The 266,806-nt window shown below is 48.6% G+C and overlaps 9 protein-coding genes and 1 long non-coding RNA gene across 23 annotated transcripts; 5 read left to right on the top strand and 5 right to left on the bottom strand.

The window, feature by feature from the left end:
- Positions 1-3,701: 3,701 nt before the first annotated feature.
- Positions 3,702-30,446, bottom strand: FRRS1 (ferric chelate reductase 1). The gene is made up of 17 exons (XM_037152950.2): positions 30,371-30,446; positions 29,933-29,997; positions 28,570-28,765; positions 27,567-27,703; positions 26,417-26,511; positions 25,335-25,482; positions 22,106-22,288; positions 17,721-17,819; positions 16,333-16,480; positions 11,643-11,756; positions 10,168-10,280; positions 9,160-9,246; positions 7,102-7,199; positions 6,579-6,637; positions 5,645-5,788; positions 4,601-4,662; positions 3,702-4,519 (listed from the first exon to the last, which is right to left on the bottom strand). The coding sequence occupies exons 3-17, from the start codon at positions 28,763-28,765 to the stop codon at positions 4,427-4,429; spliced, it is 1,776 nt and encodes a 591-aa protein (XP_037008845.2). The 5' UTR covers positions 29,933-29,997; positions 30,371-30,446; the 3' UTR covers positions 3,702-4,426.
- A 9,605-nt stretch (positions 30,447-40,051) lies between these two features.
- Positions 40,052-95,066, bottom strand: LOC119054906 (uncharacterized). Its single transcript, XR_005083595.2, has 3 exons — positions 94,982-95,066; positions 94,829-94,887; positions 40,052-40,778 (listed from the first exon to the last, which is right to left on the bottom strand). It is a non-coding gene; the product is annotated as an uncharacterized LOC119054906 (long non-coding RNA).
- Positions 46,229-88,849, top strand: AGL (amylo-alpha-1, 6-glucosidase, 4-alpha-glucanotransferase). Of its 3 annotated transcripts, none has more exons than XM_053655972.1 (34): positions 46,229-46,397; positions 47,095-47,244; positions 55,475-55,685; positions 56,220-56,386; positions 59,221-59,424; positions 60,552-60,733; positions 61,141-61,252; positions 64,150-64,276; positions 64,919-65,021; positions 65,112-65,209; positions 65,825-65,964; positions 66,992-67,179; positions 68,919-69,042; positions 69,622-69,785; positions 70,423-70,524; positions 70,639-70,794; positions 70,892-71,042; positions 72,406-72,530; positions 72,621-72,733; positions 72,843-72,977; positions 73,963-74,093; positions 74,918-75,054; positions 75,308-75,441; positions 76,294-76,469; positions 78,835-78,937; positions 80,148-80,373; positions 80,504-80,615; positions 81,145-81,280; positions 82,145-82,257; positions 83,034-83,245; positions 84,214-84,311; positions 85,834-85,921; positions 86,037-86,170; positions 86,882-88,849. In XM_053655972.1, the coding sequence occupies exons 2-34, from the start codon at positions 47,163-47,165 to the stop codon at positions 86,997-86,999; spliced, it is 4,602 nt and encodes a 1,533-aa protein (XP_053511947.1). In that variant the 5' UTR covers positions 46,229-46,397; positions 47,095-47,162; the 3' UTR covers positions 87,000-88,849. The 3 variants fall into 3 exon arrangements, with proteins under 3 accessions (XP_053511947.1, XP_037008850.2, XP_053511948.1); XM_037152955.2 differs by having other exon boundaries at positions 46,229-46,530; XM_053655973.1 differs by lacking the exon at positions 46,229-46,397 and adding an exon at positions 46,754-47,013.
- Positions 95,067-95,547: 481 nt separating the features above from the next.
- Positions 95,548-116,447, top strand: SLC35A3 (solute carrier family 35 member A3). Of its 2 annotated transcripts, none has more exons than XM_037152954.2 (8): positions 95,548-95,849; positions 102,191-102,395; positions 107,374-107,528; positions 107,636-107,758; positions 108,971-109,142; positions 110,116-110,234; positions 111,705-111,838; positions 112,847-116,447. In XM_037152954.2, exons 2-8 carry the CDS (start codon positions 102,209-102,211, stop codon positions 112,935-112,937), a joined length of 981 nt encoding a protein of 326 aa, XP_037008849.1. In that variant the 5' UTR covers positions 95,548-95,849; positions 102,191-102,208; the 3' UTR covers positions 112,938-116,447. The 2 variants fall into 2 exon arrangements, with proteins under 2 accessions (XP_037008849.1, XP_037008848.1); XM_037152953.2 differs by lacking the exon at positions 95,548-95,849 and adding an exon at positions 95,991-96,189.
- A 7,234-nt stretch (positions 116,448-123,681) lies between these two features.
- MFSD14A (major facilitator superfamily domain containing 14A) lies at positions 123,682-146,483 on the top strand. 2 transcript variants are annotated; one of them, XM_037153036.2, is made up of 12 exons: positions 123,682-123,917; positions 128,252-128,347; positions 133,554-133,616; positions 136,311-136,438; positions 138,055-138,169; positions 138,522-138,740; positions 138,998-139,111; positions 139,564-139,635; positions 143,070-143,182; positions 144,119-144,216; positions 144,818-144,981; positions 145,733-146,483. In XM_037153036.2, the coding sequence occupies exons 1-12, from the start codon at positions 123,834-123,836 to the stop codon at positions 145,937-145,939; spliced, it is 1,473 nt and encodes a 490-aa protein (XP_037008931.1). In that variant the 5' UTR covers positions 123,682-123,833; the 3' UTR covers positions 145,940-146,483. The 2 variants fall into 2 exon arrangements, with proteins under 2 accessions (XP_037008931.1, XP_037008932.1); XM_037153037.2 differs by lacking the exon at positions 123,682-123,917 and adding an exon at positions 123,982-124,932.
- SASS6 (SAS-6 centriolar assembly protein) lies at positions 129,307-174,644 on the bottom strand. Of its 4 annotated transcripts, none has more exons than XM_037153035.2 (17): positions 174,316-174,644; positions 168,529-168,589; positions 166,948-167,027; positions 166,450-166,554; positions 165,401-165,572; positions 164,720-164,785; positions 163,807-163,926; positions 161,689-161,880; positions 159,033-159,227; positions 158,840-158,929; positions 158,584-158,763; positions 158,095-158,176; positions 155,450-155,586; positions 152,737-152,865; positions 150,165-150,262; positions 149,318-149,412; positions 129,307-132,505 (listed from the first exon to the last, which is right to left on the bottom strand). In XM_037153035.2, exons 1-17 carry the CDS (start codon positions 174,642-174,644, stop codon positions 132,498-132,500), a joined length of 2,139 nt encoding a protein of 712 aa, XP_037008930.2. In that variant the 3' UTR covers positions 129,307-132,497. The 4 variants fall into 4 exon arrangements, with proteins under 4 accessions (XP_037008930.2, XP_053511953.1, XP_053511952.1 ...); XM_053655977.1 differs by lacking the exon at positions 129,307-132,505 and adding an exon at positions 144,975-145,498; XM_037153034.2 differs by lacking the exon at positions 129,307-132,505 and adding an exon at positions 146,585-149,222.
- Positions 174,645-174,716: 72 nt separating this feature from the next.
- TRMT13 (tRNA methyltransferase 13 homolog) lies at positions 174,717-184,919 on the top strand. Its single transcript, XM_037153044.2, has 11 exons — positions 174,717-174,863; positions 177,020-177,066; positions 177,156-177,222; positions 178,155-178,217; positions 178,387-178,456; positions 178,612-178,718; positions 179,075-179,242; positions 180,863-180,935; positions 181,279-181,353; positions 184,000-184,429; positions 184,721-184,919. The coding sequence occupies exons 1-11, from the start codon at positions 174,717-174,719 to the stop codon at positions 184,917-184,919; spliced, it is 1,446 nt and encodes a 481-aa protein (XP_037008939.2).
- Positions 183,063-203,461, bottom strand: LRRC39 (leucine rich repeat containing 39). Of its 5 annotated transcripts, none has more exons than XM_037153038.2 (10): positions 203,206-203,461; positions 201,266-201,469; positions 198,788-198,980; positions 195,583-195,688; positions 193,682-193,838; positions 192,776-192,912; positions 189,858-190,003; positions 189,009-189,161; positions 187,664-187,806; positions 183,063-185,200 (listed from the first exon to the last, which is right to left on the bottom strand). In XM_037153038.2, exons 3-10 carry the CDS (start codon positions 198,898-198,900, stop codon positions 185,145-185,147), a joined length of 1,011 nt encoding a protein of 336 aa, XP_037008933.2. In that variant the 5' UTR covers positions 198,901-198,980; positions 201,266-201,469; positions 203,206-203,461; the 3' UTR covers positions 183,063-185,144. The 5 variants fall into 5 exon arrangements, with proteins under 5 accessions (XP_037008933.2, XP_037008936.2, XP_037008934.2 ...); XM_037153041.2 differs by lacking the exon at positions 203,206-203,461 and adding an exon at positions 203,089-203,184; XM_037153039.2 differs by lacking the exon at positions 201,266-201,469.
- Positions 203,462-207,879: 4,418 nt separating this feature from the next.
- DBT (dihydrolipoamide branched chain transacylase E2) lies at positions 207,880-228,441 on the bottom strand. Of its 2 annotated transcripts, XM_037153052.2 has the most exons (11): positions 228,372-228,441; positions 226,784-226,907; positions 223,404-223,479; positions 222,171-222,352; positions 219,695-219,816; positions 217,014-217,230; positions 216,425-216,591; positions 212,832-212,909; positions 211,459-211,650; positions 211,243-211,314; positions 207,880-209,357 (listed from the first exon to the last, which is right to left on the bottom strand). In XM_037153052.2, exons 1-11 carry the CDS (start codon positions 228,420-228,422, stop codon positions 209,190-209,192), a joined length of 1,449 nt encoding a protein of 482 aa, XP_037008947.2. In that variant the 5' UTR covers positions 228,423-228,441; the 3' UTR covers positions 207,880-209,189. The 2 variants fall into 2 exon arrangements, with proteins under 2 accessions (XP_037008947.2, XP_053512009.1); XM_053656034.1 differs by lacking the exons at positions 223,404-223,479; positions 226,784-226,907; positions 228,372-228,441 and having other exon boundaries at positions 219,695-219,838; positions 222,171-222,262.
- Positions 228,442-231,258: 2,817 nt separating this feature from the next.
- Positions 231,259-241,831, top strand: RTCA (RNA 3'-terminal phosphate cyclase). Of its 2 annotated transcripts, none has more exons than XM_037153072.2 (11): positions 231,259-231,517; positions 231,615-231,715; positions 233,276-233,419; positions 234,057-234,180; positions 235,056-235,114; positions 236,239-236,380; positions 236,645-236,772; positions 237,928-237,986; positions 238,728-238,822; positions 239,863-239,967; positions 241,461-241,831. In XM_037153072.2, the coding sequence occupies exons 1-11, from the start codon at positions 231,473-231,475 to the stop codon at positions 241,560-241,562; spliced, it is 1,104 nt and encodes a 367-aa protein (XP_037008967.2). In that variant the 5' UTR covers positions 231,259-231,472; the 3' UTR covers positions 241,563-241,831. The 2 variants fall into 2 exon arrangements, with proteins under 2 accessions (XP_037008967.2, XP_053512050.1); XM_053656075.1 differs by having other exon boundaries at positions 231,261-231,517; positions 236,648-236,772.
- Positions 241,832-266,806: the final 24,975 nt, after the last annotated feature.

The following is a 266,806-nucleotide window of genomic DNA, read 5'->3' as shown; positions in this document are numbered from 1 at the left end:
CAAAAGGTGCGGGCACTAACTAGCCTCGTATTTTGGGCCTGGATTTGGAGTATCTCGATAGCGTCCACGACTTTACTGATGAAAACTGGCCTGTGTATCCTTCTAAAGACATCACCCTTTCTTCCACTCAGATCCACGCGACCCCTGGTTCCCTGGTTGATTGTGAGCTAAGGCTGTTGGAGGGAACACTTTCCGTCCAAGGGAAGTGTAGGGCAGGACCTCCACACGGTTCCTCCTGAGTGTGGCCCACACACCAGGGCTGCCCCACCCCGGTCACTCACAGGGGGTGCCGGGCAGCTGTGTTTGAAGTGGACATTAGTTTTCTGGAGGACGGTCCATTGGACAAGGTCTTAGCCATTATGAGACTCAGGAAATTCTTATCTCAGGAGTTTTGATGACCACAGAGTTCTGTCTGGTGGGGAATCAAAACATGTGTTTAGATCCTTGCAGGAAAACACAGAATACAATACGATACAATTTCTTTCACGTGGAAGTGAGCGAACACACGAAGAAGATATACTTCTGAACACATGCTCTACAGCCTTGGAGAATTCTTTCTCCCCCAAACCGGAGGTACAGGACCGGGCACAATATAATTAAACTGATAACAAGTTTAGGGCCAGCCAACACCACACCCCACCCCTCCAGATCTTCCCACCCACATGTATAATTCAAGAGCAGTCAGGAGACCAATATTTGTTTCCTGAAGTGAACTTCACATAACAAAAAAATAACAACTTAAAGTGAGCGATTCAGTGGCGTTTCTTACGTTCACGATATTGCGCCACCACCCCCTCTGTCTCCAAAACAGTCCCATCACCCTGAAGCGCCACTGTGCGCCCATCGCGCAGGGCGTGCCTCCCGGTTCGCTCCTCCCCGCACCCCGAGCGCAGCAGCCAGCGCTCGGCTGTCTCTGTGCATTCGCTTCTTCCAACATTTCATGTCACTGGAATCACATCTGTGCCCTTGCGTGTCTAACTTCGTTCCCATGGGGTGACGTTTCCAGGGTTCGCCCACATCGCAGCCGCCCCGATGCTTCGCGCCTCGCTGCGGCCGCAGGACACGCCCCGGTACGCACGCGCCCCGCGGTCAGCTGTCCATCCCTCTGCTGACGGACTGGGGTCTGGTTCCATCACTCGGTTATCGTGAATGGTAACAGCGTTACATCAGATTTGCCTGGTGTGTTTCAGTAGTGGTCAAATAGACACCACGCAACCTTCACCGCGTTAACCACTTTTTGGGGTACAGTTCAGTGCACAAAGTACCGTCGGGGACCTGCGAGCATCGCCACCGTCCGTCCCCACCATCCGTCCCCAGAGCCGGACCCCTCGCTCCCCTGCCCCTGGGAACCCCGTGCTCCTTTCTATGCCTGTGGGCTGGACGAGTCCAGATGACCCCAATAAGTAAAACCATCCAACAGCTGCCCTTTCACATCTGGCTCTTTCACTTAACATCACATTTTCAAAGTGAACCTCAAACTTTTTTATAAAGTAGAAAATGCACGTTCTACTTGCAAAATCTGCTGAAGTTTAGCGCTCTGATCAAACAGTGACATCTCAGACCCCAGCCACACAGCACCTGGCGCTGGCTCCTGTCCCTTGGGCTGCACCGAGAGACAGGCCACACCCATGAGTGACCTGCAAACCTGCAAACCTGCAAACCTGCAGGAGGGTCAGAATCGGAAGGCAGTGTGTGGGACACAGGGCCCACCGAAGCTCCAAGGACGAGGCTCATCTTGAGCTGGGCAAGCCGGCTTTGGCCAGGAACCCCCAGGGCACTGTGGGCGGGAGACCACCAGGGACCAGGCTCAGAGACGCCCCCACCAGCAGGGTTGGGCCAGGAGACAGAGGCCGGACTCGGAGGGAACTGTGTGGGTCTGGACCAGATGTGAGTGAGGCTCAGAAGCAGCCTCTCTTTCAGTCCCATCCACAGGGGTCACCTTGACCCAGGGCCTCCACGCTTTCTTCTGCTCCACGGGGCCGGACGCATAAATAGACGCCCAGCCAAGCGCTGCACGGCCCCAAGAGGTGCCAAGGAGGCATTGGCTACGTCTGTCTTTTCCCACTGCGCCCTGGCCGGGGCAGAGTGTGCAACCAAGGGTGTCACTGAACACACGTCACGGCCAAAATCCTGACGAACACCACGAGAGCGTGAGCGTGCACGGGTCACTTCCCCAGTGACTTACATTACAAGCTACCTGTGCCGTCACGCGGTGCCACAGACCAGAAAAATAAAAATAAAAATGCCTCCACTACAAATGCCCCCCCCAGCCACAGTTTTCTAGAATTTGTTTCGTTCTTTTCCCAAAACGCACACTTTTATTTTTTAGGGGACCCGTCTCTAAGACGCACGTGATTTCAAATGCCTGATATGAAGGCATTTAATTTAACGATCACTCCTATCAAAAGAAATTTGTTTTTTTTTAAAAACTACCCAGATTGTTGATTACAAAAACAGAAAGAAAACTTGAGACAAGTGGGTAATGAGCCTTTTCAGTTTGGGGATCTCAGCCACCCACCCATAAGCAGAAGAATGTCAATTTGGTATTATTGAAAAGGTTTGGTCCATTAAGATTAAATAACAAAGATTTCTTTGGACAATTCTCTATCAATTGATGATATATCAAAATAGTGCCAACAGATGAACCAGTGAAAAGGAAAAACATAGAGTATCTCAGGCTCAGCACTGGAATCCCAGCCAGTTCGCACACTTAAACACAGACATACCCAGGCCTGTCTTCTCCTCCAAAGAGTTCTTCTTTGTCACATACAGAATATAATTTATTGAGAGAAGTATATTAGCCATTAAGCCCCTTGGCACTGAAAACTGAAGGAAAATATTTTAGCATACATTTAGCGTTCTATACTAAAAGAGGTTTTTTGTGTGGTTTGTTTTTTTTTTTTTTTGACACACATTCAGAAGTTTAGACTTGAAGTAGCCTGGAGTTAAACAAAAAGAATGTGAACATAGAAAATTCACATCTCAGCCCAAAGCTGCTTGGGAAACACCAAGATAAGGAAGAAAAACAAACTTCTGTATCATTTTACCCAGTAAAAGATATAGCATACATGGCTGAAACTATTATTTTGTTTATTTGTACCCAACAGAAATTAGGTCTTTGGGCCAACCAGAAACTATAACAAAATCAGAACACCCAAAGAAATAAAATAAAACAAAATAAAATAAAATAGGACTCCCTACACTTTTTTTAATTCTGAAAATGCCCACTTCTGCTTGTTTCCTTTGCCTAAGATAGTTGTATTCATTTGTTAGGAATGCAGAAGGATCAAATTATTGTTACAAATAATCGCCATTAGAAAACAAACAAATCAAATGAGAAAATTAACTTCAGTTTCTAACCCATAACCCCAACTCCCCCAGAAAACGTGCGTTTTGTTTGTTGGTTGGTTTCAAATGAAGAATGTGTAGGTGTATTTTCAGGAACACACTATCCCCGTGACGTCATCTGGGTACTGACAATGAACTTCAGGAAAGGGAACAAAGCAGAACTTTGGTATTATGGCTCCACCCACTGGCTAGAAGCCCTTATAGCAGGTGTAAGACCCAGCCACAAAATACATCAATTCTTGCAACAGGAAGGAATGAAACACTGATTATTCTCATTCATTAGCACATTGGGAACTTCTGGCAGAACAGAACCACCCACATCTTATCACCACAAGGAAACAGAGTGATTTGGATGTGTTCACAAGAGCAAGTTTTATTAATTTTGAAATGCAAGTCTACAATCTCCAAAGGCATCGGACCCAAATCTTGCTGTCAAAACAACGGACATGTAAAATGTCACTTCAGCGCTGCAGCAGAAGACGCACACACTTCATAACTGAGGAGATGGTAATATCCGCAAGGCATTTAAATGTTAACAAAACCCACAATGGGGTCGGCCCCATGTCCACCTTTACCAGAGAAGAGAGAAAACACAGAGCAAGGGAAGTGTCCCAAAAACTGGACTGAAAACACAGTTTCTCAAAAGTCCTGAGAAACAGACCCTTGAGATAAACTGGTAGAAAGAGCTGTTGTGTTTAAAGCCCCGCAGTACTCCCATCCCCGAAACCCATTTCCGCTCCCCTCCCCCTGGTGCCCCCCCCTCGATTGCAGGCAGGTCCTGTTTGCTTGCTTCGATGCTCACGCTCTTCAAACCTCGTCATGGAATCATCCAAGGGTCGCCTCTCCTGGACCTTCCCTTCCAGACCCAGAATGGCCAGACTGGCAACCCTGTAGAGTCTGGAGGGGCCTGCTGAGGGTCGACTTCTAGAAACCAGGCTTTGGCGGCCCACCTTGCAAGGCCTGCGCTGCTCTTCCAGGTCAGAGTTCACGAGTTCGCCCCGGGCGGTGGGCACGGCCAGAGTCCCTTCGGCTCCGTGACGGTGATTACCGGGCCGGAGGCAGCGAGGCCTGGGCTTGCTCAGAGGCGGTAGATGGCAGCTAAGAATATGAGCAGGAAAGTGACGTTCCCGCAGATGTAAACCGCTAACACCGCCTTTTTAAAAGCATGGCCCTGGAAGAAAAGTTGACATGTGACAGAAAGAAACCGCCATCCCTGAGGCTTCTGTCAATAAATAAAATAGAGGGGACTTACTTCTGCGTCAGCTATGGTAAATGGCTCGATAATCTGAATTCTGGTATCATCCAGTATTTCAACTGTCGAGGACAAAAGCGTAAGTCTGTAAGGCCAGTGAGCGCACGGGCAAACGTACCACCACAACAGTCTGACTTGCAGTTTGCTGATTCCATTCTCCCATTCAAGCTACCAAACATTGCAAATTTCTGACTAGTTCAGGCTCCCACAAATGGGGGCAAGCACTTAAAACACGCCCTCTCTCTCCAGCCAATAAGCACCGTGTCAAACTCCTCACGGACAAGTTTTAAGTACGACTCAGGGATCATCCAAAGCCCTTGTATTCCTATCAAGAACCAAAAGCAGCAGGATGAATCGGTTCCTAAAAGCCACCCAGGCTCCTAAATCCACAGCATATACACTAGACAACAGAGAGGTTTTGTTTTTAGAAAAGGCCACCTTTACTTATTACTTGGGGCAGAGGCAGGGGAGGAGGGTGGCTGAAAAGACATCTGGTTCGGGATGCAAGCGAGTTGGAAAGATCACGCATTCTCTGCTCCTTCTCCACCCCACACTGCTCCAGGCATAGCGCCCAGCCTGGGACTCGGGCCAAGCAGGCAGCTCGGGCCAAGCCAGGACGTCGGTCTGGCTCACTGATGAGCAAGCTGCACCTGATGTATTGAATACAAGGCCACCTAAGGGCCAGCACACAGGACCTGCCCCGTAGCTCTGCCCTGGGCCCACTTGGGGCATCTCTACCCTCTCCACCTCAGGGTTCTCTGTGCACCGGCTCCAGGCCAGACCAGCATGCTCAGCAAAGCACTTGTAGAGAAAGCTGCTCCCCCAAAGCCCAGAGTCGCTCCCTTATATTTTACTCATAATCTCTAATACTTTCATAAAAGAGAGGAACAGAAAATGTCCACAATTTTGACCACTGACTGAGCAATCAGTCAGAACAGAAGTGTTTAACGAGCTACCAGGGAAGAACCCTCCATGAGTAGGAAGAGACCAGTTGTGTTCCACTGGTTTGCGTGGAAGCGTCTCCGTGTCACGTGAGCAGGTTACCTTTTCGAGAGAGTTGGTAAGCGTGTATCTCCAGGATGATCTCAGCCCCAACATGCCAGGCCACGAACCCCAACATTGTATAGGTTTTCCAGGGGCCGGGGAGACTCAGCCCTGGGAGATCCATCCCCAGAAACATCGCTGCCACTGTGCGTATGAGAAATTACATGCATGTAAACATCGTCGCCACCAAGAGAGGTGACTGGGTGTCTACCTGTGTGTATTATAGCAAGGAAAACATAGTTAAAAGAGTTTACCAGATGCACTCAATTAATACTTAAGGTCAAATATTTCCTTGTTTTCCCGTCTTACTGTCAGACTGGCAAGGGTAAGATGGGAAAGGATAATTGTGCTGATTCTCCCAAAAGCAGCATCCGCACTTGGCAGGAAGTCGGCACTGGAGTCAGGGAGACGAGTGTGGCACCCACGGGGGACTTTGCCCCCTCACTGCAAAGAGCCCCCCAGTGATGGGCGTGTGGGGGGAGGTGCCAGCTCTGGCGTGTGTTGCCTAAGGCGTCAGACTACACTGGAAAGTCACCCCTGACCTGTGTGACCACCCTTCCCCGGAAGGCCCCGTCCCATGGAAAGGGCCTGGAGACAGAGGGCCAAGACGCCCCCTCAACCCAGCTCACAAGTGACCCTCAACTTGAGTTGCTTAAATATCTGGCTGCCAACACAGTTTATTCTGCTAAAGAAAAAGTCTTAAAAGCAGAGTTTTAAAGTCAATTTGAAAATGTTACACTTGAAACTGAAATAAAGACATCAACAGTTACCTCTAGAAAGGACTTTCTGGATTTCAGTGATTAAGGCTGATTTCTCCTCAACAACCAACTACTCCAGTTACTAAGGCATCTAAACATCATGTACGCCAAAGGGCACCCAGCACTGTGGGTGACCAGCAATTATATATACAAATGAGGGCCACGGGATTACTCACCTGCTATTATTCTAGCAGCTGTTCCCAGCCCCCAGTGAGTCCAGTTAAACAGGTGCCTTCTACCAAAACAAAGAAGCAGTCAGGATTCTTACAAGTGATGGAATGACAATTACTTCCCAAGAGAATAGAAAGCATGCTATTTCTCTTACTGCCTAGGAACTAACTATCTGAATACATTTTAAAGCTTTTCAAGTTGCCCTGGCTGCTGTGGCTCACTGGACTGAGCGCGGGACTGCAAACTGAAAGGTCGCTGGTTTGATGCCCAGTCAAGGCACATGCTGGGGTAGCAGGCCAGGTCCCCAGCAGGGGGCGCGTGAGAGGCAACCACACATGGATGTTTCTCTCCCTCTCTCTCTCCCTTCCCCTCTTTCTAAACATAAATAAAGAAAGCCTTAAAAAAACTTTCAGGTAAAGAGAACTTATCACTGAATTTCATAAAATGCAACATGTCTCCCGGGGAAAGGGAGGAGTCAGCAACTGGTGACCCCACGGGAAGGGCGGCTCCGCAGACGGGGGTGCCTACCTGGGGTCGTGCAGAGGGGGCCGGAAGCCTGCCAGCAGGGGCTGCAGGGCGGCCATGGTCATCACGGCGCAGCCCAGGTAGGGGTGACAACCTGCGCGCTGCACAGGGGGACATCGCGTTACGTGAATGCTCTTCAGTTAAACCCCCAAGTTGGACATAGTGCACATGTGTGTGTCCCTAACGTCGTCTTAGACTTGTGACAACGGTGACGGGGAAGACCACGACGACTGGCACCAGTCACCGAGCGTCCGCTCTGCACCAGGCACACACACCACACACAGGGCACCACACAGATCCACTCGGACGCATCCCACTCGCTGATGAATGACCCGCTTTTTTACCCACGGGGGAGCTGAGGTTCAGAGACACCAAGTGACATGCCCCAGGCCACACAGTGTGTGCACCGTGGCGGAGCCCACACACCGAATGCCGCCCCTCTCCCGGGAGGTGACAGATGACCACCAACACCACCACAGGCGCTCACCGCCCCCCTAGACTGGGGCATGCGTGCCGAGAGCAACCACCGGGGGATTGTGATGATCTGTTTACAACACCGCGCTCCTCTGAGCTCACGTCGCAAGAGCCAGAACTGAAATGTCGAATTCTGAGGGCACCAGAAGCACAGGCTCTGACCTCAGCACATCGCTCACTCTTGATAAGCTTCATCCATACATTCAGCAAATACGTACTAAGCATCTACTAAGCCCCAGAATCGGTCCCGGGGGCTTCAGCTGCACAGTGAACAAGCACAGGGCTTACATACTCGTATGGGAGGCGGACAAAGAAAAAGTATAACAAATAAACTGTAGGGCATGACACGGGAAAAATAGAGCAGGGCAGGGCGCTCTGGGAAGCCGTCTTGAGCGAAGACTCGAAGCTGCTGGGGGTGGAGGAGGGGTGACCGAGGCCGTGCCTCTCTGCAAAGACCCCAGCAGAGGCCCGCCTGGCAGGCGGCCAGCGTGGGTGAAAGGGACGATGAGTTCGGGCAGCGGGGTCGGGTTAGCGAGTCACTGGGGGCCCAGCCGTGGAGGTTGTTGGATGGACTTGACCTGTACCTTTGAATCAAACTGAGACATTAGAGAACCAGTCTGGGGCAGAGGGGTGGCATGACCTGATTTACGTTTTTTAAAAATCACTCTGCGGTCTTGGCTGCGTGGGCAACGGCTGGTGTGGAGAAACCAATGAGAAGCGCCCACTGGAACAGCCCAGGCAGTAGGGGGCGGTACTGAGGCACCCAGAGCAGTGTCGGTGATAGGCAGCAGGGGGCGGTGCTGAGGCCCACAGAGGCCCATTTACACACAGGGTTGTAAATGTAGGGCCAACGGATCCCCAGGCGGCTCTGACACCGGGCGAGGGGCGGGGTGTGCGCAGAGAGCAGAGTTCAGGACGATTCCAAGGCTGCAGCCCAAGAAGGGAGCAGTCACAGCTAACGGGAGCTGGAGGCAGGTGCGGCGGGACAGGGAGGAAAGGTCAGGAGCCCCACCCTGGACACTCTGAGCTTGAGAGCCTGGGGCAGGTTCCGGTGCCCAGGACGCGGTGGAACGTGTGAGTCTCCAGTCGGCCGTGAGGTCTAACCTGGAGACAGCCTCAGCTTCTCCCTTTGTGATGTGGAATCACGGCCGCAGCCACTGCCTTTGAGGTTTTAAATTGAACAATAACACGTCACACAGCTGGTCCCTGATGGGAACGCACCGAGGTTAGCTCGGTGGCAGTCACCCCGTTCGCTAGAGGAGATGGCCTACGGTGTCGGTGCGCCCGACACAGCAGCACAGGCGGAACTCCCTCCAGTCCGTGGGCAGAAAACTCCCCACAGCCAGGCAGGGCACACGGAACATTTGACGAAGCCTAAAAACACATTTGGTCCCTAAGCGATCGGCCCTGACCCCCTCCCTCCTCCCCTGACCCCCGCCGGCTGAAACAGTCTGCAGAGGATTCACACGGAAGGAGGACCACACACAGCAACACCCTTCCGCCCATCCCTGGAGAGTAACACAGCCTCTCTATTGACTTCTAAGTGACCTTAGGTAAAAAGCTGTACGTGGTTTAAACGGTGCTTACCCAACTCCAGCCTCCCCGGTACACAAAGGGCAGGACAAAAGCGATGCCGGTGAGGACGCAAGTGGTGAGCATGAGTGTGCGATGCACCTGCAAGAGGGAGTGGCGGGGCGAGAGGACAGTTACTTGTGTCAGAGAAGGGAGCTGGCGTTGCCGTGGGGACAAGATCGCGGGAGACTCCCTGGGGGTATGCCTCTGATTGACGTCTGACCAGTGTGGGGTCAGTTAAAAATCTGAGTCCTCCCCCACTGAACCTCAGAGACAGCCCTGAGCCCCGTCCTCAGCATTCACAAGTGTTTGCCAGGCTCCCCCGCCCCGGACACCAGGCTGGGCCTCTCCCATGCCACACACGCTTTCTTGCCTGCCAGCCCGGCGAACACTGTCCCGATAAGCAGCCATTTTTCTACAGACAGACATGCGTTCTAGCTCAGCACATCCTCACCGACTTTCCTCTGATCATCAGGTGTCTATGCTCTGTGACCCGAAAAAGGTCAGGTTTGTTTTGCTCTGTCTTAAGGGTGCTGATGGGCTCTCAGTCAGGCTGCTATTGGGAGTCAGGCCCTCATCCCAAGCAAAGGGGCAGCGTGAACAGAAGCACGTCTGGTTCCCACACCCACCCGCAGACGGGACAGACGGCCTTGACTGGTGGGTCAGGGTGGTGGGACCACAAGTGGCCGGCAGCCAGAGGACACACCCCTGTGGGGGCGTGGAGGGGGACAGAAGTCAGGACCGTTTGGGTCCTGAAGTCTACGTGACAAGGGGCACACAGGCCCCAGCACCCTCTGGTGCCCAACCCCATCCTTCTTTGAGCCGTCTCTGCTCTGAGCTCTATCCGGTGTCTTGTGTCCGTGCTCATTTGGTTAGGAAACCAAAGGGAAAAGACACGAAACTGTGAAGATTCCAAAGCTCCAACAACCGTACCGCACACACAAAAAGGGAAAGGAACGCATCTGTCTTCCCGTTGCGATGTGCATTAATACGGAAACCGCCGGAAGGCGTTCTCCTACCTACCTGAAACCAAGCTGCCTCGCCAAAGAGAGGGTGTGACAACACGGGCTTGAAGAACCGGGCGACGATCACCCCTATGCTAACGGCAGCCACCCAGGCCACTAACATCAGGGCGCCTGCAGGAAGGAAAAACCACCATGACATCCCAGAGCAACCGAGCCGCTCTGGACGACCAAGCCGGACGCGCAGAAAAGATGCACGACCCGCAAAGGACGTTCGCTCAACACAAGCAGAAGGTCAAATGCCCCGTACAGTATGGCATCGCTGTCCCCGCGGGACTGAGAACTGCTCACATGCCCACACTCCCACTGCGAGAGAGGCGCTGTCTCCAGGGGCTCTCCAGTCAGGATCCTAATTCCCCTGTACGACGGTCCGGTGACATGGTTACAATGGCCGCTGCTCCAGTTCTGTGGATGGGAAGCGAAGGCACACTGGGGCTCTGGGAGCCGCCCCAGGTCACAACCTGGGACTCTGGGACTCAGTCCCCCTGGGACTCTGGGGACCCAGCCTGGCTGGAGCAACCGTGCCCCTGCCACTATGCTGACGCAGCCTGCAGTCACCTGGGAAGCATCCTCCATCACACTCCAAAAAACAAACGCACAAACAAACAACGACAACAAAACCCAACACAAGTACCTTATCTCTGAATCCAGTTACTTAGGCACAGGAGCAAATTAACAATAATAAAGCTTAAAGTTATTTCCAAGCTTAACTAGGACAACATTCATTGGAAATCTATGAGAAGAGACGACACTGGAGAATGTAAGTGAAATATACCGAATAAGGCGCGTTCCCCCCAAACACTAATCTTTACACTAGTATAGTACACATTACATCATTCCCCTGCTTCTGAGCCCCCTCTTTTCAACAGTAGGCGGGGCTGCTTTTCAAATGGAACCAGTGTCACAGACCCAGCAGGTCAGGGTCTGTTCTCAGGCCACTGCTTTCCCAACTCGGTCCCTGTCCCCAGTTAAATGCCAGGCACCGAAGCTCAGACCGAGCGTGTTGAATACCCTCAGGTCACCTGTTCGGGGCTCACTCTTCAATAACAACCCATGTCTTTGAAACGAAGCTACTGTTATAAAATCAAAATCACAAACAACTTTTTATTAGCATTTACTACGATAAGTGGCAGAATTAAGGTCTTCTAAAAGTTAAGTCTAACGAACCAATGACATTCAGCTGGAAACAGTGAGGACACTTTTTCCAAATGACAGATGCCTTAAAGGCTCCCCTGGTGATTTTTCTCTGCATCCAGCGTTAAAACCACTGAATTATCCCCGGTCTCCATCTTTAACGAAAATGAGCAAGCGTTCAGGGAAGCACTGATACCTGCGAGGGCCAGTGGCCACACAGGGAAGACTCGAGAACAGCTTTGCTGAGTGACGCTCGCCACCCTTCCCAATCCGGCCGCGCTGACTCATCCAGTAAATCTATTCCGCAGAATCCGAACTCGACCCCCCAGGCGACTCACTCACCATGAGCCTTCAGAAGGAGCGGAGACTGGGACCCTCCTACGTCCTCCGGGGGACCCGTCACATCGTGTCTGTCATACGTAATCAGGGGTTGCTGGGAATGCCTATAAATTCGACCTGAAATTATAGAAAGAAGGAAAAAAAGATGAAGAGGAGCTCCTTCCTCAGCAGAGGGAGAATGGAAGACAGTGTCACAACAGGGAAACAAAAGGGCTTAAAATAATAAAAAAGAAATATCAGTGGAGATGCCGTTCGCGTACAAAAGCAACATAAATATAGATACAAGGTCACATGAGATTACTGAAAACAAAATTAAAGCAATACCAATAATTTAGCCAACCAAGACATGAATCAAAGTAAGGACTAGGAATGCAGAAATGATGGTGAACAACCCATGGACGATTTTAGTCGAAATAATTACTGTTACTATGACCACAAATCATTAAAAATGTCAAGTACAATTCTGGAAAGAGAATACGTTTAAAAAGTAATCTAGACTCCTAGAGTAAACTAACAGAAATTGGGCCCTGGAGAAGCACAAAAATATTTTGATGCCAAGTTAGTTGGCGACAGACGGGCAGTTTGGACTGGGTTTGACGAATAAACCAAAATCCCAAAGAAAAGTGATAGAAACAATTTGAGAATAGATTATTATATTATTATTTACTGTGCATACATTTAAATCCGTGGATGTGTAGAGTTGTTCCAGTTTGTAGATGTGAGTAGGTGTGTGTGTGTGTGTGTGTGTGAGTTCATTCGTTCTGAGAATCTAACCCACACAAGGACTTACCTTTCACCCAAAGACATATGTATAAGAATGTTCACAGAGACTTTTTATGCTAACCTCAAAAGTTTTAAACAAACTGCCCTGGTTGGCGTAGCTCAGTGGATTGAGCGCAGGCTGGGAACCAAAGGATCACGGTTTGATTCCCAGTCAGGGCACATGCCTGGGTTGCGGGCCAGGTCCCCAGTGGGGGACACATGAGAGGCAACCACACATTGATGTTTCTCTCCCACACTTTCTCCTTCCTGTCCCCTCTCTCTAAAAATAAGTAAATAAAATATATTTTTAATTTAAACAAGCTAAATGGATATCATTAGGAGCATTAGTAAATAAATCATGGAACATACATTATTTTTAGAATATAAGACAAGTGATGAAAAGAGTAAAAGTAATTAAGAAATTTGATATAACACATATATACGTGAGTCTTTGTCCCAAACAAAAATACATATTAAACCATGGACTACATGGTAATAATTTCCAAAAAGAAACAAAATAACTTACAGAAAATGATTATATGATCTATCCAAAATGCAACAAAACTAAAAATTAACAACAAAAAGCTAGAAAAATGGTCTACCTAGATATTTATAAAACTACTTTTCTAAATAACCCTTGGATGAAGTAGGAAATCAAAACTAAATCACAAGTCTTCTTAAAAGCGAGTGACAAGGAAGACACTTCGTATCAAAACCCAGGTGATACAATCAGGGTCCTATTCACAAGCTTTATCACCTAAAAGCATTTCCTTAAAAAAAAAAGAAAAGAAAAGAAAAAAGGCTTAAAGCACTGACTGAAGTGGTCATTTAATTTAAGACCCATTTATACCCACAAAATGTAGCCTAGGAATCAGAAAGACTGATTAAAACTCAACGTAGAAATTAACCAACTGAAACGTCGAAGTCCAAAAATCAGAAAAATCAAGTCTATAAAAAGCCAATAAAATCAACTGAGTTTTTGGCAACTCTGGTCACAAGACAAAAAGGAGCATCGTAAAGAATGTGAGAAATGACGTCACTGCGGCCATACCCCATTTTTCTGGGAGAAGTAAACAGAGCCGTGAAATGAGGAAGGAGGGCTGTTACCCCTGGTAGCCTCCGGACAAGATACGATGTTTACCAGGAAAAGCCAAGGTACTCAACTAGAAAACCAGGTGGCTGAACTCAAGGTAAACATTCAAAAATCAGTAACTCTCCTATACGCCAACAAGGTTAGAAAACCTAAGCAAAATAATCCCATCCACGGTAGTTTTAGAAGTCTATAAAATACCTAGAAACAAAGTAATAAAAAATACATAAACGCTCCATGAAGACATGAAGAAAACCAGAGGAACATCCCAAAGTATTTATTCCGGGACAGAAAGACCCACTGTTTACTGCAAAGCTGTTGATTACCCCCCGAAGTAATCTAAAATTTCATTGCAGTTCCAGTCACACCTCAAGCAGGATTTTTAATGGAATTCGACAAATCATGTCTAAAGTTCATCAAAAGAACACTTATGTAACCCAAGCAAGAATTCCTGAATAAGAAGGCCGGGAGGCTATCAAAATTCCCAACCCGTTATAAAGCTACAGTAATTCAACCAGTGCAGAAACAGAAAAACAGATCAACGAAAAAATAAGCTGCACATAGTTGGGTTTACTGATAGATTTTCAGGGTCAAATTAAAAGTTTTCGAAGCAGTCAGGATAAAAGTTAGGACACCTGACTGCTCGTTTGGCCAATGCTATTGTATCACGGCTCTTTGTAACCGAGATGATGAGAGCCGCAGCAGAAAACCAGAGGTTTCACGTCCTCAGTGCCTAGAGAAGAAAGTGGAGAAGAGACACCGTCAGGAGCTACAAAACTGTCCCAGAAAAAGATAAGGGAGACTGCTGAGTGTGACCAGAGAGCCACTGAAGCATCCAGTGGGAAGGAAGTGTTTGCCACCCCGATTTACTGCGGAGCCGCGGACTGAGCCCGAGCCGAGCCTTCACTGAGGACCCTGGACCGTGTCCGAGCTCCACTGGACAGCCCCGTGAGAACGTGACCGTCCTGTCCACGGGAGGGGAGCGCATGTGCAGCACAAAGCTCTCTGGGACCAGGAGACCCTCAGGATTCCTCGACTGTTCGAAGCACAGGCCATGTGATAACAGGGTCCCTACTTCGTTCATTACTCAAACTGGGAGATTTCCCAACTGGGAACCACTTCACCGAAACAAGTCCTGTCTGCCTTTCGGCTCAGACACACAGCCGTTCTCTGGGCTGCTCCCCTCACACAGGCCTGTGTCGGCCATGAGGAGAGAGCTGTGGTTAGAAAGGCTTCCTAAATGGGTCTTTCTGATGTGGGGTGCGCTGCTCACACACACGGGTCACAGAGATGATGCGAATGCCCTGGGAAACAGCGTCTTCCTGCTTCTAATAAGCAGAATGCAACTTATAACCGGCCCAGACGCATGCATAACACAGATGACAGAAGAGACAGCAACTTCAGTGGTGACTGCGCTCTGTCCCCAAAACTGGAAGACAGCTGGAAAGGGAGTCCCCTGCAGTAGCAATGTCCAGATGTGTTCTCCTGAGGTTTGCTGCGGTTTTGCTTGTCTGCTTTGCATTCCATCAGTTTAAAAAAAAGAGTCTGTGTCCCGTATATGTATATTTATATTTGTACAGTATATGTACAGTATATATTTATATATATGTATAGTATGTATACATACATACAGGTATAATATGTACTATATATGGCAGATATGTCTGGTACGTGAATACACTATTCATGCACCACTGTTTTACTATATAATGAACGTTGTAAAATACATTAAAATAGAATTTTTTTAATGACACAAAATATATCAAAATAGAAAGTTCTGGTGTTGGTCCCTCCCCGTACCCCTAGACTGCCTTCCAGTATGGGCACCTTTGGGGAGAACCCTGTCCTACAGCAGTGAGTTATCCAACCACAGCCCACAGAACTCCCACCTGAGAACGCAGACTCCAAGCACCGCCCACAGAGATTCGGTGGGTCCCGGCTGGGGCTCAGAGACCTGCACGTGGACAGTCACTCCAGGGGCTTCTGAAGGCTGGTCGTGGGAGCCCCACCCTTTGAGAAAAGCCATACAAGACAAGTCTGGGAGGAATATTACCTTCTGAGAGGTGAGTCACTAAATACTGCCTTGGCATTCATTTCCAGCTGTTCTTCCAAACATCACTAGCAAAGACCTTGAACAAAATCTAATCTTTCCCATTGACATGGGTTGCGGTGCCCACCCCGGTGGTCTTCTGAAGGATGAAACAAGCACTCGAATGCCTAAAACGACTCCCGGCTGCGGCTGCCACCAGGCCCACGGGGGAGGATGTGGGGCCCGGAGAGCGCGCCCCCAGGGTACCGGGGGTCTCCGCCTCCACAGGACATCCCGCAGCGCGAACCCAGAGGTCCTGGAGGACCCCCGCCTCTCACCGTCTCCATCTCCCGAGAGACAGCTCAGATCCAAGGAGAGGAAGCCCACATGGAACTGGTTACACCACAAGAGCCAACACGGCTTGCAACGACCCCCAAGTCACCACATCTAGCGTCCCTGCAAAAGATCTGTCAACGTCACTGCACTCTGGACGGCCGGCCTGAGATACGCCTTCTCGCTCACTCACAGCCTCAGTGCCATGGACCAGCCAGAAATCTCTTGTGTGGTAAGCCTGTTGCCTCATCACATAGTTGACACTTCTTTTATCTGGTTTCTAAGGAAACAAAGCCTGAAGCTCAACCAAGGTCAAAATGGAAGGCAAAAATGGAAAAAGGTTTTGATAAATCTTCACCCACAAGTATACACATATCTTTAAAATGAGCAATCACAGTAGTCTCTCCAAAGCCAGGAGTGAGGGGGGAGAAGAGAAAAATACCTTGAAAAGACAGTTTTTATCAATACATAGTACCTACCTTCTTCAACGGCACCAGATGCTAGAAATATGTAGTAGCTTGTGTTTAGAGCAAATCTGTTCTTAGCCCCGGGAAGGGTCATGTTTCTTCTGAAAGAGCACTGCATGACCCCGTCCTCCAGCCTCCAGGCCATTTCTTCCAGGGCATCCTGCAAACAGGCAGAAAGGGTCTCTGCACTTCAAAGTCTGCTAAAAATGAGACGCGATCGAAAACCCGCCCTGTGCCATTTCCCTTCTCTCAGGTCCTGTGTGCATGTTCCATCTACAGTGTCCTTGTCAGTCCACTTCCTGTTTGACGGGTACGAGACACAATGCCTCCTGGTTTATTTGTCTTTATCCCGCTTGCCAAAAGTATGATTTTTTTACTTTGAGTCAAAACCCCACCAATCAATCCCCCTGCCCAGGCGAGAAACGTAAAACTCCATCTGGCCGCTAACAATCTCCAACACTGAAGACACAATGAGCAAACAAAACTCTAGTGGCCCCTAGTGGCCCAAATGCACCATGCAGCCAGGGAGGGGTCCCGCCCACCCGTGGGAGTCAACCCCCGGGGGAGAGCAGCGGGGAGAACTTGCCCTCTCATTAGCCGATGGCTACTGCTCACTTGGAGCTCATGTGCTGGCCGACTACCCTTGTCAAAAATCCATGTCTCTACCAGAAATGGGCTGCCTTTGGCACAGATGCCAGTGAGGGCCACAGAAGACAACTGCCCAGGCACTGCACCTGGTGCCACCCTGTGTCTCTGCTTTGTCACGGGGCAAGAAATCCTTGTGTCACGAACACAAACCACTTCTTAGACATCTGCCTACGAGCTGATGGAAAGGGTGGACACTTAGAGTGTCCCAACAAGCCATAGATTACTTTCTGCGCAATGCCATAAACGAGATTTAAGTGGCACGACCAACCAGTCATGTCTTCCTCCAAGAGAAACTTGTTTTGCGCTCCCTGAAGCGCAGGAAAGGGGACCGGCTTGAAGTTCCGTAGGATGAACACGCCTGGAGACCTCACGTACAGCACGGTGACTATGGTTAGAAATACTGCACTGAATACTGAAATCTGGTCAGAGAGTAGATTCCAGGTGCTCTCACCGCAAACAAATGGTACCCACATGAGAAGATGGGTGTGTTCATTAGCGTGTGTGCAGTCATTATTTCGCTATGTATATTGAAACATCATGTTGCACACCTTAAGTATAAATACGTTTTATCTATGTATTTATTTTATATATGTACATATAAATAAAACAAGGTGCAGAGTTTTTTCCCAAGGGGGCTGCTCAGTCTCTGACTCTAGCACGCGTTTCCCTGCCCCCACAAACACAGGCCACCGTTAGCCACGTGGCCAGCAGGGGGCGGGCCAGGTGGAGGCTCCTAGAAGCGGTGCACCTACCGAGGTGTCCAGCACGGGGTGGCTCCGCCCCGTCAGGTGGGAGGGTTGGATGCGCACAGCGTGACCTTCCTGAACACACAGGTAAGCATCATCATTTCCCTGGAAAACAATTGCAGATGGGAAACGTTTACAGGAATTTCAACATTTTATTTTTTTAAGTCCTTGATAAAATCAAATCGTACTTGATATTGTAAAAACATTATTTACTGGCAGTCTTACAGGATACTATCATTCTAGAGAATTGGCTGTCCAGTTTATGAATCAAAACGATTTTGTTATCCTGGCTGGTGTAGTTCAGTGGATCAAGCATGGGCCTGAGAACCAAAGGGTTGCCAGTTCGAATCCCAGTCAGGGCACATGCCTGAGTTTCAGGCCAGATCCCCAGTAGGGGGTGCATGAGACGCAACCACATACTGATGTTTCCCTCTCTTTTTCCTCTCCTTCCCTCTCTCTAAAAATAAATAAATAAATAAAATATTTTTAAAATTAAAAATGATTTTATCATATGAAAGCAATATAAATTCAGTATTAATATTAGGCTAAAATAGACATACAACACATTTATGCCCCCCATAAACCTATCCTTATCATCAATTCAATATGCTGTTAACACTTTCATACACATATGTCCAAATCTATTTATATTTATGCCTGTTTTATCTCTCCAAATAAGAAAACGCATAGTTTTGCTGCCTTTTTTAATTTATCAGGAACATTGTTTTGGATATTTGTAAATAAACGTCTATGCCTTACAAATTTCATGACTGTGAGTGCACAGCATTATACTGGGTTTGGGGGTAACCTTTAAGACAGGACACAAATACTGCTTAGAAGGTGCTCAGTCCAGAGGTTCGGCATGACAGACTGAGGCCCAAAAGTCAGTGCTCAAGGGGAAGTTCTTTGCCAGGTCAGTTCCCATGCATCCTTCCACCTCGAATACTCCCTGGCTCTAAAAGCTACATCTTCTTTAACTGACTCCCCAAGGGTGGACTGCACCTTCAAAGGGCATGGTATCCCTTTAAGGTACAAATGAATAACCTAGATTTTAAATGATCGCACATAGTTTTAGTTCTTTCACTTATTCTAAATCATTCTCCATAAACTATCTAACAAGGTATTTTATGTGCTTTAGTCACTAAGCTCCTTAAACAAGCTCCCAGAATAGCCAGTGAAAATCAATGTCGCGATTCTAACATATTTTAATTGGATTTTCAAAAGTTCCACTTTTGAGAACTCTCGAGTACATAACCTTAGCAAAGCAATTCTTCACTGTTACACATCTTATCTTCAACTCAGAATCAGCCCAACTCAAGATGAGAAATTTGGCCTCGTCCTGAATTAAACCAGGACTTCAGAAACGAGGGCACACAGACCAAATTCAACCCTAAGCCTGCTCTTGCACAGGCCACAGGCTGACAATAGTCTTTACATAACCCAGTGTTTTTCCTTTAATTAAAGGAAGAATGACATTGTCTCATGGAAGGTAAAAATAGGTGAAATCCAAATTTCAGGGTCCGAAAATAAAGTTTCATTGGAACATAGCACGCCTATTCATTTATGGGCTGTCTGGCTGCTTTGGTGCTACAACGGCAGAGTTGGGTCGTTGCAGCCAAGACCGTGTGGCTCACAGATTCTAAAAGCTGGCTGAGCTCTAATTTAAACAAGCTGTGTGCCTTTTCAAGGATGTCTATCATCAATGAACCATAAGAATTCTTTTATATATGTATCATAAATCAATCTATACACACACAAAAAAAAGACATGGAGAAAGAGAGAGAAGGGTGGACAAAGTGGCAACTGGAGATGAAGGGCTTACTGGTGTTTGCTATAGTATTCTTTCAACCTTCGCGCAATCTAAAACTTCTCAAAGCAAGCTTGGGTAGGTCAGAGGAAGGAGGACCTGTGAGGCGCACAGACGGGAGAAATCTAAGTCGTCACCCAAAATGCCCTGGACGCCAGAGAAGGTGCTGGCAGTGGTGAGTGAGACAGTCCACAAGTTTCCCAGGACGGTATCTGAGCAGAAGCCATGGGTGAGAATAGCTGCTTTTTCATTATTGTCGGTCACCAAGAACTAGGGACGCAGAGGACATCAGAGAGGGCGAGAGCATGCTCAGTGCTAGGGAAGGCGGTTTGTGGTACCCAGCGACACACTCGTCTGGACAAAGCAGCCGGACCTCCCAGCCTGGAATGCAGGGAGGCCGGGGAACATTCTGGAATTTGAATGCTGAGAAACTGTTCATAGAACAAGATGATACTGGGCACAGAAGGGCAGAGAACAGAAGTTACCATAGTAGGTATACCTGATACACTTTATTACTATTTTTAAAAATACCTGAGATGAGGAAGATGTATATTCTTTGCAAGTCAGTTAAAAGTCAGATGTTAACAAGTCATTACTAGCAAAAATAGGAGAAATTATACTTGTCATCAATTTTAATGATGAGGTCTGCTATCAAAACAATTGCTATCGTTAATTTACAAGCTGATTTGAAAAAAAAGGTATCACTTAGGTTATTTAATCAGTATTCCTGACATACCTTCAGCATTTAAATTTACATCACATCCTGAGAAGACATAGCAGATCACAAAAATATCCTAAAAGTTTAAAAATAACTGAAAATAGAAATAACCACTGTAAAAATATTTTTGAGGATGATTTATTCAGGCTGACAGGTGTACAGATGATTTGAATCATTAAATAGGACCGCTCTGTAAATCAACTGCACCTGTATAATTAAGTCTTTTTCCTAAACACTTTTGATGAGTACTATGCCAGAAACATAAGTAAGATAAATACTCCCTGAATTAGAGATAAATGCTTTTATGCGTACAACTTAGAACGCAGCTAACTGGTCGACCCGCGGGCTCCTCATCTCTGCACAGGAAGCCACAGCAGGGTCTCTCCCTCCTGCTGGTAGACTCAGGGCACTGCAGGCTGGGCGAGGACGTGGCTGGAGAGCATTTTATTTGAGTGACCAGGGCCCACACCTAGGTTAGGACGATGCCACAAAGATGAACCCGGATGAAACTGCACAGGTGTTCACCAGGTACCACTGTTACACCCGTCAGACGCAGCAGCCCGCCTTCCCCATGGCCAGCTCCATCCCATTCACGTCTCTCCTTCTTGTGCTACAGCCCCTCCCCCCATTGTATTTTGAACCCAGATTCGTCGTCCACCTGGTGCACCAGATGTGGCCTTTTGGCCGGGCCACAGTTTTGCTGGCAGGTGCCACCGAGAAATGTGGGACGTGTTTGAACAATGGCATCGTCCCCTGAGCAAAACTGATGTTTCCCATAGAAGCAACTTTGAAAGGGAGTCATCATTTCTTACATGTTTTTAAAAGCATTATGACCTGTATCTGGCGGGTTTAAGTGCACCTCCTTTCTTGAAGGAAGTCAAGTGCCTCCTAGAACCACGTAATGAAATACAGAGGTCAGGTGCGGGGACCGCACTGTGCCCCCAAACAGAAGCAGCGCCTGGCTTCCTAGAATACTTGTCGGCTGTGCACAAACAGCAATGGGATCGGCACGCACTTTGAGGGGTACGTTAGCTCCCCAACCCCACCATCGGAGAGCCCCTGTTTTCTCTTCTGAAATGTGGCTGTAAGTGTAGAACCCGACAGGATGAAAACCCTCAAGAACAGACCCTGAGCCTCCACTGACCTGCAGGCCAGACGCTTCCTCCCCCTGAGGGCATCCCCGCCCCTCAGTGCCAACTCTGAACAGGTCCCGGTCCCATGCCCTTGGTGGCTGCCCCATGGAAATCAGGACACCGCAGCACCAACAGCTCAAGGCTGCCGCTGGCAGAAAACCATGGGAGCCTGCAGCACCCACTGCCCAGGGAGAGGGGCATCGGCCGCACATGGTGCCACCTCCTGTGGCTCAGACAAAGGCGCCGACCAGGACAGCGCCCACAGTTCTGCCTGACACCCTGGCCAAAGTCCCTGCTTGGGAAACCCACCTGTGACCACCAGAAAGAAGACCAGAGCTCAGTCCGTGGCTGTGGGGCGGCCACGTGAGAAAACCACAAGGGGTTGGAAAGCATCACAGACGAATGGAGACTTCAGGCAGAGAACTTTTTTTTTAACTACACAGCCCACTTCATTACAGCGAGACAGACAGACAGACAGAGATGGACAGAAGGACAGAGCAGCAAGTCCCCTGGAAATGAAATGACCAGCTTTCCTGAGCACAGCCTGCTCTCTGACGCAGGCAGGGAACACCCAAAGCCGAAGCCATCGGGCTTAGGATCTGTCCTCGGTGACTCGGTCCCGTCCTCCCTCCCCTTGAGGTGCCATGGTCTGACTCTGCAACAAACAGCTACAGCATCATCGGCTGCAGCGACTCTAAGTTCATTGCCACGCGCGTCGGTGAGAGGTACAAACCATCCATCTGTCGTGAGAAAAGGCGAAGGACAAGTAGCCTTTGCTGGGACCGCTCAGCTCGGCCACCACGGACTGGCCGTCTCGTGTGAAGGACAGAAAGATGCAGTCGTGCTCCTTCTCCGGGTCACAGGCCGAAGGACTCCGGACACAGAACTTCTTGTTCCCACAGCCGGAGGCACTGAACTAGAAAAATGACAGGGGGGAGTCTTCGTCATCAAACAGGCAGTTCAGTCTCCAATGACAGGTTTTAACGAGACCCCTTCTCATAATAGGATTCAATTAAGGGAACAAAAGACTCAGGCCGGATTAGAACGGACCAGGGCAGCACTGAGGTCATGAACTTTCAAACTTAATTAATTTTAATTAAAATTTGGAAGGCACGGTAGCTGGACTGTAATTATGCACGAGTAGTAAGTTTCCTTTAATACACAAAATATTTTCACTTTAATTATGTTCCCAAGCAAAGCTTCTGGTAAATTCTGAGAAACTTGTTCTCCGGGAATATGTCCACATTGGCATTCTTGCCGAGAGGGTGCCCTCTAGCTTTCAGAGGTGGGATTTTCAAAAGCAAACAAGCAAAACCTTTGCAAAGTTCTATATTTGGATCTTGGACTCTGCTTCTAGAATTCCACTCAAATTTGATATTAAAATAATGGAAGAGAAGAGGGACCCTCCTATACAAGTCCTACATATAGGACCACTCCCAACCAGAGCAACAACTTAGTGGGAAGGAACAAGAACCACCTACAGAGTTAGTTTAGGGCCTCTTGGCCCGGAGGGTAAGAGGTGAATCAAAAACGTCGGCTGTCCAATATGACAGAGCAAATGAGCAGGCGTCTTGCTGGAATGCTCCCTAACGGTGCATTTGGGCAGACAGCTAAACATTACTTCACGTAACCAGGTTTTACAGGAACCGTACAGAACACACTCATTTCTTCTTCTATTCTACTGACACTCCTAGCCACCAAACGTGAGGGTTGGGGGACTTTTCCCACAGTAAGCAATTCTGCAGGTCTCTGTGGGTGTCCTGCAATTCGGTTCCACTCGGACCTGAGGTTTGTGTCAGACCGACAGGTGACAGGCTCGTCCCATAGGTCTGCCCCACTTCAGAGGCCAGTCCCAAGCCCCCGGCCGCCCCTGTGCTTCGTACTGGTCAGCCGCACATTGGAGCTTCCTGCAACCCCCTCCCTGGGTTGACAAGGTACTGAGATGGCTCACAGGCGTCAAGCAAAGGGTTGACTCACTAGATCACAGGTTGCTGAAAGGACACAACCCAGAACCGGGGGGGGGGGGGGGGGGCAGTGCCAAAGGCCAGGCCTGCTCAGGCTCCGCCCTGCCCAAACATCCAGGGGTTGGACCAGTGACCCAGGAGCGCTCTGAAACCCCTACTGTTTGGATTTTTACAGAGGTTTTATCAAGTCGGCATGACGGATTGTAACTCAGTGTTGAGCTCCTCTCACCTGTCTGGGGAACGGGCGGGGGGGGGGGCGGGGGGGACTGAAAGTTCCAAGCTTCTATTTCTCGCTTGGTCTTTCTGGGGACCAGCCCCGTCCAGGAGCCGCCCGGGGTCCCCTCGTTAGAACAAAGCACGTTCCTATCACCCTGGAAATTCTGGGAGACAGAGGCACTCCATGGCCCACACTCCGGTCACTCCGCAATTTAAGGGGCTGGGAGCTCTGTGCGGGACAAGGGTCAAAGATCAGCGGGACCGAGGGCAGGGACCGATACCTGTGCGCACGTCCTATTACCTCCCAGAAACACAATGAGAAACAGAGCCGGTGGAGAACAGGCTGTGAGGAACCTGGGAGCTGGCTCAGGTCCCGGCTCCTTCCTCGGCTCCATCACTCCCGCACCTTCAGCCCTGCCGCAGGAACAGAACAGGACAGACCTGGGGGCTCTTCCTGACCCACAAGCGCCCTCGTCTCACCCTGTGGCTCCGAGTGACCCCTCCACACTGATAGACTGGACACTCGGCGCAGAGACATGATACAAGCTCGGGGATCACATGCCTCCCGTGTGAATACAGGGAAAAATCACAGTCTCGTCAGCGGACTCCCACTAGGGGGCGCTCAGGTTCACAAGGACCGTTCCTTCCCTTAACACAGCTTCTAAGGTAAATCGACATTAAGAGTAAATAAACTAAAAAGTAGTACAAATGATAGATCTAAGTGTATGGTCAACAAAAGCACAACGTTCATAACAACATAATCAAGTCTAATTCTCGTCTATTGTAAAACGTGGGAGGAAAAGAGAACAAAACGATATTACACAGAACTACAGGTCTTTTGCATGGTCTTCCCTAAAAGAACAGAAAATTATAAAAAGATAAGGGGAGGGAAAGAAAAAAGGAACTAATATTTATTGAATAACCATTTAGCGCGGAACGATTAGAAGCCTTCTATTTCACTGTATTGTTTAATTCTCACAGTAATGCCAGCTATGAGTTAGATAGTATTCTCATTTTATAGGAGAAGAAACAGACTTGGAGAATTAAGCAATTTGCCCAAAGTCACACACAAGGTAGACAGGTCAGGGTTCAGGCCCAAGTTGGTTCTTCTGGCCGTGAACACCTGCCTTAAGGCGTTTTCCAGTATATTGACTTCGGAAGTAGTAAGTCCAACTTATCAGAACTGCCTTCGACAAACCTTTCTGTTCCTAATATTCATCCCCCTTTGCAGGATCTGCTTGCTGGCTGGTAACTCTTCTGACCCAGGGAACCCACGTGGAGTGCCCGCTGACAAGCCAGCAGGGGTCCCTGCGCTCCAGCCCAAGAGTTCCCCAGGACTCAGGGGCCTTCCTGAACCACGACTGTGCTCCAAATCTTGCCTAAAAGTAGCTTAAGCATCAAGCTCCCTCTCCACGTTTGATCTTTGGTGGTAGAAAGAAAGCAGGGGGAGGAAGGGCAGGAGAGAGGGAGGGAGTTCTTCCCGCTGCTTCGTCAGATTCATTTTCAGAGGAAAATGTGCGCACTGCTGGTAGAGACTGGGTGTCAACGCCACGACCATGGCTTGAACGCAGGGGCCTGCACTCCCTTTACTCTGTCCTGCAAGTCGCCACGTGGCAATGAAGGCTCCCTTCAGAGTTCCCATGGAGAACCTGAAATGCTGCCACCCCGCCCTGTGCCGGCTGGTCAGCTGCAGCTAGCACACACTTCGCCGAGCCCAGAACACGGTTTCCAGGGAGGCCGCTGTCCCAGGCTGCCCTCGGGAAAGCCGTGGAGGTTACTCACTGGTTTGGTTAAACGGGAGACGAGAGTCGAGGTGGACAAAGGTGCCGCTGTAGCTTTGGGTGTTGAAAAGGGAGGCGCGTTTGCTTGTGAAATCACAGCACTAGGAATCTTCACCCAGTAGGTTTTGTACTTCTCAACAACCGTGGCTCTGAAATGCAGTACCAGGGAGGTTAGCCGGAGCCCGGACCGTGGCCTATTGCAGTCGAAGCAAAACTTCAAAGGGGAAAAAAGGAGTGACATAGGGACACAGGACGTGGTAGTGCTTAACAAATCCCCGGTGAGTCCCTCCCCTCCTCGGTCCCCCTCTGCTCTCTGCCTTATTTGGAGAGTATGCTTCCAATGCCAGACCCAAACAATGAACCCCACAGGTCCCCCTCCCGACCTGTAAACCCTACCGCCGCTCACTCATCTCACTGTGCTCGGTTCAGAGAGCACGGGTAGCAGACCACCAGAGCAAGAGGCTACACAGAGGCCACAGAAGCTGTGACCGGGTGACACCCCTTCTTTGCAGGTCACATGACCCACAAGGGCACAGCTGCGTTACTGAGCACTGGGACCTTGCACACAAAGCAGAGCAGCAAACGGAGCCACGTTGAAAGGGCAATTCCGTGGCAGCCCTCGGGAGCCACTCATCCTATGACATGACTGCATTCTGTTAAAGGGACAAGTACCCTAACCATCTCGTCTGCCCTTTATAATGCTGCATCAAAGTCACCCGGATTTCAGGACCATTTTATTTTTCTTCATATTCTCACACCAAGACAGGAGCAAATCAGTAAAAGGTGCAGCCCAGCTCCCTCCAGATTCAAGGATTGTCATCGACAGCTGCTAGTGTGACGGTGATGCTTCCTTCACTCAACAAATGTCTGTGAAGAGCCTTCAAGGAGGGGCGTGTGCCGGGTGCGGGGGGTACACGGGTGGAAAAACAGAATGAGCACCACCCCTGCTTACATCGGGGAGGGGCTGTTGGAGCTACACCGAACGTCCCCTATCTGGGTAAAAACGGGTATAAGGACATAATGCAGACCATTATCACGTCAGCTAGCCCAGTTCCAAAGCTGCTAACTCTGCCTTCCACTCACAGGAACTGCATGTGATTCGGGGCCCTCTGTGGAGCAGTCCAGTGGACGTGAATCTCTGTTTTCTTGTGTGGATTTGTGTGGCTCACAGCCGACCCCTGAAATGAGACGGAAAAGAGCCACCAGTCAGTCGAGCGACAGCTCAGCGGGGCTGGAACTGCTGCCGTTTGGTGCAGGGATTTATTGCTGCACGACCTTGACATTGTGGCAAAGACCATTTTGTTTGGAACTGGGACTCACGTTCTCATGTCGACTGGTTAAGACCAGATTAGCAGCTGGTTCTGAGAATAGATTAGAGTCAGAGAAAATTCAAGAACTAAAGAGAGTTATGAATACTGGGTGTGTCCATGCTCCGTAGACTTGCTTGTTATTTCATTTACGCTACAAATTTGTATTCCCTCCATTAATACACATAAGCAATACACAGGATTTCTCAAAAGAAGATCTTGCCTCCAAAGATGCAGTAATTCCACTTCGGTAATCGCTTTCTCTTGAACAACCTTATCTCCCGAGTCCATTCACCTGGCCTCCCCCTACTCCCTCCGTGTGGCCCAGCTTTGGGGTCCCCTCCTCCAAGAAGCTCCCCTTCCATTCCCTCGGGCGTGTGTGAGGCACCCCAGCCACGCTTCCCGTCCTGTGGGTGCTTCTCATGAAGGTCTCACACTGTTCACTCAGGTGTCAGCCCTCTTCCCAAGTGCCACATGTCACATGTCCACATGCCTGACTCACGTGAAAGCCTGTGAGCTCTTCAAGGAACAAGAGTGAATCTGGTTCATCGCCCTAACCCTTGCCGCCTGGGGCAGTTTCTGGCGTAATAAATGTTTATGAAATGAATGACAAAAATTAGGTTTCTGTCCCTCTCTAGAGCTCTACCATCAACACTTAAACACCCTTCGAAAATCAGTATAATAACGGTCGATGTCACATAAAATATCACGAGCTATACACTCTTCAAGCTATGGCCCCACCTTTCTCGGCTGATGTGTCCAAATATTTTGCCAGTGGTGACAGGAGCGCGCCAGTTGGACCCCCTGCAAATCTACTTAGATGTCTGCAGTACGTCGGCAATGTCGCCGTCCACCCGGCAAACGCCGCCCTATTGCGAAGAGACCCGTGGGAACCGACAGAAATCCGTCTCACGCTGGACACCAACCTGTCTGTCCCCACAGGTCAGGAGCTGGGACACTTCACTGTCGATTAGTGTGAAGGAGCCGACCGGCGGGCCGTCCAAATCTTCCGCGTTGCGCGCCTCCAAGAGAAAACCTTTGAACTCCGGCCCCGACAGCGTAACTGAGGCACAGACGACAGGGCGGGGCGAGCAGTTAGCAAATTCCCTGAAAGGAAACTGCTCAGAGGAGGCAGGTCAGAGGTCGAACCGGGTGTTCAAGCCAAAGCTGCCCCCCGACAGAAAGGGGGTGTGTTCCCAGCCAGGTTCCACCCGGGACACCCGGTCCGCAGGCCAGTCTGCAGGGGACACAAGGCAGACAGCAGCGGGCGGTCAGGGGCTGGCCCCTGAGGCCAGATTAGTTTGGAAAGTGCTGGATGAAAGTGTTGGTTTCTTTACTGCGGATCCTTAGGGCTTTAACAGCCTGACCGTGCAGGGGGAATCTCTACGAAGTAACACATATGTAACACAAAGCGCATGTACTCCTTGGTTAGGGAGTACCTACAAAGTTTGCATTTCCAGAATCGCGGAAAATGGAGTTTTCCAAGCATGATTACAGATACGCCTTTAACAGCCAGCCTACATTCTGCCAAAAGAATCAGGATGACAGACGAGATTTCACTACGAGAAGCAACATAAAAGTTCGATATAAAGGGAGAAAAAAAGGACAATAAGGGCTTATTACATCTTAAACCAGATAAAGTCAACTTTCTTTTCTTTCCTATTGAGTCAAAAGTATTGTTAACAAAAACATATTACTTATGATAAGAACGTGTTTTAAAACCTGTCTCGAATCGGGAGCAGGTGAACTACTGACAAAATACTGTCCTTTGTGGTGGCGCCACGAAAAAACGGTGTGACAGTGACTATGGGCATCTCACCAAGTAGGTGACGGGGTTCTACTGGAACCGTGTAACGCCAGCAGCAATGAACATTCGACTCACAGGGAGAGAGTGAAACAAAAAACAGCGACAGCGAGCCCAGCCGGTACCTTCGAGACGATCCCCCGGCGCGAACGTGGCCTGATTCACGGTGACGCTGTGCACAGGATTGGGGTGCGGGGTGTGGCCGTGCCGAGGAACCATGTCGTGGCAGGACTCGGTGACTTTGCCCCCGGGGTAAGGAGCCACGAGAGCCACGCGCAGCAGGAGGACGGCGGCGCCAACCGCAAGTCCCGGCACCGCCATCTCAGAAAGGAGAGGAACAGGCGTTAGTGTCAGGTGTCACCGAAACAGAACGGGTGACCTTCCTGCCACGGGGCAGCAACTCTGGAGAACCACCTGCTTCCAGCAACCAGCTGACCAAATGCTCCGGCAGGTGTAATAAAGGCACAGGACAGGTAAAGTCTGACCCGGGTCGGGGTCTCTGCTTAAAGAGGATGTGGTCTCTCCACCCATTACATGTGCATCTGCTTAAAGCCCCCACTGCCCCTGGCTGGTGTAGCTCAGTGGATTGAGCGCAGGCCTGCGAACCAAAGGATCGCGGTTCCATTCCCAGTCAGGGCACATGCCTGGGTTGCAGGCCAGTTCCCAGCAGGGGACACACGAAAGGCAACCATACATTGATGTTTCTCTCCCTCTCTCCTTCCCTTCCCCTCTAAAGATAAATAAATAAAATCTCTTTTTTAAAAAAAGCCCCCACTGCCTTCACAGGGACAACGAGAACACACAGACCATCTTTTCAGTGTTATTTTTATAACCCTCGCTTGAGAATTTTATTATTATTATTCATTTTAGAGAGAGAGGGAGGAGTTGAGGGAACGAGAGAAAACTATCCACGTGCGAGAGAAACATGGATCCGTTGCCTCCTTTACCTGCCCCCAACCTGGACCGCACCTGAGACCCTGTGGTGGGGGGGGGGGGACACTGCGACCCATTGAGCCGCCCAGCCAGGGCGTGTCCCAATTCTCTTGCACAACCAATGACCTGCCTTTTGGCAAATTCCTGGAAGCAGCCAATGTGCCCCACTTTGATGCTGTTTTGCAATAGCAAGGGCGAGCAGACCACACTGAAAACAGCAACTTGTCAGGGCTCATCTCTTTCCACAAAGCCATCCTTTAAAAGTCTAGCTCAGTGTTGTGGATAAACTCTGGGCCCCCTTTTAGTCTCCTGTCCCTGCACGGTCTGAGTGCAGGTCATCATCTCCTCCCTTTTTCTTTTTAAATTCAAAGGAAAAAGAAAATTGCTGAACAGGATCCTGTAGCTTTGCAAGGAAATGCTCCCGATAAACTCATTTACAAATTGGAAAATCCCCATCGCCCCCAGGGCAGCAAGCAAAAAAACTGAGGGCGGAGGCTCTGGGAAAATCTAAAGGTGCAATCAGGGGTGGGGGTTGGTGGGAGCTAAAAGTTCTACCTTGAAAGACACTTTAAATACCAAGTAAGCCTCCAAGTAATCTTCATACAGGCAACTGTGTCATTCTGTGTAAAGATAAAAGAGAGTTCCCATAGTTTAAATTCAAAAACAAAAACAAAAAACACAGCCGTGCCTCAACAGAGTCACTGCTGTTCGGGATCTCCACTGCGGCTCTACTGGGAATCACCCTCTCGTGGGGACTAAAGCTCCTTAGTCAAAGTCACAGGGACAAGTTCTGACCGCACTCGTTAGAGAGCGTTGGTGAGCTCCACACACACTGTGGGGCACTGTTTGTTAATCAAGCGTCCATCCTGTGTCGCCAACTGTACCCCTCCTCCTGCCCCCGCCATCAACCCCTGTGGTCACTTAGCTGGATTCCAATTTTAAACGCTTTGCTTTGCAAAGAGCTCTGACAAGAGAAGGTAAAGAAACACTTACCTCGAGAACCAAGACAGCCAGCCAACTTCCGGTTCTGTGACAACTTGTATCACATTTCGGCAGCTGGGAGGAGCCAGTTTATCCTGCCTCCAGAAGGGACTTCTCCCAGAAGAAGCAGCCAAACTCGATTTGCGAGGCCAGTACTGGGTGCAGTTTTAGGGCTCCAATTCTGAGAACTGAGTGTTCTGTCTTATGCAAAGGAACAATTTTTGCCTACTGGTAACTTTTTTTCCCGAGAAGATTGTGTTTTTGTCTTTAACTACTAAAGCATTTGAAAATATGCTATAGAATGCTAAGACAAACAGAACCTACTTGCAATTAGGTAGGGTGGCCAGACTTAGCAAATTAAAATACAAGGTACCTGATGAAATGTGAATTGGTGCAGACTTATACTAAAAAGTGATTCCAATGTACCCTGGGTGTCCTGTATTTCACCTGGCAACTCTGTAGGAGATCATAGTAACTACGATAGCGAACTATTTTAATGAACTACAAGACCTAACAGGACCAGGTTGCATAGAACTGAAACCTTTGAAAGTGTGACTATCACAGAGCTAAAGTATTATTTTATTTTGGAAATTTTATGCTGAAATGTAGGAGTTTTGTTTCTTTTTAAGCCTTTCATCTTGACTTCCACAAGCTTCTTTGGCAAAAATAAAAATAAAATAGCACTAGGAAAGGGCAATGTACATGAAAATATTAAACACCCGGCTTCAGACGGTGGCTAACTCGGGCAGCCTGGAGACCAGGCCCCTCACATACGTCTGGGCGCCGGGCTCACAACCAGCTGCAGCCCATTCTCTCAATCACTCTTTTCTCTGTCTCTTTTTTTTTTTTTTTTTCAGTATATTTTATTGAGGAGATAAGAGAGGGGGGAAACACCAGCATTTTAATCTTTCTCCGGAAGAACTAGTCCCAGTAAACAAAAGCCCCTGTACAGGAGGGACTTCAAAGAACAGCGAGGCACAGCCAGAGCCGTTTCCCCTACAGCTGCTTGGACCCCCGACGGATGAAAGGAACCCAGCTGACCCTCAGTCCCCAACGAGGAGCCTTGCAGAGCCTCGGGTGGTGACAGAGCTTCTGCAGCTATAATTAGACCCTTTCCAGGAAGAGTCCCCAAGGAGTGGACACTGTGAGCCAAAAGCACAATTTTTAAAAGTCCATAAAACAAATAGCTCTCTGAATAGGTGATCGTAACCTTTCATCCTGAAGGGACCACAGGACGCAGCAGGGCCTAAGCAGGGACTGACCTATGGCTGTTAGCAGGTCCTCCCTACTCCACCCTCCGCCCTGCCCCCAGCCAGACTCCACCTTTCCCTGAAGGTCCCCCCCCCCCCCCCCCCACAAAGCTCAGCTGCCTGTCTCCTGGGCTCCTTACTGCCTGTCAGCCGTCAGAAAGGAAAGCAAACTCATTACCACGGTCAAAGCAGCTTGGACTCTGAGAGGCTGACCCTCCTGGACCGTGGGAATTCCCTCTTATTCTTACACAGCCTGACACAATGACCTGTATGAAGGTTACTTGGAGCCTCACCTGGCTTTTAAAGTGTCTTTCAAGGTAGAACTTTTGGCTCCCACCAACCCCCACCCCTGATGCACCTTCAGATTTTCCCGGAGCCTCCGCCTGCAATTTTTCCTGTCTCATCATCTGCCCTGGGGCAGTGGGGGTTTTCCAATTCGTAAAGGAGTCATCCGGAGCGTTTCCTTGCAAAGCTACAGGATTCCGTTCAGAACTTTTTTTTTTCCTTTGAATTAAAAAAAGCAGGGGAGGGTTTGAGCCCTGCACTTGGACAGCGCAGACCCAGCTCTCCCCAGCCTCTGACCTGGCTGCCCCCAAACCTGTGGGTCTCGGGACCACTTCACAGCTCCCAAAACCTGGTGTACACCCCCAGAGGCTCTTGTTTATGTGGGTAATATGTAGCAATATCTATCACATTAAAAATGAAAACAAAGATTTAAATTCTCGCTCACAAATTCATTTTAAATGAAAAACAAACCCATTGCGTGTTAGCATAATAATACTTTTTACTCTGGCTTTTGTGCTTGTTTTAGAAAAGAAGAACTTCGTGAGGAGAGTGGTATTGTTTACATTTTTGTGTGTCTCTTCATCGCCTGGCTCGCTGTAACGCAGCTGAATCCCCCAGTCTGCTTCCTTCTTCAATCTGCTCTTATGTCAGAGAACCCCGGTGGCCACTGGAAAAACTCCTCTGTACACTCACAAGACACTGAAAATGAATAAGGCAAATAAAGTGTAGCAAGAACAATAATTCCCGTCTGTGAAGCACCTTGACCAAGACACGTGTGTGACACGGAGTTGCACAAGGAGTCCAAGTGGAAGGCGTTAGTTACTGTGAAGTTCCCGCGGCTGAGGATGCTGAGGGGCGAGTGGCTCGGTGCTCTGCCCAAAGGCAGGGAGAGAGGAGCGGCAGACGGGGTCCTCAGCCCCATCTACCAGCCCCTCTCCTGAACCTCACTGCCAAGTCTCGGTGAGGTCCAACGGACCAACCTACAAACCTTCCTCCACACTCCGCACGTCACCAAAGATTACATCAGAGGAGGAGAGGGTCTGAGTTTGAGTAGCCCCCCTGCTGCAGCTCAGGAAGTCCAAGCCCAACACCTACAGTGGCCTCGTCCTCTCTGGGGCTGTCATTGTGTCCCTGTCGTCCGAACAGCCAAATGCACCCCCTGCACCCAGCTCCACTGCCGTCCTCTGGCTTATGTCCCCATCACGTCTCCCCATCTACTCAGGGCCTCCAGCTGCCCGTCACCGAACTAGCTCTCCTGTTAATCTTCTGACAATGTCAGGAACAGCACACAATTCTCCTGCTCAGGGAATCTTCACTGACTGCCTGTCACTCAATGAATGAATGTCCGGATTCTGGAGGGTCCAGTGAAATGATGTCTGCAAAACACGGTACGTGGCACAGAGGCAAGTATTTAATAAATAGTAGTTGAAAGGAAACAAAGTTCTAAGGGGTTGCTTCGCCAATTAAAGGCCGAGTCTCCGCAGGGCTATAAATAGCTGACCGTTCCGAAGTCACCCACAGCCTTCTCGCCAGACGCTGTTCTCGAAGTCCCTACTCCACTCCGCGTCCTCTGACTGCACCATCCCCAGCTTCAGACCAGTGGCAGCGATATGCTTCGTGTTTCTCTCCCCCACCAGTTCCAGGGCGTTTGAAGGAATGAAGCCTGTTCCTTAAATTACTCAGCGCAATGTGACTTCCCCCTGATGCCCGGTCCTGGGGACGTTCACACGTTACCCACAGCCCCGGCCACAGCTGCCTGTGTCTTCAAAAAGGCAATCGTTACTGAGACCCAGTTTCGACTCATGGAGATAAAGTTAATCTTTTCAGAAGTATTTCATAGTTTCACCATTGTTTCCATGGGCTGCGGAAGCCTGTGGGGCTGCACTGAAGTTGTTCAATCCCAGGTAAGTGGACGGTGGGTGGCTCTGTGCGGGGACAGGACACTGCCTCCCGTTAATTTCCAAGTGGGTGGTGGCTTCGCCGTGATATTCCGCCTGCTCGCTGCTCACCTAAGCTTTTCTGCAAGAATCATTTTCTCTGTCAGGTAGACTTTCGTGGTGGTGGGATTTGAACTTTGAGAACTTAGAGCCCTGACTACGGTGAGATCCCCGCCCCCAGGAGCTCCTGGCTCAGTGGGGCAGAGAGAAACAAGGGAGATAACCAGGTGCACGCTGGGCCAGGTGCCGCGGGAGCTGCCTGCCTGAGTCTGCACAGGGGAGGGAACGCGTAGGAGGAGGGACCACGGAGGCGTGTCCCCCGGCACATGGTGGGGAGGAGCACGCACCTGGACAGAGAAAAGAGCAAGTGGGGCAAAAACCCGCTTGTGTTGCATGTGTGTGAAGCAGCACCGAGTGCCGGAAGAATGGAAAATACCCCCAGAACGGGTGGATCCAGGGGCACAGGGTCCCCACCCTTCACCCCCACCTGAGGGCACAGCGTCCACCCCGCAGCGCCCCGAAGTTGAAGACAGGAGCAGATGCCTTCAGGTGCCTGAGACCTGAAGGCAAACACCAGAGGTGAGATCCCAAAACGATCTTCCTGAAATGAGTAGGGGAACGCGAGCTGTGCCCTGAACAGTGGAATGAGAGCGGGGATCAGATGGACCAGAACCTCACTGGGCAGGACGCGGCTGGCTAGGCCGGTCAGGGCTCCCAGTGCGTAAAATGCAGCCATCCCATCCACTCCCTAAGGCTCCCCAGGGGCCCCCCAGAATATGCCTTCTCGTCTCGTCACTTCTGCTACCCTCCACTGGTCACAAGCTAGTCACAGGTCCCACCACACTCAAAGTGCAGGGGTCACACGGGCATGACTACTAGGAAACAGATCACTGGGGACCGCGCTGGAGCCTCTCTGACTCGCCCCGATTTCTCAAACACTCAGTCCTGCTTCAACACAGAGCAACGCCACAGAGAAAAGCAGGTCTTGGAGGGACCTCCCTGAGCCAGAAAGCACAGGGAACCACAGGGGAGACAGCCAGGGGCGGAAGGATTGCCGTTTGGCTCAGAACCAGCCTGAACAGCTCTCTCGTTTGCATGCAGTAATCGCCGACATCCACACGGTGGCAGTAGCTGCCAGGACACTGAGTGTAACGGCCGCAGGCTCCAGAAGAGCTCATCCGAGTTCCCACCTTGCAACCCATTGTTTTCCTCCCGAAATTCCTAAGATGTGAGGAAGGGCTTCAGGGAGGGAGAAGGAGGCCTCCTGAAACACTTAGGAAGACGTCTCCTACCGAGTAGCCCAATGTCTCAGAGCTCCGTGACGGTCAAACATGCCACACTTGGTCTGGTGCGAAGCCAGCCTGGTTCAGAGTTGACACTCCTGGGGACATCCCAGGGGTGGTGGGGTAGGAAGTATCAAATACAATAGGGAATGTTGTCTCTAGGAACAGAATACGAAAGGAGAAAGGCTTAGTGCGCTGTGCATGGTACACACACACACACACACACACACACCCCTGCTGTACGGAGATTCACAGCCAGCAGGACCCAGTTGGAGCTGGTAGATCTGACACCAAGGAAACAGCAGAAAACTCTGCAGATTGGAAAGCTCTGGGGAAAGTGTTACCATCCAAGGAGCTTCATTACCTGCGTTTAGGTGTAAACTCAGAACAGTAATAAGCCTCCTCCAATCACATCCTCTTAATAACCACACCCAGGGAGAGGGTGCCTGGCAATGACGGCATGTCCCACGGGGGCAGTTTGGTTTGTCGAAGTGAGAAGGCCTCACCGCTCTGTGTTCTCCCTCGAGGTCACAGAAGGTTCTCCTTGGTGAACATGTGCGAGCGGGGCCTTAGCAAACCTGAGCAGCCATGTTTGGTTTTGCAGGAATGACAAGGGTGAAAGCTAGCGAGTCCTTTTCCCCTTTCAGAAGTGGCCACTCAGCCCTGGCTGGTGTAGCTCAGTGGATTGGTGGCGAATCGCGTTTCGAGTTACCTCAGGCATTTCGCAGGGGGGAAAGGCAACCAACATTGATGTTTCTCTCCCTCTCTCCTTCCCTTCCCCTCTAAAGATAATTAAATCTTTTGGTGCTAAACATAAGAAGTGGTCACTCTTTTCCCCGGGGCTATGGAGCTAGAACGCCAGCTACTTTAACATCACTCGCCAGCCTGGCTCCCCCACAGTTGCCGTAGGCTCCGAGTGGGGCTCTCACCCAGTCCCGGGCATTTCATACCATTTTTGGGGTCCCAAGTTCATATCAGGGTCCCCGGCCCCCGCACTGAACCCAGATTCCTACATCCAACTACACCACAGCATCCCCACATCGGTTTCCAATGCGTATTTCACGTCTAACACGCCCAAAACTGAACTCCCGAACAGCCCCAGATCTGCCCCATCTCTGATTTTCCTGATCTCATTTAAGGGCGACTCCGTACTTCCCATTCTCGGTCCAAACACCTGAAGTCCTGTGCTCCCTCCCTCTCCCATCTGACCCACTAGGGAGCCCCATTGACCCTGCCTTTGAACTCTAACCTGAGCTGGGCCCCGAGAGACGACCGCAGGCACTGTTGCCATCTCTGGCAAACGCATCACCACCTCCCCTGGAGAGGCCGCCAGCGAGGTCCCCCACTGACGCCCTTGCCCTCCCCCAGGCTGCTGCGGTCCCAGCAGTCCCAGTGACGTGGTTTTAAGCAGATCAGACCAGGTCACTTTCTGTGTCTGGAAGCCCCAGTCGTGCCTTGCTGCACTCAGGAAAAGCCACGTCCTTCTAACCATCCTCACAGCAATCGGCTCTCGCTCCCTCTCTGTCCTCTCCAGCTCCAGCCATGCAGGCTGCTCACACACAGGGGGCGTGACCCTGCCTGAGGACTTTGTCCCGACCAGGGGACGCATGAACGGAGGCTTGGGGGAAGCGGACCAGGATGGCTGCCAGCAGAGGCCTGTCCATTTCTGTCCCACGGCACTCGGGGCGCTGTGTCCTCCCCAAACCACAGATGCTGGCCTCCAGTGTGTCTTTTAAACACTAGGGTTTGAAAGGAAGCTCCCACGTGTGAAAGTGGGCCGCCACAGGGCTCCTCCATACCCATAGGCGGCCCCCACCACCGGACCCAGCCGTCTGCTGGGACCTGCGGACAGGACAGTGGCAATCGATGGGGACACCCTCAGAGGAGCTGCGTGGCTTACCCAGCCTTCCGTGGGTCTTTGTGCAGAGCGCTCGTCTGCATATGCTTTCGCCTGTGAGCCCTGAAAAGAAATCTAAAACCTATGAATCCTTCATGTATGTTTTAAGTTGACAACCTAACATTTTTAAATATGTTTAAAAGTTTATGTATCCATGGGTTAATATTACTTTAGTGCTAGAATGAGTCAGGATTAGCTATTTCTGTTTTTTGTTTACATTTATAACACCAAAATACTTTGTTGTTGTCTATAAGTAATGACAATGAAAGTTTTGTTAGCAAAACATAAATACATTAAGTATATATTGTGCGCCTGATCATTAAAATAAACTTACTAACATCATAGAAGGGATTAATCTTCATAAAGCTGATGCTCTGAAATTTAGAGCATTATACAATGGGTGATTTTTAGACCATTTTTTCTACATCCCTTACACATTGGTAGAGATCCTGCTTTTCAATCAGTAATGAGGTGATAAAGGTTAAATGAGGTCATTAGGGCAGGGCCCTAACCTGATAGGGTTGTGGCCCTTGTACAAAGAGACAGAAACCACACAGTTCACTTGATCTCTCTTTCTCTCTTTCCCCCTCTCCTCCTCTCTCCCCCTCCCTCCACTTTTCGATGACACAGTGAGAGGACATCTGTCTGCAAACCAGGACAGAGCTCTTGCCAAGAGCAAAATCAGTCGGTACCTTGACCTCAGAGCCCCAGACCCCCGAGCTGTGAGAACACATTCTGGTGCTGAAGCCGGGCCATGGTCCTTTGCAGCGGCGGCCGGACTATCACGGATGGTGATGTCCTCCTTTATCAAAATCTCTTCAAGGCCTTGGATTTTTTGCATTATCGCTGCTCAGGTGACAGGGTTGTATCTCAGATTCCTAATGTCTAATAATTCATAACGATCAAAAAGTCCAGAGACCTGAGTGTTGGGCGAATACTCGAAGGTGATACCCACAGACTTGACCCTGCTTGTCGGGTTTCTGTTTGTTACCTTGTCATCAAAAAGTCAGTCCTTGCAAGTTTGTTGGCAAGATCTGTGATATTTTACAACTAAAATGGTTTATTGCCTGGCTGGCGTAACTCAGTGGATTGAGCTCGGGCCTGCGAACCAAAGGATCGCAGGTTATATTCCCAGTCAGGGCACAGGCCTGGGTTGCAGGCCAGTTCCCAGCAGGGGACTTGCGAGAGGCAACCACACATTGATGTTTCTCTTCCTTTCTTTCTCCTTCCCTTCCCCTTTGTCTAAAAATAAATAAATAGAATCTTTAAAAAATGATTTATTGTTATATAATGCTTACTCTCTAAGAGTAAGACGTTTGTTTTCATTATCTGTTACGGAAAATTGTATCCACTTCTCATGTATTTAATACAGGAATTTGAATACACTCTTCAAATTTTTAGTATTCTGAGTCAAAAAAAACTCTGACTTCACTACTTCTGTTACAATGAATTCAACAGCATAAGATACTGTTTGAATTGTCCCAGAATTAGAAAATCGCCGTTCTCCTAGTACAGGCTGTGCAAGTGAGCATCGTGAATGAGTGGAATCCTTTTAACAGCACAATGTAAAATTTCTACTCCTCATCTACATAAATGGTGCGTCGATCTTTTTGGTATGCGTTGCATTCATCAAGCATTTTTCCGAGCATTTTCATTTACACCTACTTTGTGTAAATGTGTCCATTTAATACCCTGACAGTTACTACATGACTAGCATGTGTATTGGCGCTGGGGGGAATGGTGAGCAAAGGTTGTGGGAGCTGCAGATGGACAGCTTCTAAAATTACAGCCGCGATCTGTATACATAGCGCCCGCTGCCTCCAGCCACCACTGCAAGCGCTGTTGATACATTAAATCACTTAAGACTCAACAACCCTTAGAGGTAGGTTCTATTACTACCCCCATTTGAGAGATGAGAAAACTCAGGCATCGGAAATTTAAGAGGCAGGATTCTAAGTTCTGGCTCCCAAACCCCTGTTCTCTGCCCTCAGCTGTGCCCGCAGTCTCGCCGATCACCCAAGGAGCCGTAAAACCGTGCTGTGCTGGGCTGCACACAGCAACCGCACACCGCAGGGGGCTGGAAAGGTCGCACGGAGGCCGGCAGTGTGCTGGGGCTGGGTCCTGAAGGTGGCCCAGGCCCGGAGAAGAGAGTTCTAGACAAAGGGCCCGAGGGGAAGGGCCCTGCGCTGGAGCCTGGTGGGGACAAGGGACTGCACCTGCCCGGGGTCTACAAGAGGGATGAGGGTGCAGGTGAGGTTGGGGAGAACTGAGGGGTGAAAGGTGGATCGTTCAGGTCCTTGCAGGCCCATTGCAGGAATACCCTCTTCATCTTTGTCTGCACTGTTCTGATGAAAAACTGGTTTCCCCTTCGCCAGGTGGAACCGAAAGCAGGAGGCCCCTGTAAACGGAAAGGCCCTCCACGGAGATACACGCTCCCCAGCTGCGGGCGAGGTGTGGTGCCGTATCCAGCGTTTTGGTCCGGAGACTCGAAGCAGAAGCACAGAGATGGAAACGACGCCTCTGGATGTGGCTGAGGTTCCCCAGAAGGAGGGCTGAATAAGACAGGAATGCCGCAACTTAGCTGTGGGCAGGGTCTGCCAAGGGGCTTTGAGGAAGGGAGGGAAGGGAAGAAAGGAGTTAGGGATGATCTAAGAGAGAGAAAGAAAACTGTGGGAAGGCCGAGTCATTGGAAGCAACAGGAAAACGTTTCAAGCCGTGAGAGGTAGATGGTGTCGGATGTCACGGAGCGAGATAAATGGGATTCGGTGTCCCCAGAGTCACTGGTAACCTTAACGGCAGCCCTGGGGACGGAGCAGTGATTCCCGACTGCGGTTGGCGTCTCCACAGAGCAGCCATTTGGCAACACCTGCAGACTTGTCTGCTTGTCACTGCGGCTGCAGGGCTTAGCAGATGCCAAAGACAAGACAGGAGGGGAAGGGAGTGGAATCTCAGCTGGGCAAGGAGGAACGTGAATAAGGGAGAGAGATGCGTGGGAATAGAAGGCGTGAGTTAACAAACATATAGAAAAAAACTTATCCAAGGCAAAATACGAGTATGGCCGGTGACTTCAGTCTGTGTTACAAGTATGCAAACTAAGACATGAATGTCACGAAGCTGGGTAGGCAGAACGAAGCTTCGTCATCAGTCAATGCGTCGTGTACCACGGGTCCCTCGGTGGTGGCCATCCGAGGCTCATCAGAGCTCAGGGTGAATTTGACAGTATCATATTGTAAGGGTTTAAAAAAAAGCTTTATTGAGGAAACTCAGGGGGTGAGCAGCCAGGACAATCGCAGTCTTTTGGCTCGCCCTTTTTCCCATAGAGAAGAGCGCAGGAGCCTGGGCCGGCCCAGGTCGGCTCCCCTTTCCCACAGGACAAGCTGGTTAGACGACACAAGCGGCTGACTTGAATGTTAGGCAGCCTGTTTGCGTGCTGCTCCTTTAAGGGAAGCCCCTGTGAAAGCTAGTGGGCCAGCACCAGAGGACAGCAGGGACCACCGAGAGTCATGGCTCCTGCAAGAGGGTAAAACAATGCCAACCGTCTCAGGAAGCTGAGTTCAGGTGTGGCTTCTCCCGTGACAGAAGGGGGATTCCTGGCTTCTTGTGCACGCACACTGGCTCAGGTAACCAAGAATGAGCTCTTGGGGTCATGTTCAGACAGTCTCGCTTCTTGTGTCCTGAAAGTCTGTATAGCGTTCCATTAATAACCTGTAGAATAGCTTGTTGTAAGTGTATTTCAACGGCTGTCCCTCACTTTATTTCTTCATTATCCTGTGTGGTTTTAAGAGAAAAGGAAGAATTAGACGGTGTGGTTTCAAAGTGAAGAGGAGTCTTGTGAAACAAACTGTAGCGGTGTTGGCACTGATCAGCGACAAAGGTTTCGGTGCAACTTACAGAGACAATTTTTACACGTGACTCCTGACCCATAGGCAAAAGTGGCATATGCAGGCATACCTGAACTTGGAAGTGGCAACATGTTCCGTGAGGGTTTTTCCTTTTATAACAAAGTTAGGGAAAAAACAGACAACAAAGAGAACAGAGAGAAGGAAATGTCCAATACAGACTTTTCCCTTCCCTGGTTCAAGTTCTAGAGTGAGATAACGGAAGACTTACAGCTGAGACGCAGAAAATACCACTGCTGCTGGGAGCTGCTAGTTCCTGTGACATCGGGAAAAGCCGAACAAAACAAGACATTGAATATGGCAGAGAGAGGTACCAAGTAGTCCTTTCAGTGGTTTTACTTTTAAGTGTGCTCCAAAGCTGCCTACAACACGCAAATGCTGAAATTAATGGCGACTCGTCTTTCTGACAGGCTTCAACAGTAGATGCTGTCTGTACCTACCCCCTGTGGTCCAGCTCCGACCCCGGGAACCAGGATGCTGACATCTGACCAAAAGTATTGTAGTCTGGGCTACCGTTACCACCTTTCACCCAATCAGATCAAATCCGTATCTATTTATGCTGACTGAAGGGGATCCCATGCCATCTCAGAAACTGTTCTGTTCCACAAAAAATTAGCTGCACGGCCTAGCCTGCTCCCTTAATCTCTGTGTGACCCATAGTGACTGCCGGCCACACCTGGAGATGAAATAAACCTAACCATGTTGGCCAACCAGCTGGACCATGTTGGCCGACCAGCTGCACCATGTTGGCCGCACCAGGTTACATTTTAGGACCTCACTCTTCTTGTCTATAACCTGGAGCCAGTAACCACCTCATCTTCACAAAATTATGATGGTTACATGGAATCATGAATATTGCAGTACTTTGAATATCTATAAACTACTGTTATTATCAAGTACTGTTATTATTTGATAATGTTATCAAATATTATCAAGTGATATTACAAGTTTAATTTACCAGATGAATAAACCACTTTTACAAGCAACTCCTCTAAGCCTGGAGTAATGACGTGACAGGTAGCATCACGTTCCACCTCCTGAACACCAAGGACCAGGGGACGACCTGATCCCTGCCTGGGCTGCCGAGGAAAATGTGGCCACCTGCACAGGTGTGGGCACCCCTCTGGGGACCGGCCGAGGAGACACGCCCGTTGAGTCCTTGGGTGTCACCGCATCCTATGGTTCGCTCATGCTTCGCAGGAAAATTAGTTCTGCACTTTCAGAATTTTGATTATTTTTGTTTTTTATATAATTAGCCCATGAGATTATTACAAAATATTGTTAAGACAATGAGGTTGTCTTGCACTGTGTAGGTTTCAGAAAATTACAGGGTGGGGCAAATGTCGGAGCACGGTTATGAGTATGTGAAACCCAGTTTATTTTTGTATTATTATTAATTCTTGTATTATTTTTCATATGAACTGTAAACCTATGTTTGCCCCGCCCTGTATTACACTAAGTGATTTAAGCGTCAAAGAGCTTTGTCAACTAACACCAAGCTGATGCAACCTAAGGCATATCTGACTATATGAATTATTCATACAACCTATATTCATTTTCCAGTAAAAAAAAATTGGGAAAATGCATATAAAAAGTATAACTTGGTTCCATGGTATTCCTATTAAAAAATCACATTATTCACTAAATATTTCTTAGTGTGGCCAAGTGATTCAATTCTGGTCAAACTCATAGTATCTCGTACCCATTTAGAACAACATGGGGCCCAGGACTCCTGGGGGCCGAGGCTCTGAGTGGCCCAGCTTGGGGAGGGGTGGCGATGGCGTCAGGCTGCACCTCCAGGCAGGGGGGGCAGGGCCGAGAAGCGCCTCCGAGGCTCACCAGGAACGCTGCCAGACTGGCCCCAGTGGAGGCGCTACATGGCAGACAGCGCAATGAGCACGCCCTCAGGATCAGAGCTCGCTCTGCTGGGCCCGCATAGGGGTCCCAGGATCCCTGTAAGTTCTGTGGGGGACGGGACGCACTGGGAGTCCCAACATCCCGAGTCTCTCCTCCCTGCACGGTCCCTGCCTCCTTTCTCCCCGAGTGAGGGCATGTCAGGGTGCCCACAACAGAGCTTCCTCCATTCACCTGCCCCAGAAGGCAGCTATCTTGCGGGTTCAGTTGCTCAGGAGCCCCCCACCGCCACCCCACCCCAGTCGCCCTGGAACGCGGTCTCATTGCATGTGTTCAGTGCAGACCCCTCTGGTCTCCACACTGCGGACACAGCACCTCACTCTGGATTCTATTCCTCACGCAGGTTTTCCCTCGGAAAGCACACCAAGCAAAGGTCACCTTTTAAAATGTATTTTAAAATAGCAAAGAAACAGTAAGCCTTGGGAAGGAGAAGTCAAGATAGGCCCTCAGGAATACATTGAAGGAATCCAGCATTATTTATGAAATTAGTTCAACGGCTAAATATTAAATCTGCTCTGAATTTAGCATGTGTTTTCATATATTTTACTTGAAAAATGTCATGGTTATCAAATTTAAGCCACGTGGGTTTTTTTTTGGTGGGGGGCCTCGTGAATTTGCCTGCTCTCCTGGCACTGGGGCCACGCGGATCTGTGTCAGCCCAGTTTCAGGGTTTGTGCCATCAAAGCGAGCACAGGCCTCATATACCTTTAAAATGTAACTTCAGTGGTCAAATCTCTACATAAATTCTTTCCAGTAAAACTTTTTTTTTTTTTTTTTTTAGTGAAAGCTCATCGGTATTTTTCTGTGTAACCAGAGCAGTGGTTTGCCTTGACAGGACACGTGACCTATGTTCATGGGATAAACTTTCCAAAGTGCAGGTTAATTTAGTTTAACCTCCAGGTTTCACGTATTAGCCACTGCGCTGCGTTCATAACACACAAACCCCGTGTCACTGTGTGTGAGCGGGAAAACGATTCCCACAGCCTGTGTGTAAGTTGAGAGGAGGGCTTTTTTTAAACCGTGGGCAATTAAAATAGATTGGCCTTTGTAGTTATACACTTGACCTTTCCTCTGCGTTGACACGGTCGGCTGTGAAATATGTCAGTCAGGCGTTCCGGTAAATTCGGGCCTGTTGGTCATGAAACTGAGAATTGATACAGCAGGTTTCACTCAGAGAGGCTACGCCGCCTAATTTATTTTCGCAGCGCACCAGGCGATGCTCTGTGAAATGGCGACCTGCTCGGAGGGACTGGTCCAACGATCTGCGTTTCCACTCCGGCTCTGTGTTCCTGTTTGGCCCTCCACCCTCAGACGGGCGGTCAACCTAACTTTTTTTAAAAAGATTTTATTTATTTAGCTTTAGAGGGGAAGGGAAGGAGAGAGGAAGAGAAATATCAATGTGTGGTTGCCTCTCGTGCATCCTCTGCTGGGAACTGGCCTGCAACCCAGGCATGTGCCCTGACTGGGAATCGAACTGCAATCCTTTGGTTCGCAGGCCTATGCTCAATCCGCTGAGCTACACCAGCCAGGGCTCAGCTTAACTTCTGAGAACTGAATAATGCACGAGTCAATATAGCTTTGAAACAAGAGAGCAACTGCAGACACAGTGAATGAGAGTACAGCCTTCTCTAAACACCAACACTTAAATAAATCAAAGGGCATGACCGCTGGCGTTTGCACCATTCTCAGAATACTCCCACGGACACACTTCACGGTAGATGAAGTGCGTGAAGGCACGTCACTGAGTTTGATGTGATCTCTCTTGGGGAAAAGAGAGGGAGAAGGGCGAGGGGTACACCATTGTCCTTGAGTCCTCTCCCAGGACGGTTTAAGAAGACATTGCTGCGCGACAGGCTGAGGTCTCCAGTTCCAGGGACTGGGGAGTAAGAGAAGAAGACATGTGTCCCCTGGTGGAGCTCAAGGTCCGGTAGGAGAAACAGACCTTGACAGTTATTGTCAGCGCACCTTACGCCTTCTTCCACTTTGAGAGACTCGTTTGTTTTCCCCCACTGTGAGCTGGGAAACATGTCCATGAAATCAGCTGTCAAATTGACTCCTATTCATAACTGAGAAAATGAAAAACCTAGCCATGATTAATAATAAGAAAAGTTCTACTTTTGAAAAGACAATAAATGCAGCATTGTTAGCACCATGCTTAGCCTTGCCTGTGAAACTCCGAAGGGGAAAAAGAAATGCATGTTCTCCGAGAGAGATAAAGGGCCATTTCAACTGGTGTAGGAACAAAGCATTTGAAAAAATTCAACACTCATGGGAAAAAAAAAAATCCCTTGGCAAATTAGGAATACAAAGAAACGACTTCAACAAACAAAAGTCGTATGTGAAAAAACTCACAGCAAACATCCTACTAAAAATTGGCGAAAGACTGAAAGCTTTTCCTCTAAAAGAACAGGTCCACTTCCGCTGCTTTTATTCCCCAGCACCCACGTGTCGGGCAAAGACTAGGTTCTCAGCATTAGCCGGATGGGTAAATGAGCTGCCGGTTCCCAAACTTGGTTTTGGGCCACTGGCAACCCGTCATTCTCAGAAACCTACTGAAACAAACATTTCAGGACATTTAGTGTTTAGCCTACAGTAGTTTCACAATGAACAAAGCAAGATTCTGCTCCATACTCCAAACCTCTGGTCAATTCTCTCATGAGCCTCGGGTGCCCCCAGCCTTTGGAAGATGGGTTTCCTGTTCCTTTTGGATTCCCTAAAATCTCTCTGGGCATCTGGACCACATCCTGAGCTCCTGGCCTACAATACGTACAGCTACAGGCAGCAGAGATCCTTGACCTCACAGAATCTTCCACTTTCGGGTCACACACTGGGATCCCAGGTGGTGTGCACGCTGGTGGGTCGTTACCTGGCCGCCCCTCACCTTCCCCCTCCTTCCACGGCTGCATCAGGGAGATGGCCCTGTGTTAGGACCAGAGGTAGTGGACACGTGATCGAGGATGGCTGGAGCCAGGCCCCTCATTTGGTGCACGGAGAAATCAAGGCTCAGACAACTTAGGCCAAGTGTACTTAGGCCATGCAGAAAACTAAAACTAAAAAGACACAAAACCCGTGGCGGAAGCGGCCCAGGAAGCTAGGTCACTTGCCCCACCAGGTCGCCGGGCCACAAAACGACCGTGCAGTGCAGCTCAGGCCAGCTCGCGGCCTTCTACCGCAGCATTTAGGGTTCAACAGCGCCCCGGCTGTGAGAAGCGGGGAACAGGGCAGCTGTCGCAACTGCCCCGCAGCCACTGAACTGCGAGTGGCCAGCTGCCTGGACAGCAGCCACCTGCACGCACCGGGCCGCTGCGTCCACGCTCTCGCGAGAGTAGCGGGCGCTGCGCCTCCGGAAGTGGGCGAGAAAAGCTGTCCGCAGCCACCCGCGGAACTAGCGCTAGAGGCCCGGGGACGCGGAGAGTCTCGGCAAGGACCGGAGCGAGGCGGTCTCCCGGACTAGCTCTCGGCCACGCCCACTGTTCTGGTCACGCCCATAACGCCTGGGCCACGCCCACAGCTGTCTAGGCCGGGGCCTGCTGCAGCCGCCCCTCCCTTTGCCCTTCAAGGCGCCCGGCCCTCCGTGAGTTGGGCTTCTCGCTGCGCCTGGACAGCCTGCTTTTAATTTCGCCTTCCTTCCTGTCCCCTCCCCGACTCCAACACCGAGGTGGCGGGTCCCGCAGTGTCCGGGGAGCCGCACGTATAACTTGCTCGGTGTAAGTGCGAGGAATGCCGCTGGCCTCTGGGGGACAATCCTTCTTTCTATCTATAGCTCCGTCTGCACAGCCTATATCCACCGCAGCTATTCCAGGGACAGCAACTGCTTCCCTCGGTCCCATCTCCCCATTGGTGGCTTCCGACCCGAATTCGGGAACAGGACGATCTCCCACCTGTTCTCTTGGAACGAGCCAACCTCCCGAAGCAGAGGTGCTATTTGGAGCAGACCAAGCCGGCTGGCCGGGGGCTGGGACTTTCACCCCCCACCCACCCGCCTGCTATTCAAGATGCATTGCTTTTCTCGGAATTTACTCTAGCATTTGGGTTTTTATTTTTAATTGTGAGACTCTATAGAACAGTATTTGTGCTTCGGTCATAGTGTGCTTCAGTGTGTGGAAACTATCAATTTGCCCTCTCTGGTCTTATTTATAAGACTCATTCTTTCTCTTTGCTCTGCTAGGGTTAAAACACATTGAGAACATGTAAGTGTGGCTGTCAGCCTTTGAGAATTAAGATAACGGTTATTTTCTTCATCTTAATATTTTGTGGTGTGTTTGTTTCAGGGGTCACCCATTCCATTGTGAAATTCTTTTAATTCTGCCAAAAGAGTTCAAATCCTCTAGAAGCCAAAATGGGACACAGTAAACAGGTTAGAATTTTACTTCTGAACGAAATGGAAAAGCTGGAAAGGACCCTCTTCAGACTTGAACAAGGTCAGTAGTACGTTGTTTGATTGGCTCTGTGCCTTTAAAATTTGTGCTTCATTGTTGTATTACATTTTCTAAAACTTTAGGGTGGGTATAGTTTCCAAGGACCTTTCGAAACTTCATATGTGCAAGGACTGTGCTATGTTCTAAAAATACCAGTAAGTGCAAGTTGATTTTAGTTGAACATGTTTTGTATCAGTTGTGTTGGAACCGGGATAAAACAGTCCATTGTTCTTTGCATGCTAACTCCCACTGAAGACAGAAGTTGGTAAATTAATTCATATGTAATTTTACTTTGGCTATAGCTGTAGTTTTGCTTATTTATAGTTTCTGTCTACTCTTTTCCTTGACTGGAATTTTGAATTAGTAAAATAGATCACAGCAAAAAGTAAGCTGGTATTTAGTTTATCAAAAGCCTCTCAAATGTGGAGAAGGTAAAAGCTGAGAATATTTTTTGCTAAATAAAAAGTGAAATAACTGCTCAGATTATGTTGACATATATTTGAGCTGTGATTTAAAAGATCAAATTGTATTTCTATAAGGCTAATCCAGTAGATGCTTTACATTCTTACACTTTTTAGTTTTCCAGCATCAAAAATCATTTCACACTCATTTCTGTTAATTGGTGAAGTAGGAGTTTCATGCATAGAAACTAAAATGTGACTCCTTTCTATTCATACACCAAATGGATGTTGTTACTGGTAAACATTCTGAAGGAATTCCGCCCCACCCCCCAGACCCCCAATATCTCGAGTTGAATTTTTGAAAAACTTTCAAGCACCAAATTGCTACTTCCATTCCAAATCCTCATCTTCCAACTCAGGCATTTAAGATCACCGAGCACCACCTCCATTTTTGGCCTTCCTGACTCGGCACTTTTCTGGCCTTATTTTTTTCTGCCCTCTCGAGCCCTCCTGTCAGTTTGGGGGTGTCTCTTGCTGTGCTTTCTCCCACGTTTCTATCCATTGTAGGTATCTGCAAGAAACCCCTTTTTATTTTTCTGTCCTCCTACCCTCAAAGATGTGTATGTTCTCACGGCTTCAGCTGCAGCCCGTGTGCTGGGGGTCCCTTTGGAAGAAGGGCTTTGAGCTCTGCTTGCTTCTTGGAAGGAGAAGGGAACTAGAATTTTCCTGGTTCTTCTGCTCACAGATTGTTTGACTTGGGGCATGTCACATGAATTCTAAACATTGATTTCTTTATTTGTGGAACCAAGGTATAGATTTCTGTTCTTCTCCCAGATTGGGTTTTGAGACTCACAATTAATAATATATGACTTTCGATTCCTAAGTAGATATAAGGCGTTGATAGATCACTATACCTATCCATTCTTGCCCTAGATTCTTGGCTTTATGCCATTATTATGCTATAGAATAGCCTTAGGATAGCTCTACCCGGATCTGCTTGAATTACATGCCCACCACCATCCCTCTCCAGCCTCTAACCTTCTTTATTTTCCAGGTTCCCTGCTGATTTTAGTGATGTCTCCATTGTCATCGTTTCTGAAGCTAGAAACTTTGCACTCTTATTTGATGACTTTTTAACTGCAGTTTCTCTTTAGGCCCCATAATTTCTTCCCAAATATCCCTGCTTGCCGGTTGTGTCTCTTCCATATTCTTGAATATGCATGCTAGAATAATCTCTGGCCATCCCCTCCCTTTTTAATGACTGATGTCTATAAAGTGAAATTTAAACACCTCTGCCAGGCCTCCAAGACATTCTGTAATGGAATCCACCTCCTCCCTTAGCCAAGATTGTGTCTCATTGTTCCCCATGATGAGTGGCCCATATCATCACACTCCTCTTGTTAGTTTCCTCCCCGTGGGCTTTTCTCAGGTCCGTCCTTAGCTTCCACTTCTTTAGACCCCTTTGCATCTGTCTGTCCCTTTGCTCTCATTCTGCATGGTGCCTGCGTCTCAGCTGTCAGCTAGAATTCCCCTTCCTCCGTGAAGTCTTTTTCTTTTTTTTCAATCCTCACCTGAGGATACGTTTATTGATTTTAGAGAGGAAGGTGGGGTGGGGCAGAGAGAGAGAGAGAAAGAAACATTGATATATGAGAGAAACATCCATTGGTTACCTCCCATACACGGCCGACCAGGGATAGAACCTGCAGCGTAGGTCTGTGCCCTGAGCAGGGATCAAACACGCAGCCTTCTGGTGTGTGGGACTACGCTCCAACCAACTGAGCCACCCGGCCACAGCCTCCATGAAGTCTTAATTCGTTAACTGCTTCCTTTGATTTCTGATGACACAATGGGCACAGAACAGTTAAGTGCTGAACCAGGTAACAGTGTCTAAAAGCTGGTTGGCCTTAGAGTGTCTGACCAGAGTTTGTGATCTCAGGATGGGGACAGTATTAGAAACCCAGCACACTGCCCGTTAAAACCACAATGAGATTCTACTTCACACCAGGGAGAATGGCCATCATAGAAACCCAGCACGATGGACAAGCCCCTACTGGTTGATTAATAAGTCCCTGCTGGTGGATGGCTAAACCACCAGTTCAAGCTGGCACAAATGGTAAAGCCAGCCAAGCGATTTGGAGAGGGGACTGTGAAGGGCTTATAAATGAGAATGATGAGGTTGACTCCAGCTGTAGTTAAGGTCAGTAAATGCATCCAGATGGCATCGGTGAGAACACAGCCAGTGTTCTGTGCAGTGACAAGGTGCTCATGTTATTTCAGAAGATAATTGCAGTGCAGAAAATAAAGGGGCACTGGACGCGAGAAACCATTGAGAAGGCCATTGGAAACACGTGCCCACTTAAAGGGTTTAGCTCCATCAGGGCTGAAAAAGGGGGCGTGGCGGGTGAGCCATTTTAAATTTTCTAGGGCTTGGCAATCAATTAAATATTTTTAAAAATGGCAATTTTTGGTGCTTTCATATTTTACTGGTCACCAAACTTTTCTTCATTTTTCTTTCCTTTTCCCAAACAAGGATTCCTCCTCATTTTCAAGGCTAGTATCTTTGTAGATTTCTCTAATTCAGCAAGTGCAAGGCCAACTAATTATCTTTTCTAGGCAATGACAGCCTTTCCCTCTATTTCCCATCTCATGTAGTGGCAGAATGATGAACAAAATCAGACTTCTTCCACGTAGGCTGGTCAAATTTCAGTTTTTACTTTTTGTAAAGAAACTATTTATAGAGGTTCCTTGATCTGGAGCGCAAATCTTCATAAATGGACTGGAGGGAACAGAAAACTTAGTCGACAGTGACCATTTACTTGGTCATCTTGCTGGTTGCTAGAGGAGAGAGGTCAGTGTGAGGAATGAGATAGCCTCACCATGTGCTGCCCAGCCCTAAGCTAATTTTAGCGGACCGTGCAATTAATTATGGAATCTGACATACTCGGTGTATTCTAACACTCTATTTACAAATTTGGGAACTTGGACTAGAGTCTGCGTGGTGGCAATGTGCCCCCGGGGTGAGCGCCCATCTGTCTATTGGGACCCAGAAAGAAACTATAGGATTCATCTATTCTTTTCTTTCTTTTTTCCCTTTCTCTCTCTCCCTACCTGCCTACCAATATTAGTTTCTAAAAAGTAATTCAGTTTTGCTGCTCTATGAATGGACATAGATGATTTCAGGTTGCATGTCAGGTGAGTTATAAAGAAAATGCCACATTCTGAGGAAACCGTGGAGGCTGTAGCTCTGGAAGGAAGTAACACGGTCACACCGTCACTAGTTTGCTCGCAGTTTGTTGCCATGAATTAATTATACTCTATCCAGACCAGGTTGAGTAGGGACACAAGTTACATTAAGTGATCGAGTCTTTTTGTAAAGATTCAAAGCGTTGGCTTGCGAAGGCTATGTACGATTTACAGTAGAGGAACCGTAGATGCCTGTTAACCTCAAGAGGTTGTCCACCATGCAGAGCAGTGAGCAGGTGTTTGGAACTTGCTCTCTGAGACTCGTGCTTTTCCGGACTGACATGAAGCTCCCAGTGGTATGACCCCTAGAAAATAGTTTCAGTAAAAGTGAACACAATTTACTGCGAGGTACACATGAGCAGCTTAACTGCTTTTTGATGGAAACTGATGCTCTAAAGAAAAAATTCAGCACATTTTTTGCCCTGTGAAGGGTCACAGAGCATATATGTCCAGTGTTGCGGGCTGTATCCTTTCTGTCAAAGCCCCTCGGCCCTGCCATTGAGCCCTGAATGCCACACTGACGTGTCATGAGTGAGCGGGTGGGTGGGTGTGGTCTGTTCCAGTCACACTGTAAAGAAGCGGGTGGGAGGTTGGATAAGTTTGCCAACCCTCACTGTATGAAGCACTTTGAACAGGTATTCTAGTAATACTTCTCTCATAAGATTTTACCCATGCAAATGCTTATCTTCCCATTTAAAAAGGTAACTGACAAAATTTTCTAATCTGTTCAAAATCTTCCAAATAAAGCATTTCCGTTGCTTTTCAGATCATCTGTTTCACGTATAAATATGGAGTATCTTCTGACCAGCTTGTAAAAACAATTGACGTGTGTCAGGGAAAATATATATTGACTAGCACATTTCAACAAGAACCTTTTCATAATTGGTGAATGGGATTGAAAAGTCCATGTCATGGATTAGTAAGCATAGCCACCAATGACTTCTGCAGTTTGGACTTGGGTATCTTTGTGTGGCAGTTTTTCAGATCCGAGGCCATTAAGCCAAGGATCAAAATGAACAGAACTTGGAGTCTTTAAATTATTTTATCACAAGATGTTTAAAATTAATGAAATTTGGGGGGAGGGGGGAAATAGGAGGGAGGTGGGGAGACGGGGCAGGAGGGCTGGGATGGGAAAAATAGACAAAAAACTGTACTTGAAAAATAACTAAATATAATTTTTAAAAAACCACAAACAAACAAACAAAAAACAAAAAATCCCTGACAAAAAAAAGCGAAACAAAAACAAACACAAAACTGTGTTTTTCTCAATTAAATCTGTCTGGTTATCGGCTTAGAAAATTCTCTTCATATTTTCTAACTACCAATACCACAGTGAGAATCTACCTGGTAACTAAAAGTCATAGTAATCTTTGTGTTTTTCTGGTGGATATTTTAACCAGGTCCAAACAGTAGTAGTATAGAATTTTGATTGCAATATAGTGCTGGTTGCCTTTTATGGGAAAAAAATAATAATAATAAAATAAAATAAAATTAATGAAATTTGTTTAATCACATTCTTCTCATAGACAAATATTATCAATATTAATTTTTAGTGAGAGCTGAAAGATTTTTCCATCCATTAATAAATAAAATCAGTTATTTAAAATACTGTATATTTTATTTACATCGTACCCTTATTTTATGTTTTCATAATTTACATAGTTTACTACATCATTGTACATGCATATTACATTAAAAATAAATATTCCTATTTGGAGAATATTTGTCATTTCTTTTCTGAAGCTAGACTCCTGATCCAAACACTGTTGTAGAGTTTTAACCTTTGCACCCTGAGTCCTTGTGTAATTAGAAAAACAATATTTGCATAAGCTGAACAGGGGCAGACTGTTTAAATATGCTCAGACAGCTCCTCTCTGATACTTGTATTTGTTCAAAATGACACCATTGCTCCTGCAGTGAATTCAATCAGTCTTGCAAAGATCTAAATGTGTGTGAGTCTCATAGTTACTAAGTACTAAAACTTTATAATTTAATTCTTCAGTTATCTCTCAAACTATATCTTCGTAACTGTAGTTCTCATTTTAAAATGATGTCTCCCCTAAGTAGAAAATGATAGAAATGTAGAAAAGGTCATTTTTCTATGTTTTTTGTTTCAAAACAAAATTAGGTGTATGCTATCTAAACAATTTTGAAACACTGCTATAGAATGATAGTGTGTGAATTCCACCTCCCTGCCGACAATCACATTTCAGCCATACTCCTTTCCAGAAGGGTTTTTAAAGATCTATGTAGATTCATAAAATGTAACAATATAACAGTGGCTATGTTATTAAATATCTTTGATAATAAGATTTATAATGGCTTGATAGTATTCCAGCTTGCAAGCTACCATAATTTACATCTTAATTTATTTACTCATTCCCAATCGTTAGATATTTAGCTTGTTGTCAGTTTATTTAATTCTAATAAATGAGGCTGTGATGAGCATCCTTATATATAATGTATGTTTACCCACCGATTAATTCCCCAGAAAATATGGGGCGGGGCAAAGGTCAGTTTACAGTGGTGAGTACATAAACCACAGTTTATTCTTGCATGATTATTAATTAATTATTGGACCATTTTCCATACAAACAACTGTAAACCTACAGTTTTTGTCATATATAAAATTATTGGGTTAAAATAATTAAATAATACCCTGTATGTGCATATATAAAATTATTGGGTTAAAATATAAACTTCACTGACATTCCTAGTATATTTATGCCAAATTGCTTTATAGGAAAAATTGCAAAACTACTTAGAAAAGAAATTACTAGCTTCGCTGTCCAGTGTGAGAAGTAAAAGCAAGTCCCTGGATTTTTGCAGAGTTACTTAATAACTCCATTTGGATTATTTCTTTCTGGCTTGCTAAAGCCATTTACTAGGAATAAATTCATAGCCATATTTTAACCCAGTCTAGAAATATGATTCCCAGAACTTGTAGCTAGATTATAATTTTTTCCAGGAATATCTAGAACTTCCCTCTCCTCCTAGGATCTGTATTGCGGTATACAGAACAGAGCATCCCATTTCCCTGAGCAATCGTGGAACCATTTAATGGGAGTAGAGTAAACCGGAAAAGTACAACGTTCTCTCAATTCTTGTTCCACTCTGCACAATGTGTCTTCCTTCGCTCCACCTACTTGTGAGCTGGTCTCTTTGTCACTGGTCTTGAGCAGTCTGGTTTGGATGCCCCTCAGGGTAATTTTCTCCATGTTTCTTGTTTGGGGGGATTGTTAAAGTTCTTGAATCTGTAAGTTAATTGTTTTCATCAAATACAGGGAATTTTAATTCATCATTTCTACAGGTAAGCTATGTCCCCCTTCTCTCTCCTCCCCTCCGAGGACCCTCGTTACCTACACATTAGGCCACTTGAGTTGTCCTGTGGATTGCTAATGCTCTTTCAGTGTTTTTAGATTCTTTTTTTTCCTCTTTGTTTCATTTTGCATAGTTTCTAGTCTCGTGTCTTGAAATCACTAATCTTTTCTTCTGACATGTCTCACCATCTGTCAATTTCCCTGTCTGTACCTTCATCTCAGACATTGTGGTTTTCATCTCTAGAGATCTGATGTGGATCTTTTTTGGTTTTATTTTTTATATATTCCTCATCTCTTAACATTTTGAACACGTGGGTTATGGTTGGGATATTAGACAGCCTCCCTTAGCTGCTAGTCCTGCATCTACATCACGGGTGGGTCAGTTTTCACTGGTGGGTTTTTCTCCTTGTTGTGTCTCCTGGGTTGTATCTTCCGGCTTCTCCCGATGTCTCGTGATCTTTGTTTGGGTGCCAGGCATTGTGAGTTTCACCTTGCTGGGTGCTGGGTAATTTGGGATTCTTGTCCATGTTCTTGGTCTTTGTTCTGGAATGAAGTTCAGTTTGTTGGCACTATTTTAATTCTTTTGAATTCTGCCTTTTTAACTTGTTAAGGCAGAGTAGAACTATGCCCTGGCTGGGCCTCCTTAGTTCACACTACTGAAGCACGATCCTCTTGAATTTTCTACCGAGTGCCTTGTGAATTATGATTTTTTCAGTCTACCTGGTAAAAACAAATACTATTTCTCTCCCTTTTCCCTGTGGATGTGAGCTGATCAGTATCTGCCAAATACTCAAGGGAGTCCTCTCAGATCTGGGGGGTTCTCTCTGGGCAGCCTCCTCCCCTCACCCACTACTCTCATCTGCAATCTCTGGCTTCCTTGGTCCCTGCAGATCCTTAGCTCTGTCCCCTCAGTGCGGGGAGGGGATTGAGCTGTGCCTGGACGTCCTTCCTTGGGCCTCAACTTGGAAACTCTTTCAAGCTAGCAGGCAGGGGACGTTACAGAACTGACCTTGTTTACTCTCCATCTCTTAAGAATCAAAGAGGTTCTCAAAGAATCTCTTTGTGGTTTGATGCCCTGGATCATCTCATGTATTCTGTCTGTTCTGATGTGCACTCTGTGTTAAAATATAAAATTCAGCTGAACTGGAGATGGAGCAGTTCCCAAACCAGCATTATGTATTTGGAGTTATTGTAAACATGGTTGAGAAATCATAGTTTTGGTAATGTAAGTCCTGCAATAAGTTTCTCGAAATGTGCTTTTCTGTTTAGGGTTTGAACTGCAGTTCCGATTAGGCCCAACTTTACAGGGAAAGGCGGTTACTGTGCACACTAATTACCCATCTCCCGGAGAAACATTTAATCGAGAAAAGTTCCGTTCGCTGGTGTGGGAGAATCCATTAGAAAGAGAAGATGATTCTGATAAGTACTGTAAACTTAACCTTCAACAAGCCGGGTCATTTCAGTATTACTTCCTTCAAGGGTAAGTGAGATGTTCTGAATAAAAACAAAGAACTTTATTCTGTAATTTAAATTTATCTACCTTGTAAAAAGGGACCATATTAACCATGACATTGCAGCTTTTCCAGGAATGTCTTGAGATGCAGGCAGAATATGATCTTCTAGGAAGCGGCTGGAAGGCCCCTTGCAGATCCAAAGTATTATTATTTTTTTAAGTTACAGCTTAAATACAAGTCTTTTCACGCAACCTAATTAGATGATGGTATTCACTTCAGTACTCTTATTATTGCTGACAGATTTTAGTACACTTATTTTTCCTTAAAGCAACATTATTGGTCATTATATATATTGTACTGTTATTATATAAAGATTGGAAAAGGGTAAAACTTAGCTTTTCATTGAGTTTTATTACAGCTTTTTAAATGATTTTATGTGCTTATAAATACACTCTCAGTTGGAACAGATCATTTCCAGCTACAGAGTCAGACTATTAGGTGAGGATTTTTTTTTTTCCTACCACTACTTGCGAACCTTTTATCTTGTTCTCTTCCCCTAGGACTGAGAAGAGCGGAGGGGGCTACATAGTTGTGGACCCTGTTCTACGAGTTGGTGCTGATAACCAGGTGTTGCCCTTGGACTGTGTGACCCTCCAGACCTTTTTAGCGAAGTGCCTGGGGCCCTTCGATGAGTGGGAGAGTCGCCTGAGGGTTGCAAAGGAGTCGGGTAATGTCCAGCGCTCTTTCTTGCCTTCTTTTAAAGAATAAAACCTGTGGTACAGGTTTAAAGGCTTTGAGTCTCCTTTTAATTATGTTTCTGAGTCCATTTAGTAACATAAATAGATGCAGCGATATGAAATTGTTGATGCTTGACCGTTTTTAACTAAAACGACACTTTATGTAGCTCAACTTAAATGAAGAAACTCTGTGATGAAAGAAGGTCATTACTGTTTCTAAGACTCCACTTTACTTAGACATATAAAAATTAGTGGTACACTGTTAAAATACGTTGGAAAATGTATTATCATTATATATCACTAAGTCAACAAATATGGTTAGCTGTTTTTCTTTGTGAAAGGGGGCCAAACACACCAAGAGAAACCTGCAACGGTCATATTAGTTCCCCCCTTTCAAGCTGAATATAGTGTGGAGAAAGAAGTGAGAAGTTCCCTGTCACTACTAAAACAGAACATAAGTGCTGTGGGACATTGAAGGTAGGAGGAAGAGAGGACTTCCCGTCAGGATGGAGGCACGAGCAGACATGATTTACCTCCTCGCACAAGCATCGAAAGAACTACAGCCAGATCTGGAAACTAATAACACCCAGAACTGTCAGCAAATCAAGCCGTATGGAAGTCTGACAACTGAGGATTTAAAGAAGACACATTCATCCAGACTGGTCAGAGGGGCGGAGTCACAGAGATGGGCGGACAGGCTGTGTGACTTGGAAAGGCAGCTGCAGCAGCAGGGGACAAGGGGAGGGACACCTTAGAAGCCAGCGATCCCAGCCCCAGGCCAGACCACACAGCCCAGGGTTCCAGCACCAGGAAGATAGATCTCTGGTTACCTCTGCCTATAAAAAAACAAGCAGGGGTTGGGGTGGCAGAAAAAATGGCTGGATTTTTGCCACTTGAAAAGCCAACTTGGTCTTAGAACGTACGCGAACCCACCCACTCCAGGCTTCACCATTGGGGCAGCAGCTGGAAGGGGTGCCAGTCACACACGGGAAGGGGGAGAAGTGACTAGAAATGGAATGATTACCCGGTGAACCTCCACAAGGCAGGTGGCAGAACTGTCCCCTCTCAGGCATTCCCCACACAGCCACAAAGGGGTGGAGTGGGTGGCCCACCCTGGCAATTACCTAAGGCTCTGCCCACACCGTTTACAGATACCTTTTCTACATAGGCCATGCTACTAAGGGAGGAAAAGCAGCTCTACTGAGTAGATGGAGACAAACACAGGGAGGCTGCCAAATTGAGGAGACAAAGTCTAATGGCCCAAGTGAAAGAACGGAACAAAACCACGGAAAAAGAACTAAGTGAAACAGAAATAGCCAACCTATTAGATGCAGAGTTCAAAATACTGGTTATCAGGATGTTCAGAGAACTCCTTGAGTTATGGCAGCAACATAAAGGAAGAAATGAAGGTTACACTAAGTGAAATAAAGAATAATCCACAGGAAACTAACAGAGAAGGGAAGGAAGCTGAGACTCTAACCAATGATTTGGAACATAAGGAAGAGATAAACAATCAACCAGAACAAAAAGAAGAAATAAGAACTAAAAAAAAAATGAGGATAGGCTAAGGAAACTCTGGGACATCTCCAAGGGTGCCAATATCCGAATCATAGGGGTGCCAGAAGGAGAAGAGGAAGAGCAAGAAATTGAAAACCTATTTGAAAAAAAATAATGAAAGAAAACTTCCCTGATTTGGTGAAGGAAATAGACATATAAGTCTAGCACACAGAGAACCAAACAAGTTGGACCCAAAGAGGCCCACACCAAGACACATCATAATTAAAATGCTGAAGTTTAAATATAAAGATAGAATCTTAAAAGCAGCAAGAGAAAAGCAGAGTTTTACCTACAAAGGAGTTCCCATAAAACTATCAGTGGATTTCTTAAAAGAACATTTGTAGGCTGGAAGGGACTGACAAGAAGTATTCACAGTGATGAAAAGCAAGGAACTACAGTGTAGACTATTCTCTGCAGCAGAGCTATCATTTAGAATTGAAGGGCAGATAAAATGCTTCCCAGACAAGGGAGTTCACCACCACCGAACCAGTATTACATGAAATGCTAAAGGGAACTATAGAAGAAAAAGATCAAAACGATGAACATTAAATGGCAACAAATTCACAGCTATCAATAACTGAACCCGAATAACACACTAAGCAAACAACTAGAACAGGAACAGAGTCACAGAAATGGAGCTCACGTGGAGGGTTATCAGCTGGGAGGGGGAGGAGAGAGAATGGGGGGAAAGGTACAGGGAATAAGAAGCACAAATTGGTAGGAACAAAATAGACGGGGAGGTTAAGAATAGGATAGGAAATGGAGAAGCCAAAGAACTTATGCGCATGACCTATGAACATGGACTGGGGGTGGAGGATTGCTGGAGGGGAGGGAAATACCAGGCAGCGTTGGGGGGGGGGGCAAAGGGGAGAAATTGGGACAACTGTAATAGCATAATCAAGAAAATACATTTTAAAAGTAGGAGAAAGACACGCTGACATTCTTGCAGAGGTTATATTTTCTACATGTAAATCTGTTCAGTCAACAAGTGTACATTGAGCCCCTAGCAGTAACAGGCACCACGTGCGATTTCCTTCCAGTGCATTGTCTCCTGATCTCTGTCTCTGTGGGACCACGCCCACATCCTGAGAGACTTCAGTGGGCTTGCTGGAAGTCACTGGTGGTGCAGCCCACATTTGAACTGAAGTCCTGGAGTCCTTTTCTCGTACCATGGTTGCCATCTGTTTAGAATTACTTAAGGAAGCTTAGTTTTAGATGGTGGTGGTTGTTGTTGTTTCACAGTGCTCTCTGTTTTCTTGCGCTACAGGTTACAACATGATTCATTTTACCCCGCTGCAGACCCTTGGAGAGTCCAGGTCCTGCTACTCCCTTGCGGATCAGTTGGAATTAAACCCCGACTTTTCAAGACCTAATAAAAAATGTACCTGGAATGACATTGGGCAGCTAGTGGAAAAATTGAAAAAGGAATGGAATATTCTTTGTATTACTGATGTGGTCTACAATCACACTGGTATGAGCTTTATTAACTACCGTTAGTTGTGATGAAAATATTCTAATTATTTCATTCCTTGCGGTTTTATATAACATTGAAAACACAAATGACACGTGTCCTTCAATTGAAAGATCACTTTATAAAATAGCACTTTTTGTCTTGCAAAGAACTCTAAAGTGTTAGTTCAATAAGTAATCAAAATGTAAGGATTTGCATGTAAATGAAGGAAGGACTGAGCAGGAATGGTACAGGTTGCAGGGGCTGAATTGGACGAAGTTGAGAACGGAGCACTGAGCTTCATGGTTAGGAGGCTTGGAGTAACCCCAGCCACCTGCCGGATGCTGTGGTTTGCAGAGAATGTGGGGAGAAAGTGGAAGCCGACGCAGGTTGGATTTTCAAGACACTCGTTCTTGATACTCAGGGACCGCGCGGACATTAGAGAAATAGCATTCTAGACAGGACGTGTGTTTGTATTCTTAGCTTTGGAGAGATACAATATATCTCCATCCACTCCAAAAAAAATACACAGAAAGAAATGAGTAAGCAGGAAAAAAGTGTACGTGACCTTGAAGTACTAACGTTAGGGTGGGAGATAGAACCAAAGGATCCCCTCGCTCAGGAGACCAAAGGCAGGAGAGAGTAAATGGAAAAGGACACTGTCTCCTGCCTGGAGCCTAATGGCCAGCGCTGGGCCACGTCAGCCAGAGCTGAAGACGCAGGGAGCTTTCTGCTGTGACAGAGGGCCAGAGAACTTGAGGCTGGGACAGGGAAAGATGTCCCTCAGGCTTCCAAGGAGCATTCGGAAATGTCACTGACTCAAGGACCACCAACACAGGCTGGGGACACAACCCTCTCAACCCCCGCCATAACAGGAAATGTGTTCTTGCAATGGCGTTGGGAAATCCGTGTTGCATCCTACTATCAATAACAAATTCCCACAACAGAAGACAAAAATGGGTGGTAAAGTGGACAGTGGGTGCCACAACCGAAACTTCTTTTTCATGTTTCAGTGTCATTATAATATAGTGATGTCTCGCATATAAGAAAATGAGGGGTCAATGGTGACATTCTCCTTTACCTTTAACCTTAACATGCTAACTTCAGTTTATTACAAGGTCTGCCTTTGTGTTCCCTTTTTCTCTAAGCTGCTAATAGTAAGTGGATCCAGGAGCATCCGGAGAGTGCGTACAACCTTGTGAATTCTCCGCACCTGAAACCTGCCTGGGTCCTAGACAGAGCGCTGTGGCACCTGTCCTGCGACGTGGCAGGAGGGAGATACAGAGAGAAGGGGGTGCCCGCCTTGATCGAGAACGACTACCAGATGAATGTGAGTACGTACAGAGGTGTGCCGTGCTCACACCCAAGTCAGCAGGGTCCTGAACTTCCGGCTCGGTGTGGGGGTGAACGTCATGTAGAATCTGCCTGTGGATAGCCTCGGTGATATTTCCTAGAAAGATTTTAAATATGTACCACCCTGGCTGGTGTGGCTCAGTGGATTGAGCACCAGCCTGCGAAGCACACAATTACTGTTCGATTCCCAGTCAGGGCACATGCTTGGGTTGCAGGCCGGTTCCCTGCAGGCCAGTTCCCAGCAGGGGACGCACGAAAGGCAACCATACATTGATGTTTCTCTCCCTCTCTCCTTCCCCCCTTCCCCTCTAAAGATAAATAAATAAAATCTTTTAAAAAAAGATTTTAAATATGTATCTATTTTGAACCATTGCAATTTTTCAGTGCATCCGAAAAATAATTTGGGAAGAGGTCTTTCCCAAGATTCAGCTCTGGGAATTTTTCCAAGTGGACGTGGACAAAGCCGTTGAGCAATTCAGAGGACTCCTCATGCAAGGTAACTTAGGGTATACACTGTAGTGCTCCTATCGATTTTAAGAAATTTCATATTACTCTTCCTCTTGATTAACCCGTGATTGCATTAGTTATTATATGATATTTGTGTTGTTTAGATACTGCCAAACTGTGCTTTGGAGGCTCTCTGATCGTTCAAAGGGCATGTCGTAAAAATATGTAACATGATTATTTCCTTTGAGGACCGTGTCTTACTCTTGTCTCCTTAGCACGACGCTCGGAATGCAGCGGAGCTCACTATATACTTGTTCAGTGCACCGGTGGGAGGGAAGCAAGCAGAGCGTTTCTGCTGCAAGAAGCCCCCGGAAGAGGCTTTGAAACAAACCGTGACAGTCCTCTGTCGTTCAAGTAGGGCTCCAGCTGGGGCAGAGCCTCTACGGCTAAGGGCTCCCATTGCTGGTGGCACCGACCCAGAATTAGCCAGTAACTCAAAGGAACCGAGTCATCACTGAGGGACCTGATGGGCTGTGAGAAGTCAATGGATCGGCACGTTCCCCAGAAAGCAGGGCAGGAAAAGCTAAAAGGGAAGTCGGGGCCGTAGGAGGCCAATTAGGAAGGCTGTGCAGAATGTATCTGCTGTTAGTCTGGCCCTGGAAATAAGGAAATGTCCTCCTCACCCAGGCAGTAGAGGTGCCGTAGGGCCCAGCAGTAAATGGAGTCGAGCCGAGGTCGGCAAAGTTCAGGGTCAGCATCCTGTGGAGCCTTCAAGCATCAGTGCTTGGTGGCAACTTCCCCTCGGGTTCCATTTCCCCGCAGGGCCTCTCTCTCTCTTATTTGCTCTCGTGTTTATAAGCTCCATTACTTCTATGCGATGATGTGCACTCACAGTAAAGGAAAAAAAGGCCGGACGGTGCAAAAATATAATAAATAAAGAGACTGGCTTCCTCCTCTCCCCCAAACCTGCTTCTTACAGGGAACTTACCAATTGTTTCTTTTCAGTCTTTTTGACAGAAATTTAAATTTCATACACATCTTAATAGCGTGTGTACCTAAGTTTTATAGTTAGATCTGTTTGATATACACACAAATAAGACTACAGCATACAGACTGTTTAACGACTTGTTCTTTTAATTGAAAATATGATTTTATTACAGCCAGTTCTTTCTTTGAACCTCTAAAGAGCAATACCGCTTTAACCTGATTGAATTCCTTTAGTCTTTAGATGGGCTATTTTCCATCGTTCATTCTTGCTTCCACTCAGTGCGTATTTACCGAACCCCCTGCTTACCGGATGCTGGACACCCCTCTGGTGGGGAGCACAGTGGAACTGATACTCTTCCAAGCAGCAGTACAGAAAACGTGTCCTTGTACATGTTGTTTTACATGATGATATGAGTAAGTCTGTAGGCTGAATGGTCAGACCCAGATTTACTGGGTCGGAGAGCACATAAATTTAATGGTAGGTTTACAGTGGGTATTGTTAAGTTGCTTTTCAACACAAGTCGTGGCTGTTGGTGTTACTGCCGGCTGTACCCTCATCGGGTTTAGATGCCATGGGTCTTCATATCTGTCAGTCAGGTGAGACGGCCCTCCTTTTAATTTACATCTCTGTGCTCAGTAGTGAGGTATCTACTCATGTGGCCATTTGTAGTTTTTCCACTAATTATCTGTTTGTGTTATTTCTCCATTTTTCTATTGGGTTATTGTTTTGATACTTATTATTATTGGCAATCCCTAATTATACTGGCCTCTGATATACCCCCTAGTGTGCCGTTGATTTTTTAATTCTTCTTGATGGTGGTGCTGTCTTTCTGTGTGGTCGGATTTGTCAGTCTTTCCTCCTGGCTTCTGACTTCATGTCACGTGTAGAAAAGGCCTCCATCAATATTCTGTACTTTCTTCTAATCCTCCTATTTTACACTCGAACATTTGATACACCTGAGATTCATTTTTGGGTGCTATACGAAGAAGATATTTAACTTTATTTTTATTCAGTAATGAGGAACTGATGGCAATTCATCCTTTTACATGGATTCAGAGCACTGCCATAACACGTCACAGGGTCGGTCACACACGAAATACATGCTAGTGTGTTACCTGGGCTCAGCCACTGATCTGTGTTTCACTCTAACAACAGCGAAGCTCGTTTTATAATTTACACTGATATGCAGCTTTTTCTCTTTTTCAAACCTTTCTGGGCAGTTTTCATAGATTTATTCTTCCAGGTGAACCTCAGAAACTAGATGTGAAGAATCTATATTTTATCTTACTCTGTGCTTTTATAAGCCATTTCTAAGTCTCTTTAGAAATATTAGTTAGTTCATGTAAAAATCAAGCTCGGGAAAAGCAGTCATGCGCCAATGCTTGATGGATCAGGAAAACGTTCTGGAAAAGGAATGAAAATTCCCCCCATGAACATTTATTTACTTTTTAAATTTTTATTATCACATAAGGAATATGCTTGTTGGTAAAAAAGAAAACACAAACCCATGTGCTTTCAGGGACTGCAAAGAAGGCCGGCTTGTTCCTGAGACTCACCGTAGAGTAGAAGGCAGTCGGGGGAGGGGAAAGAAGTCCTGAGGTTAGTGTATTTGGTGTAGAACCTGGGGGGACATTTGTACAGACATCCCTCTTGCCCTAAAGAACTGTATAGGATAAGTGTATACTCATTCTGGTAGAAAAATGGGACTGGGGCTGAACTGATAGGAATCCCTGTGTTTTTCTTCTATAACATTATTTCCTCTCTCCCTCCCTCCCTCCGACTGTACCTGTGTGTTAGGTGGTACGTAGGAGGCTGGACCGGGAGGTAGGAAGGATGCTTGTGAAATAAACATTGGTTGTATTTTCTGTGAAAAATGTAAAAACTAGTCATTGGAATCAGGAACAGTGGTAATTTTCTTGCAGATATTTGCATTTGTGATGTCATCTTTTTCACCCCAGGAAACAGGCAGACAACAACCAAGCCTGACCCCCAGCAGCACCTGAAGATCCTTCAGGACCCTGAGTACAGGCGGCTCGGCTGCACCGTGGACATGAGCATCGCACTGGCCACTTTCGTCCCCCACGAGTACGTGCCGCGGCCTGGGGCGTGACGAGGGATGCTGCTTATAGAGCTTTAGGGCTAGTGTTGTTTCCATACTATTTACTCTGAGTCTGAATGGGAAATGAAGTAAATCTGCCACGGTTCGGACAGAAAATGAAATAAATTTGCCATGACTCTACTACTGGGAGCACACGATGTCTCCTCCTTTGTCCGCACACTGGTCCACGTTCCCGTGGGCTTACGTACAAACGTTTACAATCAGAAAACTTCTTCAGCGGTAATTAAAATTCTGATGAACATATTTAAAGACTCTGTGGCCCTTGTTAGAATTTTTCTTCATTTCTAACATTCACAGATTTCTACTTTCGATACATTTCTAGTTTTCAGTGACACTGGGCACACAGTGTCACCTTAGCTCCAGGCGCACAGCCCCAGGATCAGACATTCACATGACTTTCGCAGTGACCAGCCCAGGGAATCCAGCCCCTGCCTGGCACCACCCACGGGTCATTGCAGTCTCACTGGCTGGATTCCCTGCACTGTTCTGTGACTTTTGGCTTCTGCTTCCCAATCCCATCCCCCCTCCACCCGGCTGCTGGAAAGGGCTGAACAGTGGAACTGGTCACAGCCGCGCGTAATGGGTTCTTGTCGCTCTGTCCACTCTAGCAACGGGCCGGCTGCCATTGACGAGTGCTGTCACTGGTTCCGGAAGAGGCTCGAGGAATTGAATTCAGAAAAACACCAACTCATCAACTATCATCAGGAGCAGGTCCTACCTCTGTTCCAACTGCCGGGGGTTTTTCTGAGTCTCAATACTGCTTCCTGTTGTTACTGCTTAACATCATTTAATGTTTTCTAGGCGGTTAATTGCGTTTTGGGAAACGTGTTTTACGAACGACTGGCTGGCCATGGTCCCAAACTAGGAGCTGTCACTAGGAAATACCCGTTAGTTACCAGGTATTTCATTTTTGTTTTCTTCTCATTAAAGGTGAAAAACTGTATTTCACTTTTGAAATCAGCCTCAATGTTTTCTTTAATGGGTGACTTCGCTACATTTCTTAAATGAGAATCGAAGTTCTGACTTGGTTACTAGGCTTACTGTTCACTAATTTTGGTAGGCAAATCTTTAAGAACTGATGTATAATTACTCACATTGACGTTCCTGGAGGACTGTGTCCTTACTAACAATTTTGGTGACAGTCAAATTGAGCAAACATTTCGCTCCTTTCAAGTAGCGTGTAGCATAGACCCGGCAACTCAAGTATAGCAAGTTACATTAGTACCTCATGACTTTATTAGTAAAGTATGAGATTTTGTAAATTATTGTTTAAAATGTCGACCAGATATATTACCATGCTACCTCTCTCTGTTCCTTGAATTCTACTCGATTTACTCAAAAAAAGTCAACTGAAGATTTTTGACTTATAATGAAATGTATTTCCCCGGAGTGGTGTCAAACTAATCTTATTTCTTCTGTTCATTGGGGAAGAAATTTAACGGGAATGGTGCTGACTCGGATTCTCTCCAGCGAGCTTCTTGGTCTGGACTTGACCCCTAGCTCTGTCCCCACAGATACTTCACTTTCCCGTTTGAAGAGATGACTCTCCCAGAGGAGGAGTCCCTGCTGCACCTGCCGCGCAGAGCCTGCTTTCTGATGGCGCACAACGGGTGGGTGATGGGAGACGACCCCCTGCGCAACTTCGCCGAACCAGGTCCGTGCGCCGTCTGTGTTCACTGTCTACGGACAGGGAAAGAAAGTCCCTGCAAGGTCAAAGTGTAGACCGTTCTAGTCTGTTTCCCCCCACGAGGCTAGTGGGTTTTACACGGTCGCATCCCCAAGGTAGCAGAGGTGGGTACGGCTTGAGGGAAGAGGCTTGACAGAAAGGATGGGGTTCATCCTCTTCCTCTTCCCTTCCCACCCGTGTCCTCAAACAGAATGGCTTTTGTAGACCTGTTTTTCTCCTGCAAAGGTTCATTCTATTGCATGTTTAAAGACAGTTGGAACCACTGGTATTGTCATTATATTGCTGCAAGAGATACTGTCACTCATTAGCCGGAGGAGCATTAAACTATTTGAATAGCAATTGATGGTAACTAGTTGTTTCTAGGTTCGCTCTCACTTTTTCCTAACTCTTATTTTTCTATAGCTGTTCTGTTGCTAAGAATTTACAAGAAACCCATCGATATATTTGTTTTAACATTTCAGAACTAGAAGTCTGTTTTAATGGCAATCATTTTAACTTTTAAATCTCATTAAAATCAAAACAATGTAATTTTGGGCTTAAGTATCTCTGCCCTCTGCTTTGTGGCCATTCTAAATGAGGAATGCACTCTGCTCTATGTCACGGATTCAATGTCACCTGTTGCCCAAAATGGGGGGCAAAGTGGGGACAGAGCTTTAAATGTTTTTGCCAGACCTGTAGCTTCAAAGGACCAATGATACTGCTATTACTCTTTTCCTTTAAGAAGCAACTTGAATTTTTGCCACTAAGTTTGCTTAGTGGCAAAAATTCAAGAAGAGACTACAAGCAAGAATTTTTGCAAAATAGATGGGCTATAAGTTAATATTAAGTTTTAAAAATTTTATCCCAAACCATTTGAGATAGAAGTCTAACCAATATGTATATGGTTTGTGGTGGAAACAGTCCATGTGATTTAAAAACAACAGTGTTTCCTTGAAGCAATTTTTTTGTTTGTTTTATTTCTTAAATCACTGAAAGCAAGGTCCTTCCTCAACAGGTTCAGATGTTTATCTCAGGAGAGAACTGATTTGCTGGGGAGACAGCGTGAAGTTGCGCTATGGGAATGGGCCGGAGGACTGCCCCTACCTGTGGGCCCACATGAAAAAATACACGGAAATAACCGCGACCCACTTCCAGGGGGTCCGCCTGGACAACTGCCACTCCACACCGCTCCACGTCGCCGAGGTACGGAAAGCACGTCGGCCACGTTAGGAGGACAAGCCCCGTGTTCCCCCCCAGCTTTCCTTCACTGGAGTGCGTGCTGCATTTCCTGTGGCTGCCTGGACCCCAGTGTGGGTTTGCTGGTGGCATTTCAGCCTCCGTGTAGTTTGCGTATTTCTCCCGGGTTTGTGGATGTGGTTATTACGGAACACTGGGCTATAAAGGGGTTCGAGTTCAGATTTTTATTCTAATTTAGGGAAGTAGATCAAATCGTCCCTTTTAATAGACGTACAACCACATTGCCATATATCATTAAAATACTGTTAATATTTAATACTAATAATCTAAAAAATTCATAGTATTAGCTGGAACCTTAAAACAATAAAAATTAATATTCATATATCACTAAAATATGTGACCATCATAATTCAATCATATGTTTTATTTAATATTGATTTTAATATAATTTAATAATGCTAATTGTATTGATCAAAGTTAATATAATTCTAATATATAATATATAACATTTATAAATGATAAATATTATAACTTATAATAGTCTTGTTATTTTTAGGTTGCCTTCAATACATTGGTAGCCACTGTGAAGTTGAAGAGCTTATTAATTTATAGTGATTGTTTAAACACGAACACTACAGCATATTGAACTTTTAGTGTCCCCCATTCAGTTTTTTTGTAATTATAAAAGCGTGAGCGTGAACATAAAGCTTGTCAGCCCCTCTTCGGGCTTTTCCCCGTGACTTAGCAAGGCCATGTCCGTGCTCTCTCCCCCGCCTGACATCTCTCAGAGCCTGACGTCTCGCAGGTTTGCGAGGGCCCCGCTGCTCCTCCCCCACCGTTTCCAGAGCTCCACCGCTTCCCCGGGACAGCTCGGCGTCCTTCAGAAGTGTGTGCTTATCTGAAAAATGCCTTTTCTCTAATTTTAAAACAGTAATAACGTATGTATTCCCAGTCCCGTGAGGCAAAATTGATTTGATTTGGAGGTACTTAATGACCGTTAAGGTGGTGGAAGTTGTTTAGCTCCCTAAAAACAGCCGTTTTATTTTTTCTTGTACCTTTAGCAACAGCAAAAAAAAAATGCTTATAAGATGGTCATAACATTATGGCCAAACAGAATATTAAAACGTAATTTCCTTAATTTTAAATTATAAAACTCTCTAGAATCCTACCTGTTAGCCGATAGACTTTCAACTGTCTCATTAACCTTCATGCAAGCGTTAGGTTAAACATTTTGGGACCAGTCTGATTTCTGGTGGAGAGTTTACCCTCGCCCGTGGGAACAGCTGCCCCAGCCTGGTGTCTGTGACCATCTGCACAGCTTAGCAGCAGGGACTGTATCAGTAGCAGTTACGCTACTGCCACCTGGGAGTCAGAGACACGGAGACAAACACACGGGAAATGGGGGCACCTGGCAGAACCCCGCTGCTGTGGTTCACGCTTCTAACATGGCACCAACACTGTTCTTTTTCTCTCTTCTCCCCCGTGTCCTTATGGTCTGTGCCAAATCCAATCTCCCTTTTAACTCTTCCATTCTCTCTATAAATTCTCTTGTTTCTTGTGCATATCGGTCTGTGTGTGTGTTTTTACTTATGCACAATTAAACTCACTTGGAAATTCTTCTCGGATTTCCGTTTGTCTCGCTCCGTGGTGTTTTCCCGGCGAACCCATGCCTAGTCCTGCCTCCTCTGCTTCCCTCCCATCTTCTTTTCTTCTTCCTGTCACATGACTGACTGTGGTTTCTACAGTACATGCTGGACGCTGCGCGGAAACTGCAGCCCAATCTCTACGTGGTGGCGGAACTGTTCACGGGAAGTGAAGACCTGGACAATGTCTTCGTGACGCGGCTGGGCATCAGCTCCTTGATAAGAGGTAGGCTCGTGGAAGTGTCTGCCCAGCTGAAACTCTAGCTTTTGGTTCAGGGCACTAAAAGGCATTTCATAGCTCTGTGTATAACGCTTAGTAATTTTCAACCCGGTTCAAGTTCTTTTAAATATTCCACATGAAATTTCCTGATAACACTCAGCCTATTTCTCCTAGCAAAAGCATCCACTGTGGGGTAAAATACCTCATTTTAAATGGAGAGACAGCGGGATGAGTGGATGACTCATGAACAAAGCCATTTGTTTGTTGTTGTTAAAAACATATCAATCTAATTTTATTTCAACTACCTGGGAATACAATATAATCTCTAGATTATATTCCCATAGATTTTCATCTAACCACATCCTAATGAACAACACAAGTTTCTGTTTACCTACATGAGCCATTTCCCAGTTAAATTACGGAGTAGACTGTTTTGTCCCTTAAGCTCGTGGACATCTGTGTGATTATCTAAAGCGACTTCGGATGACCTTTATGTGGCCTTCTTTTGAAAGTCAGTCATGTAGGACATCTGACCTCTTCTTAGACATTAGCAACGAAGATTAAATGTCCCATCATGCTTTGCAGAGGCAATGAGCGCACATAACAGCCACGAGGAGGGCAGACTGGTTTACCGGTACGGGGGCGAGCCCGTGGGGTCCTTCGTGCAGCCCTGCCTGAGGCCCCTGGTGCCGGCCATCGCCCACGCCCTGTTCATGGACATCACCCACGACAACGAGTGTCCTATCGTGGTGAGCGGCCAGTCTGTTCCCTGCATTTCCTTATTTTGCTGAACGCTTTGATATTCAGTTCTCTGATAGTTAGTGTAAACTATATCCACGTACTTCAAAGTAGTGTGTTAGATTGTGAGCGACTGTGGTATGTGGTGTTTGGAATGCTGTGTTACTTGATTTTTTAATTAAATTTGTTGGGGTGACACTGGTTGACGGGATTGTGGGTTTCAAGCGTACAGCTCCGTGGTACGTGTGTTCCCACAAACCCAAGTTTGGATCGTCTTCTGTCACCATGTACGTGGCCCCCTTTACCCTGCACTCTCCCCCGCCCCCTGCTGTCTGGTGACCCCCCTCGCTGCTGTCTGCGTCTCCCAGTTCCAGTTTGAAGTCCCACTGTGAGCGGTGGTTCTCGGCTTGGGCTGGCCGGCTTCTTCTGCTCAGCGTAACATTCTTGAGGTCCATCACGCTGTCGCAAATGGCGGCGCTTCATCTTTCCTTGTGGCTAAGTGGTGCTCCATTGCGTGTATGTGAAGCGGAGTCATGTGTCTTGTGCGACGTGTTTCCGTAACTGTCCTGTCGCCTTGCGATGCTGTAGGATGGCACTTTGCGATAGAGGGAAATTAACTTGGGGCTTGTTCGTTGGTTCGTTCTCCAGCACCGATCGGCCTACGACGCCCTCCCGAGCTCCACCGTCGTCTCCATGGCGTGCTGCGCTAGCGGGAGCACCAAAGGCTACGACGAACTGGTGCCTCACCAGGTGCGTCCCCTGCTGGGCCTTGGGGTCCGAGCGGCCCCCAGTGTGGGACATGCTGACCCAGAGTTCCCGTTGTGGTGAAAGCGTGTGCATTTTCCAAGTTTCCACTTTGCTCAGATTTCAGTGGTGTCCGAAGAGCGGTTCTATACCAAGTGGAGCCCCGGGGCCTCCCCATCAGACACCGGGGCCGTCAGTCTCCAGAGCGGAATCATTGCAGCCAGGCGCGCTGTCAACAGGCTCCACCAGGAGCTGGGGGCCGGCGGCTTCACTCAGGCGAGAAACCACACCTTCCACGCCCCTTGCCGAAGGCTCATTTTCGGAGCAAGTCTCGGCAGCAGGAGCACTGACCGCTGGCCTTCCTGCCCCTCAGGTGTACGTGGACCAGGTGGATGAGGACATAGTGGCCGTGACGAGGCACTCTCCTAACAGCCATCAGTCGGTGGTGGCTGTGTCTAGGACCGCTTTCAGGAACCCCAAGACTTCCTTCTACAGCAAGGAAGTGCCGCAGATGTGCATCCCTGGTAATAGCGCACCCTAAAACGTATTGTGATTATCCTGTGTTGTCACAGAAAGGCGTACTGGGTCATATTAAGTCGCTGTTTTATAGCATATGTCTTATAACGGTGCAAATGTGGCTGTGGTTGAGGGAAAAAATTAGAAATTTTGGCAACTTATATTTTCACTGCATGGAACAAAACCTACATGAAAGTTTTGCTGGATAGAGCAATCTTGGTTGTAGGTCTTTGGATTTCATGACTTGGAATACCTCTTTCCGGCACCTTCTTGCCTGTAAGGTCTCTTTTGAGAAATCCGCTGACAGTCTGATGGGGACTCCTTTGTAGTTGACTGCCACTTAGCTCTTGCTGCTTCTAGGATTCTCTCCTTCATTTTAATCTTGGCTAATGTAATGATGATGTGCCTTGGTGTGTTCCTTCTTGGGTCCAACTTCTTTGGGACTCTCTGAGCTTCCTGGATTTCCTGGAAGTCTATTTCCTTTGCCAGATCGGGGAAGTTCTCCTTAATTATTTGTTCAAATAAGTTTTCCACTCGTGGCTGTTTCTCTTCCCCTTCTGGTACCCCTATAATTCGGATGTTGGAACATTTAAAGATGTCCTGAAGGTTCCTAAGTCTCTCCTCATTTTTTTGAATTCTTGTTTCTTCATCCTTTTCTGTTTGGTCATATTTTTCCTCCTTCTGGTCCACTCCTTTGATTTGAGTCCCAGTTTCCTTTCCATTACTATTGGTTTCCTGTGTATTTCCCTTCATTTCAATTAGTTTAGCCTTCATATATTCCTCTAATTTGTGACTAAAATCAACCAGTTCTGTGAGCATCCTGATCACCAGTGTTTTGAACTGTGCATCTGAAAGTTTGGCTATTTCTTCACCACTTAGATTTATTGGCTCTGGGCCTCTGAGTTGTTCTTGAATCATGTTTTTATATGTTCGTGCCTGTTATGTATGAGGAGCGGAGCCTTAGGTGTTCACCAGGGCAGGGCCACCCAGGTCGCTGGCTTGTGATGCTGTATGTGGGGGTGGGTCAGAGAGGGACAATGGTGATTCCCTCTGCCGCTTCCTCCTGCTGGGGCCCTCGCGGTCCATCTCACTGCTAGCTCCTTCACCGGTTTATCGGTTTGGCTGAAGGGTTCGTTGTTGTCAAACTTCTGTGTAGTTCAATTTTCTGTGGTTTGGCTGCATTTTTGTTGCTAAAACTTTGTTGTTTTTAAACCTGGTTGTACAAGAAGGTGCAGTGCTTCCACCTACGACTCCATCTTGGCGGAAGTCCTCATCTTTAACTTTCAATCACATAATTTAAAACCCCTTTAGCAATTCCTAATTTCAGATGGCTTAAAATGAAATTTTGTTAACTTTTTTCTATATTCCTAGGCAAAATCGAAGAAGTAGTTCTTGAAGCTAAAACTGTTGAACGAAATACAAAACCTTATAAGAAGGATGAAAAGGCAATCAATGGAATACCTAATATCACAGTAGAACTTAGAGAACACATTCAGGTATTTGGGATTCTTATCTTCCTACTACATTGAACGTTTTAAGGACATTGGAATTCTTCATTGAACAGCTTTATGTAACTTTTTTCCAAGCTTCACGAGAGTAAAATTGTTAAACAAGCTGGAATTACCACAAAGGGACCCAATGAATACATTCAAGAAATAGAATTTGAAGACTTATCTCCAGGAAGTGTTATTGTCTTCAGGTATGGCGGAGTTCAAACCACTAACTTTGCTCATGTGTCAAATAGTTTGCCTATCCTACTAGTTTTAAACTCCTCTTTAGAACTAACCAGTGTCCCAATGCGCTCTCAGGGTCAGTCTTGACCCACATGCACAGGTCGCCGTTGGAATCCTTCGAAACCACCTGACACAGTTCAGCCCTCACTTCAAGTCCGGGAGCCTGATGGTGGACAATGCAGACCCCGTGTTAAAAACCCCCTTCGCTTCGTAAGTGCCCCCGTTCCGTGGAGGTGGCCGCTGTGCTGGCCGGTGTGTGGCCCCAGCCTGGCTCAGCGGTGTCAAGTCCCCGTATCCTTGCCCCTCGAAGGGTGGCCCAAGACCCCGTGTCTCAGCGCTGCCGACCGTTACTGGTTTCCCAAGTGCCCTCTCATTTGTGTGTGTTTGCACACACGCTGTCCCTATACATAGATACACGCATGCCTACGTGCACAGACCTTTCTATCCACACACACTTTTTCTGAACTATTTGAGGCTAAGCTGCATACCTCATACTCCTTACCAGATCATTTTTTAAAAGTGCCCACGTTCCATGCTGTGGTACCTCCACACCATGATTCATCCCGTTGGTCTCTGGTTTCTGATGTCTAGATCGCTTCCAGGTGTCCCCTGTTACACACCTGCATGTGTGTTCACCTCTGTACAAACCCTGCTAGTCCCGTGCCGGGCGGCACCACACACGGAAGGGGTGTAGCTTTGAAACTTAGAGTTGGGCACAACCGCGGCTTCACCACTGTTAGTATGATTTTAGGTAAGATACTCAGCTGTGTTTTACCTCAGTTCCTCCATCTGGGAAATGGGCTTCCTGTAGTACCTACCTCTTAAATTTTGGAAGGAGTAAGTAGGAGGGTGCATATAAAGAGCTTAGAAAGGGGCGGTGATGGACGGAGACCTGACTTTGGGTGGTGAACACACAATACACAGACGATGTATTATAGAATCGTGCATCTGAAACCTACATTACTTTATTAGCCAAAATGTCACTCCAAAAAATTCAATTTAAAAATGAGTTTATTCTTTTTGTTATGATGTCTGTTGTTCATAACATGTATAATAGTGATGAGTTCCCAAGACCCACATCGCTAAGACCTTTTGCGGTTATGATTCGGATTTTCCTCCTAATTTTTGTTGACAGCAAGCGGAGCGTCAGGGCGTCAGTGCGTTTAACCAGCTCTCCTCTCTTCTCACCCCCCAGCATCGCCTCCAGGCTGACCCTGGCCGAGCTGAACCAGGTGCTTTACCGGTGCGAGTCCGAGGAGCGGGAGGACGGGGGCGGGTGTTACAGCGTGCCGAACTGGTCACCTCTCAAGTACGCCGGGCTTCAAGGTCAGCAAGTATAAGCCTAGTGAAGCTTTTGGGTTTTTAAGTCTTATACGGGGTCTTTTAAATAAACATAAGAAGCTGGACTACTAGGGTTCATTCATGGCTCGGCTGCCTGTCCGTCTTCTGACCCCTGGGGCAGAACTTCTTCCTGCCCCCATCACTACTCCCACACAGCGTGAACAACGCCGTCTAGTATGTAGGCCTTGCTGAGGATCACATGAGGTAATTCACTGAGATAACAGAGTGCACTGTATCTGCAGAGGAGTTCTGATGCCTCTCTTTGAGTGTTATTTAAAGATGAGCCTAACTACCGCCCTTGGCTACTTAATTTAGTTCCAGCGCCTCTTGTTCTGCTTCAACGCTGTTTCCAAAGTAGGCTTTACTCTTGTTATCCCCACAGATGCTCTTGCTGTCTCTGAAACCTGTTCTGTGAGTCCCCTCGATCTCGCCTGAGTGTTAATGAATCCACCACTTTCCAACCCAGAAAGACACACACAGGCCTCAGTTTCCTTCCCCAGGCGCCCACTGTAGGGCAGACACCGTGCCCACTCCCTTCAAATGTTACAGCATGAAATCCCAGAAGGACAAGACCGGTCTGAGAAGACAGGACCCCTGGGAAGCTCTGCCTAGCTCTGTGACGGTGGCCCCCTTCCTCCCGAGTGTCCCCGTAGTGTGGCTCAGGCCTGTGTCACCACTGGAAGAGCCAGTGGTGGACTGTGCAGCTGTGCTCACCCCGGATTTCTAGACACTAACGGCAGCGCAGGCTGGGGCGCACGCACGTCGCCTCCGCCGGCCGCACAGTGTGTGATGTGTCTCTGCACTTTCAGGACTGATGTCCGTACTGGCGGAGATAAGGCCAAAGAATGACCTGGGGCACCCCTTGTGTGACAACCTGAGGTCCGGAGATTGGATGATTGACTACGTCAGCAGCCGGCTCATCGCCCGCGCGGGGGCCATCGCCGAGGTGCGTAGAGCTGGGGGGTGGTCCGCCCGAACCGGGGCACAGCCAGAACTCTGTCACCGTGGCCCCTCTGACACTTGGGTCGTGTGCTGACCCGAGACCCTGTCCCTCCTCTTTCATCCTCTCCCAGCTCTAGTGAGTGGGCACCAGGTTGGTAGGTGACGAGTTCGTAGAGTTGCATGTTCGGGTTTACCCTTTAAAACACACACTGCCTGTGAACCCACCAGATTAACTTTTTAAGTTCTTTTCCCCCCAGGTTGGCAAATGGCTGCAGGCCATGTTCTTCTACCTGAAGCAGATCCCGCGGTATCTCATCCCCTGTTACTTCGACGCAATACTGATCGGCGCCTACACCACCCTTCTGGATGCCGCCTGGAAGCAGATGTCCAGGTACCGCCACGCCTGCGCGGATGAGCACGTGTGTCGAAACCTCGCGGGGTCGGTCGGTTTGGTCTTCTGCTCCGAGACGTGCAGAGTGTCAGGGACTCTCGGAGCTGAAGCACTTGGGAGAGCGTGGCAGGTTTATGAGCCCTCTCCCGTGCAGAATACGTGAAAACAGACATTAGAGCCTGCTCCATAAAGCTAAAGAGGCAGGTTGACGGAAATTTTAGTTGTTTTACACGATTCGTTCCTGTGTATTCACTGACTCAACGAGTCAATGACTGACTCGTTGAGTCAGTGAATACACTATTTTAGAACATATGTACGGTTATTTTTCTAATTTTTTATTAAGAGGAAAATAGTCTGCTGTTATTGCGAATGCAACTTCAGCAGAAGTTGATGACGTCAATGACAAATGGCCCTAAAATGACACTGCAGATGGACTGTGCCCGTGCAGGGTGGCATGGTTCATCTGGGCCCTGTTTCGGGAAGGGCAGAACTTCAGCCCCTCCTGTGTCTCACCTGAAGTGAGAGCGGTTTTAACACCTAACCAAACCGAGAATGTCTGTCAGCTGATGTCAGCGTGGCCACACATTTGCACAGACAGATCACGTGAAAGAAAGAAACCGAGTAAAATAACCAAGCTAAAATCTTTGGCTCAGTGGGTGGAGCATTGTGGCCGCCACGCCAGGCGGGCCGTGGGGACCTGCTGTGCGCCTCCAACATGAGGGCTGTGTCCCACATGGAAAAATCTGCTGGAGGGGACCTCAGGTGTCCTTAGCACAGGACAGTTGTTTAAATAAAAATGTCACACAGTGTCCGTCCACAAATAACACTCGGGACTCCGCCACTGTGTTGCAGCTTCATTCAGGACGGCTCCACCTTTGTGAAGCACCTGGCGCTGGGCTCGGTGCAGATGTGCGGCGTGGGCAAGTTCGCCTCCCTGCCGCTGCTGTCGCCAGCCCTGAGGGACGTGCCCTCCCGGCTCAACGAGGTGACAAAGGAAAAGGAGCAGTGCTGTGTGTCCCTGGCGGCAGGTAAGGGACGCGCACAAGGGGAGGGTGCGTGGGTTGGCGCTGTTGCAGAGGGAGAGTTACAGGGAAATGGCGATTGTTTTAAAAACTCACCGTCACCTGGGGTGGCGGACACACAGGACATTACACAGATGATGTGTTACTGCACACCGGAAACCTCTTACATTGTATTAACCCATGTCACCCCAATAAATTCTACTAAAAAGTGGGAAAAAACCCTCATGATGTTACCCATGATTTTATATTACTGCTTAGCAAAATGTCATAGGTGACCACTTGTAAAAATCAAACCACACTTACGATTTACTTATTCTGGTGAAACAGGCATTGTATTTATGCGCATTTTTAAATTCTGGCTGGGTAATCCTTTTCTTCCACAAGTTTCTGGGTTTTTTTCCAACCCTTCCCATGCTGTATTTTTCAGTCAGATTTGATTCACTGCCCTTATTCCCTTGTATGACACTTCTTTCCCAATTTTTAAAAATTAACCCCGCCTTGTAATAACTGGGAGATCACGTAACCGTTCAGTGCAGGTTACAGAACACAAAACCCATGTTAAAGAAGCTTCTCTCAGGTGCCTAATCGCAACCAAGCGCTTTAACTGTGCTTGTCGGGGTTCGTTCCTGTGAGGAGAGTCCGAACCTGAACCAAGTGGTGCCCTGAGTGAGCGGAGGAGGCTGAAGGACGGGCTTTGGTTTCCTCCTTAACACGCCGCGAGCTCTTTCTAGAAAGTACTTAACACTGGAGGCCACGGAAGTTCAGAACTTTCCGAACTGCGCTGAAAAATACCAAACAGTGAGGTCTTCTTCATTTACCCTTAAATCTGCCTCTGCTCAGACCTGGAAAAAAGACGTGTGGGGATCCAGCGACTCAAAAGAAATCAACTTCTCGCTTACGGGGATCCCATGAACCGTCCGACAGTTTTCATTATAGAATTGTGTCTGCGGCTTTCACCCGACTGTCCGATCTCCTCCGGGAATGTCCCCGTCCCCCGTGAATCCGGTCGGTGCTTGTGAAACTTAACTGGCCGTTGTGAAAAAAAATTTGTATGCAGAGTTGGGTTTTAAAGCCTACCAGTTAGAAGCCTGTTACATAAAACAGCGGTGACCTCAGCAGTTTACTGTAATTACACACCGCTGTTTATGAGCACTCCCAAAATAGACGTGCTGACGTCATGAATGGCATAGTGGTATGTCATACGCGATAGACTTACATAGCAGACACAGCATAAAACGAAAACAGAAACGTCGAAGATATAAGTTGATAAATATAAATAAAGTTCTAGTATCTGCTGCTCTCGTCCTGAGGGAGTCTTTCGTATAATCCATACGAACAAAACGGGACCACAGTCAGATCTGCAGGTGGGTTTTGGGGGTTCATTTGAAAATGGACACCAAGGCCAGGATCAATGGCAGTAGTGAAGAAAACCGTCACCCTAACTTTTGTCATAACCGACAAGGTAGAAACCCTCAGAAGGCATGTGATCTATAATTCCAATACTCTTTTTTTCCCCAATATATTTTTTAAAGATTATATTTATTTATTGTACACAGAGGGGAAGGGAGGGAGAAAGAGAGGGAGGGAAACATCAATGTGTGGTTGCCTCTCACATGCCCCCTACTGGGGACCTGGCCCGCAACCCAGGCATGTGTCCTGACTGGGAATTGAACCAGCAACCCTTTGGTTCATAGGCCGGCGATCAATCCATGAGCCACACTAACCAGGGTTGTACTTCTAGCCTCTTACAGGCCAAACAGTTCATGCAAACATTTCCACAGGTCAGTGCTAGAGGTTTCACTGCTTTGACTTTCCAACGAAGATGGACGGCCTGTGTTTTGAGTCACACCCAGTCAAACTCACCCTCGGCTCTGTCTACACTGACATTCAGTCAAGGTGCTAAGTGACCGAAAGCAGCAGGGAGCCTGTGTGGCAGAGACTGTCACATGCATGTCACCGTCAAAGTCGGTGGCCGTGGCGGAGCCACGTGTGCCCGACAGGCCTGATGTCACCCCGAGTCCTTTGTAAACAAAGGACAAGGCCCCGTCTCCAAGGTGAAGACACAAGGGACAGAAGCTTCTAGTGTGAATGTGCTTAGCATTTGCCAGCATTTTCTTTTATCTTAGTCCCGTTTTCACCTCTCTGTTTACCCCGTGTAGTCGGTCTTTTATTTCATCCAGAAGATAAGTTTTTATCACCAGGCCGTACGCACCGGTCTCGGTTTTCGGTGATACGCCCTCCACCAGACGGATGAGGTCCGGTGGCCTTGAATCCCGTTTTCCTGCCGAGGAGACTCGGTGGTGGCGGTGGTGGTGGTGTCGGCGAACAAAGGAGGTAAGGTCGGTTGACGCCTGGCTCTGCTTCCCGCTAGGCTTGCCTCATTTTTCCTCTGGCATCTTCCGCTGCTGGGGAAGGGACACGTTCATCGCGCTCAGAGGTCTGCTGCTCATTCCCGGCCGCTACGCGGAGGCCAGGTAGGCGAGCCCGGGTCGTTTGCAGGTTGTGTCCGTTCCCACTGTCCTGAGACACCCCTCGTCTCCTGCTGTCCGACACTTGGGGGGCATGTTTCCTCGAGGTGCTTTTTTTTTAATTTTACTTTTTCCATGTTCATGGGATTTCAAAGGAGTGAAAATGTTTGAAGTTAGTAAGTGCTAGTCCCTTACATGACAGGTCAGGTTCTTTTCAGATGTGCTGATTTATGTCAGTAAAACTACAAAAGGTATAACCACGTCCATGCACTTAACATGCCTCAGTCCCGTGTACGTCCTTCTGCCTTCGAAGACAGTCGCATGGCCGCAGCCCGCTGGAAGGCGGGTCGGCACACACAGGAGGGCCCCTCGGGTGGCCACACACGGCTGTGTCTGCCACATGTGTCCACGGACGGAGGCCTTTGTGGTCAGCTCTCAAGGGTAGAACATCACTCCGGGTGGGGAATTGCTGGCACTCTGAGCTCTAAGTAACTGGGCACGTCGCTGCCCACACTGGGGAAATAAGAAGGTCCCCAGTGCACGGTTATTGAAGAGATGGTCATGAACCTGAGACACAGACTTCAGTAACTTTCTAAATGGTTTCGCCAGGAAGCACTGGGGCCTAGACGTTTTGAGTGACTCTCCGAGGCACGCAGATGGTGATGGGAGAATTTAAAGCTGTCCTCTGATTTCTTAGTTTCAGGCTGTTTTTTAGCATGCCATGCCATCTGACACTTGAGAAGGTAAAGCATCTTTTACCGGTTTTTGAAAATTGATCATGGTTTTCAAGGTCAGCTTTCACCATTTATCTTCTTACACGTTGGCGTTACTCTTGGTATCCATTGTTTGAAATAACAAAGGGCGTGTTTTAGTTACCGAGATTTTGAAATACCGAGGATTTCAAAAGTGGAATCTATAGCTGTGAGGGACCTTGAAAATCCCATCCCTGACCCTGGAGATGACCAGCGGTCCCCGAGAGGTAAGCCAGCTCCCCAGAGTGCTGGAGAAGAGGCCACCAGGGCTGCGGGCAAGGCTTCTGGCTCCGCACTCAGGGCTTGTTCTGCGGAGTGGCCCCTTTCTACACGAAAACCCAGAGAAGTAAGGCCAGCAAGGAAGATGTGTCCGAAAGGATGGCCACCCAGAGTGACCTTTCTGTCTTCAATTTCTTAGGTGACTGTTTTCATGTCAAGCGGCCAACCTGATTCTGTCGTTCCAGGAATATCATACTCGCGTTCGCTGGCACCCTGAGACACGGGCTCATCCCCAACCTCCTGGGGGAGGGGACCTACGCCAGATACAACTGCAGGGACGCCGTGTGGTGGTGGCTGCAGTGCATTCAGGATTACTGCCGTCTGGTCCCCAACGGCCTGGACATTCTCCAGTGCCCCGTGTCCAGAATGTACCCCACGGACGACTCCGCCCCTCTGCCCGCCGGCAACGTGGTAAACGTCATTTCTCACAGTAGTTTCTTTCTCGAGAGCAGTTCAGCACTCGAGTTGTGGGCCCCCTGGGGTGGGGGGGAGATGGACGACATAGGTGATGACCGGAGGAGCTCTGTCCCACCTCCCGCAGGACCAGCCGCTGTTCCAGGTGATCCAGGAGGCCATGCAGAGGCACGTGCAGGGCATCCAGTTCCGGGAGAGGAACGCCGGCCCACAGATAGACCACCACATGAAGGACGAAGGTGCGGCCCTCCCGGCTCGCCGGGGAGGGGGTGTTACACCTCCAAACCGGCCGTTACTATTGTCGTACAATGCACGATACTGTATATAATTATCCACTCTATTAGATTTTGCCTCATAATCACATAAGACGCAGCCACCTACACATACGTGACTGTATATATTCGCATTTTCCACATTTCACACTTTTAGAGAAAAGCTATCCTTTTGCAACTTGCTCCATCGTTTTGTTCTGGGGACCTGTCGACCTTGATTCCTGGGAATCCGTCCCTTCATGCTCAGCCCTGTGGGACCAGCTTGGGGGTCCGGTGTGTCTGGCTCCCGCAGCCGTGGGGCGGTGACAGCCCTGCCTGTCTGCCCGTGCGTGGGGGCAGGGGGGCTTCCCTTCAGCGTGAGTCGGACATGAGACCGCCAGGTGGTGGGACAGGCACCCTCAGCTTCGAGGGCCTCACCAGCTCCCTCTCCAGAGTCTCTGTCCTAGTTTGTCGCCGTCCTGCTAAAGTTTCTGAGTGCCTCGTCTGGCTTTTTCAGGTTTCAATGTAACCGCAGGAGTGGACGAAGAAACGGGATTTGTTTACGGAGGAAACCGCTTTAACTGCGGCACGTGGATGGACAAAATGGGCGAGAGCGACAGAGCCAGGAACAGAGGCATCCCCGCCACCCCGAGGCACGGCCACCCCGCGGCGCCCGTCTAACGACGCCCTTCTCACACCAGACTCGGGGGGTCTTTTATTCAGTTGACCGTGGAGTCTTCACATCAAACCAGTGGGGCTCTCCCTCTCTCCCCGCCTCCGACCCCTCTCCCAGACCCCTCCCAGGGACACCGTCACGGTCCTCTGGGTCTAAGTCAGCAGGCGAAGTGTCTGTTCTCTCCGGAAGTTCTCGGGGGTGGATTCCCCACAGGCACCTCCATCTGGGACCTGCTACCCCCCCCTTAGGACGGCAGCGCTGCCCTTGTAGCGTGTGTCTGCGCCCCTCTTTTGGAAGCACAGAAAACCACCAGTTACACCCTCCTTCCTGGGATCCTTTCGCTTTCTGAACCTTTAGTCCCCCGAACTTTTTTCATCTTTTATCCCGTCCTTTTGTTTTATGATTTCAAATACTGAATACAGTATCAGATCCAAGAAACTATTTTCTTATCCTAAATTTTATCTTTGGGCAGACCTGTTAACCACAATTACTTAATGGTAGCTGTTGCTACATACCCTGCGAATTCTTTTAAGAACCTGATTACTTTGCTGTATTGTGGTCTCTTGTACGTCCCTTGTGTTTCCCCTGAAGCGAGCTCTCAGATTCCTTCGCCCACCCTCCCGGCTTCTCCGGTCCCCCGTCCAGGTCTGCCATCTCTTCTCTGGGCCTTCGTATCAATATTCTGATTCCTTACTCCTTCCTGCTTCCAGATAGTTCTTACACGCCTTCCTGTTGGCTGGGAGTTTTTTATAGATGTTGGGTATATAGCTCATCAAAAGTGTTTATGGGATGCTCTTTAGTGCTTAATGAACTCCAGAATAAAGTTTATTTTTAATTTTAGGGATGGGTCTGCTGTGGAAATCGTGGGCCTGAGTAAGTCTGCCATTCGCTGGTTGCTGGAATTGTCCAGAAAAAATATCTTCCCTTATCATGAAGTCACAGTAAAAAGAGATGGTAAGCTGTATTCACAAAGAAACTCGGAATGTACTGTCTCCGTTCCTGACTGACGTAGCCATCATTTCACCCAGTGAACTTGTCCTAGGAAATGCTTAGGACTGAGAGGAAAGAAAAACTGCTCATTGGCTCATATGAAAATTGTAACAGACCTGGTTATCCATCATCTATTTATAGCGACTTTGAACTGAGATGTGAAAAGCATCGTTTTACGGCCTTACCACACATACCACAGTGCGACTGTGAGCAAGTTGTGTTTTTCCGAACGACTGTGAGATATTTACATCTCTTTTTCTAGAACTGTTCTGTCCAATAGAAATCTAACTTAAGCCACATATATAACTTTAAATCACGCACATTAAAAAAGTAAAAAGAAATAGGTAACATGAACCATGATAAATATTAACTCAGTCTGTCTTAAGTGTTCTTTTAACATAGAATCATCATGCTATTATTTGTGATCTGTTCTACACTCTTGGGGGGGTTACTAAGTCTTTGAAATCAGTGTATGTTTTGCAGTCTGACACATCTCAGGAAAGGTCACCACCAAACATCTGAGAGTGACCCAAACAAAAACCAATCAGGGACCACTCGTGACTTTCTAATCCTTTCATGGTCATAGTGTGAAAGATAATTTTTAACTTCTGGCTAGTCCCCTTGGAAAGGCCCCGACACTTTGAGAAAGTGGGCAGTTGACTGGAACTGCACTCTGCCTGTGACTGCGTGTGTGGTGTCTTGGAGTGCCTCGAACTGCCAAGCCTTTTACCACGTTTCAGGAAGGGCGGTGACGGTCTCCTACGACGAGTGGAACAGGAAAATACAAGACAACTTTGAAAGGCTGTTCTACGTGTCCGAAGATCCGTCTGACGTGAATGAGAAGAACCCCCACCTGGTTCACAAGCGCGGCATATACAAGGACAGCCACGGGGCGTCCAGCCCCTGGTGCGACTACCAGCTGCGGCCCAACTTCGCCATCGCGATGGTGGTCGTAAGTGACTTCCTGTGTTCAGACCTCAGACGCGTCGTGGTCGGGTTGACTTCCTCCTTTACTCCCGTCCCTTCTCAGATTCATTGAGCTGATGAAAAGCGTGCTGTCTCTGAGCTAGTTTTGTACACTCTTTTCTAATGAATGGAGCCTTGTGGGTCTCACCCTTCACCTGTCACCTTCAGTATGAAAATATAGAAAATGACAAACGGTGACCAATGAAGTGCGTGTCCCATCATAGCACAGAAAAAATGATGAGGTTCGCGCAAGGTTCTTTCAAGCCAAGAACTTCAGACTCTCCTGATTTTCTGCCCTTGGATTAAAAATAAACCCCCAAGGCAGTGAAGTGGGGACAGTGTGTGTTTTTCTGGGCCCACCTAGCTGTCTCCGCTTCCCCAACAAGAGTGCTGAACGCGGCACTCTCCGTGAGGACGGTAGAAAAATGCAGAGGCACGGGAAGGAGGCTTCCCTCCGGCAGTGTGCTTCTGGTTCCACGGAGCCCTTGAACTGAGCGCAGACCCTCAGTCACCGGTGCGCTGTCCTTGTCCATGTCACGTGCTGCCCGAGGGCAAGTCCCCTGTACTTCCTTCTGACCCCAGAAGCACAGACGGTCAGCAGGTAAACTCGCAGGACCCGATCGTGCGTCTCCCGCAGAATGGCTTCCCGTGCGTTCCGCCTTCACTGCCGCTGTGCCGACTTCCTTTCGGAGCCGGCAGGCTTTCTTGAAAGGACGTCAGGGACCCTCGCTTCGAACAGCGTCCCTGGTGTCTAAGGGCCAGAAAGCTGCTTCCAAGCCAGGCTCCTGGGATCCGAGCTGCTTGGTGTCCACACTCAAATTCCGGCCCGCCCTGTAGTTGGAAATAGCTTTCCTTCTGTTCCAAGTTTGTCACTGGTTTGTGTCCCACTGTGAGTGGAAAGGAATTGCTCAGCGATCTTACAGGATCTGTGCATCGGTTTCTGACACCCTGCAGGCCCCTGAGCTCTTCACGGCGGAGAAAGCGTGGAAGGCTTTGGAGATGGCAGAGAAGAAGCTGCTGGGTCCCCTTGGCATGAAAACTCTGGATCCAGAGTAGGTGGCGATAGAAGCACTAAGAACGTAGTTCCCATTATACTTAATATATAATTATATTTAACCTCGTCAGTTAGACTGTAAGTATTAAGAACATTGTTGCTGTTGTATGGTGTTATCTACAGTTGTTCTGCTTGTCAATAACATCTCTAAAATTGTACTCCAACTGAGTTTTCCAAAAGACCCTTTCTATCTTCATGCAGTGTCGGTGTTCAAAATGCCTTTGTCTTGTCCTGTATTCAGCAATCAGTAAGAGAGTTTTCAAGTTTATAAAACTAATATGTCACGAACATTTTCTAATGTCTGTGTTCTCAGACCGTGAAAGTGGTTACTGTGGACACGGGAGGAATAGACACGTTGTCTCCACAGAGACAGTCTTTATTTCCTATGTCGTTGCTGCTACCAGTCCCTTTAATGTTATAAAATGTGTATGCAGCTGTCTTTTAATTTTTAAAAATACTTAGACATGATTTATTTACTCCTCATGAGGACAGATGAGGATTTAACCCCGTCCCCACCTTGCCCAGTCCTTTCCATCCTTTCTGGGCAGTCAGTCACACCAGTATTTTAATTTAAACCAATAAATAACTTTGTTTTCATGTTATGATTCTATAGGTCTCTCCTATTTTATATTTTTCTTTTCCAACTTTTTGAGTTTTTAATGCCCTATTTTTCTCCAACTGCCCTTAAATGTGACACCCATCCTCAGCTTGCTTTCTCTGTCAGTATGTGAGAGGCCCCCATTCTATCGTAGCCCCCTTTGTACATTTTTCCCACTTTACTGCAGACGCATTTTAGTCTCAAGATGTCAGGTTTTCTGTCTGTAGACTTATCTGTCTGCAAGCCATTCTCCACATCGGCAGAGGCATTAAGAACCACTGGTCAAAACCCAAACCCACAGTGATAGTAGCTCATGTGGCCAGTGCTATCTCTCTCACTAAAAGAAAAAAAGCAATAATTTCATTAAACTGAACAAAGATAACTGTCTTGTGTTACTGGCTGCAATAAGTTCATAAGTGTGTGTTTGGTTTATAAATGTGCATAAATCCTCCATGTGTGTTTACGTGCTATTTGTAATCTGATCATGTCCCCCATTTTAATTAATTTTCAAAGAATTTCATGGAGAAGTTTCAAAGTAACTTTTCAATACTTAATAGTTAAGAAACTTACCTGTAAGAATCACTAATTCAAATTACTCAGTGTCTATGTTAAGCGTTATAAAAGTATTAGAGGCCTAATTTACTTTTACCAACATCCAGTGTCAGGAGAACTCCTTGAAGGCAAGACACCTGAGTATCTTGCAGTTTCTATAGCAACAGCATCTGCTAACCACTCCTAACCCATCAGTAAAGTGCTCTGAACTCAGTATGTACTGATATAAGGTTAAATGCCAGACGATCCTATTCTGTAGATTGGAAGACAGAATAATTTGCTTGCATCTCTTACCTTTGCTACTGAAAACATTTCTGATGCTTCCGCTACCATGTCTGGTCTCTGTAACCCGGTGTCCTTCGTCTCCCAGTGACATGGTTTACTGTGGGGTCTATGACAACGCCTTGGACAACGACAACTACAACCTCGCGAAAGGTTTCAACTATCACCAAGGACCGGTGAGGATGCTTTCGGAGTTTTCCAGTGTGGTTTCTTTATTTCCCCCCACACAATTTTAGATATTCACAGCTCTTTTCTTTTCTTTACTAATTAAATCATGTTGTTGTTTTTTAGGAGTGGCTGTGGCCCATTGGGTATTTTCTTCGTGCAAAATTGTATTTTTCTAAATTGATGGGTCCCGAGGCGAATGCAAAGACTGTGTTTTTGGTTAAAAATGTCCTTTCTCGGCACTATGTTCATCTCGAGAGGTGAGTGGTAAGGGGCGTGTGGGCTCCGTAACCAGCATTTCGTCCGTCAGGCACACTGTGTTTCCTCGGAATTCGCGAGGTTCTATTCTAAGAGCAAGATCTAACCTCTATGAACCCCTATAAACAGGAATGATCATGGTACCTACCTAACATGAGCATTAAAATGAGGAAATGCATGTAAAGCACTTCGTATGAGAACAGAATAAAGGCACAGTAAATACTAACTGTACTACAGAATAAGTAATCGGTACAGAAATTCATAATGTTTTTAATTGCCACCTTTCTTCTAATCATAACTGTGTTTCCTCACTTCTTCCTGTTAGTTTCACAGTTATGTCTATATCAAACCTACTACCTCTGAAAAATTATAATTTGAGTCAAAAAATTACTCCAAAAGGAGTAAAATTGGACCAGAGAGATGTTTGTCTCTGTATTTATATACTGCTTGGAATGGTAGTTCCTTCTGCTTTTAATACCTACAAGGAGTCCTTTGTATTTGAAAGTCTTAAATCCCAAAGATGGAATATCAAAGAATAATTCCATTCTAAGTTCTTTATACATACATCGTCAGGAGACCCTGTCTTACAGCAAGTGCTTGTGTGTGACTGTTTTCTATACAAAAGGGCAAAGCCGCCAGGTCCCTTGCCTGTTGTTAACTGGGCGGGATAGGTGTCAGACTGCGTCTCCTAAAACGGCTTTCCTTTCTCCGAGGTCCCCCTGGAAAGGCCTCCCGGAGCTGACCAACGAGGACGGCCAGTACTGCCCTTTTAGCTGTGAGACCCAAGCCTGGTCCATCGCTACCATTCTTGAAACGCTCTACGACTTATAGTTGGCTCGCTGCTCTTTATTAAGTATGCAGTCTCTTGTATTATGGATGCAAGGACATAATATAATGTAATTGCTCAGTATGCAAGCTCAAGGCAGATAAAACCTCACTCATGTGCTACTGATGCACCGTTGGGTAAAAACCCTGTGAAAGCATCAGTGTTTCGTTATTTAATGTGCAGAGCCGTTGACTTAAGTCAGAGAGAAAGGCATCGTGACTAATGAGAAGTTTTTCTTTTGAAATCAATAAGAATTCTTCAAACGCCTCCAAATAACAAGTTTGGAAAAAAGAGATCATGTCATCTGCTATTTGGACATAAAGTGAAAATGAAATTATGAGGATGTACTCATGAAAAAGACGGGAAAAAAATAAAGGTAATTGAGGCATAAAGAGAAGAATCAGGAAAACTAGAAAAACATTTTTTAAGTCTGCTCTATGCATTGTCTTCAGTAGTAACGGGTACTGAATGGGCTGTGCTTAATTAACGGTCTCACCTTCCACTGCGGTGCTTCTCGCACCTTCCACACTGCACTCAGTAACTGTGAAGTGAGTGTCCAGTGCTGGACGTATCCACCCCCAACACACGCTCACAAAAGGGCACAGGTGTTCACATGTGCTTTTATTTTTTCGCTGATACATTAATGTGTTTTCGTATAACGAATGCCATCAGTATATTTAACATAATTGTGCTAATAATGTGCAGGCTATATGAGAAATGCCACAAAGTGTTAGGAATTTATTTCCTAAAAACAGTTTTGTAAAATTAATATTGTTTCTGTGTCCTACTATGAGATCGTTTACATTTTTAAAATGCAAAAGGTTTGGCATAGTTATGAGAACTTTAGAGAAAAAAATGCTATATTAATTTTCTAAAACTTCACTATTTTTAGTTTGTGTGTAAAAGGTATTGATGGATCATAGCAGATTCTGGTTCCTAGGCACCACAACCTACCATTGACAAATTTTAATATAATGAAAATACAGATATGAATTCAGTAGTGATCTTTAATTCAATAAAATCATTTGAAAAGTTTTCCATGTTATTTTAAGATACCTTAAACCTGAAACAGTCATAAAACAAAAAAGGTTTTTAACGTTTTTGTGATTTGACTTTTTGAATAGTACTTGTTTTCTAGGTGGAATTTTTTTTTTTTACCATTTTACTGTTTTTGTCTCAAGAAAACATTTCAAACAGATTGTTATACTTTCCGTTGAAAGAAAGTCGTTGCAGAAGTCCTTCCATTACTACATAATATTATTCATCTGTTATCCTAGGGATAACATCTGGGGTTATCCTCAGCAGGGCAAATAACCCACCTCAGTGAATTTTTGAGACATTGTGTTGCTGCAATAGAAAAGTAAACGGTTATATTCCTAATAAGGAATATGAATGAAAAAAACACTGTTGCGATCCGCAAGCTCCATTGTAAAGTCTCAGAAGGCAAGTCATGCATTATTTCATCCAAAGTATTTAAAACAACAGCTCCAGACTTGAGAGGGATAAATGTCACTAGACTAAAAGTTGTGTACGCAGAACGCCACTTTCCCGAGTGATGTTGGATGAGGCTCCTTTATGTTACATTTGCAGAAGGGCTCTGGCCCGGGGTTCTTATGAATGCAAATCAGTGTCCCCTGTAACAGGAGAAGGGAATTTGCCACTTTAACCAGCATGCTATGATCGCTTATTAAGAATCAGAGATACTGGAGGAGCCACGAGACCTGTCCTGTCTGTGGACCTTAGGACCTCTGTGTGTGTCACTCCTTTCTGATGTGTCCTCAGCTGGCCTCTCTGGGAGGCAGGGGTCGTTTTTGTGTCTGTGTGCTGAGAAAATAAAATCTTTTCTAAAGGTCTACACTTTGCTTTTCTTCCATGATTGACCACTGAAGCAATTTGTGGACACGGACTTCTACTGTTTATTTAAGGCTTGTTATTTGGGGTCTTTATCTTTTTGGAGGATGTGCGGGGCAGAAAAAGAAGGGATTTTAGGCTGTTTGGTAATGTATTTTTTAGCCATGTTGACATTCGGAGCAAAATAAACGTTCGATGTATAATTAGGTCTGTCGGCAACTCTGCACTCTCCTGGTATTTTTTGAAACCTGGTCCAGGGCTAATACACTGGTCTGTGGTCGTCAGGAACCAAGGCCAGCGCCTAATGACAAGGAATATTCTATAATTTTCCAGATAATGTCAATTCATTGTCTCCTGGAGTCTGAGCTTACTTTAATCAGTAGTTTCTCCAAATTATTCCCTTTGATCTCCCAAAGTCTGACCTTGAGGAGGCCAGAACTCAAAGAGTTCATCCCAATGGATTTACATCATCCCAATGGAATGCAAATTTTAACCTGTGGCTAAGCAAACAAGTAATGCAAGATTTTGTCATTTTTAACACAAACAAAAGCAAATTCTAGTCTTGCATCAGGATATTTGTTGTTGAAACTTTTGGCAATCTCATAAAGAAACCCATTGATCACACTTCAGCCAGCTTGTACCACCGTGATTACAGATCCCTGTCTGAGAACTTCTATGGCTCCAATGTATGTTCAGATTTTTTCCAGTTTCCTTTTCCTCCAATAAAGCGTCACTTGATGTTGGCCCGGGCCCGCCCACGCCCCCTGCCCAGGAAGCCATCCCTCTGCCGCTGTGGCTCCAAGTGGAGCCTCATTCACAAACACCGACTTTGCTTCTATCCACAGTCACTTCTACTTTAGAGAGGAAACTAGGAGTTTAGACAGTTGTGACTGTTTGTCACACTTCAGCAGTTTGGCAGACTAGCATGGCTCATGAATATGCATCTCCACACTGTTGATAACCACACACATCCTGAAGTTGCAAAAAGGAACACAGTCATGGACAGATCCAAACATACAGCCTCTGTCTCATGTCGGATGAGGGGCAAGAAGTGCGTACAATGACACAAACTTTAAATTATGCTCTGCATTTAATGTTTCAGTATCTTATTTAGAAGTGATCTGAGTACTTAAATAAAATCCACTAATTCACTCCACTTAGCATCGACTCACAATTTTAAGTTACCCAAAGATCGTGATAACTGTTTACAAGCTTACATACTACAAAACAGAAATACTGTGGAAACAAAGTTTGCCAGAATGATGATTCGCTTTGGCTAAACACAAATTTTCATTCTTCATAATCTCAAATACCTAGTGGACCTAACGCTAGCTTACTTGGTAAGTCTAAACAAAGTTCGGAAAAACATGTCCAAATATAATTAAAAAATTTGCTGAAATTACACTTAAAGCTAATGACTCAGTGCAACAGTATTAAACCGGTCTCATTTGCCAAAGATTTACCTGAGGAGTCTGAGCTCAAATTCTTAAATCATTTGAATTTGTTTCTATAATAATACAACTTTTAGCACACTGAAATTGTTAGAAGATCCATTTTTTTTTTAATTTTTGGGAATTTTAGGAATTACTTAAGGCTTACTCATCTCTAAACCAATCCAAACAGATCACTTTGAAGAAATCGTATAATCTAAGCTGGAGGAGAGGAAATACTACCCACTCACAGACTCATAAATGTATATTCTGACCCAGACAAGAGTGCTTAGAGCTTCAACCAAAATACTGCAGCCCATTTTGCACTTCAGCCCAGCACAAATACAGAACCCACTGGCTCCTGTAAGAGTGTACTCTTTGCACTGGGTACAAATTCTTCACTGAGTCGATCAGATTCTCTGCTGACTTTGACCCACAGAGGCCAGATTTCTATGAACCACTGAAGTCATTTACGAAGGTCACCAAAGAGTCCAACCATCCAGCCGAAAGGAGCTGGCACCAGAGATCAAGCCAGTACACGGAAAGAATAAAAATCAGATCTTTGCTGGGCTCCTGATGGACAGGAACCTAGGGGCATGGAACCAGAGGTCAGCTCGCTGCTGGCTCCCTGGGTCACCAGGTAAGAAGGAAGCGCAGAGCGCTGAGGAGTCCTCACCCGGGTGCAGCGCTCTGGGTGAGTGATTCGCAGCTGAATGTCTCTGACTCTCAGCACTAATGATGCCCAGCTGTCGACACCGAGCGGTTCACTACACCTCTCCCCTAGAGGAATGAGTGACACCGTAAAAACCAGTCTAGCTTCAAAACCAAGGGTTATCATCATGACCTTGGATTTGGCGATAAGGGATTCATATCCAGGGTGTATAAAAGCCCGCACAATTCAAAAAGTCCCAAACAACCCAAATCAAGAAGGAGCAAAGGGCTCAACAGACATTTCTTCGAGAATACATGCCAATGGTCAATAACACCATAAAAAGATGCTTAGAATCACGAGTCTTCAGGGAAATGCAAATCAAAACCACAGTGAGATACCAATTCACACCCAGTAAAGTGGTTCTAATTGCTATCAGAAATGACCTGTGATCCTGAAGACACACAGGAATGGGGGAGCTTCGTACATCGCCCACGGAAACGCCGAACTGTTCGGCCATGTTGGGGAGCTGAGGCAGGTCCCCGGAAATTAAACACACCAATTCCACTTGTCAGGCGCATGCCCCAAAGAACTGAAAACAGACTCAGATACTCGCACATGAGTGTTCACAGCAGAGGTATTCACAACAGCCAGAAGGCAGAAACACACCACATGTCTTTTGATGGATGGATGGATGGATGGATGGATGAGAACAGAACAAAAAGAATGAAGTGGGGTATACACTACATCATGGACAAACCTTGAAAACATTACACCAAGTGAAAGAAGCCGAACACAAAAGGAGAGAGATTGTCCGGTAACACTTTTTGAAATATCTAGAGCAGGCAAATTCATAGAGAACGGACATTAGCTTAGAGGGGGGTGGAAAGTTACTGAGAAAAAAAACAAGCATGGGGGAGGGGAACAATGGAAATATATAGCTGACACTGCCCCACGGCAGATGTTGGGAAGACCCGCTCCCTTTGCAGCAAAACCAAACAAGCATCTTTCTCGAATTAGGTGTTAATTCTAGCTCTCTAAGAGGAGCTGCCCGTTCACTGTGCTGTTTCCCCTGACTCGACTTTCCAGGGGACGGTCCTTTCTTCTCTGTTCTCTTCCTTGGCTCTATCGGAAGTGGGCGTGGAGGACACGTCCCTCCTGTGGAGGTTGAGCAGTGTCTGAACTCAACTCCTGTCCGTAGAAGGCTGGAGGCGGAAGAGGCATTTTAGGCCCTGTCTGGGCTCTTGGTTTCTCTGCTAGAACGACGATCTTACAAATGCAACTGGCTCCTTACTGACTGGATCCCAGTGAGCTCCGTGTGCCAGCACCTGCAACCCCTGCTCTTTTCCTGGCACGGCTCCTTTCATCTATCTACTTAATTCCAGGTACCTCGTACCTACCGGTCATGCTTGGTGGGGCAGCAACACCTTTTAAAGTTTGTTTTCTAGTCTCTTCTCCTGGAGTTACAAGCCCATGAGGTTCATTATTTAACTTCCAAGTTTTGTAGGTGACAGTTTTATCAAGTATTTCCAGGGTGTAACAGAGGTTATCCTTAGTCCAGCTTCTAAAATCAGCTTACTTTATTTAGCCCTAAGCCGGTGCCACCAAAGTCAGGGTTTTGTGAAAACATACGTCACTGGCCATCACTTTCTGTATGTATCAATATATGTTGGGTTTTTGTCAAGCTCTCAATGACACGGAAAAGCCAAGATTTATTTCTCGGTCATGCTGTGTGTCTGTTGCAGGTCACCACAGCCTTTGCTCTGCCTCTGCTCAGTCTAGGATACAGGCTGACAGAGCAGCCATGATCATGACCTTGCCAGGTTGAAAAGCAGAGAGAAAAAGAGCTGCAGAGGCTCACAAATGTGTGATTCAATGCTATGGCCCTGAATTACACCCAGCATCTTACTGCTGATTGGCCAGAGCTGATCGTGTGGTCCCACTCAACCACAAGACAGCCCGGAAGACACCCAGCCTGTGCCCCGAGGGCAGACAACCAAAGTATTTGGTAAGCAGCGTAGTCCAACTATGTAGGAACTGCACAGTCAAGTGTACTGCACCACCGGTGACTAGAGACCCGATGTCACGGGAATCGCATGCAACCTGTCACCATTCTCAGACTTAAGAGGCCCCTGACCAGCCTGTAACAGCACAAGTACATGCTATGCACCTTTCTCCTAGTCTCCCACAAAGGAACTTGCGGTGACTTCGTCAGGTAACTACAGCAGGTAAAGAGGAATCCCCCAAACTCCCATTTACAACTTGCTGTGACTCTGACATGAAACTAATTCCTCGATGCCCAGACCACCAAGTTCGTCCGCCACGAAGGGACTCAGAGCATCAGGGGAACCACTGAAGCCCTGAGCAGCCTCAGTGAGCTCCAATCATCCAGGGTAATTCCTGTCCCCAGGTCTGAACGTACAGACCGAGCAGATGGCCTCACTCCCATGAAACCACCCCCTGGCCCCTGACTCGAAGACTAAGTCAGTCTGCATAATAGCAAAAGCCTCGCAGAAGCCAAGCTGGCAAACGGAGGAAATGAAAAGCAAGTTCATTCAAACCCAGCAGGTGGATATTCCATAGAATGTTCAACAATACTGCTCCATCTCAGAGCCAGAGGATCGCATGGAGGCTATGGATGACGTGGACACGACCTCAGTGAACTCCTCTTAAAGCTAAATGATGGACAAGTCGATAATCTTTCCTCGTCCCGAATACCTAACAACAGGCCAGACTCGACTACTTGGGCAGCTTGAAGGAACCAACTGGTTTTTCTCACTCGTGAGCCGTGATTTCAAGTCAATAGTCTGAAGAACAGTAATTGTGTCGCAACAAAGCGCATGTGAGACCTGGAAACCTGAGTTTCCATTTCCTACACACTGGCCTTTTTTGGTATTTTCACTGTGTTGAACAGACCTCTTTGGAAACATCACCACAGGCCCCACTCTCCTTCCCATTTGTTCTTTTTTTTTTCCCTGAGATTTTAAAAATCGAATTTATTGGGTGACATTGGTTAATAGAATTGTACAGGTTTCAGGGATACGATTCTATAAAACCTCATCTGTATATTGTACTGTGTGTTCACCACCCAAGTCGAACCTCCCTCCATCCCCGTTTATGCCCTTTTACCCTCTTCTACCTCCCTCACTGCCCTTTCCCTCTGCCTGTCATTGCATCTTAAGCCATTGAAGTCCCTAAGCCTCCAGCCACAGCTCTGCCTGAAGATCGAGACTGGGGACTGTTACTTTGTGCACCGAAAGCTAACGGCATCAACAGTTCCGATGTAATTTGATTGGGTCTTAACCTCTCTGGGGCCCCGTGGGAAACCTGTGATTGTGCAATGTTAAAACGCATCCACCTTTTCAACAGGGTTGCCAGATTTTGCAAATAAAAACACAGGCTACCCAGTTAAATCTGAATTTCTGATAAACAATGAACATTTTTTAGTATATGCCAAGTATTGCAGAGACTAAACAATTATTCTTGTTCATTTGGCATTTCAATTTAACTAGGTGTCCTAAATGTTACGCAGCGTCCCTAATTAGCTGCCACTGAGCTGCATGGTCCTATTTGGCTGCTGTCCTTAGGTTGATAGGCTGTCCTCAGCTGTCTGTCCTCTGGGTGCCAGGGTTTGGACTTTGAGATCTGCTTCCCCAGGGAGGCTGAAGCTGACCTTTGGCCTCATGTCCCCAGGCTGCTGTTTTTCTCTCTTCCTTCGGGGGGCGGACACCTCTGTTCTTAATAATACCTCTTATCCCCATGGCTACTTTTGCTGTCTGCCACCTTTTTTCTGAACTGTGCTCATTTCCTTTCTATACCATTTTTCTTCCCATGACAGCCAAGTATGGTGTTTTAAAGCACGAACTTTATCAGCAGACGAATTAGGGGTTGAAGCCAGGCTTACCTTTCAGCAGACATGGGACCTTCAGTAAGCTACTTAGTGTCTGAAAGCCTCATTTCCTCCTGGAAAACACAGGTACCAAAGCCTATTTTATGGGGCTGTTGTGAAGGTTAAATGGGATGATTTGGGCAAACTACACAAAGGTACAATCCTTACTAGATTCTTCTTCTCTTTAAGCTTCAGACCTTAGGTGTGAACTTGGCTCCTTGGAAAGTGCTCCAGGCCTAGAGTTGCAATTCAGGCTCCGCTGACCCTCCTTCCCGGTAAGCCCTAGTATTGTGTGCTCAGCTCAGGAAACACGTATTAAGTTTCTATCGGGTGCTGAGCACTGTGGCTGGTGCTGGAGATGCAGAGATAAACAGGCTAGTTCCGACCTCAAGGCAAGTGTTGGGGGTGGGGGATAGATTCGAAGCACTTCTGAATACAATGAAGTAAGTAATTTCGCCGGCAGAGCTCAGAGCCCTGGGAGGAAGGCAGCAGGAAAGGCTGCCGGTTTGGGACAGCACCTGGGTACACCTTCTTGCAAAGGCCAAGAGCAAAGGCCTGAGGTCAGTGACTGCCACTCCTACATGCCCGCCGGTGGTTTGCTTCCTGGACCCGCCTCCCCGAAAAAATAAAGGCCTTTGCCCCGAAAGACTCGGCCTTTCCTTTCGCAGAGCAACACCCCGGAACCTCCGCCACCGGACACTGGTGGCAGGCGGCGGTGACTCGACGTTGACGCCAGCACCAGGGGCCGCCTCGCCTTCGGGACAGAGCCCACAAGACCCGAGCAGCGGCCGCCACAACGGAGTCGGGAACGGCGTCGCGCGGGTCGCGGCGGAAGCCGGAGCGTTTGGGTGACGGGACCGCGGGAACCCGGAAACGCCCGGGCCGCACCGGGCTGGCAGCGGCGGAGGGGGCGGACAACGCTGTGCGGCGGGGGACGCTGGCAACCCGGGGGGCCCGGGGGGCACAGCATCCCCGGGCGCCGGGCGGAGCAGAGCCGCCGCTGCCCGAGCGCGCAGGCGGCCGGGCGGCCAAGCAGGTGAGCGTCCGGGGAGGCGGAGGCAGGCGCGGCGGCTGCGCGCTCCGCCCACGGGAGTCAGCGCCAAGACCAGGGGCCAGAGCGCGGCTGGGGCGGGAGCGGAGGGAGTGACTTGCTGTGGGCCCCGGGAAGACGTGTGGAATGTGCTGGGTGGAGGAGGAAAGCGGCTGTTGGAAAGGGGTGTGTTGGGCGAAGGGAAACTGCGTGCGCTCCTGGGAGTCCGAGGCGTGCGCGGCCGCGCTGCTGGTGGGCGGCCCTCCGCGACCTGCCGTGACCCCCCGGGTAGCTCCGTCCATCCTCCGGGCGCCGCGCTTCAAGCGCCGCGGGACTGTCAGACATGGTAAGGCTGGTGCGGAGGCCGGGTGGGATCCCCGGCCAGGTGGGAGCTCTGTCGCCACCGCTCAGCCTGTGTTGGCGGGAGGCAGGATTTTCATTAACAAATTTCCTTTAGCAACTCAACAGCGCTCCGGAACGTCGGAATAAATGAATGAAAGAACACTGTTAAATGTAGCAAGGGACCTTGCTTAGTAAGTCACTACCAGTTCATTACTTTATAGGAGAAAACTCTTTTATTATGTTCTATTACGTGCAGTATTTAAAAGTGGAACCGCAGTTTTTTGGGGGAGGGGGAATCAAATTTGGTAGTTTCTCCCTTGGGGCCCTAACTCACTTTCACGGGGAAGCTCGGGTGGTTTCCTTTTAAGGGGATGACTTCTAAATTTCCATCCCTAATTTTCCTCCCGAGGTCCTACTTTTTTGGCATCTCAGGTTTAGTTCTTCCATTCCTCGTTCCCACCACCTCCAGGCTAAGTCGGCTCTACTCCCTTCTTACCTGCCCAGGAGCAATGGCTCCCCACCGCCGTGTTCCTTCTTAAAGCTGGAGGTCTTAGGCTGTCTTTGGTCTCTCTGTCCTCAGAAATGCCCAGTGATTGTAAACTCGAATTATTTAGGTGGTATTCCATGCCCTTCAAAACTGAGAGCTGTCCGTGGCTCCAATCAGATCAGTGTGCCCCTTTCTTCTTCTTCTTTTTTTTTTGCATTATTTTATCTTCCATAGCCTAATTTTTAGGCAAACTGGAGGAGTTACTTTGAAATGTAATTTCTGATGTGCTCTATGCCTGCCTGCCTTGGTCTTTGCTTACATCCTCTCTTCCTACAAGGAAAGGCCTTCCTTATGGTCCTTGTAGAAATTCTCCTTCTTCTTTAAGGCCTTAAATGTCACCTTCTCATGAAGCTTTCTGCAGTCTACCGTTAGTCCAGAACATTCTTTTTCTCTTGTGTGTTGGGCTTTATAAATATTACAATACTTAATAAATTTGCACTGTGCTAGGGCAACTTGAGAAATTTATTCCTACTAGAATGTAAGCTTTTCAAAAGAAGTCATTGTTATCTTTTAACCTGGTTTAGCATTTCAGTACTTGAGCCCAGTGTTAATAAGATAGATGAAACTCTTAATAAGTAATTGCTCAGTTAAATCATGGAACAATTAAACTCTTACGGTGCTCTGGAGGCAAAGACAGCTCCCGTGTTGTGTGCGACCCGAGTGCACACTTTTAGTCACAGTCTCACATTTCAAAGTGGTTTACTGTTCAGTGCTGTAGACTGTACTCGAGCCCAGTAACACATTTTCGAGGTAGTGTAGTTATTCTCCCCCCTGTAGGAGAAGGAAGATAATTTTCTCTCTACTCTTCTGAGTTCTTAGCTGAGACCCTATAATAAAAGGCAGGCTCACAAAAGAAAACCAGAAGTGTATAAACTTGTATGTTTAAGATCAATATGAATGGGCAGCTCAACATTAGGTTTCACCCCTCTGAAAAGCAAGCGTATCCTCAGTATTCTGTCACTGTTTTGGAGTCCAGAAACTCAGACTAATACCACTGGGCTGATCTCAAAGTGTCAGGGGGCTGCCTGTCCTCCGGGGTTCTGGGGGCGTCCCTTTCTTTCCTCTTCCAGCCTCGGTGCTGCAGCGTGGTGTGGGTGGCCGCATCGCTGTAGCCCTCCGGCCCAGCATCTCCACAGTCTCTACCGCATCTTTGCAACGCCTCCTCCGCTCACGGTCTGTGTTCTCTTCTCGTGTCTCTTCTGAGGACACTTGCGTTGGCGGAAGTCCTTACTTAGCTAATCCATGATACTCTTCCCATCTCAAGATCCTTAATTTCATGTGCGAAATCTGCTTTTCCAAATCAGATAACAGTGCAGGTTTCGGGGATTACAACCTGATATTTGAGGTTGGGGGCATCCTTCAGCCTGCCAGCAACCCTCAAGCATACATGTGTTACATCCAGTCCTGCGCTAGGATATAGAGTCTGTAAACATACAGAGAACATAGGATCCCGAGACTCTGTGAAGTTGCAAATTTGCTTTTCGTTACAGGCGAACACAGGATCAGACTATGGACTTGGTTTTCAGAAACGTTGGCTTTGCCATTAAAGGAGATACGAAGATGTTTCAGGGCAGTCATAGAAGCTTTCTAATTCTCTCCTTAGACCTTGGGCAGTTAATTTTGGCCTCAAGTTCATTGTTGTTGGTTTTTCTCCTCCAAGTTTTCTAGCTGACCTAGAAGCAACCAGTGAACACCAATAAAATGTCTGTGATGGCACCAACTTGGTCGGTCTTAATTACAGGCAATAGTTGAAGGGGTGTTTCCATTGGCATGATAACCTACCAGTGTCTCCTGGGTTTGGGGAAAGGTGTTTGACTTTAAGCAAGTTGACGTAATTTAATGCGAGGTACCGTATTTGTCTGTTGCACCCTACGTCATAGCCAGACTCTTTTTTCCTTTAAAGCATCACACATATTTGACTTTAGAGACAGAAACATCGATCAGTTGCCTACTGTATACACCCCCAGCAGGGATCTAACCACAATCTAGGTACATGCCCTGACCAGGGATTGAACCTGTAACAGAGGTATGTGCCCTGATGAGGGATGGAACCAGCAGCCTTTTGGTGTATGGGACAGTGCTCCACCTGAGCCACCGGCCAGGGCCAGACTACTTCCTGAATCATTTGAATAGCATGTGTCTTCCATGCGGGAGGGCAGGCTCAGGAAGACACGTTCCGTTTGTCTCGTCCATCCTTGCGCACCCAGGGCTCAGCACAGGGCCTGACCGCGGCGGGTGCTTAAGTATCGATGGCGACTCCTGTGAGCGACACCCTTCTTTTCTTTACTTCCGCCTGCAATCTCCGTAGTCATCAACCTGTACTGAGGGTTAGTGCTGGTGGGCCCTGCCCGGCTTCCACACTAGTGTCTGTTCTTTGTGGCATACGTGGGGTTTCTCTCCACCTTGGACGGCACGTGGCAGGAAATGACCGTAGTAGGAGGGAGTCGGGCCGGAGAGCACTGGGGGCGGGGGGTGGGGGGCGACTTTCTTCCTGGCGCCACAGTCTACAGGGACGTCTGCCAAATCACCGATTTTATGAGAATGTCAATACCAAACAGTTTTTAATTGAAGAATTAAAATGTACGTAAGTTTTATATTTACATAGTTGAAGAGATATTTATTTTATCTGAATGTAGCAATGGAAATTCCACATGCTGTGAAAGACCAAGGTAAAAATTAACCTACAGAAACTTGGGATTATCTCGTATGGATAGTCCCCTGATACCTGGAGGCGGAGAGGGAAGGAGACACAATGAAGAGCTGCCTGATTCAGACTGTAACTGGGACGGAATGTGCAGGCAAGGCTGCTGAGTGTCTGAGCGGGACTGTGCTCTTCTCCCTGCGTCGAGGAGGGCGGAGAATTCAGTGGAAGTCGTCTGTTTCTGTCGCAGAAAGAAAACCGAACATACCGAGAGTGGGGATTACCTTGGGCCCCTGTTTACTTCACTTTTATAAAAAGCAAGATTTCTTTATTTTCCAGAAGGTTATTACGGATTCCAGCTATAACATATGCTCACTGCTTTCTGCGTGTGGTTACAGAGACTCAGCCTTCTGGGAGGTGAGGGGCACCAACTTGCAGCGGAGGCCACGGCAGTTCTGTGTGCGTTATCTACTTCCGTGTGTTTGCACCAACACCTGCTTCTGGCCGGTGTGTAATGTGGGCGTACGTTTGCACAGCACTTTAGAACTTGTGTGCTTTTGTGTACGCTCCAGCAGATTATCCTAATGTCCTTAGGGACTGTATTTCAGGACTGGTGTTTAGAAAATGTAAATATAGCTCCCTTTAAAAGTGATAAGGTAGAAATTTAGTGTCTTGGAAGGAAAATTGATTTGCAGAATTTCTTGGGTACTTGGCCATCTTTAAAAATCTATGTAAATTTTGTTATTCTAAAACATAGACTGAACATTTAACTTTTTAGGACTTTTAGTGGCTGGAGACATAAAACAGCAAAATACCCATGTGATTGCCCCCGTAGAGTGGATGGGCTCGGTGCACAGACCCAAGGGCGAGACACACGCAGGGCGAGCTCCTGGAAGCAAACAGGTCTGCGGCCAGACCGATTTTCAGTTCACCTTCAAGGACCTGTCTGGGTTTGCAAAGATGAATAGAGAGTGTTAGTGCTCGGTGTTTTGGAGGTTTCAGAACTCAGTGAATGCCCCCCTGGTGTGGTTAACGGGGGCAGACAGTCGCCGTCATGCGCCCCACTGACACACTGCACGTGGTGCGGAGTGGCGAGCAGGGGATGCCGGTGCGGCGCCCAGAACTGGCTGACGAGCTTGTACAGCAGGTGGCCGCTCCGCCAGTGACAATGAGGGACTTGGGATTAAATGCATATCGAGTGCACTTAGAATAAGCCTCTAATGTGTCGGACAAACCTGCTTTCTTAAGGCTGTCAGCAGTCACCAAGAACTTTGAATCCTAAAGAAGCTTACTAATATTTCTGGTACCAAATGCTAAAGTAAATTCTAATCATGCTATTATCCAAGCTCAGCAAACCCAAATGAATGCACTTAGATGAAGTTTTGTTGTGCATTTTTCCCTGTAGAGGTGAGAGGGGTTTAAGAATAATAAAACTGACTTTATAAACCTCAGATTCATCTAACAATCCAAAGGGAACATAGTGACTGGGAAGCAAGTTCAAGGTCTGTTAGAGTGACTACGAAACCTGGTGAAGCTTTCAGAAGTCCTGGCAGTGTGATTGCTTGTAAAATTGGTGGGGTTGTAGGACACACATGTACCACAGGTCACACCAAAGGTCCTTAGTGTAATACAGTAATCATATACTGATAATTGTATAGTAGTTCATTATTACATATTATATGTAGATATATACACTCAAAGTTTACAATCTAAAACTCCAGACAGCAGGACTTTTAGATGAAGAAATTGGAGTTAGATGAATAGAAGTGTGTGTGTGTGTGTGTGTATTAGTGTTAGAACTGGGAGAGACTTGAGAAATCATAAAATACTAAATTTTACAAAATAGCTTAAAATACTTCTGGCTTATAGAATATTTAGAAGCTACTTGTTGAAAAACTTAAGGAAATTTTAACATTTAAGAAATTTTAATTGTTAAAAGGAAAAGGACCCCAAATGCTGGTGAGTAGCATACGAATGGGTGAAGAACTCCTGCACCGTTTTTTTGCTTCTCCCTGAGTCTGAAATTCTTCCGAGACCAGCCACCCTCCCTGGCCTGGGTGCATTGCTGTGGCAGCTCCTGTCGGGTGCGTCCACGTCTGCTCCATCACCGTCTGTTGACTGTCCTTGCTCATCCTCGTGGAGATTTTTTTTGCTCTTAGGTGTGATGAATATGCACATTTTGGGATTGCATACTGGACATTTGACTCACAGTATGCAACCTTGGCTCTTCCCTAAACCTTCTGTATTAGCAGGTAGCCCCTGGGGAGGGGCAGGTACTTCCTCTTGGCTGACATTCCCCCTGCCTGTGACAGGGCTCTGCCCGCAGTCTCCGTGACGCAGTGCCTGGGGGCGGGAGGGCTGCCACACCTGCTGTCCTTAATGCAGGGCGGGGTGGTCCCTCAGGTTACACACACCCAGTTGGGAGTGTCCGCGTCCTGCAGGGCTGAGGTCTCCGGCCCATTCCGTTGGCCAGGGACATGGGATTCTTTTGGGGCCTTTCTGTTGCCGATCTGTCCCTGGAGGTGGTTCCAGGCTGCAAACTGCTGTAGCAGCGTGAGATTCACAGGTGGCAACAAAGTCTCCAGGGAGTTCACTGCTGGCTCACCGCTAAGATCCTGGTCACCGGCCAGTTTGTCCTGTTTCCCTCACCTTTCGGACTTCCTGGGTGTTCCCTCCTGTGTTCAGTCCGGAGCAGGAAGAACGGCCCCTGTGGTCGTCCCCACCCCATCCGGGACCTGGCTGCTCCGACCGGCTTTCAGAATGCTGGCCTTTGTGTTTTCTAACTTGGTCTGTTTGCCCTGCTTGTTTGTTTTCCAGGCAGATGCAGATAAAACAATGTCCGCCAACCTCAAATACCTGTCCCTGGGGATTCTGGTCTTCCAGACGACCAGTCTGGTTCTCACGATGCGCTACTCCAGGACTTTGAAAGAGGAGGGACCTCGCTACCTCTCTTCCACGGCCGTGGTCGTGGCCGAGCTCCTGAAGATAGTGGCCTGCGTTCTGTTAGTCTACAAGGACAACAGTAGGTGTCCAGGGGCTTGTTTTCAAGTCACCGAAGCTCGTTTAACTGTTTGGGGCTGTTGGTCTGTGGCATGTACGTGACCCTCAGTTGTTAACTGCACGTGTGAACCTACTGTGCTCATGCCCTGGATTAAGAACATTTCAATATTTCTCATTTTATTAAGACACTTTCAGTGTAGTAGTCAGGGCATTTTGTCCTAACTTACATCATATCCATGTCTTCTAGTTTTATGTTTAGAATAATTTGAGAATAAGAGCAAGTTCTATAATTCTGTAGAAATTGTCAGAAATTTAGGAGTCAGATTTTTTTATGAAAGTAAAAGCCTTTTATCGGTTGTATTAATTAGTCCAGCAGTTTTTTTTTTTCAACAGCTCTATGGCGATATAATTCAGGTACCATGTAATTCACAGGGGTTTTTTTTTTAAGATTTTACTTAATTTACTTTTAAAAAGAGGAAAAAGGAGGGAGAACGAGAGAGAGAGAGAGAAACATCAATGTGAGGCAGAAACATCAATCAGTTGCCTCTTGTACTTGCCCCGACCTGGGACCAAACCCACAGCCCAGGCGTGTGTCTTGACCGGGAATCAAATCGGCGACATTGTGCTTTGCAGGATAGTGCTCGTCCAAGTGAGCCACACTGGTCAGGGCTCATTCGCTGACTTTTAAAGTGTGTAACTCAATGATTTTTTTAGTATATTGCTTTATTTTTGAAGCTATATGTATGTGTGTACATACATATACACACGTATAAAATTTGCAGCTTTAACCGTCTTAAATGTACAGATCAAGAGCATTAGTTGCATTCACAAAGTTATACAACCATCAGCAACGCTTCTGAGCCTTCATCACCCCGAGCAGCTACTCCGGACAGGTGAGCAGTAACTGCTCTGCTCCTTTACCCCCAACTCTTGGAAACCGAAACTACTTTCCATCCCTACGAACTGGCCTGTTCTAGGTATTTCTGCTTCTCCTTTTGTGTGTGGCTTATTCCATTTAGCGTGTTTCAGGGTTCGTCCATGCTGTAGCGTGTACCAGACCTTTATTCCTGTTTACGGCTAAGCACTGTTCCACTGTGTGTCTGTGTGTGTGTGTCTGTGTGTGTAACGTGCTGTCCATTCCTGTGCTGATGGGTACGCGGGCTGTTCCGAGCCTTGGCTCCTGTGAAGAGTGCGGCGATGGACAGTGAAGAAGGCTGCAGTCGCGTACAAGGCCCTGCTCAGTCCCTCCCTCCGCTTCCTCTGCTCGCACACTGTGGGGTGGGCCCCCGCAGGCGATGCTTCGCTTCAGAGTCTGAAGTCTGAAGCAGCGCCGGCTGGATGCACAGCAGCGCTGCCAGTTTGCATCCCCACCAGTGCCGGACGGACGGGGATTCCAGCCTTTCCTCACCCTCCCCAGCGCTCTGTACCTTTTTAAACCGATTGTTATTGTGGTTTGGATTTGCATTCCCCTGATGACTAACACTGTTGAGCATCTTTCCCCGTGCTTATTGGCCATTTGTACATCGCTAGAGACATGTCTACTCGGCCTGCCCACTGTTGAGTTGGGCTGTGTGCAGACTTGGTCTCTTTTTGACACTCCTGGTGGCCTGTGGGGCTAGCGCAGACTGGTCTGGAGCAGAACGGAGCAGAGAGAAACGGGACTGGTGTTCAGAACGCAGACAGTGCAGGGTAGCCTTGTTGGCTACAGTTTTCACTGTGGAAGCAGAGAGACGTCATCGAGACGTTCAACACGTGCTCTGTTCCGTGCACACAGCGACCAGCGGGGCAGCTGCATGGACAGGGCAGGGGGACAGGAGCAGGTGCAGGACACCGAGTTCGGAAGCTGTTGCTCCAGCCCAGGCGGGAGCTGTGGTGACCCTGACACGTTGTTAGAGAGGGCAGGGCTTGAGGGGCACCTTTCTGAGTGACAGCTGACAGGACTTGCTAGTGCATTCGGTGTGTGGAGGTTAGGGAAGGCCAAGAATCGAGTGTGAGGAATAATGCCCAGGTTTTCAGGTGCAGTTACTGGGTGAGTGGGTATTGCAGTGAATGATGGGTAGAAGATGGATTGGGGGAAATTCGGGCTTGTCTTTGGACCACGTTAACTTTGGATGCCTGTCGGGCAGTCAGGGCGAGGTGTCATAGTAGAATATGCGCAGGTGGAGCTCAGGGACTAGTCCGCGTACTCACTGCTCAAGTCAGAGACCGGGCGAGACACTCGTTTGGTGCTGAGAAGAGGAGGAGGCCGAAGGCCACGCCCTGCAGTCTTCCCAGCATTCCCAGGTCAGAGTGGGAGGGAGGGGCCGCAGAGGAAGACGGTGGGGGCCACCAGTACTGCAGTCAGAAACCACGACCACACGACAGGAGCACGGAGAAGGTGCGCCTCGGCTCAAGTCTAGGTGAGCAGAGGGCCCCCCTCACTTAGCACGTGGGGCCAAAGGCGCCCCTGGCGGGAGCAGTTGGTATCACAGAGAGACGCAGTAAAAAAGCAGCTGTCGTGAGCCGGCGCACAGACAGTGACGACACACAGACAGTGACGACGTGCTCTGTCTGTAAATTCCAGGGCGTTAAAGACTGACGTGTTGACAGGAAATGTAAATGGATCGAGTGCTCCAATCAAAAGACACTGTGCAGCTGAGCGGTCAGGAAAGCAACATGCGTGTATATGCTGCCCACCTGAGACACCTGGGAAAAGGATATTTATGCAAATAGAAATGAAAGTCAAAGTAAACTTTAAAACAAAGCCTATTATTACCGAGAAACAAAGGAGGACGCTACACAATGATGAAGGGAGGAATCCAACCAGAGGACACGACCCTTGTAAACATTTACGCACCAGCGTAGGGGCCCCTAAACAGCATGTGAAGCAAGTATCGACAGCCAGAGAAAGAGAGTGGCACTAACACTGTCACAGTAGAGGATTTTAGCACCCCGCTGACTTCCGTGGATTGATCTTCCAGACAAAATCAGTGAGAAAACTGGCTTTAAATGACACATTAGATTGGATGGATTTGACTAATGTCTTCAGAGCATTTCACCCCAAAGCAGGAGAACGTTGCTTGTTTCCAAGAGCGCACAGAACATTTTCCAGGACGGACCCCACGTTACCCCCAAAACAAGCCTCAGAACATTTAAGAAGGCTGAAATCACACCAAGGAGGGAGAAAATATTCACCGGTGGTACACTAGATTAAGGGATTAACATCCAAAGTTTATAAAGAACTGATACCACTCAACACCAAGAAAACAAACTGTACAATTTAAAAATATGCAGGGAATCTGAACAAACACTTCTCCGAAGAGGGAGGACACGCAGATGGCCAGCAGACGTTTGAAAAGATGCTCGATGTTCCCCAGTCATCGGAGAGATGCAGATAGAAACCAGCACGAGGTGTCTCCTCACAGCTGTCAGAATGGCCACCCTAAATCAGCAGGCGGGTGTTGGAGGGGATGTGGGGAGAAGGGGACCCTAGTGCACTGTGGGTGGGAGTGCAGACTGGGCAGCCACTGTGGAAAACGGTATGGAATTTTCTCAGAAGAGTAAAAATGGAGCTGCCTTTTGACCCAGCGATCCCACTGCTGGGACTGCATCCAGAGAAACCAGAAACACTGTCTGGAAAGAGTATCTGCACCCTGTGCCCATTGCAGTGCCGTTTACAATAAATAACCAAGCTCAGAGGCAGCCCCAGTGCCCACCAGGAGACGAGTGGACACGACAGTCATCATACTGGTGCACAAGGGAACGTTACTCAGCCGTAAACAAGAATTGACTCTTACCATTTGCACAGCATGGATGGACCTAGAGGGTATTATGCTCCATGAAATGGTCAGAGAAAGATAAACGCCACATGATTTCACTCACATGTGGGATCTGAACAAAATAAGTGAACGAACGACACTGAAACAGCCTCACAGACGCAGGAAGGGGCTGCTGATTGCCAGGGGCAAGTGAGTTGGGGCCCGGGCGAGGGAGGCGAAGGGGTGGAGAGGTGTGGGTCGGCGGTCACAGAACTGTCATGGGGACGGCAAGTCCACAGGGAGCATCGTCAGCGACCTTGCGACAGCAGGTACAGTGCCAAGTGGGGACACTTCGTAAACCACGTGGTCGCCCCGCCGTGCAGCCAGTGCAGAGTCACGTGGGTGTAAAGAAAGCTGCCCTGGCCGGGCGCTGCACTCGGCCGCCTTGCCCTGTGCACTGAGCAGCCACAGGTTCCACCCTGGTCGGGGCTCGCAGACGGGGGGGCCACCGACCCCTGCTTCTCTCTGTGTCTCTTTGCCTTCCTCTCTCCCTCACATCAATGAGCACCTCCTCCAGTGAGGAGTTAAAACATAAAAAGGGCTAATATATAAGTGTGTGTTACCAAAAAAACCCTGATATTTAAAAAACAAAACTTTACGACCCTGGTCCTGTGAATGATTTCAAATGAGACACAAAACAAATAAGCCGGGGAGGAAAAATAGGTGATTTTGCACACATGAAAATGCAAAACATTCATCCATGAGACCCAGTGAGGCCAGCTGCAGACTGAGAGGCAGGTCCCCACGGGCGGGCTGCCGTTGGCCGGTCTCCTGTCGTTGGAGGCCAGACGTGCCTCCTGGTGGACGGACCAAGACTACAGTCTTGGCAGGTATGGATGGGCAGGGCGGCTGGTGAGGCCACGGATGCACAGCACAGACGCTTTTGTAATGTCACCGTGATGGAGGAAGAGGACGGGGCTGACGAAGTATGCTGTGAGCTTTGGTTATCACAAACCTACTGTGTGGATGTGTGTGAGTACGTCCGTACACCTGACTTGTATTTCCCCGTGAAAGAACGCAGGGCCAGTGCCCTCAATATGCTACCTTACAACATGTGACGTTTGGAAAATTAGCATTATTAAAGGTGTAACATGTCGTCCAATTTCCGTTCTTTACAGGTGAGAAGACAGGCCTTGAGTGAGGGTATGTAACTTTCTCCGAGTTTCTCAATGACTGACTTTGCCTATTTCGTGTTTTTTCTAGAATGTAGTCTGAGAGCACTGAATCGAATACTACATGATGAAATTCTGAATAAACCCATGGAAACGCTCAAACTTGCCATTCCGTCAGGGATATACACTCTTCAGAATAACTTGCTCTATGTGGCGTTGTCCAATCTAGATGCAGCTACCTATCAGGTACTGACAGTGCATTTGTCAGTAATGCATTAGTCCTAAAAGGACTGACAGTCCTTGTAGGAAGCAGATCAACGATCATTCGTAACCTTGGCTGTTTTCTTTTTCAGGTCACCTATCAGCTGAAAATCCTCACAACGGCACTGTTTTCTGTGTCCATGCTCAGTAAGAAGCTAGGTGTGTACCAGTGGCTGTCCCTGGTCATCCTGATGACCGGAGTCGCTTTTGTGCAGGTAACTGTTCAAGACGAGTGCACCCTCCACGTGTCGCGGTTTCAGCCGCTTCCTTCCTGTGCGTGGGCAGGGGGGCCTCTCGTCTGTTGGAGCAAATAGATGCTCGCTCTCCCCACTCAGATGTTTGGGAGGGCTTCCTTTGAGCACAATGCCGTATCTGTACCTGATGCAGAGTCTGCGTGGCAGGCAGAGCTGGTGTTCTCTGGCTGCCTGGGGCCCAGGGGTCGTCAACACGCCCTGCTTACCACCCTGGCCCCTTCTTCCCTGGCTCTTCGCCCATCTTCTAGTGGTTCCTGTGGTCTGCGTCCAGGAGTCCACCTCGACACTCCTGGCAGATGCTGGGGCCCTGCTGGGCTTGTTACCATCTCTAAGGCATGCCCTGATTCGCAGAGATGCCGTCGTTCTGGGGGCCTTTCCTGGCACCCGCGGGCCAGGGGCTCCTCGGTTGGTGTCTGCAGCTCTGCTCGTTCCCGGGAGCCTTGTATCTGTGGTTCTGAAATTCTGCTGCCCAGCTTTGCCCACCTGCGCCCTTGGCCTCACACAGGAAACTTCACCGGGCTTGGCTTGGGTTTGCCCATCGTTCTCCGAAGCCAGGTGCGGTCCCAGCCTCCTCCTTCCGCCTGCACAGCCGGTTGGTTGGTCACCCAGCCCTCCCCAGCACTGCGTCTCAGACTTCCAGGACTGTCCTGTCCGTCCCCACATCAGTCCCCACCCAGCGCCTGCCTGCTGGGCTCTCCTGCGATCTTTTGGCTCCTCGCCAATTTCTTTACTTCTGTCCGACTTGTCCCCCAACTCAGCCCCTAGCAGTTCCCCCTGTGGTTCGGTCTCAAAGCAAACCCAGTCCTGCCAACTTCCCGCCCTTCAGAGCTGCTGCCCCCCCACCCCCCGTCATGTTCCCCAGAGAGTATGTGTGCACATCTTGAATAACTTTTTCATAAATATCTCAAATGGGTATTAGAAGAGTGTAACTGGCATGTCAAACACATATTTTCATAGATGTTACTTAGGATAGATAGGCTAAAGTAGGTATTACATTTTTTAAAATGAAGTATTTTAAATTAAAATGCCAAGTAATGACTGGTGCTTTCCGAAGCTGTCCTCTGAGGTCCGCAAGAGTGGCAGCCGTTACATGGCTGAGAGGGGCCCCTGGGTGCGCACTGTGTGGGACCGTGGGGACTGGGCGTCAGTCAGCTTGTCGTTCGTTCTGCCTAGTGGCCCTCGGATTCCCAGGAGGTGGACGCGAAGGAGCTCTCGGCAGGCTCCCAGTTCGTAGGCCTCATGGCGGTCCTCACTGCGTGCTTCTCGAGTGGCTTCGCCGGGGTCTACTTCGAGAAAATCTTAAAGGAGACCAAACAGTCGGTGTGGATAAGAAACATTCAACTGGGTGAGTGTTAAGTACTTCCTGATACTTTTTTAAGTGATCGTATCTATCATCGTAAAGTGTCCTGTATCTCTTTAAATAAGTAAGCCTTTGCATGAAGTGTGCTGTCGATCTAAGTATCTGGCAAGGTTTGGGCTTTTTAAAACTTCTGTGTTTTACGTGAATACCTTTTATTCAAGAATGTGAAATTTTAGGTTGATGACACAAAGCCGGTTCTGCCCATTACGAGCCTGAATAGCCTTTCCCTTGGCTGCTGTGCTGTTCCCAGAGGGCGTTGCAAATAACTTTCACATCCCCACCTGTAAAATGGGCTTAATTACAGTGCTATATGTGTTGCTGTGAGGATTACATGCGATAATACATGTAAATGGTTTAGGAGAAAGTGCCTTGCATGTAGCAAGCACTGATATGTCAGCTATTTGCATAAAGATGCAACTGTTGGAAAAGAAAACAATATTCAGGGTTTGTGTGTGTTGCCCCAAATTGTCCTGAATTATAACAAACACAAAAGCCATTCAAGATTGATGATTCTCTGGCATTTCATGGATTTCGTGTTCATCGGTTCGACCTCATCGCACACTCGAATGGTGAGCTGGCTCAGAGTTCCGGACGGACACGTGAATAAACCGTAGTGACTTGAAGGTGCAGGGCCAGGCGTGTGTGTGCATGTGTGAGAACCCCCCGCCCGGCAACAGGAAGGTACGAGGCGCATCCGCGCGGACCTTGAATGGGCCGGCCGAGGGTCCTGTGGCGTGTGCGCTGTATTCTCTGTGCTCTAAGATTGGTAATCCCTGTTCTTACATTCTCACGTTTTTGTCTTCTTGTACTAAGTATGCTTTTGTTAAATGTATGTAAGTATCCAAGTAGGAAATTGTACAAGCAGCTCCGTGTCATCAGAGCAGAACGGTGTAGAATCCCGGACGTGCCGTGGGCAGACCCCTCCCTGCACTGACTCGAGCTTCCGTCCCCTGTGCAGGTTTCTTCGGGAGCCTGTTTGGCTTGATGGGCGTGTACGTCTATGATGGGGAGCTGGTGTCCAAGGACGGGTTCTTCCAGGGGTACAGCCGCCTGACCTGGACCGTCGTTGCCCTTCAGGTAAAGCATCTGAAGTGTGAGATTTGAGGCCAGTGAACTTCATCTTATCTTGGGGAGTCCGAGTGGCTCCCAGGGTGCTGTCGCGAGGAGGAGGGCCCCCGACTTCCCCCGCTGCCCCCGGTCTGTTTGGGGGCCTGGTCCAGGGCCGTAAGGGAACCCCCTGTGGAGATGGGGGGCTTGAGCATCTCAGGTTAGCGTAATGAGAATGCAGGTTTAGGGGTAGCGGGGCTGAGGCTGTGGCCCTCCTGGCGCCGCGGTCTGTGCTCGGCCGTCTGACCGGGACAGTGTTGCACACTTCTGGTCCGAGTTTCACGAAACTGCCGCACTCTCTCATTGCAAGTCGTTCAAGGGGACGGTGATTTCGTCTCCAGTGAGCCCCCTGGAGGGCATGACGATGCAGGCACAGACTTCCCAGCCTCTAGCGGTACTAGACGCCGTGTACGAGAGGCTGTGTACTCTACTCTGGGGAGCCAGGTTCCTGTGGAGGGCGGGCCAAGGTAGTGGAGGGCAGTTGGTTTCGGAAGCAGGGAGGACACCTGTCTTTAGGGGAGAAGGAGCAAGGGTAAGTGAACTTGTGAAGTAGATGCAGAGTTAGCCAGGAGAGGTGATGTGCGCCAGCTTTTATCTTAACAAAGAGGGAGGCGTCTTCTTTGAAGCGGTGGCTGAAGACCGGAGTAGAATGAACAAGGTTCGGTACAGCAGGTAGCGGCACTCCACGGGGAATGACCAGACAGCTGGGTGAGAGCCTGGCGAAGGCGTCCTGGAACTTGGACTCCACCCGGAGTGAGCCCCGTCGGCAAGAGCTGTGACTGCAAAAGCTGCCGCTGCCGCTGCCGCTGCCGCTGCCGGGGTGGCTCCCCGCCGACGTGGGGGCTGGCAGGAAGCAGAACGATGACGTGCCATCAGACCTCGTTAGTGAAGCAACCACAGTTGGAATTTGAAAGGGATTTGGTGGAAAGTTCTTTCTGTACTCTTACCCAAAAAAACCCCTAAAACTGTGCTTTAAAAAAAGTAGCGGATAACAATGAAAGGTGGAATAGAATAGGGAGAAACTGGAAGAAAAAAGTGAATTTGGAAACTGTTGAAAGGCTAGTAAAATAACTTCCAGGTTATACTTTATTTTTAATCAAAAGTAAGAACATTGTGCTAATTGGGGAACAGTCTTTCCACATTTGTCTGATCGGGGGTGTTTGTACTACCTTGGACGAGGCTGGACATTTTACTTGTGGTGGGATCACACTCCGTGGTGACAAACTGCAGGGCACGCAGGTCGCCGCTCTGCCAGATTACGGCTTTGGAGACCAGGGGGCTCCTGAGCAAAACCGAGGGGGCTGCTGGTTGGGAGACCACTTGCCGCGAGGGGTCAGACGCACAGGACAAAAGCGTGAAGTTTGGCTGAATACTGCGTTGGTTGGAAAAGCAGCTTTGTATATGCTTGTTTTTAAAAATAATCTCTTAAAACCTCTGCAGGCACTCGGAGGTCTTGTGATCGCTGCTGTTATAAAGTACGCAGATAATATTTTAAAAGGGTTTGCAACCTCCTTATCCATAATATTATCAACACTGATATCCTATTTCTGGCTACAGGATTTTGTGCCAACCAGGTAATATCTTCTTTTCTATTTCTTTAAATCTCCAAAAGATATAGAAAAACAAGTATTTTTCTTAAGATTTTGTCTGAAAAAAATTGTTTTACTACAACTTTTGAAAAATCATGTACATGTAATTAGTAAAAGATACCTACTTAACTATCTTTTTAAAAGGTTTCAAATTAAATGCATGAAAAAATCTTGCACTGGGAAGTTTCTTATACAAATTCTCTGGCCAGAATTTCCCAGTAGATACGAATGCGCCTTTTTCCCAAATAAAAAGTCATGTAGAAGTCAGATTAAAAAAGTATTAAGTCCTGTAAAGTCATAAAATAAGCTATATAGTGACATTTAAAATTTTTCAAAGGTTTAATTATTTTTGAAAAACATACACGTCAAAAGTTAAGATTGGTATTCTAGTTTATGTCCAGTTTAAGTTCATTTCCAGTTTATTGTAAAGTATTGTATTTATGGGTAAAATAAAGACAGAACCTAGCCATCTAACCTTTTTTTTTAAAGCATCCTAAAAAATTAGTCCTGCGTTTTGCTTCTCACTACCTTAGATTTTAAACTGAAACTTACTTTGGCTTGAAAAGAATGCAGATTTTCCTTTATATTTTCCAATGCCTTTAAAAACTTGAGCTCTTGCTCAGCGTATTGCAGGCGACAGGCGCATTGAGATGAGGTGCAGTGAAACACCTGCACTTTGGGAGACGGTGGGGGGCGGTGAGGGCGGAGCTGGAGCACGTCACGCACTCTCCAGAGCCCTGGGTCCCCGCAGGCCCCGTGTCCCCGCAGGCGGACTGAAACAAGCAGGCGCCACTGCTTTGTCATAGGACGGTTGGGAGACCTGCAGAGGCAATGACCACGCAGCTGAGTGCCTGGCATGCAGTGAGCACAGAGTTGGTGGTCACGTTCCTGGACCATTTCCCCGCAGATTAGACTGGTTTTCAGAGCGAAGACGCGGAAGGCACTTGTTTGGCCTGTGGTCTGATTTTGTCCTCTTCTTCTTCACCCCTTCAGTGTCTTTTTCCTTGGAGCCATTCTCGTCATAGCAGCCACCTTCCTGTACGGCTACGACCCCAGGCCTGCAGGGAATCCCACAAAGGCGTAGTCCAGCGCTGTCTGTCACTGGCTGCGCCCCGCGGCGCGGACTCAGGGGGCTCCTGCAGACCCTCGGGGTGTCACGCTGGGCCTAGTCATAGTGTCCAGATGGACATAGTGTCCAGATGAAAACATGAGTGTTTGAGGGTAAACTGTGTGTGTCTGTCACAAAATGCCTAATGCATCTAGAAATCAAAACTTGAAAGTGTTTCCAGGGATCTGAGTTAGTGGAGGAAACTTGAATCCTGAGGTTAGAAAGGTATTGCCGCTCCGACCGCTGCAGGCACAACCTGTGCCGTGTTCGCGAGCATGGGCAACGCGTGCCAGCCCAGCCTCTGCAAGCCGGTCTGTGTCACTGCCCCTCAGCGCTGCGTCTCCCTCTCCCTGTACCGCTGTATCAGGCCACGTGGCGTGCTCAGCGTTTTACACTATAATTACCTGTAAGGCTGTGAAGGAGCAGAGCGTGACCTGAAACACATTCACACGTCCCTAAGATTCCTATACGCACACCAAAGCCGGTCACCAGAAGGTGGCGAGATGGTCTTTGCTCCGCTGCGTCCAAACGGACGGAGAGAGAGGCATTCTGGGTCTGACTGGTCAGGGAACAACATGCATGAGGCGCCTTTTGAGTTTCACGCAGAGAGAGGCACGCACCCCTCTCTCCACCTCCCCCAGGGGCTTGCAGGGCGTGGCCGGCGCACACAGCGGTCTGGAGGCCCCGGGGCCGCCGGGAGCCCGGCTTTTCCGCTGATGGCGCTGTGTTCTTCACACAACTGCATTTCTTTCTGTAAGTCAGATAAATCTTTAATAGTGCTTTAAACTGAGTTTCAGCGTTTGTTCCATTAAAGTTTTAATATGTAATTTAAAGGGATTAAGTACTTGTTTAATAATTTAAATAAAATAATTATTATCTAATATCTCCATTTGGAGAGTTTGGAACTATCAGAGCATGTACTGTACAGAATTAGAATGTTTTTAATGAGCATTTTACCCACTGATCCATAAAATCTGCAACTGTTGACAAACAACCACCACCAAGCAGTAGGACTGATGTCACGTGCTTGAGACCAAAATGGCTTTTCATGGAGACATTCCAGGTTGCCACGAGGCCACATCATTTCACATGGCCCTCTGACCACACACTCAGGGCTGCTCAGCAGAGCTCCGCAGGCCTCTCATAAAGCCACCGTCCCCAGGACACTCCAGTCCCACTTTCGAGTGCCCTCTGTGCTGCAGGGAGGAGCCACCACTCGGCTTTCAAATGGTGGTTTCTTTCCCACTTGCATTGGCACTACAGTTGAAGTCGCAAGTTCCGTGAGTTACTGAGTACATTGGTGCAGGGAGAGAGAATTTAGCAGAAGTGAGGAGACGAACTAGCAGGCAAAATACTTTCTACAACTGGAATGTGAGGTTCGCTGTTGACTGGGCAGAGTCACCTCAGTACAAGTGTCCTAAGAGGATACAAACAGTAAGAAATAGGTAGTTCTAGACCTCCGTAGTGGATTTGGGCACTATTCACACCCTTGGGCGCCCTTCACTCCTCAGGGTCGGCGGTTACTTCCCTGATTCGGACTTGGTGTCCGTAGGCCAGGGCCAAATGCAGCTCACCCAGAGTTTAAACATGTTACAGTGAGAAAAACCTTTGCAGTCATTTTGCTGGTGGTTCCAGTTTGGCACCAAGCAGACTGCTGGGAGCCTGGCTTACTGGTTTTCGGTAACCGAGTGAAAGTACCGTTTGGAGTGTCTGGTTGGTAGCTCCCACGTGTTGCGTGTGGTGCCTGCAGTCCAGAAAGAAGGATGTTCAGACCCCAGCCTTCCCTCAGGTGGTGCGGGGTCTGAATCCCGGATGTGCACGGAATGCACTCGAGACTAAACAGGAGATTTATGTTCAGCCCAGGAGAACGGCTGTGTGGGTAATTACGTTAATTCAGTGTGTACTCACAGCTAATCGTTAATTCAAGTGTAGTCTGTCCCTCTATTAATACTTCCAAAAATGACACAAGAGCATGATTGGATATCCAGTGTGTTAGTTACAGTGGTCATGTATTTTCAGCTGTCCAAAATAACACACTTTTCAAGATTCCCAACAAAATTTACAAAATTATAATCATGAGTTGTTGAGAAAAGAGAAAATAGTCTAAAGTATACAAGTATTTCAAAGCAATTTTTTATCATGTTGCTTTTCTAGTCAGCTTGGAAACATCATTTGAGGCTGGGCTGTGTAGTTCATACAGCAGTTTGCATGTAGGTCATGCAGAATAGTTGACTTGAGGGGAACCTGCCTTCCAGACCATGTCACACACATGACAGTTTCCTTGTGTGTGTGTGGGGGGGGGGGGCTGAGGTGTTTGATGACCTCCAGAGCCTTATTGTGGTAATATTTTGTAATAACGACTCCTTGCTTATTTAAATTCTCACACTTTTTAAAGTTCACTTACTGTCTCTCAGCTACTTTGTTCACTATAAAAATATGCTGATTCATGGCAGGAAAGTGCCCATTGACAGTTCCATCAACAGTCAAGAACATGGTGTGTGGGGAGGACAGTTGGACATGCCACCTGCAGGGGGCGCCACACAGGAAGCGCCTTGGTCCTGACAAGGGACTTACTCCGGAGGACTTGTGGGCTGCTTCTACGGTGGAGAATGGAGCTTAGAGATGCCAGAGTTAAGTGTTTACATCAGTGTGTATTAAATGTCACAATTCCATGGAAGGAAGGGAGGTTTGGTGTTTAAACTAGATTCTAAGGGGACAGAATCTGGAAGGAAACTACTTGGCAGACACTGTAATGCTGACTGTTCTCATTAAGAATTGCTACACCTACCTGTCACATTGTTGGTCTTTTAAATTTCATTGCACAGTCATTCAACTGTCTTTAAAAAAAACAGGGTGCAGCGTTACTCATTTTATTTACAATTTTATTGTTGTAATATTTAATGACATGTGGATGCTCGCTTTGCCTGAGAAAGTTTATAGAAGTTATTTATGCTATATTGAAAGACATTTTAAGAATCTCTATGATATGTAGCACATTTAAAGTAATTATAGGACCAAAGAAAAAGCACTTTTATCAAAATCTGGTCCTGTGTGCCTTGCCTTACCAATATACCTGACGTTTTTTCTGGAGAATATTACTGTAATTCACAACTTTGGACACATGGGCAAAATTAGGACGTTTTAAGAATAACTGTAATTCAGTGTTTTGGTTGTTTCAACATTGGCTCTTGAAGTCCATTTCCTAACAGAAGACGCGGCGGGGCCCCGTGCAGGCCTTGTGGACGGCGGCTCCAGGGCACTGCCCCGAGCTTTTCCAACTGTGTCACCTGTACGAACGGTCATGTCTTTGTTCTGTTGCTTATCATGAGGTAGAATCTACTGCGATCTAAACAAAAATTTTTAATAATTTGGGTTCTGAATTTGTATGTCTGTATTTTATTTCTTTAGGAAGATTCTTTTGGGCCTGGGAATGTAATTTGTATATTTAAATTTTTATGACATAATTCAAAGAAATATATAAACTGGTCTTTTGTTAAATGGATTTTTTAAATTGATAAGTTTTGTTGTCATCATTTTGGTGTCCAGGTACCTACTTAGTAGGCTTAAGAAGACAGATTATTTTCATAACTAACTGTGCAAGTCTCTCCCTGTATTGCCTCCTGACTCACCTGTGTTGTACTGAACCCTAAGTTAGTTCCTCTCTATATATCAAAAATGACTCACTGGCCTTTTTTCTCCCTCCCTAGTTACCTTTATCACAGGTGATCTTTTGTTTTAAAGATTTCATTTTATTTATTTTTAGAAAGAGGAGAAGGGAGGGAGAAAGGGAGGGAGAGAAACATCAATGTGTGGTTGCCTCTTGGGCGCCCCCATCTGGGGACCTGGCCTGCAATCCAGGCATGTGTCCTGACTAGGAATCGAACCAGCAACCCTTTGGTTCTTAGGCCAACGCTCAATCCACTGAGCCACACCAGGCAGGGCACATGTGATCTCCTTCTAGTTTATGCTCAAGTATGAAGAACCGGTTTGATTTAAACTGGTTAGAATTTCTCTCCCTGTATGATGATGATCACCAAATTTTTTTTAAGTTATCTCTTCGCTACCCTCAAGGTTAGGTAATTAGTAATTGGTGTATATTTTCTTTGTAATTTGATTATATCTGCTGCTTTTGTGACTATCAAGTCAATGCATAGAGATCAAATGATAAACTATGTAAAGGATTATATTTGCACCAGTATTACTGAAGCAACCTTGTACAAAATGCTTTGTTTTAAAACATTGCTAAAAGAAGAATATTAGCACTTTAAAATGTAAACCTTTCCTTGGTATCTTCTTATGGTAGGGTTTTTTTGGTAAGGGAACATTTCTTTGGTTCTAAGTACCATCTCTCACAATCCTGGGATCCCAGAGCTATGCAAACACACCTCCTTGCTAAGTCTGACAGCAGCTGCTGCCCTGTGACAGTCAGTAGTGACCAGCAGGGATAATTACAGCCCCAGCTAGCGTGGCTTAGCAGACTGAGCTCTGGCCTGGGAAATGAAAGGTCACAGGTTCAATTCCCAGTCAGGGCACATGCCTGCGTTGCAGGCCAGGTCCCCAGTAGGGGGCGTGCGAGAGGCAACCAGTCAGTGTTCCCTCTCTATGTTTCTCACCCTTCCTCACTCCCCCTCTCTCTGAAAATAAATAAATACCATCTTTAAAAATAAAAGGAATCATAGAGGAGCCCTTCAAAGCAGGAATGCACCCCCACACTCCAGACTCCAGAAAAGACTGCAAAGCGGAAATGATTGCCTTCAACCCCAAAGACTTGAAATCCTACTCTAGGGGAGTGTGTCTCGGTGACAGCATTTCAGGGGTGTCACTGTGTGCGGCATCCTTATGGGTCTGCCAGAGCAGCTTTATCAGGACACCCCTGAATACCCCAGCATGCACATTCCAAAAATAAGTACATTTTCCTCATTAAACTCAATACCAAAAGTAATTCCATTATCTAAGCTCCCATTCAGATATTTCCAATTACCTCACAAAATGTAAAGGTCATTTTCCCCCTTAGTAATTAACAATCTCTAGAGCAATGTTTGGGCACCGTGGGAACTTTCTGTTACCTAACAGCCTTTCATTTCATGGCTTCAGCATCAATTAATGTTTCTTCACTGAGCCATTCATTACACTGAGGTTCAAAACGGTGACTCGAAGAATTTTAATTCTTGAATTTTCTTCTACATTTATTAGTTTATAATCCCATATTTTTAAAAAAATCATCTTTACCCTGGCTAGGTAGCTCAGAGCATTGTCCCAAAACACCAAGGTTGCAGGTTCGATCCCAGGTCATGACACACAAGCAGCACCCAGTAAGCACATAAATAAGTGGACCAACAAAATTCTGTCTCATCAATAAAATAAAAATCAAATTTTAAGAAGACCATTTTCCCCTTCTCCTCCTAGTGCCCCCCTTTTTCAACTACCATCCTGTCTTCCAATTACTCAGTGTATCGTAGTCAGCTTCACTCACGTGTTTGTAAGGTCACTGGCCAGTGGCAATCGCTCGCTGCAGGCCGCCCACCTCCCGTGTCCTCTAGACCCGGCTGCGTTGGTCTGGGTTCCTCCGCGCGCAGGCGCCAGCCGTCCCAGGCTGCTCCCGCCTGTCTCAAACCTGCACCACCAGCCCCTCCAAGGACCCCTAACCCTTTCCCAAGGAACAGAATTGGGACTCCATTTGGTGCCAAGTCGGGTCAGCGCACAGTTTGGGAATAGGTTTTTAAAAAATCGTGACATGAATTCAAGCAGATATTTACAATTAAAATGTAGCATCACAAGGGTTTTTTAAACGTATTTGCCTCTACCTTCTTACAGTGAAAACAATGGGTCCCTAACGACGTTCATATCCTTGCCCACAGGGTACTGTGTGTGTTTCAGCGCCAGAATACCAACATGGCTCGTGGTAAACGTGCCAAATCAAATTTAAGGTTTCTTTGCAGTTCTCTGTCCCCAGAAGCACAGCCCACTGGGGACGAGGACTGTAGCGTTCGGGAATGGACACCCCTCTCCTCTGCGTAGTGATGCTCTTGCTGTGATACAGCCGGTTCATTTGTTTCATGTTCAGTTTTAGAAGTAACCCCTTTCGTTCTCTTTTTGAATGTGTGCAGCCTTTGCCTGGTCCAAAGCGAAGACCACACAGAACGTGTGCTCGGAGCAGCCCAGCCAGCGCCCCTGCCCCTCCATTCCCAACCCCTCTCTGTGACCCTGGGCAGCTTCCAGGCAAGCACACCAGTATGGACACGGCTGTATTTGCCGTGTTTCTGTCTCTGTGTGGCGTGCATGCTTTGCGTCTGCATTCTCTGTTTGGGGAGATCTGTCTGTTCTAGCGGGGACACTGAGACAGTGCGCTTGGCCCCGCCTGCTTGTCCAGGCTTCTGCTGTTTGGTGGGACGTATCTGCATGACGTTTTCCAACTCCCACCTGCTCACCTCTGCGACAGCAGGTTTACTCCCTGCCTTTCACACGCCGTCTCGTTTTCCTAGTTGCCGTATTTCCGATTGATTAGAACATATAACACACGTGGACTATTTCCTCACCCCAGTCTTGTCTTGGTTATACAATAAAAGATACTGTAAACATACTTAAAACTTTCCACCAGTACTTGAGCTGAGGTCTCCCCAGTCAGCTTTTGGCTGGATGAGACTTGTCAAGTGCCCAAGGAGGGATTTTAAGTCCACTTCCCCAAATTCTGGCTGAAATGTTTCTGGAGCCCCGGCCCAGGAGCTTGGCTGGTTAGAGCGTCATCCACACACCGAGGTTGCAGGTTCGACTCCCAGTCAGGGCACAGACCAGAACCCACCAGTGAATGCAGTTGTCACTGGAACAACAAACTGATGTCTCTCTCCCCCACCTAACCCTCTCTCTCTCTAAAAGCCAATAGAAACTATAATAAAGTACAGCTTCACTGGATATAAGATCCCTGGCTCACACCCTCCTGGAGTTTTCTGGAAAGGTGGCCCCACTGTTGTGGAGATTGGTGTTATTGTCAGGAAGTCTGCACCACATGACCCCCCCCCCGCCCCCTTTAGAAATGCTAATGCCCTGCGGTTGGTTTTTTGCTTGGAGGCCCAGGTCTTTTTTTCCCCATTTCCTTTTCTGTCTGACCCTTTTTTCTCTTTTGTCCTTGGAGCTGATTTATTCCTTGCCTCCACATTTCTTCCTTTACTTTCATATGTAATTATTCTCTCTTAGGAACCCTGTCTTTGGTTGTTGTTTTTTTTAAATGAACTTATTTATTTTTTATTGAATTTTGGGGGGTGACACAGGTTAATAACATTCTATAGGTTTCAGGGGTACAATTTTTTAAAAATATTTTTTATTTATTTTTAGAGAGAGGGGACGGGAAGGAGAAAGAGAGGGAGAGGAACAATGTGTGGTTGCCTCTCGTGTGTCCCCTACTGGGGACCTGGCCTGCAACCCAGGCATGTGCCCTGACTGGGAATCAAACCAATGACCCTTTGCTTCACAGGCCTGCACTCAGTCCACTGAGCTACACCAGCCAGGGCAGGGGTACAATTCTACAGCACTTTATCTGCATATTGTAGTGTGTGTTCACCGCCCCAAGTTGAGTCTCCTTCCATCACCATGTCTCCCCCCTTTACTGTCTTCTACCTCCCTCCCCCGTGTTAATTTAGCTGATTTTATTGTTTCAGTATGTTGCCTGAGTTTGTTTGACTCTCATTTCAGATATTCCCACGGAATTTAACATTTTTAATCTGTTGCACCCTTTGATGTTTCCCATTGCTTATTTAATAACGTTTCATTCATACTGGAGTGTTGGGTGCGGTTTTCTTCTGCTTCCTGCTTTTCTAGAGCTGCTATTTCCACCCAGACACGGATGTGCCACAAGAATTTTTAAAACATGCCGAGCCTGACAAATTCAGTCAGGGGCACTGACCTCTTTTCCCTCAGTGTCGTAAAAATGGCCACAGCCAACACAATAGCCATCTGGTGTGAATGAACCAAAATTATTCCTTTTTTTGTTGTGGCAAGAAATATCTTTTTTTGGTGTGCCACAGAACTTTACTAATTAGTGCCACGAGATGAAAAGGTTAAAAATTGCTGTTTTAGAGGGTAGTATTTTTCTATTAATTGAAAAGTCTTCATTTCTTTTTTGTTTCTATAATAACCTCATACAGGTTTTTGGTGGCTTTTCTGTTCCTGAAAAAATGTGTTAGGATTGTCTTGAATCTGCAAGAACTACAGATTCTTTCTTTTTTTTTTTAAGTTATGCTTAATTTTTTAAAAGATTTTATTTATTTATTTTTAAAGAGAGAGAAGGGAGGGAGAAAGAGAGGGAGAGAAACATCAGTGTATGGTCACCTCGCACATGGCCCTCACCGAGGACCTGGCCTGTAACCCAGGCATGTGCCCTGACTGGGAATCAAACTGGTGACCCTTTGGTTTGCAGCCTGCACTCAATCCACTGAGCTACACCAGCCAGGGCAACTTTTATAAATGGTACAGTTGGGGGGTTGAATCTGTGTTTCTTTGGGAATATTTAGTTTCCACCGCTTGCCCTTCCCTCCGAGGGGTCCTCCTCCCTTCCAAGGAGCCTCACCAAGTGGTCTCCAGAACTTTCCAGGCCTCATTCTTGTGTGTTTTTAAGCCTAACTCTTGGCCTTCTCACTAATTTTGGAAACTCCCAATATCCTTCCAGATGATTCCCTTTGGCTTACGTTAGCAGCACTGGTTTCCCTTGACTGACTGTAACCAACAAGCCTGACACACAACCTCTTGATATAAATCTTCAAAACGCCCAATCGCATACAAAGCCACAAGTGTATAAACAACAAGTCTGTTAGGACAAGACTCGTCTCTCTTCCTTTCCTCTGCAACTTTAGCACAGCGCCTGGAACATTCTGGACACTCGGTGTGTGTTCAACTTCCCTTACTACCTCATTTCCAGCTTCTCCTATTACACAATCTGCAATTATCTTTCTTTCGAATTTGCTTTGCAATTGTGTTCTCCAGTATAATGCACGCTGAGAATGTAACTTCATTATTCACATTTCCCTAGTGTCCAGTCAAACAGTATCTTTTGAGTGACTGGACAGAAGCCAGCTGTTGAGGATGATATGATGGGTACAGCTGGGTCACCCATCATATGAAGGGCGATTCTGAGCCCCAAGTTGAGGAGGGGGAACCACACCACAGGCGACCTTACCAGCCCTCTGCATCCACCCAGTACAAGACTCTGGGGACCCTCAAAGCGCTTTCTCTGCACAGCTTCACGTGGGACCTGAACTAAAATGTTTCAGCACGAAAAGAAAATATTTAGTAACGGTGGGAATATGTAACTTGAAGTCAGTATATCAGGCTAAAATGCCTTCCTTCTTTCCATGAAAATTGTTTTGTTTTCTGTGTCTACTCAGTTATAGAAGTTGAACAGAAAACTCAGCCAAATGTGTTTCTTAACACTTTGTTTTGAAAACTTTTGAACTTACAGAAAAGTTGTAAGAACAATACAAAGAACACACATGCCTGTTAACTTGTGCGTTATATGTAGCTGTGTAACAAATTACCCCAAAGCTCAATGGCCTAAAACAAGGGCTTTTTATCTTAATTTCTGAGAGTCCGGAACCGGGAGTGTACGTGGCTGGGGCGGGGGTGGGGGGGGGCTCCTGGCACAGGGTTTCCTGAGGTTGCAGACAGGATGTTGGCAGGGGTCGCAGTTAGCTGACGGCCTGACTGGCTGGCTCCCTGGGTGACTCACACACCTGTCCGTAAGAGACCTCAGTCCCAGGAAACCTGGGCCTCCAAGGCTGCCGGGGTGTGGCCCTGTTGCTGGCCTGAAGTCTGTGCCTTCTGTGACCTAGCCTCTCAAGTCCCTGCTGTCACGCCTGCATCATTCTATTAGACAGAATAGAGCCACATTTCAAGAGGGAAATTAGGCCCCGCCTCCGTCAAAGAGGAATATCCCCCAAAGTGTGAAAATGTCTTAAGCCCGCCATACCGCCATCCACTTTTTTTTTAGCATCTTGCCATTCTGCTTGATATTCACTCTGTCCCCCCTCCTCACATATATACACACGCGTTACTGCCAAGACATTTGAAGGGAAGCTGGCGGCTACACCCCCCTTCGCTCCTGAAGACTACTGACGAAAAGGAAACTCTTGCATAACAGCACAGTTACCAGAATCAAAACTGAAACCCCGTCAAAACCTTCATCTGCACGTGTCTTTCTCGCACCCGCCCCGCTTAGACCGATTTTTAATCAGTGCGGCCAAACGGGAAGTGGGCTGCGAAGTGGGCTGCGAAGTGTGCGGGGTGGCGCACGTTTTTGGTGGCCGCGGTCGGGAAGAGCGGTCGGGGCCGCGGGAAACGCGCGCTCGGGCGGAGCCCTGGAGGCCCCGCGCCCGGGGGACCAGAGGCTGTTTCCGAAACGCGGGTTTATCTTCGCGATCACGGCAGCTCCCTTCGGTTCCCTTCGCTTAGCTGGGGAGCGCGCTGCCGTCCTCGTGCCACCGTTTGTCAGCGGGTGACTTCCAGAAACTCACGGCCCTCCCCCTGCGAAGGGGACTCTAACGCTCCCTACCGCGCAGGGTCAAGGGCGGACCGAGGGAGCAGGTGGAGCGAGTACAGGGAACCTGCCCCTAAGACCAGCGTCCGGCTCAGCGGCCGAGGGGCGGGGCCCGGCGTCTCGGGGCGGGGCCGGGCGGCGTCACGTGGGGGGCGGTGTCACGGGGCGTGGCCTGGCGGCTCGTCGCCGATCGCACGATGTGACGCGCCGCCCGAGGCAGGCCGGGCCCTGAAGATGGCGGCGGGCATCCCGAGCGGCTCGGCCCGGCAGTAGTGGCGGGACGGCACTCGCCGCTGGGGCCGGCCGCCCCGGGAGTGGCTGCAGCAGCGCCAGGACTCGAGGATGGTAAAATGACCCAGGGGAAGAAGAAGAAACGGGCCGCGAACCGCAGTATCATGCTGGCCAAGAAGATCATCATTAAGGACGGAGGCACGGTGAGCGGGGTGCCGCGCCGGGAGCATCCCTCGGGCCCCACCCGACCCCCTTCTACCCCCGCCGTGAGTGCCCGCCGCCCCACCCGTCTGCGGGGCCGCCGTCTTGGGTCCCCGGGCCCAGGCTCCGTGGGCTCTCCTCCCCGGCCTGGCCTGCGGCCTCCGGGGCCCGAGCTCCTGCTGGAGCCGCCGGCCTCACCCGCACCTGCTGCCCTCGCCTCCGGTGGTCCCCGGGGCCTGAGCCCGGGCCCATGTGCGCCACCGCCAGGGTGCAGTGCCCGCCGGGCCCCGCGAGCCGTGGCCGCGCAGTCGTAGGGCCTGGGGCAGTGTCTGCCGGTCTTTCCATACGCTACTCCCCGGGGCACCGGGCGCGGCCACAGCGCAGGGCCCGTAGGGCGCCTGCTCCCGGCTTCCGGCGGTTCGGGGGCAGCGCCCGCACCTGGCTGCCCCTGACCCGCGAACTCCGGCGGAGGTGGGCTCTCCCTTCCCGTCTACACACGTCGGAACCGTGGCGGAGGACACCGGGCCTAGAATGAAACAGCCGTCACCCAGTTGTTTGAAAATCACCTCGCGTGTTTTTTAACGTAGAAAAAAAATGCTAACTGGGATTGATCATGCCCCGAGGAGCAGAAGAAGACGCTTGGAAAGGAAGACGGATGGAGGGCGAGAAAAAGTTTTGCTTTTTAGAAACAGTTGTCATCACAGTAAACTTGAAACTGCGCTGTAGTTAACCAGCAGGGGACGTAGATTTTTAATTGAAAGTAGTTCGCCTAGACATTTTGATGCTGTAACGGCTCCATTGCTACACTTTCCGGTCTTGCTTGCATTCTTTGCCGTCCTGTTCCAAAACAGAACGGAAGGGTGAAATAAGAGGCCCTCTTTCCTGGGAAGTGAGCAGAAATGGAGCTTTTTACCCCCTACTTGTTTATATTTCGTTGGATCCCTGACCAGCTGCTAGCACACTGCTGAATGTGGGAGTCGACCAACACCGAGGGATCGCCAAGTCCATTTGAAATAAGTAACTTTTTTTTTTGACATTTCAGAATATAGCCCAGTCAATATGCTAAAATTTAGAAAGCTTGAGACATACAAAACAACTTCAGAATGTACTTTTAGCTGACTGTCAAGTTTCTTAGATGTCATAGATTTGACGTTTGGTGGAAAGAGAAACTGTGGTCCAAGTCCTAAGATTTTTTTGGTTGTACTTGATTAATTAAGCATCACTCTGATTAAGTCAGGTGTGGATATTCCTGGCTCTTTTCTGAGCCAGGTGGTGAAGCCACCATGTGGAGAGAGAAATAGCACTGGATGCCTTTGTCAACCACCGGGACTCGCTGCTTTAAATTCTTAATAAAACCTACCAATGGAAGCAACGCAGGATTGTATTTGATGAGAGCAAGTGACACTTAAGATCAGTATTCTCTGTAGGAGGTCAGAATGGAGCTGTGGTCAAGGAACGCACCTGCATTCTCCTGGCCAAGTTCAGTTCTGTGTCCTGTCTTTGGAGTTTTGATTCACCTAACAGGTGCTTTCATTGCAAATCCTGTGAGGTTTGAGATTATTTTTATCTTGTTATTTATCAGAGTTACAGTGAATTCACAGCTTGCTTTTGGACAAAAAAATACATGTGTATACCAGCTGTGTTTTTAAGAGAGAACAGACAGTAAAGGAGAACTTTCCGGATGGCTGTGGGCATGAGGATGTTACCATCTGCCTTCTCGGGCCACATAGGTCACACACCCCGCCCTGAGAGCGCTGGACACCCTTTAGCATTGGGGCTCGATTTAAGCTTTGAATCCTGCAGGCCTACAGTGTGAGTTTAAAGTGGTGAAAGCAGTGATTAAAAAATGTGGGTCCAAACACATCCCTAGATGATTTGCATTGTAGTTTTATTTATTCCTTTGTGTAAGCGGGATATTCTGTGTGTCAGGGTCATCTTCTGCAGGGTTTGTATTGTAATCCACTCTAGCTTTAAGTAAGAAAAAGATAACTTCAAAAGTAACACTTTCATTAAGTCATAGACACGATCTTAAAACTGTACTTGCCTTGGGCCTCTCTAGTTAGAAAGGGGTCAGAATACCACCATTATGGACATTTTTTTAGAAAGGAAGGAAAGTTGCCATTTGATCCTGCTCTGTGCTTTCTGTGTGTGTATTGTGCCAGTGGGTGGGTTCATTCCGTGTCACAAGTCATGGGTTTGAGGTACAGGGTCGTGTGGGGCAGGCTCTCCCCAGTGGCTCACATCCCTGGCCAGCGGAGCTGACCAGGCCCCCATCGTTGACTAATATTTAGCAGTGTTACTCAAATTACTTTGCTCTGTCTTCTGCTAATGACGTCTTTGTAAGCCTGATCAGCCAGTTTTAATATTTATCAGCAGCACTTGTAATGATTTGTCACAAAGAACAGGCTCATTACAGTGGAGTTTCTCTTTAACAGTGGAGAGAAGTGAACCCTCCGAGTGAACAGGGCGAGACTAACCAGCAGGTTCTGAAGGTGGATTACACGGAGGCGTGCGGTTCTGCAGGCGTCAGGGGCTCGGGCTCGGGCTCGGGCTCGCCCTGAACTTGTCTGTGCAACTTTCTGTGATTCCCGTTGTTTTAGGGGGATTCCCAAGGGTCCGTGCTTCCAGAGGTTGAAGAAAAGTCATCCAATTTGAAAACAGGATAACTCACTATGGGATAATTCCACGAGTTAAATTTAGTAAATATTGAATCCTTCCTTCTGTACCATTTCACTGATGAAAGGACATTGTCTTGAGTTTGTTTTTTGAAGTATCCATATGTATAAGTAGCAGTTTTTAGTTAAATTCTGGACGCATGTAACATGTTGATATAGCCCTTATTCAGTGTGGCCCATTTAGGACAGATAGAGTAAAAGGTGCGTGTTGACATTTAGAATACTTCCACGGTTGGAGGGGGGTGTTTTTTAATTGCTTAAAAGCTTTTAATCTATTTTCACTATCATATTGGTTTGGGGTGTGCAACATAGTGATTAGACATTCACGTACGTTGCGACGTGCTCGCCATAGTAAGTCTAGTACCCACCTGACACCACACTTAGTTATGACAGTGCTGTTGACCACGTTCTTCATGCTGCATCTCACGTCCCGTGACTGGTTTTGACACTGGCAGTTTGTACTTCTTCCCCCTTCCCCTTGTTTACCCACCCCCAGCCCCCTCCCATCTGGCAACCATCTGTTTTCTGTATCTGTGAGTCTGCTTCTGTTTTCCTTGTTTTGTTTTTTTGATTTCACAAATAAGCAAAATCACATATTTGTCTCCTTGTCTTCACTTGGCATGATACTCTATATTGGGTCCATCCATATTGTCCCAAGTGGTAAGATTTCCCCCTTTATGGCTGCATGTGTGTGTGGATGTGTTTGGCGGATCATCCTTCTGAGTTTGTCTGTTCCTGGGCACTGAGGTTGCGTCCACATCTGGGCCGTCATAATAATGATGCAGTGAACATGGGCACAGATGCCTTTTTCAAATGAGTGCTTTAGATCGATGCCCACAAGTGGAACCGTGGGTCCTATGGCGGTTCTGGTTTTAATGTGTTTTGGGGGACCCTTCTCCGTTTTTCATAGTGGTACCAGCCTGCATCCCCAGCAGCGGGAGGGCCCCCTTTCTCGGCATCCTCGCCAGCGCCAGGTCGTTGGTTGGTTTGTCGATGATGGCGTTCTGACCTGTGTTAGGTGTTGCCTCGTTGTGTTTTTAATTTGCATCCCTCAGATCTGTGCAGGGGCCTGTTGGCCTCCTGTGTGTCTGTCCTCTTTGGGGAAGTGTCTGTTTGGGTCCTCCATCCACCTTTTAGTCAGTCATATTGTCTTTTGTGTGTGTTCCCTCATGTCAGTTCCTTGTATATTTTGGGAATTAGCCCCTTATCGGACATATGTCACTGGTGACTTTCTCTTCCCATTTGGTAGTGCGGATGGCTTTTGTTGTGCAAGAGTTTCAGTTTGATGTGATCCCAGTTTCTTGTTAGATTATTGTTATATAGAACCAGGTTTTTTATAGAGGCTAAGAGCCAAAGAGTTGTATTTGTATTATCAAAACGAGAATTTCCCTTATGACTTTTTAAAGTTTGCCTTTTCATATGATTCTTACTCTTTTATGAATACACTGGTGGGGCTGTGTCTAGACAAGCTGAAAGATGTACGGTTTTCACATGTGAATTGGTAAAGTGACTTTAAAGATTAGATAGGGAGCAAGGCAGAATGTACTCTATGGAAAGTACCTGGAAACCGTGAAACCAAGCGCAGTGAAGACAGGCATAGGTTTGCGTCCCTGCCTTCCCGCGCCTGCGCATGGCTAACTGCTGGGCGCTCTGTTTTCCAGCCTCAAGGAGTGGGCTCCCCGAGCGTGTACCACGCGGTCATCGTCATCTTCCTGGAGTTCTTCGCATGGGGTTTGCTGACGGCACCCACGTTGGTGGTGAGTAACCCTTACCTCACCTATCCTCGCTTTGTGCACTGTTTCCAGGGGGAGGTGCAGGTGAATGTGCCAGGAAGTAAGGGACAAAAGTTTCTCGTCTCCATGGGTGATCGCCCCCCACCCCTCAGACGGTCAGCCTCCCCTTCGCTCTCACTCCCCGGGAGGGCCTGGCCCTGTGCGGGTGGCCCTGCCCCGGGTGACCCCTTTAGGGGAGACAGGGTCTGCGGCCTGAGTCACTCAGCAGGATTATTCTGAGATCCATTCACATAGTTGCATTTTCCAAATAGAAATTTCCTTTACTTTAAGCCAAGACCGGTAACCCGGTCTCTTCGGAGGCCTAGGCTGCCTTCCCCCAAACATGGCCAGGTGCGGGGCTCTGGGAAGGGCCTCCAGCCGGACCGTGCGCCCCGGGTGCTGCGGGTGCGGGCCCTCCGTCGGCGGTGTAGACCCGAGAGGAGCAAGGAGCAGCGTGGCTTGACCTCGGAAGGTGTGATGAGGGTGCACGGACAATTGGCCAAATCCCCCCAAAAAAGAACCACGAGGAAATATACTCCCTTACATTTTCCTGAGCTTGTTCATTGTTATACAAAAAAGCTTTTTCAAAAAGGTTTTTAACTAGATTCAGTGCTCATGTAAGTAGACTGAAGTCGTCCGAGAAAGTTATGTTCCTTGTCCCTTGGTATCTGTACCACTGTGTCCACACACGCGTGCGGGTCTCCCGGGTGCCCACCGGAACAGGGTGGAGAGGAAGCTCGCATCACACAGCGTGAAGCCCACGCTACCGTGCACTTGGAAGAAGGCCAACTCAAGGGTTTGGACTGGGTTCTTTTAACAGCTCATGTCCCTGGAATGGGTTGTCAGTTTTACATGAATGGATTTTCAAAATAAGTGAAAGTGGGCTTTTAAAATGGATCTCTTTTTTTTTTTTTTTTAGTTTAATAGTTTCTGAGGGGAATCTTTACACATGAATTTACCCATGTCCTGCCCTCACTGGTTTGGAACTTCATCACATGATGGGGGCTCATTATGACATTTTCAGCGTCATTGTATGGTGATGAGCTGATGTCCCGGGCTCCAAGCCGAGGTCAAGCGTCCCAGTCCAGCGGTGGGGCATTGCCCTGTGGTCAGAAGTACTTGAGCTTCGTTGCGGTGCACAGCCCTTGGACATTTATGTGGTCGCGGGCCCGCGCAGCCCTGCGCCCTTGAACATGCGGTCACTTCCAGGCCTCAGAAGCACCTTGGAGGGGCGGGGTGTCAGACTCTCCACGTCTGGAGCACAGGAAGGGTGGGAGAGGGAGGCAACTTGCTGGCCCCCAGACGGGAAGGAAGCGGCCCACCGCCTGGCGCAGAGAGCCAGGCTGCTCCGGCTGGGGCCCTGGGGCCCAGGGGCCCTGGGTTGGGGCAGCCCGGCCCCCAGCCCTGCCGAGATTAAAACCTTAACCACTCCGTCAGCGAGCCGTCAGGAAGGCTGCTGTGGTGTCCACACGAGTGGCCGTCAGGACTTGAAGTGTGGACAGCCATTTTTTTAAAGATTTTATTCATTTATCTTTAGAGGGGAAGGGAAGGAGAGAGGGAGAGTAAGATCAGTGTGTGGTTGCCTCTCGTGTGTCCCCTGCTGGGAACTGGCCTGCAGCCCAGGCATGTGTCCTGACTGGGAATCGAACCTCAACCATCTGGTTTGCAGGCCCGCGCTCAATCCACCAGCCAGGGCTGGTTAGCCATTTTTTAAATGTGCTTTCGGTTTCTATTTTTTTAGGTATGTCAAGGGTTTGTCTAACTTTAGTAATACGGTTTTTTTTCCCCCTAACGGGACAAAGGGAAATTGTCTTCTTTAAGAACAAAGAAGGAATTCAGTTATTTACACATAAAGGTTTGTTTATTCATTTTTTTTGCAGCAGCGGGAGTGTATTCTAAATTATTTTTGTTAATTAAAAAATGGATATTACCATTGATTTTCTTAACTTTTTTTTTTTAACTTTTCAAAATACTGACTTGAGCTCTGGCCAGCTGCCCTGGTTGGTTGTAGCATCAAAAGGTTGCAGGTTCAATTCCCGGTTAGGGCATAGGGCAGCCGGTTGATGCGTCTTTCCAACATCAATATTTCTCTCTTTCTCTCTCCCTCCCTCTCTAAAGTCAATAAACATACTCTCAGGTAAGGATTAAAAAATTTTAAACACTGAATGAAATCTGATCAGGAAAATAAAACGCACTAATTTGGGGGGAGTTAATAAAAATTTTTCTTCCCAGTGCGAGTACATTTCTTTGACTCGTTGCTGGGACCTCATTGCCTATTATTTGATGTTTAGCAAGATCCCTGCCCCCAGTTGTAACAGTTACTCTTCATTCTCATTTGCCTTTACACTTGACTCTGTAAATGGCACAGTGATGAGTTATTACCTGGGAGGGCTGTCTCTAATGTTAACACAGTTACAAGGTCGTAATTCTTCACCTTTTTCCATTTTTACTTGATCGCATTTTTTAACTCAAGCATCTTCTCAGAAAAAGTTTAATCAATGAACGTTGAGCCCAGGGTTTTATTCTTCTAGTTCTTTTACGTGTTTTTAGGTTATCACTGTTTCTCAGGTCTACATCTTCCTTGGTGATAGGGAGATTCTGCGGCGGGGGCAGAGACCTCGGCAAAGCAGGGAGTGGCAGAGCCGTGGCGGGACCTGGGTGCGGGGCTCCTCTGCGGTTCCCTGGCGCTTGTGTGTGGGGACAGCTGGCGTGTGGACTGTCACTAAGGAAAGTGGTGTGAGGGAGCTCGAGGACAACTCGGTGTGTGTGCCTCCGTCTCCCTCTGTGACACGTCTCGCTTCCTTAACAGAGACCCGGGCACTCTGCGGTCAGCCTGGACAATGCCACAGTGAGAACGCAGAGTCCGGTTCCGCCACCCCTGGGGCACAGGGGGGCTGGGTGGCGCCTCTGGGCCTCAGGGCGGGCCTTCCGACTGACAGGCAGCTGGACCTGAGCTTTGTCCGAGTTAGAATTTTCACCGGAGGTGAATGTTGGGGATACCTGGGGAGTTTTTCAAAACACCTAGGCCTTCTGCCCATCTTGCTGAAGCCAGACACATGTAGTTTTGCATTCTATATGTTACCAATGAAGGACTAATGTTTTAGGCTTTCTGCTTATAGATTTTAGTTGTTGACCTTGTTGGCAGTCTTTTTTGTTGTTGTTTTGTTTTTTAGGTTTTGAGAGGGGAAGAGAGGGAGAAAAACATCAGTGTGTGGTTGCCTCTTGTGCACCCCCAACTGGGGACCTGGCCTGCGACCCAGGCATGTGCCCTGACTGGGAATCGAACTGGCGACCCTTTGGTTCTCAGGCCGGCACTCAGTCCACTGAGCCACACCAGCTCTAGGGCATGTCGGCAGGGTTATTTTCAACCCGCATGTTGGGTGTGGGGGGGGTGGACTCCAGGGCAGCACCTCGACCTGGCTCCGACCTGGCTCCGAACGCCTGTCGGCCTGCAGCCCGTCTACTCTGTCTCGCGTGGTTGGAGCGGACGACAGGCAGCGCCTGCTACAGTCACAGCTCGGCTCTCGCTGGAAGGGGGGCGGGATGGGGACAGGATGCTCTTTGCGCTGAGTGCCTCTTACCAGCCTTCCCTCCCCAGGTGCACAGTTTAGGTCTCGAACTTGAAGTTGCGAGGGCGTTTTCTGAATTAACTCACAGAACAGATAGCCCATCTTCAGACACACACCGAGTTTGGGTTTGGGACTGTGGTAGCCTGGGTTCTTGACGTGAGTGTCCGGTGGGCCTCTGTTACGTCGTGTGGTGCAGGCCGAGCGGGGGCGCTGCCCTGGGGGCAGAGGTCTGCCCGCGAGGAGCCCTCCGTCCGCTGCAGAGGAGGGTTTCATACCGAGAAACACGGCGAAGACGGGAGGCCTGACACGTGAGAGGTCGGGGCCGCGCGGGTGTTCGGTCGGCGGCGGTGGCTTTGATTAGACACCCCAGGTAAAGACAGCAGTGACGGCGGGTCTCAGGCTGCAGAACACAAGGAGGCGGCTGCCCCTCCCGGCCGGGGTCCCGCTGCGCTCTCCTCTGGGGGCGGCCTCCCGGCCTTCCTGCACCGTCAGTCCCCAGACGGGATTTCGAGGGCTGCTCACTTCACTCTCGGCATTCTTCCTAAGTTCTTTTTTTTTAGAGTTATTTATTTATCTTTAGAGGGGAAAGGAAGGAGAGAGGGAGAGAAATATCAATGTATGGTTGCCTCTAGTGCATCCCCTGCAGGGGACTGGCCTGCAGGGAACCTGCCTGCAACCCAGGCATGTGCCCTGACTGGGAATCGAACCGTGATCCTCTGGTTCACAGGCCCGTGCTCAATCCACTGAGCTACACCAGCCAGGGCGCTTCCTAAGTTCTTAAGACTTCATCCCTAATTGTCTTTATTTTTACACACATGAATTGTTGTGGGATCTCGAGCGACCGCAGACAGAGACTGGGAGGGGCGTGGGCTGGCCCTGGAGAGGTTTCCCCGCGGCACAGCTCTCCTCCTGAGCAGGTGCCCTGCCTTCTGGTCCCCACGGTGCCACCCTGCTGTCCCTCCGTGGGAGACGCCTTTGGGTAGGGCAGGGGCAGAGCTGCCTGGTCTGTGACAGGGTGGTGCCATCCCGGGCGGGGCTGTTACGCCGCCCCCAGTGACCGCACTGACACCCCGCGGTCTGACAGCGGGCGTGGGGCGTTCTCACAGGTGGCGATTTCTTCCCCTTGCTTTATGGAGTCTTTCCAGACCCACTTTACGGCCGTTAGTACAGTAGTTCCCTGCTGTATCCGCAGTCTGCTGTCTGGGATAGTAAGGTGCGCCTGCCTGGAAGGGAGGAGTCCCCTCCGTCGGGCACCCGTGGGACGCGGGGGGCGAACGAGCGTGGACTGCAGGCCCGACTTCCTGTGCTCGCTTTCAGTTCTGCCACTTCCTGTGGAACCCGGGTGTGTGACGGTTGTGTGGTCAGCCTTCCCACCACGCGTTGTGCGGCGTAAAGGGGACGAGGTGCACGAAGTGCCCGACTCAGCGCCCGGGGACCTGGGATCGCCCGTGCGTGGTGCTGGTGTGGGCGCTGGCAGCGTGCTCCGTGTCACGCATGGCTGGAAACGCGTGTGGACTGAGATTAGACTGTATCGTGTCACGAGAGCGTGTTTTAAAACGTGAGTGTAGACGTCCTACGGAGACTAAAACGTGGCCTATTTCTGTTTTGTTTTTACCCCGTAGGTCTTACACGAAACCTTCCCTAGACACACATTTCTGATGAACGGCCTCATTCAAGGAGTAAAGGTAGGAGCTGCTGCACGTCCACACACGTGTGTGCACACACACCCAGACACGTAGTGTCCTGGCGTTACATAGATGCAGTTCGGTCTATGTAACGGGATTATTGAAGTCTTTTAACCAACTGGGTTTTAAATACGATTCGACTCAGTGTGGCCAACTGTGTCTAACAGTAAATCACATCACACAGATTTCCTCTGTGTTCTCCATGTCCAGAGATATACAATTAGACTACGAAACAGACATCGCCCAGAACTGTCAGAAAACCACGCTGTGTGGTGTCCGACCACCAAGGACTTAAAGAAGCCACACTCGTCCAGGTGGGGCAAGGGCGGGCCTGAATCCAGGTGTGGGTAAAGATCAGGAGGGAGACCTCGGGAACCCTAGTCTAGACGACCCGGCCCAGAGTCCTAGCACCAGGAAGATAAGCCCCCATAACTTCTGGCTATAAAAACCTGTGTGTGTGTGGGCGGGGCAGGGGGGGTGTGGGAAAAACTGCAGAATTCTCAAGACTCCTCTTAAAGGGCCCACAATGGACTTAGGATGTGCAGACTCAATCCCGCTGGGGTTCAGCACCATGGCAACATCTGGAAGGGCCCCAGTGGCAAACGGGGAGAAAGTGGAGTGTGAGTGCTGGGGGACAGCTTCCTCCTGGGCAAGACTCCCAGGCGGCGGCACCGTCCCTCCGAGAGCCCTCCCCCAGCAGAGCAGCGGAGCGGTGACGGGGCCACCCTGCCCCGTGGTGACCCGAGGCGCCACCCCACCCCACGGCACCAGCGCGCTTTTCTACAGTCACCACACACTGAGACACGCAGTCAGAGCAGCTCTACCTAATACACAGAAACAAACACACGGGGGCTGTCAAAACGAGGACACAGAGAAATACGGCCCAGATGAAAGAATAGAACAGAACCCCAGAAAAAGAACTAAATGAAGTGGAGATACGCGATCTGTCAAATGCACAGATAAAACACTGGTTATCAGGGTGCTCCAGGAACTCACTGGGTACTTCAACAGCATAAAATAGGCCCAGGCAGAAATGAAGGCTGCATTAAGTGAAACAAAGGAGAAGTCCACAGGGAACCAGCAGTGGAGAGGATGAAGCTGAGAATCCAATCGATGAGTTGGAACACAGGGAAAAAGCATTCAGTCAGAACAGCAGGAAGAAAAAAGAATTAAAAAATCAAGGACGGGCTTAGGAATACCTGAGACTTCTTTAAATGTAACCACATCCGAATCGTAGGGGCGCCAGAAGGAGAAGAGCAAGAGCAAGAAATTGAAAACTTGTTTGAAAAAAATAATGAAAGAAAGCTTCCCTAATCTGGTGAAGGAAATAGGCATTCAAGCCCAGGAAGCACAGAGAGTCCCAAACAAGGTTGCCTCAAAGGGCCCCCCCAGGACCCTTCATAATTAAGATACCAAAGGTTAAAGATAGAGAATCTTAAAAGCAGCAAGAGAAAGTTAGTTCCCTGCAGGGGAGTTCTCGTAAGACTCTCAGCTGATTGCTCAAAAGAAGCTTCGAAGGCTAGAAGGGACTGACAAGAAGTTGAATACTTCTTGTCTTTTCATCATAGTGATGAAAAGCAAGGAACTACAGTGTAGACTATTCTGTGCAGCAGAGCTATCATTTAGAATCGGAGGGCAGATAAAATGCTTCCCAGACAAGGGAGTTAGTTCACCACCACCGAACCAGTATTACATGAAATGCTAAAGGGACTACAGAAGAAAAAGATCAAAACGATGAACATTAAATGGCAACAAATTCACAGCTATCAATAACTGAACCCGAATAACACACTAAGCAAACAACTAGAACAGGAACAGAATCACAGAAATGGAGCTCTCGTGGAGGGTTATCAGCTGGGAGGGGGAGGAGGGAGAATGGGGGGAAAGGTACAGGGAATAAGAAGCACAAATTGGTAGGAACAAAATAGATGGGGAGGTTAAGAATAGGATAGGAAATGGAGAAGCCAAAGAACTTACGCGCATGACCCATGGACATGAACTAAAGCAGGGGACTGCTGGAGGGATGGGAGCACCAGGTGGCAGTGGGTAGAGGGGGAATTGGGAAAACTCTAACAGCATAATCAGTAAAAAGAATTTTTAAAGAAACACACCAACGTGTTATTTTTGGTTTCTCTGGAAACAGATAATGTAGAAGTTTTGCTTACTTATTCTGATCTAGCTTGCAAATTTTCTACTGTATGTTGGTTTTATTAGCATAACATTTTCCTAATTCCTGTTGAACTTTATCCTTCTGGAGCAGTGTAAATTGGAAAGAGCTATTTTAAAAACTTGGAAGTCTAAAACTTGATCAGTATGGAAAAGTCCTGATTATCCTGCATGTTCTTCACTCTTACCTTCATTTGACTAACAAATTTGATCGACAGAATAATAAGCTGTGAATCTGAAAACAGCGAGCACAGCATTCTTTCTCGAGTCGCGCACGTGCAGTTCCTGCGATTGCGAAGTCGTGGGAGCGTCCGTGTTGGATAGGCAGCCAGTTCCTGCGTGGGAAGATTCTAGACCGTGCTGGGGATCGTTCACATTACATGTGGGCGGGAAATGAGCAGTTTCCCCGAAGCTCAATGGTATTCTTACTGTAGAAGTGAACTTGTTTAAAGTTCTTCTCTTGGCAAAATGGTTACCTTTGGCCCGCCAGTGGACATAGTATACCTTTTTTCCCTTACCTTTTTTTAGGGTTTGTTGTCATTCCTCAGCGCCCCGCTTATTGGTGCTCTCTCTGATGTTTGGGGCCGGAAGTCCTTCTTGCTGCTAACCGTGTTTTTCACGTGCGCCCCCATCCCCCTGATGAAGATCAGCCCGTGGTGAGTGTGCGGCCAGGTCGCAGCCACACAGCACGCCGTCGGCTGCTGTTCTCTGAACGCTCCCTCGCTCCGTGCACCCCGGGCCCCCTGTCTGTGCAGGTTTTAGTTGCATGCTTTCAGCTGTCCTTGTCGCAGGTGGGAGGCCCTCAGAGGTGGAGGAACCAGGTGATAGCTCCCCAGGCTCTCGACCTCACTGCTGCCGTGTGGGGGGACTGGCGAGCCCGCCTCTGGTCAGAGCCCCAATTTCAGAACGTGTTAGGGACTGCGGAGGGCTGCCAGCGTATTTTTGTTGTTGTTACTTGGAATGTTAAAAACACAGTTTATCATCACTCTCTGTATTAATTAGGAATGGATTTTATTGTAGATCAGTAAAGGCCCAAATGATAGCTGCTTAAAGTCAGGGAACCCGCCTTTTCCTGTCCACACGAGAGAAGCCTGGACTCGATGGGTGCAGAGCCAGCGTGGCACCTCGGGGACCCAGGATCTCTTCTCTGCCTGGCTGTCGTCCACTGTCCCCTCGCTGTCCGGGGGCCGCCGAGCTCCTATGTCACTGCAGGCGGGCCTGGCTGCCAGGGTGTGCCGCCTTCCTGTCCCACCCCTGACCTCGGCCGGCGTCTGGTCTCAGGCCTGTGCTGCGGGCGGTTGCCTGAGTCTGGGCAAGACGGGGCTCCCTGCCCCCAGTGAGGTCAGGATGTCCGCTGAGGGGAACGGGAGGGAGTGCCCCCAGGGAGTGCTTCTCCCTGGCCTCAGAGCCCAGGTTGGTTATAAGTGTGTTAATTCTTTGACTGATGTTGGATTCCACTGAGTGTCATCAGTTCATCCCACGTCTTAGAAGGCTCTGCTTCCAGGGTGTGTCCAGAAAAGCCGAGGGCCTGTGCCGGGCAGGGCCTCCCCAGCCCTGCAGACCCGGCCCCATGCTGATGGCGGTGGAGCGTTGCAGGGGGCCTGGGCGGGGGGAGCGAGGACTTGCTGTGGGAAGCAGTGTGTTGGAAAAATCAGCAAGCAGTGAAGTCCTGCTGGAGTGATATTTTGAAAGCCCAAATGATCACATGGTATTTTAAAATCTAAACATCAGCATTACACTAGAAACTTCTATTCGCAGCCACATATTTTGGAATCATAGAGCTTTTTAAAATATCTTTTGTCCGCTCTTCATTCCTGAGTTTCTTTGCAAACTGTGCTATACAAGTTTTTCTGTGTGAACACTGAGTTACTTGTTTTGCCAACGTATAAAAAGCTCAAGATAATTTACGAAAATAACATCTGGTTTCTGTGAATAGACCCAAGGCAACTGGAGAGTGACTTGTTGCTCAGTGTGACTTACTGAGTCTGTCGTCCTGTGCTAGTCCCGTGGGAGGGTCGGGGCGGGGTCGCAACACACTTTGTCGTTAAGTCAGCACCACAAAGCCACTTAAAAATTCAGCAGTTTGGTTAAGAGTGACCTAGCACATGACCGATTTGTAAGCGTTCCTGCACAGTGGCCGAGTGGCCGTCAGGGCCCCCCCCCCCCGGCCCTGCTTGTTCCAGGCAGCTGCGGCTGCTGGTTCTACGAACAGCGGAGGCGCCTGGGGGAGTGGCTGCTCTCACCGCCTCCGGTCCCTTGTCTGCCCACCCAGGTGGTACTTCGCCGTCATCTCCGTCTCTGGCGTGTTCGCCGTGACCTTCTCCGTGGTGTTCGCCTACGTAGCAGACATAACGCAGGAGCACGAGCGGAGCATGGCCTACGGTCAGGTCTGTACGCCCGCGCTGCTGGCCCCGGGGGCTGACTGGGCTCACTCTTCACTGCACACAGCTCCCAGCGAAACCTCCCCTGGGCGGCCGTGGAGCACTGCGGGCGGGGCAGGCCCTCCCTCCACCCAGCCAGGGTTCTGTTTGGTTTTCTAAGCTCTCTCACCTGTGACTTTGTCAGTTGGATTTATCTGAACAAACAGCCTCTATCTTGGAGGCTGCTACGCAGTTTTTAGTTAAGAATCAGATCGATTTCCCTTCCCCCAGAAGAACAGTGTTTAAAGCACAGCACAGGTAGGCGCACGGAGGGCGCAGCATCCTGAGTCGTCTTGCCTTTGACCTTGACTTGCTCCAGGTTTCGGCCACCTTTGCTGCCAGCTTGGTGATCAGCCCCGCCATCGGTGCGTACCTGGGCCGGGTGTACGGGGACAGCTTGGTGGTGGTCCTGGCCACGGCCATCGCCCTGCTGGACATCTGCTTCATCCTCGTTGCTGTGCCCGAGTCACTGCCTGAGAAGATGCGGCCGGCGTCCTGGGGGGCACCCATTTCCTGGGAGCAGGCTGACCCCTTCGCGGTACGTCCACAGGGTCTCCGTGGCAGGAAGAGGGGCCACGTGGTCCAGTGCAGCGGCAGGAATGTTTTCTTGTGGGTGTTTCTTTGGAGAGAGGAGTTGATGACTTTGACATAGTTTTGAGAATTGTTTGGGGAGGATGGAGAAACGTAGTGTAGGAGAGGCATCTAGGGTCTCTGGACGCTGCCAGGGGGTCTGCACGGCCCGACAGCAGCCCCCTGTTCTGACGGAGCCCTGACGCCAGCCCCTTTCCCGTCCAGTCCCTGAAGAAGGTGGGCCAGGACTCCGTCGTGCTGCTCATCTGCATCACCGTGTTCCTCTCCTACCTCCCGGAGGCCGGCCAGTACTCCAGCTTCTTCCTGTACCTCCGACAGGTGAGCCCGCCGGGGTCGGCCGTCCTGCCGTCGCCCGAGGCGTGACAGGAACACTCACGGCGAGGGAGCCGTGGTGGCAGAGGCCTTTCGGGACGAAGGCCGTTGTGCACACAGCGGCTCGCTGGCACCAGCTGCCGTCCCCTGTGGCTGCCGGTCCTTGGTGGGAACGGTCCAGTGTCCCCGTCGGCAAGTCGGAGTGTGTCTGCTGCTGGTGCAGGTGGCGGGTCCTCGGGCCCCTCAGAGAAGGGCTGTGGCGCAGAGTGCACAGGAGGACAGCAGCCGCCGAACGGGGTGGGGGGGGGGCTTTCATTTGTCTCTTCCTCCTTGGCACTCAGTTCGAGGCCAAGGTCATATGCTGAAGAATTCATTGGTTATAAAGGAGGAGTTGGGGTTTGATGGTATTTGCTGTGGTTCTTTATTTATTAATGTAAGTTTTTCTGGAAACCTCCTAGATTATGAAATTCTCACCAGAGAGCGTGGCTGCGTTTATAGCAGTTCTCGGCATTCTGTCCATCATTGCACAGGTGAGTCCCCTCAGTGGGCGGGAGGGATGTGTCACCGAGGGCGGCCCTGGCCGTCCAGATGGGGTCTTGGTGGGGTCACCAGTGCTGGGGTCTGTGGGGTACAGGTTCAGAAACTTAACTTGGACGGGTGGCTGACATCGATCAGATTTGGGGGACAGACACGTGTCAGTCACTGTATGACACATAAATCAGAAAGACAGTTTATTGATTTACACCGGGGTCTAACCTGTATAAAGTGAGGCATTTTATATCGGTTCTTCTTTTGACTCATTCAGTAAATACTGACTGCCTACCATGTGGCAGCTGCTGAGGGGATAGCCACAAACTTAACCAGTTCCCTGCTGTGCTAGAGTTTACATTTTTGTTGGGTAATTGTTAAGTACGTTAATTTAAACGTATCTGGTATAGTGAGAACTATAAAGAAAAGGTCCAGGGGACATAAAAGGCAACAGGGTGTCATGTCCCTGCGAGGGTGGGAAGGGTGGGAAGGCGTTGCTGATGCGAGGTAACCATGGTGACCGTGGAGCTGCGGCTCAGAGGGAGCCAGGGATTCTGAGGACCGAGCAGCCCCAGGAATGGGAATGAAGCTCCATGGGGAGCCTGTGCCTGGCTGCCCCTGCCTGGGCCGGAGCTGGGGCGGGGCTAGGACGGAGGGGCTGGGAGGAAGATGCTCCAGAAGCCTGGCAGGGTGGGGTCTTGCAGGCGGCTCAGACCCCCAGGCAGAACGGGGAGCCTGGGGAGGCTTCCGGCGGAGGGGCGGGAGGCAGCGTTTGCTGGGAGAGCGCCCAGGGTGGCCAGTGGCGGTCTGAGGAAGGACGTGGGTTTTCTCAGGACGTCGCCTCCCAGCCTGCCGGCGATCCCTCTGCCAAAGGAAGTCCCGATCCAACGACTGGAACTCCCTTCTGGGAAAAGCCCTGCCCACGCCCGGCCAACCATCCCACTTGTTCCCAGCCAGGGTGCGGGCTCCCGCTTCCTCTGTTAAAAAGTGGAAGGGAAAGTCCTTTAATGGGAGTTTAATGGGACCTGGGCAGGTTTCTCCACCTCTCAGTGGGGCTCCCTTTGCAGATCCCGTCGTTTGTGAATTTTCGGTAGATTTAGTGATGAACTTAAAATTCTGTAGCGCGCCGCCTCCACGGTCGCACCCACGCGGACACGGTGTTGAGCGTCAGTGCAGTCTGACCATGGTTTACCTCGGCCGTCCCAGGTTCGAAGGCACTGCATTTAAGTGCTCGTTCCTGGCGACCCACACGGACACTGCCTCGTTGCCCACATCACTCAAGGAAAGTACGCAGGCAGTGAGAACAGCCGCTTGTGTCGAGCTGACTCCGAACCCTGTGAAGGAGCCAGGCTGGTCAGGGTGGATTATCTTCCCAGACGTTGCTGAGATGAGACTTGCCGCCACTTGTTCCGGATGAAAGGACGGGACCACGGGCACTGCTCACAGTGGAAAGACCAGGAGCTGCGAGCTCAGAGGTTCCGTTCCAGTCTGAAGGGACTGTGTTCGGGCAGTGACGCCAGACTGTGCGGGGGACAAGCTGAAGGTGCTCAGCAGGTGGCACCCGGCCCACGGGACACAGGTGGACCACAGCCCTGGAGCTCAGGAGCTGGGGTGTCCTGCAGGGGAGAGCCGGGCCGCAGGGCCCTGGGTGTGGGGAGGGAGCGGCCACGTCCGGCCACCCTGGGGCGTTCGGGGCAGAAGCACAACCCAGGGACTATCCAGCCAGATGGAAAATAGTATTTGAAAGTGTAAAAGTACATTTTAAAAAAGAAAATTCGTTGGTGTTCAAACGCAGGTGATAGGAGCATCTGCATGTATTGATCATGAGATCTTCGTGTCATCATATGAACTACTAAAATGTTGAGAGCGATTATACAGAGCCCCGAAGGCAGGTCATCCAGTGTATTGTTTGTAGGAGGGACACAGACTTCCCTGCCCACCGGCTGAGCAGCCTTTCCCACGCTGCCGTTTTCCTCCCCTCGTAGCAGCCACAGCCTGGAATTAGCTGCTCGAGTGCTGATACCTGTCTTTCCTCTGCCAGCAGGGAACCCTTCTGCTGACAGTACGTGCACCAGTCAGTGACCCACAGAGGTCACTGCCCTCTGAACTAGAACACTGAGGGGCGTGGCAGGCTGGTGGCGGGTGTTTGAGTGATGACCAGAGCTGATGTCAGTTAACAATTAATTAGCTGTGTCACCTTGGTTAAGCTCTACATCACTGAATGTCCTCAAAATCAGTTATACTAGATTAAGGGACAATTTTCTTTTATATTGTACTGTTCTAACTGATTCCATCATTGTTGAGGATGTTGTGACGTTCAAAATCCCATAAGCTTCTCGTAAACATTTATTAAGAACTGGCGTTCAGTGCTGGGGAGACAGATCAGGAAGCAGGCCTGTCCCCAGTCCCCGGCCCCCACACACGCAGGTTTTCTCCACAAGCTGCTGCTGCTCTCTCTGCGCGACTCCCCTTGGGGGCCGCGGTTGAGGGACCTGCCACAGCAGAGGTGCGTGCCTTTGGAACGCGGTCTCAGACAAGGAAGATGTGAGTCCAGCTACTTCAAGGACCCTTTGCTTTGTGCTGGCTTATTTGATGAGATCTGATTAAGCTCTTAAATGACTGTCTCTGTTGAAAGAATTTCAAACCTGATCATTGTGTGTTTAAAGTGTCAGCCTGTCGTCAGAATGATTTCCTGAACTGTTTCCATTTCTTCCTGGAGGGACTTCCTAGCAGTCGTGTGTGGCATGTGTCCCACCTTAAACAGAACCACCGAAGCTGCTTCCCAGGGTCCGGAGGTCACTGCAGAGGGTGTCAGCTTTGAAAGAAAATGGGAAGCAGGAGGACGCACCAGCTCACAGAGCCTTTACTGAGCGCCCTCTCTGTGCGGTGCCTCGCTCAGCTGAGGGGGGGGGTGAACGGGGGGGTCTGAGGTGGGCAGCCTGCAGGGCAGGGCCAGTTTTCCCCAAGGCCCTGGTCTCTGCTCAACACTGGGCCCCTCCCACATCCTGCTTGTCAAAGTGAGTGTTTGCAGAGCTCAAGGGGCTGGCAGCAGACAAACTTGGGTTAAGGACACGTGGGCTGCTGGACTGGGCCGGTTTTCTGCAGTCGGCAAGGAACGGGGACCTGTACCCTGTTATGTGACAGGGCCATGCGAGTCCCCGTGAGAACCCTCGGGCGTCCTGCTGTGGCAGCCGGTCTAGGTGGCTGGCGCTCCGCCTCGCAGAAATGTCAGGGTCACGGCTCACCTCCCTCTGCACTTCCTGCTTCTCTGACCTGGAGCCCTGGTCTCAGACACACCTGTTTTGGCTGAAAAGCCAAAATGTAGCAAAATATAATGGTCCTTTTATTACAGGTTGAAGGAAATCACCAAATAGCCTTTCTTTCATTTTAAAAAGTTCTTGTATTCTGACGAACCATTTTGGTCTTTTTTTTCCAGACCATAGTCTTGAGTTTACTTATGAGGTCAATTGGAAACAAGAACACCATTTTATTGGGTCTGGGATTTCAGATACTGCAGCTGGCATGGTACGGCTTTGGTTCAGAACCTTGGTAGGTGTGATTATTTTAATTTTCTTAATTATTTTGGTGTTTGCCTCTTTTGTCTTTATTTTTTCCACTTTGAGGTATAATTGACCGTTTCTGTAGTTACTTGCTTCTCAACTAAGGCTTAGACTTCAGTCTTTACTGTGCCTTTTCTCTCCAACTGTATAATACAGGCCGCTCCCGTGTGTTCAAATACTCTAGAATGGCCGGACAGGTGGCGTTGTATAGCTGAGTCACCAGCTGGGGTTTTGAACAAGATTGTTGAGCCCCTGACCCCAAGTTGACTGTTCAGTGCCTCCATCACCCTGTCATCAGAAGAAAGCACCCAGTCCCATAGCAACAGGGCCCTGAAAGTTCGTGCTTTTGCCTGTTTGGTTTTTCTGGCCGGAAGGATCGTCACCAGGGCAGCCTCGCTCTGCAAGCACATTCGGGGATGGGGCGGCCTCCTGCTGAGGCCGGGCCGCCCGTGCAGTGCGGGGCGGCTCCCCGAGGGCGGGCGGGAGGTGCGAGGCCAGGCTGCGCCCGGTGCCCTCTGCCTGCGCCCGGCACCTGCAGGACCAAGCCCGCTCTGTACCGACGTCCCACACCCGCACACGTCCTCTGTCTGGACTCGGTGTGTTCTGACGGGCACTCTCTTCTCGTGCAGCCTTTAGGAGGAGTTGCTCACGGTTTATCTAAAACATTGTTTTAAACATCAGACCAGGAGCATCCAAAATTGTGATCGGTTGGTGGTATCTCCACACTGCATCTGAAGACCGTGGGCTCATTGTGGGAAGTTTCTGATTTCTCATGTTTAGAAACGTTTAATGGTGTTTATTCGTACATTATTCTCCACATATGGGGGGCCACCGTTCCAGGACCCACTGGCGTGGTTCCCCAGCCCCCGGAGCTCACATGGGGCCGCTGGGGGCTGACGTCTGGGCATCGCTGCTCTGCCCACAGGATGATGTGGGCCGCGGGGGCCGTGGCCGCCATGTCCAGCATCACCTTCCCGGCCGTCAGCGCGCTCGTCTCGCGGACTGCTGATGCCGACCAGCAAGGTGAGTCCGTGGGACTTGGGACGGCCGTGCGGGCACGGAACCCGCCGTCCCGGCCCTCCCCTCCGGTGCAGGCAGCTTGTGCCTCTGACATGTGGCCACGCCACACCCACTGATGCACCCGACACCTGGGGCCACGCTCAGCCCTCGTGCTCACCTCACGGGCTCAGTGATCCGAACACAAATGGCAAACACATTTCTGTCATTCATCTTAGGCTTTGTGGTGGGAACATTCAATTCTTGAAATGGTACTAATTCTTTGAAAAAAATTCTAGTCATAAAACAGCAGTGTTCTAAAAGAGCGGCAGCGGCCACTGGGTTGATGAGAGGAAGGTGGGCGCCCAGGCTGAGCGGGCAGTGCCCTGCGTCCGACTGCAAGGCCTGGCTGCGCCCCGTCTTGGGGGTACCCAGAGCTCCTGCCCCCCCCCCCCCACTCCGTAGGCTCCACCTGAGTGATTGCCACACTCCACGGAGCCAGGGGCCTCCAGGGTATTGGTCGTTGCTCGAGTGTTAACAAGAGCTTTGGTTTCCGACTGCTGGTGCGGCTCCCAGGGCAGGACAGAAGCGGGCGTGTGCTGAGTGGTCCTCTCTCCCGACTGCTCAGGTGTCGTCCAGGGGATGATAACGGGAATCCGAGGTCTGTGCAACGGTCTGGGCCCCGCTCTGTACGGCTTCATCTTCTACATATTCCACGTGGAGCTGAAAGAGCTGCCGATGACGGGGACGGACGTGGGGACGAACACCAGCCCACAGCACCACTTCGAGCAGGTGGGCATCTTCAGGCGGCGCTGAGTGCACGCGTCTGGCTGCTTGCGGAAGCCACGATGCGACACTCTCGTCATCATAGAGGGACCAGTGCCCTCACAAACCAAAGCTGAGCCGGCTGTGCACCCCTTTCCCCTGGGAACAGAGGGTGGTCTCAGCCTTGTGGTGCGGGGGAGGCAGGCAGGTGTTGCGACACTTTCCTCATCACAACTGAAAAGTGTCAACAGCAGACAGTTTCCCTGTTTATCGAGCAGAACTGCAGGCCAGTCTGCTGAGCCGCTGTAGGGCTGGTTTTAAATTACCGCTGGGCGTGTCTGAGGCGGTCTGCGGGGGAACTGGCTGTGCAAGTTTCGGCTGCAACGGAGGTCTGCCGGATTCTTCTGGTCGCAGCACGACCTGTGGGCACCGACTCTGTGCTGTAGTTACCACACTGCTGCGTGCTACTCGGTTTTACACTTCTGTCTTGCTTTTCTCTTGAACAAAGTAAGTGAAGGCTCCTAGACTGTGTCCAGATTTTGTGCTGCAGGTGACAATAATTTTTTATAGGATACTTGGCTGTTACCCCCAGAATTTCCTGTTGAGACTGTGATAGTACCCCTTTACTCCTGAAAAGGGAATGCTTTTCTAGCTATAGCTTTAATGCCATAATGAAGGTTTATAATTCACAGCATGAGGTATCACCAAAAGAAAGGCATTTCTTATGAGCAAAGATGTTTTCACAAGAATGCCAACTCTGCTTTTCTGTCCCCCCTAGAACTCCATCATCCCCGGCCCCCCCTTCCTCTTCGGAGCCTGTTCGGTGCTGCTGGCCCTGCTGGTGGCCTTGTTCATCCCCGAACACACCAACCTGAGCCTGCGCCCTGGTGGCTGGAGGAAGCACTGTGGCGGGCACAGCCACCCTCATAGCACGCAGGCGCCAGGAGAGGCCAAAGAACCCTTGCTCCAGGACACGAATGTGTGACGTCGCCACCAGGGAGGCTCCCCGACCCGCACCAGGGCTGAGTTGGCACCTGTGGCCCCAGTGGACATTCCACTTCCACCCACGACGGACTGTCAGGGTGTCTCAACAAATGTGTCTGCATGGGCTCCGTGGGGACTCGAGAAAGACCCGGACAGTTTTCCAAAGATGTTACAATTTTTTTTGAAAAGGAAGCTTTTGTTTATTAGAACCAATTTCTTGCCACTAAGCTGTTTGTCTTATCATACACCCCCTTTAATTAAAAACTATGTGTAACTTCTTATGTACTAGCAACGTCTCTGCTGCCGTTTCCTGCAGCCGTTGAGCTTGGCCTGCACGCGGACTCGCAGCAGAGTGGGAAGTTCGGCTGCGGACCTGTGGCTTTTAACCTTGTAAAACCTGGAGTCGGATTTCATTATTGTAGAATCTTGGGTCAAATAATTCAAAGCCTTAATGCAGATGCACTAAAGAAATGGTAAATTGTTTGCATTAAAAAAAAAAAAAACCTCAAGAAAACTGTACTAAATCTGAATCATGTTTCAAACTTGTTTGGAGTAATTTTATTTTAAACAGTACTCACTACTGGTTTTTAAGAAAAAAAATACAAGTCATGTAGGATTTCATTAAGTTGGGGTGGTTAGAGCCTGTCCATCTAACTGTTGGCTCGAAGTTGCCCCCCAGCCACCTACACCACTATTCTGTGTTCACGTATCATAGGGACCTCAGCACTGGAAACCGTGTCTAAAAATTACACAGTGAAGCTGGTGCCCTTGAGAACGCTGTCCACGTGCTACCTACGTGAGGACAGGTAAACAGTGGCCTTTTGGGACCGTCACAGTAACACTTCACTCACAGAGCTGATGTTTGTCTAGGTTTTCAGGACCCTAGAAGAGAGCTTTATACAATTACTGATGTGAATTTCTCTAAAGTGTATATTTTTGTGTCCAGTTATATTATTTAAAAAGTGTTACTTTGTAAAAATTGTACATAAAGTACTGTATAGTCTACACAGTTTTCATCTTGTGTGTAGTTGTTGCTTAATGCTTTTTAAACTTGGAACATTCACTTATGGTTAAATAGGTCTCAAAGAAATGTAAATATTCTGTTAATAAAATTAAATATTTTAATGATTTTTTTTTTTAAAAAACAAAGTCTTGATCTGTGATTCCCTCGAGGGCCCGTGGTGGCTTTGTCACCACCATTTTCACGCAGCAAATCAAAGCTTTACACCTTGTCTCTGAGTCCGTTTTTTTCCTTCACTGTAACTCTTGCAGGAAGACAACAAACTGAAAACTCAGCCCATCAGTTAAAGTGATTTTCTAAGCAGTGTTGTTGGAGATCAATTCTTTTTGTTTTTATATACTTTCTACATGTCCTAGTCCCAAAATACTAATATTTACTAACCAAGCTCAGAGTTCACAGAAATACATTAAATGCAATATTTTGATTTATTAATACATATACAAAGAACACTGCAAAACAATGTCCATTAAAAGTTTCATAGGTAGAGCAAAAGATGAGCACACTGAAAAGTCTGTACGTGTACCTCTAAAAACACAGAAACCTTTGGTGCTCGGAGTGGTCTCTATCCTATCTTCTGGAAATTCTCAACTGCCCATGTGTGGACATGAAAAAGGGTATCTGTGCTTTAAAAAAAAAAGCTACCAGTATGCCATCTCATCCAAACGCTGTCCTTCAACTTTTACATACACATATGTATTACACAGTACTTACAAGAAAGCAGGTTCTAAATCACCAAGAGGCTCTTTTCAGGTTATCTGCAAGTGCTTTCGAGTCACTGTGACCAGGGATTCTTACTAACGCAGCGGATCTAATGAGGGCGCTGCATGAAAAGTCACGGCCCGGCAGCGGTCTCCCAGGGGGTCACTGAAGTGCTCGTCCCTGTCAGGACACCTCCTGGTGGCCAGCCGCGTTTCAGAGCAGACTCACCACAGCTCTGTTAGAAAACGAGCCAGACTGTACCAGGGGCTGTCGGGACATCACTAGTGTCCTGAAACATCTCTGCTCGTCTGCACAACATGGTCCTTGAAAGTAATTTTAACAGATTAAATGCATGTGAGCAGTGCTGGCCAGTAAAAAAGGATTCAGGTGTTTCTTAGAATGCTGATGTACTGGATGGCTGTCAAGAGAAAATGGGCCCTATGATTCTGGGTGAAGCTTTTTAAATCACCTAATTTCTTCCAACTATTCTTTACTTGAAACTTAAACAATGAGAAAGTTTTAACATCTAAGAGTTATTTGTTTTGCCCACTTTATTAAACATTAAATAAAATTAGCCCATTTTGAGATAAAAAGCAAATACAAGTATATTCATGATGCTCTTTTGTATAGTGCTAATTTTTAAAACAAAATTCCACTAATACAAATTTAAACATAAAAAAACCCCAGAAATCCAAATGAGAGAAAAAGTAGATGAGTACAGATGCTTAGGAAGCCATGAAGCCCTATAAACTCTGCGGCTCAAATGACTAAAACACTGTATACTTCACCTGGTTGTGTAAATATATTGTCCAAGTTACTTTTACAATATATTTATCAAAATCACTCGAGACTTAATAGCTAATTGAAAGGAAAAGACTTGCTATGAAAAAATAGTTCATTCAATTTTAGGACTCTTCCCATTACTATAAATTACTGCCAACACGTACGTTAGGAGACAATCATCTTCCCTCAGAATCCTTAGGCGGCAAATTTCAGACTTAACTCTACTACTGAAAACGACACATGAATTACTAGCGTTCTTTGGTCACCTGCTGCGTCTGAAAAGTCTGACCCAGAGTCACTGTGACTACAATGTCCCTTATAAAGCTCACTCTTGCCCAGAACTTGGAAGAACCTCCGAGGACGAGTTTAATACAACTGCTGCAACTAGACTCTCCCACTGCCACTTGGCCAGGCGCACACGCACAGACTGGAGAGGTCTCGGACCCCCGGGCCTCTCCGCCCCAGGGCCAACCTGCTCCTCCACACAGCGGGCCAGCAGCCACAGCAGCACGGAGGACCCAGGGCGCCCACCCACCACCCCTGCGCCAGACGACGCAGACCACGCAGGCCACGCAGGCCACCCGCCCCCAGGGATCTCCTCTGTGCTGCTCACACTGGGCCGGCCGGCGGCCTGAGTGTCTGGCCCTTGCTAAGGAGCGCAGGGGGTCGCGGGGCTAAGTCCTGGGTGGCTGCCCGGGGAAGTAGGCCGAGGGGGAGGGAGCGCCCACCACCGGCTTGGAGCAGGGCTGCAGGGCTCCTAACGTGCCATCTTTCTGATGGTCTGCAAACGAGGACAGAGAGATTATTCACTTCCACTGGAGCCTTCACCTGCACTCACTCAAACCACAGTGCACTGTTTCAGAGACGTCTCCTCACCTGGGTTACTGAAGAGGTTCTGGCTGAGCCCACGCAAAGGAATACTATCTTCCCTCTTCTTCAGGTATTTGGATTCGAGCCCTAAATTTTCACCACTTCAAAAGGTAAACAGTAATTATTTACTTTGACGAACTCTTATTTTATCTTTAGTAGCTAGTTTTGAATATTAACCTAATCTACATACTTACAGTTTTGTTCAAAACAAATCACGTTGCCAATTTATCTATACACAAGGTGATATACCCTTCTTCCCAGTACAGAATAAATCATAAGTAAAGCTAAAAATTCTAAGAACTGAGATAAGGAATGTGTGGAATGAAATTCTACGAGTGCTATGAAAATACACAAGTGGGTGTCTTGAGAAAAATCAGTATTATTTAGGATTTCCCATTCCATCCTGTATTTCAAAAGAATGCTTTCCTTGTTCTATAACCAAAATGTGTGCTCAAAGTTGTCATCACAGATACAAATACACACTGTCGATAGGGAATTCTGGTTAGATGAACACAAATACAGTATTTCCAAAAACACGTGTGCCTGCACTTGTACCTCCCCCTTCTCTCCCACTCCGTGCACTGTTTGGTCCCTCTAGCAGAACACATGACATCAGAACCGTGACGCTCAATGCAGCTCGAAGCGCACAGGGAGGGGCGGGCACAGGACAAGGGCCCGCAGGCGGCCCTGACTGCGCTGCAGGCTCAGTGCACAGACAGGCAGCACAGCAGGAAAGCACCGCTGCGCTGTCACAGACAAGTGAGCGGGCACCAGAGCTTTCGGGTGCTGACAGTCACCCTTTCAGGTGACTGTGGAAACCGCTCGCACCGAGTGCTGTGTCGGCGACACTTACTTCTCCTTGTTGGCCAAGCAGGGTGCGCTCGCCATCGCTCCTGACTGCACGTGCCCTGGGGACCCGCTTGGTCTGGGGACGTGCAGGTTAAACTGGACCTGTGAGGCGAGAGCACATCTCGGTCACCACGTCAGTGGCGCAGTGGCGCAGTGGAGCAGGGCGACCCGCACAGAGACCGCGCTTCCCTTCCTCACCAGACCCTCGTTCCTAACAGACGCCTCTCACAGAGCAGGCTCCGTGAGGAGAGCCCTGCCGCCTGGCCACACAGGCCCTGTCCCACGAGCAAGGTGAAGACGAAAACAAGCGGCACTCGGCACACACACCTGCGACCCGAGGCGTGAGCCAGGACCAAGCCGTGCTGCACTGATGCCTTCGCCTGGTGCTTTCTGAGAACGCTTCCCTCTTCAAGAACTTCCAAAGCCCATGTTATATGTACTTAGTGATTCTAAATGAGAGCTGGGAATTTGAGTTTTGGAACAGCGAGAGGTAACCCGAGAATCCAAGTCCAAGTCCAAGCCAGAACACCAGCACGGACGACAGCCAAGTGCACGCGGAGCTGTAACGACCCGGCTGAGCGGGTCGCACGCTGGGAAGCCCGCAGGCGTAAGTGACCAGGCTCCCAGGTCCCAGGAGAAAAACCCTCCCATGTGCACACAGAAAGAAAGGGCACGCGAAAACGGTGTCTATTTCTGGTAAAAACTGCTGCTGAAATAGGCACAGATACCAGCATACCAGGATGAAAGGATAAATGAGAAAGGTAAATGGTGCTGTACTCGGCTCTCAAGTTCAACACTCCAAAGAGATCAGCTTGCCGCCATCGAGCTGCACATTTAACATGGTCAGAGTCAATACAACCAGCTTCTTGGATGGTTTTACTATTCCTTACACACACAAAGAGAGAGGAAAATTAAGAAAGAGTACCAGATAGTAATATATATAATATAGTTCCTGGCCACCAATCACGAACAATTAGAAAACTGGACAAAATGAACAAAAGAACGTTCTCAGACATGTGACTACAGGTGGTGCAGAACCGTAAACGGTGCGGCCCCTCCGAAAGGCCGGCGGACCCCTAAACGTCACACCCACGCCACCAGGCGTCCTGCCCGCAGGTGCTCGCGCAGAGAAACAAAGGCTGCGCCCGTGGCAGCTCATGTGTGACAGCCCAGAACTGAGGATGACACAAACGTCCCCCACATGGCCTCTCCTCCACACAGGGGACAGCAGCGGACAACCAGAAACGAGCCCCTGGCCCGGCCCGCAGACGAGGTGACAGCTGCATGCGGTGTGAGCCCCGCACGGCAGCTGCCCGAGCAGGACGCAGGCCACAGGCGCTGGGGGGCAGAGAGTGGACTGACTGCCCGGTGCTGCTTCTGAAACGCAAACGCCCTCCACCTGGGCGGTCACGATGGCTTTACAACCCACAGAATCGACTCACCCTACCAAACGGGAAACTCAACAAGGGAGAATTTCATGGCAGGGGCTACACGGGCAGAAGGACATGGAGGTGAGGGACACGGGACGCTTGGAGCAGCAGCTGTCACGGCCCCTGATGGGCAGAGTAAAAGAACCTCTTCCTGCCTAAGTCACGGTTAGCCCTCCCACCTGTCCGGGCTCACTTTCAACATCGCATCATTTCTGTCCAACGTGAAAAGCAACTTTGAGTTCAATCAGACTTTTCAAGAAAAGACTGACCTTATGATGCAACCACAGTGAGCAGATGGGTATTACAAACAACAGTGATCCTTGGAATACACATGTCTATTCTCCTCAGTCACAATGCAAGGAAAGCCAGTGAAGTGCACGTAGACACTCTCCACATGACGTTCTCAACACCAACACCGGGCTGCCTTCCCGGTCACTGGTCACTGGAAGGCCCCAGGCGCGGACAGCACTGAGCAGCAGCCCCGCCCACTGCTCTTCAGGGCGGCCACAGCTGTGGCCGAGCTCATAACGGCCCTTCAAAGTCCCCAGCTCCATCCTTTGTAAAATCATCTTTCCAAGACAGCTGGCCTCCGTGGCGGAGGGGAAAGCCCATCTGGACCTGAGGCTGGAGTAGAACAACACCCGCGGCTGGTCTGGGTGGACCAGGTCCTTCACTGTGAAAATAAAGCAGTGCCTGCGGACGTGATGACGAGGACGAGGTGGCACTCGGAGGAGCGGCAGCACACCTCTGCAAAGCAAGGAGGCCCGGAGCACGCTGGGTCTGCACACGAGGGCGCGGGCCCTGTGCTGGCCGCCCCGGCTCCCCCGCTGTGGGAGGTCAGGGCCGCAGCCAGGTTTGAGAGCTGCAGGGCACAGAGGTGGAAGAACAGCAGAGAGAGGCGGAGCAGGCACGAACAGTCTGAGCAGGCTGACGCCCACACCGCTGCTGCAGAGCCCGGTGACTCCAGACCCACCAGAGTGCACACCGCACTACTGCAAACGCGGAGACCAGCCATTCGGTGATCGGCGTCACCGCACGCACCACCCAATCCTAGCAACTGATCCAAAGATAAGTTTTATAAAGGTAAAAATATCTCTACATTGGTAACTTGCTATATTTTTCAAGAGGAAAGTATTAAGTGCTTGCCTTTGGTCCCGAAACCGGGTGGATGGTGCTTTTGGCAGCGACAGGGTGGGAGAAGGTGTTCTGAAGAGCAAACGCAGGGGGGCCGGGATAGCTGAGCCCGAAGGCCGGGTACGCCATTCTGCCCTCGACCTGCAGACAGAAACACAGGAGAGTGACGGGTGAGACGTGAGCTCCGGACAGTGCCTGCGGCCCGAGCGGCACTAGCGGTCGGCTCTACGGAGTGGAAAGCGCTGTCTCAAAGCCCCACTTTCTCTATCGAAACACCACAAGACGCGCCTTCCCACACGGCAGGAGCTGGGGCCGGAGCTGGGGCCGCCCGGCCCTCGGAGCGGCCTTGTGAGTGCAGCCCAGACGACCCCCGGACCTGCCCCGAGCTGTTGCACACAGACCCCTGAAGGGTCATGGTTCACTCTGGCACACCCAGTGCTACAAGGGGGGACTACGGGGCGGAGCCGTAGATCGACAGACCAATCAGGGGCAAATAAAAATCATTCTCGCCCTGGCACCGTGGCTCAGCTGGGTGGGAGCACGGTTAGCCAGGCTGACGCCTAGGCCGAGGGTTCATGTTTCCTCTCTCCCTCCCTCTGTCCGTCTCTCCTCCCACCCACCCCGCCTTCCTCCCTCTCTAAAAATATGTGCAGACGTGTCCTCGGGCGAGGATCCCTCAAAAAATGTTGTTTCTGCCAGACTGGCTAGAGGCAAGATCAGTGCCCTTAAACCGAGTAACCGAGATGAGCCTGCTCCGGCGGCAGTAAGGCCACCACTGGGCAACGCCACGAAGGGTCTGTTCCCTAAGAGGCCGACCGGAACTCAACCTCACGTGGCCGTGCACGCCGGTGGCGGCGTGACAGAGACACCCTGCGCACAGCTGTTCACCATCAGCCTCTTCCATTCTTCACTTCAGTATCGGGCACCTCTTTCCCCACCTTTCAACCAGCAGAAACCCTCTCCTTTCTGTACACACCAAGTACGAGCTGAGTCGCTAGGCGTTTGAACTCTAAGCCCCTGCCAGGGCGCCCCAGCCAGTGGCTACAGAAACACAGCTGTGGACGCACAAGGTCTGGCCAGGAGGGGTCCAGCCACGTAATGCAAAAAACAAACATTTACTGAAAAAGATACCAGATACATTGTACACAGGACAGTGACGCCTCAGTCCCCTTCAAAGTAGGCACTTTGGGACCTCACACAGTTCTCCCAATTGACATCGGTTGCCCCGTTGTATTTTCCTGAATCTCATTGACAGTCTGAAATCTCTTCCCTTTCAAAGGCGACTTTGGTTTTGGGAAAAGCCAGAAGTCACAGGGCACCAAATCTGGGCTGCAGCAGGGCTGAGTCATCTGGGTAACTGGATGTTTCGCCAAAAAATCTCTGCATGAGACGTGATGCATGAGCAGGTACATTGTCGTATTGAAGGTGCCAATCACCAGGTGCCCACAGCTGTGGCCTTCTGAATCTGAATAGTTTCTGCAGAGGAATGTTCAAGCTGGACACAAAACCTGATGCAGATTCGTTGCTCTACTCTCTCATTTTGAATGTGATGGCCACACACTATACACGCTCACTCAATGGTGTCTACTGCCCCCACTGACTAGTACAGTGAAGTCGTCATTGTTCGCACATGCGCACTCCAGTCCACTCTGCTTGGCTGCCGGGTCATGTCAATGACACACAAACTGTTAGTCACAGAGTGGGACTTTTTCCAGACACACCTTGTCACACACCTAGATTGATTACTGCTCCTTACGTCGAGGGAGACCACACACAATGATGAACCACATAAGGTCCCAGTCAGAGTCTATTAAAGGGGCTTATTTATTGGACTCACAGCCACGTGCTGAATGACTTAAGGGACGCTCGAAGAAAGCGGGGCTTTGCTCCAGACTGGACGTCACCAGGAAAGGGCGATAACTGTGCGTCTGAGTAGACCTCACCTGACCCAGCAGGAGAAACGTGTGCAGGCCGAGGCTGCACCTGGGAATGAGGCCCTCGTGGGCCTGGATCAGGGTGTCCGCCCATGTCTGCGGTTGGGCCGCGTCTGCATCTTGGTCTGCGCTCGGACGTGACCGTGGAGTGGTCTCGTCTTGACCCGGCACAGTCGTGAAGCGGGGCTTGTCTGACGCCAACACTGTGCGACCTTGTGTCGGTCCCACGGGAGGGCCCCGAGGCCCACCTGCACATGCCAACCCAGCTACGGCGACACCCAGGGCTCCCTTCTTTCGAGAAGAAAGCATGGGATCTGGTCCTGGAAGCTAGAAAGCATCTACCTCATTGCCAGTTTCTTCTAGAACCTGGAGCTGATAAGCCTGGCAACAGGCCTTTTCTCGGGATGACAGAACTCCGTTTAGGTCCCTCCCATCGTAGCTCTGCTCCTGAGCCCAAACCCGTTCTCCCTTCTTGAGGCCTCCGAGATGGTGTGGATGGAAGCTTCCAGCATCTTCGGCACTGCTTTAGTTCACACTGAATGCTTTCCACATGGATTAAAAATCGTACAGACGTGTGCCCTTGAAACACAGCCTCTCTGGTACTGGCAAGTGCCCCACTTGCCCCACTTCCGGGCAACTTAAACTTGACTCAGTGCTAGTAACTGGAGGACCCCAGCCTAGCAGTGCCGGTAGCAGAAGTCACGGAGCCCCCCCCCCGCCCCGACAAGCTGGGAATACTCCCCACTCCAGGAGACTGACGCAGGCCTCTCTCACTGCCTCTCCAGCCTTACCACGTTGGGGTTGGGAGAGAGTCCACTTCTGACCGAGCCGCCACCGGAGCGCACAAGTGGGCTGGCCGCGGGCCTCGGCACGTCCTGCCTTCTCACCAGCTGATTTTCGTTTAGCTCCTTATTTAACCATGTTATTACTTACAGAAAAGAAGAAAAAAAACGAGGTAAAGAATTTTATTATGTTATTTTTATTTTCCTAATAATTTTACACATTTGAAAATTACCTTGAGTTTTCTAAAATTTTAAGTTTTTGAAACTACCTTATGTCACCAGAGAACAATATAGATTATTTTAAATTTTTTATTATTAAAGATTCTTAGGTTGGCAACTGCTTCACAGAACTCCTCGCTGCACTGAAGTCTGAGGCAGCAAGACTGCTCTACAGGCTTCCTTTCGGGGGTCTCACGGTTTAACGCAAAGTTCGCACTCACATCTGAGAGCTGGTAATTCATAAAAATGTTAAAGGCATACATACAACAATGAAAGAAGAGTGAAGAATTTTTAAAGTAGGACTTCCAGCCAAGATGGAGGCATAGGTGGAAACACTGTGTCTCCTTGCACAACCAAGTTTAAAGACAACAAAGTTTTAGTAACAAAAAAGCAACTAAAACACAGAAAATTGAACTATAAGGAAGTCCGACAACAACTAACCTTTCAGCCAGACCGGAAAGAGGGGCGGAGCCAGCAGCAGAGCCGGGGTCAGGCAGGAAAAAATCCCCCGACCCAGGTGCACAGGCAGCCGTGGGCGGATCCCAGGTGTGGGGTAGCAATGGGAGAACCCAGTGAGGGCACAAGGCAGCAGGCTGACCGTGGTCACACATTCATGCGCAGATAAACCAGAGAAGGAGTGAGCAGTAAGACAGACTGCACAGGCCCCAACAGCGGGAAGCAGCAGAGGGGACCGCCACTGCCCCTCTCCGCCCCCGCCCCCACATACAGCTTCACAACCCAGCGGCTGAGTTGCCCCACCCTGGAGAACACGTAGGGCTCTGCCCCTCATATGTAACAGATGCGAACAGAGCAAAACATTATGGCTCAAGAAGAACTCAAAGCCCCAGAGCCAATAACTCCAAGCAACCAAGAAATACCCAATCTATCAGATGCACAGTTCAAAACACTGGTGATCAGGATGCTCACAGAACTGGTTGATTTTAGTCTCAAATTAGAGGAACATATGAAGGCTAAACTAATTGAAATGAAGGGAAATGCACAGGAAACCAATAGTAATGGAAAGGAAACTGGGACTCAAGTCAAGGGAGTGGACCAGAAGGAGGAAAACAATGACCAAACAGAAAAGGATGAAGAAACAAGAATTCAAAAAAATGAGGAGAGGCTTAGGAACCTCCAGGACACCTTTAAATGTTCCAACATCTGAATAATGGGGGTACCAGAAGGGAAAGAGGAAGAGCGACAAGTGGAAAACTTATTTGAACAAATAATAATGGAGAACTTCCCCAATCTGGCAAAGGAAATAGACTTCCAGGAAGCTCAGAGAGTCCCAAAGAAGTTGGATTCAAGAAGAAACACACCAAGGCACATCATCATTACATCAGCTAAGATTAAAATGAAGGAGAGAATCCTAGAAGCAGCAAGAGATAAGGGGGCAGTCACCTACAAAGGAGTCCCCATCAGACTGTCAGCAGATTTCTCAAAAGAGACCTTACAGGCAAGAAGGGGCTGGAAAGAAGTATTCCAAGTCATGAAATCCAAAGACCTACAACCAAGATTGCTCTATCCAGCAAAGCTTTCATTTAGAATAGAAGGGCAGATAAAATGCTTCTCAGATAAGATCAAATGCAAGGAGTTCATCATCACTAAGCCCTTATTATATGAAATGTTAAAGGGACTTACCTAAGAAAAAGAAGACAAAAAAGATGAACAGTGAAAGGACAGCAAACTCATGGTTATTAACAACCGCATCTAAAACAAAAGCAAACTAAGAGGACAGCTAGATCAGGAGCGGAACCATAGAAATGGAGATCACATGGAGGGTTAGCAACAGGGGAGTGGGAGGAGGAGAAGGAGGAAAAAGGTACAGAGAATAAGTAGCATAGACGGTGGGGAGAAAATAGGCGGGGGGAGGGCAAGAATACTATGGGAAACGTAGAATCTAAAGAACTTGTGACAGGTAGACAAGAACTAAAGTGGGGGGAATAGTGGGGGAGGGGTATGCAGGGTGGAGGGAATGAAGGGGGGAAATAGAACAACTGTAATGGCATAACCAATAAAATATATTTTAAAAAAAGAATTTTTAAAGTAAATTATAGTTAATATTTTCAATACTTTCAATTTGGGTTACTGATACAGGTGACAGGGTTTTTGTTTTGTTTTTTTTTTTTTTTTAATAATGATGGCCTTTCCTACACTTCTGTGATTTCAAATTAAAATATTTAGGTTAGGCCCTGGCTGGTGTAGCTCAGTGGATTGAGCACGGGCCTGCAAACCAAAGGATCAAAGTTCGATTCCCAGTCAGGGCACATGCCTGGGTTGCAGACTAGTTCCCAGCAGGGAATACATGAGAGGCAACCATACATTGGTGTTTCTCTCCCCCCCTCCTTCCCTTCCCCTCTAAAGATAATTTTAAAAGATATTTAGGCTAGAAATAAAACTACACATTTAACTTAATAAAAAGATAACATACTTACACTTTTCATTATTTTTTAGAAGCTGTTTGCTTTCTTCAAGTTTTTGAACTGTAGCTTCTAATTGTTCTTGTAATTTGCATACCTGAAATATGTCAATCTTCATAAGTATAATAAAGACTAAAATAAAAACTGAAGAAATGTATTGCTATGAGTTGCATAGTTGACCGCTCTGAATTATCACTAAGTGAAGGGACTGGCTCACCTATGTAGTAAAATACAGTGTGGACACACACATGTGTGCGCACACATGTGCACACACGCACACACATGTGCACACTCAAGGTATCTGAATCATGGTAACTTTCTTTTCAAGCAAAAATAAGTAGCAACTTCTGTTGAACCTTGCCATGCTCTTTGAAAAAAAAAACAAAACAAAAAAGCCAAAGCCATTCTCTAATACAACAATGTAGAAATTTTAAAAATACATCTGAGGAAATCTGTTATACTTTACAAATCATCATACATGCCAAAGTATAAAATATTGACCACCTCTTGCTCTTTATTTCGGAGAGCCTGTCCAACATCTTGTAATTCCTTTTGTTCCTTTTGTAATTTTTCTTCCTTTTCAGCCAAGAGTTTCTCCTGCTGAATGGTAACTGTATTCTTCAGTTTCAATTTTCCCATTAAAGTTTTCAGATCCTCTTGTAACTTCTTGATAATTTCATTTGCCTATAAAAGAGCCTCATATGTGTATTTCTACATAATCCAATAAAATATCAATGCCCTTAAATTTTTAAAAACAAACCTTAAGAAGTTCCGCTGATAATGATTTTATGGTAGCTTCAAGTTTTCCTAGTTGTACCTGATTTTTCTCACCATTTTCTTCTAAAACCACCTGATAATATTTTTAAAAACATGAATTACTGAGGTAGTTGTTTAGGAGAAGCATCCCTCTATAAATATGATCATCCATTTGTTTACAGAATATTAAAGTAGACCTTTTGTTCCTGGATTGTATCAAATGCTTCTTTTGTTCTTAAAACCAGCTGGTCCTTATCCTTGATTTCCTGTTCCAAAACAGCCACTTTTGTTTGAAGCTGATTGATGTGCTTTTCCTTCTCATGGCACTCGGCGTCCAGGGTCGAGTTCTCCCTTCGCAGCGACAGGACCTCCTGCTTAGCCCGCTGGAGCTCCTGGAGGAGGCGAGAAATGGGGCGCTTCGAGAAAGCCAAGTTTGCTGATCTGGTTATCTGTAACTAGGATGTTTAGAATATAAAAGGTCTACAGCAGTGATTTTTTTTAAAGGACGCGGAAGTCTAAGAGTGCATGTAACTTGTAGATTCAGGATAGAGTTGTAAAGTACGCTAAACTAATTCAGTCACAACAAAGGAAAATAAAACAACCCTGATTTATGAATAAACTACAACTTGAAAAAACTAGCTAACAAGAATTTTCTGAAGCCTTGAAATTTACAGTTTAAAAAAATCAGTTAGATAATAAGTACTGACTGTGACAGAACTTAAAAACACATAAAATCCGTAAGTTGAAAACCCTATCATTCTGCCATCTAAGCAGGGGCTCTCCGACTGCTCCGCATGTTGAATCTCCTGGGAAGTTCTCAAAGCCCCTGTACTTGCTTCACTGCGGTGGGTGCTCCGGGTCCCAGCCAAGCAAACCCTCGGGGGTGGGCCTGGTGCCCTCCAAGGGACTCTGACTTACTGTGACCTGTGACCGGGGCACCAGGACAGCTGAGACCTCTCCCACGGATTCTACAGATGGCCAAGGTGAGAACCATAATCTACAGGCAACATTGACCCCTGCGGCTTATACATACAGGCTTATTTTAGGGGTTCACTGCGTAGCTTTATAATCTACCTCCTTCGCACACACGTGTGTGCGCACACATATACATATATGTGTGTACACATGCATACACACAACCCATACCTTTCCATGTTAACCTGTAACATATATATCAAATGTCTTTCATGAAAACAAATATGTTAACATTTCTTTGGTTCACTCTTAGAAGCAAAAACAAGCAAACAATTGCTAATTAAAAACAGACTTTAAAAATCCTAAGCCCTGGCTGGTGTAGCTCAGTGGATTGAGCACGGGCCTGCGAACCAGACAATCGCGGTTCGATTCCCAGTCAGGGCACATGCCTGGGTTGCAGACCAGTTCCCTGCAGGCCAGTTCCCAGCAGGGGATGCACGAAAGGCAACCACACATTGATGTTTCTCTCCCTCTCTCCTTCCCTTCCCCTCTAAAGATAAATAAATAAAATATTAAAAAAAAAAAATCCTGGAACAGATCACTTCCTCGTTAGCTAAGACCCACCCCAATGGCGGCGGTATAAATAGCCCTGCACACAGCACTCTTAGCCAGAATTCGCGTTGAACAAAGATTGTACAAGGCAGTTTCACAGCGTTGGAACATGGTGGTTTCAGAAGCAGTGACTCTGGTATCAGACAGACTTGAATCCAAATTTTGGTTCTCCAGGAATTCCTTACTTAACCTCTCTAAAGCTCAGTTCCCAAAACAGAAATGATAAATACTTCATAAATCATTTCATTTAATCTTCCCAAAACCCTTATGTAAATTTCTTAGCATTCTGTCTGGCACATAGTAAATACTCAATAAATGGTAGCAATTATTAATTTTGGGGCACTAATGCCCAAAAGGAGTAATTTTTACGTACTTGGAGGTTAAAAAGAAAAGTTTCCGGAGCCCAGTTCATTTCCAGGCCTTATGCAAACCCTGGAAGGAATGTCCTCACTAGACCATCGAACGGCGACAGGAGGAGGCACCCGCCCCCGTGCCCACACCGCCCGCCTCGGGGCCAGGACAGACCCTGAGACGCAGCACCACGACGAAGCAGGCGGACCGGCCACTGCACCGGGAAGACAGGAAGGCCTCGCCAGCGGTGTGAGGGGTGGCGGGCGGCCTGCAGACACCGGCGGTGGGGCGGACCACTGTGCGGACCTGAACAGCCTCGCCGTTTCTAAGCACGACAGCCTGGTGTCCAGGGGTTGGAAGTCTCGTGAGCTCGAGTGACACGATGATCTTTTCATCTAATATAACAGACTTAAAATCCTCGTGTTTTCTGACAATTTCCTATGACACTAATACACAATATGCTAGGAAGAAGTCTGTCTATTGCCAATGCATCAATGAACGGGCCACCAGAGCAAGAGCTGTTAGTTTCTCTGCTGTCTGTAAAAAAGGCAAGTAACGGAGGGTTCCAGTCCTCGCTCTTCCACTCACTGGCTATGCAACCTGGGGCTAGTTACTTAACCTCTCTGGGTCTCAGTTTTATCATCTGTAAAATGGGTATAGTAGGTGCTGAACACGCGGAGAGAGAGAAGCCCTATCACCACGGAGCACCCTGAGCTACAGACACTGTGCTGACGGTAAAAGTGTCTGAAAAGCTGAGGGCTACGCGAAGACTGCTCTTCAAGACCCGAATTACAAATGCCCGAGTTCACCTCGACCCAGACTGCAGACCCTCACCATCTCTGCACTGTCTGAACTGATTACCGTACAGAGACCCTTGCTGATCCAGATGCCCACCACCCGCACGGTAGTGAGGTAACCAAACTAGAGTGCTCTCTACAGTGGGGGGTGGGGGGCACCAAACGCCCCGTTCAGTACCTCTTCAACTCCAGAGAGCTTTGCTTTCAGCTCTCGGACGGCGGAGTCCCCCTTGTACCGCCTCTCGGTGAGGTCCTTGTTAGCCGCCTCCAGCTCTGACAGCCTGCTCTGCAGCTGCTGGACGCTGCGCTGGTGCAGGGCTTCAAGCTCTTTCTTCTGCTGCTCGTGCTGCTGCTGGTGCAGAACCTGTGCCTGTCACACAGTGACATCCAGCATACAGTTCACAGAAGGACCCAGAAACGTAAGCACAGGAAAATATGAAAAAAGTCTTCATTATTCTTCTAGATAATTATAAGAGTTCCCTGTTTTGAAGAAGACCTATTTTCTTTTATTTACTTTACTTTTTTAATCCTCATCCAAGGAGACATATAATACACACACACACACACACACACACACACTTGCGAGACAAAGGAAAGTGGGGAGAGGGAGAGAGAAAGAGACAGAAACATCGATCGCTGGCTGACCAGGGATCCAAGGGCAACCCAGGTGTGCGCCCTGACGGGCGAGCGAGCCCACAACCCCGGGGACACAGGACAACACTCCAGCCAACCCAAGCGCCCCCGCCAGGGCGCAGAGGATCTACTTTCAATGACGGATTCCGTGAAGGAGAAAGGAAGGTCAACAAAGGCACAGGTGCCACTGGGGTCTCTCGTCCGCAGTCCCTGCTCACCCCACACCCACGAATGTTCAGACACAACGATGTTCCAAAGTTCAGGGGAGAGGAATAATATGTGATTCAAAAAGCAAACTGTACGAACCTGTCTGTGTAGAACAAATGAGTGGGTACCACAGAACTCACAGTATTTGTTGTTTCCACTCTTTACGAGTGTGTTTATAGTGAAAATAAAAGCCCACCTAAACGTGTGAAGTCTACGAGACCGTGTGTGTTAGTCCAGTCTCACACACAGTAGTTACATTTTACCAAAGATAAAATCTGAACAGGACAGTAACTGTGTAACTCTGCTGTCTGTTTGTATTACACCACAAACACAGCTTAGTCATTTCTGTTGGTGAACACTATAAAATCCTAAATACTTTTTAAAAATACACTTTTCTGATTATGAAAAGTTGTACGTGCTCTCAAAAGTACAAAGAAGGAAACTGCAAATAACGGACAGTCTCCGGCAGGAGCCGCCCTGCAGGTTTAGGAGCATCCTCCTTCCCAGCCACCGCACATTAAAGCGAGCGTCCCCCGCATGTGCACAGCACGCACTCAACACATCAGGACCGAGCTGCGCGATTCGATCACGGGTTTTGTTCCCTTGCCACTTGCACCTTCTCACGGCATAAAAAGCTCTGTGAACATACACATTGTTTAAAAAACACCAAGTGAGGGACAGAATTGCAACATCTACATTTCCCACTCTATTCTGGATGATTCTGAAATACACTAAAGTTGTAAAACCACTGCCACATAGGACAGCTCCCAGCAAGGAGACCAGAGTGGCTTGGCTCTGCAGTCCCAAAGGGCTGAGTCACAGTCCTACCAGAAAATGCGGTCCGGAGCGCAGTCCAGCCCCTCAGTCACTCAGAAGGCATGACACGCAGTACCCATGAGTATGTCACCTGGGTGCACTGCAACCTCACTTGTAAAACCGGAATGTTCACTGCAGCACAATGCACAGTAACTGATACGTCGAAGCATTTAAATGTCTACCAGCGGGGTAAGCAGTTAAGTAAGTTGTTACATGCAAATACCCGGCAGTCACTAACAAGGACGTCTGATCGGACAGAGCGGTGCCTCGCGGCGCTGCTGGACGGAAGGAACGTGCCGACGAGAGCCAGGGGGCTCATTAGCATAAGACGAAGCCACACCCAGTGTGTGTGCACATACATCAGTAATTACATGTAATTTACAGGTTTCCGACTTGCATGAATATAAACAAGTATTTGTAAATTATGCACTATTTACAAACACGGAGAAAAGTCTGACAAACCCCACATCGGACAGTTAGAGAGCATCTCCAGGTGGAAGGACTTTGAGGGACAGACTTAACTCCTGTACCCGTCTGCAGTGTCCGACAATTTTAAAGCAAGCTCATAGTCTCTTTACGGTGAACGAAACGACTGAGAGACGTAGCAACACAGTTCTCCGGTTTCTTTTACTGTGCGTACCTGCAAGGCCTTTTCCTTCTCACTGGTCAGCTCCTGAGAGTGCTTGTTTGACATCGCTGCCGTGTGGGCTGCCCACTCATTCCGCAACTTATCTAATTCTTGGGTTTTTTCTGACAATGTCTGCATTAGAGTTCAACACAAAGTATTAAAGGTCTCCTGAATAGGCCATTAGGTTACAACAGAGCATTATTTACAAGGATATTTAAGACAATGGAATCACGGCTTTTCCAGAAGTAGTCAAAGTATTTTTGAACTTGAAGAAACTAAGATTAGAATAAAAGCAATTTCAGATCTACAGTGGCCCACCAGTCAAGCTTCTCTACCCTTGACCCTGGCTCTCCACCACCCCATCCTCTTCTCTGGCACGAAGAAGCAGAGAAAGCGCCCCGGGTGGAGCCCGGCGGTCGGAGGGAGCAGTGCACTGCACAGGGAGGCCCGTGACGTGAAGGGAGGCCCGTGACACGGGTCCCCAAGCTGGGCCATGCCTGCAGGGCAGTGGACCGTCAGCTACTCCACCCTCAATTCCAAGGACCTGGAGCAAAAGGAAGTAGCTACAGCTGAAATAAGAAATCTATCAAAGGGATTAATCCCACATATTACAGAGGAAAGAACGGTTTACCAGACAGGCCACTTCAGACGAGAGGAACGGGGTAAATAAAAGGAGCAGACACCATACACTATCTCACTGAATGAAGGCCTATTTGGGGAAAACAACAATGTCTGGATGGAACAAAATGTCACAGAGGACAGCAGCAGATTAAGACACTGACTGGCCGGGAAGGCAGCAAAAAGAAAGGGAATTCTGTGGTGGCGTGCTTTGGGAGAAAAGTACACAAAAGCCTGGATGGGGTTCAAGAGGCAGTTCAGAGCCTATGTTTGGATGGCTGACAAAGGAAAATGAAGCCTGAATTACCTTTTGTGTGAAATTCAGTTGCCTAGTAACATCCTCCAGTGATTGAGTCAGTGATAATTTTTCTTCCTGTTTATAAAAATAAAATTACGTCGCTTATTGTTTAATTTAACCGTCCGCCACTGCACTGTTCGAACTGCAGCGAAGCGCACCATCGGCCCCGCGGGACTCTGCCAGAAACGCCACCTGGGCTCCACCCCAGACCTGCTGAGGCAGGACCTGCGGCCGCTCAGCGCCGCGCTGCTCGGATCTGCAGCGCAGCGTCCCACCGTGGGGACTGAGAACTCTCGCGGGGCGGCCCACGGTCTCTGCATGCCCTCCACCCCTGACAGCTTCAGAGCGCTGTGTGACCGTCAAGACTCTTCCATGTGCTTTATCTCAGTTAAGACAGGCCACACATTTCTATGCCTTTCTGCAAGCTGACGCAACCCGACACTGAGAGTTTGGGCGACCTGCCCAAGATCACAGAGAATTAGTAAAAACCTGGACCTAAGGTTCAGTTCCTGGTCCAGTTCTACTCTTGCATCTTGAGTAAATGAGACATAAACTCGTTACACGCTATAAAGATTTACTGGACGTCTTTATTCAGAAAACCAAAACCAAACCAATGTAGCTCTTCAGTGACTGATCTGAGTCCTCCAGTAGTTAGTTATTTTAAAAGAATAACTTAAATTTAAATCTTACCTTGCTACATTTCAAACAGCCTGCTAAAAACTTCTTTATTTCCAGATCATTTCCAGGTAAAAGTTTTAGTGAGAGGTGTGTAAGATGCTTAAAAGGGTTTGTCTCTACCACATTTAACAGGGCAGGAGAGTTTTCCAAAACAGCAGCTGGAGACACTAACTGCAGCAAAAACCTTTGGGAAGAAAGTGTCACATTATCACACATTTATGACGTAGGAAACTCCCCCACCGAACCCTGAGCTCCATGACATCATGAGCTAAGTCAAAGGATCGCCAATGATGGAAGACCAGGAAGAGGGGCATGTTGAAATCAGAGGGGCCAACATGAAAGGTCTCCCAATAATAAAACTGGATAAACTGGTATAAACAGCAAAACATAAACTGGACAAGGAAAAAGAGTGACTGAAACATTACGAATGTCCACAAGTTCACAATGACAGACGAGAAAAGCGAAAAACTAAAATTAAAAACAAACCAAAAACCTACTGAAACCACACAAATAACTATAATAACAACTGCTTACTCTGAAAATGGCCAATTTAAAAGAATTAAGCTTTTATCTTTTCCTACATGAGTTTTCAGAGTAATCAATCGCCCTAATTGATGAGGGTAATTTCTTTTTATGATACTAATAACCCAGAAAGCACAGAATCAGAAAAGCGTAACGTTACAGTCCCTCACGACATGACTGACTCAGCCCACCACCCACGTGGCAGAGCCACGGGCACCAATGACGGGCGCCTCTGCCACGCAGGGCCAGGCAGCAGCACCTCCCGAACATCGGCACACATGCGCGAGCTTATTCTGCCTTTTCCCAAATTCATTATAAAACATATGCTTGATGCTATTAAATAGTTCAAATAACTTAATGGCTTTGTCAACACGTAAAAATTAAGGGTCAGTATTTCTGATTTTAGTGGTGAGATCAGAGATTCAGTAGAGCCCTAGCCCCACTTTTCTGAAAACACAGGGGTGAGGCAGAGCCACCGCCGCCGCACCGAGTGGCATCTGCCCAGAGGCGGTGGCGGCGCGGCGCTCACAGGGGCTTACCTCGGGGTCTCTCTGGCCTGTTCCTGCGTACACTGCTGAAGGAGGTCTATAAATTTCTGCGGGAAAGCTAGGAAGTCTACCAGAAGACCCTGCTGGAATTTTAAACTACACAGAAAACAGAAGAAGTCATTAAAAAAATGTAATTACCATCTTCAATTACCATGAACACCCTGAAGTACCATTTTTTACTTACTGAACACCCACAATCAAGAAATAAGCTGGAAAACTCTGATTTTTATAAAATTTATTCAATGGAAGGAAACAAGTCAGTAAGTTTAGCTAAAGATCTAAATTTCTGAGCTATTTTAGCAGAACTCTCAATCTATGAGATATTTAGTTGCCAACCATTCTGAATGATTATAAATAGCCCAATGTCCCCAAAATACCAAAATGGTCCTAGGTGTGTTTCTAAGAGAATAGTACCAAAGACATTCATAAAATTAAAAAACTTACTTTTCTCTAGATTAAGTACAAGACCAGAAAGACAAGTTTAGTTACCTTTGAAAATCCTCCTCAGATATAACAAGGTTATACAGGAAAAACGGATCAGTATCATCAGTCAGACGAACAACTAAATCCTAAAAGGAAGATTATTTTTTAATGTTTTTAAAACTGTTTTTGGTAGACGCAGCTTTTAGAGTGGTGGGTGGCACCATCCCACGGCACCCACACCCACGGAGGTGTGGAGGTGTGACGTGTGGACATCACACCTCCGACGGCTCCCCGGTGCTGCTGGCTCTTCCTGAGTCTCACAGACGGGGAACTAAAGCTGCTTCCTGAGAGCCACGTGGGCCTCCCAAGTTAGTGACCTGCTGGCGTCTGGGGCCCAGGAACAGCGCCTCGCAGAGGAGCAGGAGAGAGCCCTTGGTGCACTGTGAGCCCACCGTGTTCAGTTATCTCCTCAGTCTCCTTCCAGGTAACTGTCGGCATTTCACAAGTGGCACATGCACCAGCAGAAGTGACAGTCGCCCACCCGAGGAGAAAAAGGAGCATCTGTCTCTCCGGCCTAGGACAGGGGATCAGGTGACCGCTGCCAGGGCTTCTCCTGCAGAGCCTAGCTGCTCCCACCTGCTCCAGATGGCCTCGGAGGGGGGAGCCCATCTGCTTTCAAAAGGACCTCAATACCTCTCGTAAAGACCTCTGTCTAGGGCAAGTTGACAGTGTGGTAGGTCCTCGCAGAAGGGGAAGCTGACAGGTTAAGTGCACAGAAGTTACGTACTTCACAGAACATCAGTGTAAGGAAAACAGGCAGAGCGACAAGGTGGTGAAGGATAATACAGAAATCAGCACTCGGGTTAAGAAGAAGGTTCCACTTGAAATCAAATGCACTTGTGGCTATCGAGGAACTGTTAGGGGCCTACAAAAATCTAAACCACCCGTGAAAAGAGCCGGAAATGAAGAGGTTCACAGCGGACAGGAATAACATGTAAGAAGTACAATACATCTCTTCCCCAAATTAGCGATCTGGGTCTTGGCTCGGCCTCAGAATGCCCTGATCCTAAAGCAGCTGCTACCGACGTCCTTCTTGAGATCCGTCCCAAAGGGCTGATTCAAACCGAAGCTGCCACCGCCGCCACCACCACCAGGTCCCCGAACACTAGGGCAAGCTACGCAGAGAAGACACACGCTCTGCTGCTCGGCCTCTGTCCTGTACCCGTGTCCCTGTTCGTGACGCCTATGTGAGAAGATCCAGTGAGGTCATATGCTCGCACGCCTGTCTTCAAAAGGCAGAGCACAAGGGTCATGAACACCTCCCTGCAGGGACTCAGTTCACTCTGTGCTCACAGGTCCGCCCTGGAGCGCCAGCTCCATGAGGTGGCAACCGGCAGCCTGGCGTCGTGAGTGTACGAGTCCCCACCCCCACTCTTGCACACTCAAGGAACACATGGTGCCATAATCTCTCAGTTGTTTTTTCAGCAGATTTAACGCCACCCCCCCCGCCCAGATCTGCAAGTTACAAAACAGCCCCAAATTAAAAGCAAACTGGGTGTAACAAAAGATCTCCCATGGTTAAAGAACAAGTAATTATCTATAATGTAACAGACGTTATCACATTTCAAAGAAGAGGTGCATACCGACCTTTCTGTGCACTGGGTTAGACACGGACTGCAGCTCGATGCTCACTCTAACACTCACTCTCCTGCAGGGAAGACAAGCCCAGCCGTCAGACGGTCGCAGGAGACAGGTGGATGAAACAGTCGCATGAAACAGTCACATGAAACGCGTTGTCGCTACGGCTTGTATTAGCACCATGGGCTCCCACAGCTGTCCCAGTGAGGAGCGGCTGGGAGAGCACCCTGGATTTGAAGGTCAAGTTCTGGTCCTCCAGCCACTAAGCGGTAGCCAGGCCTTTAACCTGTGGCTGAACTTTTCTCTCCCGTGAAAGGGGGCTGCTGCGAGGACTGTGAGAGACCAGACGACGCGGATGCGCAGCACTGGCCGGGACACGACCGTCCCGCCCTGACTCTGGAAGAGCACCTGCTAAAAGCTACACCGTCAATCACATAACTGTCAGAAATTACCAATTCAAACCACCAAATGCTTCATGAGAGATTCCATTTAAAATACTTAAAATGTAAAGCAATCGTGAAATGCTGAAATGCTGAGTCAAGGAGTGAGGTAACATATTCCCTCCCATCACACGGCCCGAATGTCTCTTTTCAGACCCATGAAGCACATCTGCTCCGTACACTCCGTGCAGTACGTCCGCAGAAGACTCAACGACTGACGGCCACCGGCCTTGTCCCAGCGTAACTCCAAGCCCTGCAAGGAAGAAACCGTAGTTTCCAACATTCTACACTGCATCCTGGAGAGTCCGGCACCCAACACAGACATGTAAATAAAGGCGCTCATAAACATTAGTCAAATTGAACAAAGACGTTTAAATAATTAGGAAAAAATCTCTACCTAAGTGGTTCTCAGACAATTCTGCCCAAATTACAGAACTAATAGCAAAGGAAAGGCAAAGAAAACAAACAGAATTAGTCCAGTCCAAGTGACTCTTCTAAAGGTGTGTTTCACACCTTTCTCACATTCTACCGCCACCCACCCGCTACGGAGAGAGAAAGCAGACACAGAGCTGAGTGCGGACGGGAACCTGGTGACAGCTGACCGAGTCTCGATTCCAGAGGAACTTTTCACTCCCTGACTGGAGATTTTACATCGGTTCACAACACGGCATCTCAGTTAGGTTTCTTACTGCACGTAGAACTGGGCGCTAACCCTCAGTTCCACTCAGAATGGTGAGTGACACCATCCCACAGCACCCACACCCACGGAGGTGTGACGTGTCAACATCACACCTCCGGTGGCTCTGTTTCCCGGTGCTGCTGGCTCTTCCTGAGTCTCACAGACCGAGAACCGTAAACAGAGGCACTAAAGCTGCTTCCTGAGAGCCCCGTGGGGCCTCCCTAGTTAGTGACCTGCTAGGAGTCTGGGGCCGAGGAACAGCGTCCTCCCAGAAGAGTAGAAAAGTGCAGGCTGCTGCACTGTGCTCCCAGGACAGGTCACCGTGACTTGTGTCTGTCGCCTGAAACCGAGTGAGCAGTGCTGGTGACCACCACACAGACAGGAGGGCCACCTTTAAAACAACAGAAAGTTCTGTTTCCACTCTTCTAGCAGCTAAAGCAGTACAGGTGAGTCGGACGGCATTCCCACTCCGAGTCCACTTAAGTTAGGCTTTCTTGGGGGGGAACCACCTGTCACTCTCTGCCTCTGAAGACGCGTGGACCGAGTCAGGTCTGTGAGGGCCTTCTCAGCCCGCGACGTCAGCACGGTTGGCTTTGGAACCTGTGGGAGTTTCTTCTAGAACCTGCTGCCATAGAGGAACGGCACTGTGGTCAACAACTGGCTTTCAAAGTCCTCTCACACCTGATAAATGTGTAAACAACACTCCAGCAGCACCCACCTCCTGAAGTATTCTTTACACACTACTAGAAGTGCATTGCTGTGACAGCTTCCAATTACACTAATGATCCTGCTGCCTCTATTCCAAATGCTCGCGTGCACGCGATGCTGGGAGGAAACAGGAGGAAAGGCCTGCAGACCAAAGGGTTCCATGTTCGCTTCGACTCCCTGCCCCCGCCACGTCCTGTACAGAAATCTGAGCTTTCAGACATACCACCTGAAATCAGAAACCTTGGTACTTTTATTGATTTTTAGAGAGAGAAAAGAAGAGGGAGAGAGAGAAAGAGAAATACTGATTTGTTGTTTCACTCATCCATGAACTCCTTGGTTGATTCTTGTAGGTGCCCTGACCAGGGATCGAACCTGCAACCTTGGTTCGATCTGGATGACACTCCCTGAGCTCCCTGGCCAGGGCCTGAAATCAGAAACCTTATTTTCTCCATTATAATGGTTAATGTTATAGAAACACTGTAAAACAAATCAATAAAAACGCTCTTTCTCAAAATAGGTGTCATGTTGCATAATCCACGTCAACACCTTCCCTGTCGGCTAAACCTGGCGGCTAAACCTGGCACCGGCAGACCTGGGCACCAGCCCCACTCTGCCACCCCCGATCTGCCACCCAGAAGCTGTGACCTTCAACTCTCAAGACAAACGAACAAAAGCTGCCGCGAGCAGGTGCTGTGCCGGGTGCCAGGGAGACAAACAGAAGCAAACACGGCCATGTCTTCAGACTGAGATCAGACAAAATGACTGCCCCGGATTTGCTTCAAGAGAGGGGAGGGGAGGGCCACTAACATTTAAAATCCATCTTCTTACTTAACAATAGCAATCTTGTCCGGTAAATATTTACTCCTGCCCCACAAAGGAAGAGTGAGGTGCAGTGTCCCTGCAGTGTCCCGCCTGGCCAAGGCCACACCGCAGAGCCGAGACCAGAGCTCGGACTCTCTGCCCACACCCCTCTACCTAGCAAATGCGTAGGTCCGTTCGTGTCAAGTTAGGCAGCTTTGGAAAGAGCCTCACGTTGAAGGGACTGAAAACAGACCCTGAAGGTGAGGAAGGAGAAAGCACTGGAGGCAGAGGCGGAAGCGGAACAGGGCTGGAGGCAAGGGAAAGAGTCCTCTGGTGTGGGCGCAGGCGGGCGGGGGAGAGGCAGGAGCTCAGGAGACCAGCAGGATAAAGCAGGCGACAAAGCAGGCGGTGTCAAATGCTCAAATGTGGGCCACAGCCTTTTTCTCAGCCTGCTCCGGAGTCCTCAGGGCACTGCCACCGTCTTCACCTGAGGGGCCACTCCTCTGGGATGTCAGCACTGTTATCAGCATCACACATCAGTCACACGTCAACCACACTGCTGAGTGAGCGCTCACTAAGCTCCGGGCCCTCCCTGCCCTGGGCGCTCCCTCCCTTCATGTCCCAAGAATCCCAGGAGGCAGGTGCTTTCACCATGGATTTGAGGATGGACACAGGGACGCTAATTTGTTTAAAAGCACACAATCAAATCGTCGGTGAGTGGCAGGCCTGCAATTTAAACGAACCAGACCAACAGCCTGCAATCCTGCCACCTCTCCTTTGTGCTAAAGGGCGAGGCCCCCTGGGCCCAGGCTGGACACCGTCTCTGCCCTTGTTGTTGGGGGTGGGGCCAGGAGGCAGGAAGCTTTACAACTTTCGCATCTGGGCCAGTTCTTGGTGCAAAGTAGGCCTCCATAAATGTACATGCAAAGCGGAACTGGCCTCGAATACCTAACTAGCTTCTGCAGTTTTCCTCGCAGGTCAGGGGTCAGCAGACGTTTCCTGTAAAGGACCAAAGAGTAAAGATTTTGGGCTTTGCAGCCATAGGTCTTTGTCACAAACACTCATTTCTGCCCTTGAAGAGTAAAAGCAGCCATTCTCATTCCTTAGGAGAAGTGAGAGAATGGCTGTGCCCCAGTAAAACTTTATCGCAATAATGGGCAGTGGGCTTCCGGCCCACAGGCTCCGGTATGAGGACCAACTGCAGGTGATGGGAAAGGTTGCTGAGCAGGAGAGAAATAGGTGAGAGTGTGCTTTAAAAGACAAATGCCGTGGTAAATGTTGACAAAAAAATGAAAGCAAAACCAAAAAGCGGAGATATGCTGAATGAAATGACAGCAGCCAGAGAGAACGAATGGGACCGAGGAGCCAGCTGGCCAGAGGCTCTGGCACCAGCAGTCTGCTGGGACCCTGGGACCCCGGTCGGTCCGTCCAACCCCAGGAGTTCCGGGCTCACCTGCGAATGCCCCGTCTGCTGCCCCAGCTAACCCACGGGAGACACTTCTTCCAGACTCTGCCCCAGCCGGGAACCGACTGCCTCACCTTCTCCCACCCGCACTGTCCAGAGCCAGTATACATCCTCTCAACACACCTTACAACCAGCCCTCACGACCTGATATATAAAAACACGCCGACGACAGGACGGCATTTCCAACAGGTGCTTGGTGCTGAGGGTGATTTAGGTTTCAGGTCCCAGAGCCACCTGGTCGTCTCCCCGCCGCCCCATCAACGGCCCAATAAATGTTTTATTCTAAAAAAAAAGCCTTTCAGCTGTGGAAGTTAAAACTTGTTAACAAAGCATCGAGATGGATAGGAGCTAGGAGTTTCAACGATGGTGACAGAGTTTGTGCCCCCCCCCACCCCACCCCACCTTTCACCTCTCTAATCCTTCTAGAACCGTGCTGTGTCCGACAGACAGAACGGGGGCCACAGACACTGGGGAGCTGACGCACATGAGCCACATCTGTAATTTTATGTGTTCTAGAAGCCACATTAAGTAAATCGAAAGAAACATGTAAATTACTTCAGCAGTATTTTATTTAACCCAATACCCCCCAAATATTGTCTTAGTATACAAAATCAGTACAAAAGTGAAGGCATTATACATTTTTTTTATGTTAAGTCTTCAATGCACAATGTACATTTTGCTCTAGGGCATATCGATTTGGACGAGCGCCAACTCCAATACCCAGTAACCTCACGTGGCTGACAGGACACAAGGACCATGGAAAACGGCCCACAGACCCCCGTGCGCAGCTGGGTTCTGGTGCCATTCCCTTGCCTGGCTTGCCGACTGATTGTGGCTAACTAAACTACACACCTGTTTCACATTACTCACTACTTGGACGTCCCCATACCTGGTGCCACCTTTTCCCAGTGCCACTCTTTCACCGGACCCTCCTAACAACCCCGTGGGCAGGCATGTTGTATCAGTTTTACAAACACGAAGGTATGAGACAGCCAGTGGGGGCATGGATCTGAAACAAAACTGCGAGTCCCTAACTTCTGGTCCCACCGCCCTCCTTCAGCGCTGCCTCCTTAGAGGAAGTTGTCACTGCTTTGGTCCCTGCGGTGGGCCTTTCGTTCCTTCCCCACGCCCCCACGGGACAGTCAACCCCACGGAGACAACGCCCGATTTCTGACACGGTAGTCCCTGTGCTCTGCCAGGCGTTTTACACGCCAAGTACATATGCTGGATGGATAATTCAGCGAAATTTCTGGTTGTCACCTACTGTTTTTAGCCGGTTAAACGTCATTTAATTTCTAGGAAATGAGAAGGGGCAATACACCATAAGACTTGACTTTTCTGAAGGTGAAACTTAAATGTACTTCCAATAGAATCCAAAGCTGAAGACCAAGTTTTTTGCCTCAAGGCCTGAGTGCCAGCGCCGGCCCTCGCTCCTATCTGTCAAAGCTGAGAGTGGCCACGGTGGCCACGTTAACTCCGGGTGCGTCGGCTCCCCAATTCCTCACCCCCTTCCCTCCGCGTCCTCGGCAACAGCCACTCGGTGAGTCCGGGCTCACTGTGTCCCAGCCGAGTCTCCCTCTGCGTCCCGGGGACGCTGGCCCGTCACCCCGCCGAAGGCCAGTACCTAGTGGCCGCAGCCGCCATCTTCCCCCTCCGCCCGACCCCAACCGCCACCCGCTGGCACCGGGGAACGCGGGCCTTACCTCTCCTCGCTGTCTCTGCACTTGACCTGCAGCGGGACGAGCTGCTGGAACAGAACTTGGCTCATGCTGGACCGCTGCCCCGCCGCTGTGTACAACGCCCAACAGGCCAGCACCGCAGCACTGATGCGGGCAGCGTCTGGGCGCAGCTCAGTTTGAGTTTGGCGCTCGACTTCCGCTGAGGGGGCGGGGAAAGAAAATAAGCGGAAGGCAAAGGTGGATTGGACCTTACCAGCCACCATCTGCTTCTTCTGGTTTTGCGGGGGGCGGGGCGGGCGAGGAGAGCGGTCGTTCCGGGCTCCCACCAGCGTGGCGGGACCCGAAGCAGCCATCTTTGACAAGGGAAGGAGCCCCGCGGGATGCTGACAGTTTTCCCTCCCTTCACCTGACGCTCGCCCTACATTATGGCGGCTTCTGTGCCGACGCCGCGCGCGACTGGCTCCCAGGCCGAGGGCCAGTGCGGTTACTATGTGGCAAAGAAGAAGAGATTCTGCCGGATGGCGGTGGCAGCCGGGAAAAGGTTCTGCGGCGAACACGCTGGTGCCGCGGAGGTCTGGTATCGCTCTGCCTTCCCAAGAGTCGGAAATAAGTTTCCTGGCCCCCTCACTTCCCCTCTCGGACCGATTCCTGCTTCTGTCCCGAGTTTTGCAGTCTTTGTGTTCATCAGCGCGGCTCTGTGGCCCCAGGGAGCGAGGATGAGCCGGCGGGGACCGGCGATCTGGACAAGGACTCCCGATTTCAGTTCTACTCCAAACTCCCGCTTCTTACCTTCTCGGCTTTCCCGATGGGGAGCTGTCGGTCACAGCGCATAGGGATCCCAGATCCCATTTGTGTTCTCACGGTTTCGTGAATCATCGCTCTTGTCAGTGCGGTGGAGAGAAACTTTTTAAAAAGTAGAGCTTGAGAGCAAGTTATACCTAGTGTGCTGGAAAAGGGAAAGAAAGATTGTCTTTTTCGATTACGTTTGATATTCAGCATTACTCTGTATTGGTTTCAGATGTACAGCGTTGTGGTTAGACAATCATACTTTACAGAGTGATCCCCCACCCCCGAATTTCCAGTACCTGAAAGTAACAATCTATGCTGACACCTGGCCTCGCCCCAAGGATGGGATCTCCCCACCAGAGGTCCTTAAGGGATAACTTAATTCCTTTATTATTTTTTTAATTTTCCAATTACAGTCGACATACAATGTTATATTAGTTCCCAATATACAACATAGTGATTACACACTTTTATAACTTAGGTGATTCCCCCAGTACCTCTAGCACTCATTAGCCTCATATGTCATGTGACAATATTATTGACTATATTCCATGTTCTGTAGTTGACATCCTGGTTGCTATTCTGTAGCTGCCAATCTGTACCTTTTAACGGGGAGGAGAGATTTTTAAAGCATGTAAAAATCAACTCTCCTTTTAAAAATGAAAACGGATAACATACAGTTTTGTTTGCTAGTACAGTCACACCTACTTACTGTACTGTCTTTTTATGTGTGTGTATTTCTTTAGGATATAGAGGATAGAAAAATAAAAATGAGAACAAGAGGAAGGGAATGCTTGTGGGAAAAGACCCTGTTGAATAGGTTTTAGAAGGATAAATGGAATAGACAGGTATCTGTTTCATTCCTTCTCCATGTCCAGTACTGTGTGCGTTTGTTAGTCCCAAGGTTCACCCTTCTATGACATACCCCAGTACAGCTCTGCCCTGGGGCCCCTTCATCTGCCACTCTTGGAAGCACCCTCAGAGTTGCATTGGCTGGTTTTGAGGAGACCAGCAAACACCCCCTGATTGACGAATGCGATGTGTGATAAGAGAAGGATTTGTTTTCAGTCTGTGATGAGACCTTAGACTTTACCTTAACCACACAGCTGGAAGGAGACAGCCAATGGTGGTAACAGTAGAGTATGAATAGACCCTTACCAGCCGATTGGTACCTGGAGAGGAACATGGCCAGCCCTGTGCCAAGCAGGTTTTTTAAAACTATGAGCCCACTTAATCTTTCTGAACCTTTGGAAGCAAGACATGCAGTCATGTTTTGGTTGAGGCAGTAAGTCTACCTAAAGTCATGGAGTCAGGGGCTGATGGAGCTGAGAATCAGACCTTTCGAATCCAGGGACCTGTCCTGTCCAGATTCGTGTGAATGTTGGTGGAATTGCTGTCGCTATTAATTCCCATTCATTTTCCCCTCGCGCCTGTAGTTAAATGCAGGCAATGTAACTTAGAAACACACAGGATGTAACTACCCTCCCGGCCAGTAGCAAAGCCACTAGAATTTGGCCACCTGTCAAATGGTTCAAATGCCATATTTCACTGTTTCTAATGCATCTTGAAATCAATGACATGTCGTCATTTAAATTGGCGATGTGTTTTCTTTCTTAGCAGTGCCTAAAATAAATGTGCGTATGTTCGTCAAATAAAATACGCACAGTTTAGCATTCCACGTGTAGGTCTTCTTTATAACCTGCTTGAAGTACAGCCCCTGTCCAAAGCAGTATTTGCTCGTGTGTGTGCAAACCAGCCACACCAGGCACTTTTGTATTAAACCCTCTGACCTAATTGTGCCAATGATTAATTAATGGGATTTTCAAGGTGTCCTTGCCTTGTTTGGGCAATGCGTAAATTTATTATTACACTGAAATCAGACCTCATACCTGTAAACAACGAACCTGATATTTTATTCAAACGCATCCTTTTTCTTTACTAGGGAGAAAGTGCTCGGAAGAGAATCCTGTGCCCTTTAGATCCGAAACAGTAAGTGCAGGACCAGATGAGGGTTTTTCTCTGCTGGAAGCAGTCATCGTCACACGTCTTACTTTAAATAATTTTCTCTCCAAATGTAGCACAGTGTATGAAGATCAACTAGCAAAGCATTTGAAAAAATGTAATTCAAGAGAGAAGCCAAAACCGGTAAGTATTTGATCAGTAAAACCGAACGGTGGTGCGTGCAGTGTGGAATGTTTATGTAGACCGAGTAGCGTACAGACAGGAGTATCTAACAAGCCTTGTCTCCGAAGGCTTGAGTGTGGTCACTGCGTCTGAGTGTGTGAAGGCTAGCACTGCATCAGACTGTGTCCACACACAGTCCTTGTTCAGATCGTAGAATTTTATGCAGCCAGAGTGTTGTTCAGAGAATAATTGCACAGTTTATTTACTCAAAAGTATTTATTTAGTGCCTCCTAACTTATTTCAATGAAATATGATCCCAGCCTTCAAAGAGCTTGTTTGAAACTGGTATGTAAACTTGTAAGTAACAGGTAGTGTTGAATAAGTTCCACGGAAGAAGTACACACGGGAAAGAGCACACACTTGTAGAAAAATTAAAGTTAAATGCAAGGAGTCGAAAAGGGCTTCCCAGAGAGAACAGATAAAATACTATTTTAATTAGCATTTGTAAGTGGGAGAAATCAGACCTGAACTGTCCTAAGGGCTGCACCTTATCTCTGTGTCCGGTGGTCACCCTCCCTGTCTGAGAAGCAGCCGGGAGCACAGATGGGCGTAGTTGATACTTTGTTTTTGTCTCACTGTTGTAGTCCTCAGCCCCTGCTGTGGAGAAATGGAAACTGGAATAAAAATTACCAACGAGTTTCTCTAGACTAAAGATGTTCACGTCACCACCTCACTAGGGTGTAAGGCCCAGGGACGCAGAGATTTTTGTCCTTTCTGCTCCCTGCCGTGGGAGGTCCTCAGGTAATTAACTGATCCTGAGTTAAGGACCACAGGAGGTGCTCAGTAATTAATGAATCATGAGCAGACAGGAAGGATCGGTTTTGCAGCTTAATTTTTGTGATCACTTCCCATTAATAACAGTATCTTTATGGTTTGGCTTGGTTTTTGTTAAGGACTTCTTTGTTCAAGATATTAATGCCGGCTTGAAGGATGAAGCAGAAATACTTGAACAATTAGTAAGTACTTGGCTAAACATTTCCTTTTCAACAGTGTTTGTAAGCTCCCTCCACATTGTGAATAAGTGATGTTCCAATTTTTGTTTGGAATAAGCTAATTTTTTTGAATTTAGAATACGTTTTCTTGTAGAATCAATATTCTTAGTGATCAGCTCATTTTTGTATACAGGTTCCAATTTCTTCTCTCCCTGAAGAGCAGTTGGGAAATTTAATTACGAAATTGAAAAAAGCAACTGAAGGTAAGTCTGCCTAAAACTACAAGTTCAAGATTTTTCAGGACAGGCGGGCGGCCTGTGCACCGGTGCCAGTGCGGGTTAAAACTCCAGCTGCCGTTGTTCGGAGCCCCGTGGTTTCGTGTTTGGTTGCCTCAGCTCTGTGCTTGTGTCTGGCACAGGTCTGAACTCCACACTCAGAGACCAAATTATGTCCCACCCAGCATTGCACGATGCCCTTACTGACCCTAAAAATGGTGACTCTGCAACCAAACACCTGAAACAGCAGGTATGTGCCGGCCGCAGCAGTGCGCGGCCCAGAGTGGCCTTTGGTTCGTTTCTCAGAAGCTGACAATCTGTTCTTCCTAAATGTAGCTATTAACGAGATTCCATTTAGATTTTCTTTCAAGGTACAGAATCTTTCCATTTCCAAAATATGTGTAAACCTATATTTAAAAATGTTGGCATAGATATGGTTCTAAATACTGCGTGTTAAATACTTAAGAGCAAAGAGAAAAACTTTAAAGCCAAACAAAAATGTTCCGTGTGAACATGCCGCCTCCTGTAGAAATTGCCTTGCTGTTTTCCCTATGTGAGCCCAATGTGTTTGCTCAAGTGTATAAAATAATCTCGTCAAGTTTGCAGGCTTCTATTTTAGGTAACATTGAAAAGTTAAAGTTACTTGGTCCAAGAAGATGCTTTGTTGAGTTTGGCGCAGGAAAGGGAAAATTGTCTCACTGGGTTGATGTTGCCTTAAAAGATGCTGAGGAAGTTCACTTCGTCCTGGTAGAAAAGGTGACCACGAGGTTCAAGGTAAATGGAACTGCTGCCTGGATCAGTAATCATACTGTTTGTTTGCACTTTCCCACACACCAAGAAGTGTCTCAAAGGAAATGAATTTTTCGTGTTTTTATTTGATTATAGTAGCTCTTTATTCACATTCTATTGGTGACTGAAACTGAAGATAAATGTTTTAATCCAAATTTTGGTAGTCCATTGCTCTGAGTTCTTAAGCAGAGACGAGAAAATATGTGGACAGAGCCAAGCTCATGCCCGGGGTTGAAGGTCTGGGTCCTCGGCCCCTTCCCAGCGCCCCCTCCAGTGGACATCTGGGAGCTCACCGCCAGGCTCCTGCTGGGCGTCGGTGGGCTAGTCAGATAAGACAAGGCCCGTGCCTCTGTCACTTACGTGTGGAAAGGAGAGACAGACAGACCAGTACGTGATGATAGGAAGGTATTAAATATGAAACAAAGTCTGCACGGAGTTCCACGTGGGCACGAAGGAGGGAGTGACAGGTGTCTCTGACGGGCAGGTTGGGGATGGATTACAGAAGAGGTGATGCTCCAGCTGTGTCTTGAAGGGTGACGCAGCCCTTGCCAGACCTTGGGTCTGAGAAGCAGTCCAGGCTGCAGGACCGGTGTCCCCCGGGCGCCTGGACAGCGGGGAAGCGCTGGGACGTGTGTGTGGTGGGAGGGTGCAGCCCAGTGGGTGCCGCAGAGGGGAGCGGGCAGGGCGGCCGGGCTGCGGGGTCTCACTGACCTGGGGAGGTGTCCCACTGTGCTCTGCCGAGTCCTGGGGGTGCACCCCCGTCTCCAAGGCACTTACGCCGAGGGGGGCAGCCTCCCGAGCATCTTGGTCCAGTGTGCGAAGTGCCCTGTAACTCAGGGTGGGAAGGGAGAGCAGGTCCAGTCCTAGGTGGGTCACGGAAGGCCCCCCGGAGGAGGTGGCAGCTGAGAGGAGACTGAAGGCTTTGTAAGAGTTGGTGCACTGAATACAAAAAGGTTTTTAGGAGAGTACGATTAAAGCTGATCAACAGTCTGAAACTTGAAACAGGGAGATTAATTATAAGATCACTATTCTCCAATAATCCAAGTGAGCAACGGACCAGAGCCCAGGCATCGCCTGGGGACAGAGAGGAGGAGGAGGAGAGGGCTGTCCAGGTGCTGGAAGCCACAGACCTGGCGATGTGTGTGTCTGGGGCCTGTCGGAGAGGCGGGGCCGCAGAGCAGAGGTGTCAGTTGCAGGCGTGGTGGTGGGCTGGCTGCGATCTTTCAGGGAGAGCAAGAGTGAGCCAGAGGCCGTGTCACTTGGGGCTGGCAGAGGCAAAGGGGCGGGCAGGTGATCCAAGGGGACTTCGGTCCCCCATCAGTGAACTGGGGATTCTTAGAGTTCAAGGAAATGAGGTTCGCATGATCGTTAATAAAATGTTCAAGGCTTATAAAGATTTATAATGTTACTACTTTGGAGTTTTCATCAGATGACATACAATCTTAAAGTTTTTGTATTACTATTAAGGATCCTCATTTTTAAAGAGGAAAATATAAGGTGGAAACTTATTTGCTCTGAATTGTGGAACAGAATTTTTTATTTTCGTAAAGCTGCTTTGTTTTAAACAGAAAGAGCCATGGTTACAATAACGTTCTTCTTGTGCAGGTTGACGGCAAACACAGAAAGAAAAACGCAGTGTTTGAAAGACTTCAGATTGACATTCAGCACCTGTGTTTGAGTAAGTTGCACTCCCCTCCATTGTTTGTCGGCCAGACCCCAGAAGGCTCGCGCACTAGGGGTCCCCAGCAGTCCGGCAATGCAGAGGGTGTCCGGGCACACGGGGGCGTCCCAGGTCAGCGTCAGCGCAAAGGAAATCACCTGGCGTTCACGTCAAGGACTTTAACTCTGGCTCGCTCAGGGGCGTCCGAGTTACTGATCAAGTCGCTGTATCTTTGAGCCTCCTGTTCCCACACTACAAAGGGAGGATGTTTTTGTGTCTCTTTCCCCCCTGAAATTCAGAGGTGCTACTTAGTTCTGTGTTTTGGGGGCACCAAGGCCTCACCGCCTCCCTGTTCTTTCAGACAAGATTCCCGTGCTCAGCAGAGAGAAGCTGCCGGTGGTGGGGATCGGGAAGCACCTGTGCGGTGTGGCTACGGGTGAGTCCTCGACCCTGAAGTCCGGGTGAGCACGTGAGCCGTGTCCCAGCCGTTCCCGGGTCTCCTTCACGTAGTTTATGAACACGAGGTGTTCACAGCTCGTGATCTTGGGGCCTTGGGTTACGTTGGTGTGGAGCTCCTGCTTGTCCGCTCGTCCGGCCCTTTTGCAGGAGGAATTATGGGTTCTGCGGGGTGTCCGGCCCGCAGGCCGCACGCAGCCCAGGGTGGCTGCGAGTGCAGCCCAAATCGTAAATGTATTTAAAACCGTATGAGATTTTTTGTGATGACGTGTCAGTGTATTTAGCGGGTGGCCCAAGGCAACGCTGCTTCTCCCCGTGTGGCCCAGGGAGGCCAAGGGGCTGGACACCCCAACACGGTCATGTGGGACCCTAAAGTTCTTCAGGTGCCATTTCAACCAAAACGTAAATGAATCACTCATGGAAACTGCATGGTTTCACCCCAGAAGTGACTGGTTTTGTTAGAAGCGTTGCTGGGGAAGGACTCGGAAACCTCTCCCAGGGGAAGGTGGTTGTGTGTGGGGACTCGGGGAAGAGCCCGGATGTCAGACGCGGGCAGACCTGCAGCGTCCTGCCCGAGCACTAGGGTGCGCCAGCTCTGGCAGGGGCGGCGGCAAGAGCACGGGCTTTGGAGTCACACGGTCTGGGGTTCGGCCCTGCTGTGTGACCCTGACAGAGGCCGGCCCTCCCCTCGGGGCTGGGGCGCCTCTGTAAACGGGGTCCAGCGTAGGGCCGTGTTACCTGTAGGGTGGCCTGTGTCCCTGTTCATCAAGGGTCGACTGCTGTCACATCCTCTTCCTGCTCCTGCTGGTTTCCTCGTCCGCCCTCAGGGGAACTGGGAGCCTCCAAATGTAGATGGGCCGGAAATGGCTCTGAGTGCCACGGTTTTTCCATGGCTTTCCTGGACGTACGCCATTGGACCCTCAGAAACGCCTTCCGTCCTGGGAAGGAGAAAGCCCCCGCTCCTCGCTTCCAGGAGCACAGCCCTGCCGGCCGATTCTCCAGTTGCCCACCCTTGCCGTGTTGAGTCCCCGTGTCTGCAGCCCCCTTCCTCGCCCCATCACTCCGGTCCTGAGCAGTCTTTGCCGTGGCAGCTTGGACCGTGGTAGAGGTTGTTCCCTCCCCCTCCGTGGCTCTCCACGGCCCCTCCACGGCCTGCCCTTTCTGTGCCGAAACTCGGACCCATCTGCTCCACACCTGACCTGCCTGCCTCCTCCGAAAACGCTTCGGTGGCTCCCAGTCACCACCAGCGTTGAGGCCAAGCCCTTTCCCACGATGTCCTCGCCCCCCTGGCCTCTGCCCCCAGCTTTCTGGGCGGATGAGCCTGTCTTCACCTTTGGCCCGGTGGCCCCCCGCCTTCAGGGCGCTGCCACTTCCTGTCACCCCACTCTCTGCACACCTGACTTTGCCTGCTGTGGTTTACCTGCCATTTCTGTGTGAGTTCTCTGAGCAGGGGGCCCGGGCTGACGGGACGGCCGGCGGGGAACAGGCGCCCAGGGAGCGAGTGGGCGATCTCAGCCAGCAGTTTGTTCTGTGATCTTGTCCCTGCAGTTCTCTGTGAAGGGGGTGTTGAGACGGGTTGCTAAAGCTCCAGACTCTAAAAGAACGTAATTGTTTTAATAATTTTCTGGTTATCTATATGTCCGAAAATCACTTCCTTAAGTCCAGTGCAAATGAAAGTGACTGGGCAGATTTGTCAGAAAATAGTGGTTTATTAGAGAACAGACTAGCTGTCATGTTCTCCAAACAAGAGGCTCCCATCACATTTGTTGACTTAAACTCACGTGTTGAATTAAATTTACTAGAAGATATTAGGTCACGTGATCGTGACTTGTGACATTTAGGGTCATACAGTTTAAAAGGACCTGTGTGTTTTTATTGAACAGGCACAGAAAATAGGGGTTTAGCAGCATGTGTTGGGGTGACTCCGGCACTGTCAACTCTGAACACAGCTGTCCCCAAACACGTGTTGGCTTCGTTCCCAGCACACTTGTCACTTTCACGTGGGGCTCGTGTCACTTTCACCCCCAGCTCGTGTGTGTTCATCACCACGACCTCCGCACGTGGACTCGCTCGTGGACCGGATGCAGTGTCCGGTTGCCACGTGAACACGTGGCCCAGGGAGGCCGACCTCCCTGTCTGACCCCTTCTCGGTGCTCAGCCTGGCCCTGCTTGCCGCCGCCGCCGCTGCCGCTGCCGCTGCCGGGTGTCAGCCTACACACATGCCCTTCCTGGGTTCCCTTCCTGGGTTCCCTGAGATCCAGACTCCCCTGGACTGTAAGTGTTGGGAGATAAAGGTCTCCTGTCCCAGTCATTTCCTTTGCCAGGGCGGAGAAATGAGAGCCCATCCAAGTATTGGGGCTGAGAGTTCTTACGAACTAGACCTTGAGCGGCAGATGGTTTTGTTGGGAAGGAGACTCCGTGCAGAATAAATCCTTAGAGAAAGTGAGGCCATCATGAGAAAAGGGCAAATGTGAGTGAAGCCGATGATTCACAAAAGAGCCGTTACTGGTGAAAGGCTAAGTGGGTGGTTGTTTTGGTTCGGGGGGTTTTGAAACCTTGGTACCTAATCGACGTGAGAAGCACTCGCCTTAGAGACGGTGTCGGGGGTGCGTGGCTGTGTTTGCAGATCTGGCGTTGCGATGTCTGGTCGGAGCCTGTGGTGCCCGTGGTGAGGAAGGGAATGAGGAGCCCACAGCCAAACGCATGAAGAACAATGCAGCGGACCGAGAAACTCCTGCCGAGGCCGAGGAAGGCAGCGATGGAACAGCCCCGGAGCAGTGCGGCCTTGTGGCTGGCATTGTCATCGCGCTCTGCTGTCACCACAGGTGTGACTGGAGACACTACGTGGGCAGAGAGCACTTCCGGGCGCTAGGTCTCGGTGCCCTTGAGTTCCACTACTTCCAGAGGATGAGCAGCTGGGCGACCTGCGGCCTGCGGGGCGCATCCATGGCAGCCTCGGGTGGCCCCGAGAGGAGAGGCGGCCCGGCTGCGGACAGCGAGGAGCACGACAGTGGGGGACACCCGGTCACCGATGACCAGGCTGAGAGCCCACCTGGGTAGGTGGCTGAGGAATGGGCAGCCCGAGGTGGAGGCAGCTCCTTGTCGCTGCTCTCGCTCTTTGGAAGGGCTCCACCTGAATTTACGTCCGTGGAAACACATTTTATTGTCTGATTAGAGGGAGTTCAAGTGCATTTTTACTGTGGTCGCAAATGTACCCTGGAAGCACGGGGCACAGCACTCAGTGTATTGTTGGTGATCTAGCGGTTTGTCGGCAATGGAAGGGACAGCGATCACTCTGTAAGCGTTGACTGCGTCTTACCCTTGTCTGGTGTGTGTGTTCGGTTTAGGTGCCTTACTGTTGAGGAAAAGGAGGAGGTCGGGCGCCTGTGTAAGCTGCTGATTGACCACGGCCGGGCCGAGTACCTGCGGCGCCACGGGTTCCGGCCCGCCCTGCAGCGCTACACGGAGCCCGCGGTGTCTCCGGAGAACGTGCTGCTCACCGCCGTGCCGCACCGGCCCTGCCCCGCGCCGGGAGCCTCCGCCTAACAGAGAAGGGGTTCTCAACCACAGCTGCCTTCCACCAAAAAAGAGCTCTTTTAAATCGTATTTTTATATTCCTGAAAATGTAGTCTGAATAGGAGAGAATATGAACTTTAAAAAACGTGGCCTCACTGAACTTTGGTAATCGCTTTGCTTTTCACTTGAGAAGTCCGAACTTTACAGAGTTCATCAAGTCCCCGAGGCAATCTCAGCAGGCCGTCTGGATTCGTGCTATCCGTCGGAATTTACAGAGTCTGGTGCGGCGGCCACACAGTCGGCTGGGTTATCTGAAACACACGTGAAACACGGGACACGTCACCACGAGCTAGCACATTCACTTTCTGTTGCATTAATTCGGCAATGCATTTTCCTTTGATTTTACTTAATACTTTTTATTTCTCAAGTTCAAGACGTAACAGTCAATTGTCAGTTTCCAACAAGAGCTAATCTGAGGATTTGGCTTCTGTATGGATTTTTTTCTTTCCATGCAGATCTGGAAAGGATAATCAGTTGTGATTTTTTCCTTATGCAAACAAACTCAGAGGTATTTACAGTCAGTAAGTTTACCCTCAGATTTCTAGAGTCACGCCTGTGTGTGTTACCGAAATTTGTCCGTGCAAACACCAAAACTGAGAAGATGTTTTCAAGTGGGAAAAAAACTATTTCATTGCAGTGGATAATAATCTAGAACCTCCAAAAAGACACTCAAAAGCCCATTTCACAAGTTGAAATCTGCAAATAGCTTCTGAAATTAATTACCTCATATCTTTTAACAGGCCATTTTGACGTGTAAATACAAATATAAGTATATTCTCTCGTTTGGAAAAATAATTTGGAGTAAAGTAGAAATTAGGTAGTGAAACCAAAACCCTCACATTTAGACTTCATTTAACTCATATAAACAGTTTCTATGCACAAGTAAGTATTAAACCAAACAAACCAGGATTGTTACCACATTTCCACTGTTTTCACACTTTATCCTTGAGTTATTCTGCCTTTAGAATAAGTAAAACAAACCAAAAACCCCAAAAACAGTGTTAATCACTGGTGCATTTGCCAAGACAGATTCAGAATTACTAATTTTAGATACGATTATATTCTCAGGTCGCTTTTGGCCACGTGGTCTATGCTTCCATGAATTGTAAACCAAACCCCTGGCCCGTTTTTAATCCTCAACCTTTCTGTTTAGTTGAATAATCACAGCTGTTTGGTGAAACTGCCTGGGTTCAAGTCCCAGCGCCGTGGCCTCTCAGCTGTGTGACCTTGGGCAAGGGCTTCATCTCTGAGTGCCTTGATTTCCTCCTCGTCAAATGGGGATGGGGACGGTGACAGGACCTACCTCACAAGGCTGCCATGAACACCAGATTATACATGTAATACTTTCACAACAGTCAGGGGCACGGAGTAAGCACTCCACAAATACTGTAATGAAGAGCACTAACTCATGAATCTATTTTTCATAAATAAGCAGAGTTGGTTTTATAAGTCGTCACCTTTTTCTCTTGTTAGAAGTTTTATGTCAAATACTAAAGTAAGGTAGTCTGATTACATTTTAAGTCCGGTACTCGTGCCCCCCCCAAGCTAGGACACGTGAATGGAGACAGCACGTCATTCGATCATGAACTTGCTTCACTGTGTCAGACAGAGCCAGTTTTGCATCGTACAACCTGTTCTGTATCACTCAACAAGTTCTGCTCAGAAATAAATGGCATTCTACAACAGGCGTGTTCAGTTGTGTTTTCTGTAACACACATGCACGCACACACGAGGATCAGACTCACAGGCTTGTGACCCGTTTCACTTAATACGTTTCTGACGCCGGTGCCAGTACCTTATGGAAAGTAAACCTTGACTGTCGTATGCCAGCTGCAGGACAGTGAAGTTTCCCCAGCCTGTGTGTTTCCCTTAGCGTTTCCATGACAACGGTCTGCAGGAAGTGCACGGACCTGTTCCTCCACCCGCAGAACCTGCAGGCTCATCAGACCCCTTCTCGGACTTGAGACTCATCCCCACAACCGCGTCTCCCTGCATGTCCCACGGGTACCTCGGCCGTACTGTGCTAAACCCAAAGCCCGCCTTCCACCTCACCTGGTCCTGCCCAGGTGATGCTCCTCTTCCCGTTCGTAGAGTCACCACCTGCCCAGCTGCTCTCCCCTAAAGCAGGTTCACCCCAGGCCCCCCTTTCCCCATCTTCAGTGATCAACTGTTTCACTGCTTTTATTAACAGAATTGTGTTACCTGCCCTTTCCCTAGTCTTGGTCTAAGTAAAAGGCCCTCTTTTGTTTTAAAACAATGGTTTAATTCTAAATTATCAGAGACTGGTTGAATTCTGTATATCAAAACCTCATTTTAACTATGAGTTAAACATCTGTATTATCTCAATATTTGTCATCCTCAGGCAAAAGCTGTTTGGCTCTTCGTGGGTTGTAGGAAAGAAGGAAATGGCAGCGAAGGTGGGGTTCGGGAGAGTAAACTGGCAGGTGACCCACCAGCAGGACGGGACAGGGAAGCTCTGCGGACGGCGTCTGCGCCTGGCTGTGCTCCACAGGCTCAGCCAAGGAAACTTACTCCCCCCCCCACTGGAAAGACGGCAAGTCTTTGTCAAAACGGCGAACCGAGCCGAAGTCCACTCTTCTTTCTCCCACGACATTGACCACGAGACCAGAACGTGACAGCAGGTGAGACCAAAGGAAAAACCCATGCAGGAGTTCACGTACACAGACATCCCTCGACCGGAAGGAAGCCCCTACCTGCCTCTCTCCGCGCCTCCTGGATGTAGGCGTGCATGAACTGAAGGCCGAATAACTCCCGCTCCTCCTCCTCCTCCTCCGTGCCCTCGCTGGGAGGGAGGGTCGGTTCCAGCCTCAGTGGGTTGTCTCTGAAGTTGACAAACCTAGCAGTTTACCAAAAAACAGAATTTCTACAGGTGCCGTAGAAGTGTATGTTTGCTTCCCTGGGACACAGCAAATGATAATAGAATTCTAAGTTACTCTTTTTTAACGGGTTTCAATAACTGAACGTGTTGGAGAGATGGGATATATCCCAAGAATTTTTAAGGATTTTCCCCTAGAAGAAAAAAATACTAGCTTTAGACAACTTATCTGCAAAGCTTATTAAAGCAGCCAATAGCACTGATTGAGCATGGTGCACTTGAACTTCCGAGGACAATGCTAATGCATCTCAAATGCACAGAGGCTCCGCAACTTAACAACAGGGTGACGCCCCAGTAAACCCACTGTAACTTGAAAATAAGTCAGAAATGCATGTGATACGCCTAAAGGATATGATAGCTCAGCCTCACCTGCCTTAAACACACCCAGAACACTTACATTTGCCGACAGTTGGGCAGAGTCACCGAACACAAAGCCTACTTTATAATAAAGTATCGATTATCTCATGTAATTTATTACATATATCACTTTTGTACCATCGTAAAATCTAAGGACTCCCTGATTGATGTAATGAACTTGAAGTCTGCATATTTTATAGACTACTTTATCATCGAGTCTTCACCACCTGGTATGGAGCTTAGTAGTTGCTGAATAAGTGTGGGAATGAATGAATGGATGGATGGATGGATGATCTTTTTATGGACGTTGTGGGATTTGGTGTGAATTGTCACTCCTCACGTTCACTGTCAGGAAGTTGAATTTTGGAAGGAAGACACCCAAGGCGTTTTAATGGTAATTAGTACAAAGTTATGATTGCTCTGTCATTAGGATAATTGCCTGTGTCCCTTTGTAGGTGTTTAGAAGGGAACTTATCACTATTTTTATGTTTTTCACTTTTTCTATCACAGCTGGGATTTGTGGGCAGTTGTAAGAAGATTTCCATGGAAGTGTCACCCACAGGAGGCGTCCCCTGAAGCTGATAGATCCCACCCCGCCCTGCTTCAGTTTTATGGACTCATTCTTGAATAACTTAGACTAGTATCATATGAATCCTGTTTATAAGTTAGGGCTTCAAAACTGGACCAGATTTTGAAGTGCCTGTATTCTCACGAATGAGAACTTGAGTCTGGTCACAGTAATTTCTCTGCATCGCTTTGCTCCGCAGCTGAAGGGAACAGGCCGGTTTTGCGTGGAGAACCCTTACCTCAGGCCGGTCATGTCCCCCATGAACGCCGGGATATCCTGCAGCTGGTTGTTGCAGAGGACAAGGGTGCCCAGGGTTTTCATGTTGCTGATGGTTTCCGGCAAGCCTGTGATCTCGTTCCGCTGCAGCCACAGTGTGTGGAGCTTTTGCATCCTGAAGGAGTAACGGGGGTTCCTGAACTTGGTCAATCACACATTGTAGGAGAACCCGGGGTCTCGTGAACTTAATAACCCAGGAAACACCACCCTTTACAAGGCCTCCATTCATCACTGCGCCTGTTCCGTTGGCTGACTCGCACCCCCTGGTTATCAGGGCATCCGTGTTGCGGGGCTGATCTCTACAGCTCAGCTCTCATGTGCGGTGGTGGAACTGAAATCAGTGCGTTCTAGAACTTGTCACTATTCTCGTAGATTTCTCAAAGAAGAACTGCTGTAAATGAGGTCCAATTCGAATTCATCTTACAGGAAGATTCGGCAATGACCCATGGGCCCGCTGAGGACAAAGTGAGCATGGGAGACTCTGGGGTCCGCTGCCTAGGTTCGCACCCCCTCTTGCACACTCGATATGATCTTGAGTAACTTAATAGCTGACATCTCTGCTTCCTCGTCTGTGTGTGAAGTGCACAGAAGCATCTGGCATGCACTAATCAGTGTTGTCACTGCTGTGGCACATTCTTGTCACTTTGTAGGCGCCAGATACCCAGTTCCTCTCTCTTTTTTTTTTTTTTTTGGAGTAAATGAAAACATTCTATTGAATGGTCGAACTGTTAGCTGTAGATGCACCTGCTGTGATGGATCAGGTGTGGGGGCCCTGGGTGCTGTTTCTTTTCATCGGGTCTGCTGATGTTACCTGTCGATTGTCTCGGGAAGCTGTCGGAGCTGGTTGCCGCCCAGGTCCAGCCACTCCAGGGCAGGCATGTTCAGCACAGCAGGAGGGAAGGCCGAGAAGCTGTTCATGCTCAGGTCCAGGTGCGTGAGGCTGGACAGGCCGCCGAGCTGAGGAGGCAGGCGAGGGGTGCAGTGTGAGCCAAGGCACTCCCAGCCCGCCTTGCACACCAAGCTGTCTGTGCTCGGACCCTGCTTCGTCACAAGGGTCCCCAACACAGTTGAAACCAAAACGAACCCGAATAACCTCCATATAAGCAGAGAACTCTCCTAGAAAGTCCATTTATTCAAAGACAATTATCTTCCAAAATAACCAGGTTCCAGGGATTACAGAAGCTGCCCGGCAAAGGCTCCCTGCACCCCCCTTCTCAGGGTAAACATGTATTATGTTTCCTTTCACCCTAGAGTCGAGATTAGTGTGGGAAAACCCACATTCAAAACAATTATTGAACCCCCTCATGGGATCGCAGTCACAGAATTTACTTTCGGAATTCTATTTTTAAATGAAAACATCGATAAAAATTTATTCAGAATAACAGAGCACCAGGGTACTCAGCTTAAGAAAGAAGACAGACTGATAAGGCTGCCCCTCTGTGTCCTTGGTCCCTTCTTCCTCTCCAGAGGTCACACTTCTCCTGAACTTGGGGTCTCTCATTCCCATGCCTTTTTTAATGCTTTATTTGCTGTACAGAACTACATATTTTCTATGTATTTCTCTATATGCAGATTACTATTATGTATGTTGTTGTAAACATATAACTTTATATTCCTATGTTTTTTTTAAATTTTACTCAAAGATTACGATACAGTACTTATGTCTCTCTAACCAGGTTTTTCTCTCAATGTCAGTGTTTAAACTGTACTCACATCAACGCTTCTAGTTTATTCATTTAAAAATAGCCCTTAGTTTTCTGGGTGCCCTGCCCCTGGTCTGAGAAAGCTGTGATGAAAAGTTCTTACATCTGCTCTACCAGGGGAGTGCCTGACTTCCATTTTAGGGACCCAGTGGCTTCGGTGGGCTGGTGACATGCACTCAAATGTCCATGGACCCAAAGACACAAAACGTCTTTCCTCTTTCCACAGGGCAGTCGTGAAAGTTCCAGGATGTGAGAATTTTGTCCACTTTTATTTAGAAACTCTCCACCGGGCTATGGAAGAGTTGTTTTATTTCTATATCAGGGTGTGTTCAAGATCTACCACTCGGACGCCCCAGAAAAATGCCCAACTACACTGTTTTGTAGGCAAAAAAAGCTGAAAGGCTTGTCTCGTAATTAATGTTTCTCCAACTTTAGAATTCAAGCCATGAATCAAACACTTTTTCGAAATCTGTTATCAGACTTTCAAAATTTTCAAGTGGCTCAGAACAGAGTATGAAGAGATGGTTCTTACATCATCAGGGATGTGTCTGCGTGTCTGGTGCACGCGACGTCACGCTGCCGACTTCCCAGTGGGGCTAGAACGCCTTGATGGTAGAAGATTGAGTATGTACTAAAACTGTTACATACAAAACTTAATTTGCATGTTCAAGGCCATCTTACAAGTCGTCCCTGGCTCCAGATCTCAGCCCACTGTTGTTCCACTAAAACCTAATTCTCTAAGCAAAGGAATTTAGGGAAAGACAGGGTAATGGCCGTGGCCTCACTCCCACAGCTTTTTAGCGACGGAACCAGTCCTAGGAGCAGAGACATAAGAATGACAAATTAGAAATAAAATACTTCTTGGCCCTCTTGTAGATATAAAGAAATTGTCCCTGTGATCATCATTTTTTAAATATTTTATTTATTTATCTTTAGAGGGGAAGGGAAGGAGAGAGGGAGAGAAACATCAATGTATGGTTGCCTTTTGTGCGTCCCCTGCTGGGAACTGGCCTGCAGGGAACTGGCTTGCAACCCAGGCATGTGCCCTGACTGGGAATCGAACCGCAGTTGTCTGGTTCGCAGGCCCGTGCTCAATCCACTGAGCTACACCAGCCAGAGCCCATCACTTTTATCATAAACAAATGCCTACTTTTGATTAAGTTGAACTGTTGTAAGAAGAGATAACTATCAATATATAAACTATGTCTTACTTGCAAGAGCCAATGTTATCGGTAACATGTTTACTGGTTTGGAAAAAAGAAAAGTGATTTTTTTCACCAAGGTAAAAAGGGAGAAGGTAATAATCTATTTAATTTGAGTTGTATTATTTTTCTTAACTGTTATCTTGCAAGGTCATTATTTTCAAGGCAAAACCATGGAAATTTCCCTTGCGGATTTGAAGAGCATCGGACGTGTTTGAAAAGTGATACAAATGTCTGTAGCTCTAGGCCCAGTTTGGTTTTGGCCAATAACAAGACATCCTCAGAACTCCAACTACGTCCAAGTCTGACCACTTTCCTTTTCCTTGGCGGAGCCCAGGAAGCTGCTTCTGCAAAGGAACTACGTTGCCCTGATTTGAAGAACTCACTTCCGGTCACTTGGCCTCTCTCAAACACCAGGCGCTCGGAGAACAGCCAACCAGAGTGCAAAAGAGTTTTGTTCCAGCACCACACCGTCTGTGCTTCAGGGTGGTTATTTAGTCATTCAACAAGCATCTATTAAGTAATGACTGCCACCCAGGCTGTGCCTGCAGCTCAGGGAACAGAAATGAGTCAGACTCATGCTGACCTCCCAGGTCGCTAGTGCAACGGCAGTAGCGGAAGGGTCGTTTATGCTGAATAGAGACCACTCTTATCAAAACAATGCATTCTACTTAAAATAACCAGAAGTAGCTTCCGCTACGTATTCCCTGAAATGAAATCTGCAGCACTTCTTCACTGGTGTTATTTTTAAGAGTCACACGACTGAGAGCAGCAAGCCACTAGCGGACGGCAAGTGGGGTCGCGGGCCTGCGGCTCGCTCTCACCTCCAGCGGAAGATCGCAGATGTCTCTGTTGACGGCAAGTTCCAGTTTCTCCAAACTGGCACAGTGACTCAGTTCCTTGGGGACTGTCTTGATTTTGTTGTAACTAAGAATCAGTTCCTGAAGTCGAGTAAGTAGTCCTACAAAAAATAATGCACAATTGAGAGCAGGGGGATAGAAAATAGTATTTCTAGTTACACAGTGTTAATGCATTAAGAAGTAGCCGATTTTGCACAGATAAATTCACACTGGCCAGGTTGTTAACTCTTGCTGAAAAAAGGGCAGGTTTATCAGTGCTTTAGGCAAAGGTACATTTTTTTTCCATTCTGTGTTATCTGTACTGTATTCTGACCAATTTTCCACTTGAGGATTTTTTTCTCTTTTAAGAAATCTTCCTAATTTTCTTTTTTGTCTTCAGCTCCTTCAAGAAATAACTGAACCAGCAACACTGGCTTTATAACCTATACAATTTTACTTTCAAAGAGACTTTTTTCTAAACATTTTATTTATTTATCTTTAGAGGGGAAGGGAAGGAGAGAGGGAGAGAAATATCAATGTGTGGTTGCCTCTTGTGCATCCCCCGCTGGGAACTGGCCTGCAACCCAGGCATGTGCCCTGACTGGGAATCAAACCACAATCCTCTGGTTTGCAGGCCTGCGCTCAATCCACTGAGCTACACCAGCCAGGGTGAGACTTTTTTTTTGCATTGAAGTCTCATCCTGAATCACCTGGGTGAATCCTGCAGCTGGGATCCCCGTAGAGCATCAGAGTAGATGTCTACAGTTTTCTCGGGACTCAGGGCTACGAGGGGTGAGCCCCTTGTTCCACGTAGCAGACAAAAGTCTCGATGAAGAGCACGCCTGCAGGCAGACGGAACGGCAGGGCAGTGAGGGCGGCAGTGTTCCTTACCTATTCCACGAGGTATCTCCGAAATCGTGTTTCGAGACAGATCGAGCACGATGAGGCTCTGGAATCTTCCGACGAATTCAGGGATCTTCAGCAAACCGGTTCTGTGCAGCTGCCACTCCTGCAGCTGATTCAGTTTCATCAGAGAAGCAGGCAGGGTCTGAACTCAAGAGAAGGGAATGGCGGGCACCGCGTCACTGAACTGACCTCGGTGCCACGCCGCATGAACGCGTGGTTGTCAAGCTGTTATTACCTGATCTGGAAAAGAACTCAGAATCTTCTTCTCTCGGTAGGTTATATTTCCAAACGCTTTGTGCTGTTTACTTCTTGTTTTGCTCAACCTCAACCCCGATAATAATAGAGTGAACAAAATAACATATTTTGGTCAATAGCACAGTCCCCTAGAAAACTACGTCCTAAAGATGCTGTTGTATCTGCCTTTCCAGAGTGTGTGTGCTGCCGAAAATGAGAATATAGTGGGTGATTAGAGGCACAGGACACCAAAACATTTTTTAATTTTCATCTTTTTTTTTAAAGATCTTATTTATTTAATTTTAGAGAGGGAAGGGAGGGAGATAGAGAGGGAGAGCAACATCAATGTGTGGCTGTCTCTCACCGGCCCCCCTCCCAGCAATCAGCACACTTTCATATCCATGAGTCCTTTTTTTTTTTGCTCAATCCCAAAACATTTTAGTAATTATTTGATTAAATAACTTTTTGTCATATACATCAACTGCAATTGAAAAATTTTTAATTATTTTTTTAAAAGAATAATTCTTTAAAAAATATTCAAACTTTTCTTCCTGTCTATTTTGAAATATTTTAGTGTTAGAGAAGATTTTATTTAAATTTAAGGATTTAAAAAATATATTATTTATTTATTTATTTTTAGAGAGAGGGGAAGGGAAGGAGAAAGAGTAGGAGAGAAACATCAATGTGTGGTTGCCTCTCATGGGTCCCCTACTGGGAACCTGGCCCTCAACCCAGGCATGTGCCCTGACTGGGAATGGAACCAGTGACCCTTTGCTTCACAGGCCATGCTCAATCCACTGAGCTATACCAGCCAGGGCAAATTTAAGGATCTTAAGAGTTTCAGCTATTCTAAAGTCTCTGCCTTTTCCCTTTCAGCCTAAAATAGGCAAGAGACAAAATAAAGGAACTAACGTTCTAGCTAAATATACCTGTATGCAGAAAAATACTGACCCAAGGGAGAGAGGCCCTTGTGAAAACTAGAGTTCAGCCAGTGTAATCAAGCACTTGTTGGGGGGGGTGAGGGAGGGAGGATAAAAAGCAGGTGGTGAACCTAATAAAAACATGACTATCACCGTGGCTGGGGTGACTCAGTGGATTGAGTTCCAGCCTGCGAATGGAAAGGTTGCCGGTTTGATTCCCAATCAGGGCACAGGCCTGGGTTGCAGGCAAGACCCCCAGACGGGGGTGTGTGAGAGGCAACAGATCAGTGTTTCTCTCTCACATTTACATTTCTCTCCCTCTCTTTCTCCTTCCCGTCCCCTCTCTCTAAAAGTAAATAAAATCTTAAAAAAATTAATATCCACTTTAATTTCATGAAGTTTAAACTGAGTATTTGCTTTGGAAAAGCTGTATGATTTTCACTAGGCAGACGGTCATCTTTTTATGAAAAATTAGAAATTATTAAAAGGATTAGTAGAATAAATATTGCAACTGACTTAAGTTTAGGTAGAGTAGAAGCAAGTTGAATTTTTGCAAAAAAAAAAGTGACATTATGTTTCTTTTCACTATGTGAATTCATATGAGTATATTATTAACTTCAACTTTCCAACTATTCCAGTCTTGATTACACCGTCTCAGGATCATTCTGTCGACTCCCCTGCAAAAGCAAAGGGCAGAAAAGCAAATATTGTTACAATACTCGGAAAGCTTACCTTCCATTCTTCTTTCTCTATCTTCAGAACAAGTCTCCCATTTTCCCTGGTGACCTTCTCCTTTAGGCGGGTCAAGCTCACTCGTTCTTCCCAGACCCGCACAAGCCTGGGGACCAGGAAGCAGCATTAGCACTCAGGTGGCGACAGAGGCAGCCGGCACTTTTATATCAAACAAATAAGAACAGACACTACACTTGACCTTAGCCGAAAGGCTGAGAAGCCACAGTGCTCACTTTTGTATTAAGAAAGGCCCATTCGAAACCACCACTTGATCGATAATGTCTAGAAATCAAACAGGATTTTGTTTTATAAGAATTTTAAATATGATTAAGCATCACAAAAGCCCTGTTTTTATGTCTTCAAAAAGCATCACAACGCTCCATAATTTTTTTTTATAACAACAGCTTTCTTGAGATACAATCTCCATGCTGTAAAACTAATCATTTCACAGTGCGCAATTCAGTGTGCAGTTCAGGGTTTTTCCCCCTAACAGTCACCTCGCCTGGTGTGTCACGGTCTCACCATTTGCACCAGCTGCGGTTGTTTATGTATTATGTTTTTTAAAGAATACTACAGGCTGTAAGTCTACACAGTTTACTTTGGAAACAGCCTAGACTTAAATTTGCCATACATAAATCAAATTTTATAGCACTATAAAATGATCTTACAATGAAATTGTTTTAAGATTAAGGGAAGGGTGCCTTGAAGGACAGCATTTTACAAATTCCAAGTAAAGATTCCAGAGCTCAAACCTGCTTTTGGTGTAGGTGTGAAAAAAAAAAGAATTTCCCCCCTAAATTTCTTAAACAGTCTCTGATTTCCCCTCCTAAACATTGTCAGAAATCTCCTATGTGGCATGTGCCAATTACAGCCATTTGCAGGTGTCTTCTCTGCCAACACCCCTAGGGGGCAGACTTGGGGGAGGGTTTTCCCTTAGTGTCCCAAGGAGCTCCCTGCAGGTATGCAGCAGTTTGGTACGTGCATGCATGCATGCATGCATGAATGAATGAACGAATCAGTGAGTGCCCCTAGGGGCTGGTGTAAGGCCCAGGACTGAGTAGGCAGAGTCCGGACCTAATGATCCTAGAGGTGTGTGTAACTTAGCTTTTGGAATTTGTATTTTACTAACAGACAGTCCTCCCTCCCACGCACAAGCTAGTCATGAAGCCTAAAGAGAAGATGGGCCCTGGCCTGGGTAGCTCAGTGAGTTATAGCGTCGTTCTGACACACCAAGGTTGTGGGTTTGATCCCCCGTCAGGGCACAGACAAGAAACAACCAATGAACACATCAATAAGTGGAACAACAAATCAATCTCTCTCTCTCCCTCTCTGTAAAATAAGTAAAACTAAATAAATAAGACGCCATAAGGAAAATAATGCACACTCCTTACTCTTGTACAGAGAGTACTCAGAGCTGCTGAAATGAAATGATTCCTTTCACGATACGTGAAATTCAAGCGTTTAGAACCCAGTCATGATTCCCGATCACCGTTTCTTAAAATGCGTAGGATTTATTGGGAGTACCGTCGCTCAAATCTGTCTTGCCTGTGTCACAGGGTTGACTGTCCACAGGCAGGGCCCCATCCAGGGAAACGGGAGCCCGGAGGCCCAGGAGATGCTCAGGGAGTCGGGTGGCTTGTGTGTGAACACCACCCCGCATTTATTAGCAACCTGATCTTCGACAAGTGACTGAGCCTGTCTCCTGGGCTCCCCGGGTTGAAGAACAGCACCAATGTGCGGCAGAGACCACTCACTCTCCCCGGTGACCTGTCACTCCTCTTCTTCCCCAGTGTCACACCCTCTGAATGTAACTGGGCACGAGATGGCATCCAGCCACCCCCACCCCTTGCCGCCAGCTAGGGGCCAGGGGAAGCCCGGCCGTCGGGGGCTGGCAGAAGCAGTGTGCGCGCTTTCTGCAGGCCGAGGTCAGTCAGGTCGGCTGCGGTCGGCGTGTCTATCTGGGGCTGGGCGGTGGTGACCTCGGGAAGGGAGGCCACGCACAGTTGAGCAGTGAGGCAGACGCCCAGGTATCTGACGCGGTGGCGTGCTGCTGTTTACCCTGGACCACTTTACCCAGAAAAGCTAACGTTCTTGTCTGAGGTGCTCTTGTTTTAACTTTCTTCTTGTCATAATGCAGTCTCACCCAGGTCATGAAACCACGTTTCAGCAGGGTGCGAGGGTTAAGTGAGACAGTGCAAAAAAAAAAAAACCCACTTAGTGGATGCCTAGGAAACAGTAAATGCACAGTAAACAGCTACTACCCTTCTCTCGCTCAGAATCATTATTCTCTGGGTGGGGAGAGCGGCCCCTCCCCATCCACTTGTCAGTCTTAATTTGTCTAAATCCATCACACAGTCTCATTCCCTAGAAAGTCACTGGGTGGGGGGTTTACAAACGACCCAAGTCCGGCCAATAAAGAAGAAATAGAACGGAACAGTTTTCACCCTACCGCTGACATGGAAGTGCCCCAGTCGTCCTGTGCTGCTGAGGGAAGTTACCCGAGAGCAGCAGGGGAAGGCGACAAAAGACGCAGAGCCGGCCAAGCTGCTGCCGTGCTGGGAGTGCCTGTCTCAGGACGTCCTCATCCCCTGAGCCATTGTCGGTGAACGTTCTGCCCTTTGCTGCTCACACAAGACCCTCTAATGCTTCCACAGACCTGACGCATGGAGCTGTGGGGCAAGGGGCTGTTCCTGCCAGGTTAGGAGAACTTCGGAGACATTCAGGGAGGAGAATAAGGAGACACCAAGAAGGCGGAGGAATGAGAGCCTCGCCATTTAACTAGGGCCTGGATCAAGGAATCAGGTTTACGGGGGCCCTGGCTGGAGCGCACAGCTAGTCACCTAGATGAGATTCCGCAGAACCATCTGCCAGATGTTGTCCAAGACTCCAGCGGCCATGACGTTGCACAGACCACCACTGAAAAGCGGACTCAACAGTGCTAAGCACACTTCAGTGACTGACTAATAGAGCCCTAACGGAGCCCACAATAACTACGATTTCACGCACACACACTTGGACTTTGTGGGTCCCCATCAGAGGGCCACATGCCACCCAGCCGAGTGTTTCCTTTGGGTATATACTGAGTTTTCAATAAACAAAAGACATTCCCACCAGGTTCAATACCAAGGCACTTCAGAATCGCTCTTTTCTATGACAAGGTGACGACTGTTCACGAGTTCAAAATAGCAAACACGTTATGACGTACTTCTGTTGAAATTCCTTCTCTCGCTTCAGGTCTTCACTGATGATCTTTATCCTTTTTTCCCAAATTTCCTTGACAGCAGTGACCGCCCCCGGACAAGCCGCATTTTCTGACATGATTTCTCCACATGGTCACAGAGTCACCGCCGTCATGAAGCTCTGAACAGGCGAATCCCAGATGTCCTCTCAGAAAGGACCTAAGGACACCGGAGGGAAGGAACAGCATGCTCGTCACGGTCCTAATAGGGCATGTGTATTGAACACGCTCCAGGTTCCCCAAACTATTCATACATGTTACATGCCACCAAAATACTGTGACCTGGGTACTTTCATTGTCCCTAAAATACGGATGGGAGGACTACACCTTAAAGAACACAGGCGGTTTGTTCAAGGTGTTGGTGCCAAGTACACAATACCCTCCACAATAATGAATCCCTCCATCACCATGTAATGCACAGCAATGACAACCTGCAACTCGTTCACATGTCTGATTATAGGGAAACAGTTAAAAAGGGTATATAAAATAAGACAGGCATTGGGGGTGCTGCGGCTGGAATTCAGTGGAGTGGTAACTCGTGTATTGGGATCGTTTGCTCTTGTGTAAAATAAGCTGCAAATGGTCAAAGTGGGGATTGTGACCCGAATCTCAGACATGAGAGGAAAACTATAACTGGGGAATGGTTACATAAATTACGGTAGATCCGTTTGATGGAATGTTCTTCCCCTTACAAAGAACGGTATTGGTTTTTCACCAAATTATATGAACAATAGTGAAAGAATTTGATTTACAGTTAATTGACTCCCTGCCTGCCCCCATTCAGGAAGCCAGTGGTGTTCACATCACCGCGTCGGTGCGGCCTCACCCTGGGATGCTGTGACGTGGGGAAAGGAGGAGGGAGCTCCGGAAGGGAGAGGGGACACGCCCCGCTGCACAGGTGAGCCCTCCCATCCAGGAAATGGGACAGCAGTGTCCTCATCCCCAGGGAGGGAAATCGGGCGATAGCTCCCAAACTTACAAACGCACGTTCACACCTGTAGGAATTTACGCCACAAATGTTTCCAGTTGTCAAATGACATATTACAAAATGATTCACCACGGTGTTTTTCATAACAGCAAAAGATTGGAAACACCCCGATTTCCATCTGTACGTGGTCTTGTAGCCACCTCGTGGGAAATGACACAGCTCCATGAAGAAGGGATGGCGTCTTATAAACTGACATGCCGTGACCTCTCAAATGTGACACAGTTGATTGACCCCTACAGAATACGGATTTTTGGGTTTCAGAGTTGTACTACTACAAGCAACACAGTTTCTAAAGTCCCAGTTTTTATCTTAGTACCCAAGACGGGAGTCAATAGATATTGTGGATCCTTTATGAAACAAGATGTAAAGAAATCAGTGTTTGCTTCGAGTTATGAAGGTGACTGAGAGAGACACTGTAAATTGGGAGAGAAACCCAGGGGGTGCCGGAGAACATGGGCATCATCTCTCAGGGTGAACTTCTGTGGCTGACTTCTCACGTGGATAAGAAGCAGCATGTAACTGCCTTTGGGAGAAAGAGAAAGAAATATAGAGATAACCACTGGAATACTTAAAACGTTATTTCTAGAGTGGGAGGGAGAAACTGGTAAAGAGCATTGCTTTTCCTCATTAATCACCTCTGAAGTATTGATTTCTTTAAAGTGAAAGTGTGCAGTGTGTGTGGTGAGAAAGACAGACAGACAGACAGAGAGGAAGAAACACGTCACAGAGGAGAAAAGTGTCAGGTTTCAGGGCTGATACATAATCACCAACGTGAAGAAAACCATGAGGAGCGAGGGTCCCTCTGGCCAAGCAAGGCGCACAGAACCTGTGCCGAACAGATGGTGAGATCTTTTGCCATTTAGAAAAATTTTGGGATTCAGATGCCGATAATCCAAGTGGAGAGGTCACAGTCAAGCTGCAGTATGTTTGGAGGATATGTTTATCCCACAATTAAATATTTTCTAAATGTCCAACTATGTGTATCTTCCTAGACCTATCCGTGTTCACTCATTTCCTCATTCGCTCTTGCACGCTGGGCAGCCAACTGCTTTCCTGCCATGGCGAGCCAAGCTCCCTTAGAGGAAAACGGGAATAACGATATTATGTGTTTTTTGCCTCTGGCAGAGGACTGTGGCCTCTACCTTCATTAATGCCGAGACAGACCGGGACATGCCTTGGCAGCAAAGCGAGCACCACAACAGCATGACCCACAAGCCAGCTCCCCAAAGTCAAAAGAAAGACATACGATCTCAAAACAGATGCTCCTTAACTCTTAGGGACATCTGTCTTTCTGACAAGGACAGTTGCGTGAGTGACCAGAAACCTACCCCCAGAGATGTTTAAATCCCATTCCGAGTCTAGTTGTCCATTGTAGCAAACACAGACACAGTACCACCTGCAGTCTTTTTATACGTGAAGAATGGGAGCAAAAAAAGCTTTTTTGGAAAAGTACTTACCATCACTGGCGGATACAGAAACCAACATGCCCAAGGTTGCTGTTATCAGCTCAGAAGAGTGTGTGCTGAGCAGAACCGTCTCCAGCACGGCTCCGAATGAGTAAAACCCTCTGTCCGTCGGTAACCATGTGAAAGGTAATGCCAGCCTCATTCTAAATTTAGCTCGTGGACAAAGCTGAGAATAGCAAGGGTCACGTGGCGCTTCTGTGCAAAGGATCAGCCAAGAATGTATGTATGTGACTGCATGCTGCGCATGCCACGTGGAATGACACATGTCCCAGAGCCAGAACACACCTCCCCCCCAAGCCCTCCCACTTCTCCTGACTTGGAATAGAAGTTAATGACCCTGTTCCGAGAGAGAGAGAGAGAGAGAGAGACTTGGAAATGAGAGTATGTACGGAGTAATAAAACCCTACCTAGTAAGCCACAAAGCTTTAAATATTTAAACGGAAGGCACAGATGCTTCAGGGGGAAAAAAAGAAAAATTAAGGTGTGGGTAAGGAGCGGTAACAGGAGGCCCAGCTCCTCCAACGTTCACGCTCCAGACCCGATGCTCTCTCATCCACTATCTCTTCAGCCTTACGTAGGTAGGAGTTAACTCCTGGATCTTTAAATAAAGTTATGTATTTCTTTTTTGAATTGGTACTCTATGCACAGGGGACAAAATTCAGGAGATTGGGAACCTCTGCTGCCCCTTAATTCTCTTCCTGAATGGCAGTCGCTGCTGCCAGTTACTGGGACGCCCTTCCACAGATGGTCTGGGGATTTATGTGGTTAAAACGACACAGAATTGTCGTTTACATGTGTATGTGCACACACACACACCATTTCCCTAAACCAATCGACAGTGGAGACATAAAATATACGAAAACTATTCATTCTGTATTACCGGGAATTGGCCAGAAATCAAAAGTTCACTGCAAGTGATTTTAAAATCTTCATTGGAGAAGAACATGAGTGAGTCTATGGAAACAACATGTCACTCGGCAAGCAAAACACCAGTGAAACGTGCCCCTTCTCTTGTGATGGGAGGGGTGGCCATGGCATTTCCCATCCTGGGAGGAGAGCTCTTACGTGAATCATGCAGGACCCTCGTGGGAGCCGCCAGACCGTCGTGCAAGGAACTTATGGATTTCCCAGGGAGGAGAGTTTGTGAATGCAGGACCCTCGTGGGAGCCGCCAGACCGTCGTGCAAGTTCTGGGGCAATTTAAACCTAGGGCGGGGCTGAGAGGGAAGTCAGTATAATCTTGCTTCAAGAAAAGGAAAGGAAAGGAGAAGAGGAAGCAATCCAGCAGCCCACGCACCCAATAATGACCCCAAATTGCACCGCCTTGCTCTATGCTGGGTGAGCTATTTTTGGCCACATAACAACTTAAAAAGTTACATTCCCTTGTTTTCATTTTTATGCACCCCTTTTCACTTCTACAGAAATAAAGGCTACACTGAAGTTTAAACTCTGTCCCTGGCCAATACTTGGTTTCTAGGGTACCGACCCAACTTTGACAGCATGTGTCTCGGAAGCACCTACGAAATTTGCTTTTTTCATATTTCCACAAACTGCTCTGCGGGACCCTTCATTTCTATAAAGGTGGGATTGTGAGAATTCTGATTGTGTTTAGAAAGTACTACTGGCGGTGCCCTCAGCACCACCCCCCACCCCTCGCCCAGCCGTCTCCTGCTTCACCCTGTTTGGACGGAACAGACCCAGGGGCGCCCCTGCTTCCAGCCCCGACCCCCGTCCAACCTCTTTTCCAGTGGCCACCCGCAGAACCAGCTCAGCCACCCTCAGCCTCCCAGACCAGCCGAGGACTCTGTTTTTCACCTTATCTCCTGCCCGGGAGCAGCCGTGAGCTCCCAAACCCGTCAGACACCTGGCAGCACCCTGGGAGGCCCCACCCACTGCCTGGTCACCAAGCTCTGTGGGGGCTCCCACGCCTACCTCTCTCCGGGCTTCGGTGCCCCTGAGAGACGCTGTGCTCTGGACCCGGGATGCTTCTGAGAGTTGGGCCCCGGGGAAGCCTCAGGGTGCTGAGCATCTCTTGAAGTTGCAAAACCAGTGAGGGGGCCTCACCCTCCTCCAGAGGCTGTCCCACGGTGAGTGGGGTGACGCTCAGGACACAGGGAAGCCGCCATCGTCCTGGAGAAGAACCCGACCAGGCCCTTTCGGGCCTCCGTGCCCCGGGCTCCGCCCACACAGCCTCTCGACCCTGTGACTTCCTGCGGAGCCTCTTCCTGGACCAGCAGCTGAAACGCATCAGGAAGATGGGCAACCACACGGCTCCCCTCCGTGGGCTGGGCGCAGTCTCTTTAAGAGGCTCCCCTCCAGCACGACTAGGAGCCCGTGGAGGGTCCCCTCTGTGTCCCCCTGGGGTCTGGCTTCTGCCTGAGCCTCTGCCTGCAGCCACAAGGCAGCTTTTTCACCACCCAGGAGCCTCTCCCTGCAATGGCCCAAATGGAAAGAATACAGCTTTTTGCAGAAAGAAGGAAAGGAGGTGGGGGGGGAGGTGAAGTAGGGGAAGAATTACAACCAAAGAGAGACATCAGATGAAAATAATACCATTCTATTAAAAGTGAAATGCCTTGCATTTACATATCAATATTTCTAACATTCCCAAACCTAGGAGGGAACCCAGCTGTCAATAACAGTGGTGTTTTTTTAAAAAATTATGCGACCTCTGTGACAGTTTGCCCTGCTCTGTCCAAGTGACGCTGGAACCCACACGGCCCTTCTAATCTTGTGCCAGCAACACACTGGGGCCAAGGCCAGGTTCATGTGCAATCTGTGGTGCCATTGGTTTGCAGCCTTGTCAGTGTGCTGGCCTAGCCGTGACCTCTTCTCTGTCCCCTGTGACTATCTAACATGCCCACTGGTTAGTCGAGGGCCGATTTATATTCGTCCCTGCAGTTCATATGAACCCCGTCACACCTGCCATCCATGGCCTTGCCTTCATTCTCACAGTTGGCACTCTGGCTGCATTTTTCCAGGAAATGAAGTTGCTAGGTTTTTCCGGATGATTGCACTCTTGCAACTTCTGTACAGACTTTATAACCTTGGCTTTTTCCCCTTTCCTTTCTTACTGCATTTCAAAAACTACTATCCCATTTAAAAGATCCCTCTCTCACCATGTTCTTTAGTGCTACTGACTACATACGTAGAACATGTGAACGAGCTGTGAACTTCAACCGCAGCAGGGCCAGCAAGTCTCCTGCCTGGTGCTGGCTCCTCTGGGAGTGCGGGTGGCTGGGGACAGGGTGCGTGTCCTCCTCGGCCTGGGCTGAGCACTAGCCCTTCTGGGGCTGTCCCGACTCCGCCCCAGCATCTGCCCTAAATTCTGCCCCCGTTCACATTGCTTCCGTCCTGGTTGTCAGCACCCACAACAGCTGTTCCCCACTCCCTGCCTGGTCACAAGATCCATGGGAGCCCAATATAGAAAGAAAGTCTCTTTGTAACTGCAGTTAATTTTGTCACGCTCCCATTGTCTTTGTGGCTGTCCTCCGGACCATCTCCAGATTCTCCTGCTCAGTTTCAGCAAGTGGCCTGGACTTCTCCAGCCGGTGTCTGACCAGCAGGTGCGCCAGCCTGTGCTCGGAGCCCTTGGCCTCAGTCCTGGGACTGCCTCTTTTTTTGTTTGTTTTTTTGTTCCCCGCCCCCCCGAGACTGCCTCTTGATGCATTTGTATCATTTACCTCTGAGCTCACAAACATCAAGGAGCCTCGCTACCTTCAGCGCGCACTAAACTGGGGAGGCGTGCTGTAAGATACAGGAGCCAGGGGTGTTTTGATGGGCGGAGGAGGAACCCTCTCAGGTGTGGCATCAATAATTCAGAGCTGACCTGGTCTGTCCGATGTCACAGAAATGCACGGTCACCTGGAGATGCTAAGAGTGAAAATGAGCGTCTAGAGCAGGAGAGAGGTGGGTCCAGAGGGAACTGTCCAGGTGACCCCTGCAAGGGAGACGCAGCCAGACCTTTGCCACGCACACTGTGACTGTGAGTGAGCAGAGGGAAAGGAAGCCCGATTACAAGGAGTGGCCCGAACGGCCTCTGGGAATCTTCCATCAGAGACGACTGCCCTCTCTTCCCTCCACCCCGCTGTGTGGAATGTGGGCCTGGACAGTGGGGACAGACATGATGCCGAAGGGACAGCAGGACACAAGGCGGGAAGGAGCCTGGGTCCATAAGCACAGAGTACGGCAGAGCCGCCACACCAGCTAAGGACCGTCAGTCACAGCAGAGTCTGTTGTCTGAGCTGCCACTGGGCTGGGTCTCCCGTAGGTGTCGCGAACCCGGCCCTGCCCCGATGCTGTTACTGGGAAGCGTCATTATGAGACCTGAGGTGCAGACCTGTGCTGGGCACGGCGCAGGTCCGCAGCAGACACTCCCTCGGCAATGTGGCTCCCGCCCTCCCTTCCGGTGCCCACGCCCCCACTCTCCCCCACCCTTCGCCCAGAAAAGAACCGCCTTTGTGGAACAACTTATCTTGAATACACATCTGGGGGATGGTGGAGGGTGGAAGCTTCGGGAGAGGCCGTGTTTGGGACGTGGATGATCCTGGGCTGGGCCAGTGCCACGGAGAAGGTGACTGCGAAGATGGGTCAGCCATTTACTGTAGGACCCGGGGCCAGCTGTCATCCTCTCTGAGAATTTGCTCCTTCTTTAAGAAATGAGGGTTTATTTATTTATGTGTTTTTATCCTCACCCAAAGACATTTTTTCATTGCTTTTTTTGAGAGAGCGGTTGAGGTGAAGAGAAACATCCATCAGTTGCCTCCTGTACTGGGGATCGAACCTGCAACCTAGGTAGGTGCCCTGACCGGGAACTGAACCCACAACCCTCAGTCCACGGGACGATGCTCCAACCAACGGAGCCACGCCAGCCAGGGCTGCTCTTTCTTCATTGAAATAAACAAATAATGGTATGTAAGGTTGTTGTGAGTAGTAAATAAAATCATCAGTGAAGGTACTTCATTTAAAATGTTATGTATTTTTTTAAAAAAAGCCCTGGCTGGTGTGGCTCAGTGGATTGAGTGCCAGCCTGAGTACCAAAGGGTCACCAGTTCAATTCCCAGTCAGGTCACATGCCTGGATTGTGGGTCGGGGTCCCCAGTAGGGGGCGCAAGGACGGAACCACACACTGATGTTTCTCTCCCTCTCTTTAAAAATAAAATAAAATACAATGTTACGTAAAATTAGCTAGAATTGAGAACACAAGAACAATAATAGTTATGGTGTTCAAGTGTGGCGATTAAAGACTCGGAGGCAGCTGCTTTCTTCAACTCTCTCCGAAAGTAGCTGTGCACAGATGGGTGATTCAGCAGCCAGTCAGTGAGACCCGCCTGATCCGGGCAGAGTGAGCGCGCCTGCGCCGTGGGCCCCCGCCTTCCCCGTGGGCCTCGCCTTCCCCATGGGCCCCGCCTTCCTGTGTAAGTAACAAGGTTGAGTTTGGCCATGTGCTTCCCTGCTTGGCAGCAGACGGATCGTTGCTTTGTTCAGTCGTATGTTCGGATGCCGTTAGCAAATCACCTATAATGAACAGTTTAAAAGGAAAAATGATGACCCACGTTCTGCTAAATCTCAAATGAGCGAGAGAAGACTAGATAGGTTGGTTAACCACGAACTCGAATGCATTCTGAAACCGATGCCATGCACAGAGAGAGAACGCTTCTTTGCCAAACACGTACAACAAATGTCTTACTGATTATGAGGCTTGTACATTCCTTTTCCGCCTCTAGATGCTTTTCCTGGTGGCCGGTGAAGCGCCCTCAGCTTTCCCCAGGCACGAGGGCAGCCTCAGGGCCACCCTGGCCCCGTGCCACCCTTGGCTGGGTTGTTGGCTGCACTTTGTGCTCCCTCAGCACGTCATAAAAATACCAAGGGCACAGGTCCCGAGTCAGCCAGCACATCCTGAGCACCAGGCCACTGAGCTGGGGCTCCCATGAGGGTCACTGCCGCAGGCAGCGAAGACAGACCTTCCTGTCCACATCACTGACAAACAGACCTTCCTGTCCACATCACTGACGGAGGCCCGGGAAGGGCAGGGCGGGGAGAGGGAAAGAGAGGCCCATCCAGATGTGGGGAGCTGCAGAGGTGGAGGGGAGGAAGGGACTTTTGTGCGGGCTTTCTCCCCGCAAAGGCACAGAGGTGCGCAAAACTTCTTGGGAGTGTCGAGAACACCTTGAACCAGTGATGCTGCCAGTCAGGGGAATGTGTAACGTATTCATTTCTCCCAGTGGCACATTCTTCAGGTGAGGAGGACATTTTTACAGCACGGCATTCTTCATTACGACCCTGTAAATGCTGTTCACGGGGAATCGGTTTAACTGAGGCGCAGCCATCTGCTGACCCCCAGACAGGCTCGGCCACCTCCATGGGGGGCCCCGTGGGGGGCTCTCGTAGCCGCCTGCTTTTCCACTCGCGTGTAATTCCATTTTATCTTCATGATAATTTAATATCACTCCCCTCCACTAGAATGTAACCCCATGCAGGCAGGGACTGTGAGGGAGGGTGGGCCTTCTGCCCTGTGCTTGGCAACCTGCCCGGTATACAGCAGAGGTTTAATATTTAAATGCCTGATAAGTGCGTACAATAATACTTTGCAGCCACTTAGACATATGATTGTGTAGAATTGTTTATTGACATCTAAAGTTACCCATGATATAATGTTAAATTTTAAAAAATTATAAAATAGTAGATACAGTACGATTTCATTTTTATAAAAAGAATAGCTACGTGTACAGGTGCATTGATCGATATGTTAATAGTGGTAGGATTACGGGTCATTTATTTTCTCCATAATATCTGAATTTAAAAAATAACAATGGTCAGTTGGTCCACTGTTTTCTCTAAAAAAATTATTTACTGACTTTTAGAGAGGGGGGGGGCAGGGCAGACACAGAGAAACACGGGTTTGTTGCTCCACTCACTGATGCATCATCGGGTTGCCCCTGGTGGCGCCCTGACCGGGAATCGAACCTGCAACCTTGGTGTGTCAGGCTGGCGCCCCAACCGACTGACCTACCCCGCCAGGGCCAATCATTATTTTAACATTATTGCCATTATTAAAGCAACCAAATACCTATTAAAACAACTTTTTTCCTTATCATAAAACTTCACTTGAAGTTTTTTAGACAATATTTGAAACAACTGGATTTGCCGTTGGTTCCCTGAATGCAAACCAAAAGGTTGGCTGGTATTCGTGTCAATGCTACTTCTGGGTGATGGCGGGCCTCCCCGCAAACGACCATGACCCCTCGTTTCTGTACAAGATTTGTTATTCTAATGGCCACAGTTACCCACTCGACCCCCCCCCCCACTGGTTATAAAGCTGTAACTGGGCGTGGAGACCCACCCGCAGCTTGCCCTTCCACACTGTGCTGCTTCACAAATAAGGCATTTGCGGACAACGACCTCTGCTGAGTGACTGCGACGTCTGCAGTGACCGACCCCTGGATTTCTTAAGCGCTAAGTGAAACTGCGCTTAGTCTACACATCCAGGGGCATTCTGGTGGGAAAACGGAAAGTACTTTCGTACTGACATTCCTTCTCCCAACTGAGTGCAACCAGGAAGACTCACTGTGCCAGTTTAAGATAAGAAAAGAAAAGGGGGAAACACTGTCCACGGCTGCCACCATCTCTAGTGGCATTTTGTTGTCCTCGTCAGCTGCGGCCCATGACGTGAAGGCCACAGCGCCACGTCGGGAAGTCGCACACCGTGACCTACGAAACGGGACAGCCCAGGAGAACGGGGACACCCCCGTGCGTTTGCAGTAGAAAGTGTATCAGAATACGATAAGTACTGTGCCCTAGGTTAACCAACTGCCCAGGACACACCGGCCATGCCACGGTGGTCACGGGGGACGTGTGCGGGCGCAGCTAGGCTCCACGTGTCTTTGGAAGCTCAGAGAGTTCACGGGTGTCACCGGGTCTCACTTCAGATCCAGCAGCATCACGGCCGGGTTTTCCAAGTAGGACTTCCACAGGTTGGAGAAGCGCGCCATGGTGGCCCCATCGATGATCCTGTGATCGGCCGACCAGCTCACGTTCATGACCTGGGCCTTGTATACTTCCCCTCTCTGGTTGAATCGAGGAAGGGCCTGAAGGCGCAGAAAAGAGTGGAAAGTCAGCCTTCACGGCCGGAAGTGCGCGCTCACGGGCGCGGCAGGTCCCCTGCAGTGCGGAGGAGAGGGCCGTGCCAAAGGACTTCCGAAAAGTGCCCGCTCTCGCCGGCTTCCTCTCTGAGCGCCTGTCTCCAGCCCGGCGAGTCCGGTTCCCAGTATAATTTCCATTCGCACAGTAAATTTTGTCTCAGATTTCAATTATTTAACCAATGTTTACTGAACACCTGCTTGTACCAGGCACCCTCCCCGACCCTGGGGGGTAGAGCAGTTAATAGAACAGATAGTCCTTCGCTCTTGGAGTCAACATTTTAATGGGGAAAGACAGAATTTAGATACATAGGAAAAACGCACGGTCTGGCAGAAGTCAGACCTGCTTGAGCGTGGTTGGTAAGGTGGTAATGGGGGTGTAAGAACTTAGTTTTAACATTTCACCTATAATGCCCTACAGTGTGCTTGAGTGTGATATTGTTATGTTACAGAATTACGCACTTACGATTTTGCCGTAGAAGAGTCTGTAATAGAAGAGGGGTGTGACCTGTGCTGGGCCCTCTACAGAGTGTGTCGGATCGTGAATCGTGGGAGAGAAAAAGCACAGCAGCAGGAACGGGAGTGACGAGCGGGGGCGTGGCGGGTGGGCAGCAAAGCCTCAGCACGGCCCGCTCAGCTCGGGCAGTGCGGGCACAGGCACGTGGACACCAGAGACGTGGACAGAGGGGGACGGGGACCGCAGGGGTGGAGGGAGCAGAGGCGGCTGGGCAGCGGCAGGGCCGGTGCGGTGAGAGGCCACCTACGGGCTGGGAACGCTGGGCACGCAGTTTGGAATCGTTGCTCTCGGTCTGTCTTTGGTGAAGGACCTATTCCCCCCCAGATTTCTAGCCCACTGCAGACTTTAAGTATATATATAAAGTGAATGACTAAAATAAACTAAATAGAAGAAGAAAGGCTCTTCTGAAACCACAAAGGCCAACATCAAGTTAACGCGGTGCCACTGACATCTGGCGATGGCGGTCTAGAACCGCACCCAGGGCCTCGCCGCTGTAGCTCCGGGGGACCTGCGCCCCGAGTTACCAGGGACGCCCCCGCTCCGCCCTGAAGCTCTGATTCGGTCGATGCAGCTGAGGCCGGACATCTGTTTCAAGGAGCTCGGATTCTGGGGCAGGGACAGGGAAACACCCTGGCTGCCCTCCCTCATTCTGAGTTGGTTGCTCCTAAAACAGAGCCACAGGTCACCCCTCTGTTGAAACTACTGGGCTTTTGTTTAAAAATCCAATTTCTCGGGGCTCTCTGCCCAAGGCCAAGAAATCTCCATTTTGAACTAGCATTCCTAATCATTCTTTTTTATAAAAGATTTTATTTATTTATCTTTAGAGGGGAAGGGAAGGAGAGAGGGAGAGAAATATAATGTGTGGTTGCCTCTCATGGGTCCCCTGCTGGGGACTGGTCTGCAACCCCGGCATGTGCCCTGACTGGGAATCGAACTGTGATCCTTTGGTTCATAGGCCTGTGCTCAATCCACTGAGCTATACCAGCCAGGCCCTAATCATTCTTGAACGGACAAAAGTGTGAGAAAGAATGTCCCCAACAGTGCCTCACTTGGTTATAAATACTAACTTGCTTTGGCTAAGAACCTCTGTAAGAAGCCCAGCGCCGGGCGGAAGCCGCGGTGGCGCATCCTCAGACACACACTCGGATCGCTACCCGCGCCCCCGACCGCCCCGGAGGCCCCTGAGCCGCGGGCCCAGAAGCATCGGCTGCACCCTCACATCTACCGAGCAAGCGGAAACCTCGGAAAGGGTCGCTCTTCTCCGTGTTCACTTCCCCGATTTGCTTAAACTCATTTTTCATTATTTCATAAACGTACCTTAATGGATCCGAAAGCCCCAATGGCTACTTCGGGTGGCAATATCACTGCTTTGGCGTACGTACCACCGATCTGAAACGCAAACCAAAAAAGAAAGGGTAGAATAGAACATTCAGCTCGTGAAGAACAGACGGCAGTGAGTTTTGTGTTTTTTCACAGAGCATCTGCTCGCAGGTCGCGGGTCGCGGCCTGGAAGTGTGAGCGGCTGTCACTCACCGAGCCGATGTTGGACAGGGTGAAGGTGCCCCCCATGAGGTCGGAGGTGCTGAGCTGGCCCGCCGAGCCCAGTTTCTGGAGGCGGTTCAGCTCCGCGGCGACCTCAAAGGTGGAACAGATCTGAACGTTCTTCACGTTGGGGACGATCAGGCCCTGCTCGGTGTCCATGGCTATCCCAATGTTGTGAGAGGCCTGAAAAAAGAATTGAAAACCACACAGCGGGCCTGTGCAGGAGCCTGCATTCCTCCGGGAAAGGCTGACCTCCATGGCCGTGTGAAAGCAACTACCCCAAGTTATTTCCCCAGAGTGCTGTGACTTCACTGATTTTTAAAAGATGTCAAAAGGCTCTTTTTGAAAAAGATAATTTTTTGTGTGTTAGTGGCAATGTCAGCTGGCATAGGTTTTCTGGGGGACAGTTAATGGTTCGTAGCAACGTTTATAAAAATCCACACTACGGAGGTAAGTGCAGAAGTGTGTGGAGCTCCGCAGGGGCGGTCTGAGTGCAGGTGGTCTGCAGCTCTGAGAGCTGAGAACGACCACAGTGTTTACCGGAGGTCCCTGGCTAACTGAACGGCGCCGGGGGCTGTATTTATTGACTGACACGTGACAGTGTCCTGAAGGTACTGCATGGAAGAGAAAAACATTTAAATTTGTAGGAGGTTCAGAGTTGAACCAGCCACGTGGCCAGTCCCACAGATGTCAATGTGAAACACGTGACAGCACAGCCCCGGAAGGACGCCCGTGTCAGTGCAAACGGTGAGCTGCCTCGGGGCCTGAGGTTGAGACAAACGTCACTGTTTTCTCGTCTGACCCTCTGCAGCCGGCGCCTGCTTGGCCGGGAAACTGTGTCAGTCACACGGGGGGACCATGATCCAGCCCGTCAGAGCGTCTGGGCTCGTTTCCAGTGAGAATATCAATAAGAACGGTACCCCCAAAGGCTCGACCTTAATAAACTTCCACCCCAAATGGAAGAGTTCGCTCCAGCAGAATTCAAACTCGCCTTCCTTTCCCCACTGACATTGCTCTTGTTTTAGAAGCGGTGGGAAATCGTTTCGAGAGCCCATTCTTTTCGAGAGAAGGGTGTAGGGTGGGTAGTGCAACCCATTGTCTCAGCATCATCAGTTTCCATCATTCACGTTTCCCAAACCAAAAGGGACGGAGACGGCAATCTGCGCGTCTGAACACTGTCACCACCGACCAGGAAGCCGGCAGCAGCAATGACAGAGTGAGTGTCTGTGGTTTTCTGTCCCCTCCCCTCCCTTGAATTCTACTCTAGGAGGGACGGCGATGGGAGGTGCAACAGGCACTTATCTAACTGACCAGCGCGCCGTCCTGTTTAGAGAACAAGGGCATTTTCACAACACACAGCCAACCTTGTATGTGACCTTCTGGCACTGCTCGTCCACGGACGCGTTGAGGATGGGGAACTGCAGTAACGCCAGGGAGGCGGCCTGTTCAACGGCAAGAGAGGACGGCGTTAGCTCTCCTCACTCAGGAAGGAGGGTTCCGAGCACTAAGAAGGGTGTGGAGGAGAAGGGAGGGAACGCTCTCTTATGCCAAGGTCAATGTCCAGACCGCGCGTACCTAGAGGCCAGCCTGACCATTTAAGAACGAAAGATAAAAGTAGCCAAGCAGCCCTGGCTGGTGTGGCTCAGTGGATTGAGTGCCAGCCTGTGAACCAAAGAGTTGTTGGTTCAATTCCCAGTCAGGGCACACGCCTGGTTTGCAGGCCAGGTCCCCAGTGGGGGTCGAATCAGAGGCAACCGCATATTGATGTTTCCTCTCCCTCTCTTTCTTCCTCCTTTCCCCTCTCTCTCTAAAAATAGACAAATAAAATCTTTTAATTAAAAAAAAAGTAGCCGAGCAGCTTATAAACATCAAGGAAGATTTTTATAACGGAAAAACTTAAAAAGTTTTTATTGATTGATTTGAGAGACTAGTTTGCTATTCCACTTATAGAAGCATCATTGGTTGATTCTTGTACGTGCCCTGACCGGAGACTGAACCTGCAATCTGGAATATTGGACGACATTCTGAGCAACTGAGCTACCAGGCCAGGGCTAAAAAAAAGTTGTGGTTTTTTTTTTTTAAAGATTAAAAAGTATATTTTTCAGAATAACTACAGGGTGGGGCAAAAGTAGGGCCCACAAGTTCTGAAACTTGTTCAGGCAGAAAAAAATGTTACCGTGAAAGAAAGCCTACTAAATTTTACTTTCGAAATAAGGATCAGGCACTTCGTTCAGATGGAAACAATGAAGAAAAATAATGATAAAGCCAATTCGATGCATTACAGAGCTGGTCTCCCCTTGCTCTGAAACAGACCAGTCGCCAGCACCGGTAGGAGGGACCCAGGCGCAGAACAGGTCCCCTCTCCTGTTCTTACACCCTTCCCCCCTTAGGGACTTTAAATCTCCCATCCTCCAGCTCCTGTCCCCAGCCCACAAAGCTCCTCCAAGTTTCCTTAACCGAGTTTAAGAGGGCAGGGGGCAGGGGTCACCCTCCCCAACAACCACTTACCCCCTCTGGACCTCTGTCCTGTCTGCCTTTCAATGGATCACTTTAGAGTCCCCTCTAACTCACTCTCCACTGAGGGAGGTAGAGTTTGCCACCCCAAAACACTCTCTTTGGGGATACTGATTATTTCAGGCTGGTTATTGTTAAGAAACAGAAGACTCAGGGGAAACCTCCGACCTCCCCACTCACTGCCTGGAAACACTCAGGCACAGGGCCTGCTCCAGGAGGGGCTGCCACCGCGCAGTTCGGGGTGAACCAGCGTGAGGGGCCACTTTGGTCTAAGTCCCGCCTGGGTCCCAGCGATCACTCACTTCCGGAACGTTTGTCTCCATGTGAATTGCCTTCCTGCCCTTTGAAATCCAGCCCGCTCCTCCCACCCCGCCGACCCCTTTCCCACCTGAGCTAAGATGTTACCGAAACCTAAACACCACCTGCAGGCCTCACATGGCTACGGGATCCCTGCACGCACATATGACACGAGTTCGGTCCTTCCCTGCTGTTCCTCTGTCTCACACAATCTGGTCATGAGTCTCGTTGGAAGAATTTAAGACAGGTAGGGAAAAATCATTGTTTCCTCCCCCATACTCTTCCTTCCCCAACTAACTGCAAGCAAGCTTCTACCCAGCGATACTTTATTCAATCAGTTCTGGCTCGGGCTGCTCAGACCTCTTCCTCACTAGTCCAGTGGCCTGTCCCCATCGCTGTAGTTTGATCTCTGGGATGCAGATGACCACTGTCCGGTCGCCTCTGAAAACACTCTTCCTCTCTCTTGGTGTGAGAGACTGAACCCGTGTCCCCAGTCTGTCCCGCCCCTCCCTACCCACACTCACTGGTGGTACTGCTCTCGTGAGCTGATTCTGGGCTCGGGCATACGACCAGCTTTGGTCCATAAGCTAAGAACGAACTCCACGCAGCAGAGCTTGGACAAGGTGCTTATAATCTGCTTCCTCTCCCCGCCAGCATCAGGAGACCACGTATGAGCTACTATGCTGGGGAGATGCCAGGCGCGTAAGGACGAGAAGTGAGTCCTCCGTACCAAGCCCCACCTACACTAGCAGCAGCCCTAGTAAACTTACCAGCTACCTGCAGACAGGAGGGAGCTCTGCCAAGTCAGCCTACGGGGCCTGCTCAACTGTTGACTCGTGAGAAATGAAATAATAGATGGCTGCTGTTGCAAACCATTAAATTTGGGCATGGTTTGTTATGTAGCAATAGATACGCTTGGCTTCCAAGTGGCTCTTCCCTGGTTTTCCTATCATCGGACGGCTGACCCCACTTACCCTCGTCCTTTGTCTCGGCCAACTCAACGTCTCCCTTCCTCTCAAACACTGATGGGAAACCCTGAGCCTTCTCGTCTTCTCATTCACACACAACTTGGGGGATCTCATCCACGTGTGTCAACTGCCGCCTCTGCAGATCAGACGCTGCAGCTGTAATCCAGTCCACGCTCATTAACTGACATCTATCACATCTCGTGTTTGCTTGTTAGGGCAGCTGCTAAAAGGCGGAGGTAAAGGAGCACAGTTTCTGCCTAAGGGGTAAACACTTGTAACACACAGAGATGCATTTCAATGGGAAACAAAGGGTACTGTACCTGAACAAAGTTTGATTAAAGCAGAGGGGGGGTGGGAGGGAGGCAGCAGAGCCTGTGGGCAATCACTGTCTGCCACACGCAGCAGGTTAGAAACTACCCAGAAGGCAATGAGGGGAGCCACTGAAAAGAACCAGGGAATAACAGACTGACTTAGGGATCAGTATTGGCACAGTGTGGGGCAGGGGGAGGGTGAGGAGGGAAGCCACTCTGCAGTTAGAGACAACAGTACCCATTCTGAGTCAAACAGACCAGAACTGGGTACTTAGCTTCTCTCTTCTCCGGGCCCCTGTTTCTTTCAATGGGAAGTGGGGGAGGCAGGGTTACGCTCAGAAGCAAAGCACACCCCGTCTGCAGCATGCCTGGTGAGGGTCTGACCCAGGTGACAGCTTTGTTAAGTGCTGGTTATCATGAGCTTGACCGTGAGCTGCCAGGTCGGCAGACGGTCTGGCCCCTTTTATGCTGGTCCCAAGGCCTGGAGCCAGAAACGATTTGCAGGAGATGCAACGTGAGTTGCAACGTGAGTTCCAGGAGTTTGGTGAGTCCATGAAATCAACTGTATGTCGGCGACACGCAAAATCAACGCCAGGTCTCCGTTCTGTCAAGCCAGGACTTCGCTGGAGCAAGGGCCTCCCCTGGCGGACAGGACAAGGCTCACCCAGCCCACAGAGGCGGTGGGGGAAAGCGGGACTCAAATGTCTCAGTTTTATCAATTCCTGTGGAACCCGGAAACTGTACAGGAAACTGTACCAGGTGATATGGCAAGAAGCAACACTTATTCAAAGCCACAGTTAACACACTATTGGGAAAACAAAGTCGAAATGTCCTCCTCGACCCTGTTGGACGTGAGTGAAGCCTCACCTTTATGAAGAAGGGCATGAAGGACAGTCGGATTCCACGAGCAGAAGCCACAGGCTTCAGCTCCTCGCGCAGCCTCACCAGCTCCGTCAGGTCGACCTCGTCGCAGTACCCGAAGTGCGGAATCTGCAGGGCTGCCGTCATGGTCCTCACCATGGCCTTCTGGAAGCCTGCAAGACAGTCCGCGTGAAAGCCCCGGTCCTCCCGCCCTTGACCTAAAACAGACGGTCCTCTAACGCTGTTCGCTCTCAGTCGGGCTTCCTCTAGGAGCTGCCTACGTCACCACAGAAGTTTGGAAGCTGCCAGTTTCAATGCTGAAGCCCAGGGCCAAGGTCCGTAATACAACAGGCGCCTGCTTCCAAGGCTGTGAGTGTAAAGGTTCTAGAAGATGCAGGTCACATCTCCACCCAGCGGCTTTCCTGCACTTGAGCCCATCTGCAAGTTACCACCGACGAGTTCGTGCATAACAAGTCAGAAGCAGTTCTTTCGAGAGCTCACCAAAAAGCACCGCGTTGCCGTGTATGGATGAATCTGCGGAGGGGGCTTCCCCGCAAACAAACTACACTGTTTCCGTACATGCCATTATTAGTACCTGTTACGGGTTCAGTTCTGTCTTTGCCTATGAACACGGGAGGCTTAGACAGGGGTGCGGGGACGGTGCTGTCTTTCGGTTTGGGTGCAGGCGGCATGATTTCAGCTTTCGGTGAAGGAGGCAATATAGCTCCTGTCTGCTTTTCCAGGTAGTTGAGAATGTCTTCTTTAAGTATCCTGCCGTCTTTTCCGGTGCCAACCACTTCACTCAGCTTAATCTAAAAAATGACACATTTTCAACGCTAAAAAATGAAACTTCCTCAAAATAAATCCATCATTAAGGTCTCTAAACGGAATTTAATGAACCGCAGATTTAAAAAAAGGACCCTCTGCCGGTAAACTGGTGTATAAAGAAACACCGTTTTCATCACCCGAGCGACCACGCCGCCTTCTCGGACCCTGTGCGCCTGCCCTGGCGGCAACAGAGCAGGGTCTGTGGGGCGGCTGATCCCTGCCCATCTGTGATCCCTGCCCACACTTTTTAAATAGTCAACTGTTCGTCAATTTTTGGCATAATTCTTATTTGATTTTTTTTCCTATTTTTGGAAACTGTATAAGAACTAAGAATTTTAAAAGAGTTAAATACCATAAAAGTAGACTAGTAAACGTGCCATAGTTAAAATAATTCTCACAAAAGCTCTCCTACTTTGGTATTTTCCGATGGTTATTCCAGAAAGAGCACTACGAAGCAATGCAATCACTTTTACTGAAGGTCTATTTGGAAGGCGAGTTCCTCAGCCCAAGTTCAGGGTCACGTACATGCGTTTTATCATTGCTTTCTGCAGACTAAACAATAGACGATGTGTTCCACTTTCCACTGGATACTCTCGATACTTTCTGGAAACACACATGGCCTTGCTGTGTTTAACCAGGCCCTATGTTAGTCACGGAGATGACACATTCTCACTGTACTTGACTCTGTCTAGGGCCGGGGCAGCGCCCTCGTGCCTGGTGCACGGCGGTCAAGTGTCTGGGGCAGGTGCTGCTTCACTTGTGCCAGAGTTTCTCTCGGGGCAACTTCACACTTGTAAAGGACTTTACATGGGAACCCTTTCACTCTTAACAAATGAACTCTGAGAATTCAAACAAGCAATTTTTATGTATTTACAAACAACTATAAATGCTGTTGGTTTTTTTCATTTTAATCAAACTCAATATGCAAACTGCAAATTTAAAAAAGATGATTTATGATAATAAATCTACTATTGGATTTCTAGCAATTATGCAAATACTCTAGCTGTTATATACTTCCTTAGGAAGTAGTACCAGAAGGCCAAGTCATATGTTCCCACAAGTGGTCTTTCTGTCGATTAAGGAAAAACATTGGTAAAATGCTTTATAGCAATATGAAGGTCATCTGGTGCTCTAACAATCTAGTGTTCTATGCTGTTATTTGTATTTTCCGTTATGCTAAATGGTCTTCATGTCTGAACACGTTTCATGGCTAACAAAGCATCACTTAGGGTTTATAACATAATTTGCCACGGCATTTCTCCTGCTTTCGAACACACGCACTTCCTGATTTTGAGCGGCAAAGCACTTGGAAAACTGTCCCCTTGATCACTTCCTTGGGACAGTTTTCTGGAACAATGGTCAGGTAACTACCTGAGGGGATATGAACATCTTAACGACCCTTATATTTCCAAAATGTAAACACCTGTTTTTCTCACCGTGACTTAACTACTTCTCTCAAAAACAAACAAGCAAACAAAAACCCCACGTTGTGGGACATACTGGGAAGGACTTGGGCATTGGAACCGGGCAGATCTGTGTTCAAACCCCCATCAGCTGCTTATTTTATTGCGGGCCACTGCATCAATTCTCTGCCCCTGCACCTCTGCAAGATGGGCACAGGCCAAGCCCGCTTGCGGGGTGCTGTGAGGGCGTGTGGGTGCGTGCCCCTGGCTGGCTCGGGAGCGCTCCAGGAGCGACAGCAGTGGCTGCTGAGGTAGCACGTCGTGAGCAGCGGCGCGGGTTTGGGAGCCCCCGAGGCTGCCTTCGCAGTCCCTGCTTCACCGCTTGTGACCTTGCCCAGTACCTTGCCCTCCTCGTATCTTAGACCAGCCCCCTTAATCTTCCAGGGCTGTGACCATTAAATGAAATACCACCTAAACGCAGATCACCTGCCAGGGAGTCACCTTCGCTGAGCGCCTGGCTGAGCACTGAGGACTGGCTGAGAGAGGAAGGGGGAGGCCAGCCCCAGGACAAGTCAGTGCGGGTGTGGGGTTCTCCCTGCACCCTGGGACCAGGGCCCAGCCTGGAGACCACACCCTTGCTGGGTCGTTCCCCACCTCCGCCCTCCCCTCCACTCATTTTTAGGAAAGGGCTTCACTCTCTCAGCGGACGGACCACCCGTGTGTCCACCCCAGGAACCCGGTCCTGGTCTCAGTCTGTGCTTCTGGGCCCTGCTGGGAGGCGGCAGTGTTTACCAGCGCTTCCCAGTGCCGGCCTCCTCACTGGTCTCTAGGGAGGAATAATAAAATCCCGCCCCTCCATTAGCCAAAGGAGTTTTTCTCATTTCTCTCGAGTACCTTCAGGTAGCCATCACCCTTCGGTACCGGGCATTTTCCTGTCTTCCTCATTCCCACCTTGGGCCATCTCATGGTGGGACAACGGGCTAACTGTTCAGATAGGAACATGCGCTTTTCACGGGACCTCACGCCCACGGCGGAGCCCACGTACGTTGTTCTCCATGGCCAGGCGGCGCACGGCGGGCGTGGCCAGCGTCTTCCGGCCTTTTATCTCCTGGTGTGTGTGCTCCTCGTGGTGCACGGCGGGGGTCTCCACCACGTCCTCCTCCGAGTCTGGGGACAGGTAAAGTTTACTCTTCAGTGGAGGGTCAAAAAAACAAGACGCACAAAAAACAAGCTCAGTTGTGTATAATCTATAAGTAGATTCAATTTAACCTTTAGAGTCAAAAAGCCTAACAGTCCGGCTACTTCAGAATGAAAACCAACAAGCAGAGTGTGTTGGGGGGTTCTGGGACCTGGTGGTGCCCAATATCTGTTACTACCTGGCGTTGGCTTATTTCATTTCTGTTAATATCGTGTAGCCAGCTACCAGTTACAAAATAAGAGCTTCTCCCATAAAGTCTAAAACACGTTGTATTTTAAATACTCTCCTGCCCTGGCTGGTGTGGCTCGGTGAATTGAGTGCCGGCCTGCAAACCAAAGGGTCGCTGGTTTGATTCCCATTCAGGGCACATGCCTGGGTTGCAGGCCAGGTCACCAGTAGGGGGCGTGTGAGAGGCAACCACACACTGATGTTTCCCTCCCTTTCTTTCTTCCACCCTTTCCCTCTGTCTAAAAATAAATAAATACATACATACTTTCCTAATAGCTTTCTCGTGTATATTTATACGTAGCAGGAACTAATGAAATGTGATGTAAATTACATGAACAAATCATGCAAAGTCTGTGACAGATCTAAACGCTTTCCTAAGAGGCAGTCTATCCTCTTAGATTTCCTAAGAGGCTATGGCACTTACATTTTTTCTCTGCTCTCAATATGGCTGGAAGGATGCCATGAAAGACTTTATTTCCACGGCCAACGCCACTTTGGTTGTTCTAGTCTCTAACTTGAGAGACCTGATACAAGGACAAAATCTAGGGCTATCAGCATGTACTTTTGCAAGCAAACAGAGTTTCTGAGAGATTTAACTGTCAGAGCCTGATGCCAGGGAATCAGCGCTGTGTGGGGATTGAACCTCTGCGGGGATCTGTGGACGGGAGGCCAGCCCTCTGACATTCAGTAGGCGACTGAGTTTGCTTTGACATTCAGCTCTAAGCAAATAATGGCCCATTGTCTTTCCTGAACATCATTTACTCTCCCCTAAGGGGCATGCATTTCCCCCACACCCCCCTCCCTATTAAAATGATATTAAGCCGGAATTCTGCCACCTCTCGGAGTGACTTTTTGCTGCCTGCCTCCCCTTTACATAAGGTATACGTGTCAATAAACTTGCTTCTCTCTTGTTAATCTCTCATTCATCACAGGAGGTCTCAGTTAAGAACTCAAGAGGCCAGAAGGAAAATCAGGTCATGGACTTAGTAACGTCTCTTTCTGGTCAGACAAGCTGGGGTTCCAGTCCTGTAGTTCACAGCATGATTTCACCAGATGAGAGTCTGTTGTGCCATACACTTGTGTGTTCACGGGGTGATTTCTGAGCAGAAGGGATGGGCTTTCTTATTGTTGGTTTTCTGTACTTGATAAGTTTCTAGAATGCTACATCTGGCTTTTATAACAGAAATTAAATAACTAATAGAAAGGCTTCTGTAAGCCATCGTCCAGCTTTTGGGGGCAGCTTGTCACTGTGGGTAAGAGGCTGAGGACATCGAGTTCTAAATTTGGCTCCGTCATAAGGGATAAAAAACAGTCATAAGCGTGAAACGCTTGCTAGGCTGTGCAGCGTGATCACGACGCTGGCTGTTGCGTTCTTGTGCAGTCTGCAGAGCCTCTCTGTAATTCGGCCCTTCTGGACCCTGAGTTACACAGCAGACTTGTCCTAACCCTAGCACTTCCTGGAGGTTGCTGGCCGAGACCACGTCACAGCTTCCCACAGTCTCCGGGGTCAAAGCTGTTGCCTAGATGAGCTAATCTTGGACCTTCAGGGGTGGACAGCCAGCTGTCAGCCCCCCGGGAGCAGCCCGGGTTAGCTTTCCTCTGTAACCGTCTCATAGCGAATTTCTGCTGTCAGACACGCACTGCTCCCGAGTTGCAAGGCTGCTGCTCCCCCTGAAAATGCGTCTCTTCGCTTTTCAATCTCACTTTCCTCTCCTACGTACTTCACGACGCCTGGCTTTCTCAACCACCGCCAGTGAGAGTGCTTGCTGCTGTCTGGATGGGCAGCCGACAGAGCCGTTCCGTTCTGTCAGTCTGTGCACGCTACAGCTGCGGTTATTAGTGACCAGTGCCCCGAGTCTCTCACTCCGGAGAGCTTGCTGCTTCTTGGAATGCTGTGGACCCAGAACCTGGTCACCAGATAACTGTTCCTGTATGTGATTTTGACATGGTGATGAGCCCAAAGATAAGCACGCATCACAAAGGACCTTTCCTATTTTCCTGATGTCCTGTAAGTTATTAAAAGTAAACAGCACTTTCGATTGGTCCCCATGACAAAAGAACCAATTTGGCAAAGAGATAAATACACGTACAGTACCTTTTAAAGCTTCCGTTTCAATGTCCACCAGGGGCTTCCCCACGTAGGCGGTGTCCTCCAGGTTATAATACAGTTTTTTAATGACTCCGTCGTAACGACTGCTGATAGTGACAGAAGCCTTATCGCTTTGAACTTCACAGATGCTATCAAACTGAGATACTGTGTCTCCCACTTTCACGTACCTGAAAGAAAAAGATGTCAGACCCTGCTGCGCGACCAGCTGTGAACACACATGACCTTGCAATGTAAGTGCGACGCTGAATCGGATCGCAATCCATCCGGCCCAAGACGGTGCACCAAAGAAGGTTTCAGAAACTTCGATAGTGGCTTCCAGAATCTCTTTGGCGTATCTCCAAGAAATACCAAAATTATAAAAACCATTCATAGATCTGTCATCTAAAAATGTAATTAAACTTTCAGGTTTTCTGCTCCAGCCACTCCTAGGAAGAAGTTCTAAATAAGTATTTCAAATGTGTTATTTTTCTCCCTTCATTGTCTTATATTAATCTTACTCAAACTCTAAGGGATGCCTTTTATTTCTAGAATTCAACTTTAAATTGATATCCCCAAGACACATCTTTCGTAAATCCATGAAGTCTGGTTTGAGTTCTCTCTTTCTTTCTAGAATTCTTTCAGCCTGCCTAGCATATCAATCCCTTCATTCCGTGGTCATCTTAAGTACGCTTTGCCAGGCAGAACAGGTGAGACCACACCTGAAATACTACATGTCGATTCCAATACCGTTCTTGATGTACCTAGCATATTTCTGATCTATTACCACCAACTCTTCATTAACATAATTGCTCGGTCATTCTTATCCCTTGTCTTCCTGTCTTAACCAGTTCTCAGTCCCTAATAAAACCTCACCTGTGACATGCAAATGACGTTTGAAAGGACTTCAGGGGACTTCCTTTCCAGAACAGAAGGAGGACCTCTAAGATACTGCTCCTCCAGAAAAGCCACAAGAACACTGACAAACGTCACCTCGTAGAGGGTCAACCTCTCTTTTTTTTTAGCTGAAATGAGGGGAGGGCAGTAAAAGGGGCTTTTAAAAAGAGGAAAAAAGTGATTCTTCATAACTGACACTGAGTGAAATTCTGTGACGCACGATGAGCTACGTCACTAGCATACAGACGAGACAGTGTTACTGCCTGCTTTACAACAAGCGTTGCGTGTCGCAGGAAGAAGTTTCTCAATTTAAGTAGAGTCCTGTCTACAGGACTAACAACTCACCATTCTTTAATAGTTACTTCTCTGATGCCTTCTCCAATGTCTGAGAGTTTGAACTGAACAATCTGCCCCCGTTGAGCTTCAAAGAAAAAAGAGAAACTAGCTCATGAAACATGTCACGTGTTGCTAAGAGATGCTGTTACACCTAAAATGAGAAAAGATTCCTAAGCGGAGGCAGAAATCATTCCATTTTACACCTAAAAAAAAGCATTTCATAATTTTTTTGTTTCTTTTTTTCTCGGTGCGAGAGACAAACATTGATTTGTCGTAACACTTACTGATGCATCTTTGGTTGATTCTTATCTGTGCACCGACCGGGGACTGAACCTGCACCCTTGGCCTATCGGGATGACACTCCAACCCATTGAGAAACCCAGCCAGGGTTGTGTCATAACTTGGAACTGCATAATCATCATTCATAACCATCAGATTTAAATAAATTAATCAGTGGCACAGACCCACTGCCACTGCCACTGGCTTTTTCCAACTTTCGGAAGGGCGCTCTTTCACAAGGGCGTGGGAGACCTCCGACAAATGAGATTCGGAACAGTTACAATGAACAGATGGGAGACCGCACTGGATCCCCTTGCTTCACGTAGTAAAACTGAAATAGCCCTTAACAACCTGCTTTGAGATCTCTTCTGAGTTCGTGTCCTGACTTCATACTCTCATTCTTCACCGTGCAAGGTCGGGCAGATGCCTTGGTAGAAAACTCAATGAAAAGTCCGAGTTGCCCAAACCGTGGTTCTGCCAATTTATCATTAAATTTGAATCTTTTCTGCTTCCACTTTTGAAACTGTTACCCCTTTTTATAACACTTGGATGCCAATGATCGTTTATGGTAATTATTCCCCAGAAAGTATTTTTGTTAACAAATGGCTCTGAACTGATTCAAGAGTGTGCTTCTATTTTCAGACTGCTCATAATGATAACTGCTTATAAAATACACAAGCGGACTAAGGCAGCAAATTTTTCTTTAACATGAGGAGGTAAGTTAGCAGTAAAGAAATACAAAGTGGATCTTTGACTTGGGGGTCTTGGGAGCCTCTTGTTTCCTTTCTAGTAAGTTGGGCCCTCTCTCAGCCTGCTGCTATAGTATAAATTGGAACCTTTCCAAAAAATAGTTGGTATTAAGTATCAAAAGCCTTTAAAAAAGCCCTTAACTTTGAGTCAGCAAGTAATTCTAGTTTTAAGACTTTTTTGCCCAAAGACGGAGAGAGGCACATAGACCTGGGCTCAAGAATGGTTACGTGGGATTGTAGGGGAGAACTGGAAACCAGCCTGAGTAACTACAAACTCCCAAGTACAAACATTAGGACGCCTCCGCACCAAGCCGTATTATGCAAGGCACAGCGTGTGCAACAGCACGAAAGGTGGCAGCATACAGCACGGGCAGGGGATGACAGACAGTTCTGTGTGGCAAGGAATCAGCCCAGGCTTAACAAGACTTTCTATGCTAAGCGAGGGCCAGCTGTTGGGAACTTACCCTGAAGGTAGTCAGGAGCCAGGAGTAAATAAACCTGCTTAGAAAAATCTTTGCAGTCGCCCCCATGAGAGGTGAGTCTATGCTGGCCTAGGACTGGCTCTGAGCCAGAGAACACAGCAGAAGTGACGTGTGCACATGTTGCAGCCCGGGCCTCAGAAGACCTCCCACCTCCTCTCTTGCCTGTCCTGGAATGCTGCCTCGAGAAAGGTCGTTCCATGTTCCCTGTAAGGGAACTACCTGGGGGAGGATGAGAGAGGCCCCAGCCAGAGACCAACACTAATGGTCAGACGCGTGAGTGAGGCCACCGCGGACCCTGCGGCCCAGGGGATCCTCTGGCCGAATGCAGTCGCGGTAGTGAGCCAGGCCAGCACCCCAAATCCTGGCAAAGAAAAAAATCACAGCTGCTTTAAGGCACTCGGTCATGGGCAGGGTTGTTATTCAGCACTAATTTACTGAGGAAGTCCCGTCTGCCATTTTTTACAATTTTAGGAGAAAATTCTCTCTGGCGAGGATGTGGCAAATAATGTCAGAGACAGGGAGGCAGAGAGAGCGGTGAGGGGGCCGTGCAGGGGCAGAAGCTGAAGCAGGAAGCAATATATTTTTGAAGCTGTCTGAAAATGAGAAGACAGATTTAAGAAACATGTAAGATATAAAATCCATTGACCCTGATAATCCAACTTGAGGGGAGACAGGAATTGGGACGGCTCCAGGTTTCCAACGTAACTGCTTGCTACATTAGGGCCCATCGGAAGACAGCGCATCCCAGCACTGAGGGCAGCCCTTGGGCACACAGCAGGTGGCCAGCAGCCGTCTGTGATGAACTGATTCTGACAATACAAAGGGCCAGACACGATGACCGCTCCCATTTTCCAGATGATGGCACAGAAGGACATAAAGTTGTTGCACAGCCAGCGACTGTTCGGCCAGGAACCCATAGCTCAGGACAGCTGCTTAGACTCTGGAGCTTGAACAGCCTCTCTCTTCCCTAAGAAAAGGTCAGCTTTTGAAAATAAAAATCTTGAATCCCCTTTCATTGTTAGCACAGACGAAGGCACCTCACATGTGGAGGTTACTCATGTAACAGAAGTCCAGGGTTTTTTATCAGGGCTCTAAAGAGAACACCAGGAAGATGGTGTTAGAGTCCTCGCACATCCAATGCTTGCAGCCTCCAAGTCTTCACAAAGGGAAAAAAGCCTTGGGGAAGGGCAGTTAAATGGTGAAAGCCAGGAACGTTCTCCGTGGGAGCACACCAGGTGCTCATCAAACCGTCCCGCAGAGCAAGGCAGTGTCTCCTACAACACACAGCACTGCAGGGAGTGTGAGGGCACCAACCCTGATGTCAGCCACCTCCCCGGACAAGAAAGGCGTCTCCATGCTAACTGGTGCACTCAGATGGGTCAGATGATAATGGACAGATGGCCCAAGACAACCGTCCCCAACAGGATGACGACACAAGCATCCCAGGAGAGTGTGTGATAGTGGAATGGGGTGGAGGTGAGGTGCAGAGAAAATAAGAAATGGATAGATGTGGAGAGAGCAAGGAGGGCCAGGCTAGAAATAAAAGGTCCACTTTTGCCCTGGCTGGTGTGGCTCAGTGGACTGAGAGCTGGCCCGTGAACCCAAAGGTTGCCAGTTCGATTCTCAGTTGGGGTAGGTACATGCCTGGGTTGCAGGCTAGGTTCCCAGTTGGGCACATGTGAAAGGCAACCAATCAATGTATCTGTCACACACGGATGTTTCTCACCTCTTTCTCCCTCCCTTCCTCTCTCTAAAAAAAAAAAAATCTTCAAAAAAAGGGCAACTTTTTTTCACTTTATTAAGTCTACAATCACTTAACATAAACTACTGAGTTAAATACAAAACATTATTTTATATCACATATTTTGATCATACTCACCAGCAGTTGTTTTCAGCAATCGAAGCGGATGACTATACTTGAATGAAGGATAACCAACGAAACGCACATATTTTGGCTGCGAAGCATGAACATTATTACATGTTTGAAAGTAGCGAACACAAACCTAGAGATGAAAAAACAAACAAACGTAAAAGCTTTGGTAAATGATCTTCATGGCTTCTCTCTGGAAGTACACGTTGAATTTCAAGGGTTCTAAAAGCAGAACAGTCGTTATCACAATATACACAATACGAAACCATCAAGGCCCAGATCACAGTGGCGTCAGTGACAGAAAGACAAATATCAGGAAGCTGGTGGCAGAGAAGCCAAGGGTGGCAGCTCTCACAGGAGGGTGGCCAGTGCCTAGGAAGGTGCTACCTAGGGCAGCTGCTTCTTCTGCCTCTTTCACAAATATCATCTTACACGGTGTTCTCTGGTCTGATCACCACGGCCCCTCCTGTGTGGTCCTGGAGTTGTATGCCCTTGTCCCATCATAGCACTTCTTTTTCCCCATTGCTTTTAGACAGAGGGAGGGAGAAATATCAGTGCAGGAGAGAGAAATATAAATGCGGGAGAAAAGCATCCATCAGTTGCTTCCCATATGTGCCTGGGCCAGGATCGTATGCACCTCAGCTGGGTATAGAATCCGCAACCTAGGTATATGCCCTGATGGGGAACTGAACCTGCAGCCTTTCCATTACAGGACGATGCTTGCTCCAACCAAGAGAGCCATACGGGCCAGGGTACATCATAGTACTTTTATGATGGGCTGTACCTGCTTGTTTAATGTCTGTCTCTGTTCTCCACCACAAGGCTGTAATAAACCTCTGGGCGGGCAGGGATGGTGGCTGTGTTGTTCGTATTTGCAGCCTCAATGCCTAACATAATAGCTGGTGTCGGACTCTGGTAAGATTAGGGGTCGACCACTATGTAAAGATCTAGGGGAGAGGGGACCTAGAGGGTAAAAACGCCATGCAAATTGGATGGAACACTGCAGTTACCGGCTGTGAATTGTTTAGTGCTGAAAGACTGTGAAAGTGGGAGATCTCAAGGGAGACGGTAGTGGGTCAAAGCTCAAGAGAGAAAAAGTTTGGAAAGACTGGTGCAGACTGGGAGACAAGTACATGCCCAAGAAGTGAAGCTTGAGCAAGTGTCTCTGCTGCTGGGGGCAAGCGCCCATGAAGTTACGCTTTGCTTGAAGGGTCTCTTCTACACTGTTCTAAGTTCCTTGTGGGCAGGTGTTGCAGCATCGCATCTGGCACCCAGTGGGTGCCCCATAAATGCTGAGCGACTGTATCCCTAGTGCCTGTCACACTGCCCGGCACCGAGATGCTGCTCAATGAAAAGCCAGATGGAGCGGGAGGGCGACTGAGTCACGCCAGGTGCGCGCCCAGGTAAGGGAAGGAGTGGGTGTCCAAACGGGTCGGCTCGCCCCATTCTCTACCCTTCGTTTTGCGTACATCCCTACACCTCTCCATCACGCGTGCCAGGTACGCACGGCACACGGGGGACAAACTAACACACCTCTCCCGGATGACTGCGGACAAATCACTCCTTCCTGAGCTCAGCTCGGACCCAGTCTCCTTACCCGCCGCCCAACAGTCTGGCTCCAGGTCCTCAGCACACGCGCTGCGGCCATCTTACTCCGGAAATGACAGCTGCTCTGCGGTTGGGGGCGTGGCCCTTGCCCAGCCACTTATTGGTAGCCGGGAAACGTGCCCCCTCCGAGGGACCAATGAGAGCAAAAGAGCAGCACACCAGACAGCCAATCAGGGAGTGGGGCGGGGCAGGAGGGACTTTTGGGGGAGGTTGGGAAGCCCTCCCAGAAGTAAGAGCTCGAAGAGGGGAAACGAGTGGGAAGGAGAATAGTCCAAATTTAATTTAGGGGACAGTGTGGGACATGTGCACCAAGGGTCATCTTTGCAGTCCCTGCAGTGGAGGGGAAATAGTGTTAAGAGAACACAAAGGGCCCTGGCTGGTGTGGCTCAGTGTATTGAGTCGCGGACTCCCGGGTCACCGGACCCATCCAAGTCAGGGCACATGCCTGGGTTACTGGCCAGTCCCAGTGGGGGGTGTGCGAGATGCAACCACACACTCTTGTTTCTCTCCCTCCCTTCCCCCTCTCTAAAAATAAATAAATAAAATCTTTGGGGGGGGGGGAGGAAGAACACAAAAGAAAGGCACTTACCTGGAGAAAGTTATGTCACCTAAGACCTGAGGATGAAACCTAGTGTCTTAAGCTCGTATATGTTGTAACCGCCTTGATTACTTGAAATATTTCCCAATGGTTTGCATTTGTTACACCCATCTGAGTGTTCATGACTGTTGGAATGGACTTTTCCATTTGTTTCCACAGAAGATGAACAAGGTCTAAAATAAACGTTATTTACATGATCTTTCCTTCTTAGAGAGTGTTGTCAGATGCAACCACCCAGCTCATGCAATACAGGTCAGAGACATAAAAACTTGATTTATTTGCTTCTTAAATGTCAAATTTAGAACCAGTAAAAGAAAGATCAAAGCTTGCACAGTCACTCTTCCAGGATGGCATTTGTCTTGTCTTGTCTCTTTCAGGGGCATGAAAATCTGCAGATTGTCTGAAAAATTATTGGGTTAAAAAAAAAACTGGAGCAAAGAGAACATTATAGTCTTCAGTACTGAAGATTAGTGGCTGTGGAACAAAATTTCAGTTTTTTCACAAATTCACTCTCTAGTATTATCCAAACTCACCCTTTTTTGCCTTAGTTGTCTCTCAGTGCATTTCATACACACACCCTAACATAAACAATACATCTAAATTGTTACCTTTGTAAGAAAGGCTGGGATAGTCAAAACTTTGATTTAAAAAAAAAAGATTTTATTTATTTACTTTTAGACGGGGGAAGGGAAGGAGAAAGAGAGGGAGAGAAAGATCAATGTGTGGGTGCCTCTCCTGCACCCTCTACTGGGGACCTGACCGCAAACCCAGGCATGTGCCCTGACCGGGAATTCAACCAGTGACCATGTGGTTCACAGGCCAGTTTTCAGTCCACTGAGCCACACCATCCTGGGCAAAACTTTGATTTTTTTAAGTTTCCCGCTAACAGAGCACTTTACAGGCACTATTAACATATTTGATAATACTGCATGCACGTGTTTATATAAAAAGATAAAGTAGCTGTGCGTTAAAAGTGATTTTTTTCTTCCTAGGGTCCCTATACCACCTTCTTCCTTTTAAAGTTCCTTTTAACTCTATCTTCTCCCAAGAAAAAACATCTAGTTCATTTCCTTTTATTACCCTCTTTTTACCACAATGAATTACTTCTTCCAAATTTAGTATTGTTTCGTTTGTTTTCTTCCAAAATCTGGGGACATGCCACCTATTCTTTCAAAAGACACAACTTATTTCATCTGTTTTTTAATGAATAAAAATGATTATGACCCAGCCATTCCACTCCTCGGCGTCTTCCCAAGAGAAATGGAAACATACATTTACACAAAGGCTAGTACAAGAATAATTGTAACAGCATTGTTCCTAACAACCAAAAACTAGAAACAGCCCAAATGTCCTTCAACAGGTGAATGGATAAACAAAATGTGGTACATCCATATAATGGAATATTATTCATCCATCCCTAACAATGACCTGAGTACTGATACATGCTTTCATATGGATGAACCAAAATTTAATGCTAAGTCAAAGAAGCCAGATCTGAAAGTACACATATTGCATTCTCGATCTTTTTTCTCTCGGTGTCTGTGCACGTGTTTCTTTACGGCAGTGCTTTTTAGACTGTAATGAGCATTCCTATCAGCTAGGGATCTTATTAACATGCAGATTCCAATTCTACCGAACTGGGTAGGGCCTGCGGTTCTGCATTTGTAACAGGTTCTAGGTGATACCAATGCTATTGGTTGGTCGGTTACATTTTGATTAGTAAGGTAAGAATATATACCTAAACATGGAATTGTTGAGACAAGGGTTTATGTGAGTGTTTAACTTTAACCAAGATAATAAGGAACTTGCCGGACTACTTTCAAAAGTGGCCACACCATTTTACATGTGTCTCACGAGAGAAAAAACAAAACAAAACAGTACTCTACACCAGGGCATACGCATTTCAAAATACAGCCCATGGAGAAGACACACCCGACCAGTCCAAGAGGTCGGCGCATTGCGGGGGCCCGCCCTTCCGTGCATCTCAGCTCTAAGGGTCTCCAGCTCTGGGTACCGGCTCGTCGAGAAAACAGAGATAAGTACCGATGTTCGCACAAGCCTGCCAGACGACGGAGGAGCCGGCAACAGAGGAGACAAAGGCTTCTGCAACCAACAGGCATTGCAGTTTGGGTTCGGCACACCGGGATTCGGTACACACCTCCTGCCGTGTTCGGGGACGCAGCCTAGCCACCGCCGCAGCGCCGCCGGAGGCCAGGATTCGCTGCGATTTTGTTACGCCGTGCTCCGCGCACGCGCATTGGCCGCCGCTGGGCGTGCGGACCCGGTTTCCCCAGCTGAGTGTCCCGCGTGGTTTCCGGGGCATCGGGTTCTTGGGGATCCGCCGTTTCTTCCCTTTCCGCCGGACCTGCCCGGCCCCCGCGGGCCCGAGCGAGAACTAGCTTTCGGAGCTGCGGGGCAGGAGCCAGCGCGTCCTAGTCGCAGCGCTCGGGCGGAGGCTGTGTGCCTGCGGGCCCGGCCCCAAGGCGCCCCCGATGGCGGGTCCGCGGGTGGAGGTGGACGGAGGAGTCCTGGAAGGGGTGAGTGCCGGGCGGAGGCCATGGGGTGGGAGCGTGGTGGGGCAAGCTCTGTGGTCTCACGGTCCCTTTTCTCTCCCCCCCGCCCCACCCTGGGCAGGGCGGCCAGATCCTGAGGGTGTCCACGGCCCTGAGCTGTCTCCTGGGCGTGCCCTTGCGCGTGGAGAAGATCCGAGCCGGCCGCAGCACGCCGGGCCTGCGGTAACCCCGAGCTGGGGGCGGGGCCTGGGGACCCAGGGGCTACCTGGAGAGGCGGAGGAAAATGGGCTCTAGGGCCTGGGGGAGGGCCTGGGGCTGGGGACTCAGCATCCCCCGCAGTGATGCTGAGAAAATAGGGCTGCAGGGTCCCGAGGTGCAGCGCTCCAGCCTGGGCTGTTGGCTGTGGCCTGGATTGTGCGGTCTTGAAACCCTCCAGAGGCAAGTTTCGGCCCATGTTTGCGCTGGCTGGAATTGTCTCATTTCCTAAAGACCCAGCTTTTAAAATGTTTCTCCACCTCATCAGAAAGTCCAGCCACCTGGAGAGCTGGGAGCAGCGGGCAGGATTGATCAGGCCAGATGGGCCTCTGGAGCCCGAGGCAGCCCCGATGCTTAACCAGCCGTTCTCTGCTGCCGTTCACTCGTTTTTGGATTATAGACCGACCAGGAAAGGGCCCAGAGATGTGTCATTCCACTTTCATCCAGCCCTCTAGGAAGCTGTGACTAGGACCTGAACGATGGGCTGTTGGAGAAGGGGCAAACATTGGCACTTGACCTTGTTTCTTCTGTCTGGGAGGCTAGGCATGCCCCCAGATGAGGTTCAGGTATACACACCTGTTAGCAGAGGACCCAGGTTGAAGCCACACTGGTTCCTTTGTATGTATTTTGTATATAGTCCACTGTGGCAGCTCAGCCATCTCTTAGCCTTTTATTTTACCCACAATCCATTCTGAAATTACCGAGGGGCAGCTAGTGACATGGTGAACATTCGTTACCTTTGCCCCAGTTGTTTGCGGCAGCCCCTTTGGCCTGGAGGGAAGTCTGACCCATGGAGGCTGTGATAGGGACTTGATCACTTTGCTAGGGTTGCCACAACAACATAGCACAGACTGGGTGGCCTCAACAACAGAACTTCATTTGCTCACAGTTCTGGAGGCTGGAGGTCTAAGATCACAGTGCGGGCAGGGCTGGTTTCCTCTGAGACCCGTAAGGGAGGGTGCCTTTCAGCCTTCCCTCCCTGGCTGCCCCTTGGCTGCCTTTCACAGGGTCATCCTTCTGTGCCTGCACATCCCTGGTGTCTCCCTGGGGGTACTAGACTCCTCTTACTAACAGAAAGACACCAATGGGAATGGATTATCCTAACATCCTCTTTTAACTTAATCTCGTCCTCTAAAGGCCTGTCTCCAAATTCAGTCACATTCTGAGATACTGGCCATCAGGGCTTCAGCATAGGAATCTTGGGGAAACACGTAACCATAGGTTACCCAGGAAAGTGCAGGTGAGAGCGCTGACACTTGGGTAGCTTTATGATTTTTCCTCTTTGCACAGACACCAGCCAAGTGTTTATAGCTGAAGGTCAGGAAGGATCCCTTAACAGGATGCCTCCTAGCAGCTCCTCCAGGTGCATAAGACCCCAAAGAAGCTCTGACACTGAAGATTTCCCGGCAGGTCCGGTGGTCAGAGCTGGCCGTTCTTGTGCCGCTGAAACTTTGTAACTGAGTCACAGATGAGGGGGGGACAGGCAGTCTGGGTCCACGCGTTTTGACGCAGTTTTATGACCTCAAGGCCTCAGCATTTATCTGGACTGGAAATGGTTCGGGATCTGTGTGATGGGCAACTGGACGGGGCAGAGATCGGCTCCACGGAGATAACGTTCACGCCGGGAAGGATCAGAGGCGGGACCCACACAGCGGATACGAAGACAGCAGGGTACGAGGTGCTTCCTTCCCCTCCGGGCTGGGCTCCGCCGGAGCCGGACCTGGATTCAAGGGCAGGTCCTGCCACCACCTGGACACGTGGCTTAACCTCTCTGACCTCTAGTTTCCTACCTTTCGAAGTGTAGATAAAACACCTTTTAGAGTTTGAGACATTTTGGGTACTTAATGGTTGATTAATTGTAGCTGTTACTATATGGAGAATTTTCTCGCATGTATAATATAGCATATTATTGTTTCCTTTTTATTATTATAAATGATATATCTGAAAACAACTGTCTTCATACTTTGTAGTCATAGCAGCCTTTGCATTGTAGTATATTTCATTCTCGACTTGTGGCTAATTATGGATTATATACTGCTTTCAGTTGGGGTGTGATCTTGGTTTTCTTTCTTCCCATTGGAAAACTGGATATATAACCATTACATGGAGGGCTGGCTTCATTTACGATGAAATACCGTCTTTCAGACTGAGGCTGTCCTCAGTCACTGACGTGTTTTTTAACGTTAAACTTGGGGCATGTACCTGTCTTTGCAGTCGTGGGTGCCTCCGCCCACAGTGATGGGTAAACGCCACTTTCTTGTAACTCCGAGAAGCACACACAGCTAAGCCCTCTCTGCCTCCCCCCCAGGAGCGTGTGCCTCTTGCTGCAGGTGTCCATGCCCTGTGTCCTCTTCGCCGCGTCCCCATCGGAGCTGCGTCTGAGAGGCGGGACCAACGCTGAGATGGCCCCGCAGATTGATTACACGACCATGGTGAGAACCGTGGAGGTTGTTGACAAACCAAGATGGGCTGGCGCGTTCTCCGTTTAAATATACCCGGAGCGGTTTTGTGGGTGTACCCGCGTGGTTCTTCATTGTGGGATCGTGTGTTCTCTGGATTCTAGGCTGTAGCTTAGATGTGTTCATGGTGACTTCTTTAAGACTATCAAGTGTAATTGTTATGTGAGGTCTCTTCCTTTTTATAGAAACCAGTTTTTTTAATAAATACAGGAATTGTGATTGGGAAGGAAAACCTCCCAACCAGAGTTAAATTCCACGTTTCACAGGCTTGGTGAGGATGCGGGGAAGTCGGTGCCCTTGTCCACCGTTGGTGGGAACTCAGTAGGGTGTGTCCACTGTGGAGAACAGTACACAGGTTCCTCAAAAACATCAAACATAAAATCACCGTGTGATCTAGTAATCCTGCCTCTGGGTATTAGTCCAAAAGGAGTGATAAATTAAAGTTGCAAAGAGATACCAGCATTCCTGGGTTCACTGGAGGAGTATTCTTAATGGCTGATGAGAGGGTGGAGTAGAATCCTGGTCACCCGGACCCCCTAATTTCTTACCGTGCGTTATGTTGGGGAGGGCTGGGGAATACCGGCCTCTGGGGTAGAGTGACCATTGGAATCCGTTGAGCTGTGGGTTCTATTTTCACTAGACAGATTGGCACAACCCCGATAAAGTAAACCTTTAATTATAGTCACGTGCCACCTCCTGTATTGGAACACGGGAACCAGTCTCCACATTTTCATTTCTCTCTTTATAGTGTCTCGTAAGTAGCTCAGTGCAGAGCACCCGGTGTAATAAATGTACTTGTCGAATCAGTGACTGTTGGTTGTTGAGGTGACGGTGATCTGATCTTTCAGGTTTTCAAGCCCATTGTTGAAAAATTTGGCTTCAAGTTTAATTGTGACATTAAAATGAGGTAAGTTGCTTATTTCTTGGCCATTTGTGGGGAAGACAGGAGCCCATTTACCTGACATTTCCTGTAGGAAATAATTGTGCTTTGTGGTCTGAAGAGAGAAGGCAGCTGCTGGGGACCGTCCCCTTCTCGGGGGGGAGACACCTTCAAGGGAACTCTGCACCGAGGCCCCTTCGGGTCTAGTGCTCCCGCGGCTCGGCTCTGGCTGAACACCTACTGTGTGTCTACAGCGGGACTGTGGGGTCATGCAAGGCGCTCTCCCAGCAACGCAGCCACGGTTTTTGTCCTAAGACAGAGGCCGAGTTTCTGGCATTTGCGTGCTGTGCAGTCTTGCGGTCCCTGTTCACCACCCCACACATTCCAATTACCTGACTGCCTGCTACCCCGTAAACATCCTGGTGCCTTCAGACTTTTATGTCTTTGTACAGGTGTTCCCTCCCCTGCTCTCTGAAAAATTGGAAATCCTTTATTCTGTCCAAATGAAACATAATTTCTGGCGTGGCTCGTCCATGAGCCCATCCCTGCTCCTGTGATGTAGTTTTCCATACACTAACTTGCGTGCTGTTGGTGTGGGGCGCCACCTACCTCCCGGGGGGGAGGGGAGCCCCTCCCAGACTCTCCTGCATGTTCGCAGCATCTGCTGTAGAAATCAATGACGCTAAGAATTGGAGTTCAATTTTATTAGTGTTCAGCCACTTAAATACTCACAGTGTTGACTGAGCATCTTCTATGTGCCAGGCATTGTTGCAAAATAGACAACGTCCTACAGCAAGGAACTTTTATTCTGAAAAAGCCCTGTCAAGTAGGCCTTCCTGCATTGCAGGAAATGTCCCCTTTCTGTCCCCCAGTCTGTCCAGCATGGCAGTCACTCGCCCCATATGGCTGTTGAGCCCTTGAAATGTGGCTGATGCGACTCGGGAGCCGAGTCTCAAATTTTATTTCAGGCAAAGGGTCACTTGGGGATTGAGGCTATCACGTTGGGCAGTACAGATCCGAAAGGTTATTTGGAAATTTCAAAGCTCAGTTACATGGTTGCATGTCATTCACGTGTTCTTTTATGGCAGATACGGAGCTTTATTTCTGTCGTGCAATCAGCTTATATGAGTGTTTGTTATATTCTCTTATAGGGGCTACTACCCAAAGGGGGGTGGTGAAGTGATTGTCCAGATGTCACCAGTTAAACAACTGAACCCCATAAATTTAACTGACCGTGGCTCTGTGACTAAGATACACGGAAGAGCATTTGTGGCTGGTGTCTTGCCATTTAAAGTGAGTTGTCTAGATGTTCTTAGAAGCTCAGGTGCGTCTCGATATGTGCTATATCCTCGACATTTTAAAATTACTGGAAGAACTTAATCTTTAAATAACTCTTTTTATTAAAAAAAGTTTTTTTCTTAAAATTCTGTGCTCTTGAGCCATGAAAATCAAGTCTTTGTACAATGCATGTGGAAGTTATTTTGCCTTTAAGGCATGAAAACAATGGTCAAAATACCCATGAACTTATTTTACTCTGTTTTTTCTGTTTTGCCAAAGCAGATGGCAAAGGACATGGCGGCGGCGGCGGTGAGGTGCCTCAGGAAGGAGTTCCGGGACCTGTACGTGAACATCCAGCCCGTCCAGGAGCCAGGGGACCAGGCCTTTGGCAACGGCAGCGGAATCATGTACGACCCTGTGCTCTCTCCCGCATGCTGGTTGAGAGCCCTGAAATAATTGTGGTATTTAAATGCAAGATTTGTAGCTGTTCTTCACTTAAAAAGAAGATATACGAGGTCTAGCAGAAGTAAGGCCTGCTTGAGTGTGCTTGGTAGGATAATAATATGGGGGTAATAATTTATAGTTTCAATCTGAACATTTCACCTAAAATGTCACATGCCTAGGTTGCAGGCCAGTTCCCAGCAGGAACTTGAGTGTGCTTGAGTGTGATATCGTTATGTTACAGGATGATATGCTTACGATTTTGTAATAAAAGAGTTTGTAATAAAGCAGGGGGGTCATTTGTGCTGGACCCTGTATTTGAAAGGCCATTTATACCTAAAACAATTGTACAATCAATGAAGATGATTATTTTATTCCAAGTTTCTTCCTGAGGGTGGTTTGCCTTTATTACGTTGTAAGATCCCTTTGTCTACATTGTCAGCTTCAACTTGACTGGAATCAGAAGTTAGCCTTTGAAGCTGATCCTCAGAGAAATATTTCCAGTTTACAGGCAAATGTTTCCAGCTTATAATCAAATATTAGATATGGCAATAATCTTCTGGAAAATAAATATAACTATTATATTAGTCCTGTTAGGAGTTATTGATTTAAGTGCTAGAAAAATACTTTAATTGATGCTCTTGAAGTATGAAAGTATCCTTTGTGTATGTTTAAATTTTAAAGTCTCTTATTTTAGAGTTTCTGTTAAAGGGTTTAAAGTAAATGTGTGCTCTACATATAATAACACTATCTAAAAACTATCAAACAAAACCACACATCTCTATAGAGAGACTTTTCCCTTTAAGGTGACCATAGGAGAGTTTATAGTACAGCATGGTTGTGAAGTGGTTCCCCTTAGTGCTGGACAGCACTTCAGGGGGTGCCGCCCCCTAACCTGCGAGTGGATCAGAACCTGGGGTGACTCTCTACGTGAAGGACCAAGGCCTCGATGAAGATGGAGATCACTCATCATGCTGTTTTCTGTGTGAACAATTTTGCTGTTGCAACGTTCTAGCCAGATCTGATTCTTTGTGTTCAACAGTCACTATTCTGTGTTGTAGTTGCACGTAACTTTAGAATATTTATGACCAAGGTGCTAATACTTTCTTTTTCCTGTGCAGCATCACTGCGGAGACGTCCACGGGCTGTTTGCTGGCCGGGTCGTCACTCGGTAAACGAGGTACAGACAAATGAAGGGGGTCCGCTCTTCCCAGCGATGGGCGACAAGTTGAGGAGGAGATGGTTAACCGATTCTGTTTTAGGGTTAATGAAATTTTCAGTCTTCCCCCTAACTTCGTACTGTGAAAGATGTCAAGCCCATAGAAAGGCTGGATGACCAGTGAACATCCATGCACTGCCCCCCCCCCATCCACGAACAGTGAGCACTGAGCAGCGGCGTGTGGGTTTCTGAAGTGCTTCAGTGGAAGGTGTCGGAATCCCGAGGACGGCAGTGTGTGCATCCAGAGGCAGCACCTGCGTGGTCCCAGCGCCATTTTTACGCCCAAAGAATGTGTCTCCCATCTTTAGACATAGCCAGTTGCCTCCAAAATACTCTTGAGATAAAGCAGGGTGGGATCTTTCTGTTTGAACACGCCCAGCATTGGGTTGTCCTGTCTGTTGAAGCTTCTCCTTTTTCCTGCAGAATAGTCTCGTCTCCTTTTTTCCTTTAATGATATTAGCCCTTTGGAAAGTCCAAGCTGTTCTCCTAAGATTTCCCGCAGTTTGGGTTTGCTTGATTGTTTCATGATCAGATATAGTATTTGCATAGGCTAGGTGCTCAGAAGATTACATAAAACTCTTGTTCTAGAAGTTGCATTGGGTGAGTTGAGAGCCCTAAAAACAGTTGACTCAGTGCCAATGGTGATTTATTCATTCAAGTTTTTGCCGTTCAATTAGCTTTTTTGCACTGTGCTCATCACAGGTGTAAACGCAGACAAGGTTGGAATCGAAGCTGCCGAAATGCTCTTGGCAAACCTGAGGCACGGTGGTGCCGTGGATGAGCATCTGCAAGACCAGGTAATGGCACTTCCAGGTACAACCTCCGAGCCTGTTAGATTTGAATATTTGGTAGTTGGGTTGAAGGTGCGTTTTAACCACTGACTTCCATGTACTGATCGGCGTGTGGTACTTCAGTGGATCTCCCCTCCTCCCCGAAGGCTTTCTTCCCGTGGTGTCTGACACACTGTTACCTTTCTGTCTCACTGGTCATCTGTTCCAGGCTTTTTGCTAGTTGGTCGTTGTCGTCGCTTTCACCTTCCCCACTTCTGAACGTTGCAGCACCTCTCACACAGGCGCACCTCTCTCCCATGTGTCCTATGCCGCCCCTCCGTCCGCTGTCTGTCCCACTTGAGGGCTTCGTCTGGATGCTGACAACTCCCAGACCCACCTCACCCGCCCAGACCTTCCTCCTCCCATCTTATGCCCACCAACCTCTCCCCTCTCAAGCCTAACGCATCTACTCACATTGAGAAATGCTAAGAATGTTTCCAGATAACCTCTCTTTATGGCCCACTTGCCTCGATAGATTTTTCTTTCTGCTACACTTTTCTCTCCTTGACCTCAAGTCTGTGGTCTACATTTACAAATGTGTTCTTTAGGATTTCTTAGCCAGTTTCTTAAGGCAGTTTCCCTTATTTCCAGTCTCTTTCTTCTTGGCCAGGTTTACTCTACACTCAACATATTTCTGTGTTAGTGTATTGATTTACCCCTTGAATGGTTGTAATGTTAGAGAGTGGAAGAAGCTTATCATTATACACGCCAGCCTGTACACGTAGTTGGTCTGATGGAATAGGTTAATTTTAAATCTCTGTTTCATTCTTCAATGTTAATTTTAAAAACTCTCTATTGAGGATTGTTCAGTGTCTCTCTGCAACACTACGGCCTTTGGGGGACACGATGTTCTGAAATCTTCTTAGGACTTCTGGAAACCAAAAGAAATAGAAATTCTTTTAGCTACTTTGATTTCTCATGTTTTTTTATATGGAAAGTGATAGAATTTTGACTCCAAGTCTCAGTGACTCTGCGAGATGTCTCTTCTTTTTTCCTTTTCCCAATAGCTGATCATTTTCATGGCGTTAGCCAGTGGCGTTTCCAGAATAAAAACCGGACCAGTCACGCTGCACACAAAAACGGCTATTCATTTTGCTGAACAGCTGGCAAAGGTGAGTATTCCATCCGAAAGGAGTAACTGATTTTCACTGTAGCCAGTTTTGGGTCCAGTCTGAGTCAATGGAAACCTGGCTGTCCCTCATTGACACTCCTGTGTGGCAGACACATGACCCCTGGAGGTGCCTGTCACTCCCATTTCACACATAAGTGAGGTGAAGTGGAGGGGGAAAGCAATTGCTAAGACCTCAGGGTTTCTGAGGGGCGGGGCTGGGCTTTAAGCAAACCCAGGAAAGTACATGTCAAAGCCCACCTGTGGCGCTGCCCAGTCCAGGAAGCAGAGATGTTTCCATGGGAACCAGGAAATCAAATTGCAAGGCTCTTGTCCTTGGCTGTAAACTTAAAATATTTGTATAAAGTTTTAAACTCTGTATTTTGTCGTGTATAATACACTCCTGTATGTAATGCACACCCATGCTTTTGGCCCAAGTTTTCAGGAAAAAAACCTTTTGCTTTAATTATTTAATTCAACTTTTTATTTACTTATATTTAGATACTTGTGTTTTTTGTATTATAAAGGAATTTTAACATTTATTTTTGAACATATGGTACAAGAAATTTTACGTAACAAATTATTACAAAACACAAGAACAGATATAAGGTATTTCAGGCTTTACCTGTGTATGATACTCATCCTTATTTTTCCCCTCAAAAATTTTGGGGGAAATGTATGCATTATACACAGCAAAATACAGTATTTTACTTTCTTGTGATTTTATTGGTAGACTAGAATATTTGCTGATATTTTAACATGTACCAGTCCTCTTCATCTGAAATCAGTGATTTCTTTATAGAAAATTTGGAAAATAGAGAAAAAATACTTGCCCATAGTTCCCCTTTGCTAGTAAAACCACTGTTGACATTTAAGCATTTTTCTCTCCTCTTACAACTATTTTGCTGTGTTTTTTACAGTTAATGCACACAGCTTATTTCTTGCCTTTTTCAGAAATATTCAGCCTATTTCCATTTTACTATAGTCTTTTTAATGTAATTTTGTAAGATAAAACGTATAACTCAATGTTATGAAGAAAGGTGCTGACCTTAAGCATTTTTAAAAATTATAAAAGTAATGCACCCTGGTTAACTTGATACTTGACAAGATAAAAATAAGCAAGCATAAATGCTTCGGCGCCGCCACGTTGTAGAAAAACTTAGGAAGTAGGTAGTGGGGGGCATTGTCCTTAACAATGGAAGGTAAAAATCGAGTATTTGCTTACACTGCCCGCCCGGGGCTCTGATTCAGGGGGTGTGGAGTGGGCCCAGCCGCTTGTTCTCACTCCACTGCACAGGCTGCTGTGCCTCTGGATAAGAACCTGGTTCTGGAACAAACTGTGTGCTGTCCGGGCTGCTGAATTTCTCAAGACTCATTTGACTTCTCTCCTCCAGCTTCCTCAGTAAAAGGACTTTGATATTAACCACCTGCTTCTGTAAGCTGGAATTACGGGCTTATTCCTACCCTGTTATGTACTAAATACTCTTCTGGTTTCAGGCTAAATTTACTGTGAAGAAATCAGAAGATGAAGAAGATGCTTCCAAAGATGCCTATATTATCGAGTGCCAAGGAATCGGGATGACAAATTCAAATCTATAGCGTGTGTGCCTTTTAAACGACACCTCGGTGAACACTGGCACTAACTCATTTCAGTAAATACTGCAAAACGACGAGCAAGAAGCGACTCATTCGAGCACCTGACTTCACCTGGGAGGCGGGGCACCTAGTGTTCTCCATCCGCTGAGGTCGCCCCCTGGGATTCGTCTCCTGTGATGTGGACGAGATGTGTCTGCTGACAGCTGGTCTCAGCGTGAACGTGTTGGTGTAAAATGTTCTTCCCTTTTTGTGCAATAAAGCCCAGAACGGTGCATCGGCTGCGGTGTGTGTGCCGTTTGGACCACTGCGCCGAAGTCTCGGGTGAAGGTTGTTAACCAGCCGGCTTCCCGCACCGCGTCCTCGCTGGGTCCGTGACTTAGTGAGCATGTTCTCCTCCTGACTCCACGCTCCTTCCTCCTCGTTGGGCCCTAGGTAATCCTGATTTCAGACCCGGGCACTCTTTGGGAAAGCCAGACCCGGAGAGCGGCAGAATGTCAGGCCCTGCTGTGTTTCTCCTGTTGGGCTCGTGCCGTGAGGTCATCCAGGGCCTTCAGAGCAGAATGTGCCTTCCGTGGGCTGTGCTGTCTCAGCCCCGGCCCTTCCACCCTGAGATTGCTTCCTGCCCTGGGGCCCTGAGGTTGTGACCCCCACGAAACTGGTTTGGTGTATGAGGGAGAAGTGCAGAGCTGGAGTGTCCGAGGGCTCCTTAAGCACTTGATTCTGTTGGGTACGTCACCCCGTGATGACCGAAGCCATCCAAGACTTAGATCCCGAGGGTGGGGTCTAAGAAAGGGTGGGGTACGCTCAGAAAGTGCTGGGTGAGTCCATGTAGGGCAGTAGAATGGAAAAGGTGACCCCATGCACACGACCGTGACTGGTCTGTGATTTCTGTGGCTCTGGATGACCGTTGGGCTTCATTTGCTGTGAAGATAAGGGGCACAGTGTTACTTATATATTCACACTGTAGATTAATTTTATATGTTCTGTTTCTAACATGAGATATGAAAGGTGTTTCTGTGTTAGAGCAAAACTGCACTTTTAGGATGGTTTTTTGGAGGGGCTGTGATAAATTTGAGGTCTTTAGGCTCATGTGATCCCGGCGGCTTCTGACAAGGGGCCCACAGCTGGAAGAGGTCACTCGGAATGTGGAGGCTGGGGACTTGGGAGTGAGAGTCGAGGTCAGCAGCGTACAGGAGGAGTTCGAGGTTAATCTGGGCCCAGGTGCATCCCTCTTAGTCAGTCTTAGTTTTGATAAAAGTGACCGTGTGACTACGGCAGAGAACTTCTTATGAAGTCCCAGAAATGATCCGAGTTTCTATGTTCTATAAGCAAAATTCTATTTCTAACATTTTATCTCAGCGTGTTTCTTCTCTTGTTTAAGACCATCTAGCTGCTGATTCAGCACTGTCTGCCTTTGAGAGTCTCCCTTGACCCACGGCCTTCAAACAGGGGTCTTCATCTCACTGGTCTCCCGCAGCCTCCCCATAAATTTCCAGTTTGCAGACGCCAGCGACACTTAGAGAATGTGTTCCCGACATCCCCTCCCCAAACGGACTTCCTCCTGCAGCCAGGGCTTTGCGGCTGCCCTTTTGAACTTCTGTTTTACCAACACCACGCTTCCTCATTACCGAAGACAAGTTCAGTTTTTACCTGCTTTATTTTTACAAGGCTCCATTTCCCTGAAGAAGAAGAATAAGACCTCCAAGGCGCCCGATACAGGGACAATTTGAAACACTGGTCTCCCGACCAGGGTCAAGTCCGCGTCTCACGTGGGGGCATGATTTAAGCAGGAGGTGAAAGCCCCCAGGTCTCCTTTTCGCACATCAATGTCACATCTTCCAATAAAGCTTATTTTTCTGGCTGTTAGGAGAAACATTTTCATCAGTTTGCCAAAATCTTACTAGAGAGTTTAAATCCATTTTTTAAAACTTTGGGAGTTGGCTGCTTAGTAAGGGACTATGAATTACTTGTTTGCTCTTATACATCCCTCCCACGTGGAGTGTTGTAACTTCTAGAATCCATATTATTAATACTCCGTGAATCGTGCACATGACAATTATTTTTAAAGCCCCACACTTGCTGGATGACCTTGTTGGTCCTAATTCCCACTGTGCCCCACCTCATCCCAGGAACCCACAATAACCACCCACAGATCCACGATCCACTTTTTTAAAGGGCATTAATCTCATGGGCCTACGTCTCCATAAAATGTTACGCTTGTGTTTAATAATATTTTTAAAAGCAGATTTGTTACTCTCAATTGTGTAGTAAAGCTAATTATTATTAAGCAAGCCAGGAGAAATTTTCAACATTTCTAGGAGTCTTCACCAAAAATTTTAACTTAATGCAAATTAATGTGCCTATTTTTCCTGCAGAGAAAAATGACCAGATGAACTCTTGAGCATACGGGTGTCAAAGTGAGGTAACTAGAATGCACTTCTTTGTGGGTATCTGAAAGCCGTGGTGTTTGGACTCCGGTGAATGGCACCGTTTTATGCTAACACGGCAGTGCCGGTGTACCTTATTTTGTTGGGACTTGTTTCGCTTTGCACACACTACGGTTTTTCACAAATGGAAGGCAAGACCCTCCACCAGCAAAAACATCAGGACTCCCTGAAGGCTCAGATGAATGTTAGCACTTTTTAGCAAGGGAGCATTTTCAAATTGGGGCACACACACTGTTTCAGACACAGTTACTATGCACTTAGCAGACTACAGCGGAGTACAAACATAACTCTTGTGCCCTGGGCAAACCGGACGTTGTGTGACTCGCCGTATTGTGGTGGTGGAACCGCCCCGCGATGCCTGTGAGGTCCGTCTGCGTTCACGGCGTTGGAAGGGGATCCTTTGGAACAACTGTTGAAATGTGCGATGAGACATGTTGCGGGCCAAACACCTGGTTGGACAGCCCTTCTCCGTGGCCTCTGAGGGTGTTTGGGAAGAGGGGCCCACTGGGTCCAGCAGCCGGCCTCCCCAGGGGCGTGGGCCTCCCCCAGTCCACGGAGGGTCTGGGCAGAGCCAACAGGAAGAAGGCCGGGCGCCCCTTCTGCCTGACTGCTGGCCCAGGGCCCCCCATCTTCCCCTGGCCCTCTGTGCCCCTGGCTGCCAAGCCCCGGGACCCCAACTGGATCCATCACCATCGGCTCTCAGACTCAGGCCTGTGAACAACACCGCTGGCCTCCCTGGGGCCCAGCCTGCAGAGGGCAGCCCCGCAGTCACAGGAGGTGATAACAGCAACAGATCATCCTCTCGGTACAGACACTGGGCTCCTCAACATACCAGTGTATGTCCTATCGGTCGGGCTTCTCTGGAGAACCCTGACTGGTGCAAGTGACGTCACAGGAATCGGAGTTTGGAGGAGGGCTTCTCAGGGACACAAGGTCCAGCCCCTCAACAGGGGACTTTCCCCAGTGAGCAGACCACAGGGCCAGTGCAGCTGGTACTCTGGCCCTTAAGGGTGGGGATGCAGCCGGGCAGGCACTTGGATGTTTCAAGCATCATAGCCCACTGGATGAGCACAGTGGGGCTCGAGTTCCTACTGCGGGGGGGCGGGGGAGGCAGAGCAGGGTGTGTGGCAGGGCCAAGCGACAGGCGCTGTCTCCTGAAGCGGCCCCAACGGGAACTGGGAGCAGGAAGAGCCCGCTCTCCTTCCTCTTTCCAGGCTCACCCAGGGCTTCCCCTGACGGTGCCCAACCCCAAGCCACGGAATCTGGAAACCACAGTTCACACGCCCGGACTTCACGGACCAGCATTTGGAAAGGGGCGTTCGGAGCTGAGACACAGTGAGCTTCCCGTGGAGTGGACGCCGTCGCCCTCCAGAATTCAGTACATGTTTCTAACCGCGACAGGGACTTCCACCTCTGTGCTCTTGCCTGATGAAATACAGCCGTCCTTTTCACAAAGACATTTATCACCATTACCGTCTCTGGGCAATTTCCCTGTCTCTCTTGCTCCATCCCCACCGAGAACTCTGTAGCAGGTGGACTGAACTGTAAAGTGATTCACGGGGAACAATCCTTTTTTTATACAATAAAGAGGGGTGAGGGGGCGGGGCAGGGATAACTACATAAACACCAATGTGCGCATCACACAAGGAAGCAGTTTGCCCCGCTGCCCCATCCGGTGTGCTCTGGCCCGTCCCCACTCTGTCCCCTGTCCCCTCCCAGTGCTCACTCACATGAGGTCCCCTTCATGGGCCGTCTTCACTGTTCAGCTGAGGTTCCGCCTTCACTTTTACCCCTGGGTCTGAGGGCACTCAGAGGCCCCTCGGAGCGCCTTGGGCTCTGCACACAGCCCTCCCTGTGCCATTGTTGCGGCACCCCTCGGCCACCCCTTGTCGTAGGGAGCAATTGCCCCACGGAAACAGGAACAATGACCCCTGCTCGTCATGTCAAGGGCACGAGGATTCGGCGTGGCCACTGCCAGCCTCGCCCTCCGTCATGGGACCCTTTGTTGCGACCTCCAGGGGAAGCCTTCTCCCTTAGGGAATCAGCTCAAAGGTGAGGGGTGGGAAGCAGAATGTCGGGGGTGGTAATGAACTGCGATGGTGGAGGAGCTGCCCCACCTCTGCCCCGACGAACCGGTGTGTCCTGGCTGTGGAAGGGGAGGACCCCAGTAGCCTCAGATCTCGAGAGTCGCCCACATTCCATAAAACAACAGCGCCCTAACCTTTCAGCGTGTGGTTCCCCAAAGGAGCTGTCAGCGAATCTTCAGGAGGCTGCCTGTCAGCTCCAGGCTCCTGAGGGACAGCAAACCTGGCGAGACCAGTAAGCCGTGGGCGTCAGTGAACTCACTGGGTCACTTCTTCAGCTGGGAAATGGGTGCCTTGAGCAGCAGCAGCCTTGTGTGGAAAGCTATGAGTCCACTGAGAGTCGTTATGCGATCTGCTGCTGCGTTAACAGATGGCTTTAAACCGTAGCAGCTTAAGACAGTAAACACGTATCACTAACCACCTTCTGTTGGTCAGGAATATGGGACCAGCCTAGCTGGGTGGTTCTGGCTCGGGATCCCAGGCGGCCGCAGTCCCACCAAGTGTGACTGGGCGGGGCCGAAATGATCACCCCAAGTGAAGGGGATTGAAGGCTCCGCCTCCAACCTCGTTTCCGGTTATGGGCAGGCTTCCATTCCTCCCAGGCTGATAAACCGGGGGCTTGCCCATGCAGGGGTGCCAAACTCATTTCCACTGGGGCCCACATCAGCCCCACGGTTGCCTTCGAAGGGCCAAATGTAATGTTCGGACTGGATACATGTAACTGCTCCTTAACGAGGGGCACGGAGCTCAGCACTGGCACCAAGTGGAAACAAGGCGGAGAGCCGATTCCGCCCTCGGGCCTTGCGTGCGCCACCTGTGCCAGGGCTCCCCGCAGCACGCGACTAGCTTTGGTTTCCTCCGTGTGAGTGAGCAGACAGACAGCACCCCGGATGGAAGCCATGGTCTTTTTATAACCTAACCTCAGAAGGGAAATCCCATCATTCAGGCCACATTTCACCAGAAGCAAGGCAGTGGCCCAGCTCCTGCCCAGGGGAAGGGGGTTATTCAAGGGCGTGGACAGCGGGAGGTGGGGATCCCTGGGGGCCGGTATCAGGTCTCCCTGCAACAATCACTTGAGCAGAAACAGACATCAGCATTTTGCAGCAGGTACCTACCTGTTCTTTGCAGCAACAGCTCTGGTTTGGCCGCTGGGCCCTGGTGGAGATGGACCTTGTCCCAGGACAACTAGAGCTCATTCAGTCTGAGCTCTCCATGACCAGCCGAGTGCCCTTCTGACCCACCAGGATGCAGGCTGTGGGAAGGCATCTGTCAGCCAGCATCAGGTAGAAGTGGCATCGGTGAGATTCGGCACAGGGAATCGCCACAGATACGAGATGTTGCAGGGGGTGATGTCGAAGGGGATGGCGCGGTCTCCTGCAGCACCTACTCCTGCTAATTGCTGCCACCCCTACCTTGCGGCCCCTCAGGGGAGTCCCCATCACGGTTGCCCAGGCGGGAAGAGCTCAGGCCTGGTCTGCAGGTGGCGCTGCACCTTGTATTGGCCTCACCTGGAGGCAGACATTGCGGCAGTCCAGCCCCACTCCCTCCGTGGGGGGGGGGGGGGGGGGGGGAGATGGCAAAGCCTCCCAGCAGGCAGAACTGGAGCAGTGCATTTGGTCATCCACTCAGCCCACACCAAGAGATGGCCAGGGTGCGGACATACTGATCCAGTTCATCTGAAATGACATGGACTCCGAGCGAAAAGGCGTGGCAGCTTGGTGAAGACTGGTGACCAAGGATGGCGGAGGAGGGATGCGGATGAAACTTGCAGGAATCCAAGCGCAGGGTGTGAAAAAACCTGCTGTCCCACGTGGCTACTCACAGAGGGCACCCACGTGGAGGAGACGGAACGACTGGTGTGCAGCTCGGTGACCAGCCTCTCCCTGCAGACGGCTGGGCAGGGCCTGGTGGCAGCAGCGGGAGGTCAAGGTTACTACGGACAGACTCTGGGTTTCAACACTACAGGACTGCCCGCCTGAGGCCGGTCTGGTCTGGGCGCCTCCCCGCTGAGTCGCCCACACAGCCCCTTTACTCGAGAAAGACCAGAAAACAAACTCCCTCGTGGCCGGCGATGCCCTTGGAAGGTGGAGGCAAAATTTATCTTCCCTGGAAAGGACTTGCTCAGGGTTTGCTGTCTCTGCCCACAATGCTCTACAGTGTGACTGAGTGTCCTTGTGGCCCTGCAGATTTGGTCCTATTGCTCCAGCCCCAGAGACTCCGGTCTAAGTCATCCTGGAGGGAGGGAAGAAAAGAAGGGAGGAAGGAAGAGAGGAGGGAAGGAAGGGAGGGAAGGAGGGAGGAAAGTAATATATCAAAAATGTTAAAATTAGCTGCTAATGGGTATTAGGGTAATATGTACACAGGGGTGGGCAAAAGCAAGTTAAATTACCTGCCCTCATTATGTAAAAGATAAATTATAAATAAGGAAACAAAATGATAACAAGAAGACAATACAAATACATAGTACAATAACTAATAAATAATAATACGAGAATAAACTGTCTCACGCACTTTCAGCTGTAACCCTACCTTCGCCCACCCCTATACATGTTGCTGTTTCTTTTCCTTTTTCCCAATTCCCCCAATTACGCAGCTAGACTCATTTGGTAAAGTACGTTCTAAAGGGGACTGCGGACGGCTTTAAAGTGGCGGTCCCGGAAGAGCTGTGTCCTGACTGGGAAAGGGCTGCTCGGAGGCCACTGGACTCGAATCACGATTTCAGTTCCGTTATTTTCGGGCTGGCGCAGCCTCTCTCTCAGGTGGTGCCAATTCTCCGTGATCTCAGCGAGTCCAGTGCACGTAGAAGCTTTTTGTAGGGAGCCATAGAAAGATGCAGACTCCCACCCCCTGCTCCTCAGAATTATGACCCGGGAATCTGCATGTTTTTAAAAGGACCCCCCTCCCGCCCCCCACCAAGCAAGTGACTGGTTTGGATGGCCCACAGGACACCTTTTAAGGAACCCTGGCTTACAGGAGGCCCCAAGGCTGGGAGAAAGCTGGGCGAATTCCCTCACAACTTGGGAAGAAGCAGGTGCAAGTCGGGCTGTTGTTCTGCTGTCAATAGGATCAGATTCCAGAAACTCAAGTAGAAAGACAAGCCCAAATCCCTTTTGCCTCTGCTTTGCATTGATTCAAAGTGGAGCGCATCACTGCACTCCTGTTACCAACCTAGGTGTGCAGAAGGGTCCCATCAGCATGAGAAAGGCTGTGACAATGCCGCAGCTATCTGATGGCCCTTTCCAGCACATCACAGCTGCCTCCGTAGCCAGCAGGGACAAATGGATGTGTGAGCTTGAATACCAGCTCCACCGCCTTCTGGCTGTGGGCTCTGGGTGACTCAACTAAGCCCTCGGAGCCCGGGATTTCTCAGGGGAACGATATTTTTGATCTCTTATGGAAGTATGACTTGAGTTGAGACAACTTAATCATTCTAGACCTCGGTTCCTGTATACAATAGAGAGGACTAGAATCTCCGATATTCTTTCCGGTTCCAAAATTCTTTGCATATTCCACCAGGATCCCATTTCTGGGATAACCTAAGGGAAATATGCAGGTCCTTGCCAAAAAACATAAAACCACAGGTCTGAGAGAAAGAAGACGCCATGAAAATAATTCTGCCGTCTTGGGTAGAAAGTGTTTTGATGACCAGTATATTGCTAAGTTCAGTGTCTTGGTGACAGGCACAGGGAAGCCGAAGGGCCTCCTGACCTAGAGCCCACCTCTGCACTGGCCCCCCTCCCTTGGTGTGCGGCCTTATCAGAGACACGCTGCAAGTGTCCTCAGTGGACTGTCTGTCTTGGGAAAAGGCTCCATTGATGTGAATCCTGAATTGCATCACACTGACGCTGGTGCCAACGGCTCCGAAGGGCTTTGTGTGAAGAACAGGTGACGTCGAATTCCCAAGGAGCCTTGGAGCCAAAACAGGGCATGGCTTCACTCCTGCCGCGGCTCAGGTTCCCCGCGCTCAGAGCACAAAGGGGAAAGGTGTTCCTCCCAGAGACCCAGGACCTGGCGCCCTGCCCCTCCCTGCTTTCTCTCACCTCACCGGCCCCCCACCTGTCCCCTCCAACACACAGAGTCAGGATTTGGGGAGACAGCGACCCTGGTTGCCCAGCAGAGATTCCGAGGCACAAACACTTGCAGCTGAGACTTTTTTCTCAAGGGCACGTCACATCTGTCAGTTGGCTTTGCACGGTGACTGAACGTCCCAGTTATGCGTTATTGCCAAACGGACATATAGGTTTCAGGTACTATGCAGGTACGCGTCGAGGTCTCTGGAAGGACCTCACTCTTGGGGGCTTGGTTACTCTGGTGGCTTTTCCCCTTCACCCTCACATGGGCTGTTCTGTTCCCTGGAGGGCTTGCCCTGGCCTTGAGAGGGGGCACGGAGCATGTGGAAGCGAGGACACACGGGGTGAGTTAACCAGGCTCTAGCAAGTCCGTGGCAGGGCCCGAAATGAACCACGATGGAAAACAGAGGCCTGCTCAAGCCACACGGTGGGGAAGAGCTTGTAGGAGTCAGGGGTCATGGACAAGTTACAGATCCAACCAACAGAGCACTCAGGGACCCAGAAGCAGTTGCAGAGCCCCACAGGCAAGCCCTTGACCCTGAGCTGAAGTCTGCTGCAGAAAGGGAGCTCGGGGCAGCGTCCTTACAGCCGTCCTGTCGTACCCTCATTGTGTGAGGGGTCCGGGTGACCCACACAGGCCAGTTCAGTGCTGAACTGGCCTTGGCCCCTCTGGAAGACCTTGACCCCACCACGCTGGGACCCATGTGCCAATGCTGGCTGTTGGTAAATGTGGCGCTGATGTTGCCTCATTGATTTGGCTGGTGTATCTTCTCTCTTTCTGCCATAGGCATGCAGTGTTCTCTGTCTTTGGGTCATGCTCCTGGGTCATGCTCCTGGGTCGTGCACAAAGGCCCACGGTGATCTGTCCCCCCACCCCCCTTGTCTCCTGACTTTTGGTCTTTTTGTCCCAGTGATATTTGCAGTCTTCCCCTTGGGTTTCTCTCTCTCCTTCCTCCTCACCTCCTTCATCATCAGTAGGTTCTGTGCTGTGCTCCCTTCTTCCCCCTCGGCTTTTTCCCAGCAGGTCTCCCCGGTTCCCCTAGAGTTTCCCCACTTGTCACGGCTGCACGTCCCGCCTCTCCCCTCCATCGGCCGTCGCAGGTCAAGCAGACACGATCTCTCAGAGATGCAAAGTTGGTGCAGCTCTATCTTCAGCCTTCTCCATGTGGCTACCAAGTTGAAAAACGTCTTATGGTCTTGCATTGGAATTGCCGTGTACATCAAGCTATATATTCTGTATATAGATAAATTTAAAAATTTTATCTATATAAGATATATATAAAGAGTTCTGTAACTATTTTGTAGTGGATGATAGTTACACAAAATGATGATAAGCATGATTTGTCCGGCTTCCATTTCCAGCCAGGATAGCGTAACTAGGTTTACCCTCCTGCCTGAGACAACTTAAAAAGTGAACGCAGTATATGGGAAAATCCTATTACACATCAGGCGATAGAGGAGCATGTGCTCGGAGATGTGGGAACCAGACATAGGGAGCCCGGGGCTGCCCCAGCCGACTGCCAGCTGGACGCCTCCAGGCCAAGGCCGTGGGAGGGCCAACCAGGGAGGGCCCGGTGAGCTCCCGGAGTCGAGGACGCTGACGGAGAGCCCGGGGGGACAGGGGTGCTCAGCATGTGCATGACAGAGTCCCGGAGGGGAGAGAGAGACCAGCAGGGACTTCCAGAGGGTTCCCCTCCAGTGTTCCACGAGGCACTGAGCAGTGTCTGCACAGGAAGGAACTTCCTGAAGCTGTGATAGAGGCATCTAAGAGGGCAACAGGAAATAGCAGTGGGTGCTCGCACAGAGCTAAAATTTAAGTGTACCTGTCCACAGCACCCCTGACCCCCTGGCCCCCCTCTCCGCCATGTTAGAAAACCTCATCGTTCACAGGACATTGTTGAGAGCACAGAGAATGGTCATTCCAGAAGAGGGGAATCATTAGTCCCGGAATAAATGCTGAGTTGGTCTCACCTAACAAATGTAGAAGACACCTAAAAGGGCTAAATTGTCTCCCACTAACTTCGCTGTGGCCCAGAACCAACCTCAAGATTGTTTATAAGCATATAGCAGTATCCAGCCCCCAATAAGGTAAAACCCATAGTGTCTGGCATCCAATCAAAACTCAGCCGTCCAGAACAGAAGCAGAGCTCACTGGGCAGGGCTCACGTGGCGTCCAGGCCACAGGAGACGCCCATCGCCGTGGGATAAGCAGGACCCCGAAAGACAGCGGAGCAGCAGAGAGGAAGCCTGGCTTGTCCTTTGGTGACACCTGAGTCCCCCCAGCCCTGGCCCGAGGGGCTGTCAGAAGCCAGGGCTCCTCCTTGGAAGGAGCCTGCACCTTGGGCTGTGCCCTGGGTGTACTCACTGCTCAGTGTCCCTGAGCGGAGGTGAAGGTCTGGTGCTCAGATAAGTGAAGAGGGAACAAGGAACATGATACAAGGAAAAGAGCAGGGTGAAGTTGAGGGAGAAGAGAAGGAAGACCAAGTCCAGAAGAGACAGTGAGGTCTGCACTGGGCCATCTTTGTCTATTTTCTGATGTGTTTGTTGTTTGAGAAGCAGACGGCCTGAGAGTCTTGGTAATGCCCAGCTGAAAGAAGACCGGGGTTTCTCTGGCCCTGACCTTGTCCTGGAGTCTCCCATAGGACCTCAGTCCATCACAGTCACCTTTATTCCATAAGGTCCTTGATGATGATGTCAGTGGGTGACTCAAGTCCAGGTCCAACTCCGCCTTTTTCCTGAAAAAACGAGCCTCGGCTGTTCAACCCTCAGCTCCGTGTTCTCATCTGACCATTTCACTTCAAATTCAATTGGAATAAAACTAATGGCCCTGTCTCTACTTCCCACCCAAGTTCATCTTCCCTGTGTCTCTTTTAAATTTTTAATGACACACATGCATTAAGTACCTGCAAACGTGGTTGAATGCTGTGCCAGGGACAGGCCACGACGCAGCCTCTCTGGGCTTGGGGGGATTCACAGTGCTGGGGCAAGGAGCGGGGAGTCAGTTCACTGAAGCGTGGGCGGGCTGTGGGACCGGACACCGCCATTAAAGTCCAACCAGTCAGCCCCTTCCTCTGCACGTCCAGGCCCAGCCCGCGCCCTGGTCACCGTGCCTGGTCACTGTCTCTGGGCTGCTCTGCAGTCTCCCCAGGCCCCGCTGCTGAGGGACCTCACGCACGGCGTCCACACCGCGGTGACTGCCCGGTGCTCCAGCAGCCCTCCGCCATCTCCTGAATTCTGAGTTGTGCCTGGTGTGTATCACTTGCTCAGAAATAGAGTGGAGACATCCGCTGAGCTCGGATGCTCCTGTTCTCCTCTAACGAAGGGGAAATCTTGTAGAGATAGGATGTGGGAAATGGCTCCACCCGCGTTTCGGGATCTGCTGCCGAATTAGGCTCAATGGCAAATTGTTCATATTTAGCCTCATCCGAGGCTAGGATGGGCGCAGTGGGGGTTGGCTGTCTTCTGGGGGGGGGGGTCGTTGCTTGCAGAGGTGGGGCTGTGGGCGGTGCAGTCACCACGGCTCACGCCCCAGCAGCACAAGGAAACCTGAACACCCCCTGGCTGACCCCGGGGGCCGCTAGAATGTGGGGTGAGGCTGGTCCCTGATGCTGTCTCACCTGTTCTTTCTGTATCTGTTCTCGTCAGGATGCTCTCCTGGGTGTGAACCCACATACCTGTCATCCAGGCCTCAGGAAGCTGCCAACTCATAAAGCCTTAAGGCGTTAACCCCCCAAGGAGCTTCTGCGTTTTTATCAGAAGTACTAAAAATGTTTTTAAAAAAATGCCTCCAAACTAAAACAAAATAAAACAAAAAACCCAGCTAATGTTAGTGTGAGCTTTCTCTGTCGTTTGTATCTTTAGCATCATACCGTATGACTAATTACTAAGGCCGATCCTGCCTCTCATAGGGTTGTTTACATCATGTAAAGATTTAAATCATTTGCTTTATTTCATTTTTTCATACCTTCCTTTCACAACACATTTGAAGGACTTGCAATAAGCACATACCATAAAATGAGGAGGTACAAAGAAGAAATTTTTAAAAATCAGGCCCAGAGAAAGGAAAGCTAGAGTCGAAAGTCATGTCTGGGCATAACGGTGGGACACATGAACCGCCCCAGCGGAGTTCCAGGTCGGGTCCAGGACTCCTGGCGCGGGTGGGAAGGGCCACATGGTATGTTACTAGTTATCCCCTCCCCCTTTCCTCCTCACCCCTCCAAAGCCCCCCTGTTTCCTTAAGGGAAGTACAGACCTTTTCCTAACACATGACCCTAGCAGACGTTTCTCACACGGGCTATAAGCTTTATATAGTCTCGCCACAGCCGACACACCTGGGCGAAAGACAAGGCACAGAGCCAGAAAGAACATCAATTTTGGCTGAATCGAAACCGAGTGAATGGTTAACTTGGGCGGTGAAGGAAATGGTACGTGGAGGCGCCGACTTCGAGAGGGTTGTGCGTTTGTTTACCGGCTTGGATCTCAGCAGCAAACAACTAGGGATTTAGGAGCCCTCATCTGTGTATTTCAGCAACATCGCCCAATCGCCTGCTGGAGTTGCATCATTTTTTCTTTGACTCATGCGGACATAGCGGAAATGATGTTCCCTTGGAAATTCTGTGTGCTGAACTGTGTGATTCCTGCGTTATTTTTTAGCATATGTAAGTCATCCTCTGCATCATGACATTGCTTGATTTAATAGGCCAGTGGGGTAATAATCACAGTATCTAAGCAGATAACCTCGTGGTTATCATCAGCCCGGATGAAGAGACACTACAGTGATTAATACTGTAATGAACACGAAGCCAGCAGGGTTAACACAAAGACTGGGTCACCCATGGTCTGAACCACGTCCAAGTGCAGCCCAAGGTGCTCCTACCTGCCCGTGGGATTTTCCAGACCGCTGCAGGTTCTGAGCTTCTGTTACTTGCTGTGCTGGGGCCCCCCGCTGGCTCAGCCCCTCCCCCAGGATTTCCTGCCTGTCTCCTTGTTCACTGGCCTATTTGGATCCATTCCTCCAGCTGAGCCCATGGCGCCGGCTGTCCCCGGAGATGATCTGGGATTCGGTCCTCAGCCCTGGGCCCCGAAGTCTGCAGAGAGGGTGCTCCTTCCTTCCCCAGCACCCAGGAGCCAGATGCAGCCAGTTCCAGTGTCCCTGTGTCCTCCTCACTCGTGAGTGTGGTCAGTGTTTATCTCCTTTGTGCGCTGGGCGGAGTCAAAGATGGACAAAACCGAACTGCTCCTCAGAGGTGTTCCACCGAATGAAAAGCTCGAGAATGCACATGTTCACTCATCGTTCATTCATTCACTCGCCATTGTCTGCTGTGCGCCAGGCACTTAGGTAAAAAGTCACAGACATTGTCCATCTATCTTCACGGGGCTGAATGAATGGCCAGGGAGGCAGTCACTTTAAGGCTGCGTTGTTCATCTGTATCATTCAGTTACATCGTGGATGACATTGAGAGGGCACAGGGGAAGAGTGATATGACAGAAATGGTGGGTCCTTACGGCAGCTGCTGACTAACTGATCCAGCACAGCGGTTCCCAGACAGGGTGCTCGGGCCGCCGCCCTTGCCCCAGAGGGGTTCGGCCGTCCATTTTTGGATGTCGCAGCTGGGATGGTGCTGTGTAGCGGCTCCATGTCAGAGAGAATATGGAGTCTAAAATGCCTGCCATACTCAGACTGAGAGAGCAGGAAAGCTTCCTTTAGCCCAGATTGAGTATTGCAACAAAGGGCTGACATTTAGTCTTATTAGGACTGTTCTATACTTGGAGAAACGTGCCCAAGAAGAGTGCCATGGCTAACAAGTGGCAGAGTGGGAAGTTGAACCCAGCAAGTCTGGCCCTTCTCTCTTCCCTGCCACAGACTGGGGGGTCTCTAACTCAGAGGCCCGGCCGGTCCTTCGCTCATTAGCGAATGCTTGAGTGACACGGTCAGCCCTCCGCTGGTGATCGGCGTCTGTGGGAAGCCTGAGGTCGACATGACAGTGTGTAATTCATCCCCGGTTTGGGAAAAGAGAATTTAACATAACATTATACATCAAGCTTTATCAGGGTTGTCCAACCTTTGGGCATCTCTGGGCCACACTGGAAGAAGAAGGGGTGCCTTGGGCCACACAGTAAATACACACACACTAACAGAAACAAACAAAATCTTGTGACAGCTTAAGTAAATTTATGATTTGATGTTGGGCCGCATTCACCGCCATCCTTGGCCACGTGAGGCCCACCCGCTGCGGGTTGGACACCCTTGCAGGTAGGTCACGGTTAATGGCTCTCCCACATGGGCGTGCCGTGGCTCGTACCTCTGACCCAGTTCACGAGAATTGACAGAAACCATCAGCCACGTCTGCTTCAGCTCTGATTGGGTCCACGCGGAGGAAACCGGGGTGCCCCCCACAGTGGGGTGGAGTTAGAAGCCCTGATGCCCTCAGCTCTCCTGGTCTCACGCTTTGGCTGCCCTTTGCATGATGTCAGCCCTGCACTGAGGGCGCCTGGGGAGTTTGGGGTGAAGTCCTAGGATCAGACTGCACTTCTGTCATCCATCCCTTGACTTGTGTAATGGTGCCTGAACACCCCTAGCCTGTCATTGGATCCCGTCCCTCCCCCCTGCAATCTAACTGAGAGAAGGACACCGTACACCGCGGCTGCCCACGTGACAGGCAGACTTCTTCTGTCTTCTCACCTGAGTACCACGGCCCGTGCCACCCACAAGAATGAGAAGGTAACTCGGAATATGTGGGGTCCTTGCAGCCCAAGCGGATACCCGTATGAGGAAGAGGAAGTATGGGCCCCTCAGATCGCAGGTCAGTGTGAGCGAGGCGGGTGTGCTTTCGGTCTCAGTCAGTCTCTGAAATGACGTGCGTGTCCCTGTAGACTTGACTGCTTCCTTTTGAGGTCCTCGGGGTGTGTGTGGGTGTGGGCATCTTTCACGGGCCCCAGTTATTACGAAGAGTAACTTGCCTAGAATTCGCACCTGCTTGGCTGACAGCGAAAATGTCCTTGTACTGAGAGCCAGTGACACCTGCTAGTGGGTCAAGTGTCAAGGCTGTTGCTATTCTTTTTCGTTACCTCTGTCATCTGAACTGTGGTCGTGCAGGTGACCTGTGGTGGGTGAGCGCTTTGTCCGCTGCTTGTTACCTGCCCTGGCGGACCACCTGTCTCCCGTATGATGCAACAGGTCTCGGAGACACTGTTCATTCATCAACTCTCTGAATTCCTGGGGCATGGTTGCCTCGTGGGGTTTGTCTTCTTGTCCTCTAAAAGTTGCAGAGAGGCGAAGTATCTTAAAGTGAACGATGACATAGTGACAATATATCTATTGTCTGCCACTTATGGATAAGTCTACCACTTGCTGACTGCCATACACCAGGTTCAGTCTGACTGCCTCGCATGATCCACCTCACTCCACCTGCAGGACAACACTTCTATTCATTTATTCCCGCTTTGCAGAGGAGAAAAGCGGTGTTGGCGTTAAGCGATACAGGTTGGGAAAAGACACATAGCTGGTAAGAACGCAGCGAGGCTGGGACTTGAACTCAGGTCGGCTGACACCAAGCCCCATGTGATTAGCCAGTTTCCTGCCCTGGGGACTCTTCTTGGGCTCGGGGTTGACCCGAAGGATCGCAGGGCACAGAGACAGTGGACTAAGTAGTGAGAGGATAGAACAGGGGAAAAGGGGTGGGAGCTTAGTCCAGGAGGTGGACGGGCTATTCGTCTCTGACTTTTCCCAGCCAGGTCTTGCTTCCCCTTGTCACAAGGGCGCTAGAAGGGGCTCACCGCTCCCTGTAAAACCGAAGCCACTCTCCAGACAGATAATACAGCGTGTCGTGAATGTCACTCTGAAGGGCACACACTTAACACATTTTCCTAGTGTTACAGGATCCCAGCCTTAACTCAGATACAATTCCCTATGCTGCTCTTTCCCCATTAAGAGGCAAATAGAAGCAAGTGTAATCATTTGGTCAGAGAAGTAGCATGTTTGTTGAGTCATACTTTCTACCCCAAATTCTGTCTTTAGAGGGATGTTTTTCAATGGTTAAGCTGTGCACGGACTGTAAACCTTGCGGGTAAAACAGGAAATGTAGGTTCTTCTCGGATACTTCCCAACACTTCTTGACTCTCACCTGCTTTTGATCCAGCTGTTATACCTGAAAATATTTCACCTGATTCACCGGCAAAAGAAGGTTGCTGAGTCAGTCGCTAGATAGGCAGTCATGTGTCACCCACGCGAAGGCCCTTGATGTCAAATTCTGTCATTTCATCCTCACACCCCCGAACGCAGGTGCTGGCGCCATCCCCATTTTACAGACGATGCAACTGAGGTGGGGAGGGGAGTGGAAACTGGCTCAGATCTCACAGGCAGTGTCAGAGCTTGAGCTGAACCTTTAATAGGCCTTGAAAGGAAGTCTGTCATTTCATGTTTGCTTCAACTGCGTCTGTCCGGGCTTCAGACGAATGATGGGAAATCTTCAAGTGCCCTCTTTTTTTCTCTGCTAACAATCTGACTGCTCTGTTTTTCAACCCCAGCCTAGACTTACGGCCATAAAAAATTCACAATAAGCCTTCTTCACTAGAAATGGAAGATCAAGGAATCAGGGAGCCCAGCTGTGCTGCTCCCCTCCAGATGCCAGGGGGGGTCAGAAAGTCCCCATGATTTTCTGGTTTTATATCCTGAGCTTCCTGGCACGGGCCCTTTGCTCCAGCCACACCTTGCACAGGCCCATCCCCATTAGCCCGCAGAATGTCTATTTCGATTTCCTCAATAGGCATTCTGCAGGCTGATGGGGATGGGAGTCAGAGATGGGGATGCCTTCATGGCAAATCTCAGTATGATAAATATCCCCTGCGCTCAAAGAGAGATGCAGAAAATTTTGGTGGGGACCCAGGGGAGGGAATGACTGAGTCAGACAAAAGTATCGTGTGAGCCGGGTGTTGGCCGAGAGGATTTTGTCGGGCGGAGGTGGGGGGAAGGGAGTTCTAGACCTTCCCGGAGCCGAGGCAGCAAAGACGGCCGGGAAGCTCTGAGCCCCTTCCCCACACCTTGCCTTCAGCATCTCTTCCATTTGGCTGTTCCTGGTGTGTAGCCTTTATTTAAAAAAACAAAAAACTTAAAACAAGACAGGTTAAGAGTAAGGGAAATGTTTTCCTCAGTCCTGGAGCCATTCTAGCCAATGCCTGGACTGGACGAGAGGGGTGTGGGAAACCCTCATTTGGAGCTAGTTGGTCAGAAGTACAGGTACAGCCAGGGTCTTGTTGGATTGCAGAACAACCAGCTGGTATCTGCAAAGAAACAAGAGAATTGCATGCTGTGAAAACCCCACACGCATTTAGTATCAGGGGTGTTGTGAGTAGAAATAGTAGACAATTCTCTAAAACTAAATGCATCTGAGTCCTGTCCTGGCAGCTCAGTGAGTTAGAGCGTCATCCCGATGTGCCAATGTTGTGGGTTCGATTCCCGGTCAGGCCCCGTATGAGAATCAACCACTGAATGCATCAGTAAGTGGAACGATGAATTGCTGTTCCCCTCCTCCCCCACCGTCTTCTCTCTCCCTTCCTCTTTGTCTTTAAAATCAGTCAATTAAAAAAACTAAATTTGCTTTAATAGGTACATTTCCTGCCATTTGAAGGCATTAGCATACTAGGAGGATTCCTGAGTCTGGGGATGAGAGGAAAAAGTCTAATTTCATGCCGTGTGTCTTCATTTTGTGTCTGTGGTTCCTAATTAGGTGAAGTCTAGGAAATCGTTAATTAGACAGGATGCTCAGGGCTCTTACGTGGTTTTCATTTTGGAACGCTTTATGAATGTTAATGACTCAACCTAGAATCTGTGAAGTAGACAGATTATTTTATAGTCTGAGTAGCTATACTCTTGAGAGCCTGTGATTTTTTTTCTTAATGCAGCAAACTCGATAGCTTTTAAAGTGTGAGACTTCTTTAAAACTAGAAAGGCTACCAGATACCTCTCTTTAATGGAGCTAGAGATACTTGCTTGCTCTCTGCTCTTACAGAACCTGCAAAAGGAATGCTTCTACCATCTCTGGAGAGTCTGCCCATGAAGGTCGGGGAGAATCTGGCACCAGGAGCTCAGCCAGTTCTCTTATCTCCTCTGTGTCTCAGTGTCTGGGTTTGGGTGTCTTTTGAGAAAAGGAAACCTAGCTGAAGCTTCTTGTTCCCTTTCAAGAGTACCTGCTTCTCCCCACATCTGAAAATGTCGGTATTTACTTTCCTCGGAGGATTCTGGTTCTCTTCAACTTCATCTCATGCATTCCTCCTTGGACATCATTTTTATATGAACTGATTGGATAAATAGGCAATGATTAAATAATAAAATCAATGGATTGATTTTTAAAATATTGAAAACTAGCCCTGGCTGGTGTAGCTCAGTGGATAAAGCGCAGGCCTGCGAACCAGAGGATGGAGGGTCGATTCCCAGTCAGGGTACATGCCTGGGTTGCAGGCCAGTTCCCAGCAGGGGGTGCACGAGAGGCAACCATACATTGATGTTTCCCTCTCTCCTTCCCCTCTAAAGATAAATAAATAAAATCTTTAAAAATAAATAAAATAAAACATTGAAAAGTTTCACTCATGTGGCATTCACTCTGGTGTGGATGAAGCATTTAAATTATTTCCCCCTGTATATCTAACCCACTGAGCCACACCATTCAGGGCTAGAATTGTGAATTTCTTTCTTTTCTTTTCTTTTTTGGATTTTGTTAGGTAGGAGTCAATTTATTTACATTTAGAGAGAGGGGAAGGGAGGGAGAAAGAGAGGGAGAGAAACATCAATGTGTGGTTGCCTCTCACACGTCCCCTACTGGGGACCTGGCCGCAACCCAGGCACATGCCCTGACTGGGAATCAAACTGGCGACCTTTTGGTTCACATTCTGGTACTCAGTCCACTGACCCACACCAGCCAGAGCTGGAATGAAAATTTATTAAGAACAAGAAGTCTGTCTTGTTTTTTATCATAATCCTGGCACCGAGCACAGTGCCCGACAAACACTAGACAGTAACTATTTCCTGAGTGAATGATTCACAACTATTTGGTGTTACAGAAAATGAAACATGGTTACAAAGAGAAGTATTTTTGCCTAAAATATATCTAATGCATTTTAAAATAAGCAGAAATTACTCGTGTGTGCGCGCATGTTAAATTATTCCTATCATCATTATCGTCCGTTATTTAACAGATTCAAATTCTACTTTGGGTATAGTCTGAAGAACATAGAGTCCTCGGGCAGGAAGTTGTGGTACAAGGGTGTGAAGTGTGCTTTTCCCACGGAAGTCCACATAACAGCAGGTGTTCGTGACGACAGGAAGAACAACTTTCAGGGATCTGTTCAATGATTGCACGGCGTTTTGTGATTGCAAAGATGGAAACCAAAGGTCCCCCGTTAGTTTATTGGATATATTATTTTCCCCTCAAGTGTTTGTATAGGAGGAGGCACCAGGAATCCTGGAGTTCCAAAGGGGCAACCAGGGTTACCATGGGAACCACAGGGAACAGCATTTGTGTCCCAGGCTTCTGGAGGAGAATGATTAAAAGGACGAGAGCCAGAGCAGGGGGACTCGGGGATCCACTGAGGACCCTTGAACGTGGTCCTTGGCCCCCATCACTCTAGGGACACTGCCACGGCCACAGGCGATCGGAAATGAGGGGTGACGCCCGCTGAACCCCATGGACTTGCCTTCTCTGTGAGTGTATGCTGCACTCCTGTTGTTAGGTAGGAGTCAATTAAGTAACGATACCTGGATCCAGATAGATACAATAATTTGAAGCTTGTGAAAATCCGGTATTTAATACAGGCTTTACTATGACCAACAAATATTTGTGTACAATGGTAGGGCATCATGACATTCTTATTTAATTCAACTATTACTCCTGGGAGTTAGAAGTTGTTATAACTTCTATTTAACACGGAAAGAAACAGTCTAAGATAATGCATACAGTTGGTGATGGAGCGATGCCTAAAGGTTGCGATTCTGATGAAAAATTTAGAATTTTTTCCCCACAACTCCAGGCTACAAAGGAATTGATTTACATATCTATGTGATTCACATCATTTCACCTCCCAATATTTTTATCACTCATTTATTTATTCTTTTCTCCAAACACGTGTTGAGCATCTGTTTTGTAGTGGTTTCCTCGTCTGTAACATGGGGAAAATAATAGTACGCATCTTACAGTCAACAGATGCAAAAACTGAGATATAAATATGTGCTTAGTTCTTGATAAACCTGAGCTCTTAGCTACCATGTCCCCGATGGAAACATGTCAGAAGCATAGTTGGGACATGTACAAAATGTTCATGTGGGAGGGGACACGGAGCTCTGGGGCTCAACCGTGCAGCTCGCTGGTGACATTTCTCAGCCGGGTGAGGGTGCTGGGGGTGGCGGGTGGCAGCAGCTGAGAACCTGGTGATGGGGGTGAGGAGTGGTGGGAGGAATATTATTTTTAAAATGTTCCTTCAGTCTCCAGAAAGAGTAGGGATGACAAATAAATGTAGATGAATACAGTCTGTACATGTTAAAAATGCATGGAATTATTTATTAGCCTATTTGAAGAATGTAACAAATTGGCCTAGAATCGAGCATTATTAAACATATTGACCTGGCTATGGAAGTTTCTTTTACCTTCTAAAACTATACCATTTTTTTAGTGGCTGCATTAGTCAAAAATGAGATGATTATTATTGAAAAAAGTTTAAAGATATTTATTTATTTATTTTTAGAGAGAGGGGAAAGGAAGGAGGAAAAGGGAGAGAAACATCAGTCTGTGGTTGCCTCTCGAATACAACCAGGGACCTGGGGCCTGGACCGCAAACCCAGGCGCGTGCCCTGACTGGGAATCAAACTTGTGACCCCCTGCTTCACAGGCCAGAGCTCAAGCCACTGAGCCACACCAGCCAGGGATGAATTGTTTTATTTAATGCTCACTAAGCCAGTATTTCTTAAACTATGTTCCGTAGAATGCTGGTATGCTATTAACACATCACAGGGGCGGAAAATCATTCAAATTTTTTACAGAAGCCACCTGACCATAACGGCGATGGCGGAAGATGCAACATCTTCTTTCTTACATTCTGAATTTAAATTAGTTCCATATTTTCTCTAAAGTTTGCAGAAAATAGTCAGCATGTTGTGCCTATATATGTTACTTGATACTCTATCATCACAAACGTTTAAGAACCTGGGAGCCAAACGATGTCAACGAAGCTAAATTAGGAGAAAATTGGGAAAAGATTGTTGGTATTAGAGCAAATCACGAATGCTGGTCTTGTTCCTGCCGCCGATCAGCTACGTGGCTTCGGAAAGTCAATTTCCCACCATGGTCCTCAGTGTCTTCTTCGTTTTCCTCTCCTGTTTTGCCATGTATACGTTTACGAATGATCTATATTCAATAGGCAAAACCCAGTCAGGTGGGGCCTCTGCTACCTCGGGCTCCAGGGAGTCTGTTTGAAAACTGGAACTACCTGATCTCCAAGCCCCTTCTGCTCCCTCCTGACTTTGATTCTGGTTTGGAATCCTAGACACATCGGTGATTAGTGAGATGCAGAATATGGATGGTTCAGGCAAGGGCTCAGCACCTGTGGCGGTTTGATGGTGAGCGGCATTGCCCAGATATTTTTGGTATTCTTCTTGTCACTCTAGTAACTTTTTTGTGTATATATTTTACTAAAAAAAAACTGCTTGAAATGATTTGGGGCATCATACAAAGAAGCAATCATCGAACATGAAAACAATTCCAATGACTTTGAATTTCAAATTAGTTGGCAGCGCAAGTTTCTACTGTCCCTATTTCCTGGTTAAACTGAAAATTAATTTTAAAAAGAATTCTAAGTGTGCATTCTGTATCTTCTTTTACTGGTTTGGATGACGTCATCATGACATGACATGCACTGTCTAATGACACATCCTGAGAAATGGTGATAATTAAAGAAATACAATGTGGAAATACCACAGCTCTCAGGCCTCGGACTACCCAGGGCGACTTTTTCCTTCCCCTCTTCTAACAGGAGGGTATTTTCTCTTTTTTTCCCCCGTGCAGCTTAAATAATAAAACTTAGTCCTTTTATTTATATATTTTTTATTGTTTTTGTTCCCATCTGAATCTTCCATCAGCGCTTTCTTTGCAGAGAAAAGAAAGGTCACACCAGGCCACCACCAGCCTACATTCAGTTCTGGGACACACTTGGAGGGACATAGGGAGAGATTCAAAAGAGAATGACCGGACAGCATGGGGGCTTGCAGCCACGTCATTTACGGAAACAGGTTGGGAAAAAAAATTAGGGACTTAATCTGGGAAAGGCGGAAGGGAAGATGTGGTCCAAGGCGGTGGCCCTTGCGGTTTTGAGGGGCGGCTGTGTTTGACATGGACTAAGGGAGTCCAGGATAGCCTTTAGGGGCAGAATTAGACCCCAGAGGTGGAGACCTGTTTTGGAGCTGCCTGTAGCCGGCAGTTTTCTAGCTCTGCTGCTGGACACAGGCATGGGCTGCAGACTGCCTCTCAGGGCGGCCGAGGCAGGGTTCAAGAGTGAGAGTAAACTGTTGTCATGTTAAACTTGAGTCTCTTTTCCACTTAACGGTTACATTTCTGTGTATAACATCGCCTCCCTTTTCTGCAGGGGAGTGACCTCGGAACTCTTTCGGTATTTCCTTTCAGTGTGAAACGGCTTTTCTGTGTGTTGTTTGAAAGTAAATTCCTAACATTTATATGAAACTGGGTGATTGGAGAGAAGCTTCTTCTATTATCTTCCTCCACGGACTGTGGAATCATGACTTTATTATGAAACTGCAAGCGGTAGGAACATTGGCCTCATGATAACTGAGAGAATAAAGGGTTTTATGATCTCACCGGAACCTTGACGTGTGTGTGTGTGTGTGTGTGTGTGTGTGCACGCGTGCGGGCCCACGCTCTGTCTTGCTCACAGTTTTTCCTGCAAAATTTTCTATGCCATTTAGATTCTGCAGATCTTGCGTAAGACCTTGGATTATACTGACAATCACTTATTGTCCTTTCGTGGAAAAATTTAACAATTACTTAGAGTCTTTGAAATGAGTAGTTTAACTCTGAAAATTTCATTGTAATATGGATATTATAAATACGCTAAGTCAAAAGTAAATCCTTGTATTTTTAGTTCCTGATTTTAAGGCCTTCTGTTTGTTTCAGTTCATAATTCACTCCTCATGACCAAAGTTTTTAAGCAGAATTAGAGGAAAGAAAATGTTTCTGTAAATTCAGTTCAAACAAGTAACAAGTAGGCATTCAATGAACTCTGCCTTTTCTGGCTTTTAGAGGTCTTGTCATTAGGTCATTTATTTGGAGAAAATGAAAGTTTATGCATCTGATGGGAATTTTGACTTCTTTTTCCAATACAAAGCTGGGCTGAAAAATTGTTAGGAAGCTTGGTGAGCGAATTTAGATGCTACACGAATTTTCCATCAGCCAATAGGGAAAAAGATCTCCATCAGTGAATTAATTTAGCCTTTCAAACGAAGTGGGTGAGTTCGCTGAGGCTTTCGAATACTTGGCTTTTCCGTATAGAAATCTCAATAGGAATTTTTCAGTAACCTACTTTAGCCAACGTGATTGTTGACACCAAGATCTGGGAGTTAAAAATATCAAAAAAACTCAACTAATTGTGCGTGTGGCCCACCTGCTGGAGAGATACTTCTACTGTGAGAACTCACAGCCCGGGGCTGTAAAACACGAATCTCGGCAGAGTGTGGCCGTCGTTACAACTCCTCTTTTCCGAACTTTTACAGTTTTAAAACCTCTTTGAAACAGTTTTCCCTGCCGTGAAGATTGGGGAACGGTAGGAGGAGCTCTTTAGTGATTCTTCCAGGTTTAAATTTATATGATTCTTGCCTTAGAGCTGAAAGATTTGGATGGTAGGGTAGGTTTTCCTCTTTACTATCTTACTAGGGCATGCTCGATTAGAATTAGATATTCCCAATGTTTTTTCTGAACATCGAAGCAATATTCGTCTATGATTTTCTGTGCTTTTTTAGCTTTTTGCATCGCCAGCGAAGCTGCCTAAGGGTTAGCCCTTAACCAGCGAGCCCAGCTTTACTCGCTCGCCTCGGGGCGCTCTCTCCAAGCCCAGGACTCGATTCTGGCCACGCGCGCCCCCTTTCTCCCAAAGGGTAAATGAGCCGCGGCGAATCCCAACGCGGGTGCCCATGCGCATGCTCCTCTGACGAAGGGTCCGGAGCGCCATTTTCATATGTAAGAGTCTGTCCCCTAATTAGGCGCGTCCTTGGGACACCCGGCATTAAAGTTGGCCCAGGGCCTCTGTGAAAGGGCCCCACTCCTCGCGGGCTTCTGCCGAGACGACGGAAAGATATTCTTTTGTTAATTTTCCCCTCCGAGGACAGGTGGCCCTCTCCCGCCCCCCTCTCCGGTCCCCGCCCCTCCGGGGGGGCCTCGCCCGCGCCCCGGCGCCCCGCCCCCTAACATAAAGGTGGGCATTTGTGATGGCTTTGCGCCCACAGTGGCGACCCAAATCTGAGTGCGTGGGGGGGCCGGATGGAAACGTCTTCCCCGGTGCCAACAAAGCACACGTTCTATCAGAGCCCAGTATGTGTAGAGGAAACCAGTGCGAGGTCTGAGCTAGGAGGTAGCGCTTCTGTTCTCGTTTTTATT

The sequence above is a fragment of the Artibeus jamaicensis genome, unplaced genomic scaffold (genome assembly GCF_021234435.1).
Source record: "Artibeus jamaicensis isolate MK-2021 breed Jamaican fruit bat unplaced genomic scaffold, CSHL_Jam_final scaffold_1689, whole genome shotgun sequence".
Lineage (NCBI taxonomy): Eukaryota > Metazoa > Chordata > Mammalia > Chiroptera > Phyllostomidae > Artibeus > Artibeus jamaicensis.
This window is presented reverse-complemented; position numbering and strand designations above follow the sequence as displayed.

What these genes read in the sequence shown, in the direction of transcription:
- FRRS1 (XM_037152950.2), bottom strand. Translation starts at nt 28,765, where the DNA reads ATGGCGGTGCCGGGACTTGCGGTTGGCGCCGCCGTCCTCCTGCTGCGC. An exon ending in ATCTGGTGCCGTTGAAGAAG is followed by an intron (nt 11,757 to 16,332) that starts GTAGGTACTATG and finishes CTATAATTTCAG; the next exon opens with GTCGAATTTATAGGCATTCC. An exon ending in GCGAGGCAGCTTGGTTTCAG is followed by an intron (nt 9,247 to 10,167) that starts GTAGGTAGGAGA and finishes TCCCTCTTGCAG; the next exon opens with GTGCATCGCACACTCATGCT.
- AGL (XM_053655972.1), top strand. Translation starts at nt 47,163, where the DNA reads ATGGGACACAGTAAACAGGTTAGAATTTTACTTCTGAACGAAATGGAA. An exon ending in GCGCAACTTCGCCGAACCAG is followed by an intron (nt 65,965 to 66,991) that starts GTCCGTGCGCCG and finishes CTTCCTCAACAG; the next exon opens with GTTCAGATGTTTATCTCAGG. An exon ending in CACTATGTTCATCTCGAGAG is followed by an intron (nt 86,171 to 86,881) that starts GTGAGTGGTAAG and finishes CCTTTCTCCGAG; the next exon opens with GTCCCCCTGGAAAGGCCTCC.
- SLC35A3 (XM_037152953.2), top strand. An exon ending in GATAAGAAACATTCAACTGG is followed by an intron (nt 109,143 to 110,115) that starts GTGAGTGTTAAG and finishes TCCCCTGTGCAG; the next exon opens with GTTTCTTCGGGAGCCTGTTT. An exon ending in CAGGATTTTGTGCCAACCAG is followed by an intron (nt 111,839 to 112,846) that starts GTAATATCTTCT and finishes TCACCCCTTCAG; the next exon opens with TGTCTTTTTCCTTGGAGCCA.
- MFSD14A (XM_037153036.2), top strand. Translation starts at nt 123,834, where the DNA reads ATGACCCAGGGGAAGAAGAAGAAACGGGCCGCGAACCGCAGTATCATG. An exon ending in GGAGCATGGCCTACGGTCAG is followed by an intron (nt 138,170 to 138,521) that starts GTCTGTACGCCC and finishes GACTTGCTCCAG; the next exon opens with GTTTCGGCCACCTTTGCTGC. An exon ending in GGCTTTGGTTCAGAACCTTG is followed by an intron (nt 143,183 to 144,118) that starts GTAGGTGTGATT and finishes CTCTGCCCACAG; the next exon opens with GATGATGTGGGCCGCGGGGG.
- SASS6 (XM_037153034.2), bottom strand. Translation starts at nt 174,644, where the DNA reads ATGGCTGCTTCGGGTCCCGCCACGCTGGTGGGAGCCCGGAACGACCGC. An exon ending in AACTGAATTTCACACAAAAG is followed by an intron (nt 163,927 to 164,719) that starts GTAATTCAGGCT and finishes ACTCTAATGCAG; the next exon opens with ACATTGTCAGAAAAAACCCA. An exon ending in TGCTTGGCCAACAAGGAGAA is followed by an intron (nt 149,413 to 150,164) that starts GTAAGTGTCGCC and finishes TACCTTTTGAAG; the next exon opens with TGGTGAAAATTTAGGGCTCG.
- TRMT13 (XM_037153044.2), top strand. Translation starts at nt 174,717, where the DNA reads ATGGCGGCTTCTGTGCCGACGCCGCGCGCGACTGGCTCCCAGGCCGAG. An exon ending in CAGAAATACTTGAACAATTA is followed by an intron (nt 178,218 to 178,386) that starts GTAAGTACTTGG and finishes TTTTGTATACAG; the next exon opens with GTTCCAATTTCTTCTCTCCC. An exon ending in CCAAACACCTGAAACAGCAG is followed by an intron (nt 178,719 to 179,074) that starts GTATGTGCCGGC and finishes TCAAGTTTGCAG; the next exon opens with GCTTCTATTTTAGGTAACAT.
- LRRC39 (XM_037153038.2), bottom strand. Translation starts at nt 198,900, where the DNA reads ATGTCAGAAAATGCGGCTTGTCCGGGGGCGGTCACTGCTGTCAAGGAA. An exon ending in TAGAGAAAGAAGAATGGAAG is followed by an intron (nt 193,839 to 195,582) that starts GTAAGCTTTCCG and finishes TCTTGAGTTCAG; the next exon opens with ACCCTGCCTGCTTCTCTGAT. An exon ending in GGAGATACCTCGTGGAATAG is followed by an intron (nt 192,913 to 193,681) that starts GTAAGGAACACT and finishes TATTTTTTGTAG; the next exon opens with GACTACTTACTCGACTTCAG.
- DBT (XM_037153052.2), bottom strand. Translation starts at nt 228,422, where the DNA reads ATGGCCGCAGCGCGTGTGCTGAGGACCTGGAGCCAGACTGTTGGGCGG. An exon ending in ATTGCTGAAAACAACTGCTG is followed by an intron (nt 223,480 to 226,783) that starts GTGAGTATGATC and finishes TTTTCTTTGAAG; the next exon opens with CTCAACGGGGGCAGATTGTT. An exon ending in TGAAACGGAAGCTTTAAAAG is followed by an intron (nt 219,817 to 222,170) that starts GTACTGTACGTG and finishes ACCTGTCCCCAG; the next exon opens with ACTCGGAGGAGGACGTGGTG.
- RTCA (XM_037153072.2), top strand. Translation starts at nt 231,473, where the DNA reads ATGGCGGGTCCGCGGGTGGAGGTGGACGGAGGAGTCCTGGAAGGG. An exon ending in GCGGATACGAAGACAGCAGG is followed by an intron (nt 233,420 to 234,056) that starts GTACGAGGTGCT and finishes CCTCCCCCCCAG; the next exon opens with GAGCGTGTGCCTCTTGCTGC. An exon ending in AGATTGATTACACGACCATG is followed by an intron (nt 234,181 to 235,055) that starts GTGAGAACCGTG and finishes CTGATCTTTCAG; the next exon opens with GTTTTCAAGCCCATTGTTGA.